Source organism: Thunnus maccoyii, chromosome 12, assembly GCF_910596095.1.
Source record: "Thunnus maccoyii chromosome 12, fThuMac1.1, whole genome shotgun sequence".
In the NCBI taxonomy this organism is placed as follows: domain Eukaryota; kingdom Metazoa; phylum Chordata; class Actinopteri; order Scombriformes; family Scombridae; genus Thunnus; species Thunnus maccoyii.
In genome coordinates, this window is record NC_056544.1 from 22,022,078 (window position 1) to 22,310,435 (window position 288,358).

Sequence of the window (288,358 nt, forward strand, 5' to 3'; positions counted from 1 at the left end):
GGGACAAATAGTTTGTACTTGATGAGCAGAAGTGATAAAAAAAAATACCACAGGTGCCAGACTGCAGTGTCCTCAAATCAGTTTTTGTGACTTACAGGATAATTCTGGTTTAACTTGAACCTTATTTTTGTAGTTTTCGCTACCATTTCTATCAGTAATAATAATGTTGCAGTCACCGAAGTAATTGATGAGATCTGGGAACACATCATCCATAGGGCTGTAACTAAATGTTCTTGTTTAATTGGTGAATTGCTTCGTCTATACTATTTTGAGTTAAATGCTAATGTCAGCATGCTAACATGCTCACAATGACCATGTTAACATGCTGATGTTAACAAGTTTAATGTTCATCATTTTAGTTCAGCATGTGAGCATAGTAACAGCACTTGATAATTAGCACTAAACACAAAGTACAGATGAGGCTGATACAATTCATCAATAGGGGGACATGAATGTGTGTACCAAATTTCACATCAACCCAGCAAAAAGCTGGGGAGACACATTTCACTTGAAAGCACAGTTCATGTCAATCTCATGTTGATGCAAGAGGGACGTCAGGGAATCACCAAAGTCATTTGGACACGTCATCCGGGGACCATGAATGTTATGGAGAGCCATTTCATTCAAAACCCCCCTAAACTGCACAACTGGATTGTGCACAGTGGACATTGTGCACAATCCAGTTGATCGCTCAGAGTGACCCAATTGGACATCGTGCGCTACACAGCTGGGTAGTGCCGATTCGACAGAAATTCAATCGCATCTCTTACTGTAAAAAATAAACAGGATGAGAAAGTAAGAAAATAAACTTTGGAAAGAAGCTAACATCTAAGGCGGAGGAAATTGGTATTATTAATATTAATGTGTGCCCTCCAGTCTGTAGGTCAGTTGTACTATCATGGCTATTTCCAAAACCTGAAGTTGATATATGTTTACTTAACAAAATAAAGAAATTAGGAGATACAGTCGAGGAAGTTAAGTCTCATCTACAACAAGAATGGAGTTCACATTTACATATTTATACCGATGGATCAACTGATCCAGAGAGTGGGAAAGTGGCATTTGGAGTAACCATTCCTGAATTAAGAATAAAAGCGGACATGGAATTTCACATCAGATGTCAGCATTCACAGCAGAGATGCTGGCAATATTATGGACACTTCGGTGGGTAGAGGACAACAAACCAGACAACTCAGTCATATGCAGTGATTCAGCAGCAGCTTTAACTACAATAAGAGAAATCAAATCCAAGTCCAGACCTGATATATTGACAGAGATTTATCAAACATTATACAGAATTCACAAGGCAGGGTGTGAGGTGGGTTTTATTTGGGTACCAGCACACATGGGTGTGGAGGGAAACGAGGAAGCAGATTACTTGGCAAAGAATGCTGCTCATGAGGATAGAGTAGAAATTGCCCTACAATATGGACTGTCAGAATACACTGCAATCATAAACAAATCAATCAAAGAAATGTGGCAGAATACATGGGGAAAAGAAAATAAGGGGAGGTCTTATTTTACAATACAGAGAAGACTGGAAAAAGCAATTTTGCCTGCAAAAGAAAAGATTCAGTTGTCATAACCAGGTTGAGGCTTGGGCATTGTGGACTCAGGAGTGGGCTGGCTGTGATTGGGAAACACCCAGATGGCAAATATGAGTGTGGAGACTCAGAGACAGTAAGACACATCCTCATCTAGTGCAAGAATTACTCACTTCATAGGAGGAAGCTGTTCAGAGACCTGGGAGCAGCTGGAGAAACTGTTTTTGCTCTGTGCACTTTACTCAACCTGGATAATTGGACTTAAATGAAAAAGCTGATGGAATATTTGTACAGTATTGGACTATATAATAAAATATAAATAACTGTCGAAAGGAACATCAATAACAAACAGTAGAGGGCAAGGAATACACCATTGTAGTATCTAGTCTGCCTAATCTAAAGAAGAAAAAGAAAACAGAAGTACAGTAGGTAGAAGAAGGAAATAGTAGGTAGCTATAGCTTTGCAGAGAGATAACGAGAGAAAAGGAACGGTTAAAAATAATATTATGTGTGAACCTCAGCTCGGTAGTGTACCATGTTCAATTGGGTTGCTCCGTTACCCAGGTGGTGGTGTGCAGTTTGGGTGGTGTGTGTCTGGTAACTGGATAGGTAGCGTGTAGTTTGGGTGGGGTTTTGAATGAAATTGTTCTCCATATAATGTGTTCAAAACTTTGTGCCAATCCATCAAGTAGATGTTGAGATATTCCATAGCAAAGTGAAAACTTTGACTAGGATGGTAGCTCTACATAAAAAGTGAAGGGATCATCCACCATGGATATCTGCATGAATCTTTATGGCAATCCATTTAACAGTTATTGAGACAGTTCACTAAAAACCAAAACTCTCAACGTAATGGTAGTGCAGGCAGTAGAATTCACGCTCTGGAGTGTCCGTACAAAATTTCATGGTAATCCGTCATTATATACATAATAGTTATATGATATCACCGTCCATAGAGCTACAGCAAAAAAATTATGAAAATGCACATCCCAATTTCCCAGAGCCCATGGTCTTCAAATTTTTTGAGCAAAACTCTAAATTACTCAATTTACAAATATATAAAACAGAGAAAAACAGCAAATCCTCACATTTCAGAAGCTGAAACTAGTGAATGGCTGACATAATGCCTTTTTTTTTTTTTTTTTTTTTTTTTACAAATCCACTAATTGATTAATCAACAAACTTTCAACACATCATTTCAACAAAGTCCAACAGGGCAAGAAAAAACAGTAGTCAGACAGGTTGTAAACAAACCAAAGGTTTAGCCAGATTTTCTAAATCATCATTTGAAGGTAAAACCAAAAGCACCCATGAAGTCTATCCATCTTTATACAGTAAAACTCTGTGTGTGCACAACTCTGGTTGGTACTGTAGGTCAAAGCTTGTTTAAAACCTGTCTGATTATCTGACTGTTCATGTTTCTTTCCCTGTCTAACTTTTCAGCTATGTCACCATGTTTGAAGATCTGAGAAATTAACTTGATGCATACAATGTTATTGTTTCTATTGGAACAGTTGCCAAAACTACAAAAATGTCTCATGTTATAATGAACCATAATAATTCTTTTTAGATATTAGGAGTAGGACTATGTCCTACTTTTCTCTGTTGATGCTTAAAAGCCCTACAGTGTGGCATCTCCAAGTAGCAACAGAAATAGTACACTCCAGTAAAGATGGATTGTGAAGATGCTAAATCTTTCACAACCTTGCTCTGAAAATAGTGAAAATAGAGTAAAATAGAGTGCTTTGAGGAAATGTGAAATGGCTGATGTGTTGGAAAGCTCAAGAAGAGATACTGCATTGCAACAAAATGGTCTCCCCAGAGTAACACCAGAGACAACAGCTATCACTTCCTCCTCTTGTTCTTCCTGTCGTCATACTTCAGATCTGCCCCTGTTGAAAACATGCTGTGGACTGTAATTGATGTCTTTTCATTGTCTCCTCTGGGCTAATTGAAACTGAATCTGTGGGTAAATAGGTCCATTTGGTCAGGCTAGGCTTTTAACTGCAGTTAATGCACAGCACAATTTGTCTAAGCATATGCTGGAGTCGAAGTATAGTCACTGACTCAAGGGAAAAGTTAGGTTGCTTCAGTCATGGACAGTGAAGATTCTCCCTGAAAACAATTGCTAATAGCTTCTTTACTTTAGGGATTTTTCATGCTTGCTCCAACTACATTGCCAGAGGTGATAAAAAACCAGAACATTGAAGATTGTTTGGGGATTAAAAAGTTTGGTGTGTTTTCGGTATAACTAGAGGTCAATAATAACATAATCTTTGAGTTGTTTAACCCTGAAATGAGAAACGAATCTCAAACATCTTTTTTCAAATCAATGCCTAATACAGCAAGATATATTCTAGCAACTCAGATTAGTGAAATGTGATAATGGGAATCAATGAGTGCAGCCCTGGAGAGCATTTTTTTGCTATCATGTAGAAAAACACAGCAAATAAATAATAGATGGTGTCATGTATAAAAGATTATTTGTGCATTATTCACTACTAATAATAGTTTATTCCAGAGGTCCAATGTTTGTCGAATGCAAATAACTAATGTAGCTGATAAATTTCTATTAATATTTTATGAGAGCTGAGCTGCGTCAATTATTCATGTTTATTGTAATGACATCTTGACATGAAGGCCTGGACAGAGTGTGTGGAGTTCTTCCAAGTTTCATGACGTTCAAATCCAAATCCTTATATAACTCATTCCTTTGTGCCGAAACCTCGATTTTTGTGTAACAACAATTAAATTAAGCCACCCCGTTGCACTGGATTTAGGGCTGCAACCAACTATTATTTTCATTATCAATTAATCCGCCCATTATTTTATCAATTCACCGTTTTGTCTATAAAATGCCAGAAGATGATTTAAAAAAATGTCAATCACTGTTTCCAAAAGCCAGTTTACTATCACAGAGGACTAAAGAAACCAGAAAATATTCACATTTACGAAGCTGGAACAAGAGAATTTTAGTACTTTTTCTTGAAAAATTACTCAAACACTCAAAATTAATTTTCTGTCTATCAACTAATTGATTAATCGGCTGATCGCTACAGCTCTAACATTCCTTTATTACAATAAACATGGGCACTGCAGTTTATTTCGAGTCAATCCTACATACACTGTGCCATAAATAAAATACTTGGTTGTATACCAAATGTATACCAAGTATGAGTACAGCAGTGTAGAAGAAAATGTAACTATATGTATGTGAACTGAAGGTTTACATCTTCAGTAGGAATAAGAATTGACATGGGGCTAAGTGTCACAAACAGGGTAGGTAGACGGACTAATGAATGGTTGGTTTTGGTCTTTTCATGGAAATTGTTGGCAACAACAAAAAGATAGAATAATGGCAACCTTCTACATCTACTCCTAAACCCAAATGTCCAGGACAACATCCTCTGAGAATGAAAGACTAAAAATGCAAATACCGACAATAGCGGAGGCTGTGAAAAACAAATTAGATTCATGACACTCTTATTTTCACTTTTTAGTCCAGAATACTGGTTCAATCCTCCCCGTGCTACATGGAAAACTAAAGCACAGTTTAGCCACAGAGGACCAGCTGAAAAAACACTGGCAAACCAAGGACATCCTGACATGCTGCCTTAGTTGGAAGTTGATGAAATGGTTATACGATATAGTGAAACATCATCCACACATAAGCTAAAACACATTTCCATATTCCATTCCTGGAGACAAAACACATTTGAATGAAGGAGGGACACGTGGTGAATAAGATGTAGAGCAGGGAATGGAATAATCTATAAGCTCAGTGACCATACAACCTTTCGAAAATAATAAGGTGACTGGAGTTGTAGGTATGCAGGGAGGGAGATTGGCAAGATTTTATCACATGAGAGCAAAGGCATATTAATCATAGTCTGGGCACACATGAGCACAACGGTAAGGAAAGAACTCGGGAAAGGTTAATGTGTGGAAACGGGTGTAATAATGTGCTGCGCTGGAATACTAAAATGGTACGCTCAATATGCAGCACAGCAATCACTGCACTTTGTCACATGTCATTGTACATATGGCAATGCTACGCATATACTGTTGGCAAAAAATGGTGGAAAAATGTGCACCATCTGCCAAACAGCATGAATTTAACAATAAAAACAGAATTGTTTGTGTGTGGGAAGCTCAGCTGTTTAAGGCTGTCACTTTGAATCTGATTCAGCCTTTACTGCATGTCATTCCCTTTCTCTCATATTTCCTGCATCTCTGTATACACAAATAATCTCAAACATCATCTTAATCATAATCAACAACGTACACTTTAGGCAAATAATCCTTGACAAAACCTCTTGGGAAGCAGAGAGAACACAAAGATAATTATTTTCAGTTCTATTTCTGACTCATTTATGACCTTGATAATGACAATAAAGAGCCACTGTGGATGGAACAAAAGCAAAGCTGGCACAAAATAAATCCAGACTTGAGTGATTCAGCCTGGCTTCTTTTTGACAGTCCAGCGGGCTACAAGCTTTACATCTCTGTTTCAAATGCAAAATCAAAGAGACTGTGTACTCATCAGCAGGCTACAGAGCCGGCGATCTCTCTCATTGTCTCGAGGCATGGATGTCTTGGCAGCTGGCCCTGGTACTCATGGTGCCATTGCTTCCCACTAATGAATGCAGACAAGAATTCAAAGGCCATATTGAAAAGTAGCGACATAACTCAAGCGTTCACTTTCCAAGATATGCAATTTTGCTGACACAGACAGCACCAAAGAGACTGAAAACACTGATGGGAGCAGGAAGAGAGATCACATCGAAAAAGTATGTTTTCATCAGGGAAACCATATCAGTGTCTAATCTCATAAACTGCACCGACAAAAATAGAAAACACAGCCTCTCATTTTAATAGCATCTACTATGTCGTATTTATGTGATCAAGGGCATTTAACACAGACATTGAAATTTTGATTCTCTTTGATCAGTGGGCTTTCAGGTTACCAGTATTCATTTCATTAGAAAAAAGAAAATCCATCTACTTTTATGTTGCACATAGCTCTTAAGTGGAATCATACAGTAAATGGACTGGACCTTGACTGTCACAGCTCCCCAAACAACCACTTAAATCCTTCCAATCAAGCAGGTTTGCAGCATTTGAACTGACACACCCGCCGGATTGTAACCACTTAGCAGCTCTGAATCATCTGAATCAGGGGAGCTTGTACAGTCTGTCAGTTAGGGTTCAGAACCATTCCACATGAAAGAACCTATTCTTCAAATTCATTCAAGAAACACCCTATTATCTAAACAGCCCTGTTTTCTAAAACATTATTCTTACTCCCAGACACAGAACATTTGCAAACAAACACCTGAAAAGCAAATAATTTTAGACCTTTTGTGAGCTCACCATCAATGCAAATCTGTGCCTCACAACATCGGCATAGCAATTTCCCTTTTCTGCAGTGTAAAGGTGTTGTAATAAGCATGTCGCTGGTTCAGAACAACAATCCAAGCCTTCCAACACAGTATTGTGCAACATCAATCAGGACTGTGGGTACTAATGGAGCTTCAGTGGCCATCCGAGAAGGGCAGCCTACTGATAGATGAGGGAACACGGCACCAACAACCCCATGCACACGCACAAATACACAAATACACTCCCATCAGTCTGCATGCAAGTAATGATAATGTCTTATGAGACACATTTGAAGATCCACCCACAACATTGAGATTCGCAGATATGGACAACATAGGAGTAACAAAATGTGAGAAAGAATAAACAATATGCTTATTTTTTTATTATACTGAAAACATTACAGCCAATGTTTGGGAGGGAGGCTATTTAATTAGACCTCTATTAATCACGGTAATTGGTCATTCTGCATCCCAGGAGTGTAACTGGCCAATAGCTGTTAACCTTCTGTCTCTATTGCTGATGTTGTCCCACTAACTATTAATATACTGGTGGGCATCATTTCCAAATGACTCCTGGGAAGAATTTTCATTGGTTCTCAATAAGGGGTTGATTATCTCCAACTGTTTATTCATGCAAGGTGGATTATTCCTCATGAGTACTTTGAATTGGTATCACATACAAACACACAGGTTTTGTTTTTCAAGCAAATATCTCATGGATTACACTTTTCCTGCCAAACAAAGCCACAACCAATATTAAAGAAAGAAATGTCACCGAATAATTAGGTTGGTCTGTGTTTTTACATCCTTGCTTTGTCAGATTACTGCACTATTGTGTAAACTATTTAGATGGAAAAACCACCAGCATGGCATTTGTCAGGTACTATGCCTGGTGAAATTTGTTTTCATATCATAGTGCAATGCAAGACTTTACATGATTTGCAACTAAATATAGTATGAATGTTGAATGAGAAGTAGATCATGGGTATTCTGTGTGTGCCCAATTTGTACATAAATCTGGTGCCCCCACACAGACTAGGAAATGTCAGATGGCCAAGTGTACCACAGGCTGGTACACTAGGCCATCTGTCAGGAAGCGACGAAGAGACTCAGACCCAAAAGGCCACTAAGGCCAAAAGGGTCAGCAGTAGAGAGGAAAAATGTGGCCAGAGACTTTGTCCTTGTGGTATTAATATGAACCCAATCTACTGCTTGGCCATGTTTGTGTGGTTTTAAGTTGAGCCCCAATGAGGTAAAAGTCACACTGTTCAGTTGACATCGCAATAAGGTATTGGCACTGAGTTACAGGTTCTCAGTACTCCAACAATTGTATTGTACCTGCTATTTCTGCAGGTTACTGGAATTAATGTGTTTGGTTAAGCAGAATAAACACTTTGGACAGGTCACTTATGAGTTGGACCATGTTAAGGATATTTTTGACAAGTCCTCCAAAATGAAATGACAAAAAAATGTTGTTTGTGTTTGCCCTCCAGAACAACAGAACAATAGACTTTTTCTGATCTGACAACCTTATTGGCAGGAGGACATCATTTGTGGATGTATTCCAAAACTTCAGTTTTCTGATCATTAAGGTTTGGTTGGGTTTAGGCAAAGAAACAGCTTTGTAAGGGTTGGGGAAAGAACATGGTTTGGGTTAAAATGACTACTTGGACAAAGTTAGGGAAAGGTTGTGGTCATGGTTCAAAGAAACCAACATATTATGTCAGTGGAAGAAGGGTTTAGAGAACAGCCTTACAGTCTCACCACCCTGACCTCTTCCCTAAAAATGTCACACAGTTTCCTCCTTTTTTCCCAGCAGACAACAGACATACATCCTACAGCCACTAGAGGGTTTTGTCACTTGAATGTAAACATACTGCATGTGAATATCTCAACATCAAAACCATGGATTGCCCTGAAGAAATTGAAACTTGTTGCATACAGAGCTGCTAGTATGCCTGTAGAATCTTAATATTGTTCCATTTATGTCTTTTTATAATGTCTTGCGTTTCTTTTACTTCTTGTCTTAACCTTTTTTGTTTTATGTAAAGCACTATGAATTGCCTTGTTGTTGAAAGATGCTAAACTTGCCTCGCATTGTCTTGGAAGACGTTCTTGACATGTTAAACTTAACAATTACAAAACGTATTACTTTGAAAGATCAAAAACTGTGACACAACTGCCATAACAATTCAGATATTTTCAAATCACTGTCCTTATTTGTCATCAAGTGGCTGAACCGTTTGTGTCACTGATTCCTGTCTCCATCCACTTCATTATTCATTTCTTTTAATTGTGTCAATATTCATGCAAGATCATAGCAAGAGTAATCTTCTGATATAGCTGATGCATTATGAGTCAGATGTTTAGTACCCAGTGAGTAAAGGGTACTAAAACAGCTTAATCAAGTGCTCTTGCTAAGGGCCATAATTGGCCCTTAGCAAGGGCCAATTATGTTTATGTGCCAGGGTGCCCCCCCCCTCTGAGTTCCTGTTATGTGGAGTATTTACACTGCAGTATCACTATGTGAATGATTAATTAAAACGCTGTCGCTTTTTGCCCAAAACAACACAGCCATCTAAACGACTCAGAGCTCTGCTTTTGATGCTATACTTTTATGCGTTGCTCTATGAGCTGTGATATATATTATTATACAGAGACACTTCACTTGTCACTGATGAAAGTAAATCTCAAACTGTGCCTCTCAAGATTATTTACACAATTAGCAAATATTAACTAATTATTATTGAATTTATTGATGTAAACAAACAGCATCAGCAAACATTAGAAACGTGTCCAGTGTCTGTGTATTATAAAGCCTTCCAATCAATTTGAGAGTGAAATTTAGTTTCCCATCTTGAATTTTAGTTTTGATAGGAGTCTGACATTTTGTTTACTGCAGATTGTGGCTATAAAAAAAACAAGGATATACAAGGATTTACAGATTTGGCATCAAATGACATAGTCACTTCCTGCAAGCTTATGGCAGAGACCAGGGAGTGACAATAAACCTCTCCTCCACAAATTAGATGCTGACCCCAATACCAACTAATGGGAGGAATCTATGTGTGGACTGTCTCGTACCTATTGCGGAAACTGATTGCTTTTAGTTGAATACTTTCTTAATGCTCGACTAAATATAGTTTGTAGAGAAATTATGAACTTGACTACCTCCATCCATCCATCCATCCATCCATCCATCCATCCATTTTCCACCGTTTATCTGGGGCCAGGTCACGATGGAATCAGACTAAGTCAGGAAACCCAGACATCCTTTTCCCTGGCAACGCCCTCCAGCTTCTCCTGGGGGATCCCAAGGCATTCCCATTCCAGGAGAGATATGTAATCCGTCCAGCGTGTTCTGGTTCTGCCCCGGGGTCTCCTCCCTGTTGTACCTGGAACACCTCCAGAGGAAGGCATCCTAACCAGGTGCTCAAACCATCTAAGCTGGCCCCTTTTGATGCTAAGGAGCAGAGGCTCTACTCCGAGCTCCTCCTGGATGTCCGAGCTCCTTACCCTATCTCAAAGGCTGAGCCCAGACATTCTCTGGGGGAAACTCATTTCAGCCACTTGTAACCACAATCTCATTCTTTCAGTCACTAACCAAAGCTTATCACCATAGGTGAAGGTTGGAACATAGACTGACTGGTAAATTGAGAGCTTTGCCTTCTGGCTCAGCTCTTCCTTTATCACAATGATCTGGTACAACGCCCGCATTACTACTGATGCTGCACTGATCTACTTGTCAACCTCACACTCCATCTTACCCTTACTCATGAATAAGACTCCAAGATACTTGAACTCCTTTACTTGGGGCAGCAACTCACTCCCAACCCAGCATGAGCAGTCCACCTTTATCCAGCAAAACACCATGGCCTCAGATTTGGAAGCTGCTGACTCTCATCCCGGCCACTTCACATTTGGCTGCAAATCGTCCCAGTCCCTGCTGGAGGTCACAGTGTGTTGAAGCCAACAAAACCACATCATCTGCAAAAAGCAGAGAAGCGATTCTCAGGTTGCCAAACCGCACACTCTCCTCCCCTTGGCTGCGCCTTGAGATTCTGTTTGTCACCTATTCTGTTTGTGACTATTTCTCACATATAATAAAAAACATGTTGAGCTTCCCTTATTAAAGAGAATTTATCATATGAATGGGCTGTGTGAAGCCAACAGTCACATTTAAAGCCAACAGTACAATATCACCCTCAACTAGTGACCTGGTTTAAAGTGGTCAGATAGGAAACCTTCCCAAGAGAACATCAACAATCTCAGTCTCAACCCAGCAAACCACCTGATATGCAGCAATAGCCTAAGACACATCCGTTATGTACCAGATAATTAATAATAGAAGAATAATAAAATGACAAAAATTATGTTTGGAAGCAGGCAATCTCTATGAAATTTTATAGTGTGAATAAACGGCGGGGGACAATTATCATGACCAGTGCATGGATAAGTTTGAGGTTTAAGAAGACTGTGACCACAAACATGCAATTATGAATGAGGAATGGTTAACCAAGCAACTACATAACCCATTGCCATTATTATTAGAAAATGGCCATAAAGTGTGTGAAGAAAATGTGCAACAATTAGCCATGCCGAGCTTCACATGAAGCCAGTTATTAAAAGGAAATTATTATGTGAATAGGCTGTGTGTGCAAGTCATGTTTACACCCCTACAAAAACATAATATTACCACCTACTAGAGACCCCGGTGGACAAAACCAGAGCAATAACTTAGGAGAAAATAACAAGCACAACTAGATTAAGTATTCTTCACTGCCACATACAACAGCAGTATAACCTCATAATACAGCAACACCCATGAGAAATACAAGCTTATACTACAAGAGGGTACTTCACAATTGACTGTAGGTATATGGTAGAAACATAGAGAGCAGAAATTTGCAACCAGGAAACACTATTATGTCGTACAAAACCAAATAAGTGGGATGCAAGAAAGGCAGCTAATAGTGTTGCTTGCCTGACACCAGAAAAATCACACCCTCGTTCACTCATTCACTACTCCCTATTAGGGTTGGGCGATATGGACAACATCAAATATCACAATATTTTTGACTAAATACCTCAGTATCGATATTGCAATAATATTATATATCAAACCTTGACTTGTCCATTTCAACTAGCTAACAAGTTTCTCTCAATTTCTTTCTTCTTGAAGGACCAGTGGGTAGGCAGTTTGCAACCAACTCAGTATCCCTCCCCCTCCCCTTCAAAGCATATAGGAGAACGTATGGTGGCTGCGAAACTCATGGAAAACGTGAAAGGCGCTCTCTAGAGCCAGTGTTTGATTTGTCCGTTCTGGGCTACTAGAGAAACACGGTGGTACAACAGGGAGGGTTCAGCGGAAGAGGACTCGCTCCCTATGTAGATATGAAGGGCTCATTCTAAGGTAACAAAAACACAATTCTTATTTTCAGGTGATTATACAGTAGTTAAAACATACTTATGAATATTATATTCCATTTCTGCCAAGTCCACTCTACTAGATTCCATTAAATTCTACTCACCGCACCTTGAAATCATGTTGACCACCATGGTATGGAGCCCCAAAATTGACAAGCAAGTTTCTCATTTTATCTTTCAACTCCTTTGTTGAAAAATGAAACATAAAAAACTATTAATAGATAAATAGCGGAGTCAAATAAATAAAGTTTCAATTCTATTTTATCAACTGATATGCCTTTTTCAGGCAGGCATTTTGACATGACATAGCAGAAAAACCAAAGGTGTAATTTATGTCAATAAAGGTTGTGTTCCATTTAGCTTTACTAGTATCAGAGCCCTGCCACTGTGTACGGTGGCCTGTTATATCAATTACACCTGTGCTTTACCTGCAGATTTTGACACCTTTAGGGGTTCAAGTCCCACATATCGTTAGGTTTAAGCAACAATACCATTTGGGATATGTTTAGGGAGAGACTGTGGTTTAGAAATCACTGTCAACCTTTATAGTATCATGACCATGATCTTTCTCTAATTTTATTGCTTATGCATAAACATAATCATAAAAAACAATATCATGCTTTAGCTTCAGCAAGTTGATATTGAATGGCAAAAAGGGATATTGTGTGGAAAACAAATGAAATATGTTTTCAGTGAACTTTTTTGAATATACATTCAGTACTGTATCAACATTTGGCACCTTTGCAGATATGTTCATTAACAATTTTTACCAATTATGTTTGTGTACAAAAATTGTAATTGAGAGAGATGGCCTTATATTTTTGTCTAAACATGTTGCAAATTAGTAGTATAGAAATAATTTAAGACTGGGTTTCCTGCTTGGCCTATATATGTTTTTACACTCCATTTTAATTATTTTACAGTGTTATTTATTGATGTAATCAGTAATATTTATGATTCAACTGATAATCTTTTCTTGTCAGCATTTGGGGCTCCATACCATCGAGGTCATCAGTTGGAAAAATGATTTTGCATAGATGTACTGTATATTAATTTTATTGCAGATTTATTGTATTGTACTGTGCTGTAGGTTCAATGAAATTCATGCCTCACATGTGGATGTTAGTTGTGCATATTTGTAGCAGTTGTAATGATTTTTAAGTGAATATTTCCAAACACCAATCTTTGGTACAATTTAGCTTTGCAGCTATGACAACCAATTAGTTTTATATCCAGTATGTTTTATAGGAAAGATTATTTTTTACAGTTCAAAGCTTTTAGAGGAAAAACAAGTTAAAATCAAAACAACTAAATCTCTGAGCTCAGCCTCTGAGCTCTGACTTTACAGTTTTACATTGTTTCTGTGGTCATTTTCTGTGATACTTTTGGTTCATCTTCACTCAATGTACAATTAAATGTGTATAAGAAAACCAACCATTAACATAGCAAATACTAAGTGAGGGTAGTAGAAGTAGCAGTAGCCAAGGAAAGTTGGTCCTTTCTCCTTTCTGTTAACCTGAATAATAGCTTTCATTGCCCTCATAAATAGAGGGAGGCTTAGCTCATTATGGTCCATAATCCGATCTGTGAGCTCCCTGAATTGGCAGAGCAATGACATATCAATATTGTCCTTGATAGAGAAAGAAGGTGGAAATGTAACAAAGTGGAAAGAGAAAATGTTAACAAAACACTGCAAGGGAGAAAAAACTAAATTTCTGGCTGCAAGTGAGCACCGGCTTGGAATACATGGCACAAGGTTGTAGCAATGTTTCCTCTATACTCATTCAGATTAGTGGCTCCATAACTGCACCAAGATTGCCATCATTGCTATATAACTTTGATTAATGTTAACTTTAAATGTCATGAAGTAAAGCTCTGTTAGGTAATGAGCTTTTAGTGCATTTTACACTCAAAAACTGCTGAAAAAATTATTGATGACACTCTGGGTTATAATGTCCGTCTGCTCAACTTATAACATGAGCTGATTCAAGGTTTAATCTTAGGCTCCTTCTGCTGAAATATACAATGCATTGAAAAATATTAAAAAAACAAATCATGCAAACCATGACACAGATATACTAGGAAATGACATGGGGACGTTCTGCCAAGCTGCAGGCTGTGTCAGAAACATTAACTTTTTATTGTCCTTTGACATATATGCTTATATATTCATCTTATTTACCCCTGACTGTCAGGAACTGTAGAGAACATTCATCAGAGGCAGTTACCAACAGTCCATACGTACCCTTAGCAGAATCTAATCTGTCTTGACGCTGATATTTGTGTGTATTTGGAAATTTTTAAATAAAACGTAATCTGCTTACAAAACATTTTTTTTCACATTATCATCATCAGCCTTCTTGTTATTTTGATCAAAAGATGCCAGATGCCATAGCTGTCAAATGCCCCCACCCACAACAACACACACAGTAGGACCCAGCACACTCATATAGACATTCCTCTCTCCTGCCAACCAGCTGAATCTCATCCACTTCTGATTCAGGGTTTTAATAATGGATTATTTATACTTCTGAATATAACCACTCATTTTATGTATTCTTGGACCAATATAATTCAATTAAGTTCAAAGAGATATCCCAGGTCAAAAGGCTGCTATTTGTTCGACTGAGGTTCCCCTTTATTCAGCTGGAATTTTCCAGTAGTTTCCAACCTTATTTGTTTTTTCAGTATTTACTCGCTAATAGGTGATTTAATTGCTCTGAACCAACGATATCTTTCTGAAACACATTTCAGCACTGCCCAGTACCCACATCCTTGAACAATGACAAGCTTTCAGAGAGGACAGAATTAAAATTCGAAGGCAAGGTGGTTCATTTTAGTTTCAGGAAACGCTGTGTGAAAAACACTTGACTGATTTTAATCACATTCTTATTTATTTCAGCTTAGAGCTCGGCATGACTTTTTAAAAGCCAGTGGTGATTTTCACTGAGTTTTCATAGTGCAACAGCACCATCTAGCAGGTCTCTTTAGGTAGTAGCTTTGCTCACTCAACTCATTAGATATTCACTCTAAAAGCTCGGCCTTCACAGCACTGCTGGAATAGCAAACATTTATTTGCAGAATAGGCTTTTACTAAGAGTACTTTATCTTCCTGTCTGTTACACACTCCATTGAGTCAGGATCAGAGATTGTACATAAAAATGGATTTAACAAGGTGTGATGTCACCCATTGGTTTGCATTGGAGCTGGTTTGAAACCCAGAGTTGGTGCTAACGGTCAGAGCCAGGACCTTCCAAATAAGGAGTGCAGGGTGTTGCCTTTCACGCTCTGGAAACACGCCCCACTACCTTGGACCAAAGCTAATGCCAACTTACTATACAGAGTATTGCACACCCGTTATCAAACGGTGTTTGCCGAAATATTGCGACAATAGTCCAACTCAGTGCTACTCCCGGAGCTGGGGAGAGCAGCAGGTGACCCCACTGTCGATCACAGCTGTCAGTTAACACCCACACGGCAGACATCAAAGCTACTGTAAATCTTCAAATCTTATTAACGGAGCAATAACTTCCAAAATGACCACCAGTACACTTATTACTGCCGCTGGACTGCAGCTCTCTATGTGCTCTACCAACAGGATTGGTATTTTGTTTAAGTTGGGTATGTGGTCAAATTGAAGATGTTTGTATTTGCATTTGGGGAAATATTTTATTATTATTAATATTTTATTATATTTCGGACTGGCTGGAGTTGTGTGCGTTCTTTTAGAAAGAACAGCTCTGTCTCGACTCTGTCTTCCTTGCACAGCTGGCAGAACTGCTCCTCTTTGGGAAGCCATGATTTTTTGTATCGGCCTGTCTCGATGGCCAGACTGTGCTCATTGAGTCGGTACTTTGTCAAGGTAGTTCTTTGTTTAGTGTCAGTCACTGTGGTCAGGTAATCTGCCAAATGTACTGTCTTTTTAGGGCCAGATAGCACTGCAATTTGTTTTGTGCTTGTGTTTGTGTGTTCCGGTTGGTTATGAAGTTTCTCTTGCGTTATAATTGATTGACTCACTGATTTCTTCTCAGACTGGTCCTGAGGCAAACAGGGTTAGAAAATGAACTAATCATCAGGATCAGCTGAGTGAGGGGACTCTTTTCTCTCTTTTTTGGCATTGCAGGGCTTTGTAGTGATCGGAGTGGGAGTCACTGTTTATTAGATGAAGCTATTATGTGACTGCTCTTTTCTGAATGTTGATATATGATGGGAATAGCTATAATAGTTAGCTATTGTGTTACTTACACGTGTTGCATGTCCATGACGCTTTACGTTTTTTTCTGCCCCCAATGTTGACAGTAAGGCAGCACTGCTTCCAAGTCTAATGGTTATGGTTAGGGTGAGGGTTACGAGGCGACTTTAAGGGCAAAAAACACAGAAAAGCTGTCCATGACTCTTGATTTATTTTGTCTTACTGAAACCTGGCTGTGTCATGAAGAATATATTAGCTTAAATGAATCCACTCCCCCAAGTCATTTTAATACTCACATTCCTTGAGACACCAGCCAAGGAGGTGGAGTTGCAGCCATTTTCAACTCAAGCTTATTAATCAACCCTAGTCCTAAACTTAATTATAACTCAATCGAAAGCCTTGCTCTTAGTCTTTCACACCCAACCTGGAAAACTTTACAGCCAATTCTATTTGTTATAGTGTACCGTCCTCCTGGCCTGAGTTTTTATCAAGTTTAGTCCTTAGTATGTTTATCTCATTATTAGACTCAATTGGCTTCTCTCGAAATGTAAAATACTTTTAACCTACTTTTAAAAACACTCGCAACCTCGTTTTGGCATATGGCATTGAAATTGAACATTTAATAGTTTTTCCACTAAACCCAATTTTATCAGACCATTACTTAATAACTTTTGAATTCCTCTTACTGGACTACATGCCATTAGACAAAACTGTCTTCACTAGATGTCTGTCTGATAGTACTGTAGCTAAATTTAAGGAAGTGATTCCATCAGCATTGAATTCAATGCTATGTCTCAATACAACAGAGGACTCTTATGCTAACGCCTTCCAAAATTGATCATCTGTTGTTAGTGCCGCAGGCTCACTGTGAATGACACTCGACTTCATCACGCCTTTATAATAAATCTTATAATAAATTATAAGATAATAAGATGATAAAACAAAAGAGGTTAGCTCCATGGTATAACTCCCAAACTCCCAAACCTGCAAATTAACGCAAAAATTTGAAAGGATATGGCGTTCCACCAAAATTGGAAGAATCTCGCTTAGTCTGGCAAGATAGTCTTAAAACCTATAGGAAGGCCCTCTGTAATGCCAGAGCTGCCTATTACTCATCATTAATAGGAAAATAAAACAGGAAAATAAAAACAGCCGTAGGTTCCTTTAGCACTGACTGACAAAGAGTCATAACTCTATTGATCCGTGTATTCCTATTGCTCTTAGTAGTAATGACTTAATGAGCTTCTTTAATGATAAAATTCTTACTATTAGAGAAAAAAAATCACCTCCTGCCTTCAAGTGGCTCCGATTTATCCTCAAACACAGGTACCCTAGAAACAGCTGTACAACCTGATATATATTTAGACTGTTTCTCTCCAATCAACCTTCCTGAACTAACTTAAATGACTTCTTCATCCAACCATCAACCTGTCTCTTCAACCCCATCCCAACTAAGCTGCTTAAGGAAGTTTTACCCTTAGTTTGCACTTCTTTACTACATATGATCAATCTGTCTTTAGTGACCGATTATGAACTGCAGTCCATTAAAGTAGCTGTAATTAAAAAAGCCTATTCTTGATCCAAGTGTTTTAGCCAACTATAGACCTGTATCTAACCTTCCCTTTCTCTCTAAGATACTTGAGAAAGCAGTCGCCAATCAGCTGTGTCACTTTCTAAATAACAATTGTTTATCTGAGGATTTTCAGTCAGGATTTAGAGTGCACCATAGCAAAGAGACAGCACTAGTGAAAGTTACAAATGACCTCCTAATTGCATCGGACAAAGGACTTCGCTCTGCACTTGACTTGTTAGATCTTAGTGCTGCATTTGACACCATTGACCATCACATCCTATTACAGAGACTGGAACATTAAAACTGCATTAAAGCAACTGCATTAAGCTTGCATTAAGCCAGATGAATCCGGTCAGTTAATTAAACTTCAAGCATGCCTTAAGGTCATAAATATCTGGATGACCTGCAATTTTCTGCTACTAAACTCATACAAAACTGAAGTTATTGTGCTTGGCCCTAAAAACCTTACAGTGCCTTTACACCTTACATTAAAATGTATCTCATATCCATATTGTATCTAGATATGATTTGACCTGATTACATGTACACCCAGTATTTATATGTCTCCAGTGTCCACATTGAGATCTGACTGAGATCCAATTGCACTGTCCAGTTCAAACAACCAAACGTCACATCCTCCATCCTCCACACAACATAAAAGATGGTAACTATCCATGAAGCTGTGCTGTTATGAGGGACTCTTGACTCCATCCACAAGTGTCTTAAATATCCATAGCTTTCATGCTGCTTTCTTGCTCGCAGCTCAGCTCACTAACTGGCTAATGGCTGCTACCTCGCTGGTTTGGAACAGTCACACACAATATCATATTTCCACCCATGTAGTTGTGTATGTGAATTGACAATGCAATTGCATTCACACTTGTGTTCAATGTGGTTCCAATGTGTCCCTGACCACCTCAAGAGGTGGTTTGGCCAATCGGATCATGATCTGTCCGCAATGGATCTTGGGTGCATTTACTTTCATGTGGTCAAGCACTATCCGATCCAATTCCTCATAATCAGGCTGCCCAAACAAGACTCTAAAAACTTTCCAGCTAGTCCAGAATGCAGCTCCACATGTGCTGACAAAAACTAGAAAACAAGATCATATTTCTCCCATTTTAGCTTCTCTGCACTGGCTCCCTGTAAAATGCAGAATAGATTTTAAAATCCTTCTCCTCACCTACAAAGCCCTTAATGGTCAGGCACCATCATATCTTAAATATCTAAAGAGCTCATAGTACCCTATTACCCGACTAGAAAACAGCGTTCCCAGAATGCAGGCTTACCTGTGGTTTCTAGAATCTCCAAAAGTAGAACGGGAGGCAGAGCCTCCAGCTATCAGACTCCTCTCCTGTGGAACCATCTTCCAGTTACAGTTACAGTTACAGGAGGCAGAAGCCATTAAAGAGTAGGCTTAAAACTTTCCTTTTTCATAAAGCTTAGGGCTGGCTCAGCCTTGCCTTGGACTAGCTCCTAGTTATGCAGCTATAGACCTAGACTGCCAAGGGATTTCCCATGATGCAATGAGCTCCTCTCTCCTCCTCCGTCTCTCCATCTGTACGCATTCATGTACCATTAATGCGTGTTACTAACTTGGCATCTTTCTTGTCTCACAGGTGACCTTCGACTGCGGACTGACTGCTGCCCAGCTTGACGCTGATCGCTAGTAGTCATTTTTGCCCACTGCTACCGCCATTATTATTTTCCGTACTGCTGTCGCCAAGTGATTGCTCAAGGGAGAATGTTGGGTCTGTGTAAATTAAATGGTCTAGACCTGCTCTATGTCAAAAGTTCCCTGAGATAACTTCTTTTGTGATTTGACGCTATGTAAATAAAATTGACTTGACATGACTGGTATTTCTGTTCTCAAACAAGTACTGGATAAGTGTGATCCACTCCCAGCATGTGTCACAGAGCACCCTGGCTTTGAAGCTCTGTGCCTCAACCCCTGGGTCCTTCAGCTGGAGGATATCCCAATGCTGCAATATTATGGTGCAGTTGCAGAATCTCAAGAAGAAGAAGAGGCCTAAGGATTTCTTGTTAATAGCAGTTTATTAGGAAGGAACAAGATCAAAATTTAATACAATGCAATGCTAACAAAGTGTAATAATATACATTGTGGGGGAGAAATATTAAATGTGATATTAGATACATTTTGCCATGCTGTTGAAATCAGTTGAGACGGCTCACTCATCGCAATTTCACAAGCTGTTCCTTGACATTATATAATCACATTTTTTAATGACATTTCTAACTATCAAGTCAATGCCATTGTTAGACTTGTGGTGTCAGCATGAAGTCATATTTTTGCTGTAATTTACAGTTGTTAAATTATATCCTCGTTTTATCAAATCAGACATCTCTTATTGCATGTCAAATTGTATTGTAAGATAAGCATATCATTCCAAGCCCAGTAAATCATTTAAATAAAAAAAGACTGTAGTATTGGCACACAGCTTACCGGACCATTATGCGTTAGTGTTGGGGTTATCTGGGAAGAGGTGAGGGTGGTTATTCCATCCTGTGTGGTAACCAAGATCTGGAGAGCCTTTCCTGAAGATTCAGGAGTCTATGTTAGCTTCAGGTTCCCCCCTTTAAGAGCTCAGTAGCTTTTTAAAAAAAAAATATAAATCTGACTCTGATTTTATAGTTAATTATTTTATGTAATTGGAAGCAACATTAAAAATTAACTTTATATAGGGTTCTTATGTTTGTCCATTTACAGTGATTATGTATTTACAATGATTATTTATTCACAATGTTTTACAATGATTATTCAGATGCAAACCATGGCCAGAGACATGCCAGTGCTCCCTGAAGATCAGGCCTCTCAAAATCTGCACAAAGGGCCTCTGGCATTTGAACGCACTCTCTCTCCTCCTGATAGGGACTTGGATTGACAGCCACTCCTCCAGGAGCCATTATGAAGTGTCCACATAGTCTAAGGCAAAAGAAGACACACAGAACAGAAAACTTGCTGTACAAGTTAAGGCATCAGATTGTTTGCATACTATTCTCAGATGTGATTCTGTGTCTTTCTATGTAAGGTTTAGTCTTACAAATACATTTTCCAATACTTTTAATTGGATGTTTGATAAACATGAAAAAATGAATAAACTTTTTTTTTTTTCAGTCTCACTCCCCCATGGGGGCACCTGTGCTCCTGAGGTCTAGATACCACCAGACTTTCCCCCCCAGCAGATGGCAGTATGGCATAACTGGTATGGACAAGTAGGAGTGACTGTTGCATGAAGTCCTGTATAATTTTGCATTATTGGTTTTGAAAATTGGTTTTATAAATAAATGTGACCTTCTTTGTGTGCTTTTATTATTTTATCGATTTGTTACTACATTAAAAATGTTTTGCTCTTTAGAATGTGTTGTGTTTCACCAATAATTTTGTCATATTATTGTATCTTTCTATTTCCGTGAAGCAATGCTAAGAATATTAACAACTTCTGCAAGTGACAGGAATTTGCCTGACAAAGCTATGAATGGAAATAATACAAACCTTATCAGTCCATGTCATGTTGAAACCCGTTTAGTTTATAAGTAAACAAAAATGACTGAATTACCTCCTTGGCAGATGTACTTAAAATTGGAACTTGCCACATGTGGGATTTTTCTTTACAAAGGTGATGGAGTACACACCCTTCCTGTACTTGGGGTATCAGACCTTCACCTTGGCCTCTCCATTTGTGGTCCAAGCTTCCCCGTGGTCTGCATTCTCATTGTAGTGCATGCACGCTAAAAGCAATCTAAATATAAAAAAGGGACTATTACTAGGCCTACAATACATGCAGATATCCGAAGTAAGAAGTAAGAAGGTTAACCATTATGCCAAATTTTGAACTTTAATGGGTGAAAAAAAGACTTACGGTTTATATTAAGCTGGAAACATTCTCACTAAATGAGTACAGACCATGAAGTAACCAGCCTGGACAGCATTCCTTTAGAGAGAGAGGGAACACAATGTTCTTTGGGGTGAACCTAAGGAGCAGGCAGAGAAATCCCTCAGTAAATGAAGTCTAGTAGTAGGGACTGACCTTTGAAACATCTTTCTGCAGACAATCTTTCCACATCAAGTCACAAATCTTTTCACAAGCTTTGTTACCTTTGACACATGATAAAACAAGTATCAGGATTTCAACATGACCTGGGTTCTTAAACCCCATGAAAACCTGGATAAGTCATAAAGTTATAGATTATAATCAAAGGTGAATAGGAGTAAGGAAAATAAAAGTGTAAGAGGGATATATTTGTCATGAAAATTAAGTTTTTTATCTGATTTGACATGTTCCTCCTGCAAGATTGTCAAGTGTCAAAACAGCTCTAGCTGACTCTTAAATAATCAACTTCAATGTTAAAAAGGTTCATTAGGCTACTTTGGCTTTTTTTTGTTGACAGAGGTACATCTCTCATAAGCTGTGATTTTTAATTTAAAAGAAGTCATACAGTTTTAGGAGCAGCATCGTCATTCACATGCTGTTGACAGAAATGTAAATGTCTCACTTGGCTCTGTTGTCACCATAACAGCATGCTACACGACACACACCCCTAACCATCCCACTGCTCATGGCCATACCTAACCAAGTGAGTGTGTCATATAGTAAAGTGGGTGTGTTGTGTAGATACTGTGAGTCTGCAGATTGACCCACTTGGTTTGAAGCCCAGAGTTGCTGCTTATGGTCAGAGCCATCTTTTCCATTTGGAGCCAGGTCCTTCCAAATAAGGAGCCTGGAAACACACTCCGCTACATCTGACTCAAGCTAACTCTAACTTACTGGGAACACCAAGTGGTGCAGATTTGTGCTAACATTAGCTAACTGACACAGAAGGTATCATTATCAAATAACATTAAACTTACAGCAATATTATGTCAATAGTCCGACTCAGTGCGAGTCCCAGAGCCAGGGAGCAAACTGTCAATCACAGCTGTCAATCAACACCCACACGGCACCCACATCGAAGCTACTTTTCATCTTTATATCTTATTATGGGAGCAATGATTTCCAATTGACCACCAGCATACTTATTAGAGTTTGAAATTGAGACCATGAGAGAAGCTGATGCTTTTTGAATGGGAATCTGTTGGAGCCAAGGATTTTTTGGATCCAGCATCTTGTGACCGTGAGTGGTATTGCACTTTAAGGGACTTCGGCATTGGCTTCATTTGTAAGCTTTTTTTTTTTTTTTGTAAATTTTTTTCCATAAAAAGGATGTCACTGCTTGCATGCCCCACATGTTGGGACATTTTCATTTCTAAAATAACTATTTTTATGAGAAAATGCTGAATAAAAGGTTGAAAGATTAATGGTAGAAGTTATGGTTATTATTTATTGGTAAGTTAACCAATGGATTAATTGACTAATCAGAAAATAACTGATAGAATACTCAAAATAATTGTTAGATTAATCAAATCAAAAAAAAAATCAATAGATTGACTACCAACCAATTACATTTCCTGTTTCTAAATTTGGACAAAACTGAGGTGCTGGTTGTTGGCCCTGCTAGACACTGACACCAGTTTGATAACAGTAACACTGTCACGTTTGTACACTGGTAAATGACTCAGAAGAAGGACTACACAGGGAGCCAGGGATGTGTGCATAATAATATTCTTTATTTAATTTTATTTAATTATCTTAACAGTCAGATGAGGAAGAGGCAGGGGCAAAAATCCATAGACTACTAAGGTCAGAACCAGAGTGTCAGTCCGCCTGGCAAACAAATGAGGAAGAGGCATAAGGCAAAGATTACAGAAAAAGTCCACAGGTCGTACACAAGAGCTCACTGGGAAACTAAGAACAAATACATTAGGAACACTGAGATAACATGAGGGAAACAACAAGGAATGGCTAGAAGTCTTACTTGCAAAATGTACAACAAAGACAATCTGGAAACTGAACAAGAGAAACACTGCGTTTTAAATACACAGGGACTGATTACTAACTAAACACAGGTGAGTGAAACAAGACACAGGTGAAACACAAGGCAATCAACAAAGGAAAACACAGGAAGTAAAGGTAACAAAACACAAGAAGAAGACATTTCAAAATAAAACAGGAACTAAACTAAAGGTCTGAACACAAACATAGAAATTATCAGTATTATCCTTCTCTCTCTCCTGTGTGTTCTTGTCTTTTCTCCCGTGTATATGAATAGTGTGATGTGAGTCTCCCCTGTGTACATGTGTTCTCCTGCCAGGTCTCCATGTTAATGGAGTTTGCATGGCTCAGGTCCTCTTCTGTTCTGGTGGCACCTGGAAGCTGCTTGGCATCCTCTTCATCACATTCATCATATATATTATAAATCCATTATAATTTTGTTATCCTGTTCAATACTGTATTCTGTAATTTGTGTTCTGTTCTATACACACAACATCTATTGCACATCTGTCTGTCCTGGGAGAGGGACCCCTCCTCCGTTGCTCTTCCCAAAGTTTCTTCCCTTTTTGTCCTCATTAAAGGTTTTAGGGAGATTTTCCTTATTCGTATTGAGGATCTAAGGACAGAGGATGTTGTATTGCTGTACAGATTGTAAAGCCCCCTGAGGCAAATTTGTTATTAGGCTATATAAATAAAATTAACTTGACTTGACTATTCTGTTAAAAGACTGCCAAACTAGGAGGAATGAGTCATGGGATATGATTGGCATTTGGCAAATACAACAAAATCTCTATCACAGTTCCACTGCAGCATTCTTCTCCGTGACAGACACTAGAGTGTAAACAGAATTTACATTAAAAAGGTTGCATCTTTGGATGAGATGACCTTACTTAGGACATATAACGTAGTGACTCTTGCTGTCTGTCTGTTCAAGTAGTTTGTAATGAAACGTTTGGAATTGAAATAAGGAATGAATAATATAGTAAATAAGTGCGTTATTATATAAAATAATATCATATATGTGAAATTTAACTTTATCTTAACTCATGGTACATTTACTAGCTTTTAACCATATCTCACAATCTTGATCTGAGCAAAAATTGTTTTTTTTTGTCAAACTACTATTTTTAGGGTAAAGAATGAACTTTTTATGCTCAATAATATACTGTACCTCTAAGATTTATTGCCTGAGCCAAATTCCCACTCAAGCATTTGATGCTACCATCCAATGAAGTGAGATATTTGTCTGTTTTTAGTCCTCACACACCTGGGCATTTCTTCATTAATGTACATTTCCATATAAAGATAAAACGCAGAAGTCTTTGACTTGTGCTTAAGCTGCTTTTACACAAAACCAGCAATGTCTACTTAGTGCCCTTTACTCCATGACATCAGTAGTTCTCTCCCTCACATCGCTGTAATGAAGCCATTTATATTAGTGACAAATGTGATCATTCTTCTCTCTTTCTTCTTGTCTCTTTTATCAACTCCACTTGGAGCTGGTGCTCAGTGTGTGTGACCATCTCTCCAAACAATGATATCCAACTCACTCAATATCAGTCATTAAAATTTAGCGAAGAGTGCAAAGCATATCAGGTTCCTCATTCAGGCTGTGGATGAATTTTTCAAAGTCCTATTACCTCTACAGGCACCACTGCTGATGTCTCAAGGCTGCACGCTGTGACAGTGCCGTTGCCTGTCTCTGCTGTTACTGTAGCTGAGGCGTGACAAAAGCTGAATCAACAATAACAACATGAGTCTCAGGGAGGCTTTACTGATTCATTTACTACTGCTTGTTGAAAAAAAATAAGTTGCTATTTGTTATCTTGAAGGAGAAAAGCTTAAATTTGATGGGAACTTTTTATCTTGCAGGTAATGTGTGTACATTGAAAGTTGGGCCACAATTGTTCAATTTCAGCCTGTAATACACTGTCAGAGGTTGTATCTGGTTGCACCAAAATAGTAAAATAAGTAAGCAAGGAAAGATCCATCTACTTTACTCAGTATCGTCTTTCTTTGAGCTGTAATGAAACATATAACTGTTGTAATGATAATGAGTCAAATGTGGAGGTATCCTCTCTGCTCCATCTGGCAATATCTCCAGTGCAAACTTCCCAGGCCTGTATCCCTACAACATTGACTGTTCCTGGCTAATTGTGGTGGCAGAGGGCTCATCTGTCCTCCTCACTTTTTACCACTTTGAGCTGGAGTACCATGCCAACTGTGCTTACGATTTCATCAAGATCCACAATGGCATATCTGAGGATGAGGGGAACCTCCTTGGCACGTTTTGTGGTGACATCTTATGGGGTTCAGTGTTGGCTACAGAAAAAGTAACTCATCATATTTTACACAATGTACAAGAGATCAGGTGCAACGGAGTGGATTCTTTCTGGCCAGGTGTCAACACAATAATAACTAATTTTCAATAAAGATTTTTATGAAAAGGAAGTGGCTATTGGTCCGTGTCAATAATCTGTTTGTTGTTGGTGCATGCCCGGTGTGCCTCCAACATAGGAGATGACCCCTCCCATCTCCTTCTCTCCTCCAGAGCATCCATGCCAGGTCTGCCAGACTATGTGTAACAGTGACAGTAATCACCAATCACCGAACTGAACTGAACCCATCAAACAAAGCTCAACATGCACACACATATGTTGGACTGCACCAGCCACTTTCTTTGGGATTGATTTTGCACTATTTTGGACTATATTTTTGGACCATATTCTTTATTCTGTGTCCTGCAATCACTGTGTATATTTCCTAAATTACTGTATTTATTATCATCCCTACATGGCCCTTGTAAATTGGAAACACCACAAACATGTTCAGCACAGTATGCTGGATTGCACTCAAACATATTCAGCAGTACCGACACAAGACATGACTATATATGGCTGACCAGTGTACATCTGTTTTTAGTGATTGTATATGTGTTTCTTTTCAGTGACTTTTAGTGGTGTCTCATCTGTCATATATGTTGCACTGTGGAAAACGATATTTTGCTGCCATGTATGCCGAGTGTGTACTACGGAAGTGACCATAAAGAACTTAAAATTGAACACTTCTGCAATGCAAAACACTGACACTGACAGAAACTTGGTAGAGCAGAGCTCATCACCCATCTCACACTATCCCTACTACGAATAATGTGAACGTCCTTGAGTGGTCTAGCCAAAGCCCAGACTTGAATCCAATTGAAACTCTGCAGCATAACTTTTAGGCAGCTGCTCACAGACTTTCCCCATTTGACCTTGTCAAGCATAAACCATTTGGTTAAACAGCTGAAAACAGCTAGCCTGTCTCTGTCCGAAGGTAACAAAATCCACCTACCAGCACCTGTAATATGGAGGACCACAGGTGTTATGAAAATTGTTATCAAGCTTACTAATTAACATGTTATATCTTGTTTAATTCATACAAAAACCTCATTGTTTAAAAAATAAACTATTTCTTGGCTGGGTGCAGTGACTCCAGGCAGTCAAACAGTGTGATTTCACAAACACAATACAACATGTTAATTAGTGATCTTTAGAGGTGCCAGTAATACCTTTGGTCAGAGCCAGGCTGGCTGTTTCCTGTTTTTATTCTTCTTTATGCTAAACTAAGCAAGCTGGCTGCAGGATCCAGCTTCATATTTAATGGACACATGTGGAAATAGTATGAATCTTCTCATCTAAGTCTTGGCAAGAAAAGCAAATATTTCCCAAAATTTCTAACTTCCTTTAAATTGTTCAGGAGGTATGTTGTTTTGTCAGAGACTTAAATTGCATAAACTCTTACTTTTTTAAGACTCACTTGTATCAAATAGTGGATGGAGCATCTGATTTTTTTTTTTTGCTCAGTGATATAACTTTGCAAACAATGCAGCCAAGCTACAAAGTGAGCAATTAGCGCTTGCTCCAGCACACAATCTCAGCATGAATGCCAACCTGGTTAATGAGTGAGCAGGAGCATACAGCACAGCAGCATTGTCTTCAGCAGCATTTTGTTTTCTGTCCGTGATGTCTCATGTGCTGCTCCAGATGTAGCTTCATTAAATCATTATGTTGGAGGGAGGAAACAATGGCCTGGTCTGTGTTTAATCACTCAGGGAGCTCCATCTCTTTCCCTCTCTTGGTCTCTTCTGTTATTTCTACAGAGAGCTTGTTGTTTACCTTACTGCGGTAGGAAAGGCACTGTTTGTGTTTTAACGTTTCGCCTATGAGTTATTGATCCGGAAGTTCAAATCTGTCAATATATTTCCAACTTTACAGAAGTGTGTAGCATAACAAACTGTAGTTTTCCTGTCAATGACACGTTCACAACTTATGGGGAAGGCAAAATGTTGCCACACTGGTGACTTCAGGTAAGCAGAAGGATTTTCCATTTCTGTTGTTTCTCCATCATCTCTGACTCCAGCAGTGGCCATGGTGTCTCGTAAAGTAATGCAGCTGCAGATTACTTGTAAGCTACACTGTGTCATCTTTGAAATGTTGTTTTTTGTTTTGTTTTTTTTCTCTGGACAATCACCGATCCTGCTTTTGATTTCAAAAGTCAAAATTGAACACCCATTTCGATCGATTTTCGATTTAGAATCAAAATTGTGACATCCCTAGTAATTTGTAACTTCTGTTTTGAAAAGTAAAAAAATAAGTTGCTTAACATCTACATCAATGGTTATATACCATTAAGATTATTCTCTGTTCACTGGATTCAGCAGATGGGAACCATCTGCAGAATTGTCATCCAATCAGGATACTCCCCACCTGCAAGAGTGAGTCATTGTTTGAAATCTCTACCCTGCACCTCCCCTCCCTGTGCCCAGGAGGGTAGAGCTAATTAGCTACAACCAGTGACTTCCTACCCTGTTGGAACAGGAGAGGCTATTGGTGGCCTCTGATCTGGCACATTAGCCAATCAGCCACCGGCTGGCACTCACCTCATCCAGGTCCATCTCGTCTGGATTCTTTCACCGGCGCGTTGACTGGGACACCGGCACCACCACGATGTAGTACCACCTGCCAAGAAAAATAAAGCCTGTGTTAAGACTGAGTAACTGAAGCACATACACGCTGATCAAAGTGGGCCAAGCACATTAATAACACACTGAAAACATTTAGAAAGACATATTTCACTGTGAGGCTTGCTGGGCTGAATTCAAAACTTGAGTGCTATACAAGCGGGTCCAACCAAGGTCGAACACCAGTAGATTGGCACTGCATTCTCCAATTAATGGCTAATCACTAAGAACATCTGCCATGTAGATTGGAACAAACACTGTTCCAGTGAGAGGAGCCCTCAGCTAATAGAGATCCCCATAGGAATCCTTAGGTTAATAAGACCAGCTATGTTACTACTTGTGTGTGTGTGCTTTTACTGCTATCGTAATAAAAACCAAAGTAGAGGGAACAGAAAGACATAAGAAAGACATTTAGTTTGGGGTCAAACTAAGGAGTTAGGTAATAAATGGAGGAACACACTTGTGAGTACACAATGTACAAACATCTGTGTCTGTGTTTATTTATGTACTGGCTCTTTCTTGCTGTCTCTCTCGTTTTCTCCCCCAGTCTGTCTTCTCTCAGCTCAGTTTTTCACCCACTGCGACTGTGATTCAACAGTCAGTCAAGCCTCAAAGTGGGAGAAGACATGTATAACAAGATCTCCCCCCCCCCCACACCCCCCCCACACACACACACACACACACACACACACACACACACACACACACACACACACACACACACACACACACACACACCTCCACTTTCCAATCCCCAATCACCAGCACTCTTTGCCTGTCAATCTGTGCCAGAGCTTGGCCAGCCCTGACAGCCCTGTAATCTTTTTACCAATCAACCGTGTGCACTCCCCCTACTCAAATGTGTCTGTATGTATGTGTGTGTGTGAGCTGTGTGTGTGTTTGTGTGTATCTCAAGGAAAGGCTTTACTCGTCAGGGTCAGGCACAATTCTGCAATTCTGAGTCAAAAGATAAAACAGCTTGACCAGATGTTAAAAGCCGCAATTATCATCAGCTACTGTGTAAGTTGACCAAAAGTTGCAGTTTTAAGTTTTAAAATCAGTTTAGTATTAATCAGATACAAGCATGCCAATTGTGCTGCTGTTGCTATTGGAAATGTTGAGTTTTCAGAGCTGCAGATGAATTAGCAGATGAATTGACTGCTGTTTAGGGGCCACTGCCACAAACAAGCCCTAAAATGCATACATTTGAAGTATAAATTCCTGTGTTCAACTCTCATCTTCATTTACTTACAGTATTGCTTTAAATATTTTTGTTTTTTGTAGTTTTCATTCATTTGATCTTTCCATAAAGAGAGACTGTAAACGTACTCATTATTCCTGTAAACGGTGAAATCCTATTACCAGTGCCGCTATGCTAGCTCTGTGACATCAAAGCTCATTGATGCAGAACACAACTGCTGGCGTTAACCAGCAACTGGCTCTACAGTTCTTCTACTGCAGAGGAGTTCACTGATGGGTGGCCTGGTTGACAAGGGGCAGGAGCGATGACACTGGTGACACTCATGAGGGAAAGTGAAGGGGGGTGGGTGGGGACTGAGGAAGTACAATGGGTAAGGGTGGTGATGGCAAGCAATTTTATTTGAACACTAGAATATTTGCATTTTCTGAAGAAAATGCATGTGAGAGCTGCAAGCTGTTAGCTGTTGCTCCAGCAGCAATTCTTTTAAAAATCTTGTGGCACCACCTACAGATGAAATTGTATCAAATGCTACAGACTTGTTCAGTATCCCCATCTGTACAAACTGAATTTGGTTACCATGGAATATTACATTTAAGAAATATGGCAGTTCATAAGTAGTATGGTGGTGTTTCACTAATGACCACAAGGTGGGGCTATTGGTGCCATGCGTCAATATGTCATGCAAATTCTCATGGAGAACTTGTGTACCAAGTGTCATTTGATTAAAGACAACAGAATTGTAGAAATGTCATGTTATAATTTTATATTAGCACCCTCTGTGAGTAGAATCTTATCAAATGTTACACACTTACGCAGTTTGGCTGTATGTACAACATTCCCAATGCAATCCAATTTAGCATTGAAGAGTTATGGCTCGTTAAAAGGGCATCAGGCCACGCCTTCAAAAGATTGATAACCAATTACAGACACACAACGTGATACCCAAATATGAGCTTTTAAATTTTGTTCCAGGTCATCTAAATATGGTGTGTAGCAACTTTGGTGAAGATTAGATGAAATATGTGCCAAAAGAAGCAAAAAATATGTTTACCAAAAAATCCAAAATGGCGGAAATTTTTTCCAGGCGCAAATGGGCATGGCCTTCATCGTCAAATCAGTTTCATCCACAGGAACACACTGCAAAAATTGTTTTGCCATGCCTAACAGTTCGTGAGTTGTTAGCCAAAACGTAAAACACACAATAACTGACCACATGGTGGTGCTATTTGGTACCATGTTTTAATATAATATATGAAAATTTTGCCCAGGTTTAGAGAAATCTATTTCTGAGTTTCCTGTTGTCTCTTGAATACAATGGAGGTGAATGGAATTTTGTTGGTTTTGCACATTAAAACGGCAATATGACTTTTCAATCTGTGAAGCTTATGTTAGCTGAAGCAGTTATATATAATATTACTAAACCATAAATCCAGGGAGGACCTCAACAAGAAGTAATTGCATCAATTTGTCTGATTTTCTGAATAAGCTTAGGATTGTACTTAGTGAATACCATGTATACCACAAAAATGTGTGTAGAATTTAATTTAGAAATGGACATCCCAATCACAATGTTGGTGAGAAAAATCACAATTAGATATTTTTCTCAAACTATTCAGTCATACAGGCAGATATCTCTAAACTTGAGCAAATAACAGAAAATCAAACAATGGGAGAAAGCCTCACACACTGCTGATTCATTGTACACTGGAGAAACGGTGTTCATCATCCTCCACTGACTGTTGACATATGAATAGACAAAACACCCAACTTCTCCGCCCTCCTCCCTGTGGATGGGTCTTTATCACCAGTTTACTCAAGCATGAGCTAGGCCTCTTATGGTCCCAGTTGCGACACATGGTGCATCAAAAACTGCTGCCTCATGCCCTCCTGACGTAGTGGGGCACTAAACAGCTGCTACTTAACTCCATGGATAACAGTTTGAGACATGCCTAATTGCTTAATTTGTTTACCGTCAACTCCACTCAGAATGTCAACAGAACAGCAAACACATCAAGGTTAGCAAGAGTTCCTATCTCATCTTTGGTGTAATGGCTTTCTATCGCAACTGTTTTTGCTTTCTGCTTAAATCCATGGGAGAATTATAAATGATCCCCCATTTATATTTCAAATGCCAACGCAAGCTGAAAACACATCATTGCTGAGCATCGTTTGTGGAAACAGAGTCGTATAATTTGCAGGCAGGTGAATGCAAATTACTTGTTTGCACAAGCTTGCATGCTGAAATGCACACACAACACAAAAACGCATGAGTGGTCAAACAAAATGAACCTGGAAAAGTAGTGCTGAATGAAGGCAAACTTGTGCAGAAAATGTATAGAACCACAGACAGTGGCTAATGCCTTCAAACTCAATCATGTCATTTTCTGTCAACTTTTATGGATGCGTATATGAAAAACATGAGCCTAGAGGTTGCTGTGAGTACATAGTGATGGAGCAGGCTTTGTGGTACAGAGTTGCCCACTCAGGTTCAGGCCACTTTCCCAACAGAAATATGGTTGGAATAAGGGTCGATAACATCACACTGTTAACATGGCCTCTGGTTTAAATTTAGCAGGGAAATGAGGGCGCTGTGTGGGATCCTGCTTGAAAAGAAAAGAGGCACTTAAACCACCAACGCATAGGCAAGCTCTCCTAGCTCTCCTCCAAGTGTTACAGCTAACCCTGAGAGAGGGTGAAGAAGAGAGAAAGGGCCAGAGACAGAGAGAGAAAGAGAGACAAAGAGAAGGGGAGAGGTGATAGCGATTTTGACAGAATCTGCAATCCAATCAGTCGGTTTAGATATGTGATTGAAGTCTATGGTGAGGTTGTGGTATGTTGTGAGAGAGCCCTGGAAACTCTGGATTTTTCTTTTCTTCCTGGCAGGCTTACTCTGCATCTAATGCAGGTGAAAGGTTGGATATGGAACTGATTTCACAACACATTAGAAAAATTCTTAAGAGAAACACTATGGGCTGTGCCATTCATCACCAACTACAGGTGTGTGTTTGAGGGATTTGCATGAGTCTAGAATAAGTCATGAACTTTTTTCAGCCAGCTGGAACACCTACTACAAGGTTGATATAAACAATGTGCATGTTTCTTCATGTTATCTGCGTTGTTTTTTTCCACTTGTTGTTGGGGGTACATAAATGGAAAGATGCGTGAGTAAAGGAGGGATTGTTCTAAAACCAGTTAGGCAAACATGGACAAGGAAGTGTCAGCGGACTGTGTGGTCTATAACAACGTCTGGTCTTTGCAGGTTGGCTACTTAGCGCTGCTCATAGAAAACAATCTGTTGAGATGATTCAATCAAGGGTAACCAACCTGCACACAAGGCTCTGGTAATTACTCAACCGGCTTCTCAGGCAGGTGCAAAAAGAGGCCACAAAAAGAAGGGAGGGTAGTTGGAGGGGAGGTGAAGAGGAAAACAAAGGAGGAGAGGGGAAACTCAGGTTTCTGCCAGAAAGGGGCCAGCAAGTTTGAGAGGTGTCCTGGACACCAAACTGGAACATGAGAGCTATCCTGAGCGCCAAATAGCAGTGTTTCTTTGTGTTTATTGTGTGAACCTGGCACAAATGAGGCATGGTGGGGAGTATTGTTTGCACAAGTAGGATCAAGTTCAGTTCAGTTTTCATAATGCAAAACAAAGTCCCGCAGAACGCGTCGACATGAAGAAAACACTTCCAGGAAGACAAGCAGCCATCATGTTTTCCTTTTCTTCCAGACCAAACGATGCTGTCCTGGCTGTCAAGCACTCTAGTACACAGTCAGATAACAATGAACTGTCAGCAGCAGCTGCCAGAAACTACTGCTGTAAAACAAAGGTGTTGGACTGTGTTTGGGAGTTGAGGGCAGACTATTTGGCCAGGTGTAGAGACGTTGCCAGGTGACATCAGCCAAGGCCTCTCTTATACACTCTTATTCTGAGCTCTGTCTGACCAAAATGAATTTAATGTTAATTTCATACGTAGAAACGGCTGCAGAGTCCCATGTAAGATGGGCCAGTTGGGTGGCTTGACAACCACACAAAAATGACTCATTATGTATTTAACACAGAATGCCCTATTACAGAGTTCAGATCCACAAGCTTCTACTACTACTGCTCATACTACTTGTACCACTTAGGATGTATAGTAGCACATCTGTCATGTCACTTTTATTAGTTTATTGACCTTTCAGCATTATTAGAGGTTCATGATGACATTTGTCATTAAAAACAATTATTTTGCTGTTATAATGAAACATCAATATATGTAGACCAAAAAAATTCAAATAGACTAAAAATTTTACATAGACTAAAATTTAAAATGTGCAATTATATTATCTCATATATCAAAAATCTGCAATCAAAAATCCGTCATTTAGGAGTCTGCACGTATAGGGGATTGGTGATCTCTTGTCACTCCAAGATGACAATGTTTCCTCCACTGTAATGATAAGTCTGAAGACAGTGGGATATTTGCTAAAACAAATGAACTGCCTGGGAACTGAACCAGCAACCTGCTGGCCTCCCTAAATGCTGCTGCAAAGCATTTATCAGCAAACGCTGCTAAGAGACACATGCAAGGCTGTTCGGATTGTTTTAAGTGTTCCTGCAGCCACGGAGTACTTGTTAAAATTAGATGTTTTTGTTGGAGGCTATCAAATGTGCAAGTGAATGCGTGTTTGCGCAAATGTTACACCCAGCAAACAATCAGAAGGAGGCTCTTAAATTGGTCTCTCCCCTCCCAGAGAGCGGGAAAAAGTGAGAGTGGGGTTTTTTTGTTTTAAGATATTCATGAATCTCTGAATCCCTCTCAAGGATTACAATCTCTCATCCATCTCATGGTGTCGCACAGCTTTGGGTGATTTGAAGCCGCCTGCATTCATGTGCAAAGCTTGGCTTCAGGAAAATAACTCTAATTTATAAACATGGTAACAAGGTAGCACATGCATATTACTTCTAAAAATCCAAGAGAGGTGCATTGATTGCACTAAGCCCGATCCTGATGTAACACATAGAATATTTAATAGCTAATACTGTAGAATTAGAATGGATATTGTTACAAGAGCTAATCCAAAGCTAAGCAGGGTACCAATTTAGACAAAAAGAAAATTCCATGTGTGTCACCTGGCATGGGGGAAATTAAGTGTGAATTCAGAGAATAGAGGAGCAATGGAGAATGAATGTAATGGGAAATGAACATAAGAGGCAGCTACAGACAGTGAAAGAGAGACAGAGGAAAAACTGGACACGAGTAAGGTCTCATCCAGTACCTGTGCCTCTGGCAAAGCCACATCCATGATGTTAGGTTGGCCTCGAGGTTCACTGTTTTCGAGCTGGGAGAAGATTACTTGGTATTCTCAGATTTGGCTGTGCTGTTTCCCCTGCAGGGGTGGCTTCCAGGTGACCCGAATGGCTGTCAAGTTTATGGATTCAACCTCCAACTTCCTGTGATGTGCTCCCGGCACTGGTATCCAGAAGAGGGAGGAAGGGAGGGAAGGCAAACAAGAGCAATGAGTTAGGAAAAAAGAGAAGAGCGATAGAATGGAGAGGGGGAGTTCTGCTCCATTTCTATTCCACAGAACAGAAGAAAGAAAACTGGAGGACATTTAAACAGTGAAAGAGGAGGAAAGTGGTGCAGATAGTGAGCCCAGGGTGATGAGCCTTAACCTGCCATAGATGAAAAGTTTTAAAGTTATAGAGAAAAAGCTGGAAGGAGGAAAAAAGAGAAGGTGAACCCCTCTCCTACCACTACCACCTCATTAACTCGTAATTGATCAACAGGACACAGAGAAATGTGCAGTAGTAGTAGTAATTGAAGAAAATAGTGACAGTCAACCCTAGACAACAGAGATGTGAAGAGTCTGAGAACACTCTGCTTCAGGGGAGGTGTCAATCTACCATCCTCTTTGGTTCTCATCCTCACTGGGGCACTCTCAGGGCCTGGGCCCACGTCAGTGTGTGCCCTCACCCACACCTGATACTCAGTCCACTTCTCCAGGCCCTCCAGCACATAGCTGGTGGCGTCTGCACTGATGCCCGTCACCTCATGCCGCTCCGTGTCCTCTCCAGCCAGGGCCTGGTAGCTGACTGTGTAGCGCACAATGGCGCCGTGGCGACTAGCGTCGGGCGGTGCCACCCAACTCACCCTGAGGCTGGTGGAGCTGAGGCTGACCAGATGTACCTCCTGAGGGGGGACAGACAGGGCTACAGGGGAAGGGAAGCTCAACCACATAAATGCGGGCAACGATCAAGAAAACAACACAACACAAGCAGACATAAGGCAAAACCATGGAAGCTTTTGTACAGTGGTTGATATTTTTTAGGTTTCTGTCTACAGTATGCAACAAAATCTAGCTCCATATTTTTTTGTATTTTTTCAAAGGAAATAAAAACTGTAAAGTGGCAGTAGCTTTTTTGATGAAAAAATAGTCCATTGAAATACAGTACTAGACTACAGCTTTTACATACTTGACATCAATGTCCAGCCAGGCTATCCCATGTTTTGGCTTTGTCCTCTTCCTTGTACTAAACCTTGGTCTCAAAGTCTATTCTTGAGTTACTTTCTGAGCTGGTGAGATACATACATAATTTGCACAAATACTGTAGGTGACAAATTTAATGATATTTTATTGCAGGCTTGAATATACTGAATATATATACTGAATACAAAAAGCTTCCATACAAAACAGGATGCTACCTCCGGACTGAGAGATTGGCTGCAAAAACACATTACCAGACTACTGTTGAAGCTGTGTTTGGTGCTGCATTTATGCGAGAGACCATGAAGCAGGGTGGGGTGAACAGAATATAAAATTTGCCAAAATTTCACAAGGCAATGTTTTCAAAGCATCTGATGTAAAGACAACACCTCACTGGCCCTGTGAATTGAAATGTACACTGACTTCAAGTAAAACACAATATGTACCATCATCTTTTTTTTTTATTTATTTTTTGTGCAAGATAAGTGATTAACATGAAGACATATATGACACAGTACAAGACAAGAGGGAGAACAAGAACCAAACAAACAAACCAAACCAAAAAACAGATTTGCTCTTGAGATGCACGTACAAGTAATTCAGGAAAATTTGTGGCATTGATCAATTTTCTCTTACTTAGAAATTTTCTCTTAGACACAAACAAAATTTACAAGTGGTCCAGACCTGTCATACATGAATAGATCATCTCTGCCTTTCTTCACATGGGAGAAACACATGTTTGACTTACAATAATAATGTCCTAATCTGAATTCATTTCGAATTAAAATATGATACCAAAATTAACAAAAAATAAATATTAACTAAGACAAACTTAATACAAAATTAATATTCAGTTTATCATATTATCATCACCATGGCTGCCAATTTACTGAAAGATTCTTTACATATTATGATTTGCATAGGTATATTTTGGCGCAACTCCAACAGCTGCCTCTGTGTCCTTCTGCAGGTCTCTGTCCAGTATCATCTTCTATTGCACCAGAAAGAGTAACATCACCTGCAGACTATAATATTCTCTCCTCCAATATCTCTGTCACTGTCACATCCCTTGACTGCCTCCTGTCATGGGCCGCTTTGCTTTTGAGAGACCTGACTTTTTGGGAACTTTCCTGTGAATGAAACTTGCTCACAAATGGAGTGGAACACTGAACCTTATATGGCAAGATATTAAGATATTCTTATTGTAATACGCATGTGTATAGATGTGTGTGTCATATCTGCCAACACTCCTGATTTTTGACGGAGTCTCCCAATTTTTAACCCTTTCTCCCACTGTACTCCCGATTGGTAATTTCTTCCAAAAATCTCATGATTTTTTTTTTTTTTTTGGATTTGATTTATTGATTGGGACAGTGTGCAGTTTTAAACATAAACGATGCACTGCACCGGAGTTAGCTTGAAGCTAATTTGCATCTGTAGTCCCCCACAATCAAAACATACAACAGCACAACAACAAACAGTACAAAGCAAAAAAAAACAAAAAAACGCACAGAACACACCATACAAAATACAAAGCTACACACAACAGCACATCATGTACACCCACAATGTCAATAAAAAATTAATAATGTTAACTAGGCTCAGTGGTCACACAGCTGATTGGTCTTCAGTAGATTTTTTAATTTGGCCTTGAATGTATTGATAGAACTACAGTTCTTCATATCATCGGGTAGGGCCTTTCACTGAGTTGTGGCTTTCACAGAGAAAGCTGACTGCCCAAATGCAGTGCGACAAAATATTTTGGAGGATCTCATAGCGATACAAACCAAATGGGTGTTTCTCAGCTTCTGCATGGGATATGTGTCGTGGCAACTTAACCAATGTGCTGTGGTTGTGTAAAAAGTACCGGCGGTGGATGGGACACTGTGGGCAAAGCAGTTGAAAATGTTGCTTTTCTACATGTTTATGCTTATTGAACATGTGGTTTGATTAAGTACTTACTGGCTTTTTACTCGTGATGGTTTTGTTGCACTTACAGTAACGAACACAGTTGTCGTTAACTCGAGTAAAACATTAAAAAAAAAAAACCTCTCGTATTTTGAAGCGTAAATTTTGGCAGGTTTGGTGTGTGTTTGTGTGAGTGGGTAGGTGTTGTGTGTGTAAGGACATAGAGGGGAGGGAGAACAAAGAGAAAAAAAAAGCACAGCTACAATGCTCTTGGACGGCATCTCTGGTTGGGCCCCAAGGACAAAGAGGCGCCAGGGTGGGTCCGGAACGGTTCAGATCTGGTCACCTGGGTCAGGGCAGAATTTTATTTATTTTATTTTTCCCCTCCTTTTTCTCATTTCTCTTTGTTTCAGTTTGTTTGCTTGTGTTTTCCTTTTATTCTTTTTATTCTTCCTTGCTTTCTTTGTTCTCTCCTCCTTTATGCTGCCCCAGGCCTGTAGGAGTTTGCTGGCCTGTTGCAGGTCAGATCACCTTTAGAACAACCCACAGGAGAGTTCTGTTCAATTGGGTCTCTACACATAACATGAGCCCCCTGCGTGAGGTGGTACAAGCTTGGTACCACCACAGTAAAAATTCAGCAGTCAGCTGGCATAGAGTGACATTTTAAGTGCTGGCATTGTAAAAGCACATAATGATATGAGGCAATAACAATAATAACACAGCACAGCTCACAAATGTGGTAACAAGACACATTAAATGTACCTTTGACGCTGAACACTGGTTGTTGATTCAACTCTGCTGGACCACTAGTTGTAAATTGGAGGAAAACTTCTTTCTTTTTGGAACAAGTTGCTCTCAAATGTGGCTGTATTGTCTACTTTCTATGCACGTAGGAAGGAGAGACAACAGTTTTGGCTTTAGGGTTGAAGATTCTCAGTCTCAAATCACTACAACAAATACTATTGAGTCCTATAGCTCAAGACATGGAAAGACTTGTGTGACTCTTTCTGATTAAATGTCATATGTCCGTCTAATTCTGAACATTCCAGATCCATGTGACCTTCAACCCAGCGGGCTCCTATGCTGTGGATGAGAGTTGTTGCCAGGTAATGTGTGCCCTCCATAAGGGCTTGAAAGCAGATAGAGCAGAGAAAGGTGAAACCTTATTGCCCCTACTGGTGGCGCTGTGGCACTTCATTAGAGTGCTGCATCAGAGATTTCATCATACAAAAGCTGCAAGTCTCAGTCTAAAAAGTAAAATATTATCAGCAGCAGCTCGTGCGCATTTATGATCAATTATCCTTAATATTCCTTATAAACATAAACATATCCTTAGAAAACCAGTAATATACAGTGGGGTCCAATAGTGTGAGACCACACTGAAAATCTCAAATATTTTCACGTAAAACTGGAAATAATCAGAATTTTTGAAAACAAGAGGTAATTACATGTAAAATGATGGAGAAATATTTAAGATTCTGAACTATTTCTGGGCAAATTTGTGGCTTTGACAACTTAACTCCTTTGTACAAAAGGTTAGATTTCCTTGACTTGTATCCCTTCCATTGAAGCATTCAGATGACAGTCAGGTGGATTTGATCTACTCACCAGATGCTCATTCAAGTAACTCAACTTGCAGCCAGTGTTCACCTGTTAACTGTGTAACTATGGTTTTAAAATATAAATATAAATAAATATGGTTTCTATTCAAACATATCCAATTATTTTCATTTATTGAAGTGTCACAATTAAGGAAGGCTGTGTTAAGTTGAGTTAAATTGACTTTTTTGTGTTGTTTTTACATAAGTTTACAATTGGGCTTCCAAAAATGTACTTTGGCCACCAATTTAGGGACTTGGTGGCCCATGGGGCCAGTACTTAAAAATATTAGCGTCTATCCCTGTTAACACTCATTGAAAAAGAGCCTGCAAACAGCAACCCTAATTTTTTTTTATCTTTCAGTATCCACAAAAAACACAGGCCAAAGTATGGGGGCAACAAATATGTACAAGAATTTTTGGAGGCCATTTGAAAGTTGTTTATTCTGTTTCATAACATTTAATTATCTGAATCTGTGGATGACTCAAATCAGGCCAGCATAACAATTGGCATGAACAGAATAAGCTCTCACCTTTGACTGTGACCTGGGCTGTGGCTTCCATAACGCCCAGGGAGGAGATGGCCAGGCAAGTGTAGTTAGCCGATTCACGGATGTTGGTGACCTCCAGCACGTTGCGTCCCATTGGCATCTCATCCTCCTCGGTCAGATCCTCCGAGCCCATCATCCACTTGATGTAAGGCATCGGCGAGCCCACCGCAACACATGTCAGGTTGACACTGCCACCTAGCATCACCTCTTGGTCGGTGGGTAGAATGTCAAATCTGGGTGGGACTCTTCGCACTACCAGGATGAAGAGGAGCAGGAGAAAGAAGTGAATAGTTCGGATATGTAAAGAGAATATGATAGTTTTGTTGGGTTTTTTTAGATCTGATGAATGGTATTGCCCCATACAACACCAGAAGTTTAAAGCTAATGCAGAAAAGCTACCAGAATGGAGGGCTGATCACTTTTGCCCAAATTTGCAGGCGAGCACACAATAACAGAAGTTTAACCGACTTCACTACATTTAACACCTGAGCTGAGAGCGTCAGAGCTCGGAGCAGAAATACAGTCACTCTGCATCGCTGCTGTCCTCTGCTTCCATCATTTCGCACCGATTTGTTTTGAAAGAGTAATAGCCAATGGGGAAACTCCAACACAGTCAGCCAACCAATGGTGAAACTTCATTACTCACTCTTTCACTCAGGCACTCAATCACTCAGGGACATCCGCAGTTATAGGGCGGGCCCCGCTGTTGCAGTCCAGCCAAAAATCAATTCAAACAGTAAGGTTTTAAAAGATTTACATCAAGCATAACATTTGCTCTCTGAGGTTCACGGTCATAGGGCTGATTTTTACATGCAAAGACTGGACAGGCCAAGTAGTGTTACCAGCCTGGGAACAGGACGAGGACGACATTCTCAAGCAAAGCATGCACAGGAGCTGAGGAAAGATATGGGAAAGGATCACAAAATTGAATACGCTGGGGGAAGAAGATAAAGGAGGCACTTGGTCCAATTTTCTCACATGAACGACTGAACATCTGATTTTCAGTATGACTAATGCACACCAGACCTTCCTTTGAGTATTTTGAGAAAGTGTGGGTATTCTACTTATGTTGGTGGCCACCTGTGTCTTCTCACACAACTGTAACAGTCTCCAAATGCAGCTATTTTTCACAACATATGCTTAAGAAAAAGAGAAACCTGCAAGAAGCGGGCCTAATGTAAGACCATTAAGCTCAAATTATCTGTTATTCTTTCATGATTCCAAAGACTAAACAGTGCTAAGAGCAGTCAGTCAATGGGGCCTGTGTATACTGAACATTTAATGTTGTGAATAATTCATGGCGTGCGGTTAAGTTTGGAGAGGTGCTGTGGAACAAAATGACTAGAGGGCAATTTTAATAATAATTGTTATCGATTCCTGCAAAGCCTCTCTCCTGTTGAGAGCGGCTTGGAGAGACGGGCTCCGGGACTCTATCAAAACCACAAAATAAGCCCTGTCTCCACTCTGCCTGCCTGCTTGCTGGATATCTATAAATTTAACTGCCTTGAAAAAGTGCCCAAGGATAGCAGAACCTGTTCAGTCAATCAATATTTGAGCAAACTGGCACAGAGTCAGCAGGCTCCCAGGCTTCCTGGCAGCAGCACTGGGCTACCATGATGGCTGATCATCCCCCCTGTCAGCACACTGCCAGCTCATTCTTAAATATTCTATAGGTCAGCCTTTTAAGTGACGGTGATGGTACAAGTAAAGAAACCATTTCCAAAACATTAGTTCTAGTCTTTGACAATGACAATGTCATTATTCATTCACTTTAAAACAGAGGCTAAGACTGTAAAACTGTGTTTGGATCAAGGGCCAGAAGTCATAAAATCCATTACTTGCATATATTTCTTAATGATTAGTTGTTATACAATAATGTCAGTAAAAGCAGATCAGATCCTTTTTTCAAAAGTGTTTAACTTTCTCAAAAAATCATGTAACTTTCTATGAGCTTTTTTTCCTGCAGGGCCTCCTGCTGCAATATTCCATGTAGAAGGAGGGTTATCTGTCTTCTCATTAGGCTAACGTATGCCTATCACATCCTTCAGTCTCTAGGGTGCCCATGGCGGTAAAACAGACATAATCCCCTGAGAACAGCTTTGTCAGTTCTGATACCCATGTCCCTCAGCAGGGGGGCAGGGGTGTTGTTGCCTGAATACCTGACAAATCCGGTTGCCACCTGAATACCGAAGTAATCTATCACACATCTCTGATGGGCCTCCAGAGGCGGATGGAAAGTGTGAAAGCAGCTTTAGTTTCTGGTGGATGTGGTTGACAGTGACAATATGGGTGCGGTTGGGAGGAATGCATGGCTACATAACAAAACAGAGATATAATAATGACTTAAGCAAACTGCACGGGGGCAGAGGTGTTTTGGCAAGGCTAAACGAAACATGAGTGGTATTGGAGGTCATGCAAGAACTATTCAGAGATTCATGCAAACAAGGAGACAACATTACACATTTACACTATGGTAGATTAGGGAGAGTGATTATTAATTACTATTTTTGTTTTTCAGGGAAGGGATATCAGTGTGTTTATCACGAGATCTGAAAGGGAAAGTGAGCTGATCCAAACGTAAAATCTGTACCAAATTGAGAGGGAGGTCAATTAAGAGTGAAAATGACCAACCTTCCTCTCGCTCTGTTTTGCAGATGAAGTGATTTGATGGAGGTGAGTGATGGAATTAAGAGATACAAAGTGGAGAGGAAGACAACACAGTGAAACAGAACAGTGTTGACAGACCAGTCTGATGTGTGTAGAGGTGTGTGTGGTTATACTGAGCAGCCTGGTGTCATCAGGTGATTTAATGAAGGTAAACTCAGTGAATGGCCGTGTGTAACAGCACTGTTTTCTGGCACGTTACTTCTCAGAGGCTGTTGATTTATCAACATATCAGTCCTGCTGCCTTCAGATGCTGCAGGGATTTAATGAACTGAAGGAGAAGCTTTTCATACAGTATAAAGCAGCTGTGGACACCAGATACTGTAAGAGTCACTCACATTCATTTACAGATCACTGCAGACTGATGTACTGACTTTCCTACTGAAACTACATTAGCTAAACGTTATTTTCGGTGCCAATTTTGGTTGGAGAGTGTTTAACCCTTTAAAATCCACCGGGTCGCTTTTGTCCTGTTTGAAAATTAAGTTTTAGCTTTTTTGTTTCATGATGACAGCATTGCATTTTGTCATGGACTACATTCATGACATATGATCATGTTTTATTTGTTTTATTTGTGAAGCTACGGATTTTAGCATAAGTGCACTGAGCGTTGGGCCCATATCAATTGTCAAATGAATAAAATCCCAGGTGTGCCTCTTGTAGTGCCGACTTTTCCTCTTGGCTATTTCTTGGCTATTTATTTATTTATTTATTACATTATTTCATGAAACCCTATAAGTACACTTCTTGATATCTATTACTTAGCCTATAAGTTATAAATAGCCTGATATTGCTTTATGCAACTCATAAGTGCGTATGTTGGGGAAAAATGAGGCCTGTCCAGATGAACATTGCCAGGGCCAAATTTTGTTCCCAGTCTGACCCTGCCTGAGTCCATTACCAGTTGTTTTTTATGGGGGCAATTTTTTGCACGATTTTAACTAACTTACTCTAGTGTGATACAAGTAGTGTAGCTCCTTTATGGGACAGTTCAGTGCGCAGGCTGTGTGCATATTGAGTGTGCAGTTGAGAAAGAGAGAGAGAAAGTGCGTGTGTGATGGTGAGGCTGGCGACCGGTGTAGAGAGTATGAAGTTAGGAATATAGCTGTGAATGTAGCAGTGCAGTGTATACATGTGGTCACTTGAAATTACACAACAAATAAGAGGGGAAGGATGCACGGTCACTGGTCAGTGAACAACATTTGGAATGAAACAGACAAGAAGTTTGAAAGGTTTGGATGGTCATCTGTGGTTTTCAAATGCTTGGGACAACAGAAATGATTAATTCAAGAATTGAGAGAAACAATTGACTTTACCTCGTACGTAGAGATTGGCAGGAGCAGAGTAACGGGTCCCAACACTGTTCATGGCAACACATTCATATTTCCCCTGGTCTGACTCCTCGCTGTTGTCAATTTGCAGGGCTCCTGTGTAGTGGATTAACAAATTTAGCTGTCTTGACAGTTGTGGAATAAGAGATGTAACTTGGCATGAAACCACAGCAAAAGTCTGTACAGTGACTCGCTAGAGAGCCTGTAGACAACTAGTCTAACTCAATTCATGCGTATTTAAGTGTCTCAGACATGGACGCAGTTTTGTCAAGAAAATGCTTACGGCAACACAAGCATTTAGCTGATTTGGCAAGTTTAAGAAAACTGCTATCAGAGTATTTGCCTAGTCATGTTAAGGAGAAAAAGACCGTGACTGAGGGTCAATTAACATTTCACAACCATTACAGACTGATTAAGCCTTCTGCTTATGGAAATAACTGACAAACAAAAGTGTTTGTGTCTTGGGTTGGGTTATCTTTCTCAGCCAGATGTTAGCATCAGGCTAAGCTATGCTGCATAAATACTACTAAAAAATGTAGCAGAATGAATGTAATAGTTAAACAAGTGATCAAACTGCCTCTTAATACCAACAACTGTGCAATCTGTGTTTTACACAGTTTTACCAAAGACATTATTTATAGTTGTGGGCCTTGAGAGGAATGGTACTCGTATCAATTTATGAGTTTTGACCTGAAAGTAAACAATGTTTCAGAAATCCTAATTGTTGAAATAAAACTGAAATGCAACCATATTTAACCTACATGTAAATTGGTGACTTAAATGTTCTGGGCATGCTCCTGCAAAGCAACTGGCACTGCAAGTATCTTTTCTCCACACATTTAGCAGTGAGGTCATTATCATGTTCTTTCATTACCAACTATTTGACCATGTCTCACAGAAGCCCTCCAGGGAGACACTCCTCTGCCAAACGGCTTAGATTAGTATTCACACTCCCAAGTAGCTGTAGTCATCAGACAGAAGGCTACCATGTTGTTTCTAACAAAACATGAAAGCCCAGGAGACCTGTCTTGGTGTGGTCATTTGACACTCATGTCCATAACCATCATGTAATCATAGTTACTGAATTCCAAATGGCTGACAGATGAGGCGGGTTGTAGTTTGACAAATTGAAAAGAGATCAACAGCAACAAACTTACCTGAATCCCCTAATTGAAAAAAATACATGTTTAAAATCCCAAACTACTTTTTTCAGCAGTACATTGTATGTCACAAGTGACTGATAACAGTTAATATGTCTCCAAAACAGCATGGTACTAGCATGAAAGGAAGCCAGCCACCATGCAGTTTGAAAATTACAAAAATATTAGGATACATTTTCACATCATGCAGTATGAGACTCGAATCAAGGTGAGACCAAAAAAAAGAAACAAAACTGGGCAGAACAGTGACATGTGATAATACCACCTCTTACAATGTTACAATTTCATTTAGCAGACGCTTTTATCCAAAGCAATGTACATCTGAGAGTTAATACAACACAAGCAATGATCTAGTCAGAAACTTGAGAAAAAACTCAAAAAAACTTGAGTAAGCGCCATACAGCAAAGTTCAAGTCTGATAGGACATAGGTGCCAACAAACAGTGCACAGAGGCAATGCATTGAATGTATAGAAAAAGTTTTTTTTTTCAGTCCATCAGTTGTGGAGGTGTTCGCAAAGATCACCACATGTCAACGCATCCCTCCAAGGTGTTTGCTCTGCACTTTGAGCTCATCACTGTCTGATTCAGCACTGACATGTACCTGCATACTAATGTCGGTGTCACCAATCTGTCAATCTGCCCATTCTCCCATGGGAGAAAACAGTGTTCTACATTCCTTGTACAGGAAAGTGGAAAGTTACTGCTATGGCAATTGTCAGCGATTGCTTCCAACTACTTGAACACTAGTGGATCCTCTACAAGGTCATTTCTTTGTTTTCTAGTATGGAAATAACATGAAGGGCACAGAGGCTGCCATAAGGCTGCCTTAACTCCTAAGACTTGAACATATAAATAAATATGGGCTGTATTCGGAGCCATGGACGAACAGACAGTGAGACAGCTGGTAGTTCCAACAAGCTCCAAATGTATTTAGCTTGCAAAACAGTGTTGAAAGATTAGTTAGTAATCCACTTAAAAAAGTGGGAGAAAAACATGGCTTCTGACAGGCCACAGTTAAAAAATGAAAGAACTAATACAGAGTAGAAGCCACTTAAATGCAATATTACAAAGTTCAGTGTACTTAAAGCTAGAGTGCGGGACTTTTGTCTCCCCCTTCTGGCAGTGAGAGTAAAGGGGGGCACTTGGCTGTGATTCCCTGATACAGGCATGTAGCACGATCTCATGCACACCCTGAATGACAGGCATTCAGAGAGGGCCAGTAAAAACGGATAAGTTTTGACAGACCACCAGCCCAAAAATGTATTTTTTGACGGTCCACCAGCCCACTGGGATTAGTCCACTGGCCATAACCTACTGTTGTGGCTTTGTTTTGAGTGTCACACAACCCCAATGAAATGACTTGTTTCACTATAAGAATTTGATCCGTTCTGTCCAAATGGAAATGGAAAGTCTAGAAGAGTCACACGATCAACAGCCAAATGGCCAGCACAGGAATGTGGCCCCTGACATGAGATTTAAAAACTCTATATACTGTGAAATACCGAGAGATTTATCAGGTGGTGATAGGCTTTATCAGCATTGTGTGGACTTGTTTGGCAAGGGCTTGAATGTAACAGATGTTCATTTATATGTAAAAGCTCTGCACTGCAGGTGTAATCAATGCAATGAAGCAAGTATAAACTTTGGACTGTGCATGTTGTCGGCAAATGACAAAAAACAGCACAGTAACCCTTCTGTCAGGCAACTTTTTTAAACACCCTCTCCTTGCTTCAAGGCAGGCTTTTTGTGTTTTCACATCATCCTCTTGTTTAACGCCTGGTATTCAATGGCATCTTGTACACTGCAACTCACCTCTGCTATATTTCCATTATCAGTATATCCTTGAAGACATTAAATCAGATCAAATCAAATTGTACCTGAGCGAAGCTGTTTAAGGCGTCCGTTGCTGCTGATGTCCACAGGAAGCCCGTCCTTGAACCAGGAGATCTCTGGGTCTGGGTTTCCGCTGGCAGCACACAGCATGGTGGCAGTTCTGGTCCGTTCAACCACCTTCAGCTGGGGACCCATATCTATGGTGGGGAAGCCATGGGGGATCTGGTTCTCTGAAAATTTGAAAAGGCATTTTTTTTTAGTATAGCCACAGACACAGAGCAAGAAATAAGAACAAACAAACAAGAAGAGGAAAAAAACGTGTTTACAAAACAATTTTGACAGAATAGGCTCTCAATCGCTGGTAGCGGCACTGAGTGTGTCAAAGCTGTTGAGCTGGCAAGAACAGAGAAGTGGATGAAAGAGAGCAAATACATTTCAGGTGCTACAGGCCAAACAGTAATCAGAACACACACAAACAAAATAAATGAGTGTAAGAGCTAGAGCTGCCGCGGTCACAGCATTACAGCATATGATCACCGCTTCACCGCTGAGTGAGTGGCTCAAGTGATGGGACAATAGCTATTCTCTCAGGCTTGACATAAAGAACGAAGTGCTGAATGATGTACTAAGACATTTAGAGATATAAGACATAAAGATAGATATTTAGACAATAGAGGCTATAAAGAATAGACTATTACATGAAAAAATGCATTTGAAAAGTTTACCGTATTGGTCTGAATATAAGACAGGTTTATTTTCCTGGAAATACATCTGAAAAAGTTGGTTCGACTTATATTTCACAGCCTAGACAATTACATGTTCACAGCATCAGATATCATTTTGGATAGATAAAGTACCGACTCCTACACAGAGTGTTGCATTACGGGTTGCTTGTAGCCTTAATATTGCTAGGCATGTCTTAAAGTCTGTTTAAAGTGAGTGTGTTTGTCAGTCAGCTCTAAAAGTGTTCTGTTAGTCTAATTTAACCTACTGGAGTTTCTGAAGGTTTGTGTAACGTGTTTTTTGCCATGGAGAAAATAAATTCATTACAAGTGAAAATGAGTCCAAAGCATCTTCCAACGTCTCTACTGCAGAAATGGAATATGTCAAGCTGTCAAATACCACTGTCAAAGATGATAAGGAGCTCAAAAATACAAAGAGGTAGTCTTATAAATGCTAACTGCCAGAGAAAATAATTTTTGACCACTTCCAAGAGCCTGGTAGGAGAATGTGTAAGTATGTAACTATACTATGATGTAAGTTATATTCATAAGGTAATGTTATTTTTCCAAAAACAGTTGTAGGAAAAGGGGAGGCTGTCTTATAATCGGATCAATACGGTACTAGCACTATGCTGTACCACATTAAGAACAAGCACCCAGCTGCCGTGTCCAAGGTATACTAACATCACCCAGTTGGTATGCTGAATGATTGAGATCAATATGCTGCTAATCAGTGTGGTAGAGAAGGATTGAAAGAGCTAGGTCGGTACCTCGAGCCCAAGTATGTTATGCCATCGAGAGTTTGACTAAACACATTGAAAACACTTTGAGGAGAAAATGGATGAGCTAAGAGAGAGAGAATTTTAGTTCCATGCACTAATGGCAGTGTAACCAAGCAGTTGTTGTTTTAATGTTAAGAATGTTGAAATAGGATGGCTGTATTCCTGCTATTGTCTTTGAGACATATGTTTTCAATATTTAAATACAGGGTTTTTTTTCTTCTTCTATTTAGGTTTCAGTTCCAATAGAAATAAGCATAACCCAAGAGTATTTTGGTATGCTGTTTCAGCAACAATATGCACAATCTCACTATAAGTTACTGGTTTGTTTTTTGAAGGCCCTGTCCCTGGCTCTGTTCGCTTGGTCTGGACCAACTGAACTCTGCGCTGACAGACACAAACATGTAGATAGAGAAGGAAGTGAAGAAGATGACCCTCTTGGGTTATGCTTATTTCTATTTACCTCTATTGTCAATGCTGAGAGAGAGAGGAGCTGATTTTTAGTTCCATGCACTAATGGCATTGTAGCCTAGCAGTTATTGTAATGTTGAGAATGTTGAATTAAAATGGTTGCATTCCCGCTATTGATGTTTCTGCATGTTTAAAAGTCAAGCTAACCAGGGAGACTAGCTCTGACCACTGATTGCTGGACAGCTCTCACAAACAAAAGCTACATCACAACTTTTCTTAAAAATTAACCGGTTAGTTACCAGTTAATGGGTGTCGGTCTGTCAAAAGCAAAATTAATCGAAACTGACATTCCTAGAAGAGATCCAATCAGTACTAATCAAATTCAAATTCAAATAAGCCTTATTGGTATGACGGATCAACTAATGTCTTTGTGTGGTAGGGAGCGGGAGATCATATATACACAACTGAATAGTGCTGATCTACCCAGCAGGAAGTCAACTAGCATGCACACTTACTGCATGTCTCATAAACTGTAGAACTGTAGAAATGTCAGCATTTAGGAGAAAGAGACGAACAGACATATGGATAAATTTCACATTTGACGTCAAGGAAAACAAGACCCTTTGTAAACCACGTGGAGAGACAATCACCAGTAAAACACAACAAACTTAAAGCGACGGTTGCAGACAAGTCATCCCAAAATTCATGCAAAGGAAAGCATACTTGAATGTTTTTTTTTCAAGCTAATGCTGGTGTGTTTTTCCTAAACTTGAAATATAATACAAGCTAAAAGAACCCACCACTCTCCCGTACGGATTAGAGAAGTAAATGACCCAGAGTTGCTCATCTTAAATTGTAAATTAAAAGATCGACTGACACACCTAATGTAATAAGAATGAGGAGTCATTCTCCTCACACTGAAACAAATATGTAACAAACAGAAGAATGCAGGTTTGAAGATATGTAGTATCCTTAATTTTAGACATATGATGGGAGAAAGGAGCAGATATATAGTAACATAAACTACACTTAAGGTTAGGTACAAGGAGTGAGGTCTGCACACTGTTGAGCTCTCAATAAATTATTTTATTCTCTTTTTTGAGGCAACGTTTCGATAATTAAGGTCTTCCTCAATTATGAAAGACAAAAAGTAATTTCTTGTAGAGGCAATAATCATTCAAATCATTTTCAGCTGCTGGTCATCAAGCAGCAGGAAAAACAAACACCACAAGATGGCGAAGTACGCCCGACATCTGCAATTAAATATTTTTTTGTCTTGCACCTGAATAGTTTTCCTGGATGTGCACTAACTTGGTCCTTCTTCTGAATCTGAAGTATACTTAATGTTAGACATATGAAGGGGGAAAGGAGCAGAAATGTAGTATACTTAATGTTAGATGACAGGAGAAAGAAACAGTATAGAGACAACTTAGAGCTGTGTGTGCATATATGCATGAGTGAGGGGGTGTGGAGGGGCAGGAGGGTTATAGGGTGAGAGAGAGAAAAATCATTACATTTTTTTTTTTACCCTTATTCAACCAAGTTTAATGTGATATTAACTTCTATTGTCGATGCTGAGAGAAAGAGGAGAGAGAGAATTTTAGTTCCATGCACTAATGGCAGTGTAACCAAGCAGTTGTTGTTTTAATGTTGAGAATGTTGAAATAGGATGGCTGTATTCCTGCTATTGTCTTTGAGACATATGTTTTCGATATTTAAATACAGGGTTTTTTTTTCTTGATTTAGGTTTCAGTTCCAATAGAAATAAGCATAACCCAAGAGTATTTTGGCATGCTGTTTCAGCAACAATATGCACAATCTCACTATAAGTTACTGGTTTGTTTTTTGAAGGCCCTGTCCCTGGCTCTGTTTGCTTGGTTTGGACCAACTGAACTCTGCGCTGACAGACACAAACATGGAGATAGAGAAGGAAGTGAAGAAGATGACCCTCTTGGGTTATGCTTATTTCTATTTACCTCTATTGTCAATGCGAGAGAGAGAGAGAGGAGCTGATTTTTAGTTCCACACACTAAATGGTTGCATTCCCGCTATTTACAGTCTTTGAGACATGTTTCCATTATTTGGAGACAGGGTTTTTTTTTTTCTTAATTTAGGTTTCAATCACTGCATGTGCTAGCTGCAGAAAAGAGCACAACCCAAATCTATCTCACGTGTCTTGAGTTACTTGATATTTGCTTTCATTATTAACAGAGGACTGTTGAATTTTCTATATTCAGGTACTATGTGCAATAATGTTATAAAGTTTTTCTTTTTAATATTTGAGAGTTGCACTTCTGCTTGAAAGAATGAAGAATGTCATATGCAAGTTGTTATAAACAATGCATATCTAATTATTGGTCTTTTGGTTTTTGGTCTTTTGTGAAAAAGCAAGGCCATATTGTTCCTTTTATGAGACTTGGTTTTATATGTATTTATATGTATTTGACCCTTTTAGGCTCATACTGTGTGTCCCTGCCACAGCACAATAAAAGCTGGTCGTCTGTGGGCTCTTGCACATCACACTTCAGCATCTGCTACTGTCAGGCGGTGCAGTTTGGTCTGTAAATACTAGAACATCACAGCAACTGGTGTCCTGAAATCAACATTGAATCAACACCTGCTTGTGAACCCTTCTGGTTTTCTTTTTCCCTCTCTTCAATATCCATTTTCCTAAGCTGCCGACACAGCTGGAGCACACAGCATATGCTTGGCACCACTGTTTACAGAACATTATTGTTCATAAGTGTTGATGCTCACATCATTATCGTTATAATTATTGTTATGGTTATAGTTCTTGGTGTGGACAGCCCTTAGGAGACTCACTGAGAGAGGGAGAGGTAAAGTAAATACAGCATTATAGCCAATAAATGGCAAATATTTATTACTATACAACTGGGTTCCAGGTCAACCTGTAGGCTATCTTATTTAAAAATGCATTCCTTGTTTTTTTCCACCTTGTGGAGTTTACATTAAGATATATCTGCTCTACCATGACACTGCCAATACCGGGAATCCTTGAAGCTTGCATCTGTTCATGTATGAATTATTAAGGCAAACATTCATGTTTGCTTTTGGATATATTGGAATAAAAGCATCAAAACCAGCAGCAGAAAACAGAGGAGGGGTTAAAGAAAAGAGTGAGAGTGAGCAAAAAAAAAGAAGGACTTATCTTACCGTTAAGCACTGTGAGCTTGGCACTGGTCTTGATCTCGCCAACACTGTTATTGGCTGTGCACTCGAAAGTGGCTTCATCTCTGTTTAAACGCAGTGGCTGGATCCGCAGTACGGAGCCCGAGCCATCATCAAACTCAACCGTCTAGGAGAGCCGGAACAAAGCAAAGGGCAGCTTTCTCAACTTTCTCAAAGGTTATTTCATATTCTACTGCAAAATCAGACTTCTCAGAAATAGAAGATGAGTCTGTTCATCAGTCTTAACAAAAAATGACATGATGTACCCCAAGTTTCCTCTTAAATAGAAAGAGGCATCGGCCATGATGTTTAGAAGTCATGACTGTATGAAGTTATATCCAAAAGCACTGTGTGGCACAAGGAACGTATTAAGAAACACCAACCAAGTAGTGATGCGGATTTTGGGTCAACCCACGAGTCACAAAGGTGCATCTGTGGGTCAGGCAGGTTCGGGTAAGCTTTCTAGAAAATATCACGGGTGGGTCAAAATGTGACAAAGCAGCTTTCCAAGAAAGTTATGAATAACTTACAGAAACATTGCGTGCAGTAGGCCAGGCTGTGTATTACTAGTCTCTTCCCCTCTCTCTGTCACTCTCTCTCTCTCAAACACACACACACATACGTACGCGGTGCTGTGCATTTCAGCAACAGGCGCATCCAATGAGTGTGTGTGTGTGTGTGTGTGTGTGTGTGTGTGTGTGTGTGTGTGTGTGTGTCCCTGTGTGTGAGAGGGAGAGAGAGAAAGAGAGACAAAGTTGGCAGTTTGCGGATCAGGTTCAGGTGGTTGATTAACACATTTTTTTGCACGTTGGGCGGTGCAAATTGGCTCTCATAAACAGGTCAGGTGTGTGCGGGTATTAAAAAACTCTGACCCGTGCATCACTACAACCAAGAGTATAAACCAATAGTGCCCCCAACCACCACAGCTACATTACAGTTACAGAAGAAACACTGGTTGGAAACAGTGTGAGATCCCACCTAAGGCACTTCTTTCTGTTCATATGGGCTCACAAGAGGGAGGGGAAATACATCAAGTAATACATCAAGGGGATGTATGGCCAAAGATGGTGGAGCTGAAGAACAGAAGGGGAAGGATGAGGGTGTGGAAAGACTGAAAGAGATGAAGCAGACTATATAAATCAAGATGGAAGGAGATAAAAGATAAGGGAAGCCTGTCTGGTCTCATTTGGAGAAAAGAGTTGGTGTGATGCTCAATAACAGGACAATTGATTATGTGTGCTTTGTGTGAATGCTGTGAGTGTGCACGCATGTGTGGATCCATCTGTATTAATGAGAGACAGTTACAGAGGCAGTTTAAAGCCCACACGTATTATGTTTTGTCATGTGTGTTGTGTTTGTGCCTGCGTGTATTTATGTGTGTGTGTGTGTATGTGTGAGTGTTCAGAGATCTGAAACTCACGCATGAGTGCTCACCTCAAAGCGCTGGGAGGTGAATATCTTGCCTTTCTTCGTCCAGGTGATTCTGGGTTTGGGCTCCCCGGCGGCCTGGCACACAAACGACGCAGCTCTGCCTGAGATGCCCGTCTGGTCCTCTGGGGATTTGACAAAACTTGGCAAGCCTGAGGAGGATGGAGGAAAGAGGGCAGAGGGAGAAGGAGAGTGATAAAAAGAAGGAGAAGAAGTCAGGGACAGAGAAAGAGAATGAGAGGAAAGGGAGAAGGAGAGCAGAAGGGAGGTGAGGGGGAGAGGTAAAGGTGATGTCGGTGCCTTATGCCAGTCACATTGCCATGTAAAACCTGGTTATCTAAGGATATCAATTTCCCCACACAAGGGCAACACAAAGAAACTCACACAGTCGTTGTTGCTGCACACACCTGCAGCTAAGTCATGGGAGAAACATCCAGTCTTTGTGTGGCTGCCTGTCACTGTATCATGTTGAATTTCTCACCTTTGCTTTGACACAGCATTTGAAAGAGGGACACATTTTGTCACCCTATTGAACATGAGGGATGCTTCTTTCTTCTCTCTTATTTCCAAAGAGGTGTTGATCATTTCTTCACGGAGCTAGGCTCTGAGGAAACGGAAAGCGTTCCGGCTGTCTTTGAGACACCACTCGGAAAAATCCAGACTCGACCCTTTTTTCTCTACCTGTGTCCCATTTTCCTTGCTGTCAGACAGTTGTCACATGAAAACCATGGCAGGGAAAACACATAAGCCTACCTATGCAAATCCTTCTCTCAGCCCATATGCTCTTTTCTCTTTTGTGTAGAAAATGCTGCCATAACTGTCAACCCAGTTTTGGTTACAAGTTGCCAGAATTTCAAGGTTGATGATACCTTATAATTACCATTACTCACAATAACGAGATTAATGCAATGCTCTAATTGTTGTAACTGTCATGTAAACACCTTCATTGGATTATCTTAGTCATAATCAAATGAGACGACTAATCGATTAGTTGAAGATTATGTACAATTTCAGTCGACCAAGATTTTCTTTGGTTTACTACAGCCCTATATTTTAGTTACTTGCTCTGGTCTGTATAGCACTTTGGTCAATGTGGGTTGTTTTGAAATGTGCTTTATAAATAAATTTGACTTGACTTGACGGAGCCCCAAAAGTATAACAGGCAGCTGATTGCTCTGTTTCTGGAGGATTAAACAGCTTCTCTTTGTTATCCTGATATGTGCAGCAGTATTTGTGTGGTCTGAGGTCATTAGAGAGATGAAAGGTATGGGTGTTCTTGGACTCCAAGTTCCTTTAGTGTTGCTACAGGCGTTGTGAAAGGTGATCAGGAACAGCTGTCACTGTACACTAAACAGTTAATGACTGTCAAGGACAACACAAAAAAATGGATTTGAGGAATAAACTGATGAATATGGTATTTTTAAGACAAGATCAGAGGTGAGCTTTTAGTGGTTAAGATAACATTTAATTCATATATGGTTTTTCACTGACATCCTCAAAGCAACATTGTGGTATTTTTTCCTAGCAGCTATACACTTTTCTCTTTTTTCCTTGTTGGATGCCTCAGAGCAAGGATTGTAATAAATGCAGGGAGAGTCGTGTAAATGGTACTTGTGTGGCTAACAATTAGTGTATTCCCAAGCCTACCAGAGTGCCCAATGAGAGCTAATATGTAGTGTAGAGTATCAGGGAGCTATATGCACGTGGAAGAGAAAAAAAACATTAATTATAATTAATAATGGATTAGCAAGTTATCATTTTCATGAGGCAACACTTAGTGGAAATTTGTCTGATGGCATCAGCACTGCTTGTTTTAATGGAACACTTCCATTAAGGCCTTCAGCCCATTAGCAGGCAACTTGTTTGCAATTAATTCCATATAAAGCTGCCTCCCCTGCAAGTTATTTACCCCGATAAAGTCAACTGCTCTTCAGGCTGTTTGTTTAAACCAATAAACATCATGTTTGCTATCTGCACTTCTGTTTTACCACTGAACTCCAAGGAACATTGTGTTTTTTTCCCTAAATGACACATGTACACACATAGCATGTAGTATAATTTATATGGCAGAATTGTAGGTCTGGTTGATATAAAGCAGGGTTTCCAATACACACCCCTCTGGTCGATGCAAAGGGTGAATGTGAGACAGTAAGGATGTTTTCAGTTCAGGCTATTTCACTGAAATGTCTTTCAGTGGCTATATTGGCAACATCTTCTGTGGTACAAGTACAAGTATTTTCCCCTCACACTGACAAGATCCTGGATCCAAATCCAACTAGGATACTTAAATCTCCATGTTTGCATAGGTGTTTGCTGGATGGTCCAGTTTCCTTGCATCATCCACTCGAACTCATTAAGAGTCAGTTAACACTGAATTCACTTATGATAACACAATAACCAAAGAAACTCTTTTCTGAAAATGATACTGTAGTGGCCAAAGACTGATGGAACTTTATGAGCTTTATCAGGACTTGATGTGAAATCCCAAGAGCAATATGAGTCGTCCTCACTGAGATTCTTAAGACAAAATGTCTAAACTTATAGAAGAGAAGAGGAAAAAGAAAAATATCAAACGTTCAATACCCCAGTGGACCATGAAGACAGGCTTTCTATCAGGCCTTCCAGCCTTCAGTGAATTATTCAACACAGCGGAGAAGAACAAGAACAATGTTCAATGTGAAGTGCAATTAGCATTCACTCCTCTCTTATCAGTGTGAGCAACATTAATATAATGGCTTTCATTTTCTCAAGCCGATTATGAACCACGGAGGCATCTCTCTCTTCTTTTCTTTCAGTCAGTATATGACATTTGAAAAAGACCCACATGTGTTTTGGTGACCAAAGCCTGGAGTGGGCATTTAAAACAACTGTTTAAAAAACATGCAAGGAGGGATGGCCATGTGACCCGGACATTATTTGCTGCTTTTGGTTACTGTAAGGACGTTGTTGAAAAAATAAACAAAGGAAATGAGTTTACCTGTAGTTGTTTCCCATGTAAACAAGGTCTTTTTAGTTATTTTATTACTACTTACTATGACTTTTATAATGCACAAAAATGAGATATATTTCAGTGTACTCAAATTAATATCATATGTCACCATAGTGCCTTTCCATTCTTATAATCCTTTGGTATGATTATAGCATCTTTCATTTTTCTTTAATAGCTTACCTATTTTTGTTTCAACTTATTGTGTGTATTTCCTATTTAAGAAGCAATTGGCACAAAGTTTATGTTCAGGTTCAAGTACAACTCAGGAACCGTCATTCAGGGGTGACTCACAGTGGTGTCCATTACTCAACCTGGAGTTTGGATATTGTTTCAGGTGTCTACTGTGATCTAATTGCTAAATTAGAATCCAGTTATGCTTGGTGACTTAATTTGGGGTACTTTCACCCTGTTGTTTGGGGACAAGATAGGGGAGGGTAAGTGCTTTTTTTTTATAGCACTGCTTTAAGAAATTAGAACATTTGAAGCTTAGGAGAGACTGGGTAGGCAGAGTTTACTTCTTTTCCCATTCAGAATAAAAAAGTACAGCCATTCTCATAAATAAGAACCTTGATCCTGATTACAGGCTTGATCCTTAAACAACACATAATTATTCTTAATGTTTATGCCCCAACTATGACTCACCCCATTTCATATCACAAATGATTTTAATGTTCAATCATTAATGTAAAGGCTTGGGCTTCTTAACTGGTGTTTTAATTGAATAATAAACACCGCTTTGCAAACATATCAAATCCATGGTCATATACTGCCCTTAACAATCTATGCACAGACACAGATAGATACATGTATGGTGACAGATAAATCCTAAAGTGAGAGACTACACATTCCATTCACATCCTCACAACTTACACTCTAGACTCGACTATTTTTTCATTCCCAATTTTTACATACAGTACTGGCCTGCCGTATAGATCCTATCGTCCTATCAGACCATGCCTCAGTGCATGTGCATATTAACCCAGCATTCAACATTCCTTGAACTCCAACTTGGAAATTCAACACATCACTTTTGAATAGTGACCCCTTTTGCACCTTTGTCTGCAACAATCTCTCTATAATAAAAATTCTCCAGTGTCTCCTGCAATGATCTGGGATGCAGCTAAAGCCACTTTACGTGAACACCTTATCTCCTATACTTCTCATCAGAAAAAAAGTCCTAGAGGGTAACAGGAAAAATCTTGAAAAAGAATTGACAAAGTTAAAACAAATACATAAACAAACACCCACAGTTGCAAATTCAAAAGCGTTTGTGACTTCTAAGACCAAACTCAATATGGATCACACTCATCGCATTCAGAAGCTACTACTTTTCACTTAACAAAAGTACTATAAATTTGGTAATAAGTCCAGTTGCCTGCTTGCCCATCAAGTGAAAAAATCAGAACGATCACTCAATGAACATGACAAGAACACCATGTGATCCATGTGATTCACTGACTATCAATGGTACGTTTAGAGATTTTTGAATAGCCCTTTACATTTCAGAGAAGACTGACTCCAACATTGCCTCTGACTTGAATAATATCTCTTTATCTACTTTTGCGGAGGAGGATTGTTTCACCTTAAATGCTGCATTCACACCAGAGGAAGTCTGGGCAAGTATCCAGGCCATACTGAATGGGAAATGTCCGGGCCCATGTCCCAAAAACCCAGCCTTTATAGTTTCTCTGCATGCCAAAAAGGCCTTTGAATGAATGAAATGGCCTTTTTTGTTCTCTGTATCAGAAAAATGTGTTTTATGCTCTAGTTTTATTAATATGATTAAAATTCTTTACTCTGATCCAATAGCCACTGCCAATACAAACATGCGCAGAGGTTGCAGACAAGGGTGCTCTCTGTCACCTTTATTGTTCACATTAATCACAGAGCCTTTGGCCGAGGCCATCAGAACTAATCCCAACATAAATCATTGATCACAGTGGGTGAAGAAAACCATGTCATTTCCCTGTTTGTAGATGATGTTCTTCAGTATCTAAGGAATCCTGAAAAATCCACTCCAGCAGTTCTGAACTTTATAGCCTCATTTAGTGCTCTGTTGGTTTATAAAATTAAGGATTCAGAAAATCTGTTGCCCTTCAATATGCTAATACAATCCCGTTTTCATGTGTCGGAGAGGGGTGTCAGATATTTAGGTATTTCTGTCACTCCTGATTGAAATATTTTTTTTTTTATATATATTATTGTTTTTTTAATTGTATTCGTGTTTTCCTTTAAATTTAACTTTTACATATTGCAGCATCTGAAGGGTGTGTATGTGCTTTTTAAATTAAAAAACAAACAAACATTCAAGCATAAATGCTTCATTGTGTACTTTTTGATGGTGGGGATGTGGGTGTTTCCTGTACAACACAATTGGGAGTCTGAGGTTTTATATGTCAACCTGGGGACACTTGCATGCCAAGCAAAATATAAGGAAGGAAAAGCGCATTTTGAATACATCTTGAATATGTTAGAGTATATAGCGTGACACCTTTGTAATGGAAATCCAAACCACTCTGTAAAAATGCTGTGGGAATACAAAAGGAGATTCGGAAGAACTGAGGGCTTTGTTACTGCTGCTGGGTAAAGTCCAATGGTCACCTTGGCTTGGACCCTAAAATTAATTAGACCGGTGTGGGGAAAATGTTAAGTGTGTTAAGTGATCCCAGGAGGGGTCGGGTTGGGTTGCTTCTTCAGAGATCCCATTTTAGGGTTAGCTCATCATCCATCACCATACACCCCCTTGTGACCCCACTAACCTCATTAATTTGCCTCCCCAGATTAGTCCTCCCTTGGAGACCACAAAGAGCTCCTATCATTGTTCTCATCTTCTCACCCACACTGCCTTGAGGACTTAAGTAATTCAACTCTCCACACAGCAAAACTTGAAGAGGAAATCAAATTATATTACTGTAGGGACATGATACAACAAAGAGATTCTGGCTTTACAGGCACCAAAAGGCTCTTTGTTGCTTCACTTATGATTTAGCGTGACCATTTACCCATGAAACAGTTTCCACTTGAGATCCATGCTGCTTCATGTCCACAGGCTTTTTGGGTTGGGCCTTTAAATGCACCTTAGAAGACACTTAAAATGGTAAACAATACATGGGTGTGTAGAAATATTAGTGTTATTTGATTATTTCTTTTTTGATTCCAAACCTCAATAGAGTTGAATCAATGAGCTGGATGTGAAAATAAATATCTGAGCGTCAATTAGCAAAGACTTTGCACATAATGTCTCCCAAATTCAATCCACAGCCAATTAAAATATTGTTCTTTGAAATCTCTGGTAATACTGGTCTATTTGAGCTCAAAGTAACCTAAGATTGATTGAGAATGTGAAGTAATCGGCAATAAGTGAGGGTATGGTAAGGGATTGAATGTGTCTATCAAGTCAATAAAACCATCACTATGAATACAGAATAAAAATGCTTTTTTCCATCTGCCCTGTTCTAGAAGGACATTGGTGGATCTTGTCATCGTTTGGCATTGCCGAATCTGGGACACAGCAGAGGGTTTGGGTGACTGCCTCAAGCTCTGCTATTGAGCTCCCTAATTAAACTATTAATCTCACATCATTAACCTCCAAGGACCCCCATTCTGACATTGCTGCACTGGCTTATGAAAACAATTTCCCCTCAATTCTGATTCTCTCCACCCTCTAAATTAGGTTCCTCCAACACTTTATTTTGCAGATGTTTTTCACATACTGTATATTGTTTTTCTCCCACTGCTTTCTTGTAGCGCATTTCCTATTGTTTAGCTCTTGCTCCATCTCAGCTCAGTGTGCCTGTCGGTATGATACGTCTGGACCACAGATACTGTGCTAATTGCATTACTCAAGTGGCTCTCCAGGGTAGATATGGTTACTTTTGTTTAAAAACGAATCAATTTCTATCCCTGACAGATTTTGAGCTGGGTGACCATACGGACACAAAATACAATACAATTTCCAGCCACCCAGCTCCTCGTCTGGTCACCCCTCTACAAAAAAACTTTGGCACATCCATCACATCACTCCATTGTAGGAGATTTATGAATTGCCAAATCAATCCACAGAGCTTGTCTTATAGGTTCAAATAGAACATGGCAGGTTATGTGGGTTTACAGGCTTTTTCTTGAAATACTGTAAGGAATACTGTATTGCAAGCTATTTGGAGATATTTCTGTCTAAAGCCAAGAGCATACGTATATTTTGGCATGGTGGCCCCACTGGAAATTTCTTAGTGGTCTAGCCATTTGACTACACCAGATAAACTCACTGTAGGGGTCAAGCATTCAGACCTGTACAGTTTTTCCTTTAATTTGTCACCCGTCTGTATCTTTGTGTGTTAATTAAAACGCTTGCCTCTGTGTTTTTATCTGTAAATGCTGAATTGCTGAAATTAAAGACCAGGGCAATCCTGCTCCCATGCAGAAAGAGAGGTATTGAAGTATTGAAGTAAAGATATTGTTGAACACTGTCCATATAAACGTAATTCATCATCAAGTAAACACAATAAAGCACAATTATTTTTTGTCAGATACCCTATGTCTAGCTGTGTGTGTATCTTTAAATACCTCAGTATTGTTTGGAAAAATGGTAAGTGGATACTGTATGGGCAACATGCCCTGAAGGCATAAACTACAGTAGATACATCCATGACAAAATATGCTTCACAAAATTTTAATACTTTAGCCTGGATAAAGCATATTTAAAAGTATAAATACTGGCATATTTGCTTAACATTTGCCTTTGCATGCAGATATCTGCACAATATAGATTAAAAACAGCACAACGGCGACACAACTTAACAATCAAGGCCTGTTGAAACTCAGACAGGCTGAGCACATTTAAATTATATCTTGGCAACTTCAATGGCCCTGACATTACCTTTTTTTGCTTGATGGTCCATAGAAAAGCACATGAAATTCTGTATATTTTGTTCATCCCCATACGTGACGCACAGAGAAGTAAAGATACTAGGGTTGGTCTGATGAACAATGTCATTGTCCATCAGTCGTCTGCCTCAGTAAATCTTGCAGGCGGCTTGCGATATACTTGCAATAATGTGCAACAATGTAGTGGGTTAAATTCAACTTTAGATAATGTCAGTCCTTTTAAATGGGGATAGTCTACAAAAGGGCTGTATATTTGATTAGTAGATAAGGAAATATACTAAATTTATTCTCAAAGAACTTGCTTTTTGACCTCCCACTGTGTGTAATTTTCACCATATGTGCAGATAATGAGGAGCTAAAATGCTCTTACTGTCAAAATACTGATCAAGCTTAATATATTATCACACTGTAGGGAAAGCATAGAAGGACTTGAAGGGTGAATGAGGTTACTTACTGTCTGCCAGGGAGGAGATCACCATGCAGTTGAGTAGAAGCAGGAACAGCAACGCTCCTCTGGGCAAGAGGGACATTGTCGGGTGAGTATTAGGCACCATGTTCTAAGTTGTCACTGCTCCCTTCTCAGTCCCCTGATAGACGCGTCCCACTCTGACAGGATCAAAGACTAACACCTGGAAGAGCAAACACATGCAGAGCAGGAGTAGAGAAACATTAGTATTCAAACTCACCATATATTTGCATACATTTGACCAAGCATAATAACACAGTAAAGAAGAAATATCAAAAACAGAGCAGAACCAAATGAGACAGAAATTTTGTACACTTGTAAGAAAACAAGAGCGCTGGAGATCTTTGGTCACGATCAAGAAGGCACCCAATACCCAAAACAAAATCCTGCTCGGGGCAGAGGAAAATACAAGTGAAGTGAATGTAACACGCAACTATATCATTGGTGTTAGCTGCATGCACTAAGGCGCACAGTAGACTCCATCCACAGGTCGGTTGGGGTTGAAGGGAATCTGGGTTTTGGGTGAGAGGGATGAGGGTTGTGTTGTGACTGATTCGTGTATGTAGTATATTGACGTTATTTTTTTATGCGTGGACCCCAGCAGGAATAGTTGCTGCTGGGGTAGCAGTGGGGATCCGTAATAAAGAGCATCGTAATAAAGAGCAAATATTTTATATGCCGGGGCGCTCAGGAGCACGTACTCACGCGTTCAGATGAGGTGAAAAACCAGTTTTAAGGAGAGCAACTGCACCCTATGGATGGGAAATCATTTTTTAATATAATGGGACACAAAAAATGGGAGCAAACCATTATATTGCAATTAGAAAAATGAGCTCAGTTTATTGCCAACTCTGCGCAGGTTTGTAAATCAAAATCACTCATGAAATAAGTGATTGAGACGAATAATCCGCCTCTTCTTTCTTTCCCCATTCATCTTAATATCTGAAGGGGCATGATTAATAAAACTGACGACCGAGTATTTCTATGCGACTCTTTAAAAGCAAATTAAGATCCCTCCTCATTTGGCACTGGATTCAAAGTTGTTAGCTATATATTGAGAGTTAAAAATAAAAACAGCAACAAACTAAATGCGTGGCTGTCTGTTTGCCATTAGCCCGTTTTTCCAATAGACCTCCGATATTTTACCGTTAATTTTACAACTTTAAAAGCATTTTCTAAGCAATTTGAACTTCTACACATGCTTAACAAACAGATAAATGAATGCCGTTGCCTATAGGCTACATTTCAGCAAGTTCGGCAATGTTGAAAACTGCGTCTGAAGTTCAATGGTGGACATTTAAAAAAGATAACGTTACTTACTAAATCTTTTCTTTGTAACCGCCGTTGGCATCCCCTTCTCTGAACCACTGACTTTGCGCTTAGTCCTGTCTTTATAGCAAGCCCGAGAGTCCGCTTCAGTCATTCACAGCCAAAACGGAAGAGGCCCAAAGAATAAAAGGAGGGGGGGGGGGGGAGATAGCGGTCCCATGCCAGTCAAGTACCCCTCATTGCAATGCTCAATGTGGGCTGAGCCGTTATTTTTATTTAATTATTTATTTAGCCTATTGTAGTGATGGGCGGACCGATTCTTTTCACAGTATCGGTTCCTTTGGGTTGATACATGTAAATGTATCGAACATTTTGAGTTTTGATACTTTTCTTTAGTTTCTCAGTGACACTCGGTTATGGTACCGGCACATCCGACAGCTAAGTTAGTGCTGCCTGCCCCACAAAACTTCTCTTCAGTGCATTACCAGTCATCATATATAAGTGTACATGAATTAAAATAAAATATTAATTTAAATGCATTGATTCACTTCACCCACTTGTATGTAGGTAGGCTATGTAAGCTCAGTACGATGTTACAGAAATGTGATGTGACACTGACCAACGATCTGTCGGTCTTTTTGAGGGGCAGGTAGCAGACCTCCTAGTTCGAGAGAGCAGCAGTTCGTTCAGTCTCGTTCAGTTTAACCCGCCGTCTGTCTCGACTCGAGTCCGATTAAATCGCTTCTCGTTCACTCATACGTCCTAAAAATTCCTAGCTGGGAAGTAACTGCAAAATCCTGAAATGACTGCTGATTTACAAGAAAACTGATACAGTTTGCAGTAACAAACTCCTTCAGAAAATTAAAATATTGCTTATAACACAGTGATGCATTTAACCACCTTCAGTAAACTGCTGAAACACTGAACAACTCACTGTAACAGCAGTTTGCAAATTGTTGGTTTAAAGATGCCAAAGTTTCTACTTTCATCCTGATATTTTATCAAGATATAGCCCTAATTCATTACTTAATTAAATAATTCATAAATGATCAATATTTTTTTGTAGTAATGTCAACTTTACTGTGCTATTGTGCAGTAAAAACAGAAAGCTGTTATGCGTATGTGCATGCAGAGTAGAAAATAACTTGTTTATTTAAAAGGACAGGTTCACAAATGTTCAAAACTGTCTTAAAACAACAATCAGGAGCCCAAATGAACACTGAAACAGTTTTTTCTGGCTATAATCATTCCTCTTGTTCATACTGTTAAAGATCTCTTCATAATGCACTCTTTCTGTGCTAAAAATGTATTTTAAAAGTTTATCTGAAGCTAATATGAAGCTTCAGTTGTCCAAATGTCAAATCAAGTAGATATCTTTACAGTCTTTTTAGTGCCAGTCCTACTCTTTGTTACCATTCTTCCACCACAGCTCAACAGGGAAACACTGTCCGAGGAAACACAAAGAGGGAATTTGATGCTAAAAGACTGTAAAATATGGCAGATATCCACTTGATATGACTAACTCAGACTGCTGAAGCCTCATATAAGCTTCAGAGAAATTTTAAATGTATTTTTGCACAAAATGACTGTGTGGACACACTGAGGATTTTGGACCCCATCACTTACACTGAAAGCACATTTGAAGGGGATCTTTTAGCAGCCAGTATGAACTCGAAGAATGATTACAGTGAGGAGAAACTCCTCTGGTGAAAAATTGTAAAGCCTCTATCCTTTAAGGGAAGCATCAATATGTTCGCAGTTTCAAGAAATGAACTAATTTATTCAATGTTCAGTTCAGTCGAGTTGTGTTGAGTTATGTTCTTATATGAAAGCAGTACACTATAAAGATTAGAAGATAGTGTACTATATGCTGTATATAGAATAGACTGGTTCAACCAAGATCTTTTCTCAATCAATGCACCATATATACAGTAGCCTCAAATGTCATGCACAAGAGTTTGCACAGTCCCAGGCTAAATCAGTAAACTGCATTGTAAAAATGCTCAATTTTCAAGTGCAGTAATGTAAATAATTGCACAGTCTGAGTCATTTCATTTCCTTTGACACTTTTACACATAGCGGTCACTACAGTGGACAGCTATTCAAAAGCCATTTTCTTAGATATGCATGGGTTTTGATGGTATAGTTGCACATCAGCCACCATAGTGGACTCTAATGTGGCATCCCAAACACTGCCATCCATTGGCCAACCTTTGTAAGTGCAACACAAATTTCTCAAAACCAAGATGGCCGCCGGCCAGCCGGAAACACTCAGCAGCTCAGGAATATCTTGCCAATCCTTCTATCGTAGTAGACCTTTGCAGGTAAATAAAATTTTTGTAATATCAAGTAACAACTAAGGAGTAATACAATTGTTAAAATGTATTAAAAAGTATTGATTTTGTATTGGGAGAAAATGACGATTACTCATCTGTCCACTAAGTTGGACATCATGCATCGCTGGCTATATTTCAACTACAATTATACTATTACTGTGACTTTGTTGTTCTTGCAAATACTTCATCTACAGTAACTTTTTTGTCTGTAAATCAATTGATTTATGTTATTAGAATGTAACTTGCAGTTTTAGGGGGCTAAGGATACTGAGGGAGCTGAGGATGCTGGGGATGCTGGGGGGGCTGAGAGGGTTGAGGATCCTGAGGATGCTGAGGAGGATAAGGATGCTGAGGGAGCGATGGATGCTGAGGGAATGCCAGGCACCTCAATAGAATGTCTGGATTAGAAAAGAAGGATTTTCTGCATTTCAAGTCATCTGTAGCTCATGTGCTAATAAATGCAGTAAGACAGAGGGAAGAGGCTGAGGAGTCAGGAACAAAACATTGTATTGAACAGTATTAGAATATGTTAAAATATGTTAAAATATGTTTAACAGCTTTGATATATATTATTTTATAGTTTTCAAATAATATACAATTTTATTAATTGGTTTGTTAAATACATTTTCCTAAAGTTGAAACTCAACGCATGCTGTCCACCTGAGTGGACATGTGAAAAACTCCTTGAAAAATGCATGTTTAAAAAAATGAAGTTCAAATATTTTTTTCATGCCTAAAGGAGAATAAAAACAAAAAAACCTGACTGAGGTTGTCATAATTCATGCATGACAGGGTTAAAGTGCAACTGCGCGTTTTATCCTTTAACACCAGAGGGTCAAAGTCTGCAAAGTGGAACTCAAACATCTAAGTGAAGGAACGAGAAGAAATATTTAAAGCGGATGGGGACTTAAATATAACTTAATGGTGTCTCAAAATCACACACTTAAGTGCACAAAAGTGTATTTCAGTATATTTGTAATTGCACTATTTATATATGATCAGTAGGTTAAGAACATTGTTAGTATGTTCAGCAGGCTTTAAACTTTTTTGGGGGTGGGGGGTATTGGTAAATATTAAATGAGAATTTAATTTAAGTATATGGTAACTTTTAAAATGACTTTCTGTACCATAAAATTAAGGTTGACTATATTCCTACATGATAACCTCATGTGGTTATGAGTCATATTTTGGTCTTAATTTTCTGATTAATTTGTCTAACTCAATATTGTCAGGTTCATGATACAGATGAACCCTCCACCCACCCAACTTCTTTTTCAGAAATTTATCTTTTTCAATAATGCAAGTGGAAATCTTTGACATACAATAGTTTTTTGTTTCCTAAATAATTTTATTTATATGGGATACAGAGTATACTTACATACAGTCCGTTACTGTATGCTTTACATAGTTTTTCTTCCATTTTCAAAATTTGCCTGTGGGATTACCTCCCACACAATAAGAACAAAGAAAAGTGGAAATTGTAAATTGTAATAGAATGTTTTTTTGCATAAAAAAACAAAAAAAACATAAAAAAGCAAGGGCACAGGTCAAAGAACGAAAGCACCATGGCAACAACCATCATCACCATTGTCATAATTGTTTCATTTAAAAGCAACAAAAAACAAAACACATTTTCTGCTGTCAATCACCGAACAACAGTTATGTCACCACTTAAACCCCTTGAAACATCAAACATAATGTGCTCTCTTCTACCCATTTCAAAAATACCATTCAAGTACCATTTGAAGGCAGCATGTATCTCTCAACCCCCTTTCACCTGCAAAATAGCTAAATTCATCAGTGTCTAGAGAACTTTCCAAAGAGGGGATTGACCTGTGTATATACACATATATATGTATGTATGTATATATATATACTAGCCCCTTCTTGTTGATCCTCTGTAGGACAGTGGAGATGAGAAAGAATTAATTAGAAAATGAGGTATGTTTCCAACATTTGAGGCCTGCTGTATGATCCATGATACATTTAATAATGTGTGATCAGCCTGTTAAATTTGTTTCTAAACATGCTACTCATGCTCCATTAGGAAGGCTTTGAAATTGCAATAATCCTCTTGACGGTATATATGGGTCTGGTGAAGCCCAGATAGGGTTAAGCAAGTCTGAACTCTCTTTCCACATTTCACTTCCATTAAATTAAATTCTTCCAGCCTTGGCCTTCTACCAGAACAACTTAATGTAATAAATCTTGAAGAATCAGGGTGAGATTGCCAGTATTAGTAGGTCACTTCATAACATACCTGACATTATCAATAAACACATCATTCACCTGAATGACTAATCCTTTAAGTAAACAGTATGCACGCTTAGTGACACTGCATTCAGGATTATGCAAAATAAAGCAGAGTTTTGGAAACATTAAGTCTTACATCCAAACAAAGGTTGCAAATTATAGTCACTGTTAAAAGTTCCTCAAATTTCATAAAACTATATCAGCACATTCCCTTTGTCACTATCTATAGGATGGTGAAATAACAAAATACTAAAATAGTGACTGTAATGAGCCACTGAAGTGCTTAGCCCGTTAGCAGGAAAAAGTGGATGAAAATTTCAACAACAAAAAGAGAGCATAACTTTTATTTATTTTGAAAAAGACAGAAGTCATATGACAAAAAAGATGATGAAGAATCAATACATCTGTACATAGTACGGTACTGTAGTGGTGGTGGTGTGCTGGAGTGCATTATACTGAAAAGAGTTCTTAATATTTTGTCCACCACCTCAAGGTGGACAGAATATGTATAGACTTTGTAGAAGTATTATGGCAGAGCTGTTGTATAGGATTGCATTAGATTGCACAGGTGTTCCTAATAAAGTGCTTGGTGAGTGTATGTTGGGCTGTGAAAGCTAGTCTTGGTAGGTACAGTTAGGGACTCAGACAGCAGACATGAAACCACAGCAAAAGCATTCGAGGTGAGTGACACTACATCCACAGCTGTCTTCCAAGTGTCTCACAAACTCTCTACTCTGGTCCTATGGAAGCTCTGTAATTAAAGAAAATGTTTTATTAAGTTTAAAACAGGTGTCTTAAATAAATTAAGGAAATTCAGTGTGAATTTGTTAACGTTAAACTTTTACTACACATCCCTCCATGCCCCTGAGTGCTGGTACATCTTGCCAGCCTGTGACAGGTGAAAAAAGTAAAGGAAGCCAGTGTGGTGGTGCGAATGAGTAGACCTGAAAAACATTGAGGCAAAATTCCCTGAAAAAGTCCCAACATATTGTCTACTCGAGTAGAGCCACATATGTAATGCTAAGTTGTGCACCAGCAAAGGTTTAATAAGGGAACTGTAATACGACTGCTAAAACCGTTCAGGAAAGACTATTTTCACCATTACACATATTTGTTAGTTGTGTTGTAATTTATCTGTACTTCAGCACATTGGCTTTGAAATGAAACCATGACTACGAGGTTTATCTTTCCTCTTTACTTTGATGGTGTTTACATCCACAGATGAACAGTGCAGTTGCTACTTAAAACCAAGTCAACACTTTCATTCATTCAAAACAACTTAAATGTGTCACTGTCTGAATGATGGACTTTACTCTGATCTCTACTTACCAACTGCTAGTTTCCTCTGGCTGTTTCCAGGTTATCATGATGCAGTCACTGGATGAGTTTATGCATCAGCATACCAACGGAGGTCCCACACCTGTCAAACAGGACACATGACATTGATTTCATTACTTTGTAGTCTGCATGCACAAACACATTGCTGGTAATGTAAACATTTGTGATCTTAATAAATCAAAAATGCATGTCTCAAAACACCCCTAATCCCAACATATATGATTGAAGAGGGTCCAGTTAATTCACTTCTCCCATATATTTCGACATTTCACACAGTAAATAATCCCAAATGATGTGCAAAAGCTGATAATAATAAAGGAGTAACGTCAACACACAACAGCAGTTTGTTAGCTACAACGGGTAGGCTAGTTAGTTTACCTACAGATCAATTAGCATTGCTGGCGTTGGTTATCCTCTGAAGCTAACAGTTAGCTACGGTGGTGGGCAGGTAAGTAATTTAAATTGTGTTTGGTTGGAGAGGTTAACTCAATAAAGTCATGCACACAACAAGACAAGCAAACCACAAAAATGAAGGTGGATTCACCTGTACGTCACGTCGATGTCTGCAGCGGCTCAGTGCATCTCCATAACACACGCTGCGTTTACTTTGAAAATCCCTGGGATGGTTCCGCCGCCTAACATAGTTTTATCTCCAAGATGTGTAAAAGAAGTTATGAATTATGCTCATTGTTTCGTCTATTTGTTTATTTGTTTATTGTAGCCTCTTCTTAAATTGAGCTGCGGCCAACACGCTTCAAAACGCTTAACTTTTACTTTGAAAGCGAGCTGTCTCTGTTTCCGGCTCTCGACTTCTTGTGTCAATTTTCTTTGTACAAGTTGGATAAAGGAACACGCGGACACTTAAGCGCGCCGAACTGTATTGCACCTCTTAAGACAATGAAATCTGGCAATACTCCCAAAAATTGGGGTTTTCATTATACAACGTGAACAACTGCAAATGAATTATACTTCATGCACGGGCCGGTTTGACAGTTGTTGTTTTTTTTTTCTGTTTATTTGTTTATTGGGGTTTGACAGTCTTACCAAAGGCACACATTGAATACAAACGTACATGAGTGTTGTAACACTTTTTGCTTCATGTTATACATCTCAAAACTCTGATAAAAGCTACTTACATTGTTGCAGTAAACAGAAAAACAATTGTTCTTCTACTACTTCTGCTTCAAAATGCATGTATGTAGTGTTATGTACCGGCTATATTGTTTCATTGTTTCTTAAACTCATATTCAACACTGAAAATCATTACTGATCATATTGCTCATTGTGTCACTGTTCATTTTTTACTATATTTTATATATTTCTATTTTATTTGATCTATTTGCTAGATGCCTTTTCTATTCTATTGTTAGATTCATCTTAATTATATTTTATTTATCTAATTGTTAGAGTCGTTCTTGAGATAGGCACCTAAGAATTTCACCATATGTTATACTGTGCAGGATTGTGCAGGTGACAATACAATTTTACTTACTCAGAGGCACTACCTGGTGGCGGAAGCCGTGCAGCACATTCACAAACATCAATACTGCATGAAGTACTAACTGTTATGAACGCTGCAGCTTAGAAATCATATTACACCAGTACATTTGGAATACAGTACAAACATTGCCTGCATATAAAGAAATAAGGATGCAGTTGCAAATTGACGTGTTAGCTGAATTAAATGAAATTATACAAGACAGACTATACCATATAGACAAGCTGAATGTGCTTTGTATATTAAGTAAAACCAGCTCCAGTAGAAAAAAAAAATCAGAGATGCAGGTGACTTCTACTTCATCTTTACTCAAACAAAATAACACAATTAACAATTGAAAAAATTAACACAGCAATCAAAAACAAGGTTTGACAACTCCTTCACTCCTGCTTCTCAAAAGAGGCAAAGACTTTCATTTTGGTGTTGTCAACTGCCTCCACACAGAGAATCTCATAATCACTCTATAACTGGAGTGAGAACATGAATGGTTCCATGAGGAGAATATTTTCTTCTTCATTGAGGCCATCATACAAACATAGCTCTTTAAGAGTTGTTATGTGGTCTTCCTCGTCCATCCCAATACACTAAGGAGGGAAATGGTGCCTATAAATGTTTGGCATTTGCACCACCTTGCAGCCTCTAGAGCGTCCCTTAGAAAAACATCTGCTTCCTTGAAGAATAAGGAAAAATAAAGATTAAGAACAGTGTCTCATTGGGTGGGCAAGACAAATTACACCCCCCTTTAACAATACCACCAAAGGCATGCAAACAAAAGCCACTATTACTAAAGCGGTTGTTAGTGATATCTAAAACTACTCAGCAAGTGGGAACGTGTGTACAAGAATGCACATTACTTTTGCTGATAGCCTATACAGTACCTGATCCTCCAGAAACTGTGCTCTGTTGATTTTTGTGACCGTGCAATAGCAACAACTAAAGTGTGTCACATTTCTACAACTCAAACCGCACTTCATGATTGTGAACTCTGAAATAGAGGAATAACAGTAAGAAACCAAGATGATTGTGAATCCTGAAAGAGAGGAATGACAGTAAAATAACAAGCTATAAAATTAAATTAAATACATTGTGCTGTAGTTGAAAAAATAGGGCAAATCAAAAAATGTGAATGTCAAATGTACTCAATAAATAAATAAATAAATATTACCTCTGTGCCTCACTGAAGCATGACCCTTGATGTGGTTGTTGGCCATATATTGTGCAGTCTTGCAGAAGGGGTAGTGATAAAGTTGACTGCTGCTGCATTTTTCTATTTTGGGACTCTCACCTGCCAATAAAACACTAACGCGTCTCTGTAGCCTACATCAAAGAAAATAAGCATAGACATAAAAGGCACGATAATTAGAAAGGCATTAAATAAGCAATGGGCATTTCATTTCATTATTGTATATATACTATATTGTATATACTATGTGTAGGCTATGTGTTAGTCTGCATTCACACCAAAGCCGGCAATGCATGAAAAACAGCAGCCCTCCCATTCATTTGAATGGGGTCAGTGCATTTACACAGGGGTTATTTTTTTAAATTATTGTGTGACTATTTCCCATTTAGACATAAAATACATTTTCTCATCAGAAAATTCATAATACATAAAATACACATTTTAGTTGTGTCCCCAGGTTTTCACTCAGTCCTGTTACCCTGACACATTCTCCCCTCTAAAAATTTGGGACATTCCACAAGTCACATGATCAATAGGAAGCAGCATCATTTGAGTCTCCTGAAGGCCATGGGAAGACCAAAAGTCAGTTCTCTCACTTTATTTTCTGTATTTTTGATCATATTGTAAGTATGACTGAGAATGTCAATCTCAATCTTCAGTCCTGTTACCTAAATTATTTCTCAGTGTTATTGTGTTAATTTACCAAAGAGCTGCACAGATCAGTTCATTGGATCATGTTCTCCCTGGGATGATGACATGTTGATCAGCCAATCATCTCAGAAGTTGGGCTGCTAGCGGCCGAGATAACTGGCTGTTCTCACCCGGCCAGCAGCTCCTCACATCTCCGAAAACGTCACAGCAAATTTTCAAACAGGCGTTATTTAGATAAACTGATTAGATTAACATAGCAAATACTAAGTAAAGGTAGTTGAAGTAGTAGTTGCCGAGAAAAGTTGGTCCTTTCTCCTTTCTGTTAACCTGAATAATAGCTTTCATTGCCCTCATAAATAGAGGGAGGCTTAGCTCATTATGGTCCATAATCCGATCTGTGAGCTCCCTGAATTGGCAGAGCAATGACATATCAATATTGTCCTTGATAGAGAGAGAAGGTGGAAATGTAACAAATGGAAAGAGAAAATGTTAACAAAACACTGCAAAGGAGAAAAAACTAAATTTCTGTCTGTAAGTGAGCACCGGCTTGGAATACATGGCACAAGGTTGCATTTTTCCTCTATACTCATTCAGATTAGTGGCTCCATAACTGCACCAAGATTGCCATCATTGCTATATAACTTTCATTAATGTTAACTTTAAATGTCATGAAGTAAAGCTCTGTTAGGTAATGAGCTTTTAGTGCATTTTACACTCAAAAACTGCTGAAACAGGAGTCAACAATCTAACCAGCTGCAAAAAATTATTGATGACACTCTGGGTTATAATGTCCGTCTGCTCAACATATAACATGAGCTGATTCAGGGTTAAACTTAGGCTCCTTCTGCTGAAATATACAATGCATTGAAAAATATTAAAAAACAAATCATGAAAACCATGACACCGATATACTAGGAAATGTCATGGGGATGGTCTGCCAAGCTGCAGGCTGTGTCAGAAACATTAGATTTTTATTATCTTTTGACACATATTCTTATATATTCATCTTATTTACCCCTGACTGTCAGGAACTGTAGAGAACATTCATCAGAGGCAGTTACCAACAGTCCATACGTACCCTTAGCAGAATCTAATCTGTCTTGATGCTTGATATTTGTGTGTATTTGGGAAAAAAAAAAAAAACGTAATCTGCTTACAAAACAGGTTTTTTTTCATCAGCCTTCTTGTTACTTTGATCAAAAGACACCAGATGTCATAGCTGTCAAATGCCCCCACCCACAACAACACACACAGTAGGACCCAGCACACTCATATAGACATTCCTCTCTCCTGCCAACCAGTTAAATGTCATCCACTTCTGATTCAAGGTTTTAATAATGGATTATTTATACTTCTGAATATAACCACTCATTTTATGTATTCTTGGACCAATATAATTCAGTTAAGTTCAAAGAGATATCCCAGGTCAAAAGGCTGCTATTTGTTCGACTGAGGTTCCCCTTTATTCAGCTGGAATTTTCCAGTAGTTTCAAACCTTTTTTTTACTCCCTAATAGGTGATTTAATTGCTCTAAATCAATGATATCTTTCTGAAACACATTTCAGCACTGCCCAGTACCCACATCCTTGAACAATGACAAGCTTTCCGAGAGGACAGAATTAAAATTCAAAGGCAAGGCGGTTCATTTTAGTTCCAGGAACCACTGTGTGAAAAACACTTGACTGATTTTAATCACATTCTCATTTATTTCAGCTTAGAGCTCGACATGACTTTTTAAAAGCCAGTGGTGATTTTCACTGAGTTTTCATAGTGCAACAGCACCATCCAGCAGGTCTCTTTAGGTAATAGCTTTGCTCACTGAACCAAAGCCCTGCCTTCACAGCACTGCTGGAATAGCAAACATTTATTTGCATAATAGGCTTTTACTAAGAGTACTTTATCTCCCTGTCTGTTATACAGTATACTGAGTTTATACTGAGTTAAGATTATTGTTGTCTACATGTGTTTGCACTATTCTGTTAAAAGATTGCCAAACCAGGAGGAATGAGTCATGGGATATGATTGACATTTGGCAAATACAACAAAATCTGTCAGAGTGCCACTGCAGCACTCTTCTCTGTGACAGAAATTAGAGTGTAAGCAGAATTTACATTAAAAGGGTTGCATCTTTGGGTGAGATGACCTTGCTTTGGACATATCATTTAGTGGCTCTAAGTAATGAATAATATAATATTATAATAAAACAAGTGTGTTATTATATAAAATAATATATATAATATGCATGAAATGTAACTTAATCTTAGCTCACAGTCTGTTTTTTTTTTGTCAAACTACTATCTTCAGGGTCAAGAATGAACTTTTTATGCTCAATAATATACTGTACATGTAACCAAGCCAAATTCCCACTCAAACATTTGATGCTACCATCCAATGAAGTGAGATATTTGTCTATTTGTTCTTACTCTAGACAAATCTAACACACCTGTGCATTTCCTAATTGATGTACATTTCCATTTAAAGGTAAGACCTGGAAGTCTTTAATTCATGCTTAAGCTGCATTTACACAAAACCAGCAATGTCTACTTAGTGCCCTTTACTCCATGACATCAGTAGTTCCCTCCCTCACATGGCTGTAATGAAGCCATTTATATTAGTGACAAATGTGATCATTCTTCTCTCTTTATTCCTGTCTCTTTTATCAACTCCACTTGCAGCTGGTGCTCAGTGTGTGTGTGTGTGTGACCATCATTAAAAATGTATACCATCTCTCCAAACAAACAAGCCACTCATGCTCATTGGATATCAGTCATTAAAATTTAGCGAAGAGGGCAAAGCGTATCAGGTTCCTCATTCAGGCTGTGGATGAATTTTTCAAAGTCCTATTACCTCTACAGGCACCACTGCTGATGTCTCAAGGCTGCACACTTTGACACTGCCATTGCCTGTCTCTGCTGTTACTGTAGCTGAGGCGTGACAAAAGCCGAATTAACAATAACAACATGAGTCTCACGGAGGCTTTACTGATTCATTTACTACTGCTTGTTGATGAGGCTGATTCTAAAAAAGGTGAGTTGCTATTTGTTATCTTGAAGGAGAAAAGCTTAAATTTGATGGGAGCTTTTTATCTTGCAGGTAATGTGTACATTGAAAGTTGGGCCTCAATTGTTCAGTTTCAATCCTGTAATACACTGTCAGAGGTTGTATCTGGTTGCACCAAAATAGTAAAATAAATAAGTTAGCAAGGAAAGATCCATATACTTTACTCAGTATCTTCTTTCTTTGAGCTGTGATGAAACATTTAATTGTTTTTTTTTTTTTTTTTTGTAATGATAAGGAGTCAAATGTGGAGGAATCCTCTCTGCTTCATCTGGCAATATCTCCAGTCCAAACTTCCCAGGCCTGTATCCCTACAACATTGACTGTTCCTGGCTAATTGTGGTGGCAGAGGGCTCATCTGTCCTCCTCACCTTTTACCACTTTGAGCTGGAGTACCATGCCAACTGTGCTTACGACTACATCAAGATCTACAACGGCATATCTGAGGATGAGGGGAACCTCCTTGGCACGTTTTGTGGTAACATCTCCCCACCTCAGTTCACTTCGTCTTGGAATGTCATGTCCATTATCTTCCATTCAGATCGCCACGTAGTGAACAGGGGATTCAGTGTTGGCTACAGAAAAGGTAACTCATCATAGTTTATACAATGTGCAAGAGATCCGGTGCAATGGAGCAGGTTCTTTCTGGCCATGTGTCAACACAATAACAACTAGTTTTCAGTGAAGATGTTTATAAAAAATCCCATTTTTGACCTTAACCTCACAGGAGAGTCCACATCTCAGCACACAATGCAAAGTGTAGGACAGTGTGAGCTTCAGTGAAAGTTAATGAAAACATGTTACTCAACTCTGCCCCAGTACACCATGCTTTACACACCTTATTAGCTATCTTGCCTTCATGAGGGTGTACTCTTGTGTTTTAGTTCTGATGAGTGTGCAGATATATACAAAATGCTGTCTGTGGTCTGACCAAAAAGATAACTATGTAAAAAGCAAACTGAGGAACCAGTGTACTTCCATTGTTTCAGGGTAACCCTTGCTCTTTTCAAGTTTGCCTCATAGTATTTCAGTCTTCAGTACTGCCCCCATTACAACACCCTCTAGAGGCTGTTGTGCTCATTAACTGTTAACTGCAGTGTTACTTCTTTCCAAAAAATAAAAATGTAAGGTGCATCTAAAATTTCTTTCTGTCCTCTCTAGATATGTGTGGTGGAGTCCTCACTGGCCTCTCAGGTGTTATCTCCAGTCCAGGCTACCCTCGGGAGTACAGCAATAATGCCGACTGCTCTTGGGCCATCCACGTGTCCAACACCAGTGTGGTCACCCTGGTCTTCTTGGACTTCCAGCTGGAAAACAATGAGGGATGTAATTTTGACTTTGTCGCTCTGTTTGATGGCCCTACAGTCACCCACCGACACCTGGGCAAATACTGCGGGGCTGATAAACCCCCTAACACAGTCACAACTTCTAACCAGCTTCTAGTAGTCTTCAAGTCTGACTTCAACATTGGGGGACGGGGGTTCAAGGCTTACTACTACTCAGGTAACTGCCTCACACAAATGTGCAATATAACATGGTTTCAGTATTTGAGAATTGAGAAAAAGAACTATGGTCAGTTATCAATCATGTAACATACAATTACTCTGTAACTTCCAGGTTTACATAAAGCAACTTTTAGTCACAAAAATCCTGTTTATTCACCTATTCAGAGCAGAAAGATTGCTACGAAATCCAAGGACTTGGGCTTTAGCAACAGGGAAAAATGGGATCTATGATTAGGCTGACAGAACTTGTCTTCACTGAGAGACAGGCAATCCGTGGTAGAGGCAAGAAAGAAAAACATTACATCATACCTGAAGTTTGAAACAAGGCACATGAAAGCATGATACAAAAGATCCTGTCATCTGATAACATGAAAATTGAACACTTCTGCAATGCAAAACACCATCTCTGACAGAAACTTGGTAGAGCAGAGCTCATCACTCATCTCACACCATCCCTACCACAAACAATAACGTGAAAGTCCTTGAGTGGTCTAGCCAAAGCCCAAACTTGAATCCAATTGAAACTCTGCAGAATAACTTTTAGACAGCTGCTCACAGACTTTCCCCATTTGACCTTGTCAAGCATAAGCCATTTGGCAAAACAGTTGGAAACAGCTAGCCTGTCTCTGTCCAAAGGTAACAAAATCCACCTACCAGCACCTGTAATATGGAGGACCACAGGTGTTATGGAAATGGTTATCAAGCTCACTAATTAACATTTTATATCTTGTTTGTTTATTTCATACAAAGTTTCATTGTTTAAAAAAATAAACTATTTCTTGGCTGGGTGCAGTGACTCCAGGCAGTCACTAAAACTGCAAATCAATGTTTTTGGTTTCTGCATGGATTAAACAAACAAAGTACAACATGTTAATTAGTGATCTTTGGAGGTGCTGGTAATACTTTTGGACAGAGCCAGGCTAGCTGTTTTATTCTTCTTTATGCTGAACTAAAATAGCTGGCTGCTGGATCTGTTTTCATATTTAACAGACACATATGGAAATGGTATCAATCTTCTTGTCTTGGTCTTGGCAAGAAAAGCAAATATTTCTGAAAATTATGTAAAGTAAGTTAAGTAAACTAACATCATAAATAAAGTTGATAAACATTTCTGATCAACTGTACTTAAACAGGTGAATGCCAGCAGGTCCTGTCAGCTGTAAGTGGCAACTTTAGCAGCCCTCATTTCCCCAACATCTACCCGAACAACATAAACTGCCACTGGAGCATCACTCTAGCTACTGGATACCGCATCAAACTCTTCTTCCCCGTCATGGACCTGGAGGACCGCAACAGTCTTTCAGATGAGTGTGACTACGACTCTGTTACAGTTTATGATGGGGACAGCCAGACAGACACCCTGCTAGGACGCTGGTGTGGCAGGGAGGAACCTCCCTCTCTCATCTCCAAGGGCAACAAATTGCTGGTGGTACTAAGCACAGACAGAAATGAAGCTCATAGAGGGTTCACTGCTTCTTATCTTGGAGGTAAACGTTCTCTCTACAGGCATTTGATTCATATTGAGAATGAAAAACTTCCTTGTAGTATAATCTACAGGGTTATTAATTCTACTTATTCTCTGGATGATATAGATTTAAGTCACGCATTTCCTACTGCTTACAATGTTCCAGTCTAAATCTCGGCTAATATTCTTAGTAAGACTTTAAATGCAAAATGTTCATCTCTAGAAATATCTCTACCTCTTCTCATCCTTATGTCGCTCTCAAAGTGTGAACTGTTTCTTTTTTTCACCCTGCAATCCAAGTGGTGCCTGTAAACGTTAGCTGCACAAGATCAGAATTCACCATTTTGATACCCCAGAAGTCCTTACCTCAGCTGGACCGTGAGAGCATCTACCTGGGAAACCCAACCTGTACAGCCCAGTTAACGGCCACCTCATATAAGATACTTGCTCAGTTTGTCAACTGTGGTACTGCTAGCCAGGTGATTAACCACAGTCTCATGTCATACACTCATTTACCATAATAGGCACTGATTAACCATACTTGTTGGTGACTTTGATTTATTGATTATTTGAAATGGTCATTTTTCCGAGTGTAATGCTGTGACTCTTGATCCCTCACAGAAACATCGGAACATCACCATGCTGGTAAACAAACTCTACATCGATTTCTCTGATGGGAAGCAGCAGAATGTGCAAGAATATAAGCTGCAGTGTGATGCCCAGCGGAAAGTAGCATCAGTGTCCATCATCTCAGCAGAGGAGCGTCGTCTCGAGGAGCAGGCCCAACAAACTGACAATGACAGTAATGACAATGGAGGGGAACAGGAAGCTGAGCCTCATGACTTGAGTGATATTGTCTTCATTAGCATTTGTGTTCTGGCTGTCATTCTCATGGTGATAGCTATTGTTTGGCTGGTGCTTCTTTAGTAATATTCTGTATAGACAAATGGTTTTATCCAACAAAGAAAGGACTCCAGTGCTGAAATTGTCACATTTTAAAATCATGTTTTGTATAAAAATGTTCACTGACAGTATAAACCTATCAACAAAAAAAAAGCATGATTCCTGTACAAAAAAATAGTATTATTATCATCCTCACCAGCAATAAATTGCATATTCTTAACAATTCATAGTCATAAAAAGGCCACTGATGTGCCACAAAATGTAAAAGCTTTTTTTATCTCCTTCACAGAAAAACAAGAAAATAAAAAAAATAATAATAAAATAAAAATAAAATGTGCAAGCATCAAAACCTTTGACAGTTTTCAAGTAAAGCAAACTGAAGTTTTTGATATGCAGTCTGAGGCTGTGTTATTCATCAACAGTTATTTCTTGTACTTAGAAACCAGCTGGTTGACTGATGTTGTGCTGTCCTTCACTTGAGTTCTGATCTCAGGATTGTGTTTGAAGGCGAAAACCAGCGCTCTGACAGTCCGTCTGTATGAGCTGCTGACTAACCGGGAGCTCTGGTGAAACACTTCTCTCTCAATGTTGTCTATAAGACCAGAATCCTCCTGTAGGTCAGATAAATAAGTAAAAAGAGCATACAGTATAAATATAAATCAATAAATCAATATTCAAGCAATTAGCTAGCCAGAAGCCAAAGATACAATAGATACAATATAAAATGTATACTTTTTTTTAAGCAATTAGACACACTGTTAAAAAATGGTTTCTTATATTTCGTCTACCCCATTAACATACATTAGGGTGGCAAAATATTAGGAACACTTCTCAGTATAACTCATTCCAGTACACCACCACCACCTGCGATGACTGAGTATAATATATAAATATTTATATACACACACACATATATACCAGTGCAGCCAATAAGCTATATTTTCAGGAACATTAGGAGAGAGGCCAGTCTTGCTAATTATTTTTTACTTGTGGAACATATAAATTCATGTAACACTTAAAAGTGCTGCTTGAAGCATGGATCATGTAGGCTGAATTTTAAGTGGCCCATATTGATTCAATATTGGTATTCAGACAACTACACACCATCACACACGGTATGTTTTCTGATAAGGATGGCTGCACTAAACTACAAAAAGTTACAATGTTATTCTAACTCTGATGCCACACAAAAATGAAAAAGAAAACATGACATGAGTAGGGTATTATTCAGTCATACAACTGACCATCACATAGTGTAGCTTCACCCTCAATTAATATTCCCAGAATAATCAAGGCACAATAAACAAAGAGTAGTTACTGAGAGGCTCTTTCTCACCTTGACTTCCAGGGCTTCAGCCATTAGTCTTCTAGCGTTGCTCCTTAGTCCTTCAGATTGTTTGTCAGAGCGCACTTCAATAGATGGCTTATTGGAATTCTCCTCTATAAATGTCCTCCAGTCAGTATACACCTTTGCAGCCATTGAACTCACCTCAGGGTCCAGATGCTTCCGCATTTTGTTGACAGTGTGACCTTAGGGGAGAGAAGTTCTCTTAATGTGTTGAACTAATTTGTGTAATGTGAGGCTAATGACTGGCATGGCATGTATGAGGTAAACACAGGTTCGATAGCTGTTTGCTCTTTTGAGTTATAGGTAACGTTGCTGTAACAATGCAGTGAAAGCCAACTCTGGACTTGTAACTATTTAACTGTAACATAGTATAATATATAGTACAGTTCAACATATGAATAGGTCATTGCGTGGTTTTAAACAGACTGGGTTGTTCAGTAGTCTGTGTTACATCCTGAGCAGATACTTAATAACACGGAAACCTTCTGCACATTGATATATCAGCCTAGAAACAACCAAAGTCTAACATAACGTCATAAAGGTTTCCTCAGCCTACCTATTTTTGTTGACTTGAGCACCTCCCTGGATGGGATCTTCTTGCTCAGCTCTGTCAGGGCAGTCAGCAGGTTGTCCCTGCTCTGTTCTGGCAGCTCCAGCATGGACTTGTAGCGCATGATGTCCTCAATCACGACCACCCTCTGTAAGAAATACAAGGGCAAGCAATGGTTATGGAAATATGTCATACAGCAGCATTGGCTAAGCCTGGTCACCTCACATGAGGACCTTTTAACTCACCCGTAAGGATTCAATTGTCGTTTGCTTATAAACCTTTTCATTGCTCTTCACCTTTTTTGGTGATTCCCCCTTAGGCAGTCGCACTACAAACTTGTCCATCTCCAAACACAAAGTAGGAAGCTACCTAGCAGACTAGTTGGTTCGTTTTGATTCCCCAGTAATAAAATTGTAAAAGTTTGGTTCAATACTAGGGAATTCGTTATGGATAACCTAAGTTCAGGTTAGTCAGAAGGAGCGTCTCTAACTTAAGACAACCAACCAAGCAGTTAGCAATTAGCTAGATAGCTAAGGTTAACGTTACCAAGCTAACCTGCCTTCCTAACGCTGTCCTCCGTTTAAAATTCAATAAACTGAAGGCACTACTAGCTTAGATGGAGTCATTCGTCCATTTCCTGCGGAAAATAGTTGTCAATATAACCGCAACAGTAAGAGACCCGCTCTTTAGTAAAGCTAGCTGCACTGTTATGCTATGGTAACCATGGATGTACAGTTGCGACCAGTGTTGCATTTATGCGCCCTCGTAAATACAACCTCTGAGTGCGGTGGAGGCACAAATATAGACAGAGAGCCCTATAACAGTGTATAAAACAACAACACAACATCAGCCTAACACGGGACATGGACATACAGTGACAGAAAATAAGAATAAAAAGAAGAAAACAACAGCAAGAGTTGACCAAAATCATGATAGGAAGAAGGGCTCATGTTCTAAAACACATGATTATCTACAGGATTTGAACGTGGTTATACAATGTCAAAGCTATAGACTGTACAGTCAGAGAACTGTGAGAAGAGTGGAAGAAATTACGAGGAGCACTTAAACAAAACATTTAGAAACAGTCTCGCGCGACGCACAGTTCCCACGAGACTAACCCCGATTAAGGAGGAGGAAACGAGCGTGTGGTTGTTTGTTTAGGTTTTCGCAGACAAAATGGGGACTCTTCATTCCTTTGTCTGTATTTTGGGACTGTTCGTCCTGCTCGCGTGCGCTTTAGCATCTTCCGATGTGTTTGACAGCGTTTTGGGAAACACGGCGTCTTGTCACAAGTCATGTGAAATGACATACAGTTTGCATACGTATCCACGGGTGAGTTACTCTTCTTGCTGAGGAAAGTCATTTCTGCTAGCGTTAGCTGAACGTTTGGTAAGAGTTAGCAAAGACAAAGTGGGCCCATGTAGTTCACTCTGTGAGAACGCCTGCTATTTAATTAAAATGTATTTTCGAAGGGAAGCTTTTGGCTTATGTACGTCATGCTTCACAGATGCTGTTGTTTTTTTTCTGAGGCACTCAACTGGTTTGTTTTGCAGGAGGAGGAACTCTATGCCTGTCAGAGAGGCTGCCGTCTGTTTTCTATCTGCCAGTTTGTTCGTGACAGCGATGATCTGAATCAGACCAAATCCGAGTGTGAATCAAGTAAGCTATGCACTGAGACTTTGACCTGTTTGATTCACCCCTGAACAGCGTACAGGCCTCTGTGATATAAGAATAATATTTACTGGCCAAGTATGTTTACGCCTACAAGGAAGTAGACTCCGGTAGTGGCTCTCAGTGCACTTACACAAAATAATGACGCAACAATCTTCAGAAATGTACAGAAGGAATGACTATAAACAGGTGAAACCGTTTCTGTGAAATGTAAACAGGATACAAATAGTGCAAAGAAGTGAAGAGTGCAAGGAGTGTTACTTTATATACATATAGTAGGTGGTTATGTGCATTATATACAGCCTCTTCAAATATACAATAATGAGTGAAATGTATTGCACATTTTGTATTGTAAACTAATTAATGTGTATAATTTGTAGGTAGTGTGGGTATTATAGTGTTAACAGAAGGTATTATATGGCTTGTTATCTGTGTAATCACCGCCAGTAAAGCTGTAAACAATTGTTCATGTATAGTCAGCCCTATGTTTACACACCCAAATCCATAATAAGTGCACTTGCTCGAAACACCTCTTTGTCCTTTTGTCTGTAATCCTTTATAATCCTGTTTTATCGTCTGTTACCTCTCACCACCTCCAAACTTCCGCAGCCTGTCATGAAGCCTACACCCAGTCAGATGAGCAATATGCTTGCAACCTGGGCTGTCAGAATCAGCTTCCATTTGCTGAACAACGGCATGAACAGGTATTCTGCTGAACTGGCCAAAACTAATACAATGAAAAACAATGTAATACAAAAGCTCTGTGATGAATCCTACCTTTTTTATGTAGGTTATAAAGGTAAATCTATTTTAGAGAGGTGATAATTCAACTTTTAGGTTAGCTGTAGTTTATGCTGCTATTGAATTATATTGTTTTATTACCTCAATATAGATATAAATAGAAACACCTCTCAGTAATCATGTTGAATCAAACCTCTCCAAAACTGTTTGAACAAAAATTAAACATTATAACCTCTCTTAAGTTGTATTTTTTCCAGGGCTGTTGTACAAGACTCCAAAGATTGACAAATATGTTATCAAAAAACAGTGTACTTAGTATTTATTTATTTTTTTAGTTGGAGGCCATGATGCCCAGGATTCACCTGCTGTACCCCCTGACTCTGGTCAGAGGGTTTTGGGAAGACGTGATGAGTCAGGCCCACAGCTTCATCACCTCCACGTGGACTTTCTACCTCCAGGCTGATGATGGCAAAGTTGTCATTTTCCAGGTAAGGTACTGAAATGGAAGAAAGCGGGTTATCTCTTCTAATATTATGCATGTTAACCGTACAGTAAAATGTAGTGACTGTGCAAATGTAATGGAGTACAAAATTTAAAACTTAGTTCTGTTTTTCTGTTTACCAGACTGAACCTCAAGTCAAGTTTTTCTCCCAGTTTGAACTGGAAAAAGAAGTTAAAGAGGAGCCACAGAAGAATTGTAAGACCTCCACTCTTTTATTTTGTTAAAATCCTCTTAAAGGATAAAGCTGGCAATATTCAATATTTTTTCATATTGTCATCAAATCCCATTTAAACCACAAGCAACAATTAATTTAACCTGAGTATTGCTTGTATTGGCAAAACCTCTGTGCCTCAGACGGGGTACTGAAGTTGGAGAGTACTGAGACAGGACTGATGTCTTTGTTGGTTTTGGTCTTTTCATGTGATTTGTTGACAGTAAGAAAAACATAGAAGTACACCTGACTCATCCCTCAAAATCAATGAGATTTCTTAAATTTCTACATCAAGGCAAACACACTCCATAAGTATTCTAATACAAACATACAGATTAGCAGTGCGTCTATTTCAAGTAACCTTTACTTCTCTTTTTCAAGTCCCCGGGTTGAGCAGCCCAGTTTACAAAGAATACCACCGCACTTTAATCCAGGAGAGAGACAGAGATATGACTGGAGACCGCAGCTATGATGATGACTACAACCTCTTCAGCTGTCTCTCAAGGTTGGTTAACACTCTTTTTTTTAATCTACATCCAGGAAGTTGAATTGTTAAACTTGCTTAGTAAATCATAGCATGAAGAACCTTAGTGGAACCACTCAAACTGAAGATGAACATACTTTTCTTCTCAGGAACCCTTGGCTGCCAGGGTGGATTCTAACCACAACTCTGATCCTGTCTGTGTTGGTTCTGATCTGGATCTGTTGTGCCACAGTGGCAACTGCTGTAGACCAGTATGTACCTGCTGAGGTAAGCTATGTGTTTTTCAGTCCCCCTTCAATCAAAAATGGGTTTTTGCAGAATGATCTATGTGCAGACAGTCATCTGCTGAAAGTAGGAAGTTTCTCTGTGCTCACCTTAGGTTTGACTGAGACTGAGTTTAAGACGTACCTATGAGCGTGATTTGTGACATCACAACTAGTTTTGGAGTATTTTTAAATGTCTCAAAACATGTCTGGATGGGATCTTTAAGTTCCCTAGCATTTTCTTTCTTGATTCATTGCAAGTTGCTCAAAAAAGGCATCAGCCAAACACCTACAATGTACAACAGTCTGTAGAACTGCAGGACATAATGCATATTTGCATTTTCCTCCTTTCCATATCAACAATTCTGCTTTATAATAGAGTGAATGATTGTATTCATATTCAAGGTTGTGACTTTTGACTTGCATCCAACTCTTATTTAATGTCAACCTTCTCTTTCTTCTATTTTTGCTTTCAGAAATTGAGTATCTATGGTGACAGAGACTACATTAAGGAACAGAAACTCACTCCATATCCAGCCTCCTCCCTGCTAATCATCACCTCCAAAGGGCCAGAGGAAGAAGCCGGGCCACTCCCTTCCAAAGTGGATCTGGGCCAGTCCGACATCTAGAAGCCAAAGCTGTAGCAGAGAAGGGACGACGTCCTTGATGAATAATGAGTTGATTTTTTTTCCTGTGGCACAAGACCTGCGCTTCTTGTGGTCTAATCAGGAATAAGTACTTGCAGAACATTTTGTATTACTGATATAATGTCTCGTCTCCCTTTTGAAGCTTTTAAAATTGGAGTGATTAAAAGTTGTTGTTTTTTTTTCTGTATATTGGTATAATTGAGGCATTATAGCATAGTGATGGCAGTACAAGTCAAATAGGTTTGGGGCTTTTTCTCCAATTTTGATTTGTGCGTAAGCTATCTGTTGGTGTGCTTATTTTATTGAATAATGTTTAAAACTAACTATTTGTGACTTGAAGTAATAAAGGTCTCACCCACCTCGACTTTTGGTAAAATGGATTGTGCTAATGCAGATTCTCCCTGTCTGTTCTTGTGTTTCTACTGCAGTGATTTCCAGATAATAATGAATTTTACAATAAAATTCTACGCTCTTAATTTTAATGAATAGTGACAGTGCATAGGTGTTCCTGCTTCACTATTATTTGTTCTCCTCACGGTGGATCAGAAATAAATACAATGGAGTGAAATCGGTGTAACTCTTCTTTTTTTAACGTTTGAACTCAAGAATGTAAGTGTAGTAAAATATGAGGAAGTAACCAGTGCAAAAATGTTCATGAGGACTGATGCAAGAAAGAGCCCTTGCCTTAAATCTTAGTAGCACTTTCACTTCTTGTTTTAAAATGACTGTATGTTAGAGTCAAACTACACTATACTATGTTCCAGTGGAAGGTGTATTTGCATCTCCTGCATTACGCTAGTGAGCATAGTGAATGGTTTTAAAATGCTCTGTTGGACAACTCTGTTTACCACTCCAATGATGTAATGTTTTTCACCCAAATGATTCTCCAAGAGTGCAGAGAATTGCACTGGCTTCCCGTGTGATAATCTCTGAAATGGGGTAGTGAACTGTTGTATGTAGATACACAGATGTTCAGTAATGAACCATTACACAACTTGCTTACCACTGTATAGTAAATACAAAGTCTATTTTGGAATCGAAGTCCACAGCTATTTTATTGTATATTATTTTTTGCATAATGTGCTCCTAGTTTCACTCTTATCACATGCCTACCCAGCCATATTCCTACATTGTGTTTTAGTGTGAATATCCTTAGAACACGCTCTTTGTCAGGAAAATATGTGGTCATATCAGTTGACTGCTCTACACTGACATGTCAGCAGCAATTACACAGTACATGTGATTGTGTAATTCTCATCTTTTTCACCCTTATAGCATGTGATTGCTGTGTTGTGCTTCTGCAGACATCCAGCTCTGTGACAATATTCCACACAGTTGTCATATAGTACAAAATACTGAACTTTATTCATAAAAAGATATTAAAAAAAACAAAACACTGTAGCAAAGACAATATTCTCAAGTACAGTTCACCAGTGTTAATCATCTTGGAAATCATTCTGGTTCCTTTGAGGCAAAATGTTGCCTGCTAACAGACACGCTCATGCTGCTCTTCAAGGAATGCTACATGAAGACATGCCTCAATAGCTGTTCAACAAGTCAATGTCCTCTGCAGTAAGAGCTGATGAGGACGAACGTTTAGTTGGAGGGCTCTGATGTGAACTGTCACACTTTTCTGACTGGCGCTGCCGTTTTTTGATATTTTGCCAGGGAGTCTTCGCTTGATGATTGGTTGCGGAAAGAATCTGTTTTTCTGGTGTGTGATTGTTTGCTGCAGGTCTGTAGAAATGCAGTCTTTCCCCCTTGGACTCTTCTTCTCTCTCACATACCAAGGGTGCAGCATTCAGTACTTCTCTGACAAACTTCTGCCTGCCAACTAAAGAATAAAAACACTTTGAAGACTATTTAAGGTAATGGGTCATAATATTAAACTTGACTTGTGAAAATATAATGAAAGAATACTTACAAAAGCGAAGCGCTGATATTCTGGATTCTTCAATTTTCTTCTGCTTTGGCATTTGTGTGCTATTTGTTTCCCACTGGTTTACAACCTGGAAATTAGTGAAACATCGTCTAACAGTGCTACACCTGCAACATTACAGAATAGTACTTAACTTATGTTTACTTTTATCAGTGTCTGAAGATATTTACCTGCTCGGCCCAACCTTCTGTTTTACATCTTGAGTGATCAAATGTGTCCAGTGGTCTCTCAGAATAAATGAGCCCTAACAGGTCCCATGTGGTTGATTTCAATCCTCTGCCAAGCTGGAGGTATGAAGTCGATTTAGACATCAACATTTCAAAAAGTTAAAGCCAAATGTTAACACAACCATGACTGTCCTACCTTCATACTGGTCCCAGATACATCAAGCTTTTCAAGCTTGGGGAGGCAGGTGAGGTATCTGAGAGCCCGCTCTGAGACAGGGTTGTCTGTATTAGAGAGAGAATAATAATGGCCCTTCGAAATGCTTTAAATCTGGGCGTGGTGGTATTTGTGCTACCACAACAATATGGAAGCAAATAATAGCTTTGTAACTAACAGGAAACATCCAGGAACTGGAGACAGTCTAGACCCTTCTTCATCATCCGAACCGGTGCAGTCAATCTTTGCAGGCCGACATCTGACAGACTGTTACCACCAATGAAAAGCTGAATCAAGCTGCTAAAGAAAAAGACAGGAGAGTGTTATAGTTAGGTTTTACTGCCAACAATACTGTATGCCTTTGAGACTCAGAAATCAGGTATTACCTTGCCAATGAGCTGGATGTTAGATGCTGGAACATCTCATGATCATCCCCAAGTCTGCATCCAAACAGGTCCAGACACTTCAAACTATGAAATGTTTTAATTTCATCCATCCTCTCATGCAAAAGTGGAAACCTAAAGAAAGGAAAGAGTCAAGACACAGCTTGGTGGCTGGCAGACGTGGTAGTGGCACTGTAACTTACCTATTTCTTAGACAGAGGGATCCAAGCACCATTTCTCCATATGCATCACTGAATAATTGCAGGGCTTTAGGAGAAATGTCTGGGTTTACAAATATGCGATTCTCTTCTGCTGCTGCAAAAAGTCTGTCTCCTATTTGCTCAGGGAAACCAACCAGAGAGTCCACATGGTGGATGTTGTCAGCTACGAATAAGAGAGTGATGTCAAACAGAGATTTCGTGGTGTATCTCAGACTTCCCTCTGCATTGTAGGTGAATATGAAGTGCTCCTTTCTCAGTACAAACGGGTTTGTCCTTCTGCACGACGACACTGGCTTTGGCTGTGCCAGTACTATGTCACCGACACGACGAAGGTTGCCTCTTTCTCGGACATAAATGGTGCTATTGTCCATACTAAGGTCGCACATTTTTTCCTGTAACAACCAAAAAACTCTAAACACACTCACTTTTAGTCAGCTAGCCAGCAAAACATCTGAAGCACTACAAAAACTCAAGGTAGCTCCATAAGCTAGCTAATGAATAAGGTCGTTGAGTGAGCGACAACCTCTGAATAATAGTCTTAAATAGGACTCTTTCATTGTTTTTTATCTCTTCTAATTTTATCTCGCATATTACTCTAATTTAATTGTTAACTGTTACTCGCGTGAATCTTGACAACTATCGAGTTCCTTGTGGAGGAGGTGAACACTGTAAATTAACCGAATGATTTTTTTTTCCTAGGACGGCGAAGTCATAACCTTCCCTACTCTGCCTCTGATTGGCTTACCTTGATATTCTTACCCTGATCTTAACCAATCTCACTCCTGATGTCTAAACCTAACCAACCCAACCAACGAAGGCAGCAAGTACTAGCCAATCAGAGGCAGATTAGGGCGGGTCACGACTTCGCCTTCCTAGGAAAAGAAAATTTTGCAAACGGAACCGCGGTCTTAGCTTACTCACGTCAAAATAAAAGTCAACTACTAATAGTTTATCTTTTAAACATCCCAAAATACTGAAACGTCAAAGTAGTAGTGAGGGTTTCACATACATGAACATTCACAAACGTCGCAATTAACGAATCATAACATGGTTAATAAAAGTTTAAATAATATTAAAAAATAAACCATTACTTTGAAAACGACAGGAAGAAGTCTTGTTTACATGGCTAGTAGATCCTGCTCCAAGTAACGCTAATTTAGCTGAGAGAAGTGAAATGATTATTGGAAGATAACTTGGTAAGGAATGTATTATTTCAAGACTATATCCAGAACTATGCGTTTACTTTTTAAGTACAACCGAGGATGATTTTAATGGTCCCAATGTTATGTGTAACTGTTATAAGTTGTTGCTGAGCTGTCAAGTGGAGCTTGCTAACTTAACTAACTTACTAACGTTAGCCAACTTGTAGCACTGTCTCTTCAGGTGTATTGTCCATAGTTTAAAACGTTTAAAACCAGTAATGGCATATGGGTAAAGTACAAATACTCATGAAAGCTCTTCTTTACAGCTCTCTAAGAACACATTGTTGCATCCGTGCAACATTAACTTGCCGATAAGTTCCTGGTAGACTCGTTATTGGGAGTGAATCCTTGTAAAGAATGGCGTCAGCAAAGGATCCCTTTCAATTTCAAGGTAGGTGTCATCATTAAGCTGTTGTGTGACTAGGAAATCAAGTTCCTTTATTTAACTTGCCATGCGCTTTCTCAGCATATGTGGCCTTCACATACGCACATCTCTCTGTTCCTGTGCTACAATGTAATGGTGGATTGAAAAAAAATGCATATCTCGCTCTCTCAGAAAACTGTCAAAACTTGTGGTTAATACTTTCTTTATATCTATGTCAAGAATTTGAAGAAGCTGGCAATCTGTTAGAAGCCAATAGAGATGCAACCACCATAAGCATTGAGGATGATGTTGTCAACCCTGAGAAGCAGAGAAAAGCTACTGGCTTCACTCCTGATGTTGATAATGAGGACCCACTTGGCAATGATGACGAGACAGAGGTCAGGACAAGACTTTTTTTTGAGCTTTTAAATATTTTTGCTACAAATGTTCATTTGATAATCTTTTGTTGTTGTCACTTTCCTTCTTTTTCAATTGAAGCTTCTCTCTGGGCAAAAGAAAAGTGCCCCTTTCTGGACATTTGAGTACTACCAAAGGTTTTTTGACATCGAGACCCATCATGTAATATATTTACTATTTAATTTAATGACTATTAAACATTACACCAACTTGTCTTGTAATATGAATTGCCTCAGAAAAAAAGAATTACAAATGTAGCCTAGATTAGCCTACCAATGTAATGGTTGCTAACATTTCTTTCAGGTGAAGGAAAGAATCGTTGGATCAGTGCTGCCATGGCCTGGGAAGAACTTTATTCATGTCTACCTTCGTAGAAATCCTGATCTCTATGGTTAGCACTTCAACAGTTTAATATATTAATACTTGTAATAAAGTTGTTCAGGAGAAACCAAATTAGCACACAAACTTAAGTTCTAATGCTTGTTTTGTGTGCTTTCAGGACCATTCTGGATTTGCACAACTCTTGTATTTGCCATTGCCATCAGTGGAAACATATCCAACTTTCTGGTGCACCTAGGCAAACCAAACTACAGATATACTCCAGAGTTTCGAAAAGGTAAGTGGCTCACTTGCTCAAGATGAAGGCGAGAGAAAACTGTAAATTTCATTTGTTTCTTTTTTTTTAATTCCAGTGACCATAGCTGCAACAGCGATCTTCAGCTATGCTTGGCTGGTGCCTCTTGCCCTTTGGGGGTTCCTGCTATGGAGAAACAACAAGATCATGAACTTGGTGTCATATTCCTTTATGGAGATTGTCTGTGTCTATGGATATTCCCTCTCCATTTACATACCTGCAGTGGTAAGACCTAAAGTTTTATATAATGTCTATATGATGTGAATTTCCAGAACATTTACCATACCACAATAAATATAGGCATCAGATTTTGTATCCAAGATTGTATCCATGTCACCTGCACCTTCTACATTGGTATCAAGATGTGATGCATTTTCAATACAGCTAAAAATAGTTGATCCGAAAGATCCTTTTTATATAATTTTTTACAATTTTGACAACTTTAATTTGAGACTAGAGAACAAAATAACAGAGTTTGCATGAACAACTTTTTAGCAGCATATTCAACAGAAGATAACATCTCAGTACCACACTGAATTGTTCAAAAGATTTAGAACACGTGATGAATTTTTCTATGCATGTGTATTGAGTTGGCCCCTAATGATAATGTAATATAATGTGGCTCCAATACATTTGCAGTCTTCTTATTTCTCCCTGAATCATGAACACATTTAGAGCATTGTTGGTGTCTGAGACACTTATTTTAAAATCCACTGTTGTTTCCTAAACAAGGTCCTTTGGATTATCCCATATGAATGGCTGAGGTGGTGCTCCATCGTGGTGGCGCTCTGCCTCTCTGGTTCAGTCCTGGCGTTGACTTTCTGGCCTGCAGTCAGGGATGACCACCCAAAAGTTATCATAGCTATCATGTCAGCCATAGTGGTGCTCAATGTCCTGCTCGCTGTTGGATGCAAGGTAACTGTGCCTTTCTATAATCATGGTACTGCTTTTACATAACTTTACTGGTAGAGCTAATTCCAAATTTCAGAGATATGGAAAATAAATCTGTTTGGAGAAATACAATCCTGTGTTCATTGTTCTGGTTTGGCAAACTACATCTGCGCTAATCCGGTAGATTCAAGCTTGCACATCCATCTCGGTGTAGATAACAACAATGATTGACTCAATCTCATTTGATCCCAGTAACACGGTCAAGCTGTGACCCACCTTGGCGGTGTCATCACAGACATTACACTACACTGATATTTTGTGCATGCTCCTCCCTGTGTGTTTCTGGGAAATTACTTAACCTGATAGTGTCAAGTGTCAACTCCCTCTGGAGAGACTCTCTTCATCGGAAACTGTGACCGCATTTGCTAACTGGTGTGAGATTGGGCTGTTAGTGCACTTCTTAATGTGAATCCTGTCAGGTCCACGGGAGTATCATATGTCTGGTCACATTCACGTAATTAGTCTACAAAGTAAGCTCGTGTCTGAAAGCCGACCAAGATTAATGGTTTGCAAGAATGCCGTATTCTCTCCTGTAACACCAAGCATTTGCTGCATAGTTGCTCACAGACACTCCGGCTTTAGTTCTTGATTGATGAGTAGTTTCTATCAATCCTGTAATTGCTTTCTTCGCCAGGTTCTCTCACACTCTTTTCCCTGTTTGTTTGGTTTTTCAGGCCTATTTCTTCAGCAAACCAGAACCAGCACTACTAGTTGAAAATTCTGCTGCAAAAGAGGTGATCAAAGCAACTCCCTTGCAATGAAAGCCTTTCATTGTCTGAAGGTAAACAAACGTGACACTGAATCTTTTTAAGCCATGATCCCATTGTATAAATACACTAATAACCTGATACATGTAAGTCATATTTCCCCACTTGATACTTTCTCATAGCCATTTTTATATTCACACTTTGTTGTGTTTAGAATGACAAGTCCCTGCTTCAGTAGCAGCTCTAAATTGTTGGCCTATTTTATTGGTTTTGGCTTGAGTGCATGAGATTTTCTGATCTGCTAGAGCTGAACATCTGACACCGGACTTCCTTTACATGATTTCTCCTTCCCAAAGCAAGTGTTATTCTTTTTTAAATTGCAGGTTCTCCTGTTGCCTTATTAGAGAGAATCGGGTTGCTGTGGTGATGAAGTCATGGGTCGTCTGGATTTCACCTGCACTTGGACATTCTGGCTTAATCCTTAAAACCCAGTGTGTATGGTTCAACTGCATGACCTCTGAAAATGTACACTAGTACCAAGTATGTTATTTCTAACTGGATGGGTTCTAAACTTTTTTAAAGATAAAGGTGGTATGGTGTCACTCAGCACACGGGAGCTCTTATAGTATGGTAGTTTTCCGCTTTATAGCTATGATGTTAAAATATTTAGATAACTAGTCTGTGCAGTAATGTTGGTGGCATCAAAGGCATTTTGTATATGCAAGTTTTTTTATATATATATATGCAAGTTTTAATGGGATTTGGCTAATATACTTTGTATACAGAAATTTCTGGATGAACAGCAAAACATCTACAGGTTTGGGTGAGATATTCAACAAAGTTATTGTCTTTTCTTCAAACAGATGTAACCATAAGTGCTGTCAACTAATGCCAAAGACCCATCCTAAATGTCCAAGAGATTTACAACTTGTATAATTATTTTTTTATGATTTCTTTCAATGACAAACTGCATTTGATAAAATGTATGGAATTAAATATATAATTTCTCAATGTTTCTTGGGGGGGAAAAAAAGTAAGATCCTTTGCTATTAATTACTATAAATTATCACTGTTATCACACTAGTAATACATTTACATTCCACCAAAGCCAATTTTATAGCAATTTTAGGTGTATTCATAATTTACCAATTAAGCTCAATGTACAGATTGTTCAAATACTGTTTCTGTTAGTTAACTTTTAAATTGTTTTCTGAAGAATTTGATTATGAATATCTAAAACAAGGATGGCCTATGCTAAACACTGCCTGAAACTCGCATCAAACCTTTAAAAAAAATTCTAAAAGTATGAATAGAATTTTACTAAAACACAAAATTTTATCACTGCAAAGTTTTGTCATTTCATTTCTGAAAAATAAATTGTATCTTCCTACATGTTTGTTATCTGTAATAACAGTGTGTTTACTTCCCCAAAGGGCAAGTGATTCTGGATTGTTGCATCATATAAAATATCAGTCTCAGATATACGTCGCTTTTGACAAAAGCGTCTCCTAAATGAAAAAATGTAATGTAATGTAATCAGATAAATGCTTAAAATAATAGTAAATGCTTTTTGCTGATATAATTCTTTGAATAAACTTGAAGCATTTGACATAATAACCTTAAATCACCCCGGGTCCCACACGTGTAGGCAACGTGACTCTTTTCTATCAGCTTTCGACAGCATTAAAGGCCGCCAGTACATTTCAACAGTTTGACATTTTAAATATTTAAGGGAGAGATTGTAACTAATACGTATAACTTCAACATTTCAAAGAGAGCGTCCAACTTTAAAAGTGGACATTTGGCTGCCGCTGCTGTTTTTCCAATTCATCCATCTAAACTGTCGTGTGTGTGTGTGGCCCGAGGAAACCGATAGAATCTACTGTGTCACTGTTTGGATGCACAGATCACCTGCAGTGGAAAATGTTACTTATGTAAAGCCTGTTTCCTACACAGAAGCTTATAGTGAGCATCTTATATGCAGGTGACATCGCTTAAGTCTCTGTTTCATATTTCCATGGATTATTAAGGGCAGGGTTTTTAGATTAATTAACAAAATAGGGGAAAAAAATTGTGTCACTTGAAACTGTGTCAAAGGGATGGTGGCGCCCTAATTAATGGTCATTCTAGCCCCAGCTTTGAGTTACACAGGAGCTGCCTGTCAAACAGATAACCCTCTTAGAGGAATGTCACCTGCCTCTGTCTCAGGCGTGCAGGTAGTTGCTCGTGCTTGAGAAGTGAATTTACCAACACAGTGCTCAAGGACTATTTGAAGAGCCTGTAAGTAATAACAATTTTTAAAAAAGAAAATGCCTTTATAATATTTCATTTTTCATATTTTGTTTTGGGAACCTTACCCTAGGATGGCAACCTCAAATGTCAAAGGTGAAAAAGTGTCCAAATTTGAGACCTTAAAACTTTTGGAGAAATGCAGAAAGGAAAGAGATGATGCCATGCACAGGGAAAGTGTTCTCAGAGAAAAACTCAGACAGTACGAGTCAAGGCTGCGTTCAACTGAGGCTCTAAAACAGAAACTGAAGACCTTGACCATGGACAACAAGGACCTGAGGAAACAAGTGAAGACTCTTCGTACAGAGATTGGACTTGAGTGCAGCCCTAAGTTCAATGGAAAGACCACTAAGGACATAATCAATGACTTGCATGAAAAGGATCGTGAGTGCAGTTCCCTGTTAGAGAAGGCTGGGAAACTCAGTCTGACTATTGATGATTTGACATCTGAGTTGGCAAATACAGTCACCTCTAAAACACTTTTGGAAGATCAAGTGCAGTCATTGCAGCAAAATCTCAAGGATATGACAAATAATCAACGCCGTCTGCTGAAATTGTGGGAAGACAAGAAGGCCCAGAGGGAACAGCTCGCCCTTCCTGCAATTATCCAGAAACCTGGACAGAAACCAGTTGTCCATAGAGCAATTCAAACAGAGATGTCCGTCAGTTCATCCCAAAAGCTTCCAGTTAATGCATTTGAGACCAAGTCATTCTCTCGTGACAATGACAAAAAGACTGTTTTGGATAAACATAGTTTTACAACTTATGGAAATGGCTATCATCATGACAAGAAAGCTTTCATGCATGATGAAACCAAAGGGATTCAGAACTGACTTGACCCACTGACTGAAAACTCTTAACACTGCATTGAGAAAGTAAAGCAGAGACATTAAAAATACTTGGAGTAATGTTTATATATCTGTAAATGACTCAAAAAGTAAAACAAGATACAATTGAAACATTTTTAAGCTCATTTATGACTGATTTGATTTATTGGTGCCTTGTGTAATTTAATGCAGTGAAAAAGTTGTTGTCATAGTGCTTGTTCAAATGTAACTTAACTTTAAAAAAACAAAAAACTATAACGTATCAGCCCATGCCGTTGAACCAGGCGGGGCTCCATACATAGGCCACTTAGTTTGAATATATGTATATAAGTTTCAGCTGAAAAAGCTCATTTAAATCATAGACTGTAAAATTTAGACCAAACCGTTGTGGCTGTGAGAGTCTGGCAACAGGCAGGAAGATGGACAACTTTTACTAGGGGTCCTTCAGAGGTCCTTTGAATGCATGTGGCGCGATATGGGAAACAGAGGAAAATAGTTTTGACAGCAGGAGAGCCGGAGAGATTATTGTCGCCAGCTGGTTCTCCATTTGTCTAAACAACATGTTTTCTGCAGAGCAAAGTTGTTGGTTTGTCCGTAAGGTGAGTCCCTTTTGTTTAAAATTGTTTTTTCATTCATAAAAAGAATAAATATATGTCGCCGGTGCTAGCGTGCTAGCTCCTAAGTAGCCTGATCTATTTATGCTACCCTCTGAGAGCTAACTTAGCACTTTTCAGCGTTAATTAACACACAAAAAACACATAAAAACAATTTACAGAACAAGAAAGGCAACGATAAAGAAATAAAGAAATCAGGCACACGATTTGAACATATACTGTAGAGGAAAAAAAAGGAAACAGGAGCACGTAAAATGAATAGTATTAACTTACCCCTTAATATGTAGCTGTATGATGAGACTTTGCAAAACATGAACAGAATCAAACAGACATAAATTAAAAAGGGGCGTCTGTTAGTCATTTTACTTATCCAGTAAAATAAATGATTAAATTATTTTTGTGAACGACCATGTCAAAATATGTGAACGTTCTTTCAAAAAATGTGTATGTATGTACATACTCAAAGAGCAGATGGTCAATAGCTTCTACTGCAGAAGATCAGATAATAAAATAATCAATTTCAAACGTACTGTTTTAATGTAAAAAGCTACTGACTGGATAGATATTACGTCAAAGCTTGCAATTTAATTTATCAGGGTTAAAACGACCAAACTTGACTAATTAAAACTCCTTACAATAACGTCTATTACTGCATTTCCCATCATTCAGATTTACATCACAAATATTGGGACTAGGCAAAGTAGCAGCAGGTTTTATGAAGAGAAGTGGTTGAACCACCTTACATACTTTTTTTTTCCTTTTCTTTTACAACCTTTGAAAGTAACGTAACTTTGTCTTTCTTTAAATGACATAGTTTTACCAGCTATTGATCAGTTAATATCATGGCTATAATAATGATTAACTGCACTGTTCAGGTGATTTGTTGGAGAGCTGCGGCCAGTATTGCTTGGGCTGTCCTCTTGTTGCCACCCACCACAGCCGTTTTTGTGATCCTCAGCGGATTCAGTCTTCTCCACCCAATCCAGACGATATCAGGTCAGCCGCTACCTTCAATGTGACATTTGATCGTTAACTCAGTTTTCCTGTTGTAAACTAACTGACTGCACACTGCCTTTGTCCTGCAGAATGTCTGTCCCTCTTAGGGAGTGGAAGTGCCATCTTCTCCCTCATCCTGCTATGCGGAGTGGTCCTCATGGTTGGGTTCCTGAACCTCGAGTATTATACAGGTGAGTGTCAGGAGCAGGAAGTTAAAACAATGCTGCAAAGGTAGATGTCTGACTTTGTCTTTAGGGATGTCCTGTTGTCTTGCAACTGAAGGGTTACTTGAATGTTTTGTTTGACAGCTCATCTGTTTAGTTTATACACTACAGAAAACACTGAGACAGACTGAGATCTCAAGTAAATACATCAAACATCTCAGCCAGGAATAGGAAACAAAGTGCATATGATAACATTTTAATAAGACTACATTATGGACTGAATAAGAACTACATGATAACAATCATCTTTTTTTTATTAATGGAGTAATCAATAGATGTTTTGAAATCAGCCCAGAGGAATCTTAAAAACACCTTTCTTATTTTGATCCATTAGTAAAGTCATTTGTAATGATATGAAACTATGAAAAAGAGAAAAGCAACGAACTCTTTGCTTTTTGAAACTATGATCAAAATGTACGTTTTTTTAATCTAGATAAATGACTAAGATAACCAATTAACTAATTGGCACTGATTTTATTTAATTAGTTGTTTTGGCACTGCTTTAGCACAATCATGAGTTGTTATGATTACTAAAAATGGTTCCAAATTACACTTCTTGTTGTAACAGACATTCAAAGAATGCAGTGTTTAGCAAAATAGTTTTTGTTGTAACTTTGTCATTTTTTCTGTTTCCTTTCAGTCATCCCAACAATCCCATGCTCAAAAATCGCCCTTTTGGGTCAGCTGCTCCACCCTCGTCAGTTTGTTAACTCCTTGGCCCACTGTATCATGGGAATAATCGTGGCCTGGTGTTGTGCCGTCACCATCGGGGGCAGATACGAGACGCTCGGTTACCCTTGTACACAGAGTGATGGGTAAGGAGCTGCCACACACATTATCACATTGAGCTTTACATGCTTCATTAATAGTCTAATTGTCCCAATTTGTTCTCAACATCGACAGCTCCCCTCAGATGTGTCTGAATGAGTATCACCTCATTCTTCTGCTGGCAGGAGCCTTTGTAGGATTTTCTCACAGTCTATTGGGTGTGATCCACAACATGAACTATGTTTCTTTCCACACTGTTCAGGTATGTGATAGGAACTTACTCATTTATCTGTCTGATAATGATGCAAAGACTGAACATTTAGGATCCATTTTTGCCTGAATTGCTCAGTCTCAAATTCACTGACAGTGCCCCTGTCTCTCATTTAGAGTTATCATTCATTGACCTCTACAGTTCTGTGTAAATTTGTTTTTTAGAAAAATGAAAATACAGGCAATGTCCTTTGAATGGCAGTTTATATTAGTGCTGATTATCACCGCTTTCTATTTTTCCTTTAGCAATACAAGTACCTTCGCTTTAAGGGATCCCTTCCTCTGGTGGTGAAGTGCAGTGCCACTCAAGCACTTTACTCTATCAGGAACTACATTATAGTGTATTTATTTTTGGGTAAGTGACCTCTCTTTACAAATTAAACTTCAGAGATAAAGTGTCAGATTTAGTCAGTTAGGTGGACCGCTGATGTGTCCCAACATCTGAAGGAAATTGGACATTTGCTCTCAGAGCTCCCTAAACATTAGATCAAACTGCACAATGACACGTTTAGTGTGTTGGTCAGTTATTGTCGTTCAGCTTCCTTTTTATCACTCCTTTTTCTGCACAGAGTTCCTAAAAGTGATATATAAATAAAATATTATACTTTGATATTAACAGGTTACATTCCAAGGGCATGGATCTGTAAAACGCTCAATCTTCATTTGAACAGGTCAGTGTGGTTTCTGGGTTACATATGACTAAACGAGCATCACTGTAAATGTCTTCCTCACAGTGCGTTTTCATTGAATTGATTTCATACATGTATTTGTGTGGGATCTCGCCCTCCAGCTCTGACAATCCTCTCGACACCATCGCCGGACTGCTGGACTTGTCCCTGTTCTACCACCTGTGGATCAGTGCCACCTTCCTCCTCTGCACATGGTACATCACACTGCTGCTCTTTAGGATCTTTGTCACTGAGGTATGTGTATCTATACATTTATGCAACCCCTTAACACTGCAAAACCCAAAGTCTCACTGTACTTAAATACAAAGGTGACTAAACACTGAGGTGAAGGAGTTTTCTCTGACAAACTATGGTTGTTTCATTGCAGTAACTCCTGGTTTAAATTCTCATTACAGGGGGCGTCAACATTTTTATTTAGATTAGTAGTAATCCCTGGTTTTACTACTCAGACTTTAGCAAAGATTAATGTGGCAACCACCATAAAATAGCACACTTAGTCCAGTTTCTAATAATCCATTCTGAAGGCCAAATCATGTCTGTAATCGGCTTAAAGGTTGAGTGTTGTATTTCAAGGTAAAGACATCACCTCTTTTAATTATTTAGAGACACTAGGGGGCAGTGTTGTCATTGCTTTGAATGTCCATGGACCTGAAGAGCACCAGACTTAATGGGATTTTGTTCAGGTTTTTGTTCAATCCCCCATAATCGTCTTAAGCGAACAGTTAAATTTATGCTTGAGGAGCTTGACTTAAAGGTAATGTTATCTAATGTGTTTTCTGTTGTCTGCAGGTGTACAGTTTTCCTGTGCAGTCATCTTTTACTGATGATATCCACCAGTGTCTTCCAAAAGTTCTTACTGACAAGCATCCAATGATATTGAAGGTAGATAAAACATCCAGTCAGCTTCTTTCAAGTTGCCCCATTTTTGTGTTCCTGCTTATTAAAAAATGTTTGGATTTTGACACGTCTTCCTCCAAATTTTTTAGTTTCTAGCCCTGCAGGACTTGGCTCTGCTGTCTCAACACTCCCCGTCACGACGCTGTGAGGTCTTCAGTCTGAGTCAGCCAGGTGTGTTGTCCTGGCAGAAAAAGGATCCTTGCTTATACTGTTTTTGCTTCTTGTATAGCGACTCTTAAATGTGCAATGTTCTTTTTAAGTAGCTTAAAGCTAAATGTATTTACATTTTTATTTCTGTCTTTCTCAGGTGGCCATCCTCATAACTGGAACGCCATCAGCAAGGAGTGTTTGTCTCTGCTGGCTGATCTGACTCAGAGACTCATAGCCTATCATGATACTATAGCAACCAATGGCAGGGCAAAATCACTATCTACTGGAAGTGAAAGGAAGACTTCATCGGAGACATCAGGTACATTGCTACATACCACTGGTTGATAAGTGAAGACTTGTCAAGAATGAACATTTGATGCAAAGATTCAGACATTTACAGAAGAGTAATTAGAAAATATCTGTCTTTAAAGTTCTGCTAACATATGTGTTTTATATATTTTATGTAGCTGCGAGTGTAGTACAATTTTACACACTGTATTTAAATTACTTTTGTAAGTAGTAATTAGAGGACTAATTACCAGGTAATAGTTATACATTCCATCTGCTATCATGAGAAGTTTTTTTTTTTTTTTTTTGAAGTATGGAGAATGTGTAAAAAATGTAAATGTTGTTGTTTAATGATCATCCTCCTATGTTTTGTATTCCTTTCTTCTTTTAACCTTAAAAGTAACCTCAGGCACAGAGGATCTTATGAGCCCCAGGCCCACTTTACTCATGAAAACACCGGCCTCCGTCTTTGCCCGCTCCATCGTTGGTGGTCCTTCGAGCCCCCTGACGGCACCATTCACCCCTGACCTGAATAGCCCCTTTGCTTCTCCGGGCCTGCGGCGTCTCACCGCTCCAGTAGAACAATGCTCGCCGTGGCACGGATCCGTGCAGAGCCCACACATCATGAGGAGAGCCCCAAAACTCTGGTCCGCCTCCACAGGTGAGGAGCCTACTGAAAGATGAATAGTCACTCAGATCAAACTGACACTTTAAAATCCAATTTTAGACACAGAGATTTGTTAAAAAGATGCTGATGCTGGTCTTTTTTGAAATGAGTAACACACCTCTGGAGCAAATGTTAATTGTTATAGTCATTTTTAGCTTTAAATGTATATATGTTTTTTCAACTTAAATGACTGAACTGAAGTTCAGCTATTGCTAGTAGTTTTGAACTTCTAGCATTCTGGTAGGTGTTATTGTGTCAATGACTCAAATTTAGCACTCAATGTAAATGAATACACATCTGTCAATCCAGCTTTCTTGAAGGTTCACATTTATGATTGAGCCTCTGTCTCGGTGCAGATTCACTGGCCAATGGCAGTCCCCCGTCATCCCCTGCCTCAGTTCCCAGTCCAAAGCAGGAATCCTCCAAACCAAGTCTCCTGGCTCAGTTCCTCCAGAACAGAAAAGAACAGGTACTTCAGCCTCGTCACAAAGGAGCATTACAATGTGTTTGTTAGAATGTCCAGCATTGTGCTTCGGACATAAGAGTTTTCATACTTAACGTTTAGTCGTGCTGGGCTAACATAAGAAGCGTCATACAGAGGACCCTGCATCATCTGATTTTTTTTTTTTATAACTTTCCTAAACCGACGATCAGTCAGTGATACCTGCTTTCCATAGCGACTGGCCAGGTGTGTGCAGGTGGGAAGATGGACAAAGCTCCACTTTCCTCGTTCACAACTCAATCTCACCAAACACTTTTGTGCTGCCAGCATGAGTGTGACTGAAATTAGGACCAAATTCTGAACAGTAGCTGGGGATATGTGTCTTACCTGTATCCTGATTGCTCATCTATTTTTACTAATAATTACTTGTAATTTCTTCATTTGTGTTTAAATTTTCTTGATAAGTTTTTGATAGCAAAACACCTTTGTCCCATTCAGGTTAAAAATTTCTTGGCAAAGCGGGTGCTGATAATGTATTTGTTTAACAAGGTAAGGATGTGTGGCATGTGCAAGCTCTCTCCCTTAGGTGCTGAACACTGTGAGGGGCTCCCTGCATGCTCTCATCTGTAGATTTCCACTTGGTTTCCCCACCCTGCAGCATCACTAATTTATCCATGGTTTTGGGTTTAATTGTGTAGGCATTACTAATGTAGATCCTTCCACCCATCTGTCTGTTACATCCTTGTTAATTATCCTTACTAATTACCTTTTTAAAAGTTTGAATTAAGGTGTCAAGTAATGTGCATAATATAATGTAATAGTACAGTGCACTATTCTATTCATAGAAACTAGTTGGGTCAGTCTTCCTTGCTTTTTGAGGTTTATGTATCTTCCATTAATCACGCATGCATATTGTAGTGTAGTTTCACTAAAACTTATTCATCACTCTAATATAAATGTACATCTGTCTGTTCACTAGAGAACTCCTGCTAGCTAACAGTTTCTCTTGCAGCTCCCAGAAGCCTCCAGTCAAGCTCTGTTTGCAGACAGCCAGGCTCACATCTGGGCTTTAGAGGGTAAGAAGAACTGGTGGACTTTATTTTCATTGGATGTGGATCTTGTGTCCTCTTGATCCAACATGTACATTACTATGTGCTCTAATATCATCCATCCAGGGCTGTCTTACCTTGTTCAAGCCTCTTTCTCAGAAGACCAGTTTGGCGTTGTACAGACTGCATTACCCAACATTCTCAGTTGCATGCTTGTCTTACAAGAGGTAAGCTATTATGATTTACTGTAGCTATCCTGATAATAATAGTGTAGAAACTGTGATTTTAAAAATTTGACTATCAAATTTCATAACTGTATTTGTTGTACTTTACTGAGTGTGTGTGTGTGTGTGTGTGTGTGTGTGTGTGTGTGTGTGTGAATTGGCAACAATCTGTGGTTGAATACAAACTTTGCACTGAACCTTGTCCCTTGAAAACAAAAAATGTGCAAAAAATGTGCAGTGCAAATGAAATTCCACTGTTTAAGAAGCAAATTCATGTGGGTCAGTCAGGCAGAAGGTATTTTATCTTTAACTGGAACATTCACTTATTGTTTAAATGTAACTTAGTCATCGACATTCACTCCATAGATGGAACTTGAACTCTCAAGAGTGCTTTGTCAGTGCAATAACGATGCATTGAGAACATATAAATAAACATATAACAACATTTTTGCTTTGGGTTGTGTGTCCTCTTTGTCTACAGGCAGTAGATCGACACTTCAAGCTGCCTCACGCCTCCAGTAAGCCCGTCAGGTCAACGAGCAGCATGGGAGACTCAACTTACAAAACACTGCGCTTCGCTCTCAGGGCCACACTCAAGACTGCCATCTACAGGATAACAACCACTTTTGGAGATCACTTAAAGTAAGGCTGGGTGTGAATAAAATCAGAACTTTTTTTTTTTTTTTTTTCGTATAATAAAAAAAACATTTCTCATGCTGAGCCTACTAATTCTTGCTGTTTTTCTTTTGTCCTCAGTGCTGTTCAGATGTCTGCAGAGCACCGGAAAAGATTGCAACAGTTTCTGGAGTACAAGGAATAACACAACTGACACTCGGCTCTTGTGCCTTCTGATTCTTATTAGTGTGATTTGTGTGTGCGTGGGTGTGTGTGTGCATGCACATCAGCTTAAGTGAAGGAATGAGTGAAAGCCCATGATAGTGCCTCTTTTAATATTTATGTCTGCACTATGTCGTGGCGGATTGTATTTGATAGGCTAGATCACATCTCTCACACGCATGAGGTGGCAAAGTCCAACTGACAGACTTGAACCAGGTTGGCAGGGGTTATAAAAGACTGTCACCTCCTGCTTTTGGGAAACTTAAACTAGCTGATTGTGTGGATAAGCAGCTCATTCCATGTTTGATTCATTTGTTTCACAAGAGCATATCAAGTAATCACATTTGACTCGTGCTCACTGGGATGAGTTGATAAGGGCTGTCTATAATGAATTATGTATGTTGTTTTTGGTTTCATACTACATCTTCTGTCTGCCTGAATTATATCTATGTGATCTGAAAACATTTTTGCATCAGATGTGAGTGAGAGGGTTGTCAGGAATGTGTTCTGTGTTACGGGAGCTCTTCAGTTTCACAGGTGTTGGGAGAGTGTATTCTGAAAATGTATTTTCTTAGATCTGGTTTTGTTCTAAACACCAGCCTGGAGAACCGGTTTACAGCTGTGCACATCAGCTTAGGTTCGCCAACGAGAAACGATACTGTAATCAGATTTACATCGAGACACCTGTTTTGTACGTTAGCTGATGTTTTTCGTCAGGTTCGTTCATGTGAAATTAAACTGTCATTCATGTGAGATCAAGGATGGAGACTGACTGGTTACATGTGTGGGTAAATATGTTTTGATGGTCACTGCCAACATGCATTGAGTTTAACTTCCCACTCACAACCTATTGAATAAAAACATTATGTAAATAATATTTCCAAGGTTTTCATCATTACTCAGCTGAAGTGAGCACATAGTAAATGCTTTATTATTTTCTTCATCAGAAATGATGCATAGTTCCTCCCAGCACTGTGGTGCTCATTCTGCATATTGATAAAATATTACATCAAGTGACTTATTGCAAGGATTTATGCAAGGGGATATGCAGCTCTACACAGTGCATTTACATGCCCTTAGGCAATCAGGTATATCAAGCTAAACAAAGGCTTGCTGCCAGCTCTTAACATATAAAAGTTTTCAAGTGAAGACCTAGTTGGGTCAAAACATTGACTTTTTTTAGTCCAATAACTTTTTGGGAAGCTAAAATCCAGTGTGTGGACATTACTTCTTTACTTCGTTGACTCAGTTGGCCTGCACCTGTCATAAATACAGGATGGTATGTGCACACAACGACCTCTCTGTTCAACACATTTGGCTCTAATATGTTCTGGATGGTGAATTCCACAAAATAAACTTGAATGAGTCAGCAGAGATTCTGCTCAGAGTCTCATGCCTTTCTCAATGTGCGCAATGGTAACAACTGAAAGGAGGAAAAATATTTGAACATAAAGTAATAATTTGAGTGCTGTCTTAATATTTTATGATGAATGTGATAAACTGTCCAAATCCTGGTGTGCTTCCACAAAGTACTGAATTAAAGGTCTGAATACTTCTATGAGAGAGATTTCTGTTACTGACTTTTAATAAATTTGCATCTAAAAACCTGTTTTCACATTGTCATTATGGGTTATTGAGTGTAGATTGATGCAAAAATGGCAAGTTTATCCATTTAAAATAAAACCTACAATACAATGAAGTGCAAAAAAAATGACAGAAAGTCAGTTATTGAGGGAATGAGACTATATTATCCATTGTTATCAATAAAATATTACCAATCAAAACAAAATAAATCATATTGGTAATGACTGGAAATTGTTGACGTTTCAATTGAGATGCACTGTAGTTGTAATACCATGGGTTTGGAGTTAGTTTTAAAGTCATGACAATGATGTTCATTTATTGATCATTAATACTGACTAGTAACTTGCTTTGCTTTATTTCAAAGATACCAGTGTAACTACTGGATAAACTAAATATATGAATTTCAACACAGAAGGAGACCATAAAATGACAACATCAAGAGCACTGTCTTTTTTGTTTATTGCACGAATTGTACATATTTCCAACTGAACTGGTAGAACGCAATTTTAGGCAGTGGTGGAAAAAAATTGTTCATCAAAAGCCTTATTATGTATACAAGATGCCAAAAATAGCCAGTGGGAAAATCTGGATTCAACTGTTTCAAATGATGGATCAAGATCTATAAAGGAAATACTGATTTTTTTTTCTTGAACAAGAAAGAGATTCAAAACTTCAATACTTGAAATGACAGCGGTTCTGTTCATAACAGAGGGATGTCATTCGTAAAGGAAAAACTGAACACAAATGGTGCCTCAAGTCAACTTTTTTGCTCTGAATTTCAAAAGTACTTTGTCCTCATATAGAATATAAACCTCTGCATCAATACCAATCAAATGTTTTGACATCTTTTTTTTTAAAGTCAAACAGCATTTGCTAAAGTTGATTTTTTTTTTTTTTTTTACAGTTTTAATATATATTTATATATGTACATATAAATTCTACTAACTAGAGTTCTCATAGAAAATGAGAAAAGCTGGACTTTATCGCTCTCACACAACAAATGACTGGCAAGCATAATTGACCCCGATGCCCCCCTGTCCTCCTCTTTGAGCCAATGTTAAAACAGCACAGACAGAGGATTCCTCATGAGCGGTGTGCTGGCCGACCTGGTTCAAACGTTTTATCTGAAAAATATAATTAAGCAATTGATTTGAGACGCTTAAGGAACCACAAAAACAACTGCAGCCCTTTATCACTCCTATCTCAATTGGCTCATGGGCAGCGTTTCAATTGCAATTTGATCCAGGTCGGTTCTGGCTCTAAAAAAAAAAAAAATCACACAGTCCCCCACCAGAGCCCATAATCAGTCCTTATATCCTATGCACATGCTGAACACCTGCTATCTCTGCATTTTTATGTTCACTGAAAGAGGTGAACTGGAGATTTCCTGTCAAAGACAGATGCCAGGATGGAAGGAGGAGGAAAAGGCTGGTGGAAGCAAAAGAAACCTCCTTCCTTTTGGCTGGAGTTCAGTCAAGAAACGCTCAAGTGCAAAAAATATCCCCCCACTCAAAACAACAACAACAAAAGAAAAAATCAACTAAATTTCACTGTGGATTTTTCCAATGAGAGATACAAGCATCGTACAAGACAACGGCCCTTCCCCCCTGAAAATCACATACTTAGTGCACGTTTTTGTCTGTGTCTCAAACTAAAGCATCCCTGATTCAAAGTGCACCCAGTAGTGAGGGGAGGGTGATGGAAAAGAGGAGGGGAGGGAGTAGCTGAGGGCAGCATGTAGGGTGGTGCAGCATGTAGAGATTTAGTAGTCCTCGGAGAGCAAACGTGTGATAAATGCGACTAGCTGCTCAAGCTTCAGGGCCAGAAATCAGTATGAGAGACTGGGGGGTGATGCGGTGAGGGCCACTGGGGGGGGAGTTTCCCTCTCAAAGTTCAAATCTTAAAGGAAGTCACATTTCGGGGATGGTTTGAGGGTTGCGATTCTAGGCCCTTCCTCCCTGCGGAACCCCTCTTCTTCAGCACAGAAAGGTCGAGGTGGAGAGCAAGAGGTGTGTTACTAAGAGAGAGGGGGACAGATTGTGTGCTGGTGATGTATAGCTTACTACAGGGTGCGTAAAAGTGGAGGTGCTTGTTGCCATACACGCACAGTACATCTTTCCGGGGCTAGGTAGAGCAAATAGATAATGTATGGACACACAGGGGGCCTCCAAGTTATTTATAGGGATGTAAGCACTCACTAGACCTCTTCATACAACTGTCAAAAAAAAAAAAATCAGGATTCTGGAAGCGTGTATGCACTCTGTAGTCTGCCTTTTCACACTTGTAACTGCTGGGAAACCAGGCGTTAAGCATCTCTTGTCACTCTGCCTCAACAGTATGTTTAAGTAAATGTATGTGTTTATATGTGTGAGTATGTGTGTGTAAAAATAAACCAAAAAAAAAAAGAAAAAAAAAAACAAGTCTGTGGCTCATCAGTGTTTGATTGTGCCAGTGTGTCAATAGTGCTTGCCTATGTGCATCAATTCAAGGGCAATAAAGTGTGTGTGTATATGTATGTATGCATGTATATGTGTGTGTGTGTGTGTGTGTGTGTATGTATGTATGTGTGTGGCTCAGGAGGACATGCACTGGACATGGTCTGGACCTCCTTCCTCTTCATCAGAGGAATCTGGAGAGCTCCAGGACTCATCCGTGTCTGCGTCTGCACCCTCACGGCGGGCCTGGATCGAGACAGGGGAGAAGAGAACAGAGAAAAATAAGAATGAGACTGTTCGGGCTTCAACAGCAAGCAAACATCTCGCCACCTTGGTCTTTAAAGTTGGAAAGCGTACTGTGCATTTTCAGCACAAAATTACAAACAAATCCACACTGGAATGCAAATTTCTCTACATTTCATTCCAGGAGACCCTGCCTCCAGATGACCATAGCGATAACAAATTTTTATGTTCATGTTGCTCTCTTGACCAACAACACATTTACCTCCATGACACTGACTAAACATACTTGGTGGATGCTGAGTTTATAACAATAATCTCTTACAAATTTGATTCACAGACAACTCCTCCATCATAGAGGAGCATAAAAGAGGAAAAACCGTATAGGCAAAAAATGTCATATGTGCGTGACACACAACCTGAAGTTTTCTTGTTAACAAACCAAAGTTGTGTTTACATTTAGTGTTTTTCACCGGTGTGTATCCCTCAGGCCTAACATGGTGAATGCATTTCCTTCCTCATAAAATATTTGCAAAGCCAACTGTTTTATTCATTTTAAATTGTTCATTGTTCACATCCATGTTTGCTACCTTGCAGTCTTTGCAGGTGCGTAGTTAAGCTTTGCACATTACTGCCACCAACTGCCAATAAGCGGAATAGCGCTGCTAGTGGTCAAATATTGCACATGGTATCTTTAATTGAATGTAGTCACCAGTAACATCATCAGTAACAGCTTACTTGTGACCTCCAACTGAACAGTGACCCAATAAACTGTAATTCAAGCTAAGACCAACTGTGTTCTACCAAAGCCTCTCGCTAACTTCTCAAGGTCTGGTGTATTTGTCTGAGAGCTCACCCTCGGGGGCCGTCTGTTTCTCATGTGTCTCATCAGGAACCACAACAGCTGGGTGTCGTACTGGTCGCCGTGCCGCATGCTGTCCTCATCGCGCTCCCGCTTGTTTTTCTTCATCACCTTGACAAACACAACAAACCATTTATTACAGGTGTGAATGTGGGGAACAAGAGTATACGCGCTCTGCCAACACGTCCCTGATACGAAATCGCATTACTCTTCCTTGATTTCTCATAACAAAGTTATTACAACCCAAAAAATAGACTCCTGAACTGCCTCATGTCTCACTGTAATATATGTAACATAATCGGTTCTGCTAATTAGGTCATGGCCTAACATTTCTTTTACCTTCGTGGTCTTAGTTTTTGTAGTTTTGGCCATCTTTTCTATCACATTATGATAACACCTTATTATTAGTCAATTAATCAATTAGTTGCCAATTATTAAACACATCGCCACCCATTTTGATCATCGACTGATCCTTTTGAGTCATTTTTTAAAGAAAAAAAAGTCAAAATTCCCTGATTCCAGCTTCTTAAATGTGTAATTGATTATACTTTTTAATCACTGCATTTATGAGATGTATGATGTATAGTAATGTTGAATTATTTGGCACTGTACAGCAGCAGCACTGTGTGTCCAAGGCAAATTTCCCTGTAGGACAATAAAGTCTTATCTTAATATTTTCTGTATTCTTCAGTTTTCTCTGATAATAAACTGAACATCTTTGGGTTGTGGACTGTTGGTCAGGACAAAAGCAGACATTTGAGGACATCATTTTGGGCTTTGGGAAACGGTGGACGACATTTTTTCTCCATTTTCTAACATTTTGTTGACCAAACAGCTAATCAATTAATCAAGAAAATAATCGACAGATTAATTGATGATGAAAATAAGTGTTAGTTGTAGCCCTACACTACACATAGCTTTACAACAACATGAGCAGTCAGTCAACTATTCAGAAAAAACTAGACACAAAAGCAAATGTAAGAATTAAAACTTCCATAACAAGCCACTTTAAACATCTGTGACAATGCAGAGCCACCATTAAATATCAAAATATCTGTCCAATCCACAGCTGTGCACACAGTCTCCACAATTAAGCTAGAGCAGAGTAAAAAGTAAAACGTTAGAATAGAACATAATACCTCTTTTAAGCCCTTGAGTCCTGTGGGGGTCTCGGCAGTGGGGGCCCACAGCTTGATATCATGATCCAGGCCACTGGTGGCCATTCCTGGCAGATGAGGATGTGGCTCCAAACAGTTCACCTGTAGTTGACAACGGTGGAGGGAAAGACTGAGATTAAAGTATAAAGATGAAAGGAGACTTCACAAAGAATATCCTTGGGGTGAATGTCTCGGCAGCAAAAAGCTAACTCTGCTGTCAAAGAAGATATACAACAGATAACAGCTTCATTTAGTAAAACCAGGACATAGAATAGTGAATTTCTGTCACAATCAAATATTAAACAACACTAGTAACACAACCAGCTATCAATGTGTTTGTCCAGCTTTTCCTAAGTCATCTTTGAACCCAACAAAAATATATATTCTTCTCTCCATCTTTGACTCACCACTCCTCCTCTGTCTCCCTCCATAAACTGGACGATGCGAGCAGAGTACTTGTCCCACAAGTAAATGTGTCCACAGTCACTGCCACTGACCACAAACTCACTGCAGGGCCCGTAGAAGTTCACACCCTTCACTGTGAGAAAGAGGTGGTACAATGTCAGTCCGTCTGCCCAAAATTTCTCTTTACAGCGTAGATGTACAGTAGTTTAAGAAGAAATGTCCCAATACATATAAAGCTATAAAAGGCACTTCTTATTGTAATAAATTACTGCTGTAATTGGGAACTGAATTGAACACCTGTGGCATTATTGCGGTGTCCCTTATATCTCCTGCGATAGTCTGCCCCGTCACTGTGGTTGGAGTCAAACAGGTAGATGTCCTCGTCGTTGTAGCTGGCCAGGAGCTCTGACAGATGAAAAAAAAAAATTAACACTTAATGATGACTGTTGAGGATTATTACCAGCTAGACATGACTCAAACTGTTGTGTTTAATTTCCCTTTATGCATTTTACTACTCATAAATGATTCAAACAAGCTCAGCTAAATTGTTAATCTAAGAAAAATATATATTAATTTGACTTTAAATTCCTCTGACTGGCCCTACACCTGAACTTACTGGTGTTATGAAAAGGTTAATGCACACTGATGATTTTTTATTGAGGGAGAATAGAGCTGAACCTATTTGAGTGACGCTGATATTGCATGGTACTTGCATCATGATGGCTGGGAATGGCAGGAAGTATCAGCATTTTTAAAAGGCACAGAAACAAGCCTCATCATTTTCAATATTTCCAAAACATTACTGAATGAGCAATTAGAAGATGCAGTCTGCTCAAATTGAATTCAAACCTACATTTCTAATTGGATTAAGGGAGGGTTTTGATGGAAATTACATAATGCCATAGAGATGTTAAATTATATCTGTACACACTGCATGCAAGCTGCTTCATTTCTTTCATTTTGTTGTGCTTCTGATAAGAAAATGTAAGACAATTGTTTTTAAGAATATGTCAGTTTCTTTCTTTTCATGCTTAGTGTTTTGTTTTTTTGTTTTTTTTTTACCTGTGCCATCGTGGCTGTACACGAGGCAGGTTATGTTGGTTTTGGACTCGCTGGATACCAGATGTGAAGGACAAAACTTTTTCAGTACACCGTTATTATCGTTCTCATTAATCTTCCTCTGGTCATAGATCCTAAAGAGAGTAGAAGAAACAGTAAGAAAAGAAAAAAGTAGTGAGGAGTTAGAGTATACCCAAGATATATTTATAGATGATATCAAACATTATTATACTTTTCTACAAGATTCTGTTTGCATTATTAGTAAAATAATTACTGCAAGCTGGTTCCTACCTCACATACTGATCTCTCCCGCCCACAGCAAAGTGGTGTGTCTTTGCTGGGTTGACAAAGATGGTGTACAGCCCCACTTTTTTGTCACCCTCCTTTACAACCACCAGCTTACTGCCACACAAAGATAAGGAGACACAAAGGAAAAACCGGTCTTAGCAGCGGCGAGGGAAAAAGTTTAGAAATCATGATGACGTATGGCAAAGACAGGAAAACTAGCAAAGAGGAACATGTTCAAACGTGGAAGTTCATCAACATTGACTAAGAAACAGGATATTTGCATGACAACTCAAAACTATGGCTTAAAAATAGTTGTATCAACACCTCAACAAAAATCAAAAATACTGAGGTTCAAAAGTGTGGTGCACCAGCAGTCCGTTTTGAAATTCTGAAGAAAATCTTCTATCTGACCTAACTAACTAACAAAATACAAACTTGATAAACCCCAGCAACGGTATCACTCACTTGGCGGGACGATCTAGACGCAGGTCAATACCAAACACAACAGCATCCTCTCCAGCAGACAGAAAGGAGCAGGGGGAATCTGGCTCGAGGGCCAGCTGAAATTAAAATATACCAAACACACACACACACACAAAAATGAGAAACAGTGTACTTCAACTTCAAGACAACAGAGCAATCAAAACAAAAACAATCACCTTATGTGCTGCCCCTTTGTGCTGTGCTACCCGCTTGGTGTTCTTGCAGCGCTGGGTGGCAGAGAGCTCAGCCACTCTGATCTGACCATCTCTAGCACACATGGCCAAGGTGGAGTCTCCGCTGTGAGGCAGGAACTTTGCCTGTGCACACAGTGGGCAGGGAGAAAACTGATTTTAAGTTTCTGACCACAATATACATTGATTACTCACTCACAGTCACTTCAATCTACAGTTTTTACAACTTCAGATGGATTTAATTTACCATTAATCAATTGCAAACCTGAGTTATTCAGAGATCAGAGAAATATTTTGAAAGACAAATGAGAAATTTATTCTGTTGTGATCCCATCCCTGCATTACAATCTGATTCTTTGCTTTCCCTCACCTGAAAGACATTGCTCTTGTGGCCGCTATCAAACTCCAGCTCAGCACGACGGATGGCCCAGTCCCAGATCACCACTCGCAGGTCATCGCTGCCTGATGCCAGGCGTGTGCCTGAGGGGTTGAAGTGCAATGTGTTGACGCAGCCCGTGTGCCTCTCCAGTCGGCCCTGGAGCTCCAGCCTCTGCACGAGTCCGCGGGCTCCACACACACGCCTCACAAACTGGTGTGAGTCCCTTCCGATCTCTCTGGAGCGCAGCGAGGGTACTGCCCGCCATATGGGCCCACGCAGATCACGGAGCTCTGCTCCCAGCCATGCCTCCATAGCCTCATCGTCATCTTCCTCATCTTTCTGTTCTTCGTCCTCCTCCTCATCCTCATCCTCATCAGAGCTGGAGGAGTGGTTGTTGCCACCGCCGGGTCTGTTTCTCTTTCTAGCTGCCCTTTTCCCACCATCTTTTTCCTTTGCCCTCTCTCGTCTGCCTCCCTCACTCTCTCTTTCTCCATCTTCAGTCAGGGAGTAGAGGCCGCTGCCATCCATGCTGTCCGTGTCCTCTTCCTCCTCTCCCTCTTGGTTTGCTCCTGTCTCTCCTTCCACATCTGGCATAGGCTTGTCTCCAGACGCCTCTCTTGTTTCTTTGGGACCTACAGAAATAGGGAAGGCCAGAGCCACGGAGAAGGTTATGACATTACTGTCTCACTGGGAGATTTAATAAAAGGTGTGCAATGGCAGCTCACGTTTTATGTAAACTTCATCAATGTTAAGTCATATTAGGCGGCATACAAAACAGAAAATTAAACTACAACAATGTAAGGAATAGCAGAGTAACACAGCAGTAAAGATCAACAAACACATTTAAAATATGTGCATAATGAAGTAAAATAATTAGGCAAAGTTTCTACCAGACATAACAATATTAGCAACATAAGGTTTTTTTTAAAGAGCTGTTAAACTAGTAGGGTGGGATTACCATCCTGGGAAGACTGTGTTTGACCCTCTTTGCTTCCAGAGGCATCTCCTTCCTTGTGTTGATCTTCTCCTGGTTCTTTTTCTTCAGACCCACCTAGTAAAACCACAGATGCTCTGTGAATAACTGGCATAGATGAGGAGCATAGAGTTTGCACACTTATATTCAGTATAAATAGTCTAGTTATTGTCTGGCACTGGTCCTTTACCGTTAAGCACTGTGGATTTGCTGTCAGCCTCTGCCATTCTGTCTCTTTTGTCCTACGTCGACCAGAGGGAGAACCTATGAGTATCACACACAAAACAAATATTTAGGTTGGCTTTTGGCTAAATTCACAAATGCACAAATTAAGATTAAACAACTTGTACGCATAAGTCAACCGACATCATTGCTTGCACGTCGGACATAGTGCCGAGGGGCGTAAGTTAACAGTTAGCTCCGTAGCTCCCAAACTAAGAACCAGGCTAATTTTACAACCTATCTAGAGACGCTAGTAACGGCATAAACAAAAAAAATCGCTTGCTAGCTGGCTCACAGGCCTGACTAATGCCCTATTTTCCTTTGTGATGTTTAATACTGCATTGTCTTCTGCAAAATAACGAGTGCTCTACTACCTGACACTGTTATTGACATGAGCTAAAGCTAACTAGCATGTACCAGGCTAGCAAATATCGAAACTAAAATACTGCTCTCGGCTCTGGTTAACAGCTGGTTGTCAAAACACCGAGCAAGCAGCTAGCATTGCTTGCAGTGGCTAACTAGCATAGCTAGCGTTACCTCTACTCGAAGGCCCGACGAGGCGTACTTCTTAGTTTAGTCCTAATCTTTACTGCAGATTGATTTTCCCCTCCTCACAACTTAGCAATTGAGCTAAGTGCCTCGACTAAGAATTCTCTGACGGAAAACACACGACATTAGGAATGCGTGCATAAAGCTTTTTGGTAAAAGACAGACTATATAAACAGGCTCTTGCTGCGTTCAAACAAGGTTGACTGCTCTGTTTATGTTTTGACGGTTCAGCTTCTGTTTTTTGTAGTTCCATTTCCGGTGTCGTGCTCGCTTTTTTTCTTTTTTTCACCGGAAGTTTGCAGAACAGAAATATTATTATTATTATTGTTATAATTGTTATTATTATTGTTATTGTTATTATTATTATTATTATTATTATTATTATTAGTAGTAGTAGTAGTAGTAGTAGTAGTGTCATTATTATCATCATTATTATTATTATGATAATTATAATATAATTATAATAATTATAACAGCATTCATAATAATGACAATAATAAGAGAATTATGATGATGATGATAATAATAATAATAATATATCACCAGACTGTTTCTAGAATGGAGATCAAAGCATGACTAGTATTTTCAATACTCAAACAAATTCCTCATTCATTCATCTTTTAGTGTCACTTTGGAGTTTGAAAATGGGCTACTGCTGGGCCCCTGCTGGATCCCCCATTCTTCCATATCTCTGAGGTCTGGAAGGCCAAATCTGTGGTTGGCAGTGGCAGAGAGGAGGATGAGGGACAAGATCAGTGCCATCCTTGACAAACCCCTCTCACCCGTTGTATGGTAAACTGTGGCAGATGGGCAGCTCATTCAGTCACAGACTAATTCCACCAAAGAGCAAGACAGTGCGCTTCCATCAGACTGTACTAGAACTGTGACAACAGGATAAAACAGCTGTGAAGGCCCACCACCATCATCAACTCGATCCCACCCCACACACTCCTTCATCCTCCAGAACTCTTGACTTGACTATTGTACACAAACTGACTTTTACACACAGACTACAATACACAGAAATATAGCTGGCCTGTGTAGATAACACTACTACGACTACTACTACTACTACTACTACTACCACTACTACTACTACTATTGCATAAGTTCACCTATATAACATATACATATATAATTAGCTACACCTACCAGAACCATTACTTCTGCAGATATTTTGCACAACTTTTTTATTTTCTTATTTTTACAATCCACAAGTCAGGTCATGTATGTAGCCTAAGTATTATAATGTCTATAATGTATATAGATTGAATTCTATTTACATGACTTCTTATTTTGTTTGTATTTATTACTTCTAGTTCTTATCCGTTTCATTGTTTCTTGCAATGCTTTAACATGCAAATTTCCCCTCTGGGGATCAACAAAGTCTTATCTGATTAGTGTGTACATATTTTCTATGCTGGAATGTTACCTGTCTCAAGGTTTGCTGTGAGGAAATTGAGTAAACACTGTAATTTAGGGATATGCAACATATTCGCACAAGCCTGAATAAAAAAGGTCTTAAAAGTAGACACAGGACCATATGTAGGCAATATAGCAGGACTTGTCTTAAGGCCCATATCATGTCAATTAATATTTTTCTTCAGTGGTGCATATACCCGAACTAATCTTAGATTAAAGTTAGAAATTAGATTAGCATAAATATGGGCAGTGATTTAGAGGTCTTGTACCAGGCATGTTCTGGGACCTCAGGGCAGTTGCCTGTCTTGCCCAGTTGGCAATGCAGCCTTGATTTTCTTCAAGCATTATTTATTTTACTACCTTCACTACTAATTTTTTCCCACTTTCCATTAATAATGTCTGATCAACCAGTTCTCATCTAACTTCAGCTCTGAGACAATTCACAACATGCCAATTTCAGCAACTGCTATGTTGAAATTAGACCAGGTGCCAGTTTTTTGTTGTGTTTGTGCAAGGAGTGCTCTTACGCATCTTACCCCAGAGATTGAACAATTTATTTTTAGGGAAACCGCATGATATTGTAGACACCGTCAGAAGGCTGCTGTTATTAGGTGGGTATATGTATTGCATAAGTGATGTAATATTTGTATTTAAGTAATTAAGAGAGCAAATTCTACTGTAATACAAGTTGAAATGCATGAGTCTGATCAATGTCCAAGGAAACATCTGGCTCCCTCACACAGGCTGAGACGAGATGGGATCCCTCGGCTTCCTTCCTGTGTTTATGTCATGAGCTTAATGACAGCGATCTACATTAAATCCCACGGCAGGAGGATGTTTCGCTGTCACTGTCAGATCCCTTTTTCTCTTTTCTCTCTGGTTATGCTTATACTGAAACATAGCAGCATACACTAGAAAGACCTCAGATTACAGTCACCTGTCAAAGCTCCTTTAATCCACATGGAATGTCAGCTGAGAGTGGGAGACTATGAGGGGAAAGGATTACTCTGCACATACAGTTTCTCATATAACATAGCCTATGGGGATGAGTGAATAAAAATACTGAAACGAGGAGGTGATTAATCAGACAATATATTAATTGCTAAAAACTTCAACAATCACTTCACTCATTTATCAAGCAAAATTGTCAAATATTTGCTGGCTTCAGCTTCTCAAATGTGAGGATGTGCTAATTTTATCTACTTTATATCATTATAAATTGAATATGTTTGAGTTTTGGACTGTTGCACAGACAAATCAAATACTTTAAAGATGGCCCCTGCAGCTCTGGAAACTTGTAATGGACATCAACACAAACTGCAGCTTTAGAAATGACCGGAATTAATTGACCCCTTTCTGACAGTGTCAAAAAACCCCACTAGTAACTTCATTAGATTCTGCAGGTGAGCTCAGCTGATTTCTTAAGTATTTTAAAGGAATTTATAATCATTTTAGAATGTTATTTTTTTCAGTTAGGACCACCTCTGTGGAAATACTACAGAAGAAGGAAGGGGAAGTTCATACAGACCGAGGGGGTTTCACTGCAGACAGCCCAGCTGTGAGCTGCGGAGCGCTCATAAGCTGCAGAAGCTCTCTCTGTCCTCCAGAGGCGATGCTGGAGTTTGCAGAGACGAGCGGACGGCGCTGACGGCTCTATCATGCCGTTCACAGGTTTAAAATAGGGACAAAGTTGTTTTTTTTTTGTTTGTTTTTTTTACATTTGGCATTAAACTGCTGGTTTCCGACAACATGGAGTACTGGAGGCAGTGCGCGACGTGGCTTATCAGCTGCAAAGTGCTGCCAGCAAACCACCGGGTAACTGCGGACACGGCGCAGGTGTTCGACTTGGCGCAAACCCTGCGGGACGGGGTGCTCCTTTGCCAGCTGCTGAACAACTTGAGACCTCACACCATCAACCTGAAGGAGATCAATCTCAGGCCACAGATGTCACAGGTACACTGCCAATGTCTGCGCTGTTGTCAAACACAACTTGCGATTCTAACATGTGCAGAGAAACTGCTAAAAAAATGTCCACATTAATGTAGACAGACATAACATGCAATTACAGCAGACATGTAGTGTTGACAGTCAAATTGTCAGACGTCCAGAGTCACATTAGCTATGTATGCTTAACCTACACAGGCTGTAAATAGTAGTAGCTTATGCATCAAGTAGGTAGAGTGTTGCTTTTCAAGAAATGACTGAAGGAGATAAAAATACAACAGGCCAAAGTCTCTGAAAAAAAGTAGAATCAGCGTTGTCATATTATATAGTTTATTGTTGTGTCACAACAGCTGCAAGCAGCAACAGTTATTGGGATACGGAAGACTTCGTTCTGAGTTCTTAAAAGTTTAGTGAAAAAATATGAGATGAGTTTTTTCTCTTTAGGTTATGCCATTATTTCAAAGATAGACTAGTAAATCAACATTAGGCCAGAATTGGATCTTTTTAAATCTGTCACACATACACACTCTCTCTCTCTCTCTCTCTCTCTCTCTCTCTCTCTCTCTCTCTCTCTCTCTCTCTCTCTCTCTCACACACACACACACATGCACGCAAACACACCGTTATAGTCCAGGATTGGGATACACAAAGCCATCCTCTCCTCCTCTTCTGGCACTGTGTCAAACTGATAAGTGCCACTGTAAACATTTTGGAGAATAAGGCCACACAGTGACCTCTAAACAGACTCATTTGGAGATTATCATCTGGTGTTGACCCATCTTCACCAGATCTTCTAAACACGAAACTAAATGTACACTGTTGTTTCTCACATTAAGCAGTTGAAGCTCTTATTGAATAACTGAGGTATGGCTACACATCCCTTGGCCTGTGAAAACCAAAGGAATGGTCCGTGGCTTGACCTTTTTTTACCCATAATTCCTCCTGCTGCCACTGGAGAGGCCTGATAAAATCCTGGCTTTGATCCACCCATTAGTTAGGGAACTCTTACTATTTGTGCAGCAGCTTGTAGTTTGCTCATGAAGTCAAATAACACGTGTAGACAGTCATTGTAAGTCTTCATGATGTTTCAATGTGTAGGTCCCACATGTTTCATACCAATAGTGTATTATTTAATGTGGTGAAAATGCAAACGGTATATAACTGAGACTGAGGTGTATATGAGCATATATCTCCGATGCTGCCAAACAAAATCTTTCGTGAGAGCAAAATACTTATTAATAATTAGGAGGCGTTCATGCTTTTTGTGCACTTCCTGTGCACCATCTCATACTCATTTCTTTCAAACGTTACAGATGATTAGATCTTTATCAGGCCTTCTTACAAGTATGACACAAATGTACCATCTTTTCAGACTCACAACACATTTGATTCCGAGTAAACTACATTACACATATTGGCATCTTAAGGTAAACAGACCCATTAAAAAAACATTTTAACATAAATTGGTCTGATAATATATCACTGGATTTTGGAAACTGGAAAAATTATTTAACTAAAAAAAAAATTGCCCCAAGTTCTTATAAATAAATGGAGATATTTAGAAAAATAAACCTTCAAAAATATTTGCTTCTTAAAACATATAGTATACTATATGTGCTCTACGTCCATCTGTCTTTTATCTTTTTGATAGACAGTGAAAGGAAACCCATGGCATATCATGCCGAACAATGGATAGTCATGGCCCGCAGCTGTAGGCCATCTGAGTGCGGTTGAGAAAGGCATGTGTGTCAGTGGGCTTCTGTTTTTAAATGGCCCTTTCATTGTGCCCTGCTGACCTACGATCTTAGAAATGGAAACAAGGACATGAAGGACTGGAGGACGGGAGTGCAGTGTACTGTGATAAAAATGTGCCCAGAAATGCTATTTTTATCGTACTTTATAATGCAAAATATGTAGTGGAAAAATGAAGAAGTGAAGTTTTTATTCATGGATCATGATAAATAGGTGCTTAAAATCTTCAAAGAGAAAGTGAGAAAACAAGAGAGAACTCGGCATTATGACAAAGTCAAATAAACATCAATATACTGTATATAAGCACATAAGATAATAAATCATGTCAAAAAAGCATAGCAAAAAAATCAACAGAAACGAGGTCAAACATACATAGATCCTCACTTAACAGAATCCAGCTAGCTCATTTATTAACTTTATTCATAATTCATAATTTAAAAAACACGTTCATCACTGAAGTCAAAGATGTGGCTGTTTATTGGACAGTAAAAGTAAATGTGAAGAGAGTGATAGTGCACCAGAGGCGTGTCTGTAATCAAGAGTATGAAGCTGGTGGTGGTGCAAAGCACTCATGCTCATGCGCTTCCTCCACAGACAAACAGGGCCCCAGGGGGTGGTGGAGTGATTACAGGCGTCTCCATGAGGAGCTGATGCGATAAAAAAGAGCCTATCTATTCTCAAGAATCTTGTTACAGCTCTGTTTTACTACAAATTATAATAAAGGCATTCCCTTTTTTGGTCATAGCTTAAAAAACGTGCTTGATACGGCAAATTACACTGATAAAGTTAATTACTGCATACGTGCTTACTGTACTGGATGTTTTTATGCAGAGGACCCTGAACCCTAATTCATAAGCTTAAGCACATTATATTTATGAAAGGTATTTGACAGCACTCTTCCCATTGAGACAAAGATCCTAATAGGAAGTGGCACCAAAAGAGCACATGTTTAGTGGTTTCATTTCACACTGTGAAACTTTCAGTTTTCACTTTCAATCTGCTATGTGTGTGTTGGTGGTTCACATTCATAGAGGCGACTTCAAATTCTATGAACTCTCATAACAATATTAGAGTAATAGATTAAATGGTTGGTTTTCTGAAAACAAAAAAAACAAAACCAAACACAAACAAACAAACAAAAAAATATATTTAGGTTTTGAGATATTAGGCAATGAGATTTCTTATGCCACAACTATATAATGAAGGTGAATGGAATTTCAAATGTATTGATATATTATCAAGGCACTGAAAAATTATGTTCAAAACATGCGGCAATGTCTCTTTCCACGAACAATGTCCCTGTCAACAGTGCAACTGACGGGGAGTATTTCTTTGCTAAAAAGTACCTCCAATAATGTCAGCTTGTTGTGTGACATGTTGATTTTGAATTTTTTTATTTTCAATTTGGGTGAAACCACCCTTTAATTTTGCAGCTGGTTCAGGTGGTGCCAAGTCAAGCTATACTTTCAATAGTTAATATGTAGAAATGCATCATATTGTCCTCATCAAAGACAAAAAGAATGGAAAACAACCAAATTTAGCATATAAAAACTATTTGCATGACTGGATGCCACTAAAATACTGTATGATTTTTTGTAATTTGGGTGAACTTACTGTCTAATGTTACTACTAGAATTACTGACAGTTCAGTTAACATTTTTGTCCACAATATGGTTCTGGAAAAAGAAAAAAAAATTACAGGTGATACCAAATTGATTAGTGTCAATTGTTGCAGTTCCTGTGTTTGAAGAACATCCGGACATTCCTGATATCTTGCTGTGAGGTGTTTGGGATGAAGAAAAGTGACTTATTTGAAGCCTACGATCTCTTCGATGTTCGAGACTTTGGAAAGGTATTCATCATTCTGTTTATCTACCACAACATGATGAAACGATTCTGTTTTCACTTCTTTTCTCTTATCTTGTTTACCTCTGTGCATGTTTCTGTTCCTCGCAGGCCCTTTTCATGGGAGAAATTTTGACTTGTCATACAAGGCAAAGCACAGGTGTAACTAATAACATTAATGATGGTTCTGGCCTGTTTGTTTGGTTGCAGCCTTTATTAAGATTATAGACTACACCTGTACTTTCTCTGCTATGACATGTAAAAAAGGTCTTCTGCCACCAGACTGCTGAGTTAATGTCATCTAGCTTAATTTTTAATCTTTAATCTTATAGATTTTTTAGGATGTAGCACCGTGCACCAATCAATAGTTCATCAGTCAACAGTTTCTCTTCATTGTTCAGATGCATCGTTAAGAAGCAATATAACCCTAACCCAGCTTTGAGAATTGGTGACACAAACACCAAAATTGTGTTCCGTTTCCGCAAATCTTTCCTCGTACATCAACAAAATCACATGACAGTGTACAAAAATAAAACACGGGAACAAAAACCAACTTTTTCAACACAGTGCATCAAATCATTGGTTTATACAAATTGAAAATGAAACTGGCAAGATAGACTGTGCAGTAGTTTGCAACTCTCAGGTGAAATCTGCACTTGTGTTAAATGTTTTTTGCAATTTAGCCTTCCAGATGTGAAAGCTTTCGCGAAAAGTAAAGGCAACTGCATGAAGAACTAAGTGAATTGTCATCACTAAATCATCACATTTGTAATGTTATCACAGTTAGCAGCAATGCAACTGAACATTGTAGAAAAACACACAAAAACTGTAATATATGCTGCTGAAACATCCAGTCACACACATTCAGACCATGAAAAATGCATGTAGTGTAACATAGAGCCAGTCAGAAGTATAATGTCTTTCCCACTGATGGACACACACGGCATGTATGTGTGTGTGTGTGCATGTGAGTTTCAAAGCAGTCGATATTCTCCTACCCGTTGCCTGGTCTTTTTATGGCGCACTTCTGAAGGGATTGGTCAACTGCTTTTTATTGCTGTGTTATTGCGGGAGCTGGTTTTAAGTGTGTTCACAATGTTACCAGGTCAGTGGGTTTGTACTGCGCTCCTCCTATACTCTGAGGAGCCTGATTTAACTTGGCTGAAGAAAGCACTCTCTCTCTCTGACTAGCCTTATTCCCACATTTCCTTAGTTGAGTGCATTCAGTGCATAAGTTCAATGCATTCAGTGCATAACTTCGCCTTGAAGCACAGTGAGCTGTCTGAGCATCTGTTGGTCATCCTTGGGGAAATACGTTATTATTTCTTTCTAAAGCGAGTGTACGTTCTGTACTGAATATATTTATTTTATAATTTGGCATAGTATAGAAGATAAAGTCTGTATAAGCGTCAGTGTGTCAAAAAGACTTAATTTAAGTTACCTACTATCTATATGTACAGTTTTTTTTATTTCTTTCAATTCAATTGTCTATTTTAAATAATTTAACAGTAGTAGTGGTAATTAACAGTATCTCGTGGTTTGAGAACTGTAGCTATACCTTGTTTATATGTGAATAGATTTTAATTAAAACAAGAGTTCCCCAGGCAAAATGCATATCAAAGAGATAGTATACTTTATTAAAACATTTTATTCACTTCCCTACAGAGAATAGAGAGTGGTCATAAGTGTAAGGGAACTATGAGGGGCTGCATATTGAGCTTTGCGTGCCGTTTCCCACACAGACTCTCTTTTCTTTCAGTTCAGTGTGTTGTGTTCTAAAGAAGCTTCCAGTTAATCTGGCTGCTGATAATCCCACAGGGGAGGTGCTGCCTGCAAATATGTACAGTACATCCAAGCCAGGCTGCATAATCTCAGTCATGTTCAAGAGTTGTCCATTAAACAAACAACCTTCCGGCAAAGGGAAGATTGCATGGCATCATTACTTTTTATTTTCATCATTAGTTCTTGTTAAAAAAATATGTGTCTACAGGTTCAGTGATTGGGTTGGAAGGGCTCCAGGAAGGGTTGTACAGCGGAACATGAAATGCTCAATCTCTTCCTTATTTTCCAGAAAACATCCAAAGGGGAACATCTCAAATCTCAGCCAATCTAATCCACTTTGGCTGAGTTGTGCCAACTCGGCCCATAGACTGAGCATTAGTCCACCGCATATCTAATGAGAGCTCTCTAACCTACATTCCCCTGCTGACTTACTACAGGCTTCACTCCAGGCAGCCACGCTGACTGCATGCAGCGGCCTGGAGGCCAGAGAGATGAAGGCAAGAGGCAAGAAATGTGTTTATCTCTTCCCTCAACATAAAATTATATCAGCCTCTTGACTGCAAAAGCAAATTGATTGCTTTCTAAATTCAGGTGAACAGAGAAGGTTTTGCTGTTGAAGGAATGGCGTTTTTTTTTTCTTCTTCTTCTTCTTCAATCAAGCTTATTTGCTTTCTTGCAGAGAGTTCAATGAAAAGATCGAAACCACTCTCTCGTCCGTATGATAAATTCATTGATTGCTTGCCAGGAAGTTACTCTGCCCGGCCAAGAAATAGTCCAGAACATAACCTTTGTAAAACCACAATGTGTCATTTTTACACTTTGGTTCATGTATGGATTAAATAGATGAGATATAATGCGTTAATTAGTGATTTCAGAGATGCTGGTAAATGCAGACTTTATAACATTTGGACCGACAGGCTAGCTGTTTACCCCTGTTTCAAGTCCTTGTATTACGCTAACTGGCTGCTGGCTTGTTGCATGTTAAGCTTACAGATATGAGAGTGGAATCAATCTCCTCATCTCTTGGAAAAAAAAGTGAATAAGCGTATTTCCCATAATGCTGAACTATTCCTTTAATAAGTTGACAAGTTCTGTATACAGTGCAAAGATTAGATCAGTATCATCACCACACTTAAAGTAGGGAAACACCCTCTGAAATCCGGAGGCTTGTAGACTTTTAACTCGTTTCCGTCAACGTATGGCTGCTCTTGTTTTCCATAACCCACATCAGTGTCAGTGATATTACTATTACTATTACTATTGTAGTACTGTTACTTCCTCAATAAAACCTTTGCAAAGTCAACTTCTTCAACATGTTAAATATGCATTGTTTACATCCATGTTTGCTAGCTTGCAGCCTTCTTCTTCATTGCCTTTGTTGGGTCATTACTACAATGCGTTTAGGCATGTTATCCCTGTAGCTATCATTTAGCGGAATAGTGTGAAACCAGCAGCAAGAATGTAAATCAAACATCAGACAAAATGGGGATCCACTCATAAAAACACTACACTATAGTGCTACTAGAGTACCTTTAACTTGCTGTGTGTTTGGTGTTCTTAAAATTGCACCCTAATGTGTATAAATACTAGTGCTTGTATATTTTAGGTAATAAAATAACATACAGACAGACATGCATATTTGATTTATGACATGATGTTACAGCTTTCTTTCCTCTTACTTTCATTTTTTCATGGTGCTCTGGGGATTTAAGACAGTTTGTAAACAGGCCACACTAACCATGGTGGTTGGACTTCAGCTCAGCTTGTGGCTTTTCTTCTTAAGTCACGTGTGGCTTAAACTAAGTGACATATCATCAGATGAGTTTGTTGTGAGAACAAGTTGTTTTTAACACAACTTACACCTTATTACACTAAGTAAGCAAATGTGTGATTTCTGTGATTTAAATGAGTTATTACTTGTCTCTAGAGGAGAGTGAACGGATAAATATATATGTATATTTTTTTATTACTTAATATTACGTGCCATTTAACAACATTAGTCTGTCCCACAACCATCAGCTGTCACTAGTGTTACATCAGTTGTAATGAGTTATGTTTGTGGTAGATTGAACTTTACACTCACTGCAAAAATACCACAGAAATCAAATCAAGTTGATAAAATGTATTCTTGATACACAGTTTTCTCAAAGTAAAAGCCAGTTGAGTCTAATGCCGCTAAATTAATAGTATTTCAGATATTTTCTTCAGTCACTGGACATGATGTTATGATCTGACTTATTTCAAGATATGTTGTCAAATTGTTGAAATAAGGAAAAACAGAGTACATATAGTTTGGTATATTTGTCAGGAACAGTGATGTTGGTAAACTTTAAGGGGTAACATATTCACCAAATTTTTCACAGAATTTTTGTTTTGTTTCAGAAAAGATTGAATTCTGACTGCTGTAAATAATTTGTAAAGATGCAGGCCCATTTAGCAGTGCTGAAACTGGTCACTCTCACACCACAAACAGGACTCCACTACTTCGACTTACAATTACACCTGAGTTCAGGCAAAACCACAGCACTCAAACAGGAAGAAGAGATAAACTGCAGATAGACAGGCTGTTATATTAACCCCATCCACTATCTTTTTCTGTTACTTGAAACTTCTTAATGCCAAAGACAGAAATGATCAAGTGAAAGTGTTAACTGGAGGATAAATTGCGATTATCTCTCTGATAACTTAGAGATTGAAGTAAATTGCTGCCACATATCTTTGTTTGTAATGATACACAGCCTTCTTAATGCAATCATGAATTATATTTTGGCAGATTTCTAACAACTTTACACATTTGCAGCTGACATCCTGATCATGTCATCCTCATTAAACATATGTATTTCCTCATCTAATGTACTTACTGCACTGTGTGAGTAAATACTGTGCGACTAAACATCAACCAGGACAAATTGATGTGTGTTATAAAACAATGTGATTCCTATTGGTAGATACTGATAGACCGTGGTAAAATGTGTAACTTAATATAGAGAGCACTTCTGTGCTGTTGAGAGACAACACACAATGGACTTGCACACAGTGTAACATGTTAGAAAAATACAAACAGCCTGTGGTTCATCTTTTCAGTAGGTACAGATAACTCAGCCGATAAAATCGATGTTCAGTGGAACACTGAGGATTATTATAACAGAGTATTCATGTGCCAGAAGTCATATCAAAATCTGGCCCCCAGTTTTATTTGTGTTAGCAGACACTAGACACATGCATACACAACAACTATGATTATCGCACACAGGGATAAATGATAGTAGATGCCTCTCAGACCAGGGTCAGCAAACATCAGCAAGAAAAGGCTGGAGGACACTGATTGATATGCAGCCATTAATGGTGTAAACAGACTAACGTTTCAATGCTGCTGAGTCTTCATCGGAGTCAAAGAGGACGGAGGCATAAGGCAAACACATACTCTATAGTCAGTCTAAGATATATACATACAAGACAGAAACACAAGAATACACACATCTTTGAGTTACATAAAATCAAGAACAAAAGGTGCATGTTCTGCAGTAAACATATACTATGAATTAGAGGAAACATGACAAATTCCGCTCTTCATTAAGGCAAAAGAGTTCAACTGTATTTAGATGATCCAACACTAGTGCCGAAATGTGTGTGTTTGCACTATGAAAGTCAGTGACCTCCAGTCTTTTCTCTCTGAAGGGAAAAATTATGCTTGGTGTTACTTGTATAATCTAATGATCATGCATGCATGAGCAGGAAGTTACTTTTTTACATGCAGAACTATGATGTAAGTAAATACATGAAATGTGGCTGAGCAAATGTGACTTGACAATATATTAGTGTTGTGGAATTTAAAATTTTGACAATAACTGCATTGGCAGAAGACAAAATGTATAAGATTTAACTAACTACTAGTTTCAATACATTACCTTTCAGTACACTTTCTGTCTCTCTCTCACAGACAAACACCACCACCACCACCACACCAACACACACACGCACACACACACAGTCTGATGCATAGGTGTGAGAGGTTGAGGTAGCATGAGCATTTCCTGCAGACCATCTTGTCTCTTTCTTGTCACTTTGTCTGTCTGTGTCTTTCTGTCGTTAGTCATGATTGAAATTTGACTAATTGGCGTGATCATAATTAAGTACAATTTTGCCAAATCGGTTGGAAAGTGTTTACAATGTGAGTATAATCATTTAGAATGTAAGGGGAATAATGGACAACCAATGCCCATAACATTACTAGACAGCATATACCATACCACTATAACACTATACAATGACCATACTACACAGTACACTAAAATGAAAGAAAAAGTGAAACAATATACTGTATTCTGTAGGGTAAGATGATATGTATTTTTTGGTGCATTTTATGCCTTTATTAAATAGTGAAAGTAACATGGCATAACGTTGTGGTTGGTATCTTAACCTTTAAGACACATAAGGGTGCACAAACATTGTTCAGTGGATGTTCATCGTGGTATCTAATGTGCGGGAGATGGCTGACCTGAGGCGTCCATATTTGTTTGGTTTTTGGGTACTCTTGTGTTATTAAGCATCAAGTCAAATATACATCGGGGCTTTAAGAAAAATCTGAGTTTCCCAGTCGTCATTACGTCTTAGATGTTGACATGCATTCCACTTACAAGTTGAAATTGGTGTGGTAATTATGGTTACTCCAATATGACCTGAATGCGGCATTAGCATACTTTAGCAAGTCTCTCTCTTGTCTCTCACACACACTCTGTCTGTCTCTCGTTCTCTTCTGAACCATTCAACGACATAAATTGACACACACTTGTTTCACCAGGTTATGGACACTCTATCCAAGCTCTCTTACACAGCAATTGCACAGCAAGGAGGATTCAAGTAAGTCACCCAATATTAAAAACAAACAGACAAAAACCTGCTGTTATAGTCCCTTGTACCAAGTCTGGCTTGGATGTCAGTAGGCATATCATGAAGTTGTCAAAGGTGTACTTTTTATTTGTCTTAGAAAATCTTCCCTCCAACCCCTGTGTACCTGCTCCTCCTCTTAACCTCCACTTCACCTCAACATCCTCTTCCCCTTACCGTAAGGCGTCCGGCCTCAATGTCTGGTTTCCAGGCTGCACATCTAGTCCAGTCTAGTTGTAATCAATCTATCATTTCTGCTGTACAACAGATATTTAACTACATTTTTTAATGCATCAAAAGTTAGTTCCCTGCCCTAAGTCACTCAGTAATAGTTTCTTCATTGTGATTTGCCTGTTAAACACTAGACCTCATGCTTCTTTCCTGTCATTTCCAGGCCATTTCCAACAGAGGAGAGCCTAAAAGACGAGGACATATACAATAATCTGGAAGACTTGATTGAGTATGTATGAGGCTCCTCTCTGCGGGCCTATTTCTGGTGTTGATAGAACATGATTATTTCGCTCAGTATCAGAATCCACTCTGCTCATCATCCATGCTCTCTAGGGGTCTGGACACCCACATGTTTTGGTAAAAGGCTTGGCTCTGTTTCACTGTTACTGTCAGAGGAAACAAATGAGTAATTCTGCATGCTTCTGCTGAGTGCTTGCATACCACCCACATTAAGGTTCTGGATGGGTGCTAGTGACAGTATGATTGACAGATAAAGAAGAATCCGAAGACGGGTTAAAAAAAAATTGAACAGATACAATATTTGTACTACTTTCATCCAACAGCAGAGTTTCAGAGCAAATTTTCTTTAATGAAAATTGTTCATTACACCTTTCTAAAGAATTTTATTCTCCAGCACATGCAGTGATTAGTAGGTAACAATGAGTTAATGAATATGAGAAAAAGGACAGTTTAAGCTCTTCATGTGGTCTGTGCAGTGTATACATGATTACAAATTGTCTGTGGCTTGCTGTTTATATCTGTCTACATTTCTTGATGCTCTTAATATTACTGTTGTTACACAGTGTGTGAACCAAACTGCTGTTATCTTTTATTACAAATTATTGCACCACTGCTTTCACAATGTAAGATGTAATTTTGTAATCAATAGCATTTTTAGCAACGTGCATGCGTGCAGGGCTTCGCGTGTATGTGTATATATATATATATATATATATATATATATATATATATATATATATATGTATATATGTTTCGTAGTGAGAATGCCCTCGAGGACGAGGATGACTTGTATGCGGCAGTCTACGGGCTGGAAGAAGACTATGCAGGTGGAGAGATCTATGAAGACCTCATGAGAATCGAGCAGCTTCCCCCTCTGGTATTGCACACACATACGCACAATAATTTAAAAAAAGTATTATAGTGTCTGAACTGAATACTCTCAAATGCAATAATAAACACATCCACAATATCCACAATACCTTAATTGCTAAACAGTTACTCCTCAACTTCTCACCGGGTGCAGTTACATGGATAAAATCCTGTGTAGAGAGTAGAAAACAGTGTGTAGAGGTATGCAACTCAACATCAGGATATCTAGAAGTGCTATGAGTCTTTACTGAAGTAAAAGTAGCAATACCACAACGTAAATATACTCTGCTACAAGTAAAATTAATTTTTAAATTTTTGGGAAGTAAAAATAAAAGTAGAGTAAAGGTATTTAAAAAAAAAAACCCAACCCCCCCCCCCCCAAAAAAACAAAACAAAAGCTTATCCAGTATCAAAAGTAATGCAAAATTACCCCACTCAGAGTGTTTATATTTATATATACCTGTATCATATTATTGGATTATTTTTACTGATGCATTATCTCTTACATATTATTCATATTTGTGAATTCTTTAGGTTTTACAATATTTGTTTGTGAAGCAAAAACATTCACAATCACACTGAAATCACAAAAAATTCAAACCATTTACCCCTGCTTCATAATTATCAATGCTTCATTAGTCAAAATCAAATCATTTAATTATATCAATTAATTATAATATTAATACAGTTATAATTAAAACAGAACTAAAAATGTAGACATGATACAAACCTCGGAGAATTTCTTCCCATTCCCTGATACATTTGAGATATTTTTGTTGTTATTGCTCGCAACCGGCCAAGGACGAACTCTGCTGTGATCTCAGAGTGTGTGTGGACCTTCCTTGTACTCATCAGCCTCCTGCTGCACTTCATCTTTCAGGAAGAAGTGTGCACATGCTGCTTTGAAAATATTGTAGTAAATAGTTTGTTTCAAAAAAGAAAATAGAAAACATATCCAAAATTTCGTGTTGTGATCTGAATACAAAGACTATACTTTATTTCTGTATTCTAAGTATGTGTTCTGACTCCACCTAAACTCTTTGTCGTCTGCAGATAAATAGAAATAAAGACATTCACATTTCCAGAAACAGTAATATTTAAGCAACATTTTCTAAGGCGTGTGTCTTTCTAGAAGCAGGCAGAGGTAGATGTTCGGAGCTGCTGCCTTACAGAGATCAAACAGACGGAGGAGAAATACACAGAGACCCTGGAGTCCATCGAGAAGGTACAGAACCTCCCCTCTAGTCTAGATCACATATTGAAACCTGATCAAAAATGACATAAATTATATAATATTTGTGTCAAATTCTTAAATCTTAATCTGCCCTAAATGAATCATTTTTGTCTTTTTTTCACATTGAACACAGTGTTAATATAGATTATTGATTTCTGATCAGTGGGCAAAGTTGAGAGATATTATTTATTCATTTTTTGCCACTGGAGATATAAAACTTCTGTGACTTCATATAACATGTGTGCCCTTTTCAGGGGGATTTCAGGTAAATTCCCAGCTAACCGCTAATATACCTATATATATATATAGGCTTTAGGATTGTTGCGCCCCAGCTGTTGCACTCATGTCATAGACTAATATGTATTAACCCTCATATTGTGTCTAGTTTCAAGTTAAATAATAAGTTAGTGAGAGAATCTGTGCAGAAGTGTCATTCAAGTTTTCATTTGTTTTCCACAGTATTTCCTGAATCCTTTGAAAAAGTTCTTCTCCGCGGCTGAAATTGACAAAGTTTTTGTCAACATTCCAGTAAGTCCCCTACAAGTTCCCCTCCTCGCCACATCACACAGAAATCATTTTTTTCTGTCGAGGCAACTGATTACTTCCTTCTTTGATGCAGGACCTGGTTAAAGTTCACAAGAGCCTGATGGTTGAAGTTCAGGATTCCATCCTAAACAAAAATGCCTTAAATCTCTACCAGATCTTTATCATCTACAAAGAGAGGTATTCACCAACAACATATGTTTTTATTTATTGTTCTAGGTTGCAGGGAAAAAGCACATAAGTGTACTTTTGAGGTTGCTTTCTTTCATGTTAACCTTCTCTTGTATGTGTTTTGTGAGATATGTGTATAATTTAAAAAAGACATAAATTAAAAGAACTGCATTGTTTTTTTAGAATTTTTTTTTTTTGTCACAGTTTTCATTAATTAGCATCTTCATACTTGTAATTTCCTCCTCTTTTGTGCGGTTATATCACAGCATTCAGCTTTAGGTGTACAGACGGTTTCATTTTACGTTTACGAGACCACTGTACTTTCCCTTGCAACGACGCCATCAATACACTGGCAGAAACATTTCGAAACATTGTCTAGCTATACTGTGGCGGACATTTTAACTTTGGACTCGGGATGATCAACCTTTTACATTAGAATTAGACTGACAAGCATCTTAATGTTGTAATGTGTGTGTGAACATTGTTTTACATTATTCTGTCTCAGTTGTCTATAAAATTCACACGATGCATTTAATTGATTCCTGCTGTTTTAGAGATGATCTTCCTATATCTGGGGAAGCATGTATCTGTCAGTCACATAAACATCATGATGTAGCGTAGATTAATTTCTTGTAATAAAATGTGTATCAGAGACGTTCTTGATAATGTCTTGGGCTTATATACACGTACTCAGTGCCCGTCCCTCCAAATCATAGCTCATCATGGCCTCACTGTCTTTCCTCTGACTTGCAGACTGCTCATTTATGGGATATACTGCAGTCGAGTGGAGATCGCCATCGCTGTTTTAGACCTCATTTGCAAAGAGAAAGAGGATGTTCGCTTGAAGCTGGAGGTTAGACACCTGAAGAACCCAACATACACACACACACACACACCAATGCACATAGATTTAGTTTTCCAGCGGCCCCTAGTGTATATTTTGTGCACTATACATTACACTATACACAAAATTATTTTTAGAAGTCGATATATATGTAAGAAAGTAAATGAAATAGGTTTGAAAGCTGTGTAGACCACGCTCTACTTCACATCTTTATAAATGTGAAGGTTTGTGACAATTTTGGGCCTTAAAACAAACAAGAACAGATCCATCATGACATACGTATGGTTTTTGTCCCTTCGTTGACCCGAGTCTCAGAGAAAACAATACAATATTAAATGACAAAGTGTGTGTAATGGCACACTGAAACTAATACTGTTATAAGTATGTTTATTGTATTTGTTCCAGGAATGTTCCAAGAGGGCCAACAATGGGAAGTTTACACTGAGGGACCTGCTGGTCGTCCCAATGCAGAGAGTCCTCAAATACCACCTTCTTCTTCAGGTTTGAATTCACACATGCAAAGGAGAAATTCTGAAACCTGAGTCATAAAGAACTGAGAGTTTGAAGAGTTTCTTTCTAAGAAAACACCGGTTCATATCAGTGATTAGCTCCTCTGCTTTCCGGTTGCTGAAACTTTCCGCTTCTTTTCAGCAATATACCTTTATTTTTACATATTTATTTCTGTATACATCAAATGGTTTTCAATGAAACACTCGGCTAGAATATTTGGGGCTCCTTACTCCAGGACACCCAAAGCTGTTTGTTATATAAACACTTAATTTATGTGATCATTTTTTTTAAGTGAACGCCCGTGAGACTTAGCACTCTGAGCTTTCGTCAGCTTCATTTAATTTGTTTCAACTTCCATGATGGTTTTCTGTCAGTGTAAAAGTGGCCACTTGATGGCGATGTTCTCCACATCTTTGCTTCATATTTGCCTCCCTTCATAGTGTCTCAGCAGAGCCACACTGCAAAGAAAACATTTATGCTGATAAGTCATTTAAGTCTTGCATTTAGTCTTGATTTGTTACATCCCTCAGTCAAGCACAGTAAATTAATGGAGTGACATGATTTCATTGTGTCTCAATACATTTCAGCTTATTGAATTTCCAGAATTTTTAAGTGGAGGATCATCTTCCAAGAGTATCTGTCACCTGATAAAAAATGATTTACAAATGAAATCATCATTAGATTTTATATTGATAACAGTGCACACTGTAGTTGCACACTTGCTTCCTGTAGTCATGCAGCCTCTCAAAATCTCCACAATTTCATAACCTCATGGCACCTGTCTCCCCTGGTTAGTATGAATCAGAGGTCAGACTATAGCTGGCAGGACAGATGAGGACAATGACTAGAGAGCTGTTTTAAATTGTTGTGGAGGGTGAAGGCCTCCATAAGAAATAGTGGTGATCCGAGGCTTTCTCAGCCACCCTCAGAGCAGAGACTCTGGGACGGGGGGCAAAAAGGGAAGAAAGAGAAGAGGAAGTAGTGAAGCAGAAATGAAGTGAGAGTGAATACGACTCTGCAGGAAAGCAGCACTGAAGGCTAAACACACACTGATTTGAGGAAACCAAAGCTAATTTCTTCATTTTGTAGTGTTGTTAGACAGGTAATGAAGGATAAGTATACCTAAAGTGGTTCTATCCACCTCCAATGTTGTACAAATATAATGGACATATCGCTGCAATTATGGAATAATCATGGTGATAATTTGTTACACAGCAAAGAGCAGCATGTTATTAACAGTGACATCAGTCTAGAATTAAGAAAATATTACATGTAAGTGACAAATAAAAATGTGAAAATGGTGACACCGTTGTCACATGAGGTAAAAAAAACATAGAATAATATTATGGTATAAAGGAAAATGATTCAGTTTGGACTAGTGTAATGTCATTTGTCTCAAGTCTTTGCTGTTTGATGCTCTGACGATCATGAAATCAAAGTCTACAACAAGAGACTCTGGTCAGATTTCTTCAACAGATTGGTGCCTCTGTTCATGTTACACACCCATCAATAACTTCCGTGTGTTGATTAATCAAAAAGACGTGCATGTGTGTGTGTTGGCAGGATGATGTGATCTTTTCCCCACTATTTCTGGCAGTAAATTGATGTTTGACAGTATTTTTTAAAAAAAGCTATAGAGTTTTGAAGCATATTCTTACAAAATGAAATAGATTAGAGGAAAAAAAAATCCCATCTATCCGTCTCTCTGTCTATTCAGCTTTAATTTAAGTGTATTTAAGTTGTATTAACTGAAAGAGAAGAAGTAGAAGTACTTTTATTGATCCCTGTGGGGAAATTGATCCTCTGCATTTGACCCATCCTATACACACACACACACATTGGGAGAGGAGCAGTAGGCAGCTGCAGTGCAGTGCCCAGGGACCAACTCCAGTTCATTTGCCAGTGCCTTGGTCAGGGCGCTGGCAGGAGTATTAACCCTAACATACATGTCTCTGAAGCACTTATGCCAATCTTTGCCTATATTTCCCTTTTTCTGCCTTCAAATAGATTAATTTAGGAAAATAGGCTGTCTTCTATTTACGCGACTATGAAAAAGGCTTTTTTTGTTGTGAAAACTTCATGGTGGCACTTTGAAGTAATCTTCATTATGAAATCAGTAATCCAGCTACTCATTGCTAAATGTGTTTGTGCATGTGTTTGCATCTCTGTGTGAATGTGGTCCATCATTTCTTTCATGTCCTCCTCTATCAGGAGCTAGTCAAACACACTCACGATGCTGCTGACAAAAGCAACTTGAAGATCGCTCTTGATGCCATGAAAGTAAGTGCAGCGCTTATGGTAAATGGTGTGTAATTATTGTGATTTCAGCTTGTTACCAATAGCACACTGATTTAGGGGATAATTCCAAACAGTCTCTGCCACTCAACTATCAACTTTTCTTAGACGAAAAAAAGAAGAAGTCATGAATCATTCCTTTTTCACTGCTCCAAATAGTTGTGAATTGATAAAACTTTACATTTACATTACATTAGCGAGCGCTGAGTGCACTCTTCATCCTGAAGGTATTCTGATACTTGATAGGCAGCTGATTTGAGCACTTGGCAATGAAAAAGACAGGAAATCTACTTTGCAACTTGAAGGACTGATTTATACTTACAATAATGTGTACGCTCAGCTCACAGAAGCAAACACTCCGCAACATAAACACACATGTAAAAAACTAAATGTACAATACACAATATCAGAGATTTTTTCCAGGCTTTCTAATACAATAAATGTGTACAGCATTTTCTGACATATTTCAACACCTCTGGACTGAACCAACCTAACAAAACATGTTTATTTGTGTGTCTGTGTTGCCCAGGACCTGGCTCAGTATGTCAACGAGGTGAAGAGAGATAACGAGACTCTAAGGGAGATCGACCAGTACCAGAGGTCTATCGAAAACTTGGTAAACCAAAATATTTCTCTGCAACCATCAGCAGCTGTTAGTCTACACTATGTGAGGGTACAAAATATCAGTAAGACATTGTTGTTTCCTTTCAGTAGACGGTCAGCTTTTGCGAGTTAAGTCTCACCTGACAAGCTCAGTCTTTCTCTAAATTTGACGTAGTCCAAGGGAATCAGCCAGAATTCAAGTCAGACACCTGCATTAAATGTATGACACACTTGCTCTTTGTGTTGACTTAAAGGGTCAATGCATCTGAAAGTTACCATACCTTAGTGACTTCACCTGGATTAACCTAATAATTGTTTTTGACTGTCCAATCACTGTGTATTTCTGCAATTTTCTGTTACATATTTTTCTTAAATTTTGGCCTTTTTCAGATTTTTTATTTTTAAAGATACTGAGGATAAAGTTGCACTTGGAATTGAAGCCTAAAAAAACATAATAACATGTTATACCAGTTTGGAGTTGAAACGATTAGTCAATTATTCAATTAGTCGATCATCAGAAAATGAATTTGTGACTATTCTGATAACTGATCAATCATTTCAGTCATTATATCAAAGATATTAATTAATATTAATAATTTGCTGGTTCTAGGATTTGTTGCCTTTCTTTTACATATATGATAGTAAACTGAATATTGTTATGTTATAGATTGATGTTGGACAATTGAGGTATTTGAATACATCCCCATAGGCTCTGACATTTTAATATCAAATTAAACAGCTCTCTCACAGATGGTGAAATCAGGTAGGTTTCAGTGCTAAGCACCATAAACCCACTTCCTTACAGACCCCACCAGAAGTGTAAATATATAGAATACACATCATGCATAAGGCAAGAGATGCAATCAGCAAGTATGGTAATAATGAGAAAGTAGAACAGGAGGAGATAACATGGTGAAGGAAGAAATCAGTTGACACAGTCAGCAGCAGCAGCAGGATGTAGCAGGTTGGAGCAAAAGGGTAACCAACAACGGAAGCATCATGAGTGAGAGCTTGTCAGATTATGAAAAACGCCTTCTTGTCTTGTTTCGAACATGAGGGGTGATTACAAGAATCAGCTGATACTGATCAGCTAATGTCAAGTGCCACGGTGCTTTATCAAGAATACTTTAATATGGATCAGTTAGAGAAAAAGAGAAAATCAACATTTTTTATTATTGGGATTTTTTTAGACCTTTCTGAGAAAATATGTGTTTTTGATTTGGGATATATTTAAGGTCCCCTGTGACGGGATGGTGTGTAACGTGAATTATGAATTCCTGAAAGAAACCATTATACAATAGGAACAACAGTTCTCCAAAATGCATTGAAAAGGCATTTGAGTTAGCTGTGCCCCGGAAACTAGAAATATATATCCTCCTCTTCTTTTACTAAACTTGGGTCTGTCAGATCTCAGATCTGTATCATAGGGTTGATGTCACAACATACTGGAAATCCAAGGCTTGAGACATTGATTGTGCAAATGACGCTAAATGCAGGAAATGCTTTTTGTACAGAGAGTGTAAATTATACTGACCTAACTACAGTGGGTTGTTACTTAATGTCGCTTGTTGGTGTTTGTTTTTTTAAAACTTTTTATTTCACTTTCAGAATCAGCCTCTAAGCAGCTTTGGTCGGCCAAAAGGAGACGGAGAAGTGCGCATGATCTCCAGCGTTGACAAGAGGAAACAAGACAGGTTGTTCTACTTCAGCATAATTGTCCTGAAAGGAAAAATGAAATAGCGAGCAGGAAAATCACAAAAAACAATGTTACCACAATAAAAACAGTATGTGAACACTTAAAAACGCTTAAAAACGAAACAAGACACATACATACATCATATAAACCAAACAATCAGGATACTTGCATAATGTAAGACACTACATTTGCTGTATAATTAAGAAATCTCAGCAATGTCAGCTGAATAAAAGGGCTTCTCTTTTGCTTCTTACTTTACAGACACATCTTTTTATTTGATGTGGCTGTCATCGTTTGCAAGAGACGTGGATACAACTACGAGATGAAGGACATACTCGACCTCAACTCCTTCAAGATCACCAACAACCCCACCTCTGACCGAGAGGGTAAAAAGGTCAGTTAGTAGGGAGATCATAACATACTTTTTTCATATAAATAAACAGAATCTGTATATTAGTATTTTTGCACTTTGAATTGCAAAATTATTTCTATCTCTACATATCATATTTTTAAATCATGGGTTTCTAATATAATTCCATTATGGAAATGTTGCTATTCAACATCTGTTTGGCTGCAGCTTTTATTGCTAATGTTGGATGTCTAATAAGAGTCATTTCTCACATGGTTGTGTAAGGTCGGCGGTTTTCTCTCAATTCTGGAAAATCCCGATTTAGAATCCCACTAGGCTCCCTTTTTCGTCACTCCACACAGTTTATACAGTATGCTATTTTCTGCCTTGTGGGAACGTTTGCAGGCCGTATTGTAGTGGAGGGGACTTGTTGATGTCTTGTTGATGTATGCCCACAGATGGTGTCTTCTCACTCTGGTGCTGATTGCTAATGTGAAACTGACAGCTTGCCAGAATAGGAGGGTTCTGTGGTTTTTTATCAAAGGGACTCCATTATCATCCTCATTTACTCTATTGTGCAGTCAGGGTGTGTATGTGTGTTTTGGGACTATGTGTGTGTTTGTCATTATTCATGGTTGTCTCAAACATTATTTCAGAATTAACAATCTTGGCCTAAACATCTAATGACATAAACAGTGTAGTTCTGCTAAATATGTCTGGATACTTGTCCACCTTCCAACATAAAGCTCCATTAATCATACGCTGCACAAAAAGAGACAAACACATGTATAAAGATGAACGTGTACAAAAGACTCACACACAGAAACACGGAAAAAGACAAATATTCACAGACATACAGACACTGTGTACCTACATCCACTTCGACACACAACCACAAACACACACACCGCAGGACAGAGATGCTAATATCAGGTGATAAATGTCCGCAGTCCTCCAAGGCTGCTCATAGCAATATATCATTTTCTGCTAAATGAAACTTCAGAGTGTGAATGTGGTGCCACTGAACACCCACCCAGTCATCAATGATTTAACACTCAGCAGAGCTCTAAAACACTCAGGACTTTGCAGGGCCGGCCAATCATTGACGGGTAAACCCTTCCACTTTGCTGTTATTAGGTATGACACAACAAGCTGGAACAGATTAGGGTGGAAAAAGCCGAGAGGTTTGGGAATGGGTAGAAAAACATTCCTAAATATGCCCGTGGGAAAGGTATTTAACCTGTAAATGCTTCAGTGGAGCTAATTGGTGGCCAGCGGTTGAGTAACCTGGCTTTGCTGGGCAGCTGCCGAGCTGCCAGTGTGTTAGTGGAACAAATAAGCAAGCAGCAGTTATTTTTACATCCTTATTTTTTTATACTTGATGCAGTTACTATAAGATATCTGGCAACGGTGTCTTAGAAGTTTTTATACTGTTTCTAAATTTAGGACTTTGAGAAACGGTTTGGTTTCTCTGAGGCAGATGTGCCGACTCTGCCTCAGCGTCATCACAGCTTTAGTCTTCTTTGAGCAGAACTGTGGTTTTAACTCCCATTGCTGCTGCTCTCATGACGTTTATGAAAACCTGCAGCCAACACGCTGTGGTTAGCCTGCAAGTCTGGTGGCACCAGTTTTGGCAGCGAGACATAAGAAACAAAGCCAGTCAGGATTGATGGCAGCAATTATGGTTGTATGTCAAGAGAGATGAGATGAAATCATCTTTGTCTATGTTGTCACTGTCAGAACTGAAGAAAAGGACAAGGATTGGAAAGACTGCTGCAACTTTATTAATCAACCAATTTGGTTTGCAGCCAGCTGACATCTGTCATAAAAACAAATGTGAAAAACAGAAAGAGACAACAACTTTCAGACATACAACACTGTGCAAGGATGGGCCTCAATGTGACTGGTGTTTGAATGAGTGTCTGAACTTATGGAGCTGCATTATACAGGAATCAGTCTTCATGTAGCTGGTCTTGCCTGACACTTCATTTTGCTACAAAATCTACTCTGTGTTTGTGGATGGAGAGGAATGAGACAAGGACAACTGCTGTCTTGACAACCGGAGGGGATTTATTTTCTCAAGGGCTGTGTAAAATAAAATAATATCAGTACAGCAACTTCATATGACTGGGTTTCTACATGCACACCTCTCTTCAGCAGGGCCTGCAGCCGAATGACTATAGGACTTGTGTGCCATAACATTCAACATGACATTTAATCTTCCATAAGTCCATAAAACAAAACACATCTCATCCCCATCATATAATTACAATTACAATGTCCCTTTAAAAGCTACTTTCCCACCCATCAGGGGCAATTTTTGTATTTTATGAATTAATATTAAATTTAAAGTGTGAACACCAACATATAATACATAGAAATATACACTACATATATAGAAAATGATCAATACAAAACAAATTTACATAACAAAATAACAAAGAGGAAGCTCACACACCTGTGTAAAATAAAAATAATATCAGTACAGCAACTTCATATGACCAGACTTCTGCATGCAGACCTCTAAAGGAGAGAGAAACAGCAGACCGCATGAGAAACCATCTCCATGCTCCGACAGCCTAGCTTGAGATTGGTAAACCGCTTCACCCTGTTTCCTGTCTTTATGCTAAGCTAAACTAACCCTCTCCTGGCTCTAGCTTCATATTTAGTGTATACATATGAGTGTGGTATCAATCTTCTCATCAAACTGGGTCAGTTAAATCTTGTGGGGGATTTTCCAGAGGCTTTAAGAAACTAGATACTGTAAATTTCTGACTTCTGACTTTGAGTGGAAAAGTGGAATATTTAGATTTTCCAACCATTCATCTTTACTCATAAAAAGCTATTGAGTCAGCCTGCACTGGGTTTCTTTGGGTATCTTTTGTTTTCTCTCTAGCTTTTACATCTTTAGCTATTAATTAGGGAAAATGCACATTTACATATAAACCTACAAGTAGATTCATGGCAATCTCCCATTGGTATTGGAAATTTGTGAGACACAGGAAAACATGCATGCTCTATAAAAAAGGACATTAATTCAGTTTTAACAAGACTGTACTTGTTGTGAGGTAACAGTGCTAACCACTGAGCCACTGTGCCACTCACTATTGAAACTGGACAGTACAATCTGTGAGCAAATCATTACAGTGTAAATTTAGTCATGGTATTTTCCCTTTTTATAAACATACAGTACTTATGCAAATGCACATGCATTAGAGAATACATTCACTTTGATCACTGTCTTTTTCTTGACCTTCACAGTGGTGCTATGGGTTCTACGTGACTCACCAGCAGGGGCACACGGGCTTTGAACTCTTTTTCAAGACCAGAGAGCTGAAGAAGAAATGGCTGGATCAGTTTGAAATGGCCATGTAAGTACAAGTGGACATGAACAGCGCAGTTGTGACAGTCTGTGAGCAACACAGAAGTCCAGTGAATGTGTGTATCGTGTATTCCACAAACACACTGTGTACTTGCGCGTGTGGTGTTTGTCTTTGTTTGCATGCATGTTATTCCAAGGCCGAGAGAGGTGTTGACTCTTTCATGTGCACTGTTTGATCAGGTCTTAGCTGTAATCAAGCATACACTGCTGACAACAGTACGATAACACACTCACACTCATGCATACACACCCACACATTAAACATAAACTGTTCCAAAGAACCACAAAACTACAAAGAAGTCACTCTGCGTCGATGGTTCTTCAAATCAGTGCTTTATGGGGGTATATCTTTTGTATTATTTTGTAACAGTGGGAGGTATTTGCAGGCATGTATCCTGTGTGTATCCTTTGTTATGTTGATTTGGGAGAATACTGTCTTGTTTTGACATCACACTCTGATTGACTGAACAAATGCTTTTGTGTTTGTGGTGGGTATGTATCAAAACAATACCCCCGATAAGCATGCTATGGCCCCCCTGAATACATTTTCACTTCTCATAGGGGGCTGGATTATACTTGATATATGCACTGTAGCAAACCAGTGCAGAGCGTGGGGATATACATTGAACAATGCACTGTTTTAGGGTTTCTCTTTCTCTAACTAGAACTGAAAGTTTATGCAGTCATGTATGAATTCATACACTTCCATAATCACTGGGCCCTTGAAATGTGCTCAAAACCTCACGTGTAATTTCAAAAATTTAGGGAAGAAATAACCATTTTAACCCCCATCTTGAAACCGTTCTATTTGCAGATTCAGGCTGTGTGTCTGAAAACTGCAATGTGTGCCTCTGTGCATTGGGTAATGACACCAGAAGGGGCCCATTCAGAAAGTGAAAATTGTACCTGCAAAGAGGATATGGGCTCCTGATGAAGGACTCACTTATGGGAGCACTCAGTTTAAGTGGCTATGGTGTGTTCAATACAAAACGATGGTTTTGTGTCAGTCGTGCTTGTTCACTTCCCAGAAGGGATGCTTATTTCAGATATGCATCTTTCCCCTCTCACATCTGAACACATGCAGCTCAAAATTGGATTTGTCTGGGCTGATTCAAGTCCTCTTCATTTGCACAAACACATTCGCTGGGGGTAAAATTGCTTTCATTTCAGTCAGCTGAAAGACTAAACTGCAGATTGTTTTTGCCACAAACAAGTATTGTTATTCAGTTGATAAAGAAATGATTAAGCATGATTTGTATATTGAATAAATTAAGAGAAAATTAGTTCCACTACTTAAACACACTCACAAACCCAATTACCACATGCCTTTAGCCATGCTAGCGGCATAGCTTCATGGATGGCAATGTTGGTCTGTCGGTCTGGCAGCCAAATATCTTGAGAACTATTGGATGGATTGCCATCAAATTTTGTCCACCAGAGACTGAATTCTAAGGACTTTGGAGGATCCTCTGACTTGTAACGCCACCAGCAGGCACAAAATTTTGTACCAACATTTATAGTTGCCAGAGGATGAATCCTAAAGACTTTGATGGTCCCCTGACTTTTTTTCTTACAGCTTGTCCAATATTGGTTTATGCCTTAATATCTGTGAAGACATTCCCCTCAGTCTTAGCTATACTTCATTCTAATACGCTAAACTAAACATACCTTAACATCAGCATGTTAGCATTTTCATTATGGGCATGCTAACATGCTGATGTTGTCATTTAGCTCAAAGCACCACTGTGCCTATACAGTAAGTTCAGCCCCTGAGAGCTGCTATCATGCCTGTAGACTCTTAATCTTGTGTTCATTTAACATTTTTTTGTTCTTTTGCCCCTTCTCAGATCAAATATCCGGCCAGAGAAGGCCAACCACAACTCCCACCAGTTCAAGATGCACACTTTTGAAAGGATCACTTCCTGTAGCTTCTGTCACCTCTTGCTCAGGTAAGATTCAGCCACCCTGAACTGCCTCTGCTTTTGAATAAATACCTGATGAAGTTGTGGTAGAGCAAAGTATCGCAAAGTGGGACCCAATCTCACATGTGAGACAGGGTGAACATGAACTGTAACTAAACATATTGTTCCAGAATTGTAAATCACATATCTTATTGCACTGATACAATAATACACTTTCAAATCTTTTTCATACTTAACATAGGACAGCATGACATTATGAATTTCAGTCAGTTTTCTTGAGGCACTTAAGGGAAAATTATTTTCTTTAAAATTAGTCCTTCACCTAACAAAAACTTGCTTATTAGTACTGGGTTCTCATTGGGATATTAGCTGTGTCAGTTCCCACCAGACAGTATCAGTTTTATGGTTCTGGAAAGCTGAAGGACATTTCCTGTGTCATTTTTCTTATCTTGACAGAGTGACAGAAGCCTGAAAATTCAAAATGTCAAGGTATTTCTCTTAAGGACGCTGTTATACATGAAATATATCCTGTGCTTTATCGTCTCCAGGGGCATCTTTAACCAGGGTTATCTGTGTGTAAAATGTGGGCTTGGGGCCCATAAGGAGTGCCTGGGCCGACTGGGAGTCTGTGGGAGAACAGGTGAGATGAGACCTCTCAAACTGATTCAGTTTCGACTTTTTGAACACTTTGGTCCATGAGAAGTTATCTTGGAAACTAACGGCCTCATTTCCATGTTGACCTTTTCTCTAGCACCACCATGCGGCTACAATTTCCACTTTTACACATAAAATATCAAAATCTAAAAGGCAGATTTCCATGAAATTTACTGAGCACATACATGCTCCCAAAAGGATGATTTCTTTACATTTTGGGAACTCAATGAGCTTTCCTCTAGCACCACCCTCAGGCCAGATGAAATGTCATTAAAATTCATTGTGGATATTCATGTTACCTATAGAATTAACATTTCTGATTGAGTTGACCCCTTGACCTCTTCTTACTCTTCCATCTTTAGGCCAAAATTTAAATTGTACTTCCAAATCTAATCGGTAAATTGCCATTAAATCAACTCATCAGTTTCAATGGTCCCATAAGGAGACCCTCCTCTAGTTTTATCTGCAGTTCAAACATGGCACCGTTCTGAATTTGTTTACTCTGAAGTGGAGTCCTGAGGTCAGATTTTGCCTTCCAAAGTCTCCATCAGAGATTTTATAAACTACAGATGATGTACATAGTGTTATGTCAATTTTAATTTTCTGCATTTTTAGCAGCTGTTTAATTAAAAGCCAAACTCATTTATATGCATGTAGATGTTTCTCAGTTGTTGTATCTCTCTCCGGTGTCAAGCTTTGGCTGTTTGTCACTGGTCTGGCGCTGCACTTCAGTTACGTTATCCTCCCTGAATACACAGACAGCTAAAGGCAGCTAAGGCCTTTGACAGAAGCATTGTGGTCTTTATGTATTCTGAGGCGTGATGAGGGCCAGCAGAGGTTGACAGTTGAGGTTGTATGCCAGGAAGCCACCACACACTGATATTGTATTCTTCTCACTGTGTCTGTCTCCCACCTGACTGCAGATTCTGCCAAGCCGAGGCCCAAGGTAAGACCTGGACTGTTTCCCTCCTTTGGCTTAGACACCAAAGCTAACATAATTAGTGACACATAATATGCAGATAAGATAATATACACGCGCACATGTGCACACAGACCACACATGCACTCATAACTGTGAACAATGAGAGATGGAAATAATGTTGTTATCCACGTCTGTGAAATGGGAGGAGCTGCTGATTTTTCCCTGAAAGTTTCCTTTTAATGAAAACCTCAGTGTTCCTCATCATAGAAATCCAGGACTCTCAACTCCAGCTGCCAGTCTATGGCAATGGTTCTCAAAGAGGGGTCTGGGGACCTCCAGGGGTCCTTGAGGTTCCAAGGGGTTCCACAGCAAAAAGGGGAATAATTTATTTTCACTATAATTCCATCCATAAGTAACGCAATGACAGAATGTGTGACTCGTTTGGTCATGGGTGTCATACACTTTCTGTAATAAAATATGGGGGTCCGTGGTCTAATTTGTGTCAGTTTAGGGGTCCTTGATGTGAAAAAGTTTGAGAACCACTGGTCTATGGAGACTGAACCATCGAAATAATTATAAACAGTTTTAAAAAAGCTACCATATTAGAAATTGATTAATTACATTTGCATTTAAATGAAACTCTATGCATCGTGTTCTAAATAAATAAATAATAAATAAAAATAAAGTGAATGAAAAAGATCCTTAAATCTGCCAATTAATGATTATATTTCCTTGTGCTATCTTTTAACGATTAATTTAAATTAATTAATAATTGCAAAATAAATTCTAAGATATTAAATGGTACTCTTTGTTACTTAATTTACAAATTCCAGTCATATCCCAATATCACAATTACTTTTTCTCCTGCTTTAACATTTACAATTTTGTGTTTGCTCTAATTTGAAGACAGCTCTCTAATTTAAAGACATGAGCAGTGTGTGTCTCCTAAAAGTCCTTAATTTAAAAGTTCAGCACTGTTATGACATGTTGGCTGGAGTACGGCCAATCAGAGCCTCTGCTGCTGCTCTGTGGTTTGTTCTTCATTTAATTTTTAGGTTTCTGGCACATCTTTAAATTAAAGTGTGTACTGAATGAAAATCATAATTAAACTTAAATAATTATATATATAATAATGTAATTGAACACTTTTAATGTCTATATAGTCTTATCACACTCCAGGCTCCATATCAGTCACCTGTCTATGTAGAAAATATACAGAGCTTTTACTTTTGCAAATCTGGATGGTCTACCCACCTCACAACAAATGCAAAAATCCAAGTTTTACTCCTAAATATTTCTGTTTTTGGAATCTGTGACGCCTAATCTGATAAAAGATGTAAACACACTAATAATATCTAGGTGAGTCATGGACAAAATGAGAATAAAATGATCCAGAATTTATGTATTGATTTATTCGATTTATTTCCCCAAAAGGACATAAGATGCTCAAAAACAGAACTCCTGAATTATACTCTAAGTTTCTTTCTTTCACTTTTGAAATGGTTAGAATACACTATCACACTCACTGAAGATTGTATAAAGTGTATGACTCATATCTCAGGTCAGGCTGATCCCACACAGGGAACAAGAATTACCTCTTTTTATTCATCAATCTCTTACCCTTTCTGTAATTCTCTTTTTTTTTCTCTGTCTTCTGTTTGCATCCACAGGAAAGTACAACACCAGCAAACCCAGGTCAGTATGGCTTGACCACTTTTGAGAACCTGCTAAGGGTTTTACGTCGAACTTCTTAAGCTACCCGCTTTCATCTCGGTTCTCTAACAAAACAGAAACACAGATAGGATGAAAAGGAGATGGTTAGTCAGAGGCCAGAGTGAGACCTGGAGGAGATAGATGGTGGTTTAAAGCTAACCCTCAGATGTTATCATACCCCGCTCACATTTTTTGATCAAATATTACTCAACTCTCGAAAAGAAAAAAGATGTTTTCTTAGAAATGCACTGACATGAATCTCCCTCTCACACAGATGGTTCAAAGGAGGAAATGATCAACAACAGTTTTTATCTTGACAAATATATTTGAGTAAGAATAACCAATGAATAAAAGGATGTAGAAGAGATCCTTAACCGAAGCACAAAAATCTCTTTTCTCACCACATGCCGTGATGCCTAAACCCAAGCCGGCATTTAGATGAATTGGAGTGGGTGGAATCATTATGAGAACCACGGCAGGAGAAATGCTGGCAGAAAAGCACTTGCAGCAGTCTATATGCCTCAGCCTCAACCGCTGAGCTGTGCCTTTGTGATAAATCAATTTCCATAAGGGGCTTTATGAGAAAGACAGCCGTGCTTATTGTTCTTATTAAAAACATGAATGTGATATATTCCATTCATCTGAGGTCACCGTCAGCTAATAGTTTCCTTGGGCTGGTTTGCAGGGGAGCCATTGCTGGAAGGGAGATGTGTCTAAGGGGGTTGGATGTGTGAGTCTGGGGAGAGTAAGTGGCTGTGTCTTTTAAGTTGGCAGCAGTGTTTCGTCTTAGCCTTAGCCGGACGCTTGTGGCTGTGTTTGTCTGCCACGTTGAGGATAGATTGGAGCTACGCCGTTCAGGAATCAAAGAGATGAATTTCCTGCGAAAGTAAATTGCTGCTTTTTAGGATTGTGCCATTTTTGGGGTTTAGACTTCAATCAAAAAGACTGTCAGAGCTCCCACATTTATGTTCATGTTAGAGATCACTCATGTTGAAACCTTTATGAGGGTGAAACTATAAGAGTTTGCTTTGTATAGGGTTAGGGTTAACAATTATTAAAGGGCTAGTTTACTCAAATTACATAATTAATTCTTGATTTAATTAAAAAAAAATCATATACATCCAGAGGTTTTTAGCCATGCAGATAGATTTTATTTGAACATGTTTTTTGATTTGCATCAGACCTAACTATAAAACTGTTTTTTTATTGAAGCTACTCTATAGCTGAAGAAATAGTTCCTATAAAAACTTTCTAACTGGGACATTGTTTCTTGAAAGACATATGGATTTTTTGAATATATATTTTGGGGGGAGACAGAAATCTTACAGACAAATATCTCAAACCTGAGCAAATAAAACCCAAATGAAGTAAAAACAACATCGAAAAACAGTGTGTTGCAACATGTAATATTAGTTGCCTTACCAAGTTTTGGAGTGCTTGATAGCGTTGTGGTGGAGTGGGCACTGGAAGCTCATGTCTCTGCTTACTTCATCGGGGGTTTTGAAGTTGTAGGACTGATCCAAGGAAGTGGAGTTACAGTTATTGATAGAAAGATCAGATGTGTTTGAATCCAGAGCTGCTATTTGATAAGAGTCTGTTAATAAGATAATCCAAGTTGTTTATGCGTAGTTTGAGAAGTTTTCCAGGTGTCACAGTACTCCAGTACATGATGTGCTAGTACGCATCATCAACTTGACCTTCTCAAATTATGAACCACATTACAAAAGTCAAACTCTATCTCCAACTTTCAGTTACTCATCCATTACTAAGATTTTGGATTTTTGGCCTCAGAGTATAAAAGGCTGTCATAGCCTTACTAGAAGAAGGAAAGAAATAAAAAAACAACAAAAAGTGAACAATTAAAACGCATATAAGATGCACCAATGTAGGCTGCAGGTAAATTGTTGTCTGTCAAGTAGTGAAACATTAAAATCACAGTTTAAGTTCTGCTTACATCTCCACCAATTCTACCTTATTGGATGCCTGTTTCTAATTGGTCTAATTATTGAGCTTTTTAGTCATAGTCTGCTTTTTGTGTAACAAAGTATTTTTCAATAATAGTAGATCTTATCAATGCTGCTCTCTTCCTTCATAACCTTTGCAAAACCTTTGTGTCAGGGTTACAGTATTTTCCTGTATCAGCCACAACTTGATGATGATGAAACAATCGGATACTGCTGTTACACTGCTGTAGTCTCTTAGATAAATGTCTAAGATTTCAGTATGTGTTTGTATTCCCTGTCTGCTAGGTTTACCCAGGATGGTTGTGATCAGAGACTACAGTGGCATCCCTTGTCCCCAGTGTGGGCCCCCACTAAGTATTCATGCGGGGGATGTCATTGAACTGATGTTTGCCGACCTGCACAGCTCCTGGTGGCAGGTGGGTGTCACTCAGCTCATCCTCTTTTTATCTCAACATCTGTGACTCTATGAAAAAATAACATGATATGGCTCACCGGGTTGGCTTGGCACACGCAATGTCTTTGCAGTGTCATGAGTTTGAATCTGTGCTGCATGTCATCTCTCCTCTCTCTCTCCCCTGCTGGATGTCCCACTGTTAGACAAAGGAAAACAAAAGCCTAAAGATATATTTTAAAGGAGGCACTCCCAATTTATCTTCCTTTTGGGCAGAACATTCACTTTATTGTTTATAAATCACAAATTCTATTGTGGTTATTTGTCAGATTCTGTGTCCTGTCAGGTGAGCCATAAATATGACAGAGGCATTATGATGAGGTCAGATTCAATTAGAATTATCAGTCGAAGATCTGTATGAACTCCTCTGAACTCCAGTTACATTATAAATGGGGTAGCTGTCTTTTCTCTCACTCCTCAGATTGAATCAGAGCCTACGTCAGATGATCTAACCAATTAGTGGCTTCAGTTGATTAATTGAGTGCCACAGTGAGACAATAAAACAGCAGACACTTCAGCCTCTGGAGGATGTTTTAATGGTGGTGGACAACCTCATGTACTGGCTTCATTTAGCAACCATCTCACGAGGTCAGCCAATGGTTGAGAGTGTTTGACCTTATCTATTTTTGAAAGGATCGCGATTTATCTGGGGTCTTCCGGCAGCCTCCCTAGCTGTTTCTCACTCTGCTTTACGGCGGCATTAAAGCCTCATCCTCCTTCTGGTGCTGCTCCAATCAGACTGCGGTCTTTGCCAATGGCACAGCTGGGAGTAGGCAGTTAGCCCGATCTCCTATGCTCCATGTTTCTCTCTGTTGTGACAGAGCACAAGGTGGAGGGTGAGGGCTTGAATGCCAGGAGGGGCTTCTAGTAAGCTGGTAGAATGGCAAGCGAATGTCATGTTACAGATGGCACTGCTTTGTTTGCTACCATGGTTACCATGCAGGCTGTTGGGGGGAGGGGGGCGGGAATCAAAGGAATTAAATGATAACACATTTGTGTTCATTCTAGTCAGTGCATAATGATACTGTAATAAGATTACTAAATGGTACCCTGTGGAGGTTTTGACCACTAGTGGAGCTGTAGAGCTGTGATTTCATGAGTATATTCTTATAATATTTGTATTGTATGTTCTATCAACGTACCTGAATATGCACAGATATGCAAACAATGAGTATGGGTTAACATAATGCAGAGAGCGGTAAAATGAAGTTGAGAGAAAAAAGTTTTAAGTTTAAAGTAATGGCTGGTCAGCAAACTGCATGAGAGAATTTACAGTCCACAGTTCACAGGAATTAACTGTACCACTGTTTTGCTATGGGTCTGTCTGTATATTAAATTGAAATCAATATATTGTAAATGTAATTACTGTAAATTAATCTACATTTTAATACATTTAAAAAGTGATTTAAATGTAGCTTAACCACACATAATTTGCATGATCTCACATAAAACCAAAGACGGATGGCAGTTTCTGATAATCTCTTAAATTTGTTGTTTTTTTATCATAGCTGTTTTTTTCCATTAAGGTTTGATTTAGCTATACAGCCTCATTTACTGTAGATACGTGGAATAACAAAATAAATAACCGAGTTGTCAGTTCATCAAAAGGGATATAACATCTATTAATTCTAGCTTCACCAGCTACGTTTCTTTGGTGATCAAGGTGGCTGGAATGGCTACAGTTTTTGCAGCTTGGCTTATTAGCTTCATTTTGTAGTTACTGCAAATTTTACGTTTTTTTTTCAATAATATTTTTATAATATATTTTTTATAAAATAATTTTTATAAACAACCACATTTTTATTTAAATACACAATGCTTTTATGTGAGAATCACTGAATCTAAACAAAACCGTGTTTGTTTACAATGAAAACTCCACAGGGTACCTTTAATCTTCAGCGTCCCCAGTGGCGCCAGAGGATGGAATTACAGAACATTGAGAATTCATATCCCCTGTTACCCAGAAGGCAATTATCCCCATCCCACTGGCAGAACAATACAATCAATCACTGTAATTTCATTTGATCCTTTGGCTGCTGCCTGTTTATGCCAACAGAGTAATAAGTTTAATCTTTATCATACGCTTATCGAAGGCATAACAAATAGAGAGAGGCTCTCAAAAAACCTTTGATGAAATGTTATTACACAGAATGAATCATAGAGATGGGTAAAGATTCGCTTTCCAATCTAGTTACTGCCAGGGCTTGCACGGTCCCAAAAAGCATTTCATACTAATAAAGAGGAGTGAGGAGGAAAGCATAAACAGGGCAGGAAGCTGAATGAAGAGCTCCACATGCCCTCAACACTCACTGTCTTCTCAGATTGACTCAACGGACTTCAAATTGACCTCAAGCTCAGAATTGGCAAGTCAAATTATCTTGAACTTAATGTTGACATATATGCTTATCACTGTCTACAAGATAATACACATGATATAGAATTAAGGCTATAAAATAGTAGGAACAAGTATATAAAAACATTAAGCAATTTGTTTCACCAAATTGGTTTACTTTGCTGGGAAAAAGTGTGTCTACACTATGTTTGTTGGAGGAATTAATGATTTTCATATAAAGCTTCTGTTTGCTTGAGGCGGGTTCGCTAAAATGCAATTGTTAGTCTTCTGTACGAGCCAGAGAGCTCACGCTGTTTGGATATTCAAAGACCAGAATAAGATCCATTATTTAGTGTTAAACGAGGCTCTTGTTTTGATGCAGTACAAATCTAACTGCCGGCAGAGTTTGAACCATAATTAACTTGGGCTGCAAATTAGATGCACTGCTTGTTGTGTGCTAATTGCTGAGGATTTATTGAAGCGAGTGTGGGAGGGGAAGAGAAAAGGAGGAGAGAGAGAGAGAGAGAGAGAGACAGAGAGAGAGAAAGAGAGAGAGGTGTAGTTGCTCCCAGACAAATATAATGCGATTAACAGCCAGTTGCCATTGCAGGGCAAAATTCTGGCAACAAGCAAGATTGGCTTCTTTCCAAGTGATGCTGTGAGGCCTTGCCCGTGTGTAAGTGTGCATATTTTTCGTAATCAATAAGACACATTTAGTGTGATTACAGTGCATTCAGTGGATAATGGCTAATATCGATGTCTTAGCGTAGGAATGTAGTGCTTTTCAACTGCAGTTTTTTCACTGTAGAAGACTGATTTTAGCCATTAGATGTGGCTTAAATATCACATTACTAGAAATGACCTCCACCCTTCAGTATTGACTCCACTGACACACAAAATAACCACAATTCTTTTCTATGCCAGGTTCCAAAACCTGTTGATTACTCGGCCCAGCTCTGGTAAGTGATGAAAACAAATGACTGTAGATTGCTAACAATAACCACAAGTCATTCTTACTCTATTTTATTGATTGTATCGACTACTCTCATCCTCATGTTCAGAATGATTGATTGCAGTGTAAGTGCAGTGGCTGTTCACGTGTGGTTCAGGTTTGCAGGGCCTATGGAGAGATACCAGGCTGAGGTGGAGCTCCTGGACCGAGGAAACAGCACCTATCTGGTTCGACACAGGAGTAAAGAGTGCACAGAATACGCTATCAGTATAAAGTAAGTGACATGACAGCTTGTTTTCCATATATTTCCATACTCAATCTCCCCTAGGTTTTTCACTCGCTACAGTTCACAGAGAATGGTGGAATAAATAAAACACATGTAGTCGGCAGAAATCTTGTGGGCAAAAACACCTTATTGTGGGAGGTGAGAGGAGAGTGGCAAGAATCATTCACGCAAACAAAATGCCCACATGCAAATAACAGGCTCAGTACAAGAATGGTGCATTATCTGGAAAAAGAAAAAAAAAAACAACTCATCAAATGTTTAAGTGGATGGGCCTCAGCAGAAGGAGATTATGCTATGTTCCACTCATGTAAACTAAGAACAAGAAGTTATAGTGACTGTATAATCATCAAAAATGTCTGAAAACTGAGGTATGGAAAAAGTTTCCCTGGTCTGATGAATCACAGTTTATACACAGTTTATATTTCTTCTCTTACCTCTAAAGGTATCAAGCCACGCAAATGGTATTGGTTTGTATTTACCCAGGATTTCACGTATCTATCTAATATATTTTTGCCTCCACTGCAATTTAGAAACTGCAGGAAACACATTATTCCTGGTCCTGCTGCCCTGCAAATGCATTAATATTGACTGCTGAGGTAGCTGGTGTCATTTGAGAAAATTTTATCAAAGAAAATATCTATGCTAGACACACCTTGTGTAAATAGTACTAAATTTCAGATTTAAATTTCATCATATTGCTTTCTATAAAAATCACCAAGATCTATAGATATTAGCAATTACAAGCATTGTGGTGGACGAGAAAACTTAAAGATAGTAAGAGACCATTGTTGTCGTTAAACTTGGAGCCCGTTTACAAGGCTATGGTTAAGTTAACTATAGGTATTGTTTGAGCATTTGAATTTGTTAATGAGGGTGTAGTGAGTTTAATGAGTTGGGAAACATGGGTTACTATAGTAACTTCATGAGTATTTGCCGCAATATTAGTAGACGGGGTTTGCTCTGTGGAGTAGACATGGACTGAATATGAATATTGATACACGTCAGTAGCTACTTTTGATATATAATTCAAGTTTTACTTTCATTTTTCTGTTACCTCACAGTGAACTATTTACTAGGTTGCAAGTATTGTATTGTCATTCATGCTACTATTTTTAGGCATGTAAATATATGAATGGGGAACAATAAGGATGTTTCATACATGTATTCCATATTTTTTAAGTCATCTAGAAGGAAAAATTTAATAACCAATTTACAAAGAAAGCAATGAATTAACCACTGTTGTTTATGGACCAGCTACATTGCTTCACCCTTCACTGTGGTGCTCAGCACTAGATAGCATTTTCACTGCAGGACCCCAGTACAATGGAAATGAATGGAATTACTGAGTTTGATATGATTATATGATTGTTAAGTTACTATCTGCCCTGGATAATCCCCAGACCTCACTGTGAATAGGTTTCATCAGAACAACTTTGTACCAATAAAAAGTCTCTATGAAAACTGTTAACAGTGACGTCTGTGGATTATCCAGACTAATGGGCGTACTGTCTTGGAGAGAGAAGTCGTTCAATGCTGTGAAGATCACAAACAAAATTCTGTTCACCTCCATTGTATTGGTGTGGAGGCAAAAAACTCGGATATGGATATTTCTTGACCTCAGCAAATAAATCCAAAACTATCTGTATGGCTAGATACCACTTCAGATAAGTGAGAAAATACGTTGGGTGCAGGGACCCTTATCCACCCTTCCTGGAGCAGTCTCTATTCAAACCTTACATCATACCGAAACAGTGTTGCAGCTAGTTTACTTTAATGCCAAACTACACATCTCAACTGAATACAGCATAGGAATCGGTATGATCTGTTGTAGCATCTATCTATTATTTGTGTCTTTTGCTCAGACACATGGTCAAGAAGTGTCTGATAGCTTTGCACCATGCTATTTTCAGCGCCTTGTCTATCACTCTTAGAAATGTATTTCAAAAGAAGGCTAGAAACGCACTTGAATTGTAGATAAACCATCCATTCCTCTAGGCCTCAATAAATGGCTGCTTTATAGTTGAGTGCCTCGGTATCCCTCTTTTGAAATACAACACTGTCCATTTAACAAGCGAATATCTTTTAGGCTACATCAAAGCTTGTTCAGTCTTTAAAAAACAGAAAGGACTATCGAGTCCTTCTGACCTGGCATGACAGCTGTAAGAGATTATAACGATTGAGGGTGCACTCTGAAATGGTGTTTGGATGTTAAGACTATTTAGCCAGTGACACACCATTCCAGCCCATTTGGTTTGGTGGACTCATACCGTTCCTCATTCAAAGCTTTGATGTACAGGGCCAGTTTCTGAACACTCCAATCCTAATTGCCTGTCTCACTGCTTAAGATCATTATCAGGATGGCCGTTTGAGATAATGGAGCTTTATACAGAGAGCTTCTTGCTAATCAACTGGAACTGTCTAATGTCAGACACTGCACAAGTGGTCAGTTTGTATGTTGAAAGATATATTGTGTGTTTGTGTATGTGTGCGGCCCTGCGCGGAAAAAAAGACAGCCTTCACCAAACACGGCTCATGTGTTATGCACCATATAACTCAACACACATCAATAATGTATTCCTCACCACATATTCATAATGTGTCAGTGAATTTGCAACATGACCATATTCTTCTCATCCTTTATACACCGCACTGGGAGATTTACAATGCGGATCTGTCTCCAGTGCAACTTGCACATCACCATATGGGAGACATGCAATATACAGGACAGTAGCTTACTGTGCTTGCAATTGGCTCGACAGCGCATTCTCATTTGTGCCTGTATATGCACTGCACATTCTGCACGTATTTTCAAGGTTGGCCTGCATTACTTTTCAACAAAGGACTGAGGCTGCTATAGGATTCTCCCAAGACAAATGATTATTTCATCACTTAATTATTTAATCAGGCCCTCAAGTACTTTACTGTATGTTATACAGTTAGGTGTGAAACAGTTTTCTATCAGTGGATGTGGCAGCACAGTAAATGATAAGGGGTAAAAAAAATCTTACATAAAAAAAATCACAGAAAAGGAAATGCAGCAGGTTACTAGAATCAAATGCGATGATTTACACAAAATATGTCCAAACTATGCATTTATTATTAGAAAACTAAACTTACAGTGACGACTCCAGAAACATCACAAAAACAATAGGGCAAAAAAAAGAACTGAACTGGCATTAATGTCCAAAGTCACCTTTTGTATAATTCCCTGTGAATAACGAATGGTAAATTACATTAATTCTTAGTAGATACTATGGAAGGGGGATACAGAGCTGTAATAAATAGTTCTCCACTCTTGTTGCTAATCAGCCAATCAGTAGTAAGTAGGAGTTGTTTGCCTACGCTATTCAAACATTTGGCAAAAAAAACAAAAAACAAAAACAAATTATATTATACATTTTTATTTTTACTTCACATAAAATTGTTGTAGATTTTGGGGACTTGCTGCTTTTTCTTTTGTGTGTTTTTTTTTAGAAATACTTAAATTTTTCTTTTAGAGTGCTTCTCAAACTGGGGATTGCACTTGATTGCAATTGAAGTTATAAATATATGTCTCTTACACAAAATTATTTTCTGACATTTCTGTATTTTCTTTCCTTTTGAAATACAAGATATTTTTGCTCTTCATTCCTGTTTCAATACTTTGAAAATACTGCAATCTGCAAAAGAACTACTCTAGTGTAACTGCCCACCATTCATGTTCAAAGTAAGACAAAACTTGTGATGAAGAGTTGATTTACAGGGTCACAACCTCTGGTATACAGTCAAATTTGATAATACTCACAGCATTCTTAAAACAAGTGTAAAACACAATGTAATCACAGTGTAATCTGCTGTAAAGTTATTATCTGATGTTAGCGACCTGGGTCCACCGCTGGGAAAAACGAAGGTGTTCTTGTTAAACAAAGTTGCTTGGCTCAGCATGGAAACCGACAGTCAGCTCAGACAGACCTTTGTGACGGTTCACCATAGAGACTGGATTGATGTGGAAGCATGTATAGTTGATTAGCAGCCCATGTCTTATTCATCCTCCACAGGTTCAACGATAAAGTCAAGCACATTAAAATTCTCACCAAGGATGGCTGCTTTTACATCGCTGAGAGCCGGCTGTTCAAGACTGTGCTGGTAATGGTTTTTACTTTGTATGGATTTTTTTGCCCTATAAACTGCTGTAGCCTTAATGAGCATAATCATTTTGACATTGCACTACTTTTGCAGCACTCTCTTGAGATAAACTGCAGCATATAAGCCATAAATTTTACTTTGTTTTGTACAATGATAAAAATATATCTACTGGTGGTTTATTTTTACATTTGTGTACACACACAGAGCCACAAGGGCACGTTGTATGCAGCTGCCTGTGGTATTATATGGCAGTAGCTAATATTAGCTTGTTTCCAGCACATAAAATTGAAATGGGCAGATAGAAAAATATATTGTGGTTAGTTGCCCTGCGCAGCAAGACTTGCTCCATACTGGCTGCTGTTGTGTTGTCAAGATCAAACAAGCAGCTTCTCCCTTACTAACCTTCCCACATGTCTTTGCTTTCCGTTCTATACATTTGCACACAACACCAGCTAGATTTACCCTGGTTTACTAATGCTAAAGGTATGTTTTGTTTCATTGTGCTTGTTTTACACAGGACCTAGTGGAGTACTACAAGCACCACTCGTTAAAGGAGGGTTTCAGCAGTCTTGACACCACTCTGCAGGTCCCCTATAGGGAACTGTCCAATGGAAACATGCCTCTGGCCATTACCAAGGCTGGCAGTGGTGAGTCTGCTTCAAAAGCTTCCAAGTTCCCAGAGACTCTCTGTCTGACAGGTGTAAATGCTACTAGTTAAGATCAGATCTCGATCCAGTTATAGTTGGAAGTAATTCTGAGCATTTGTTATGATGTGTTTGGAGGACCAGAGGAGTGGGTTTTTACTATAGCAGACCAGATCAGATAAGTAAGGTGAGTTGTTTTTCCCTGGGGAGCTTAGACCGGCTTGTAAGGCTTTTCTGTGTGACCAAAACATTCAATAGTAACTTATATTTCCCATGTCCTCACCTAGAAACAAAACAAGCCAAGAGCAGAAAGCATTTGCTGGAATCAGTATCTCACTTGCTAATGTTTTGTCATCACAGGCCAGCTACTGTGTTCCCTTGCCTCAAAAAACTGTTGGAAAATGTCCCAGCTTACATTGCAAAATCATGCTGACAGAGCATTTGCTTGGTTATTAAACACTCAAGTGAAAACTATGTCTTAATACCCAAGGCAGTCCTATCTTTGACGTGTGAGACATGCTAGAAATATTTAGCACAGCATAATGAGCTAACATGAGTCCCTGTGGAACAGAGCAGGGTGGAAGACAGCAGCAGTTTTCCTGGGGAGACATGCCTCCTCAGTTTTGCATGGTTGATCCTCTTGTTTCATTTTCATTTCATAAAGTCAAAGACAACATTCTAGCATGTGTATACTGTCATTCTGAGTTAAATATATACACAAAACTTTAGCTCTTCAACACGTGGTATCTGGAACACGGCTGATTGGAAATGAGCTGTTTTTACCAGCTTAGAAGAGCAAATAGTCCTTACTGCCATATACCAAAGAGTAAAAACACCATCATTGCCATATGGTAATTATGGCTATACAAGCAGAAAAGTGCAAATATGTATTTACCATGTTATATAATCAATTGATCACAAGATACTTGAATTTGCATGTGAAATGATACATTACTCTGTCAAACCACATTCAACTTAGCATAAAATTGGTTAAGCTGCAGATAATAATGGCACAAATTCAGTAGAAATTGGCTAAATGTATACTAGAATGAAACATGATGATAGAGAGTAATACTCATTATGCAAAAGTCACTTAATTAAACACAAAAAAGGGAAATTGTTAAGCTCTAGTGACCCTCCCTGTGATTATTTTAGGTTTGGCTTGTTCTGCTTATTATGCGGAAAAATCCAAAGTGGCAAAAAGTGTTTTTTTCACATATGATAAACTCTGACAGACTACTGTGTGGTGAAAATCATCAATGCTGTTTTGCTTCTCTACAAAGGCAGTCTTGCTTGTGTTTGAGAGGTAACGCTGCTTCTATGATTTCAACCTGTTAGCATTAACAGGCATGAATAAATGCATCCTTGTGCTTAAGCTCAACAAGAGAGTGACAGAGAGAATACAGAGAGTTAGACAGACAGGTTGAGAGAAAGATAGAATGTGGATAGAATTAAACGGATAAAAGTGATGGAAAAAGGAGGAAGGAGAAGGTGTTGTCTGTTGTACAGATTGAAAAATGATTTGTGATATTGAGCTAAATAAAGAAGAAGCAATAAGGACAGCCAAACCTGGATCATGATATATTATCTGGATAATAACATCTGATCACAAACCTTTACACAAAATGTGATCAGGTTTATATTTGCACTCGTCAGCAAACATAGCATGTCCGATAGCATAGGAAAGAGATCTAGCAAATCTGATCTCATCTTGATTTCAATGCATTCTGCTTGCACTTGCAAGACAAAAGAGAGAATGAGAGAGACAGTGAGTGAAATAAATAGAAAGGAGCCTTGGCAGCTCACCAGGCTCGGTAGAGAGGTCCCAGTTAGGGCCCGATGCCCCAGGCAAGCACCAGGAATCTGCTACTCCAAACGTCACACTCTGTACGCTGCTCAGCTCTGAGATGGCTTCACAATTTTCCTGACAGGACATGACATTTCAGTTGGACTGGCAGCGGAGAAAACTGTGTGACAGCCGCCTGCTGATACACACCTGGGGGATACCCCTGGTCCAACTGAGGGACTGTGCCTGTTTCCACAAAACTGGGAAAAGTTTGCAAATATGATCTGATGGAAAAGAGCAGAAAGCAGCTGGAGGTAAACCGTCTTAACTTAAAGAGAGCTGTATGTGTAAACAACCACAGCCGCTGCAACAGCAGCCGAGGCAAGCAGAGGAACGCTGGAACAAAGTCAAAGTTAGCCCTTTGTGTCTGTTCGGATGTAAAATTCTGCTACATCCTTGTCCCTCTGCCTCTTTTGGCAGCGTCGGTTTCCCAGCGCATCAGGCTTCAAAGTAGCTCTGCAAGAGGTGTGTTTGTGCATCACTGCCATTCACCATGCTACCTTCAGTGAGAAAGCCTTGACAGACCCACCGTTGTCTCAGTACATTCTGGGATAGATTATTATTGCCTTAAGACGTCCACCCCCATAGACAGACTTAGTGTGGGCACCACATTCTCTGTCTGGTAAACAGCCTCTGTGGAAAGACAGATGTCAAGCCAAAACAAACACAAAAAAACCACACAAAATGGTTTGAATCTCAAAACAGACACCTCAGAGCAAAGAAAACAGAATGCAAGGCTGAGCAAACAATCATATGGTGCAGAACTACTGAAAAGCCATCAAAACTCTGGAGTAATTTGTTTGGAAAAACCCCAGCCAGCCTCTTCAATTAAGTCTGAGTGAGTGCTTTACTTCTGTGTATACTGTATGTGAATGTTAGGGAAATCATTTAATATTATCTTTTATCGTCAGGAGAATCATTTTGCAGTTGTAGACATTATTGGGATACTCAGTCGTGATGCCTTAAATTACTGATTACAAGCAGATAACATTCAATTTCTCTTTCAAAATGAAAACTTTAGATAATTTATCAGAGAGAATTATTTGAAACTCAGTTTGATCATCCTAAATCATATCCAGAAGTTCAATGTCATGACTGTCTTTGATTTGATTAACATATATAACATGTAGAGTGATGTTAATATCATTTATTATTAATTGTATTTATATAGTGTATTTAATCTTTCATTTCACTCACCCAGTTAATGTTGTGTACATATGTCCATATAGTACATGTGTTTGTGTATACCATATCTACTTCCTGCAGGTATGTGTATATTTGTTTGTGGGCTGGTCAGACAAACATTTGACACATATTGGCCTGCATTTACTTATCCCTGTAGGAGAGAGGAAGATGGCATGGTACCATATTGTTGTGTTGACAGGAGGTGTTTTTTCTCAGTGTGAGGGTCTGCTGGCTCAGATGGGGTTTCATATGGGAGCAGAAGTCTTTGGCGCTGCGGTGTGGAATCCCAGCCGTTGCCTTGTCAGGGCGCGATGCTGTGCCCAGACGTATACTTACTCCCATGCTGCTGCTTTGGCTCAGCTGGTCTGGTGCTCAAGAGGCTGTTATTGCTGATTATTATGCAGTATGACCTGGAGAAGGTTGCAGAAGCTATACTACATGGCCAAAAGTATGTGGCTACCCAAACGTTACACTCATGTGTGATTGTTGAACATCTCATTCAAAAACCGTGGGCATCATGCTGTTGTAACAGCCTCCACTCTTCTGGAAAAGGCTTTTCGCAAGATTTCGGAACTTGGCTGCAGAGATTTGCTCCCATTCAGCCACAAGAGGATCACTGAGGTTGGTTGGGTGATAAGACCTTGCTCGCAGCTGGCATTCCACTTCATCATAAAGATGTTGGATGGAGTTCAGAGCTCTATGCTGGCCAGTCCAGTTCTATCAGACCAAACTGGTAAAACAATTTGTTTATGGATCTCGCTTTGCGCATGGGGACATTGTCATATTAAAACAGGAGAGGGCCGTCCTCAAGCTGTTGCCACAAAACTGGAAGCAAGCACAGTATGTACAGTACAGTATGTTGTAGCATTAAGATTTCCCTGAATTGAAACAAAGGGGCCCAGCACACACCAAGAAATACAGCTCCAGACCAAAAGGACACAAAAGTATAAGGATATTGATACCCACATACTTTGCATACTCATGCCCACAAGTATGTCATTAATTACTGATTATCCTGTCCTCTCATGGGCAGTGTTACATAAAAATTAAACATATGCTCTGAATCAAGTGTTTTTTGCACTCCTCTCTCACTTTTCTCTCCCACCCGTTCTTGTTTTTTGCTTGTTCTTTGACTTTGCCAACTTTTCCTGTCTCTCTCCTTTACCCTCTCTCATTCTCTCTCTCTGTCAAACTTGTGTTTACTTTTCTTATGTTCTCTCTTTGCTCCCACTACGGCCTGAACCCCCTCCCCTCCCCCCCCGCCCCCCATCACTTGCTTTGCTTCTCTGTAGTTCCTCCTGGCGGCTGCAGCTTTGTTCCTCCCTCCTCCTCGCCTTTCTGGTCAGGTACAGGTACAGCTTTTCTACTCTCTGTCTCTCCTGCTGTATACCCACATTTCCAGGTTTCCAAAGATGAACTGTCTTGTTTTTCCTGTCTCTATTAAATAATGTAGTCTAAAAATGCCACTTTTATGTCACATTGCACAGACCGTACGAGTAGCCGCGTGGGTAAAACCATTCATGTCAACCTCCTGTAATTCCAAATCGGAAATACATTTTTGCAACAAATTTTTAGTTACATTGACGTAAAACTAAAATTGAATAATAACACCAATGCAATCAATTTAGCTAATTAAAAGGGTTCATACATTTTTTTTGTATGGTTTCGCTTGTTAATGAATCAAAACAAATATGTAACAGTAAAAAATGTGCTATTTTGGGCATAGTATCCATTTATAAGGTGTGACTACAAGGCTAGCAATTGTGGTAACCAGTGCATGGAGTTTTTTGTGTTTTACATTAGAAAGAGCATAATTATATGCACATTACATGTACTGTAGGTACAAGGCTATTGGAAATCAGCATTAATATCAAGAGTAATACCTGCACACAGTCTCCAAACTACACAATTATTTATTTAAATGTTTTAGATCTGACTGGGATTGAATTATTGGAGTCAGTGTGCAGGTGAATGCAGCAAAATGTTTTACTAAGATCCCTCTGTTTGTGTCTGTCTGTGTGAGCAGTTATGTGCATGCGTGTATCATGTGCATCTGTTAGTAGGATATGTGCCTGTGTGTGCATGAGGGAGTAAATGTATTCCTTTCATCCAACATATCTACCCAGTTGTGTCATCTGTATTTCCACAGATAAGGTAAACAAACATGTACACCTGTGTTCACATATATGTGAGATATGAGCCCTGACCTGCATCTGTCAGACTTACCTTGTATAACCTGATAAGTGCTAATGCAATGCGTGAGCTAAGTTGAACATTAACTTTAAAATAAGATCAACACATGATCACGATAACCCATGACCTCTCATCTCTACTGTTTGCTTGCCAAGCTGGGCAGCCTCACATACATTACTCCCCTCTCACCAGTGAGCCTGCTTTATTCTCTCATCTGTGTCTCTGTGGTTTTGCTATATGGTGTACATTAAAAGCAGATTTGTTGTATTGGTGAATTTGTAAGCAGTTCTTTGTCGAAACACTTAGTAGATGAGAATAAAATTAATTGGAGTGGATCTTAAGTTAAGATTTTTTGTGAAAAAATGTTTCATTCGAATTTTAAAATGAGATGAGTTAATGGTTAAGTTAATAGTTAGTCACCAACCATCCTTTTCCTTACAATTGCCCTCAATGTGACAAACCTAAGAGTTAAGAGGAGAACGTTTGTAGAGTTTAGGATTTCCAAATGCAGAGGAGAAAGTCAGTTCAAGAGGCTGACACAGGCGACAGGCTCTCCAAACAGGTTCAACAGCTTATTGTGCAGAATGGTGTGGGTGGATTTTTCACTTCATCATAATGAGTACTAAAAGCTTTTAAATTTATGGGTTGCTATATCCATAAATTTAAAATTTAGATCATCTGTAAATCATACTTTTAGATTTTTTATTAAATTGTTGTTTGGAGCGTGATTATGTGATTTTGTGAGTGTGATATTTCTTGGTGGGCAAATGGCAGGAGACAGGCTCATAGCTACAACACATCGATGAGCTAATACTTCAATAGTGAGATAGATAATAGTCAGATAATAAGGAAAGGTTTCTTTGTCTCAGTGTTTTCTCCCAGGGTGGTGGGTATTGCAGTGGCACGGTATGACTTCAGCTCCAGAGACACGCGGGAGCTCTCCCTGCTGCAGGGAGACCTTATCAAGATCTACACCAAGATGTCCAACGGGTGGTGGAAGGGAGAGGTCGACGGCAGGGTAGGTCCGCTTCAGGATCCTCTTACTATGAGAGATTGTGACTGTGATTTCATTTCTTTGTGAGAAACCTGTTGCTTAACAATATATTTCATCTTTACCTTGGTGTTTTTGTCAGTGTCAGCTATGTTTTAAAAATGATTTAAACAATATTCTATATTTTTCTCGTCAACAATTCCTATGAAAGGACCAAAACAAACAATGAGCTCATTCTACAATACAGTTTATTCCTCTGTGCCATAGACCTCCATTGTTGCCCAGAAACAATTAAAAACACAACAATAAGCCACAGTGTTGCTCTGGGTGACATGTTCCTTCATTATGATGAACATGGGCACATGGGTAGTTTATTTTCAGTTAATCCCATCGTGCTGGTGCCGTAAATACTCACCAGGGCACTGAATGCATATTAATGCGTGGATGAAATGAGTCACATGCATATAGACAGTTCACTCCTGTTTGTGTAATGTTTGGTAAAATACAGTGCCAAGCTGCTTTAGAAAATAATTTGACTTTTTCAAAATGCAACTATATTTTTGTGACCTTTTTTTTTAAAAGATTAATATGTTCAGTAATAAGGAATGAGCTGGGGACTGCTACAGCCAGGGTAGGGAAGTCATAAAGTATTGAGGAATGGACTAACAAATTATTGGTTTTAATTGTTTAATGGGATTGTTGACAATAAGAAAAATAAATAAAATACCAGTTTTACCCTTTAATTATGCACAATGAAAGTGAAATTGAAGAATTTCTTCTTTACACATCTATCCTACATATCCAGATGGTACTGTATTACTACAAATCTAGACTATGTTATTGATCATTATGTTATTGTCATCTATCTCATTGATCAACTTCTTGTAACCTCTCAGAACTTCAAGAAAAAAAACAACTTTATTTTTATAAATGACATCCATCTTAGAGGTCAAATTGTCTGTGCATTAGAAGTTTGGTGTATGTATTTATGTAAATAGTCCACGAATAGTTTTAAAGCTGTTCAAAAAAGTGATCGTGTTTTGAGGTGAGGAGCCAGTGAGGGGTTGTGATGTCGGTTTGGGCGCCTGCATGGGAGGGGGTTTGAATTAGGCAGCGGGGAAGTATGCACCTCTGAAAGAATCATGATGTCTCTGTGAAGCTCCTCACTGTTTGGTTGAAAAGGCTGGCTAGCGCCATGTGTAGTCCAGGCCAAAACTGGGAATTAGTGATGACAAGGACTGCAGGTCTGGGAGAAACGTGTGAGAAAGAGGGGAAAACACAAAAAGCTCATAAAAAATTTATGTCCAGTCTAATATTTGTGCAGTTCAGTGTTATATTGTATTTTTCTGCTTCTCAGGTGGGCTGGTTTCCTTCTACCTATGTGGAAGAGGAGGACTGAGTTTGCTGGTTGAATGACGTCCATTCAGTGTCCACTCAGAGCTGACCACCTCCAGTGAGCGCCGTGCTGCTCTGCCACTCTCTGTGCCCTGCGAGTCAGATCTCTTTGATAAAACCCAGAGACTCTGGCTTAAGAGGAAGCGGCAGTGCCCTCAAAAACCTTCTACTGTCCTCTGACAGACTCTCACACAGAGCAGATGTCAAATCACAGATTCCAGGAGCGTCACACCATATCTCGCCTCTCTGCGGCCCTGTCTGCCCCTGCGGCCCACTGGGAAGTGTATGTGCTGTTCCCCGATAACCCTCCTCCCTTCCCTCCCGCTCACCTTGTCTTATTATTGATGACTCCATTGGCTGGTGTGAGACTTGCCTTCACTGTCATCATGTTTCGATACCAGAAAGGCTCAGTCACCCAACTGGAACACAGATCCTGCTGACAGCGCAACGCCCAAGTACGCCGCCACATTGAAATGCAGGAGCTGAGGAGCTTTGACTGCTGTTGGAACACTATAGACTTCTTGGCCATTTAGACTTTTGTGTTCTCATTTTATTTTGATAAACTCCTATAAACTTTTTGAAATTCAAATGCAGTTGCTCAAGTGTAATTCGATACTCTTGAAAAAACAATGGAACTGATCTGTCATTCGCACATGAGGTCTGCAGTCTTAATGAGTATTAGTGGAGCTTGTGGAGCCAGAAGTGATTTGGTCATATTATGACAGGAAAACACATCTGGAGACAATGTAGTTGACATTATGGTTGTGGAAGGTGTTGAAATCCACTGCTGACTATATGTCTCCAAGCTTTCATTCTATATTTCTTTTAAACAACAGTTTTTATTTGAATCACCACCTCAACTTCATTAGGCATTAGATTGGTATTGAAATTTTAAAATCTCTTTTGTTTCCACCCACATTTAAAGCAGTTGTTTCACATTTTTGGAAATGCACTTATTCACTTTCTTGCCAAGAGTTAAATAAGAAGATCAGTACCACTCTCATATCTGCATAAAGACTGGAAACAAGGGGAAACAGGTACCCCGGCTCTGTCCAAATGTGACAAAAGCTGCCTACCAGCACCTCTAAAGCTCACTGGTTAACATGTTATATCTTTTGTTTAATCCATGAAAAAACCAAAGTGTAAAAACTACATTTTTGGGTTTGTACAGGGGGATATGTGTGAGACTATTTCTTGGCCAGGTACAACAACTCCCCAGAGGAGTTGTGGTGCACTTGCAACCTCACAGCAATTAAGACTCCAAGATTTAGTGAGCTTTGCTGTCAGTTCTTATGCTAAGCTAAGCTAATGGACTGCTATCTGTAACTTCATATTTAGTGGACAGATATGAGAATGGTATCAATCTTCTTTGCCCCACAAGACTAAGTGAATATGGTGAATTATCAGAGGGAAGAAGGAACATATACTTGGATAATGTTTCACAGAATTCCCATTTAATGGCACTGAAGGAAAACAATGCTGCACAGTGGCCTGTTTCACAATGGGAATTTGTGAGTAAATGGTGGCGGCATTCCGTGTCACTAATGTTTTTTAGTTAAACATATAACAATTTACACGAGAGAAAATGGTGATGACTGGCCCCAGTGTCATGTTAGGCATCAGATATGAAATCATCAAAGAGAAAAAATATTCACAAAAGGAATCACAAAGCCAAATAAGTTTTAGAAGCACATGTGCATGGTGGATTGTGTAATTTGCGGTATAGGTCTATACTTCACTGTGAGCTCCTTCATCTTTTGATCATTCACTGTGGAAACCAGAAAGCCCTTTTACATTCCACAGATTTTGTGTTTACCTCAACTCTTTTTGATTTCAGAATGAATGATTCAAGGGTGATGTAACAGCTGTTCACTGTAGAGCAAGGTAGCACAAGGGTGTTAAGTGATGCTGTTTTCCTTCAAACGTTAATACCCCGCTAACCATGTGTGTGACATCAATATTTAATAAAAGAATACTCTTTGAATTGTACTTTTGAAATTTGAGGCTATTTTTCCTCTTCAGACAAATGTTATATTGCAGGAACAAAGGCTTTGCAGTTGCATCACAAATCACAGCCATGTCTGACACGGTTGTGGAGGTGCAGTTGGAGAACTGCCTCTGCTCAAATAATGGCTAAACAAACAGAAGAGACCCCTGAAAACAGTTGTGATGTAGGTACATGCAAGCTCAGTGAAGGTCTGTTTTCCTTCTAAATATGCATCTTTGAAAAAGGAAAGAAACCTGGGCCCGTTTCACCAGTTTTGCAATATGAGATTATTTCCTTTTGCATTACTTTGGACATGTTCCCCAAATCAAAACAAACTGCATAATATTGACCTAGACACAAGCATGCCAGAGCCCTGTAGGACTTGCAAATTCATCTGCAATTTCTGAGTGATAATCATTTGTGAAACATGCTGCTGCCACCATTTGCAATCTGCATGTAATCACTGCTAGCAAAATGCTCTGTTGAAATGGGCCCAAGACATTCAACCCCTTCCTTGCATATCTTCTATTTCAAACCATCATATTAGCTATAGTTTTGGAAAAGTAGCTCATCTTAATTTTGGATATAAAGGTCAATATGGTTATAGAAGTTAAAATCTCACTGCATGCCAGAAAGAAATGAAGAAGACAGTTTTTAGAGGTCCAAGAAATCCAAGAAAAATGGGATGGTGACAACAAATCTTTTATAGCTGTTTCTAGCGAGCCAAACAGTGTCGTAAGTCAAGCATTGGAGCTATCTGGTGTAATAACATTTAACATCTAAAATATCTGATCTTTACATTTGCAGCCAAGTGTTTTATCAAACTGTTACAGTTGACAACCCGTCCATTCATCTAGCCTACCAAACAAGATTTGCAAGTGCACTGTTTGCTACTTTATTCTGCAAGCTAATGTCCTGGACATGTGTGTGAGGTTGAGGTTGAAAACAAAAAGGAGACATGAGGGAGAAAGCAAGCTAGTTTAAATAAAATAGCTGAGCTGCATCCAAATAATTGGACATACATGAATACCTGATGGCATATGGGAATAATACAACATGACAAGGTTTGTATAATTGCCTTTAGGAATGATGTTTTACTGATAGAAAGTTTGTTGGAATGCAACTTTCGGTTTTAAAATATTACTGTAATTGCTAAATGTGCACCTTTAGGTTATCTTGACAATGAGTCAAATTCTATTTGTGGATTAACATTTGCTGCTGGTAGCTTTAATGATTTTTGAGCCAACACATTCAACAGTTTCAACAATTAATTCCATGTGAGTCCTTCAGATTGTTAATGTCTGTTCAGACAGAACATGAGGCGAATTAGACATTAACTCGCTTGTCCCAGGGCTTTGTGAATCTGCTTCATAAACATTCTGGGACAGGAGGGAAAAGGAGAGAGACTGGAGGAAAATAACAGAAAGTTGGGGTTCCTGGTAAGTTCTGAGATCAGTCAGAAGCTGAGCTGAACACAAACGCAAACACACAAAGGCGTATTCCCATGTGTGTCCATTTCTAGCTAGCTTACAGATAGCGTCTGTAAAGTCGGCACATTTGCTGTGTAGGGTGGTTTAGTTATTATCAAATTATGTCTATAACCATTATGTTTATGCTATTTTTGGGGACATTTTCCTGCGATGTCCTGATGCTCTGAACTTGTTCCCCTATGGTGACATCTGTTTATCAGTTGTTGTGTGCTTTCTACTGTTTTTATTTCTCTTTGAACTTTATGTTTTTTAAAATATAAGATTCAACAGAAATGTACTGTTCAATATGAGATTGCATTTATACATTGGAGCCTCATGGTATCAGTATTCTTGTAATGTAAACACTCCCTCAGGCTTACTTTCCCCCCACTGCTCTGCAGCCTCTATAATGACCAAACTCAGCAGAGGGAGGGCTCTGCTGCACTAACAGTAACCCTCCCGTCACAGAGGCAGAAAGAATGGCTCCCCTAATACTCTTCCTCTCCTTAATCTGCCTGTTCCTGTCTTAGCCAAAGAGATGAAAGGCAATGACAGAGAAGTTGGACAGCAGCCAGAGAGAGAGAAATGGGTGTACAAGGTTGCATTGAATAGATAAAGTATAGGGAGAAGGCATGTGTGTGTGGGTATGTGTGAATCTGAGAGAGAGACAAAAGACAGACAGAGAGAGAGAAGGAAGCCATGCATCATCTTCATCTGTCTGAATGATCTCCTTAACCCTTGGTCTTTGCCAGTCAGCCCCTCTGGATCTCTATATGGGGGTTAAACTGGGATTTAGCAAAAGCTGGAGCTGCCCTCAAATACGGTGAGCTCTCGATTCCTCTCAAAAGGGCTCGGCTCTCTGAAAGACTTTATCTGTAAGATTTATATTCAACTGCTGACTTGTGACCATCAACCTCCCTTACGAAATCATAAAACTACAGCTACAAAGTTTTTCTATTCAGTCATGGTACATAAAAAGCTGCCTGGCAAGAGAAAAGAGTAATATTCAGTCCTATAACAAAACCCATAAAGCTTTTGTAGCTGACATTTACTATTTAATGACCACAATGACAAGAGCCATAATATCCAGATTTGACTTAATGAAGGGTGACTCAACTAAATACTCAGCCAATAAATAAAATTTTCTTTTGATTCTAATCTGCACCTCATCTGTGTTTCCCTTCACTGGGATTGTGTTTTGCACATTTAAGAAAGTGAGACTGCCCTCATCAGGAGAACAACAACATTGATCATCTGTACAAATGGAATAAAAATGAGCCATGTTTACAACTGTCCACCCCCCAAAAAACCCACAATTATTTGTTTAAATAACATATTTACATTATGAAACATGGGCAGAAGTGGTGCAATGTTATTATACTACTGCAAAAAGTCTTTGAGAGATTAATGTATTGGTGTAAGCAGGTGTTTAAGTTGCCTAGTATAAACCTGCTTTATAAATCCTAACCCTAACTCCCCCAACCCCCAAACCCTACCCCTACCTTAACCATATTTTATTTGCCATAACCACAATCTTTCCCTAACCTTAACCTTGCTGTAGTTGCCATGCACTAATAGTGAAAGTGAAATGTGTTGTCACTAAACGGAAGTGAGGGTTTTGCAGAATCATCCAATCCTAACATTCTTGTCTGGCGATAAGGTTGGAAGACAGATGATTGGTCAGATATAATGATGTAAGAATGTGAGAATAACGGGAACTTTGAACTTTGCTGAAGTTGGAAATTAATGTTGGGGCAGAAACAAAAAGCAGGTATTCAAAATTAGCACAACACAGATGAAAAAGGAAAGAAAATATCCTCCTTATTAAACTTTTACAAAAGCCTAATTTGCTGACAAAATGTAACTACACCTTAATACCATGGGTGGCAGCCCAGAAAATGCACATACGAGTCATTTTAGAGTGACCTGTTGGGTTTAGGTATGAAGGCTTGTTGGAAAAAGTAAATAAAATGAAATGACATTGCATAATCATTCATGGAAATTAAAATAAACAATATTGTTCAGGAATTGAGATGTGTTCATCCGGAGCAAGAGGGAATGAGGAAGAGAAGGGATGGACGTGACCACGCTCCTCCCTCCTCGCCTGGATGGTGTTGCTAAGTCTCCATGAGGACTCTATCAGTACTACCCAGCAATTAAGATCTCACAGATCAAAGCAGTCTAAATGAGCTAATCCTCAGAGAACCACTGCTCTCTCCTCCTCTGTCTATCTCTCTCTTTCCCTCTCTATCTCCCCCTCACCCTTGTTACTTCCTCTTGACTCATGGCTCCATGTGCTGACTGCACTTTGATGCTTGACAGCGGTGGGTCTCAGAAATGTAAAATGGTGAATAAATGTGCATTAATGGGTAACACTTTCATATCCTTAATGCCAATTTGTGCAAGCTGGGGTGCATGTTTTCAAAGGTCTTAAGACATAATTGGTCATCATGAATATGTACCCACTCTATCTGATGACCACATGCAGTGCAGAGCAGGAGCATGACATAATCGTATAAAGACCATATCAACAGAAAGGCATTTTCTACAATGTTTGATAACAAGCCATATTAATACATCTAGGCCTGCATTAAAACTTGTGGTGCAACAAGCCCCTTCTGAGTATGGTGAGTTGGAACCAGCACTGGCGTGAAAGCGAGTGACAGTTTTGAGGTCAATAGTTGTTCAAAGGAGCGTGATGCTGCTAGCTGCTTAGCAGGTCGGTCATTATCACAGAAAAAGCAGAGCATCTGCCTGTGACTCCTGGGGACAGGTTTAACGAGATGGCGCTGCTCGTCATGGGGGCTGCTTTGGCAGGGCCTGTTTTTCTCTCACCCCTCTTGCTTCTTCTTCTCTCCCCCTCTTTCTCCCTCCCCTTTTCTCCAGGTCTGCCAAACAGGGATGCTTGTGTTTACTGCTGCCTCTTTCCATCAGGGAACCATTGTTTCACGGTGGGCTTTTGTGATGAAGGCTTCTGTCGTCTCTCCTTTATTTCTCCCCACTGTAACTTGAATCTCTTTGTTTTTGTGTGCCCATTGTCTGCCTCTAAACTACCTCTCCTTGTGTCCCTGTCAGTCTGTCTCTCTGACTATCTGTCTGTTTCTTCTCTAACTGCTTCTTTGTTTGTTTGCTCTTTGATTTTCTGCCACTACTGCCACCTGTGCCTCTCTTTACTCCAATGCACGAAACGACAGTCCTTGGATTAACCGGCGCCGCAGTCAACACTGGTCTGTAACAAATATGAGACAAATACTTTTTGTTAAAAAAACAGACTTGTTAAAATAACATTAGAAGTTGCTGGAAGTTCTGGCTTGGCAGAAATTACAATAAGCTGTCAATAACAAAGTATGATTTGAAGTTAAAGGGTTATTTCACCAAAACAAGAAAGACAAACGGGAGGTGTTTCAGCTGCATTTTTCAGTCATTCATCTTGTGCAACTGAGAGAACAGCTACACTTCTAATACAGCTGTCTACACCATCTGTGTAATAGCTTGTTTTGCCCTTTATGCACATAATTGTGACATGAAGTGCCTTTTAAGGTTTCAAGTCTATTTTGTTTAGACTTAACTGATCACTGTAACTACAGTGTTATCCTGTTACAGAAGACTGATGCTGCTGTTGCTTCACTTTGCATTCTATCTAATCCCCTACCCTGATAATAGTAATCAGGTTTCTCTTTCTTTCACATGACAGTTAAGAAATCAGTTTACTAAAGAAAGTGCATGTAAAGACACTGCATGTAGACACGGTGTAAGGATGTACACTGGTGCGAACCTGTAATGATGTTTCAGATACGTCCGGATATGTCCTGTTTCTAGGGTTCATCGCACGCCAACTAGGATGTGCTACAGGCGTCAATTGAAACATAACAACTGATTCGACACTCACGATGTGGCAAATGTGCATTGCACCTAATATTTCAAAGCGGTGAGCACCATAAACAATAATCATCTCACTGTCCCTGTATCAGGGGAGGCAGACATCTCATAGAGCCCATAGAAATCACAAAACCTGAGCAAATAAAACCAAAACTATCTGCATGTTAAGATAACATGGGAGGTAAATAAGAAAATATCTTTTTACACTTTGGGTTAACTCTTCCTTTAAAAACTGTGGAGAATGACAGAAACAATTATGAAAAGGGCAAAATACTACACTTCTGATACAAAATGTAATTAATAATTTACACTCATATTTGCAAATTTGTGCAAATGTGAGCCATGCTCACAGTTTCACAATCTTTGTATTAATGTTTATCAACCTTTTGCTAAATTCATCACTATCCTCTTCTGTTAACCTTTTATTGAATAAAAATACTAAGCAGAAATGACTAATTTTAACCTATAATTAAATATTTTTGTGGTTTCTTCTTTCTGGTAGCCCACGCATGGTCTAGGCCACCCATCTGGCCCAATTATAACAAAGTAAGAGATGGTAAAATGGTAAACATGATTTATGCCATTGTTTGATTTTTTATTTTTGATACATAAAAATCCATAGCACATATTGTAGAGGAGTTAATAGCACTCTGCATGTGAAATGTGCTTTATAACAGGTGAAAATTGTTTTCATATTCTGCAAGACAAAATATAAAAGCAACGTAAGACAATATAAAAAGACATTTAAAAACAATTAAAAAGAATTAAATAGAAAATAAAAGTGAGCTAAAATAGAAAAAGACAGATAAAACAGGAGTGTAAAAGTTACAGTGCAATGTAAGCTATTGATCAAAAGCCTCAAAGAGGCGGCGGCAAACAGAGGTCTTCAGCCTTGTTTTAAAAGAACTGAGAATTGCAGCCGACCTGCAGTTTTCTTGGGGTTTGTTCCACATATATGGTGCATAAGAACTGAAAGCTGCCTCTCCATGTTTAGTTTTGACTTTGGGGACAGAAAGCAGACCAGTCTCAGATGATCTGAGAGGTCTGGATGGTTCATTACGTGGCAGCAGATCAGAAATGTATTTTGGCCCTAAACCATTCAGTGCTTTATAAGCCAACAGCACTATTTTAAAATCAATTCTTTGACACACAGGAAGCCAGTGTAAAGACCTCAGAACTGGAGTGATATGATTCACTTTCTTGGTCTTAATGAGGACTTGAGCAGCAGTGTTCTAAATAAACTGCAGCTGTCTGATCAGTTTTTAGGAGACCTGTAAAGACACTGTTACTGTAGTACTGAAGATAAATGTATATTTATGTATATGTATGTAAGATAAATTCATGGGCAAGTTTTTACAAATCCTGCTGAGACATAAGTCCTTTAATTCTTGATATATTCTTAAGGTGATAATTGGCATTATCGTAATGTAATGTAATTCAGGTCTGGCTTGGTTTGTGGTTTTTAACATTACCAACTGAAGCTGAGAGCTGGCTTTTAATTGTTCTTCCTTGGCTCCAAAAACAATTACTTCTGTTTTACCTACGTTTAACTGAAGAAAATTCTGGCACATCCAATCGTTGATTTGTTCAATGCACTTACTCAATGCTTGTATGGGATTATAGTCCCCTGGCGATATGGTTATGTAAATTTGTGTGTTGTCTGCATAATTATGGTAACATATTTTGTTGTTTACCATAATCTGAGCTTGTGGGAGCATGTAGATGTTGAGCAGAAGAGGCCTTTGGGAGCCTTGGGGAACTCCACAGGTCATTTTTGTCTGTCTGTGTTTAAGTGGATGTCACTGAAGACTTTAACAAGTGCAGTCTCAGTGCTGTGCTTGAAATCCTGACTGGAAGACATCAAAACAGTTGTTTAGTGCCAAGAAGTTGTTCAACTGTTGAAAGACAGCTTTTTCAATGATTTTACTTAAAAATGGGAGGTTTGATACGAGCCTATAATTGTTCATTAGTGATGTGTCTATATTGTTTTTTTAAGAGCATCTTGATGACTGCAGTTTTCGGTCCTGTGGGAAAAACCTGAGAAAAGAGACGTGTTGACAATTTGTAGAAGATTGGAGGCCAGGCGATTAGAAACATTTTTGAAAAAGCCTGTTGGCAGAATATTGAAGTAGCAGGAGGAGGATTACAGCTGTTGTATAATGTCCTCCAAGTTTTTATGATTGATAGGATCAAATTGTGTCATGCCATTTGAATTGAATTTTGATTTTTAAAAAAAAAAAAATTAAGTAGACACAGGGGACAACACATAAGCTGTACCTGGTATGAAAGCACACAGGAGGGTTTGTTAGCTTGTTGATGGTAGCAAACAAGGCATGTGCATCATTATTGTTTTTGGTGATGACGTCAGAGAAGAAGTACCGCCTTGCATTTCTCAGTTCCAAATTATAAATGCCAAGTCTCTCTTTATAGATGTCATAATGAACCTGGAGATTTGTTTTATGTCACCTGCGTTCAGCTTTTCGACACACTCTTTCTTCTATTCTGACCAGTATGGCATTTCTCCATGGAGACCTTTTCTTAGCAGAGACCATCTTCACCCTAATGGCTGCAATGGCATCAATAACATTTGTAGTTATAGAATTGAAATTATCTACAAGGTCGTTGACTGAGACCCAAGAGAAGGCGGGTGTGGAAGAAAAAGCCTGAATATATATTTCACTGGTGTTTTCAGTGATATACCGTTATGTGATTACTTCTGTTTGAACATTTGCGTGCACAGAGATAGCACTCTCAAAAAAAGCACAGGAATGATCAGAGAGAGCAACATCAGTCACCACAACCTCAGAAATGTTCAGACTCTTGGAGATAATTAAGTCCAGAGTGTGCCCTTTGTTGTGTGTGGGCTCTGTCACATGCTGAGTCAGCCCATAGTTATCATGAGCACAATACAGTTCTTTAATCCCTCTGTCCTGGGGGTTGTCAACATGGATGTTAAAATCACCAACAATAACTACACAGTTAAAGTCAATACAGATTATGGACAGCAGTTCAGCAAAGTCATCAAAAAGTAATCAAAAAGCACACTATTTAGGTGGCCTGTAGATATTTAGGAACATAGCTCGAGAAGAGGAATTCAGCTGAAAAGCCACATATTCAAAAGGAACAAAATTTCCATAAGATATCTGCTTTCATTGGAGGGAATCATTAAACAAAATGACAACTCCACCTCCTTTCTTGTGCACTCTAGGTTCACTTGTAAAACTGAAGTTGGGAGGGGCTGACTCGATAAAAACAGCTGCACTGTTATCTTGGTCTAAGTATCAGTTAAAAAAATAAAATTAAGATTGTGCTTGATGATAAAATCATTGATTAAAAATGATTTTCCTGCCAAAGACCTGACGTTCAAAAACACTAAATTTTGTGTGTTAAAAGCATTATCTGCCCAGTTTTTTGCAACAGGCTGTGGCTGACGAGGAATGGAGGCTAAATTTGATAAATTTGCAGAATCGATTGAGTGCTTCCTGTTTCATGGCAGATTCACGATTCTTTTTCTATTACCTATCAAGACAGGAATTGGGGGGGGGGGGGGGGCATAACTGTGACAAATGTGTTAAAACTGTCTGAGGACTAAAAGCCAATGGTGAGAGTGGATGCCAAGGGAGGTTTAGAGAAGACAAAACGGGAGTACAGTGGGCGAGGTGTATGTATGTAGCAGTCAACAACCACCCCAACAACCACCCTCCTGGTTGTTGGGGCAGGAGGGTGGGGGGTGAAGACTTATGTTTAAAGCTTTCCTCAGGCAGGGGTTGAGGTGGCTTTCTTTCAAGGTTTCTGCTGCGTTGTGTTATGTCTTCTTGGTTCGATACCTCTTGTCTCTTGTCCTTGGCAGAGGGAAGAGATGAGTGATGCAGGACGTAAAATAGATTAGAGATGAACATTTTACTCCTGACTTGTTAAGGCAAAGTCCATATGACTTAAAAGGATGTCCAAGGTCCCAGAAAAAGTTGAAATTGTCAATAAAGTGCACTGAATGGATGGTATATGCAGTTGAGAGCCATGTGTTCAGTGCTAACAATCTGCTAAATGCTCATCTCCTCTTCTGACTGGTGATAGACAGCCACTGATAAACACTGCAGCATTCAAGGAGCTGAGTGTGGTCAACAGATCAATAAAGTCTAATTTCACTACTTCATATGGTTGTTTCACAACATCATTGGTCCCTATGTGCACTATGATGTTTTTCACAATTGGATGTTCAGCCACAAGATGCAGGATTCTTTCTGCCAAGTCAGAGACCATATCCTTGGGAAAGCAGAGTATTTTGGTGTTCTTACTGCACATGCTTCTTATATCTCTTATGGCAAAATCACCCACAATCACCCAAAAATTTGAGGCCCAGTCATTAGCTTCCCCTGTAGCCTTTTACTTTCTGATTTACTCTTAGTCCTAATCTCAGGGCACTTTTCACATAGATCAGGTCTACACCGTACTCTTTAATTTACAGAGACCCAAGATTCCCCCATGAGCAAACACTTGGTGACAGCAGCAAAGAAAAACTCCCTTCTTGAGCACAACCAGGCTCTAGTTGTCTTTATGTCCTTAAGGCATGCTTGGAGTTTAGGTAACTGATTAGTTTCATCTGGCTTAATTTATAAATATAATTGGGTATCATCTGCATAATAATGAAGATTTATGGAGTGTTTCATATTAATATTACCTAAAGGAAGCATACATAAGGTGAACAGTTTTGGTCCAAGCACAGAACCTTGTGGGTTTCTAAGGTTCCTCTGATTGGGCATAAGTCGGTGCCTGTTGAGGGAAGGGGCTGATGAATTTTAAAGAATTTAGAAGTTAGAATTTTATCATTAAAGACACTCATGAAGTCGTTACTACTGAGAGCTATAGGAATACATGGATCAATAGAGTTATGACTCCTGCCCAAAATGCTGAAAATTAACCTCGGGCTGTTTTTATTTTCCTCTATTAATGATGAGTAATAAGTGGCTCTGGCATCACAGAGGGCCCTCCAATATGTTTTAAGACTATCTTGCCAGACTAAGCAAGATTCCTTCAATTTGGTGGAATGCTGTATCCTTTCACATTTTCACAGTGTTTGCTTTAATTTTTGGGTTTGGAACTTATACCATGGAGTCTTTTGTTTTATTATCTTCTTTTTTAAAGGGGTAATGGAGTCGAATGTCATTCGCAGTGAGCCTGTGGCACTATCAACAAGATGATCAATTTTGGAGGGACTAAAGTTAGCATAAGGGTCCTCTGTTGTATTGAGACATGGCATTGAATTCAATGCTGATGGAATTGCTTCCTTAAATTTAGCTACAGCACTATCAGACAGACATCTAGTGAAGACATTTTTGTCTAATGGTGTGTAGTCCAGTAATAGGAATTCAAAAGTTATTAAGTAATGGTCTGATAAAATAGGATTTTGTGGAAAAACTCTTAAATGTTCAGTTTTGAAGCCATATGTCAGAACAAGAATGAGGGTGTGGTTAAGACAGTGAGTGGCTTTATTTACACTCTGAGAGAAGCCAATTGAGTCTAATAATGAGATAAACACAGAGCTAAGGCTATCATTATTGACATCCACGTGAATATTCAAGTCACCTACCATAATTACTTTGCCTGTACGAAGGACTAAGTTTGATAAAAACTCTGAGAATTCAGATAAAAATCAGACTACGGGCCAGGAGGACGGTACACTATATATCTCCCATATGTCTTATTGCATCACATGTTGGGGGCAGGCTGGAGAAACAGCCATTAGACCTCTTGAGTCCTTATACAAACAAACTCGAAAAACTCTAGCCAATACATTTCCATCACTGTAGGGTACTGGAAAATACAATTTACTGAGCTTTAAGAATTTTAGATTATTCTCAAATTTGTGCTGAGTTTATAACATTTTAAATGGTTTGGCCCCTCCTCCATTACATGACTTTGTGTATACTCGCTCAGTAAGTGCTATTAAATCCTCCAGAATATCCTCTATACAAGACTGTACCATACCATTTTGTTGCACTGCATTTGGGCACTGCATTTGGGCAATCAGCTTTCTCTGTGAAAGCCACAATGTGTGAAAGACTAAGAACAAGCCTTTGAATGAGCTATAATTAAGTTTAGGTCTAGGGTTGATTAATAAGCTAGTTTTGGTCTACTAATAAACTCAGCCATATTTCTAGATATGAGAGCAGCTCCATCCAAACTGGGATGTATGCTGTGTCACCTAATCAGACCAGGTCTTCCCAAGAAAGTCTGCCAGTTATCTATAAAGCCCACGTCATTTGCTGAACACCACCTTGACAGCCAGTGGTTGAATGATGACATACGGCTACACATGTAATCACTGGCAGGGGCCAAGAGAAAACTATGGAGTCTGACATTGTTTTGTCTTTGCATATGTACACAATGACTCAATACACTTTAATGGGCATGAGACAGCCCCTTCTCCACCAGATACTGTGGAAAGGAGAGAACTTCTCCCACTGTACATGACAGGGGATCTAATTTCCTTTCCCTGCACCAGCATCCCAACAACTTTGCTTGTTGCAAGCAATGGTGGATACTGCTCTCGCTGCCGGGATGGTCTACACCACTTGTGTAGACAGTCTAGCCCACATCAGCCTGTCACTCTCAGGAGCACAGCCTGGAGAAGTTGGCCCAATGTGGGCAGCGCACCTATTGAGCCGACCTTCTGGGACAGAACCCCTCAAACTTGGGGATGGACCAGGCCTGGGCCGCCAACATCTGGGTCATCTCTGCATAACATGGTGCCTAAGAGTGGTCCGGGGCTATCAAGATGACCGACAACTGCTCTTGTCTAACTCTCTCCAGCAGAGGAGGCATGAGATGAAGAGAAGGGAAGGTGTAAAGCAGCCTCTTTGTCCATGGCATATGAGCGAAGTAGAAGAGATGACCGTTGGCGGTGGTAATGAAGCTGGGGCACAATGGGCAGGAACAAGCTTGCTGGAGCGACGACTCCATCCATGGAGAGGTAAGACCAGTGAGCAGATTCGCCATTGCTAAAGTGAGAAGGAGAGCAACAGCTAGATGCTGCCTTTCATACTGTGTGAGGCACACATAATCGGTATGCACATCCTGATTGGCCGGCTCTGTACATGCAAATTTCAGTGGGCGATTGTGTGTGTGTGATTGGAGGAGAGTATTACCCATAGAGTACAATAGAGGACAGAGCCTGTGTGAAATAGAACTTCACGTTTCTCACTATGGAGCTGCCAATAATCAGAGTTGGTTTCTTAGCGGGTGTATCACTGAGTGGGGAGAACCTGTGAGAAACCTGACCTGGTTGGTGGTGTACCGTGGGCTTCTGCTTAGGGCTATGCTTCCTTCAGACAGTCACCCAGCCACCCTGGCTTCCCAGCTGCTCAGGAAGTGTTGGGGGAGTAGGAGCTATGCTGGGTTGGCCCACACTGGCAACTGGGGGCTGGCAAACTACAGTAGCTAACTATTGGTTTTCCATGGTGCAGAGTCGTGCTTCCAATTCACTGAGTCTAGCCTCCAACACTGCAAATAAACTACATTTATTACATGTACCATTATCACTAAAGGAGGCAGAGGAAAAGCTAAACATCTGACACACTGAGCAAGAGAAAGCAGCGGAGAAGGTGGGCATCTTGCTGCTAGTTAGCTTTAGATAAGTACAACATTTCCAGTCAGCGCAATACAGGCTTGTGCTGGTGGTAGGCCACAGTCATTTAGTTCTGAGGAGGTCATAAAAGTGTTAAAAATATGGCAATAGCCTAGCCTATTTTATCTAAATAAATTACAGTTCCCATGATTTATAAGTATCTAGAAGCTGCTGGTCATAATTTCTAGTAAAAAAACAAAAACAAGAATATCAGCAAAAGAATGCAAAAAGAGGCGAGAACAAGCAGCAAAGCATCTGCACTGTAAGAAAGCAGGAAGCAGGAAGCGAAGATAAACCGTTTTCTTCCAAGCTCTGGTAACTCTGGAACAGACTGTGAATGGTATCTTTTATTTATGGACAGTGTTGGTGTGATACATAAATAATTTCTTCAACAGGGTGTCGGGGGCTTGCGGTGCCAATCCCAGTCGGGGCTGATTTGCAATTTAGGTGTGGCACTGAAGGCCAGAAGTGCTGGATTTGGCATTGAGAAAATGTGATTGTGTGTGACACTGAATAGGATTACCATCTGTAGTCGAAGAGCCGATTGCTGCCCTAGATTGTATTGAAATGAGGGGACATCAGATTGGTTTGTGGTCGTGACAAGAAAGCAGATGTTTTTTTTTTATAGCTTTCATTTAGTGCCAGAATCTAAACTGTCCTGCTTAGAGCTGTACATGCATTTGAAATAAATAATTTCAATTTTTAATCCCAATAATTGACACTCATATACATTCCGTCATCATCCTACACAAGGTCTGTAGGTAATACAAGCATAGCTTCAAATGAAACAGGGCACCTGTACCTTATGATTTTAATAGTAGACCTGGTATATTTCACATCCTTCTTTTCTTGAGCTAATGGATGGGGGCAGAGTGGAAACATTGCTTCCTGTTTACTCTGTTCTAAGAACTCTGAAAGAGCAGTAGGAAGAAAGGTATTTCCATTATGTTCCAGCGGAGGCAGCTTAACTTCCTCTTTGTTCTGTCTATTGATTCTAGTGTACTCTAACTCTGTGTGCCAAGCCAGCGAACCACCCACCAGCTGTCCTTGCGATGTCAGGGATGTGAATAGGAGTTTGATAAAGCCACAGATGGCATGCTGCTCCCTTTCCTCCATAAGTGCCATTCCTGATGTGTTGCCACATAAACGGAGTCGATACAATTTCTACCGCTGGAGCTGAAAAATTGATTAGGATGGAGAGGGCGGAAGGTCCTATAGATGTTGGCTAGTCAGAGTGTGCTTGGTTGCACATATGTATTGTACACATACAAGGACACAAGGTGCACTTTTGCATGTGTGTGAGCTGCAGGCTGTCTCATGTGATATTTAACCTCTTTTGCTGGTTCAAGGAACAAGTATCTAATACACATATCTATAAAAGTTGAATCACATTTTCCTGCACAAAAGCATCATCATTGCCATTATTTCTATTTCTGTCTTTGTACATTTTTATATGATTTATTTTTAATTTTAATACAGTAAATGTGCATTGGTCATATTGATGCACATATGAATTTTTACAGTGAGGGAAAGACTACATCGTATTCACTGATTGTTCCCTGTAGAGCTTCTTTGCAAGACTTGAGCGAGACCTGGTTAGACACAATAACAAACAGACTGGATCAAGCAAAAGGTAAAGAAAAAATTTTTATTTCACTGTAGGGTCCTTTCTGTGACGTTGTCAGACACTTATAATAAAAATCTGAGCATGTCAGTGGCAAAAACAAGCACTTTTAGTGGACGTACATTGACAGGGTGCTATTGCCCCAAAGGATTACACTGCAGCCCTTTTTGCGGCTGCAGGCTGAGGCGCTCTTGCTCAATACTGGACCAATTTCAAAAATTGTCCCCATTAGTCACTTAGACACAAAATGATGGGAAAATAGGGTTTAGGCTCAAAAATCCCCAAGTTGCCCTTTAAGATATTTATCTTGCACACACGTAGACTACAGACTTTACAAATAAGAATATTAAAAAAGCATATATTTAAATTTCTCATTTCAAAATCTGTTCAGAAGTATCAACCATCTTAAGTGTGGATAGTAATCAGTTTTAATTTGGTGGCGCAATCCTTTTTGCAAGAATAGGCAGCTTTCTTTTTCAAATGTTGGATCCCTTGCAACAAAACTTGCTGGACAAACAAATTGACAAGCAAATAAATAAATAAATAACATTCATTGTCAGGCAGCAAGCAGCTTTCGCTCTAAGAGAATAGTGCTGCTGCTCAAAGGAAGAGAAGGTCTTTATGGAAACTGAAACTCTCCACATGGAGCCACATAAGGGGTGGGGGGTATATTGAATATACTTGATGTATCGTGGCTTGTTCTATATGGGATGTAGTAAATGTCTATATCGCAAACATCGAGTACAAATTGTCATGCAATTTTTTTAAGCTGTTGACATAAGACTCATTTTGGGGCTTTTCTTGCTCTCTCCTATGGCTTTCTCCTTCTCACAGACACAAAAAGAAAAAAACTCACATAGGTAAATTCATCCACACACACTCGCCCCCCCCATACAGACCACTCTCCTGGGCGAATGTGTGTGTTTTTGTATCTGACTGGTAATGGTTTAACTCTCCACTAAATGCTAACCATTGTTATTGTTGACCTTCTATTGACTGGAAGCTTCAAGTTCACAGCAACTACACTTCCAGCCCGAGATGAGCCGGGTGGTTCTGCTTTGATTCATTTCATTATAATAGTACTTAGTACTTTATTTAGCTTTATTATAACAGTACTTTATTTAACTGTATTATAACAGTACTTTATTTAACTCTATAACAGTAATAGTAGTTAATTTAGTAGTTCAGTATTTTAGTAGTTTACAATAGTTTAGAGGAAATTTCAAAATATCGAGAGTTATTTATATGCTATATTGCCCAGCCCTAAGTGACAGTTGAGCCAGCAGCTGAAGCTTGCTTGCTAACAGGTCAAGGACGACGTCTTGTAACAAACAAACAAGCTATACTTGTGAGAAGAAGGACATGCAACCTCTGTCTTAGATTCTGAGATGTAAATCACTAAACATCCCTGGAAATCATGATTTAAATAGAGCTGCACTTTATTTATATCCACTGATGTGAAAACAGCTGTGGGAAGAAATATGAGGCACGCCTTGCGTCCCCATTTTTAGCATAAGCACCATTAATATTCAGATAGTTTGGAGAAGAAAAAGTGAAGCTGGGGATTCTATATTGATGCTCATCATATATGCATGGAAATAGTATTATTTACATTGTTGGCTGACAGAAGTTTCATTTTCAGTCCCTGTACACCACCGAGTTATGTTTTTCTACTGCTGGGCATTTCAAAGAGTGCCATTGATGAGCTGAATATGGATATTGGATCGCTAATAAGCTGAGTGCTCCAGACATGCTGCTGAGCCTCTTCTTTCCTAGATACTGAATACCCCTTGTCTTATGTTATATAACTTTCTGTTGGTGCCACCAGTGCTGACAGTGGCAGAACACAAGGACTGCTCATGTCTAAAAATGTCCTCCTAATACCCCCTCCTGAGTCTTAGAAGTGAAAGGAAGAAGGACAAGGCACTGCTTGGACATGGAACATAAGGGAATATAACTAGAGAACAAAATCCTCAGGTCTCTCCTTTTTGCACTGAATTCTGGCCTCTGAATAAAGCCTCATGCTGCACAAATTTGTAACAAAAACTCATTTTAATTTGTTCCACTAGTGCCATATGGAAGTTTATATGTCAGCATTTTTGTTTAGCTATTTATGATTGTATTAGGAAATGTATTCATGCATATGTTCAGTAAAAATGTGCATGCTGTGGTTGCCAACTGTACTTTCTCTGTCACTAAACCTGGTGTTGTAAAAAGAAAAGTTGCATTTAATATTCCCATGCCCATGCTCTCACAGTAAGCAGGTTGTGTAGAGAAATTATGGCGCTCATTTTCTCTCCGTAGCTAAGAATGTTGATGTTGGCAGAGTGTTGCAACTGCTCTTGAAGCAGAGCGATGGTCTCCATCCAGTTGTTCATCAACCTTTTCAGAACATAATCTGCATTTAATAGCAAGAGACTTGGATTTAACCTTAAATACTTTTTCTTATTAATAACTATATACAGCACAAAGTCAGGAGTTGTCATAAAACACCAAATCTATTGCACTAACATGTCATAAACGTAATTGTCTTTAACACACACTCATACACACACACACGCACGCACACACACACACACACACACACACACACACACACACACACACTGACCCTTAAACACTGCTCTAAATCTTCCCCAACTGTTACCATGTCACCACAAACAGTCTCAAGTGTGCCACTTCACATTCTGCAGAGCCAGTTTAGAGAGTGGGAACCTTGAAGAAAACAATTAATCACAGAAGGCAATACAACTGGAATGCAGGATAGATTATGTTGTTATTTGGGGTAAAAAGATTGATTGATTTGATTCACATTTGGCATCAAGCTTGAGAGTGCAATTGACCGTCAGCTAAGCCCCTCTAATGATAACAGGAGCAGATTTACTACTTGAAATTCTTACTCATTTTTTAAGTAATGGGTCCTTGATTTCAGACAGTGGTAAACAAAAGCCTGATTTCTAGATGGTGACCATTGATTTTTGGCAATTGTAAAAAAAGCATAGTGTACTGTAAAATAGTCTTAACTATTAACTTTATGGCTACATTCACAATATAGTGCTTTAAGACTGAAGATGAAGCTGTATGTCCCGGGAAAAAAGTCAGCATCTTCACCAGTTGATGATCCATGTTGCTAGAAGATATGACAATTAGGAAACAGCATGTTCTCGTATTGCAGTGTAGAATTAGTAAGTCCTTGTTTTATAAGTAAAAAGAAGAAAAATGTAAGATCAGACTTGGAGAAGCAAATAAGACAGGGGTGAGATGCTTTATTAACTCCACAAAAGTATTAAATGTTCCTTGGACTCGGAAGCACTGGTAACACTGGGTTAGGTTACTACTGTACTGTAAGCTATGTAGTTAGCCAGCAGTGGAGGGAAGTAACTCAAGTACTGCACTTAGGTACACTTCTGAGGTTTTTTGTACTTTACTTGAGTATTTCCATTTTATGCTACTTTATATTTCTACTCTGCTGCATTTCAGAGGGAAATGTTGTAGTTTTTTATTCCACTAAAAATATATTTGAAATCATTTTCATAACATTTAGTGTTTTTAGTGTTTTTTCCAATAAAGATATATGTCACAATACGACAAATGTGTGAAAAAATTACATATTAAATAATCAAATTCATGTTCAGTGTAATGCACTGTGTTCCAGTATTAATTATTACATCAGACGAAAATCTCCACACATGTAAATTAAAAACTTCAGTACCTAATTTTGGTAGTTTATGATTAAAATTAGCTTAGAATCATTAACTCAATTCACAGATAAGAAAATATGTTGTATTTATGATGCGATTCCATTTAAAAGTTGTTGTTCTGCATAATGAGTAGGCCACTTTTAGTGTACATTTTGCTGGTAATAACTCTGCACTTTTACTTAAGTTACATTTTGAAATCAGGAATTCTAATGCAGTATTATTATGGTGTGGCACTATTACTTTTACTTAAGTGAAGGATTTGAATGCTTCTTCCAGTGTTATGCTAACATTTGCAGCTTACATTGGACCAGATAAAGACACTGTTTAATCTTTATACTTTTTCCCTTAAGCTTTTGGTTTTGGAGCAAGTGAAACAGAAACCACCATCCATGTTTTTTATTAGCTATGGGGAATATCACTCATAATATAGCCCCATGTACACCACTTCATGTTGAGAAATTTTAAAAGTTTAACAGTTATGCAACAGTTATGGTCACTAAGCTATGACTGGATAATCACCATTTGGGCAGGTTTAGTGAACAATCAACTCTTGAGGGATTTACAAATGTTGCTGATATATTTTCTGGTTGAAGTTACCTGACATAGTTGATTCCTGTGTTTTGCCATGCTTTTGTTTTTCTTCCAAAAATTATTTGCTCTGTTGAATTCATATCCTCTTCATTTACTATACAAAGTGCATTAACCCCTTTCAAATACCTCATCTTTGTTCCCAAATGTTGCTCTCCAAGTCATGAGTCTCTGTCAAAAAAGGCATTTGCTACTCTTTTCATCGACAGTGTCATTTAATGAGAGGCACTTACAGTAGACTCTAACACAATTAGGTGTTCCATGACAACCTCGGGAGGAAAATTAATCTCTCAAATGAAATTGGTCTCAGTGCTCAATATGTCACCCAGTGGGATGCGACTTCATTTCTATTCAATGACCCTCCATGAATTAAAGCTCATTTCCTGAATATGTCGCTTCACGGAGGCTCCCGCAGCAGGATGCAGGCTTTCAACCGTAGCAGCTCAGAAAACCTTCCCCTCTTCCCATTTGATTCACGGATTACATCTGATTACAGATTTGAGCTGGACACCCTCTGCGACAGCCATGCAATCTCCTTTTTTCCCAGAGTCGTCTTGTTAAATTTACATAAAGCTGATCGGATTTTGGCTTGAGATTCTTCTGATTCTCACGTTTCATAACCACAACATGGATGGGATACATTACATTAGAGAAAACAACCTTAGTCATCAAACCAGGAAGTTATTTGTTGATTGATATATTGTTACTAGCAACTGTTGCTTCAGTGAGTGGGTCAACGATTGGCCTTGATACTGTAGCTTTCAAAAATCTTTTAAAATGACATTCAGCTACTGTCATTGGCTTGTACCTATATACAAACAATACACTGTTGCACTCTACACATCTTGTCTCAAATGTCATGTTACTACTTAATAAAATTACTACTATTCAACAACAAGACAAAGACATGTTTTTTTCTTTTTCCCTTTGGTGGAAGTGTATTGTGTAAGTGTGTATGTAAACATAGTTTTGACAGCAGCTCTCAAATGAAGAGAACTATGTGCCACACAAGCAAAGAAATAATACAACCAAACTCCTTATGCACTCATAGTCCACATCTAGGACAGGTCGGCAGCAATAGAAAACAAGTAATACATCTTTTTGTTCTGCGTAGTCATGAAAATATCTGTTTTATACAAAAATTAAATACAGTTACTGTATGTTACAACTTCTTTTTTTCCCACACAGGTGAGCTCAAGCATGACTACAAAGCCTCTGAAAAAGAGAAAAGAAAAAATCCTAGATTGGTTCTTGTCAAGGGGCTTGATAATAATACATGTGCAGCATTTGGCAAAACAACAGACACCCTTCAGCAAAGTAAAATCACCAGAGTCACCAAAGCACAGGAAGGAGAAAGTGAGGGATAAAGGGAGGAGTGAAGGAAAGGGAGAAAGGAGAGAAGAACAAGTAAGGAAGAAGGCAGTGAGGCAAGATGTTTTAAGATGTCCCCGTCCACGTTATCATTATTATTTATTATTATTATTGTTATCATTATTATTATTATTATTATTTTCATAATGTCGTGTCTAGTTTTGTACAGTTTGCTCTCAGAATGTGGGTAGCTCTAGAAACCTCTGGGTGGTGTCTCCAGTCTCCTTTAATGAAGTATCAGCCAATGGCATAATCACAAAGCGAGGGCTCCGACCGTTTCCTCTGCGAGATTATAAGACAGCAGTGACTTCACCAAGCCTTTCATAAATCCATCTAGCATTCAGTATAACAGATCAGTGCACAACCTGTTGCACTAATTACACTTTCGCCCACCACTGCAGCCTTGGATATACAAAAGAGTTGCTTATATTGTATGCTGAGCACATTGTCCACACATCTTTTGTCATTCATGTCCTTAAGGTTGAGAAGTCAGTCTCAACGTATGTGGTTTTAGGGTTTTGGTTGAGGATGGGAGACCGTTCAGGTCTCTCAGCAAAGGGAAACAATCAATAGCAGGAGCACTATGAGGGAAAGAGCGAGCTGGCGACTGATCGGGGGATGATGGAAGGAGGCCCGTCCAGACAATTGGTCATCACACTCCCCGGGGCCCTGGCAGCGAGCTCTCTCACACAGGACACCCGTGAAGCCGGGGGAACAATGGCACCGCTGATGGTGGTGGCACGTGCCACCGTTCTGACAGCGCAGCATCGCGTTGTCACACACCCGAGCTGCGGAGACAAAGCAAAAAGTGCAGGGGAGACAGGAAGAGGTGATTAATAGATCACTCAGTGATGGGTCGGAAGATAACATCAACAGGCAGGTTCACAGGGCACAAGCTGCCTCTTCTTGTCCTGTCTGCATCGCTCTGTGTCCTTAGAGCATAGCTGACTCATTAGGGAGGGTGAAGCCAAGGACTTTTGTGGAGGAGTGCAGAGAGAAAGAAGAGAGATAACCAGGGCGCATATTGTATGAATACTAGCATGCAACCTTTGAAAACCCTTTCTATAAATGATTGTTTGTGACAAAAGAACATAGACAGACATTTTATGGATTTATGGATATTTTTAGGAACACTGCAGGGACTTTAGAGCAATAATCCTTGCAAAACAAAAGAGCAAACAAATCATGGCAGTGATGAGGTGAATTAGTGAATCAAAGGATGCCAGAGTATTGTGAAACAGCCCCTCTGTGTAGGACAGTCGAATTAAATTTTGCTTTTCTCTGGCACAATGACACTCAAAGAACAGACAGGAGAGAACATGGGATGGATACCTGGCTCCCCTACACCACCATCACTACCTTTGATATGCAAATATAGCATTTCCAGGTAATTCACCAATTGCTGTTATTTTCTTCTCTGCGGTTAACCATAAAACAAACAATACAACACTGTTAGAAACAAAGGATGTCACATTCAGAGCTGCATTATTTCTTTGTTTTGATATACAGTAGACTGATTAGGAGTACATAGGCTAATATTCACATTTCCAGACAAAAAACTCACAACTCAATTATCCCAAGAAGCCTCTCTGCTGGCAGAGGTGAAATCCTGGAAGAGGTAATATTTGCCAAGAGATTTCAGTGTAATTGGATATCTCTCCCTGCATAAATAGTAATCACATTTTTTGGTTCTCAGTAATGTGGCTCATGCATCAGAATAAACTCAACAAATAAGCATTGCTTCTGCCAAAACTGATTAAAAGGGCATTGGTATTGCATTTAACTCCTCCTCACACACACACACCACTGCTGGCATGTGTTTTAAACAGAGATGCCACACGTGGATATGGAGTTTTATCATCAATGTGGAATTTGTATTAATTTTGTGATGAAGTGTTGCTCTTTTGGTCGACTTTCCTTGCTACTTCTACACACTGAGTGAAATCCCAGAGCCTTTTGACCACCCTGAGAGGTATGGAGTGCCAGCTTGTTGCATTTAACCGCTTTTATGCTTATAGAAAGATCAGTGGTTATAGTATTATAAAAGATAGCAAAGATAGCAACTTCTTCTTGTCAGTCAGACCCCTTACTTAAAATGCAGCAGGTCTTGTGGCTGCGTTGGATGATAAATTCCTCCCTGTATGATTGTTGAACACTGGAGTAAGATAATGAGTCTGGCAACAAGCCACTGCTCTTTTATTCAGAGAGTGACACCAAAACCTGACATTTACCATTGATGTCTTAGATTAAATTTGTTTTGCAATGAAATGTCTTTGAATCAGTGCTGAGAATATGATATCATGAGGCTTCTGTTTGGGCTAAACACAGAAAAACTGAAAACAGACAAATGTGCAAATCATACGAATGATTGTTATGAAAAAGCTGTTTGCATTCATTTTTCCTATAAAGGGCAAATCAATACTGAACAAGAAAAATAAGTATGTTGGAGATGCTTTGAAGTGCAATCATCTGATTTTTGATTATTTCAGTCCTGCAGCTGTGAACACGTTTAGATTAGAATGACTATATTATTACTGGGTGTATTTGAGGCTGGCGTCAACCATTGCTGATAAAGTCAGCTTTCCTCTTTCCCTTGAAAAGCATGCCATGAAGTCCAATCATTTCTGAGCTGATATTTTGCAGAAAAGCACAATATTTGGCAATTTCCTGGTGATATTAAGTAAGAATGTAATGATTATACTTTGATTATAATGTTTATAATCAAGCCTAATCCTGACTTAAACCTTTGCCAAACTATTGCATGCAATAGGCCTTTTTCAAGCACGTAACATTAGGAAAAGCACTAAAATATATAAAATACTAAATAAATACTAAAATGAAGGACATCTGAATTCCATTTAGCTGCTTAAGTTTCAGAGTCCTGGTATTGTGCATGTTGGCTCACTGTCACACTGTCATGACTTACAGGGACATTTGAAAAGAACAGAGCCATCAGGTAACACCTGTGCTTTTCCTGCTATAACAAGTCAAAATTACTGCTGTAAAAATGGTCTATTATAGGCCTGAACCTGGCGTAAATATATCTCAGACCCTATCAGTGTTTGTCCAAGTTGTATACCTCTAAAACACTCATGCCCAACTAAATTACAGTCTTACTGGTGCAGAAGTGTCTGTACTTGAACTTTGCATGCATCAAAATCAGCTCCTGAACCACAGAAAGCAGAAACCTGCCGCTGCCTGGTCCTCAGTGGATTCAAACATTCAACATGTTGGCCTCCTGACTACACCCCAATCAGTAATGTCAAAACAGGTTTCTCATTTTACAGCTAATGGAGAACACCTGCTCTGTGTGTTTTGGGAAAGATTTCCATGGGATCGACTCAAGTCTCCATTGTCTAGTCTATACATTAATGTTGTTGCCTGTGGCCGAAGGATAATCTGTGTGTCCTCCAGCGGACCCTCAGGACCATTGTCTTTCTAAAAGCATCTGCAGCCCAATTAGTTTGCTTATGCAGAAGCTTAAGCCTGCGGTGTCTTTGTGGAGCCACTGCAGGCTCTGTTGTCATGACAAAATAACAGTGTAAAATAAGCTAATTGTTCTGTGTCACTCAGAAAACTAATCTCACATAGAGATTGGATATATGTGAAATAAAAAAGGTTTGGCCTCTTCAGTTGTCTGTTACAGACAATGTGAACATGTCTGTGTAACATAACATAGTGAGACAAATTTGTGGGTTGAGGTTATAAAAAGAAAACTGACTTTACTTGACACTGCATGGTGTAAAAAATGATGCACTTATACATGCATAGCAATCATCAATATAACTAATTGTAAATGTAAACTATAAAATCTGATTATTACACTATGAGATAGATAAAACTGAGTGTTTATGGGAACAGAAAGAGTGTTTAAAGGGGCATATCTGAAATTTAGTATTGCACTTCCATAAAATTGGGGGACTTAAAATTAAATCAAAATTAAAATTGAAGCAGCAGAGCCTGAGATACAGTATCCTCACTTTTAGTCTTCAGTATAGGTCAAGCTACCAAACCCTGGATCCTACATTTCCCATAAGGCAACTCTAAAAATGTGTAGTTTCCAAGCTCAAGCCAAAGAACGTGATGTGTAAAAGTGAATCTACCTTCATTTTTTTTGTTATTTTGAATTATTGTAGTGACAAATGTTTCCCTGTGTGACATCACTCCCTTTCAGACTTTTGCTGGCAGCAAGTGAGAACACAGCAATTACAGTCTTGGCTAAGTACAAGCATACTCTCTCTGGGACATATGTGCACCTCACACCTCTGTCAGATGTGTGACGTTTTAGCAGTATAACTGTTATGACAGATCCATCCTTGAACCGTGGTGTTGCACGAAGCAACATGGAGAAAAATTCACTAGAGCAATAACATAATAGTCATAGATAGGAGGGACAAAGATATGAATTACACTACTGATTGAATTATTGTGTCAGTCAGAACACATTTCATCTACTATGATACTGAAGTACTGGGTGTGCTATTTCCTCTGTTGTGACTTGTGTCTGTTTATGTCCTAAACATACTCAGACAGCTCTCTAATTCTCTCCTCTCAGTGAACTTTTGATGTCCCCAGATACTCTGCAACTGAAGTCCCTGAGATACAGAAAATCACAGCATGATATCAGATTTAAAGTTACAAATCGATGTCCTGGATCATAGCTCCTGTCACTCCTTTTTATTGGAAGATCTATATCTTATGTGGTAGAAATAAGTTCTGTTGAATAGCCAACTCTTTAAATACATCGATTCATATCAACAGATCTGATATTACATGAATCACTGACTTTTGTTGCAGTCATGCAAAGACTGAAAGGTAGGTTTAGTATTAAAGATCACTTTTTTTCACAGGATAGACCCTGCAGTACCTCCATTTAATTACAGGGAAAATCATATTTTTAGCAATTCATTTAATATTTTTAAAATCCCTTTATGACTATAGATCCACCAGTGCAATTAACTATAACTGGAGACAGTTTTCAGATACAGGATCTGCTAATTATATGCTCTGAGACAGAACAGTGTTGCTTCAATTACACTGGATCAATATCTTTTGCCATGATGTCAGTGTAAGCTGAAACCCGCGTTCAGCCATGCCTCCTGTTATCATATTAACATGATGGCTTTATCATTAGTCATGACTTGGGGCTTTGATGCTCAGTATAAATTGTCAGCTGCATAGTAGCATTTGGCAGCTGCAATTATACTAAAGTATCCAAAGACAGAAAGAAGCCAGATTTTTCTTTTACTAAAGTACAAGGTCTATTTTAGCAAACGCTTGTCAAGTCAGATTTGGAAGATTACAAATTTGATTGATAGCAATCTGATGTCTGTGGGATAAGTATGGCGCACAGCTTTTTAGCTTCGCATAAGGACTGGAAGCAGGGGGAAATAGCTAGCCTGGCTCTGTCAATAGTTCAAAAATATGCCAACCAAGACCTATAAAGATCAATAATTAAAACATATCTCTTTTGTTGCATGTAAAAATGGCAATTCTGATTTTCAGAGGGAGTTACGCACTGTAAGTATTTCTCTACAAATTGACTCTCTGGAGTTATGACCACTGCTTTTGACGTGACCAATTTTAGAGGTGCTGGTAGCTATATTTTTGAATTTGGGCAGAGCAAAACTCACTGTTTTCCCAGCTTCTAGTCTTGATGCAATTTTCCTCCTGGCTCCAGCTCTCTACTTATCACACAGACAAGAGAATAGTATTGATCTTCTTATCTAAGTCATGGCAAAAAAGCAAATGAATATATTTCCCACAATGTTTATTATTATACAGACGGCTACTTTTTGTGATCATTTCAATAACTCCACAGAAGTTTGCAATAAATACCTCAAGAGGTGCCCTGTGAAATGTTTAATTTTTCTCCGTAGACACATAATCATTGGTGCCAAGGAGATGTCGTTAAGTTTTTTTTCTTTTTGCACTTTCCAGCAACCACATTTTCAATAAAACCATGTCCAGGCTGAGATTTTAGTAGCTTGCACTTAAATCATGGCACCAAAGCTGAAATAAATAGAAACAAATAAATAGAAAACAATTAATTGCCACTTTTCTTTGTTTTTACCTGCTGGTCAATGCGAAACAAGACATATAAGGATGTCACTTTGGACTCTTAGAAATTTTGAGGGGTATTTTCACTGTTTTATAACATTGTATGACAAACTATTAGTTGATTAATTGAGAAAATAATTTGTAGATTCATTTATAATAAAATATGATTTGTTGCAGCTCCACACTTATCACTGCAAATGCTGCATAACTTTCTTGTGTTTATTGCCAAGACATTGATGTTGTTGTATAAAATGTCACCTCTTCGCTAACCTCAGAACTGGAGGATTTTTCCATGGAGTGTAAAGAACTGCAAATGTAAGTGCAGAAAATGCAGCACACCTACAGGTAAAAGCTTTCATGAATTTTGTGTAGGTTAGATTGATACTGTGTTCTGACACTTTATATGGAAATGATGCAATGTTACACAGGAAGGCGGAATTATTTGTAATCCACTCCAGTGCAGTAGCTGGTTTCTTTCCACCTCTGACTGCAGTAAACACTGGATTATTTTCATAGGTGCATCTTGTGCCTAGCTTTGTGCAGCTAGAAAAGGGAAGAAAACAGCCTTTCCAAGATCGTGGAAATACTGAGACCTCTTTTAATTTTTGTCTTCTGGCTGTGAGAGCAGTGGTGCAGATGCGACTTAACACTCACTACACAGGATATCTGGGGCTGAGGATTAGCTGGAGATAGCTCTGATCAATCTACATAAAACCCCCTGGAGCCTCTTCTCTCGTTTCCTTTCCTCTCCTTTTTCTCTTTCCTTTTTTTCCTTGTGAACATGGCAGAAAGGGTGCACCCCCAGAGAGCATTCTGGGTAATTAAAAAGAGGGCATGATCAAAGAGGTTAGGAGGCTGTGGACTCAGTGATCATGAGGCATGTGGTCCATTCCCCACAGTGTTCTCACAACAAAAGGTCTGCCTTGTAAGCACCAGCATGTGTGTTGTGTGCATGCAGGATGAAATCATCTGGGCTTTGATAAAACAACTGACTGTATACCGCTATTTGCATGTGCTGTGCTTTTGTAAAATTGCCAATCAATAAACAATCAATTCTTTCTATGTATTGTCAATGTCATGCTGAAGTTACAAAGCCTACAAGCCTACCTTGGTTACGATTTGCAACACCAAGAGATGAAGCATTTGCTCGATCTGTGTAAAAATGGGAAAAGTTATATATTACAGTGGGTTGTCATATAATTCATACTGTTATGTAGTTAAAGCACAGGGACAGCATGCATTGATTCTTAGTTGTTTTTTTTTTTTTTTTTTTTAACAATAATCAGTATGCCATTTGTGCTGATTTGCCCCAGAAATATTGTAAAATTTGGAATTGTGTTTGGAATAAAAATGGGCTAATGTAAAATACTCTGCATGCAGCTTAAGTGAATGTATTTTCCACAAGACAAAGGTAGAGACATGTACATATGGTGGCTGCTTTTGTTATTTGGTATAAGGAGTCACCTTCAGGCATCAACATGCGAAGGGATGCATGGTGGGAACCATGTCTTCATAAAACATCATTTTTTTCTCTGGCTTAGGGCTAATATCTGTCTGTGCACTTATAGCAAATATTCTAGTGTGGATTGGAGAAATGACTCTCTGTAGTGCCTGGGCTTGCTGATACACAGGCCCAAATGTGCAGAATTCTTGTACAGTATTTTACAGTATTTTAGTTTAGCTAGTGTTTTTATAGTTTCAGCTCCTTAACTACAAATTGTGTATACCTAATAGTACTGGTGACAATTTTGCAAACCATGCTGCAGAGTTTTAAGGTATTTTTCCTATGTTACATGTATCCATTGGTTTCCAGTCATTCCGTACAATATATAAACAAAAAGTAGAGTTTTGTACTCAATGTAAATGCTACAATGAGTTGTGTAATCCAATAGAACACACTCCTTTGTCAGGAAGTACCATCTTAAACAAATTAATGTGAACTTAATTTTCATGGTAAATATAAATGAACAGCTCACAAGAAGGCAGGAGAATTACATTCCTAAAATATGAAACAAAACATCATGGTTTGCAAAATTGTTAGCAGGAAAGTGAAGTATAAAGGATTTGTAGAAAATTGGCTTAAACATGCAAAATTAGTCCTTTAAAAAAATCTTTTTGTTTTCTAAAACTAGGCAGATTTTTTTCATCATCTTCCCAGGATACCACTTTAAATTTCTGTTCTTGAAACAAGTTGACATGCACTGGAGAAAAGTAAAGCTGTCTCACACCATGCATTGGTTCACTTCTATTCATAAAATGTATGAAATGTATAAATGCATAAATGCTTTGATAGGATGGATTTTTTGTACTATGGAAAACATGATGATGAGCGAAAATGATAATGCAAAGCACTATTTTTCACACCAATATCATAAATCAAACAAGAATTAGTCATCACTGAGGGAGGAAACCATTAGTCAGCATGCCAATTTATAAAGCTTGTTCAACTTACGCACAGGTCCATGATTACTGGGAATACCTGCAGAAAGAGCAAAGAAACAATGTTTCATTAAAGCTTGGAGTCAACATGCATGGATTTCATTTTACTCTTGAAAACTGCAAGAAAACATTTTTGTTTGGGTTGTTGAATAATTCAGTGCCCACCAACACTTATCCACTTGGTCTCCACTGTGTCCACTGATTAACAGCGGCCACGGCTCTGCAGAGAACCTGACCAACACCCGCCTTCTTCTGATGATAATAACAGGTCTTCGAGTGATGAAAAGTCAACAGAATTAGAGCTCTAACTATACAAAAATACTTTTCATCAGCGTTTTCATTTATATTTGGAATAAATAGTTTGTTTTCCTTATTTGCTATTGGCTCATCCAAAAAAGGTAGATAATGACCATTTTACTGTATCATCTTTGAATCAGTGAATCTCTGAATTAAATGAATCAAACAGCATCTGCAAATAATTCATAGTTTTGCCTTCTCTTTGACCGTCTCAGTGTCAGGTTAGTAGGATTTCCAATATGTGGAAAACTGAGAGCCAATCAAAAAACCTAAGCATCCCAAAAACAAGTTAAAAAACTGCAATTTTTGATTCTTTTTACAATCTTTATCGCTTTGTCCCTTTGTAATTATGTTTCAATGGGGTTTTCATTTTGTTTGCACCCCATTCAACACTTTATCAACAGTTTGGGACTGTCTCAACTATTGGCAAGTGCACAACACTGCAGCAGGAAAATCACAGATTTTAAGCTCCATAAAAGGGACATTTGAAAGAAAGCAAGCAAGCCGCAATTCTTAACCAATAGTTGTTCTGCCTGAGAAATGGAGGGCAAACAATCTTGGCCTTTGAAGCATAAACACATTCTACAGTCTGATCAAACTCTCAGCCCCAGCCCCTCTTAACCTGTGAACCTGCTTTGGAACACAAGATGAGTTGACGCTCCCTCCAAAGTGGACTGTCAACATAATTCTCGAAGTGATTCCTCTTCTGCTCGGCAGGCAACTTACAGGATTTTCACCTCCTTCTTTTAGGGACAGCATGGATTTGAATCACTCTCAGTCACTCTCTGCTGCTGACAGCTATGGCCCATAGCAACCCAGTGCTCCATTTTGGGCTCTAATTTATTAGATGAAGGGTCATGTATGTCCATATATCTGTATGTGCATGGATCTGAATATGTAATAGACCTCGCCCTGTTCCTACCTGTGAGATAAATGACTTCCATGATTAAAGAGGAAGACTTGATGACAGATGAAAGCTATTAAACCATAATTACATTTTGCACGTTCAGCATATTTGTCTTGATACCAGGGCTGTGTGTTTAATATCCTCATAGGAAATATGAGCTTTACATAATGGATAAAGGCATGTTACTGGCCACGGCGTTACTTATGAGAGAAATAATAATAATTCAAGACAAAAGTGTGTTAATTCAACACCTGGGGGACCAATATTGTTACGTCACTTCCATGTGCAACATTATTGCATTTTATGCCACTGCCAAACAAGTGTCTAATATTGCTTTTGATATGGCTAGACCTTAGTTTCATCAGTTCGGTGCAGATGCGGCCAAGTGTTGGATTTTTTAATAACGGCCTGTCAATCTGACAGTGAGCACCACATTGCAGGGAGACTCATAACACAGAAGAGGTGCAGGGGTAAATCTAGCAATATCTCCTTAGAGTTCACAAACATTCCCACAAACAAACTCCCACACACGATCAAATGTGTTGCATGTACATGACCACACACGCACATACAGTTTGGTGCACATACATGCATACACAAACACACACAGATTCAGAAGACTTATATAAATGACTCTGCAACCCCGTGATTTATAATCAACAAATAGCCCTGGGAAGAGCAAGAAGAATCACTGTTACTGCTCAGATTTATTCACACAAAATCAGTGGATCAATAGCAATATCATATCTCTGTACAAATCTAATCAGAGCACCATGTCTGAGAATTCAAGTCAGACAATCAAACTGAGCATCTGAAAAACCTGCTGTCAGTCCCAGCAGACTGTTGCCATGAGAGTTTCTGACTGCAAGGCTGAATCAGTGTGAACGGAGGACCAGAGGGCTAGATCTTCCACCATCTGGCCTCGCCTGGCCGTCCACCACCACATCCCTGAGTGGCTGTATTAGATTTATTGAGGCAATGAGCCCCCTGCCTCAGGCATGGGATTTGATAAATGTGACTCAACTCTCGTCCAAGATTATAATGGGGATAATGCAAAAGAGCACCTTCTGCCTACGAGATACCATGTGAACAGGCAGAAAAAATATCCAGCATTAGTTCACACTTGACATGGACTTGAGGTACAAATGCTAAATACAGTGATAAAATACTGAAAGCGGTGATATTCTCATTAATTGAATACAGAATGAATGAAACCACAGCTGACCAATGACTCAAAGTCTTAATGGACTTGTGCAATGTTCGGTTAGTGACCCAAAATGACTTATCAGGGTTTTCTAATCTATCACCCCTATGGTTAAACACAATATGTAATTTCTGCTGCTAGGGGTCTCTCAATCAAAACAATAACAAGAGATGGAGTTTGATAAAGTTGAAGCTGTGTGGGATCATGGGAATTGTTGTCTTCATTGTTAAACAACAGCTTCTCCCAGTTAGGATTACTTCAGTGTTCATTGTTCAGGAGGTTTTTACCAGGGGCTGAATTATCCTCAGAGGTCTCCTCCTCTCCAAAACAAACGTACACAGGGATTATAACTGGTAAAAACACTGAATGACCCAATCAACAAAATGTATAACATTGGTCTGGTTGTGTTTAGATATTTTAATGTGGAATAGTTACATATTATAGCTTTAAGAATTGGTTAAGTTTAGGAAACAACAATTAAGTTGGACCTAGTATTCAGAACTTTTTTGTCAAGCTCCTTGGTTAAGGTTGGGAGAAGATCTGTGGTCATGACAAATGGTTAGAAAATGACTATGTGGTTAAAAGGAATCAAAACTGAAACATCATAACATGGACCTCTGGTCTGTGGTGTTGATGTTACACCTTTTGGAAGCTCAATCCACCCTGACCTCCTCCTAAGAGATGTTCAGTCTTGTAGTCAGATCGCAAAGGTTTGCTTGTCACATCAACGTAAACATCAGTCATTCTAAGAATTTGAACAAACCACCAAAGTTGTGGTTTTACTAATGAAGTCTGATATGATGTTAACTATAAGTCTTCTTACACAGTAGGAAGATTTAAATCTACCTTCCAAAAGGAAACAAAGAAGAAACACTAGTAGAACACACTCCTCCCAGCCAAAGTACATATTGTACAAAAAACTGTACAGCCCAGAAGCATAGAGCTAATGTGATAAACAGGTGCAACGATGTCTCAAAGGAAAAGAGAAAAATAAAAGGTATGATATTTCATTGTCACAACATTCATCAGTTACCAGTGTCTCTTGAAGCCAGACTGATAAAAGGTGTGTTGCTACAAGCCATGCAGTATTTCTTGTAAATTCGCTGCAAGGCCAGTCTGTATGCACTGAACATTAGAAATACTTATATACTTACATATATTTGCAGTTCCTTTGGGTATAGGGAGGTAGGAGCCCACACTCCAGGCTCTTCCATGGTAGTGCCTCTTACAGCGACTGCAGTCTGGCCCTGTGGTGTTATGTTCACACTCACATCCCAGCTTCCCCTTGTCAAACACACAGCTGTTGGCATGCAGGTTGCACTTGCACCTGAGACAGAAAGATAACAACAAAAGATGGAGACATGAATAGGCATCATTCTGGACCCTTTGAATCAATACCTTCTGGAGGGGATACACAAAGTTTGCCCTTCCTGCAGCGTTTATTTGTGCCTTTCAAATTTTTTGACAGGGGTAAATTGAAATCCTGGTGGGTTATCTGACTTGGATCGTGCCTCCACAAAGCTTCATTATGCTCGCCTTTAAAAAAACAAGGGCTCATTTGTCACTGCCCCCGCGGAGAGAACGGCGATGTGAGTAAGGTCACTTTTGCCACTCTGAGAGCTAAATGAAAGGCACTCTGTAAGATTTGCTAATTGAGCACAAAACAGGGATCTGATAGAGAGATGATAGCACAAAGAGAAGCTGCATAGCCTGTTAATTCTCTTTTTTCTTTCTCTTCAAAGTCACTGTGTTATTTGGAAAGGGAGCCTTCAGGCAGGAAACCCTACCGGTCAGCAGAGCTGGTTTATTAGACAGAACTGTGGCAGACCTGACAGATGCTCCTGACAGGAGACGGGAGAAGGCCTGACGGCTTTCAAGATTCAACCAAACCCACCCTCCTTTTGACCACATGGAACAAGTGTGCTTGTATTTCCAAGCTTGTGGAAAAAGAACAAGTTGGTTGCAGTTTGAGACTCACTTGTGTCGATCTAACAACCTGAATGAGCAGTAAATTGGATGTTCGCAGAATATAACCCTTTTCATTTTGAGGATTGTGTTTACTCCCAGTGAAGCTCCACAAGAGCCAGAACAGGCTATGTTTGTTGTATTACAGTTTCATATTCCATGTGTATTCCAAATATAATTCTCCATATTTGATTTTACTCCTAAGTGGGTAAGGGAGGGGGGGGGGCATCCTCTGGAACTGATACTCTACCCGTCCCCAGGGCTTCGGGCTGCTCATGGTTTCACATCATGCCTATGTTTGTTTTTACAAAGTGCTTCCGAGGGAAGATTTCTCCCGTTTGAGACAGAAGAGCTGGGTATCTGTTGCCTACATCACCAGTGAACATGAGACAGAGAAATGACAGCAGCAGTCAGAAATACATCCATTTTAATTGACTTCCTGGCCTTACTGTGACATCTTACATTAATGATAGATAACTGCGGGGAACAAGGGAAACTATACCCTGTTCTATTTAGCTGATAAGTGTGGCAGTAGAGAATGAAATGAGGTCTAGAATATATATATATATATATATTCTAGACCTCATTTTCATATATATATATATATATATATATATATATTATAATCATTTATTTGAACTTGTCTTCTTAAAATTATGTTTCTCTCTAAGTTTTAGAGCGTATTATGAAGCATTTATTGAGTGTTTGTATCTTAATAAACAGTAAAAATGTACATTAATGTGTATTCTATTATAAACATTAATTGTTTGTATACACCACATAAACGCTAAGTAGGAGAGGTTAAAATAAAATGTTACCCCAACAGGTCAAAATTAGTCAAAATTAATTTAAAATAAGTAGAAATGTTGTATTTTTGAAGAGGCATTGTTAGTAATACTTGAAATCCATGTATGATGAGAGGTGCGCACTTGGTGACAAAAGTGCCCAAAATAGCATAAGAGATTGTAACATCAGAACCAGAACAGTTGAAAACAACTTCTGAAATCTGTTTATAAAAGAAAATCACCATCTTTCCTCAGGTTAAGTGCTGTCTTACAGTATTAGCAGCCATAATGGCTGCAACTGAATACCAACCCACATTCGCAGCAACTAAATGCTCCTGCCTCTCACCATACATTCCCCATAGTCCTTAACTTTTGAATCAATTAAAGTCCCTGCTCCATAAAATTAATGACTGGGTGTAGCTCTTCTGCCATGCAGACAGCAGCAGCTCCCTGAAGTCAAGAGCAATGAGATTTGACCTTCCACTTAATTAAAAACCAGCAAAATCTGGATCATCGGGTCCAACCGGTGTGGGTAGCACGCTGATATAGTAGAGGATGTGGACTCAGGGGATCTCTGGGATGTGATGCTTTTGCCGCTGGCATTGTCATATTGAAATCAGAGAGCTTTGCTGTCCCCGGTTTGGGTCACAAGAGGGAAGAGATCCCCTGTATGTCCAGCCTTTTGAACTGGTACCATTACAAAGATACATTTCATAAAGTTTTAATGACCTTTTATCCAGTGTTCAGCCCAATGGCAATTGGTATTATCCATTATCCAAACAAGTGACCCTCCCTCAGGAGACGCTAGAGATCATCTATCTCCTCTGTCCTTCCTATCAACTTCACTCCTTCAGCTAGGGGTAAAATGCTCTTAGAAAAGATGAAATGAACACTGTTGTGGCTAAAGTCTGAATCTGTCATTGTTAAAGGGGACATATTATGCTTTTTGTTACAATGTCAGATGTCTATGTGAAACATGGTCAAAGGTAGAAAACTTAAGGTGAACATATGTACAAATGCTCCCCGAGAGTCCAACCTGGTTTTCAACCTGCTCCGAACGCTCCATTTGCAATGTTACCTCTACTTCCTCCTCATGATGACATCAGATTGTGTATGCGTGCCCACAAATGACCGTCTGTTCCATGGGTTGTTTGTGTTGTCCACTCACATACTTCAGATTTTCAGATTTGGGCTCGAACATCTACCTATGTATTTGAGAAGTTTCCATTTCGAGCAAAGAAGTGAAATCCTACTACGACTGTTTACATAGCCTCCCAAGCCGCTGAAAGACTGCTAAGGGGCAGCTCTCTGAAGCTGGCCAATCAAAACAGGAAGGGCTCATCAGGAGGGGGGCCTTAATGAGGCAGGAGCTAAAATGTCCTGTTTCAGATAGAGGCTGAACTGAGGGGCTGTATAAATGGCCAGTATAATATAAATAAGGAGCATCTGGAATATCTTTGCATGGTAAATCATGTGAAGATATTCCAGTTGAGTCCTAGAATATTAATATAGACCTGGTAATCTGATCCGTATTTCATCCAATCACAAGGAAACAATTCTTCATACTCCCCAGGCGGCACCTCTCACAAAAATGGCACTTTTAAATGTCAGACCACTTTCCAACAAGTCCTTCATTTTAAATGATTTTATTTCAACCCATAAATTAGATTTTTTATTTCTCACTGAAACTTGGCAAAGACTTGGTGAAATCAGTTCTTTTTCTGAGCTGTGTCCTCCAAAATTCAAATTTCTTAACTCACCACAGCTTAATGGCCATGGTGGGGGCCTGGCTATGGTTTTTAATGATCTTTTTTACCTATAAATCCAAGTTGACTGATGAATATACAAGTTTTGAATTGCTGCTGTGTAAGATTGAACAGTCAGTTCCAGGACTTTGTGCACTTATATACAGACCTCCTAAATTCAACAAGGTTTTATTGATGATTTATGGCTACTAAATCTGATAACCTTTTAATTTTAGGTGATTTTAACATTCACATAGGCTGTCCATCTAACCCACTTGTTCGAGATTTTTGTAACTGACTCTTTCAATCTTACCCAGTCATTCATGGGTACAACTCACCTATAAGGTCATACCCTTGACCTTATTCTAACTTCTGGCATTCCAGTCCACAATGTCCAGATAAACAAGGTCAGCTTATTTTGCCCATTATGTTTTCCACCTCACTCCCCTCCCAGACTCCCAAACCCAGTCTGGGAGGAAACTATTCCAGGTCTATTAGACCCTCTCACTGCCAGGCAGTTCTCAGATGCCTTCTCCTCTGCTATCATTAATGCTCCCCCTGTTGTTCTGGGCATAGAAGAACTGATCACAGTATTCAATTGCACTTGCACCAATATTCTTGATTCTATTGCCCCTTACAAAGTTAGAAAAGCAAAAATCAAAGCTCGGCTCTGGTTTAATTCCATTACTTGCATGGTTAGGCAGGAATGCAGGAGAGCTGAGTGTAAATGGAAAAAAGATAAACTCCAAGTGTCTTACCAGCATCTGAGATACTGTCTGGCCAAATATCAACAGTGTGTCAAAGCAGAGAGAACCAAATATTTTTCTGATAGCATCTTCAAATACAAACCCATAGACCCAAGGTTTTATTTCATACAATAAATGCAGTACTCAAGCCTGCAGTCACAAATTGTCATGAAGCAACACTGGATACCTGTGAATATTTCCTAAGATTTTTTAATAAACTGACACTATACGATCTCACATCTCATCGCCCACCTATAATCTGTCAAAATTAAGCACATGCTGCTCAGTTCTCACCAACTTTGACCCCATTTCTCTCTCTTTGTCACATATTATCTCACATATGAACCCTAGTACATATCCCTTAAACATTATTCCCTCACACCTACTTAAGGAAATGCTGGACACTGTTGGGTCTAGCATTTTGTCAATAATTAATAGCTCTCTGGACCCAGCTTGCTTTAAATATGCTGTCATTCACCCTCTGATCAAAAAACATAACTTAGACCTGCCTGTTCCTGATGATTACCCATCAATGTCAAAGCTCTTGTTTGTATCAAAAAATTCTTGAAAAAGTAGTTTTCTCTCAACTCGTCTCCTTCTTGGACAAACAGAACATACTGGAAGTCAGGTCAGGTTTTAGGATGCTCGATTGTACAGAGTATGCTCTCCTGAGGGTGATTTGTTCTTGTCTTGAGATTCAGGAAATTACACTATTTTAATTCTGTTAGATCTCTTGGCTGCCTTCGGCACAGTTGATCACTCCATTCTCTTAGACTGCCTTAAGCATGTTGTCGGCATTCAGGGACAGGCCCTTGAGTAGTTTGCCTCCTACCCGTAAGACTGATCAGTGTCTGTTAGAATTGATAATGTGTCCTCCTCCTCTGCACACATCTCCTGTGGAGTTCCACAAGACTCCATATTAGGCCCTATTTTGTTTTCTCTGTATATGCTTCCTTTGGGGTCTATTTTCATAAAATATAATATCTCCTATCATTGTTATGCTGATGACACCCAGTTATACCTCCTGCTGAAACCATGTGATCTATGCAGTGTTAACTTCCTCCTAAATTGCATTGAGTATGTAAAATCCTGGATGGCAAAAAGCATCCTTCAGCTAAACCAGAATAAAACGGAGGTCCTAATCTTTGGCAATGCAGACAATTCTGCAATAACATTCAATGCCCTCGGGCCTCTGCCGTTGAATGTGAGGTCCCACGCAAGGAATCTTGGTGTTATTTTTTATTCTGGTTTAAAATTTGATAAATAAATTAACTCAGTTGTTAGTACTCACTTCTTCCATCTTAGATCACTTGCAAAGTTAAAATCATTCTTGCGTGTAAAAGATTTGGAGACTATAGTTCACGCTTGTCTTGACTACTGTAGGAATCAGTCAGTCAGCCCTATCTCATGTGCAGCTGGCTAAAAATGCAGCAGCAAGACTCCTCACTGGTACCAAGAAGAGAGACCATATTTCCCCTTTACTGGCCTCTCTTCACTGGTTACCAGTGAAGTGTAAAATTGATTTTAAGATGCTTTTATTTGTTTTAAAAGCACAGCATGGACTGGCACCAGGCTACATCTCTGAACTGCTCATCCCTTATTCCATCTCCAGACCTCAGATCTGCTGACCAATCACTGCTCTCTATTCCACGCACCCAGTTAAAAACCAAAGGTGATTGAGCATTCTCAGTTGTTGACCTTAAATTCCCCCTCCACTGATATCTGTCAAAGACCCATATCTTCTCGTTAGCCTCTTCATAAAGTCATGCCTGACCATGTTCTAGCTTTTATTTGTTTCATTTGTTGTAATTTTATCTGTTTTTCTATCTTATTTATGACTTTATTGTTAATTTTGATCCTGTGTTTTTGTTTGATTGTAACCATCAATCAAATTTCCCCATATTCTGTAAAGCAGTTTGTTCAATGTCTGTTGTTAAATGTGCTCTATAAATAATTTGACTTGACGTGACTTGACTGGAAATGTGCATGGTACATTCCCTTTAAGATGCACTATCAAAGTCTACTTAAAAGGTCAGTTATATTAAAATTACAAAAAACTCACTTACCTTTGGTGATATCCAACTATGAAGAGAGTTTTGAATTTAGGTTTTAAGATATTTTGAGATGTCTGATTCTTTACTCAACCCAATACAACAGAGGTGAATTGAATTTTGTTTGTCAGCATTTAAAATTTCAACAAAAACATATCTCTCCAGAAACAATATTCTAATCACCCTGAATAATTTACAGAACACAGTGTTAATTGTTTCTTTTATTTCTGTGATATAAAGTAGTCTCACACACAAGTTCTGTGGTTTGTCTGGAGTGACTTGGACATTGCATCTGGTCAATGCCCCCCCCCCAAAACTTTATGCATGGTTAGAGAAATTCCACTAAAGACTGTAATTTGGATGGACCAACTCTTTAACATCATTCAACAAGGGTTGAATTCATGGTTCATCTAATTACGGGTGTTGTCATGATCTTAGTTGTAAGTGACCTCCTCCCCTTAAATCCTCACATTGATAAAATATGACATTATACTGTATCTGATTTATGCTGCACCTGGTGAATAATGTGGTACAGATTGTAATCTGTTTTAGTGTGGCCTGTGAAAGTAGGCGATAAATGTAACAATTAACAAATCTCAGCATTGAAGTGAAGTGAGGCAAGGGGCTAGTTTAATGTTGATATTTTGGAGTGGACAGCAGCAGTGCCCTGTGTCTCCTCTGACTGCTGCCTAACCTTGGCTTCTCCTGGCTGCCTGGCACTATGTCGATAGGCTTACTATGTGTAACACAGCTCCTCTTCCTTGTGACAGCTCCTAGCATCTATGATTCAAGACAAGAGAGGAGCACAGAACTCATTAAATGAGAAGCTCAAAGTTAAGGAACTGAACAGACAGGTTAGGGAAACTTCACTTCCAATCTAAACTATTATAGTAATATTATCTAGAAAACTGCAAAGTGAAAAGTTAAAATGAAATGAAAAGTTACCTTATAGAGGAAATTATTTTAAATCACTTGAAAGTTTTGCTTTAGTTCAATTACCGTTAATTGATGTTGCTAGTCCTGGCCATGTTTAGATTAATCAAGCATTTAACTGTTGAACTATTTGAAAATGAGCAAATAGGCAAATTGGCAAAAATGTAATAATCTATGTAAAGCATATGTTGCAGTAGGAAATAGTTGAAGACTTTATCTGATTATATTTAACTAAATTTAACTGATAAAATTATTTAATTTTTCATATGTTTTGAAGGACTTTTACTTTTAAAGTTATTTCACAACATGACACTATTAATGTCACAAAAATAATTAAAATACTTTTTTCAATCAATCGTTAGTAGACAGGTGACTGTAGGCCAAACTACATAGTAAAAACTATCATGTTTGTGTTGCTGCCTCGTCATCAGTCATTTAAAAGGTAAATTAACTTATCAAACAGACTTGTCACAATTCACTCAGTTCTTCTGATGAATTTGGCGTCGTGTTTCAAAAAGCAGAACTCTGATAACACATGTAATCATGTGTTATAAAAATTGCATGGACATGTTGACGGCGGTTTTCAGAATCTCAAACACTAACGTTACACATCTTATTTATTTAACTTCACAGAAGAGCTGTTAAAGTTAAATATCAGCCGAAATGAAAAGTCCTTCTTTAGGAGTCATACAAAGTCATATGATATGATTTACGTTAGGATTTATACATTAAATTGAGCAATATGTTAACAGAGTCTGGAAAGTAGTAACGCCAGCAGTCACTGAACTCCTGAGTGTGTATTTTTGGAGTCTTCCGAGCAGTGGGTTTTGTTTTCGGAATAACAGGCCGTCGGTCTATGGGCTTTAAGTCTGAGGGAACATTTTTCAAACTGTTGGGATTTTGGAATAATGGGCCATCAGACCAATGGGCAGTCCCTGTGAATTACACAGCTGCTAATGCTAGCTAGCTAACGTGACTCACTTGTCAGCCAGTTGGATTGCCCCGGGCAGATGCCGCAGAATATTACCCCTTCCTCCTAACACACCCAGTCAAATTCATCTCTCTAGCGGTAAACAAATTTTCATTCTCTTTTTGACTCGTATGGTGCAGTTGTAACATTAGTTCTTGCTCTTCTTGGTGCTTTCCCTGACACTTGGCTGGGCTGCAGAGCCTGAATGAACATTGCTGCCACTGTTCTTCTGAGGTTAAAATGAAAGATAAAGTCAGCGATTATAATCCTATACACTTTTTGTCAAATTCAGCAAATATCTCCTCATGCTCCACTAGCTGTCCGCTCTGTGTGTGCGCTGAAAAAAACAAAGAAGACAAGGTGGCTCGGAGTGATAGTTACCAATCTTTGTTTAGGAGGTCTTGCAAGTACACCTTTACCTCTGCATGGAGATGTAGGTTTTCTGCACTGGAGTGGGATTGCTCAGACTGATGTGTATATTGAGGGAGGGTGTGTATGTCATCCTCAATGTAAGAGAAAGCCTCATACTCCTCATACAGGGTCTGTCTATAGGCCTTTCTCTGGGTCTCTGACAAGTGTTCAAGATCAACTGGGAGGTGCCATTTGGGTCTTTGGACTTTGATTGTGCTGTTACTGCTCTGCTGTTCTCTACTCACTGGGCTCACTGGGTAGTAGAGGTGGTGGTGTGAAAACTGTTGGCAGACAGGTTGGCAGGCTACACAGCTTTGACTGCCACGGAGCGTTGGTGGAGTGATGGAGTGGTCGGTGTTGTTGGCTATTGGAGTAGTGATGGTGATTTTCCTTCCATTTTCTGCCTTCACCAGGCCCTCTGTCACTTCCAGGACGTCTGGGAGTGGATGCAGGTCACTGGCTGTAAAAAGAACCTCCTGGCCTTTGGAGTTAGGTGGGCAGGCTCTTGTATAACTGTCACCTCATTGACTCCTAGGATGACTCTCTTCCTCCCAGTTCTTAGTACACCCACATTCTCAGGTGTCTACATGAGCTTGTCAACCATTTTACTATCCTAGCGGTGACAGAGAAGGCAGCACTCATAGTATGGATGGCCTCAAGGTCAACTCTAGATCCAGGCCTTTGTGTCTTCACCATCTCCTAGATAATGTTGAAGCCAATGATTGGTCTCTCTGCCACACCTGCATCACTAGACACAAGTATGGGACCAGTGAGAGCTTCCATTTCCTTCTCCCTGTTGTAGAGCTTAAATTCTACTTCTATCCATCCAGTGAGGGGGATCTCTGTCCGACCGGCAGCTAAGCCAGTCAATGGCTCAGGGTCCAGGAGTTCTTCAGTGGACCTCAGGATGGTGTGAGGAAGATGTTCAGCTCTCCAGGACTCATTAATGACGGTAATGGTTCACCAAGCACTGCTTCCCTACCAGACTAGCCAACTTTTTCCTGCATGGTGACTTGATGTAGTTCATGTGGAGATTTGGTGTAGCCATCAAGGGGTCTTTACTGGCAGGCTGTTGTTGTTTGTGCTTGGCTTTGTTTAAATGTGTCTCCATCAGGTCTCTGGGCTGGGAGGCTTCTCACTGCTTTCTGTCATCAGGATCCTTCACAGTAGGTGTAGCTGGGCAGGGTTGGTGGTTCAGCCAGGACCTCACAGACTCAGGCTCCCTTCATAGCAGCACTCTCCCTCTGCTTCTGTTGCCACTCTCCCTCCAGACTTGCAGCTTCACTGAGCTTTTCTATGAGGATTTCATCACTCACATGGATGTTAGTTGGGTAGGACCTCATTTGGAACTTGATGGCATCACAGAGAAGCCCTGTATCAATGGCAAGGAGTAATTTATGCTATACCAGGTCTAGGCTGTAGTGCCTCTCGGCCTCTCCCTCACTGGACTTCCACAGCATTCTCTCCTTTATCTTGACGTCCCTGAACAGGAACTACTATAGAGACTCTTTGGGTTCCAGAGAAATATTGGTAAGCCTGTGATATAAGTCAGTAGTGTTTTCCTCCATGTAGTGCCCTTTCAAGATGGGTTTCGGCACTGACAGGGTAAAGCCGCTTTTTATTTTCAACATGCATTGTAGGTGGAGACCAGGGGTTACTGCTCTGATTACTGCCTTCAGAATATCCTTTCTGGAGACCTGAATCAATCTGATCGAATCCGTCTCTCCTCCCTACCTATCTGTCAATTTATCTTGAACTCTCTCTGGAGAGTGACCTCTGGCATGTGTACGTAGTGTGGTGTGCTGTGCCTGACCTCTAACTGTTGACTGAAATACGCTATCCTGTCCCCTAGACTGTTGATTTTCTCCTCCAGGATCCTGTGTGCCCCATCCTGGGGGTGCTCAAACTGGAACAGCTGTTAAATGGAGTGGCCAAGGTGACCTGGTGGCCTGGTCAGAGGAGATGTTAGTGCCCTTTCTGCTTCTTTCTCTCACCTCATGCATATATGAGATAAGATGTCTAAGGCGTTGACAAATCCTATTGTTGTCATTCTCCTTGTTCTCCATCTCCTCCAGTTTCCCCTTGACAATCTTAAAGAGAGCTCTTTATTTTACCTCCCTCAGCAGGAACAGAACAATTCACTTAATCACATATGTTCATTAGCTGTGGTGGCTCCAACTGACAAAACTGAGCACAAATCTCATCCAATAAATTATCCATGTTTCCTCTGTGGTCTTCTTACAGCAACTGTGCAGTGAAGATCTGGTTTGTCTCACTGGAAGTCGTTCTTGGTGATGTTGAACTGAAGAACTCACTCCTGGCTGGCTTGCCAAAAATATGTTGCACCTATGAATCACACCGGTCTCAGCATGAACATATTAAAAAAAAGGATGGTTTTATTCTGAAAGAATAAATGAAAACAAATAGTTATCTTGTTGGTCTTCAGTAGCTTTATTTTAAGTTTAACTGCCTACTCATCTGGGTTAGAACAATGTACAATATATGGCAACAACCACAGTATTGTATCAAAACCACAGTATCCCAAAATAATGATATATTTTCTAAATAATTCCATTTAAAATCAATAAACTATCAGAATTCCAATAAACATGAAATATACTTATATAATAAAGTACTAGAAATTACTAGTTCTAATATATCAAAAGGTATTAAAACTCATTCTTTGATCTACAATTCTGACTAGTATATCATAGAAAACAAGAAATGAATGCAAAGGTTACAATAAATTCAATGGTAAGTATTACAAATTAAACTAACTTTTTTATAGGTTTACTAACTATTTTAATCATGCATTCTGCGCTAAATACTATGTATCTTATCTGTATTTATAGTGAAACTCGGTTCTGCACTCTATTTACATTCCATTAGCCCATATGAATTTTTACCGTTGCTATGGCAACAAGTGACAGCTGATGTTAGCATATATTAGCTAGCTTAGCCTAATTGTCTGAACAGCAATAACCCGTAAAATTACAATTTGGCATATTTAAACAAAATCAACAAAACAACCACAGTCATAGTCCTTAAACCCTTAGTTAATATGTTGTCACAGGTTAGATTGTCAAAATTAGAAAAATAACAGCTTCAATCCCTGAGGAGCTACATTAGCATTAGTGATGGTTGGATCCATATGTATGCAGTTGCCTAACATTATAGTTTCCCCAAACAATGTAATGCAGCACAATACAAATTATATACACAAATAGCTATTGAGAGTACACTACTAATAAAATATGAAGGTACTTAGGTGACATTTACCCACCTGAAAGAATAAATTAAAACAGTGATTTTGGTGGTCTTCAGTAGCTTTACTCTGGGTGTAACTGCCAACTGAAGAATGCAGCACAAGCCCACAGCTTATATACCCACAGTTGTTCTTGTGTCTTTATACAAATCACAAATACATTAAATTGAAGGCGGCGTATCTGTAAAGATACAAAATGAAGTGCATATACTGTATATAAAATGACACATAGCTTCAAGTGAGTGGGCAAATACACATAAATACATTATATGCCACACATACACTCACCAAGCACTTTATTAGGAACACCTGTGCAATTTAATGCAATCCAATACACAGCTCTGCAATAAATTCTACTTCTACAAAGCTACACATTTTCACCTTTTGCTGAGATTGTCAGAAAGATGATAATTCTACTTTATAATCAATAATAAACATAAAGTAGAATTATCACCCTTCTGACAATATCAACAAAAACTGGAAATGTATGAGCGTCATAAAAATTTATGACCAAACTGTTGTATTGGATTGCGTTAGACTGCACAGGTGTTCCTAATAAAGTGCTCTGTGAGTGCATATCCTTGAGGTAATCGTGGAAGAGTGTGATCTACCATTTGTGTTACCTCTCAGACAAATGCATGGCCAATAAATTACAATGAACTCAATGAAAAGCAATATCATTTTTTGAATAGAAATGTGCTTTCCTTTTGTCATTGAGTACAGACAGTAGTATTTGTAGGAAAAATATAGGGAAATATTTGGACTTGAAACCTCTTGTCCACCTACACAGGTTTTTTTACTTAACTGACATGTCTCTTACTTTTCTATTTAAGCTGTTGAGGTGAGACAAATGACTCCTTTATCATTTTTATTGGTGCAGAGTTAGATGACTTCACATAAGGTCCTGATTAGCTCCACCCCAACTTCAACCTGAGCTGAGGTCTCATCAATCGGAATCATTGAAAACACCTTTGCGGGTGTGCAGGACCTTTGATACATGTGGACCTAGACCACTGACATTAAACAAGACAAATATACGCATTGATAGATGGTTTGGTTAAAGCTGGTCTACATTTGGTGCAATGTGTTTGATACGTAGGTTATTTATTGTTCCAAGAGAATTTTAATGACTACATACTCGTGTGTGGAAACCTAACTACATTTTTAAGTGTAGTATTTGAAATGCTGTTGAAAGAGTGGTTATGTAACCTACATGTCCCAAAACCCCCTAATTTTTCGGTCAAATGTAGCCTAATTTAAACATGTCTTTTCATCAAATAATGGTCTGCACTCTATTTTTGTACTTCAATTCATTTACTTCTTGCTACTATAAATCAAAGTTTATTTTATGAGAACAATTGGTGACCAGGCTGAGTAAAAGAACAACTATTTGTGCCAGGTGTGTCAGGTTGCCCCCCTATGGTTTAGCTTGGGCTCTCTTTCTCTTTGTGGGGGTAATGATGTGACTGACCTCTTTGATTGCTTGCACCTGTGGGTGTGCCTGTAGGGTATAAATGCTGAGACTCACAGGGCAAGGCCATACATTGATGAAGGGCTGAGAAATAAATACTTGTTTATTCCCTTGCTGCTGTGACGATAAGGAGAATTAAGATATTGAGAATTGCATATTTTCCACCTTTAGAAAAACCATGGCAGCAACTTCTACTAAATGGTTTCTGATATGAAAATACAACTTATTAGGCTTTTTAGCAATTCTGACCAATGCAACAACTGCAAATATATAACAAGTCTACAAAAATAAATATATAAATACAAATTTATGCAGACACTTCTATAAAATGGATATATGGAAAGCCCCTGTCTTGCTTTTTCCATAAGAGATTTAACCCATGACCATCACTCTGACTGACTGAGCAAACCATTCTCCCTCGGCTCTACATCTCACCTATTCCCTCGCAAAAGTTGCCCATGGTCAGAACTTGTAATGTGTCTCCATGCTGTATAAATACATACTGAGGTTTCCTGAAAACTTTCCTCAACAAAAACTAGGAGAGCCTCACATTTTCTGACCAGTAATAGCTCTGACAGATATGGAGAGATCAAGGCTGTTGAGGGAAACTTTGGCCTTGCTGAAAGTTTTAGATGAATGTCAATGTGTTACCTGGACAAACCAGAATAACTGCCAACACCTTACAGGGAAAGGGAGGCTATTTGATGTCTTTTACTTGATGTGAAGGATTGCTGTGATACAAGTGAGCTACACAGGCACAAACGTTTACTAGTGGTGTGATCTTTTTTTGTAAAGTACTGCTCCTCAGTGAAGAAATATCTCAGACAATTATGGATTGGATTTGTTGGGAGAAAGACTGCATTATCCATTCTGCTGCAGGGAACATTCTGCTAAATGGTCCATGAGTGTATTATATTACAGGTACAAACTTTTTACAAGTAAAAAGTAACATCATCTTGTGTACCATATCCCATCCAGTTAATCAAAGACATTTAAACAGAAATAATTGTTTTTTGAGCCAAAGAACAATTTAAAAATCTGTGTTCAGTTTGAATCTGCAATGTTAAATACCACAAACCAAACAAGAAATCTTAGTGTGGTTATAGACAAATCAGCCTACTATCGCGTCTAAATATACATATAAAAAAATATAGGACTACTGTATTACTGTATGTCTCAGCAGGATGTAGAAAAACGTGCATGCATTGATCTTTCAGTAGGCTTGACTACTATAATGATGTCTTGACAAGTCTTTCTAAAAAAGTGGATCAAACACCTGCAGCTGATTCAGAAATCTGCTGCTGGAGTTCTCACGATAGATAGATAGATAGATAGATAGAAGCTGTATAATACATGCAAGGTCAAAACTAAACACCTACTGAAGTACTACAAAAGTAACATTCGGTCTCTGCACTATCAGGAACAAACTCCAAGAAAACTTGAGGTCTGCTTGAACTTTCAGTTCTTTTTAGTTTGCCATTTCTTTTTGTTAAATTATTTGGGGATTATTCATTCATACTGTGTCTTGGACTGCACTGTGCTGTGAATTTAATTTTCCTTTTTTATCTGTTTATTCAATTTTAGCATATTTTTATCCTCTGTTTACTCTTCAAATTGTGTCTTTAAGCCTTGGTTATGTCCAACACATCCCCATTAAAAAATGACAGTATAGGTCTAAAATTCAGGCCAGGAAAAATGACCTATAGTTATGTTTATACCATCTAGCTGTTGTAGTAATGCACTCCAGCTTTCCAAAACGGAAATCACTGTTAAAAAATAATTGTTTTATGGTGTGACAACGCTGTTAAAGTTTGATTAGGTTAGGCACAAAAACACTTGGTTAGGGAAAGATCATGCTTTGGGTTTAAAATATTCACTTAAAATGTGTTTACACTTCCTTAAAGTTACACAACCTTTGTCGCCATGGCAACAATAAACACCCCAACATTACAGTTTAAAAAAAAAAAAAATGTCCCAACCGGCGGTTGGAAATGGGAGGCAAACAATGGTCTCCTGCAGCAAGGTTCACTTTTTCCCATCTAGCTATCCAGTCATCCACCCAACCTACCTCCTCCTAAGGCAAAATCATCTTATCAAGTCACCTTATATTGACGTCATCTGAACTGCATCGCTTCCCTGGATCATAATTACCACGGCAGCTAGATGATGTAAACATAAGTGTTTTTTTCCAGCCTGAATTTTAGACTTATACTGTCATTCTTGTGAGGATGGGCTGTCATGTGAACATAGAACCAACAAAGCATTTACCCTTTTTGAACAGGGCTGTAGCTACCAATGAGGACATTGAGGTCATGTCCTCAGTGGAGTTTTTTTGGGAAATTTGGGGTCTTTAGTAACCTGGGGGTGAGTTTAGTCTACAATTCCAAAACCTCACAGGATTTTTTTGTCTCAATATATTTGAATTCCACTACTTTTTAGGCCCAAAAAGTACTCCATATTTTCCCATCAGAATGTCAATCCTGACAGTGCGAAGAAGGCTTTGAAACAGCATTCACACCTTAATGCTGGGAAATATAGTTTACAAAAAATACAATGGAACAGTTAACAGAATAAATGAAATATGAAGGTCAGGGGGACTTGGACTCATGACCTTTAGTATTTCTTAAATCTTGGCTACGGTCCTGATGTTGAAAGATGCCAACCTGCGTTACCCTCTGGATACTTTCATGTGGAAAAACATGCTCAGTGTTATATGGTGTACTAAACTGTTTTTACATTGTTGGAATAAAAATCATGTATATTCAAATTGATAATATAACATTAAGACGGAGTTAATGCAGTTCAATGTTTATAAAAATGGCCCTATAGATGAGAGGGGATGTTTGCTGTTATATGTAATCGAACTTGATTTTAATTCTTATGAAACGCAGTATTTTTCAAGTTTCATACAGTAAAGTTAATGTAGCTTTAAGATTGGCTTAGACAAAATCCAGAACATACAGTTGTGGGGATGGAGAAATAAAAAACAAAACTCTTAAAGAAACAACAGTAATTTGAGTGGGAACAAGGCACCATAATGAGTTTGACAGTGATACTTTACATTGACTCCTTTTATATTTCAGATGGCATTGAACTTTTTCATAAGGAAAGGGGAGAGTCAGAAAGTCACCTCATTACACCAGGCTGTGTCACCGTGAAATTCAAGAGTCCGATTAGGGTTGTTTTTCGTTGCTCTGTGCTGTGGCCAATTTTGTCATTCTTCGGGGTATAATGTAATACATCTCAAGCAAATTGTTTGTGTCCCCTATCGAAATATAAAGTAGCCCTGCTAGGGCTCCCCAAACTGTTGGAGAAATATTAGGAATGGATCACAAGTTAATTCCCCCTGCTCCAATTTTCTGCCGAGGCAAAATGGAATTTGAATTTGCGTTGCTTGGGCCACTGCCACTGAAAGCCTGTGATTTGTTTCAATGACAGGGCCTATTATTGAGGTTGTGCATTGATGTAGGCATACAGTATGGTAATGTCTGCCCCCCTCATCCTACCTCAGCCCTCACGATGGAGGGCCTTCTCATTCATATGATGTAAACCGCTGAGACAAGGAGGAAGCTGTGAAGAAATCAGCAATAGGAAGACATATTAATATGGAAATCAGAGGGTGGTTCCATGCTCTATGCGTGTGTGTGTGTGTGTGTGTGTGAGAGAGAGAGAGAGAGAGCACAGCAGCTTGCAAGTGTAGCTTACTGCATATACTCTTCTACTACAGTGCGAGGGGTGAAAGTACGAATAAAAATCTGCTTTCAGAAAAGTTGTATTAACACACTAATGAGAAAAAAATAAGCCTTGCCACTCCATTACTCAAGCGAGAACACATACACAGACACACATGTAAACCTCTACACACATGTATACACCATTTGAACCCATAAAGCCACAACAACCTTGTTTGTTCCACCACTGCTAAAGCTTGATCATACAGTAAGTGTAGCAAAAGGACATGTTGACGATTTTACTATTCATGGCTGCCTGCCCTCCAGAGATAGCTTATGTTGATGTATTTTCACTGGCACCAATATTTTATTTACAAAGAAAGCCTGGGCCTTAATGAGCACTAATTAAACGCTAGAGACTGGGAGATGACTGGCAGAAGACATCGCAGCATGTGACAGACATCTGGTGGAAGATAAGTGAGCAGGCGTTGGCAGAGCCAGAGAGAACCTTACGGCGGTAGCGGAGTAACGCTGGGGGTCGTGTGAACCTGCACTTGAACCTGACTTTCAAACTCTGTCAATCAAGCTGGCTACAGCTGTCATGGTTCACAGGGCACGGGCTTGGAGGATTGGAAGTGTGTGTGTAAACTGTATGTGGGAGACTGGATTAGAGCCTGTGTGTTTGTGTGTGATGATTCCAGTCCAGTACAAAACAGTGCTGTCACGAGTTTGATACTGCAGGCTAGTTATGAATAATAAAAAAAAATACTAAGTGGGTTCAGCAAATTAAATTTACAATTGTTTTCCAAGTGGTCACATTTTAAACATTTTTAACTTTCAAAGGAAGGTACCCCAAGTGTTATCCTGACATTATTTTTTATGACATCAACAGTAAACAGTTCAATTTGTTCTCCACTCACATTAGCAGGGCCAGTATTTTAGAAATGCTGGGGAGAACAATTTCCTCAAAGCATGACCCAAGAGCACACCATGAAGAAATTTATGACTAGCCATCTGATCAAAAGTTTCCCGCCACATTTTTTTTTTTTATTAATTTAACAGTGGGCTAATATTTTCTGTAAATCTTATCTTCCCAAATTATGGTCTAAAGGAAATTTTAAAGTCCTCTCCACATTGTTAGGAACATAATTCTGGTGGAGAAGAATACATTTTAATTGAATCAACCTTTAAAAAATCACGACGTGGGTTTATAGTTGGTCATTAAAACTCCCAAGGACCTGACCTCTGTGTCCTAAATGATAGCTATGCCCCTTAATTCTTCTACAAATTCTTGAAATTGTGAATGTAGTGTTACAGTCCGCTGTAACTCATGGGGACAGGTTACAATATCTGTCATCCATAGAGTTTGGTAAAAGATTACTTAAAGCCCCTTACTGTACTGCACTATTTAACCATGTAGCTGGTATCTGGCGACGTATGACTTGAAATTTTAGTAGTCGATCTCAATCGCTGATTCAGATACACAGCAGGCTTTGACACAGTCTTCACCAGACATTAAAAAAACAAGCATCCATTTGCAGCAGCAAATTTGCCCCTTTAGAGGTCAACAACGTGCAGAAACATATATAGATTTACATTAGTATATACACAAATTATCATCTTATAGTCACATTTTCCTTCAGTCAAACAAAAATTGCCCAGACTCAGGACTGACAAAGGATGTGATGTCACAGTCTGATGTGGGAAATAAATGAAAATTGAACAAAATGATTATAGACTGTAGATGGTGAGAGCAGTCGGGTGATATTATATGAAACATGGTGATGGCACACTGCTAGAATAATGACCACCCCATTTTCAAACACTTTGCATCACTGTTTCTTTTTGATGAAGGCATACATTTGAAGGGCAAGGTTAAACAAAGTCTACACGTCAGAAACAACCTGGTTTCACACTGAAAAGGGAAGCACATTCTTGAATTTGTCAGTTCCACAGGCTTCCAATTGATGGTACAAATATTTGAATATTAAAGACTAATGCATGTGTGGCTGCACCTTTTTCATCTGATCGATCATTATAAACTGTGTTGGTTTTCAACAGCATACTTTTAAACATCTAAACTGAAAATCAACAAGAAATTCCATCAAGCTACTCAACGACATCCTTTATTCAAACACTCGAGAGGAATATTGATTTATTTCCTCCTGCTGCATTCTGTCCAGCCTTGTAAGTGTAGAGAGAAAGAGGAGAGATATACAAAGATAGTGAGAGAGCTCCTTGTTTAAGATAGAGGGATATTCAAATGTCAGTAGTTTAAATGAGAGAGAGAAAAATCCTGGCGCATTACACAGGAGATGACATGCTATAATATCATTACACTGCTTTTTCTTGAGTTCCTGTGTGACCGCTGGAAAGCACATAGGTATCCTCGGGGTTTAGCTCTTTTGTGGTTCAGTGGGGTGCGATGCCCGTCATGTGAATGCACTGCAGAGGAGCTACAAATTTGGACTACTTTTAAGTGTGCAATTCGGGTGAAGTGTGTGTGTGTGTGTGTGTGTGTGTCTGTGTGTGTGATATGGTACCTTTATGAGCTCAAGATTCCCACTGGGAGAGGGAGATACAGAGTTTGTCTGTGGCTTCAGGGGAACATTGGGGAGCATAAAATAACAGTAAAATGTCACGTACCTTATCTAAAACTATTATTCTTTTGTATCCAAATTGTCTTTGAATAGCTCTCATGTATTCCTCAGAGGGAAGATTGAGGATATCTTTTATTTATTTATTTTTTTTGTTCTTTGAAATCTGTTTTTGCATAAACACACAAAGTCACTAGGGAATAAAACATCATCACTTCTATAAGCCTGCAGTCATGTTAACATTAGATATTTTAACTTCTATATGAGTTACAAAGCAACATTTTTAGTGGATACTGAGATGCACTGGAGTCGCTGGTAACAAAAACAGAATGTTGTCTGTATAGGCCAGGCCTCTAAAAATTAAAACCTCATTATAAAAATGTTAAGTAAGTGCTGTCCAATAGTCTGTGAGATTTTTTTTCTTATTTTAAGTGTTTACTAAGTGGAGATTTACACATCAAATAAACCTGTTCTCATGTAAAGATTAGTGATAAAATATTTAGACCCAATGAATGCCAGGAGGAACTGTTGCACAGCTGAATGAACCAATAGATAAAGCTAACATTAGCTTACTGGACAGCCTGTTAAAAAGCCCCACAGTACACCGCAAATAACAAACGTTATGCCAGTAACGATAAATGACCAAATAACTTTTGTTAGGTTAGCATAATTCCCACTCCTTCTAAACAGCATGAATACTACACACTCTGAATTACATATTTTTTCATGTGTGCAGGTATAACTAACACAAACTCAGAAATAAAAAGAAGAGAGCCATGAATGCAAGAAAAAAGAGAATTTTAATATGCTCAATATGTGCACAAATACCGGCATTAAATGGCACAGAGAACACAGAAAGGCTTGGATCAGCACATATTGAGCATATTAAATTCTCTTACTTTTTGCATTTCACAGCTCCCTTCCTTTTTGTCTGACCTGCTTGGAAAGCCTTTTTCTACAGTTTTCTGTGGGTTCATAAATAAAACAGATTAACACAAACATTTCCAAGGGATTGGTTGTTAAATTTAATATATCATTTGGTCTCCTAAAACTGTTATTTTTGGCAGTTATTTAGGCTGAAGATCATGATGCGCTTCACATCATGAGCTCATCATCTTTTTACACTGTCAATTGCTTTTTGGACAACACTACAGATGTTTGCAAGCAAACAACTTATACATTACTTAAGTCTTAAGCTATGACTTTAAGTCTACAAGCTATGGCATTTCATAAGTTTCAATGGTGCACAATTTAGACAATCACTAGTTTGGAACTAGCCACTAAAAACATAGTAATGGATTTACGACTAGTTGCTGCAGTGCATCTTATTTTAAATCAAAACGTGCATTTACAAAGATGAAAAATTATGCCCTGCATTTACACAGACAGGCATAATGTAGAATCTGAAGTCTGTCAAAATGTCTTTGAGCAAGTCTCTGGACTGAATGGATCGAGCAAATTGAAAGCAAGTGTTGACATACTCGCATTCACAGAGCAATTAGAAAGTTGAGTTCTTTACATTTTCAAATCACATATGCAAAGTAAATTTACCTTTATTAAGCATTAACAAGCAGTAACCAAGAGATCTGTCTCCCAGGTTTTGCATCTTTTAACCTGTTAAGTAGTCCTTTAACCCACTTGTTTAGAAGTTACAATTTGTGGGTACTATAACTTTTCTAAAAAATTTCTCATTCCTCTAATGTTCTATGTCTATTTTGATGTTTTTGGTTTAAGATGTGAATTCTGTTTTATTATATTTTTGAGGTGCCATTTCTGAATTCAAAGGAGAATATTACAATAGGCACTGATGTTGAATTACACAGTTTATACCATAAAGGACCTCTGGCCACATCAGAAAGCTATTATTTTTAATGGTACTTAAAAACAGTGGTTGAACACTGTGAAAAAGGGAGTCAAAGAGAAAGAAACACCGAGGTAAGAAGAAAACTAAGAAAAGGTTAGGGAACAATAGAGAATGACATAAGGGATGAGAGAAATAGCACATTAACACTTATGGATTAGCTGCCTCTCATTCCCAGGCCCCGCTGCAGCCCTGCAGATGTGTAGCTCTGACCGCGCAGGCAGCCGGTAGCGGTCATGTCTTAATTAACGAGCAGACATCTGATCAATAAGTGAGAAACGATGGAGAGGGAGACGTGAAAGGTGGGACAGCCTGCATGGTTCAAGGTTTTTGTTTTCCGTTGATGTGGAATAACATTAGAAATCAATAGCACAGCTAGCCCCGCCACACACTCTGACTCTACTCTGGAGAGGTGAAAAAAAATTCCCTTTCTACCTTTTCTTAATATCTCTTCCTTTTACTCGTCACTTTCCTATAGTATCATACAAGATCAATGTAGGAAGAATGGCCACAGTATTTTCAGTACAATGTGTCTCTGAGCCTTGTAAAGCCATTTTTATAAACTTGTGTTCTGTAACAACTCAAAGATTATTAAAGGAGGAATCTGCTAAGGTTCTTTTATGCTGTCATGTGAGGCATCTGAAGCTTGCCAGGATTTATTTCTGAATGAAATGTTATTTACTTTTATTTGTGTGCCTGCTTTCCTTCAGTCTGCCTCAGGCACTTACGTTTGGGATTTTTTTTTTAATTTTTTTTTTTTACATTTTCTGCTATGATTTTCAAGCGCCTACAGATAAAGAGCCTCATTTATTAAAGGTTTGTATGCACAACTTTGTGCAACATTGATGATTCTCATGATTTTTGTGTGGGCATGAATAGTAAAAGAAGGAGTTTACAGGAAAATTGAGCCTCTTATTCAAAATTTAACATGCCTTAACCTCCGCTCCAGCGTCACTAAATATTTAACCTTATTGCCAGACAAGAATGTTGATGTTGGGTAATTCTGCAAAACCTTTTACTTTTAATGACATGTTTTTTACATCCAATGCCAATGTTTTAAAAATTTCTACAGTATCTGGCATCTAAGGTATAGTCAAAGTTCGGGAAAGACTGCGGTCATGGCAAATAAACTATGGTTAAGGTTAGGCAACTAAAACACTTGGATTAGGTTCAGTAAAAATCGTGGTTATAGTTAACAAAAAGGCCAGAATCGCAGGTCTGTGACTAGAGGCAATCTTGGATCTCCTGTAAGAAACTTGGTCTCTCTATACCATCCACCACCCTTACTTCCACAACCTAACTTCTGCATCACTACATAATGTATAACACATATTTTCTGCATTGGTACTGAACAATGGCACTGGATATAAATGGTAAAGTGCAGAAATAGTTTTCCTTGGATACTAGGCTGAAATGTTGTTAGACAGCTATAAACCTTCATCATGAAAAGCTGCTTACACAAATACAGCAACTTATTATTTTTGTCATTTCTATATTATAAATGTAAATAAGGTGAAACCATTCACAGATGATTGTGGGAATATAATTTGACATTTATGCAGCATGCCAGTGTCCATTCAGAGCCATCACATTCATAAACATATCTGCAGGTTACCTGACACTGCAAACATTGCTGTGTGTGAGTGAAAGTTTATCAGCATTTGTGGAGTATTCTGGGAATTCTCAGACAGGATGGCCAGTCTGTGATAAGGCTTTTACATTTGGTTGTAGCCAGAAGGCTGCTGAGGCTGGTGGGAACTCTAATCAGTCTCTCGCCACCCGCCTCCATCACCCTCTTTCAAGTGAGTTACTGATCCACCTCTGGACAGAAATCGTATGTTTATTTTCTTTTCTTTCTCACTGCAAACTTTTGGTGGAAAATTGAATTTGATGCCCAGGGGCAGGATGGAAAATTGGGCAAAATAGCTCATTTTCCCCTCATCCAACCTTATGTACTCTTTCTAATGAATGGCAAAATAAGATATCTGTGGGAGATGCTATTCTGTGCTGGATAGCAGGACTTGCAATTTAGAACTCATCAATTCATGTTTACAGTACGAGTGTGAATATCGGAGGACTGTGTCTGACTGCAGAACACGTATATCTCTCTGATAGGGATGAATTGTGAAAATATCACATGCCACCATTATGAAAAACACACAGTGGCATGTGATCAAAGACATCAAACACCATGTAGTGTTGTCAAATGTCTTTCCGATTGTGACAGCTCATGCTCAGTGACTGATATATTTAGATTTTGCAACCAGCACTCAAAGATTATTAAAAAATATTTGAGATATCTGAGATATCAGAGAAATATCTGCTATTTAAAGCAAAAACTGTAGCTTGCTCAAAAACGAATCACATTAAACCATAAATCTACTCATTATTAAACAGAACCTGGCAATTCTGAATGTCTCCACATTTCACTGATGTGTCCCTGATGATTACCATTTAATCAGCTGCAAATGCTCTTAATTACAAGATTAGTCTTCAACCAATTAGCCAATGTGCTAATGGTTCTAATCTGCCATTGAAGCCGACTGAATTCTAATTAGGGACTAACTGATTCAATTCACCTAGGGCCCATCTGATGGGTCATTACCAACCTAGTTATCCTCATATAAACCAACTGCAGCAAGCAACACAGGTCCCATTTGGAGAGCAGCTGTAGAGGCTTTACGACTATCATATGGGCCATTTCCATGCGTCATGAAATGACAATGTTTCCATTCCCCGAAAATCAAAAGGCATTCTGATGACTCACTGATGAAAATATACACTGCAACCTTGTGCCTGAGGTCTCCTAAATTTTTATTGAAAATGTGTGTGTTTCTTTTTTTTTAAATTCTAAATTATTAACAAATTCTAAACTTTTATTAAAGTGGATGAGGAGCATTATCTAAATTCAGGTGGTGAGTGATCTAAAAACAGGTGATGAGGGGTATCCAAGTCATGATATATTTATTTTTACTTGTAGACTTACTTAAATAGAAATATCAACTGACAACCTCTACAGTGTTATTGTGATACAAATAGAATAATACAAATATGTTTACAGTCATCAAAAGTCATACTAATCCAAAGAAAAAGAATCGCTTTTTAAAAATTTAACTAACAACATTTTAAAACAATATGTTTAACCAAAGTAATTTAAACTCTACAAGGTTTATGTGCTACCTGACCCTTAATATGACTATGAGATGCCTGTGGAATTTTGATTCGTGTCTGTAGTAAAAAATGCAGAGAGACACGCATTAAAACCTTCACCACAGCTCACAGGAGGCAATCTCAGCCCTCTGTCCTTGTCAAGTTAGGGATATAATAAGTAATTTAGGAGACTGCTCTGGCTGCCCCTTTTTTTTCCCCAATTCAGACAAATTTCAGAGACAGATATTTGGGTTGGCTTAAAGTTACACTAGGCCACCTAAACACTTTGCACTTTCGAACACTGAGCAACCAAACTGTGCACTTCGGCTGCGTTCAGACCGACATAAGCTCCACATGAAAAAACGCTGGCGTTTCATTAATTTGAATGGAAGCAGTCACTTGGTGCAGAAAAGATGACAATGCAGAGGGCTCTGGCAAAACAATGCAGAGTTGTCTGCCAAAAAGTTGAATTAAGCTCAGCTTTTGCTACCATGCAACATGACATAATCCGGCAAGGCACTGTGTTGGCCAATCACATACATGCAAGCACACATTCCTGGTAGATTTTGAAAGTAATCTATCAATCTTACTTTCATGAATGCAGTATTTCTACAGAATGATTGTCGCAATGTAAACAATATAATAGTTTCTGCTGTGATAATTTTCCAGAGCTGTAAAATCCTGTCTGAAACACATACATCTGTTACACCAATTGGACTTCCTGGATCATATTTCTCACTGTTTGTCTCACCAGTACCTTAAACACTATACCCCCACAAACACAGCTCTCGCATTGTTTTAACACAGGGCTGTTTTTGGTCTCAATCCCCACTTAGGCTGAAGGAAATAGGAGGAGAGTCATTGAAGCACCTTTTCTTTGCATTTTGAAAATTCCTTCAGCTGTAATCATGGCTGCTACCTGAACACTTCTGGGTCAAATTTATTCATTAAGGAAGCTTCCTTATCAAAATGCACCCATAGTCTTTCATTCATTGGCTCCCATACTTATTTGGATTGTGACAGTTAACTTTGCTGTTCAGTGGATGATGCATTGTAAAATTATGTTCATATCTAAAATTATGTCATATTTTTTGATTGACAGAGACTGGAAGTTCTCTGGAGTTTTTCTTTATTTAGTTGTTTTGTTTCAGTCGGTTGGTTTATATTATATTGTCACATTGTACCATGGAGAACCAACAGTCTGTAGGTTTTTGTTCCAACCAATCACCTCAGCAAGTAATTTCACCGATGAGATATTTTCTACTGGGAAGAGTGCTAATCAGTGTGTGGAGACTTAATGAAGACTTGCACACTGCTCTCCATGGCACATGGATGGCCACCTCCAGTTAATACTAAGGTTCTGTGGTAATTAATAATTCTATCAATTTATAATTGTATAAATATTGTTGTTGCTATATCCAGTGCTGGTGAAGGAAATTGTGAAGTATCGTCACCTCATGACAGTTCTCCTGCTGTTTTGAAGAGGTATTTATAGTGGCGACTTTCACCTGCATAAAGGCCAGTCTTAACTGACAGATAATTAGCAGTTCTGTCTGTAAAAGACCCCCACTGCAGTGTTAAGGGTTTGGGGACTGTGTCGACAAAAGTGGTCCAGGAAAACACAGAAGAAACATGCAGCATTGGCCTAGAAGTTGTTAACTTAAACATGTTGTGAACTCGAAACCAGCAGTTTTTAGTTTTCCCTTGAAAAAATATTGTAAATAGCACAACTGAAACTGCATTAAAGACCATCCTCAGCTTGAGGCGATGAAGCATGCAAAAGTCAAGTCTCCATTTCATTCAATGAAAAACAAAAACAAAACAGTGCCAAATATTAATGGGTCTTACCTCCCCTGCACTTTGATGTCGGAGATGGCATAGAAATATCTGGACAGGTTGTTCTCATCCACCATGGTGGCTCCAGTGGCTGGCTTCAGCAGCCTAATCCTCAGATCAGTGATGGTGAAGAAGTCCCTCAGGTTCTTGGTGGTATCCAGCTGACCATACAGCGAGGCCATGTTGTGTAGTCGAGGTCCGGCAAACAAGGCAAAGCGGTCCTTTATCTCGAAACGTACCGTCTTGTCGTTCTTCCACACGTAGCCTCGGGAGTAGTCCTCAGTGCAGATGATATCCAGCAGGGTGCGCTGGGTGAGATCACCTACTGTCTTGGGTTCCATGGTGAAGGCGTCCAGGCAGTCGGTGGCATAGAACTGGTAAGGGGTCCAGGTTCGGCCATAGTCGAGCGACTTTTCCAGGACCATCTGCTCTGGTCGGCCTGACTCAAAGGTCAGTACAATATCATCAGTCAGCTCAATTGTCTTGTTCCATGACAGCGTGATGTTGACCTGCAGGGGCTTTGGGTATTTCTTCCATGAGGTGGACTGCCAAAAAGTTGTGGGATTACGACCCTCAAAGTCGAACATGAGCTTAGGAGGATGAGCCAGCTCCTCAGTGGTGGCATCACATTCATTGTTGCACATATAAGGATTCTCCTGTGTAAAAAAGAAAGAAAAAAGAAGGAATTAGACATGTAAATATGTGCAAGTGCACATTGCAGTCAAAGTATGTATTTTAACCCTGATAGTGGAATAGTTAAGCACATACCACATAAGCAAAAGCAACATGTCCTGCTGGGGACCTTTGTTGCATGTCATACCCCTGCCTCTCTCCCCTCCTAAACATATAGTGTACTGTATGTGTATACTGATGTAAATTAGCGCAATGATGGCAATGTCTGTAGGGATTCAGAAAATTCGCAGAAAGGACCCATTGAGAATAAAACTAAAAAACAAAAAATCCACAAACACAGTAACACGAAAACACAGTCATCATTAAGAGTAGAGTATGTCAATCTACAGCAAAGATAAAATTCTGATCAGGATTGATCAGAATGCTGATTAAAACAAACAAACAAAAAAAACAAAGCCCAGGCTGAAAATAACAGAAATTTTAATTAGTCAGTCTAGTTTTGACTTTTGCCATTTGTCAGTTTTGTACAAATAAAACTGACAAATGGCAAAAAAAGAAGAAAAAGTGTTAAGCTGAACACTATATTTTGAAGACAGGAAGTTTAGCATCTGAAATGTCAAAAAAGGTAGTTGAATATTTAGTTTTGCATTAAATATTCAGAGGAAAAGTGGAATCCTAGAACACTTGTTAGTCCCACCCTCACAATTACAAAACCTACAGCATCTCTCAGGTTGGCTGTTGGTCCACTTTGCCTCGAAAGGTTATTTGCCTGGCTTGCCATCCTATCATGATTCCACCATCGTACTCAATAGCATCTCTATCACATTCAGACCAACGTGTGTTTTATAATCTGCGCAAGCAATCCTGGCCCTAGAGCTGCAGGAGACAGTGACCCTCTCATTAAGATGACACTGTGGATCCCATATTCTCGTTCAGTGCCATTCCTGCCTACACTGCCACCCAAATTGTCAGTGTAATTGATATTCCTGTGTGGTATTTGTGCTGAGATGGGAATGGAATCCCGATGAGTGTTTCTTATGAAACACGCAAAGGGACATGCATTTTTCATGGGCCTGTGTCTGCTCTCAACCATAGACATCCACTGAGTCTGGATGTTTGTGTGTGCGTGTTTGTGGGGAGAAAGAGGAGCTCTTGATGTGTTTGTGTTTGTTTGTGTGAGGGATAGAGAGCTCTGAATGTGTTTGCTTGTGTGTGCACATGCAGTATGTGACTTTGTGTGTGTGTAAGTAAGTGCGAGTGAATGGCAGAGAGAGAGAGAGAGAGAGAGAGAGAGAGGGAAACAGAGCTGAAACATAGCCAGAGAGCACATGACACACTCCAATTGACATTCCTCTCACCTCTGCACCAGGAACAATGAGGTTAAGTGCTGATGAGATTCAGATCAACTGTAAAGCGGTTCGATAATCAGCAATCATCCGACACTCTACACGCAAAATTATCTAAAGGTGAGAACATTGCTATCTGCAACATTACTCGGTTATCTCTCTGCTATTGCAGTGCATTCAACCCAGACTGCCACTTTGCTGAGTGAAGATCACTGGCAGGAATACTGATAAGTAGAGACCATTATTATTTATTTGAAAAGACCAATGGCTGCTTTTTGTCTTTGAGTAAGTGCCCTAAATTCAACTCAGCCAAAGAAAAAATGTATTTGATGCTCTATCTTCTTCACAGAAAGATGTATGTATGACTTCCCTATTTAAGATACAGATCTCGTCAGTCCATTTTATTTCCTGTGGGACTGTGATATGCTATCAGCGACTTGCTCCTCAGCCAGAAGTGATAAGTATGCAATGAGGTATAACAAGACTGAGGGATTGTGGGTCACTGGGCCTGCTCAGCTGACTCAAAGGAGTGTTGCATGATCCAATTAGGAGGGTAATAAGGGTTATGCAGCTAAGACAGAGAGTGTGAGATGTGTGGGAGGGAGAGAGAATGTAAAAGAAGTAGACCTTTTGCAATGTGTTTTTTAAAGGAAGATCTCAGTTGCTAAAAGTGTTCTCCTCTCACGCCCATGCACACCCACACACACATGCAGAGCCAGCACAACGTTTGAAAGGCCACATATTGTAGCCTGAAAACAGAAACAGAGAGGAACATTTGAAAGAGAGTTAAGGGGTAATAGGGAGGATGTTGGCAGCCTGGGTTCGACCTCAGGGACGATAAATTGTACTAGTGTCAACTGTTTACCAATGATGTGTGCTGAGGCTCGTTATATTCCCCACTTGTGCTTGAACAGCCTTGGAGGGCTGCTCAGAGCTCAGACCTTGACGCTACATGGAGAGAGAAGGAGGGAGAGACACACAGCAAGTATTAGAGAACGAGTGATTTCCCTGATGTCATTCAAGAGCATAAATTTTCACTTGTATTTATTTCATTCGTTATCACAGTTAGGTTCGGGCAGCAGTGGGGTGGCTGCCTTTGGATCTCTGTAACGGGAACTCAGACCACAGCGTCCATGGTTAATGAGAAAAACAATATTCCAGCTGAACAGTGAAAGCCAGAGTAAATAGAGGCTTTAAGAAGAGAGAAATTTGCCTCATCACGCCGGCAGAAGAAGTGTTCAGAGACCAGTGGAAAGCAGTCATAAATTCAATCCATAATCATTCTCTCGCTGCCTGCCTCGACTTCAGGCCCTCAGGGAAGTGATCATTCTAACCGGGGAGCCCGTTCACCATCGGCACTGGCTTGGGACAAACCTTTCATAAAAGCCCCTTTCATCATTAATAACACTCAATATTGTGAAGGCACTTTTCCAATCGAACATTAAGTGACACGTATAGTATTTACTTTCTCCCGGTAATTCCCACCATACTGGAATTCTTCACTATAGGGCCAGTGAAGATGATGATACAGACTTAGAGAGGAAGGTCAGGACCTTTCATTGAATTTCCTGTGGCGGTTATTTAACAACAAAAACAGTGCCTTATGAAGATCAATACCTTCTGTGGTCATTTAAGACCCAGGGCTTCAGTACTATGCCGGGGGGCAGCTATTGAAAAACAATAAGCCCTCTCAGCTTGATCCTTTACCTGTGATCATGGCTGTGGGAGAGGGAAATAGTCAGTGGAGAATTAGAAAGAAACAAGAGTTTTGTACCAAAATGAGATATCGACCAATTGAAAAATGTGACCTGCTCTTAGAAAAGAATTGCTAGCACAAAAGTATAATTTGCCATGGATTATTATTGAAGTTATAGTTTATTGTAATGCTTCTTATGACCAAAATATAACATTTTTATGATGTAACTGGTTTATTGAGAAATATTTGTTGTAGTTTTTAATGAAAACAGCTTGTGCAACATTTAATTTTCATCATCAATATTAGTAGAATGTGATATCACAAAATTACTGTGCTTATTTAACTGTATAATGATATCTCAAAATCGTATGACATGTTTGTTTTACTCATGTGTGGATAAAACTGATCTGGCTGGCATTATGTTTCTCTAAAACTTATTTGCTAATGCAAATGTAATTTCTAGGAGACATGGTTTGTAAATCATAATAATAATATTATGTCTTCATTCTAGGATTCCTATACTTATATTACGTGGCCTCATATTTGTTACATATATCTATGTTTATGTAAAATACATTTGTTAGTGTCCTGTCATGTTTGATCATATTCATCATGCATCTATTTTGATATAAATACATATTTGCTATGTGACTTTGCCCTGGAACATCAGTAACTGCACTATTAGTTTTGCACATACATTTATTATATTCACATTGGTCTAGGATGTCATACTGCATATAGATTTCTAACTCTGGCTTAATATTTTTGTATATGTTTTCTACCTATCTGTATCTTGTTCCTTCCTCTGGTCTGTTTCTTGTGCTGCTGTAATACTTAATTTCCCTCCTGCAGGGTATAAATGCTTCTATTTTATTCCATCTTATCTTACATAGTCTTAAATAAATGTAAAAACATCACACGCACAATGTTTTTGTGCTTCATATTCTGCTTTACATCATCATTGTTTTTCATTTTATTTCATACTGTAGTTGTTTGATTGAATGACCCTCACTGACTCATGCCCCAGGAGACAGATAGCATTCCTAATTCCACACCTATTGACAGCACATACAATGCTGCAAGGACTTCTAATGGCTTCTGTCTTATTGGTATTGCTGACATCTCTGTTGCCACCATAGCTGCTGTGTAACTGAGCCCAACTGGTTTCTATCAATGCTATATAATCCGTCCGGGGCAGTGGCTTAGTGCAGGAGGCCTGAGCAGCAAGTCTGGGGCTGGTCGCAGCTAATGATGTCCCGATCTCTGCAGCCTATAAGGTCAATCCAATATCAGGGTGTCACACAGTAGGAGAGCAAGAGAACAAGGAAGAGAGAGACAGAGAGACTTGAGCTGGGGATGTGCATCCAAATGTCATTCACTGGAATAAAGCGATTGGGACACTCAGCTCCTCTGATTTTCATGAAGGCTCAATGGATATTAAGATGTAATTTCATGGTTGTGCTCAATAGTTTATGAAGGGTTCGATTATAGAAATAAATTAACCATGACAGAACAAACAACACAGCATAGAATATATATGTTCCAGATCAATTATATCAATAACATCTTTGAAATATTGATACAAAAATCTATTTAAAGGACAATTTTGGATGTTTTCTCTCTTAAATGGGCTGCACTAACACATAGAAAAACTCCAAAGTTGTCAAAATACATAGAAAAAAACCAAGCAAACACTAAACACACTAACATGCACACACACACACACGGGTACATGGTGTGATGTGAGGCAGATGTTTAAATGAGTGACATATGGCCTATGAGATTGACAAATCCTAACCTCCTGTTGATGTGCCTTTTGACACAAGATGTGGCTCGGGAGATAAATTCTCTGGCCAATGACAGCTCCTGTTGAAGGATGGGTGCAGGCCCTCCAACTAATCAGTTTAGCTGACAGATTCCTGGACTTAAAGCTCAGATCACAGATTGAACTCACCACGGTTTTCTACTCGAGCCATCTCCTTTTAAGGTAAGGTTGTTACTTCACTAATGTGACATTCTGGCTTAAAGTTTGAGATGTGCTCACTCTTGTGTATTTGGATCTTTTACTTCACTCCAAGACAGTTTTTCTCAGTAAATTTACAATAAATTAATTTGTCTTGACATTATTTGACTGATGCCCCCGTTTTTCAGGAAAAATATGGAATATTGTGCTATCATTTACAAAACAGTCCTGGGGGAAATTAATTTTGTGTATAAACAGAGGCCCATAGCATATCAAGTCATCATTCAGTACATAATTTAAACAGCAGTTCAGTCAGAAGTCACAGTGCTGGAAAGCTAAAATAATGATACTTGTAAAATGCAGTTTGGCAGTCGCAGCAATTACAACTAATCAAATTGTCAGTCAGTCAAATAACAATTTTGACTAATGCTTTAGTTCCTCCGTTTCTACCTTCATAAATACATACAGCACACCTAAATAGATACTGTGCATGCATGCATACAATAAATACTGTAAAGGTGAATATGTTTTGTTTAAGATTAGAAATAATGGCAATGCACTTCTAATGCAGATGTGGTTTCTAGGGATCAGGGGTTGATGATAATGATGGATACATACATGGAAACATCCACTCTCTCAGTCTCATTCTTTCTCCCTTTATCTTATCTTTTACTAGGTATAGGGCTGACATGGCCTTGCAAAAATTGCATTTTCTTACGAACATAATGCTTCTATATTACATTTTTTACATTACAGTTATTTAATACACTAGATTCAATTCTGTGAACTTTTTCAAATGATCAATATGATTTGGGTTGTTAAAGACGTTAGACTTTAAAGGATAATGTTGGTTTATTGCACCTTTTGGTCTTGTTTTCATTGGTTTGGTCATCATTTGTATCTGTTCTGATAACATTTTACTCACCAAATAATTGGTTAAATCTGGGAACAAGCAAACAATTTAGGCAAATTATCTAATCTACTTTAGTTCAAGGTAAAGCCGAAATGTCTGTAATAATCCCTTGTTGCACTGTGTATGCATAAAACCACGGTAAGTGCGGTGGGTCAAACTTGAACAACTAACTGCAAATAAGTGTGGGCTACATGGTCATATAACAACTTGTGTCTTGCTCCATTGCACTTCACTGGGTTTCTGAATTTCAGCAGTTAACTTAGTAAGCATCTGTTATTTCATATGGATAGGAATGATGGCCAAAACTATGTACATACAACCCAAGTTAGCTTTATGTGATGTAAACCTACAATGTTAAACGTCATATAACATGTCTGTGACCTGTGTGTACTTGAGTAGTTTGTGCTGAGCTCTCCGTAACTTCCTCGCTACAGAGCCTCTGAGGCTGTGAGAGAAGTCTCTCCCACTGGACCTGAGGTGTTGCTGGATTAATCAGCCCATCATCCTGCTCGGCCTTACACCTCCTAACCTGCCGCATGACACCTGCAGATCTGTCGCTAGCCAAAACCCCCTCTATCACACCTCCAGATCCCCATCCTCATTCACGTGGTGCACCAGAGGAGAAGAATTTGACAAATGACAGCTTGATGATATCACTCTGATTTGAGCTGAAGCACTACTTGACAAAATCACAAGATGCCCATCAGAGACCACAATACTCAACTTTCAATCAGTGCAAAAGGTAAGGCCTCTTTGCTGTGCACTCACATAGTACCTTAATATAACTGTGAATGATACATTTGTGGTGATACACTGAAGACAGGCCAAAAAGGATGATATCAAGGTAGATCTAGGTCAGCTTTTTAGAAGAGGGAATGCTCAAGTGTATAGTGAACACAGAGACTGGGTGTTGATCCTTTCAGGACTTGGTATAAGCCCTGACGGAAGAGACAGCTGAGATGAGCCATGGTGAGATATTGGAAGAGTCAGAGCTTTGGCAGAAACTCAATAGAGCTTTAATGACCTGCAGTCAGGGCCAGCAGTGGCTCACAACTGAGCCAGGCTTTTCATTCGTCTGACCTTCAGCAGAATGAAGGACAGGAGGATTGCACATCTGACCCGTGAGTGCTCCATCATATTGTATCAGAGGTCTGAGGGTTATGAATGTCAGAGACCTGACAACAGATAATGGAAATTCAATATCATACACGTACAAAAAAAGACCATTTTACATGATAGTTTGATAATCTAAATGTGCAGGACATGTGATGGTAATACTCAAAATAACTGAAATCCATACACCCATTTAGCCGATTTACATACGCATCAAAAAGTACAAAAGTGTACTTTACATTCTCACTAAACATTCTGCAAACCACACTGCTGTGTTTCATAATTAACCTTTGCCACTATTCCATGCATCTATTGGTTTTCATTTCTGTGAGATATGAACATGAATTAGCACACTTATTTTAGTCATATTATCCTCCACAGTGCATTAAGACCTGTCAGAAAGTATTGTTATGAGGTAATGCAGTGCAGATTTTGCTTTTAAACTGCTATACCATGCAATGATCATTGTAACATTGACAAAAATGAACGCAGATGTTCACTGTAATGTGATTGCATAACACAGGTGACTTTCAAGAATCTGCTAAAGGAAGGGCCATACTCAACAGAACATGTATGCTGCAGATGTACTGTATGTCATATGTCTAGAGAAGGACTGTTTTTCTAGCAGTTTTCAACAAACACCATTTCCCATAAGCCTTAGACCATTGCAGGTTACAGGAAATGTCATCAGCTTGACAACAGAGCTGCGCATGAGCGAGGCGAGAGGCCAAAGCAAGTTCAGACAGCAGGACGGAGACTGGACTGGACTGGTGCAGATATTTTTAGACAGAAGTGATTACAACTTAAGAGTTTTTAAAAAAAATGAAATTAGATGAGAGCAGTGGTGGATATTATGGATATGGGTGAAACCAAGTTATGTTGACCTGCACTGCTGTACTAGTAAATATTCATAGTCGGGGTAGTAGTTTTTTGTATGCTAAGAAATTAATCAATCATTAATTTGTCAAAATATTTAAGGTTTCAACTTGTGCTGTGATGTGCTGAAAGCAAATCGTAAACCTCTTTTTCAGAAAGGCCATTAAAGAAATACTGATTATTGGTTAATTGAAACACTGGTTGAAAAATGCATCCAATAATCTAAAACTGTAAAAGCTGTCAGCAAAAATGTATACTTGCAAACACACTTGTAGGATCCTTTAAGTTTCCTGTATGAGGCTGCACGCTGCAAACAAAATGAAAACATATGCATCAGGTGGCTTTAGTAAACAGCTAATCAGAGGGTTCAGAGGTGATGGCTGTAACTTGCCATCGGCGTTGATGTCTGATCAAAACAAAAACACAAACTTCTCCTGGTGCTCGTGTTTCGATTTGCCACATGCCAAACACTCCGCCCTTTGGAATGTAGCCCTCGCCAAAGCAGTCCCTTTGAGGACTGCAGCACAGCCAGTCTGGCCTTTTGAAGTACACTGCTTGGCAAATCAACTGCGCCGCAATCCAGGGCCGCAGCCTTGATTGGGATTCACGGGGCGTCGGTAGACGAGGGGAAACGCATTCCACATTAATTAACACCTGGCCTCATTATCTGTCCCATGTGGCAGAGTCCCACTGGGGTAAATTTAACACCGCCTTATTATCATGGGGGGTAGTAGTGGTGGTGGTGGGCTTTTATGTGTGTGTGCTTGTGTGTGTTTATGTATGGAGGACTGAATCAAAGTGATTTGTACATGTGTATATGTTCATTTTTTTGTGTGTAGTATCTTCATTTGTATTAGTGCGTACCTGTATACCGTATATACCTGCGTATTAGTGTATGGCTGCATGTTTCTATGTGTGTGAGCGAGGTTGTGTGTGGGATTAGATTCCCTCTGATGTCAGGATTCAATAAAAAGCTTTAACATTGCTATAATGAGAGGATGTTTAATTCTATTTGCTAGATCTCTCTCTATCTCTTTGCAACGCCTCATATTCAAAAGCACCCACTAGATAAAACGCCGCCTGCATGTGTGGTAAAAATTGATATCTCTCTTGTCAAGATACTTTAGACAGAATACTTAACACGGGCTGATATTTGTGGGTAAAATAAACACATCAGAGGGATCTAAAGACATCTCTTTTGATCCTGTACAGATAGAGCATGACACTAACAATGTCAGGTTTGTAGGGTTGAGTCTCAGCCGTGCTAAAAATATTTACACACATCATTCAGAGAGGAAAGATGGTTTATTTAAAGATGGTCTCACCTATGTATGAAGACACATATGCTGTGAAATGTGTAATCTGTCAAGTTTTTGAACTGCACAGTTTTCACATTTCGTCTTACATGCTTACAGATTTCAAACATTATACTAATACAGCATATATGGTTTGAGTATGCTACTTCAAACCACCTAAAACAGGTATTTATAAAAACATATAGATGGTATAAGTGGGTAGGTACAGACACACTAAAATGTGAAAATTGAGGGGCATGGTGAAATTAATTTGTGCATCCTCGTGGCGACATAGTGAATACTTGCTGGTTGTGCTTCTCTTTATTCCCTCACACCATATGTACACAAGGTATGTTTGAGCTGCATTTTTTAGTTGTCCGTCTCATGCAGGTCTGATGGAACAGATTTGCTTCTATTTTAAACCCTAACCCAAAGTGTCTTTTTAGCCTTTAAGTCTATTTTCTGCATGCAATTTTCTTATACTGCGTGACACAGTGGGTGTGTATTGAGGCTGTGAGAGCTACCAAAACGTGGGTGAACTTATAGCACTAGTATGGCTGCTGTGCTGCTGCTATGCTGCTTTCACTATGTGGCAAGAATAGACAGGGTGCTCAGCAGAAGTTCAGCGCTGTCAAGTTGGTTTGAAATTGGTCAACAGTGCAAACAAATCTGAACTCTCTGCAAAAGCACAGAATGAATTTACCTCACCTCCATGAGCAAATTCACCAATCTTGATGTTTTCACTGAAACAACAAAGTTTGTTGTTTTGCTATTATATCATCACAATTTCCAAAGTAACCCAGAATTGTTTGAAACCCAAATGTCTACATGATCAACTCACTTTCACTCCCATTAAGCTATGCAGTCTAGAAAAAATTTAAAACCTAATGAAAATGAAAATGTAATCCAGTTATTACCCCCAGAATGTCCTCCACCCTAACAATACACTAAAACACAATCAAAAGAAATAGAATCATTGCATTACATTGATTTTGACTGGTGGTGGTTTCATATAAGCAGCTTTAAAACGCATTAAAATCTGCCACAGAGGAATTCTAAGTGCACTCTCATTGAGAAGAAAATCAGAGGACACAGACTCAATTCTCAACCAATGAGATGCAGGGGTCATCGCAGAGAAATTGATAGAAACTGGGATGAAATTGAGAGAGCGAAACAAAGAACGAGGGAGAGCGAGAGTGAAATTGCTGCATTGTTCATCAGTGTGTTAGCTCATAGTGTTTCAACTCATCCTCCATCTTTTCAATCTGCATAGTTATTAGAGGCTTTTATTAATTTGAAATGCCAAAGTGAGGAATAAAGCATTACTGAAATGTCACCCTTTCACGGAGCATGATAAAATCACATCAGCCATTTTTGGAAACCAACGTTCTTCCCTTCTGTACTTCTATCCCTTCCTCTCTCCTTCCCTCTCTCTCTACAGCACAGTCTCTTTCACTCCTTCTCAGAGATCAATATGGCCTGACAACATGATGGCTGGGTTTCCTAAGGGGAGGTGGATTGCAACAGTTGCCTGTCATCTCGCCACTATTTCTCGCTCTCAGGTCTCAGCCCCTTCCACTCAGTGCATGACTTTTCAAAATAAAACATAAAAATTAATACAAAAATATAAAACTCTGCTGTGATGCGTTTCTAAAAACACAAAAGGCATTTTGACTTCTTGTTGATGCAATGAAACAGCTAGCCTGGCTCTGTCCAATGTTAATAAATAGATTACACTAATCTACATAAACATACTCTCTCATATAAAAACGACAATTTGCGATTTTAGGGTCTGTGCCCGCACTATAGCCAAATGTTGTTTTTACATTTCTGTTCTTGTACAGTCAAACAAGATAAATCATATATATGTATATATATAAGACAGCTTTAAAGGTGTTTTTGGGTGTATTTTTAAACCCTGGAGACAGCTATGCTAGTCGTTAACTTCTATTCCAGTCTTTATGCTAAGCTAAGCTAACAAGGTCCTCATTTTAGCCCCATACTTGATGCACAGACATAAGTGTGGTATCAATATTTTCATCTAACTCTCGGAAAGAAAGAAAATATACGTATAATTCCCAAAATGTTGAAGTATTACTTTAAAAATAAAAAAAAAGTTAATTATACAGGCCTATGTGGTGTCATTATGTTTTGCTAAAGAACAGACAAGAGAGAGAATTATTTGAAATGTTTGGAAAAAATTACATCTTTCTTTTTTCCAGAGCCTAAGATTTGATTTTATTAGGCCATAACAGGAGAAACTGATACTCTTATTGCAGGTCTTGTAACTTTCTTCCTAAAATGTATAACGTTAAAGAAGAGAGTCAAATGTTACATAACATGTCAGAAGAGATCATCTGCTGTGTTATCATGCTAAATAGGTGAATGTGAATGGCTACAGTTGTAACATAGCTGTATTTCCACCAACAAAGACTTTTGAGGTTAAAGCTTTCAAAGTGTTCCTTTCCCATGAAAGCCCTGCTTGATTGCTTGACACTCTTCAGTCTGGCCAAAATTATACACCGTGTCTTGAGGGATGGGAAGACCCTCACGTCTCATGCACTTCCCTGAAGAAAAAACACTGTTTGGCAGATTGGTGAGCCAAGTAAAGCTTTTTTGGGCAGCAACAAAGAGTCAGTCTGCCAAATAGCTTTTGAGTAATTCAATTACTGTATCTTTTACAAGAATCCCATTCAGCTTGTCAAGCATAAAAGGATGCTGAATGGGTGTACAAGCGCTGAAGGAAGTGAAAGCGAAAGAATTCAATTTAATTGCCAAGGTATCCCTTTTATTTTTAAAATTACTGTGTAGACAGCTCAGTTACCCTCTTGTTTCTTTATTGAAAAAGTATAATAACTGATTTGGACACAGCAAAACGTGAGGCACAAGAAGCTTTCAGAGAGAGGCTTGAATGTCAAACTAGCGGGGGGCCCATGGGTCACCACAACGTCATCCCTGGTAAAGTACTTATTTAAAGCTGTGAATAGCTGTCACTCTCTAAGAACTGCTGTCACTGCTGGTATTGACAGGCACCACACACATAGTGAAATAACAAATGGTTTCCTGTGCACTGAGGTGTAAGACAAACACAGTGATTCACCAATGAAACATTCATGCTTGTATTATGCCTTTGCCAGGCAAGCGGCAAAAATGCGTTGGCATGTGGGTCTGCAGCAAATTAGTTAAATGTGGCTGAACTACGAGAAGAAAGGAAGCTGAGTCATATCATGAGGTAAGAGGATTTCCTTTGAATTTTTTCCTTTGAATGATAAATACCATCTTATCTCCTGCAATTTGGGTCTTCTAGCATGGCCCAGGGAATGCTAACGAGATTTGCCTTCGTCACCGTACTTTAAAATTCAAACCTAGAGGGAACAAAGAAGATTTAATATCTTATGTAAAGTTTGTTGATGTAGAATTGGAAAAGAGATGAGAAGTAGGGATGAAGTCAATTTATTTTCAGTTTGCTCACTTCAAATGTCAACTTGGAATTGGGCAAACTTTTTTGTGTAAAAATATAAGTAATCAAAAGAAAAAGATGGACTCATAAATAATAAATCTCTCAGTTTGGTAATCACAGACCATGTGGGTTGGTAAAGTGAACACACTGTGTTTGGTTTATTGACAATAAATGGTAAATGGACTGCATTTATATAGCACCTTTCTAGTCTTATTGACCACTCAAAGCGCTTTACAATACATGCCAACATTCACCCATTCACACACACATTCATACACTGATGGTGGAAGCTGCCATGCAACGTGCCAACCTGCCCATCAGGAGAGCTTCCTATACAAAGCGCCCCACAATGTTTCTATGCTCACCCATTCAAACACACACTCACACAATTTGGGGATCAGTATCTTGCCCAAGGACTCTTCAACATGCGGACTGAAGGCTGTGAAACCACCAACCTTCTGATTAGTGGACGATCCGCTCTACCTCCTTAGCCACAGCTGGCCTGTGACAATACATAACATGATTGTTTTTTAAATTCAAATTTTTCAGGTAGCCCACATGAAGTATGAAGCCACCAAAATGCAGAATCTGCGCAACACATCTTTGTGTTTTAAATCAACATGGACAAAAAGTATTCAGTACTCCAATAAAAAGTGGATTTTCATCTATGAACACTGACAAACTCCATCTGCTAAAGACAAGCTTTTGAAAGCTCCAAAATAGCTACTAAATAGACCTTGAGGTTTTGTCAACAACTCTTTCAAGCTGTTTCAAGCTATTTAAGAGGGCCTTTAAACCTCAGTACATGGCTGCACCGTTACATAAAATGGAAATATTTTAGATGTCCTGTGTATTAGATGACACATATTTTCCAATAGATAAGCCTTTCATATCCGGAAGCTTAAGGCTTGCAAGGTTCTGTGGGTTTTAAACACTGCTTGACCATGATATAATGATACAGCCAAGCCCTCTATTATTATGCCAAACACTCTGATGTATCTGCATCCACATTCGCTTGAATTAAATGTGTCTTGACTGCAACTGTGTTTGGGAGAAACATACATTTTCACTTCATTATACTATACCAAACACGGTGGGCAAACATAATATCAAAGAACAAGGTTTGACAGTCTGTCGTGCCAAACAACTTGCCTCCACCATATATCAGTGAAGACAGCAGACAGAGTGTTAAAATAGAATTTGTCACAGTGTTCACTGTTTACAAAACTTCTCTATTTTCAAGGTGGATATTAGAGAATTTGAGGTGGTAAGCACATGTATATGGATATCAGACATTGAGAGACAGTCTGAGGCTGTTTTAATTTGAGATTGCAGGGAACAATAACTGCAATTATTACCATTTGTGCTGAGAAAGCAATAGTCTTGTATACGCCCACGTAAAAATAATTCAAATAGGCTTTTCAAGTATTATGTCTGCTTTAGAAAAAAAATTAAAAAGAATGAAGCATTATGCATATAGCTATGTGAGCGCTATTTCAGACAGCAAACATTCAAATGTTAAGCTGTCCAGAAAGACTCTGTCTAGTCTAACCACAAAGCCCATCACTTTCTTTTATATCTCCATGCATAATTCATCTGTCTTTGTATTTACAACCCTCAAAGAATTAACCTGTCACAGATCCCAGGGAATAATACCGACATATCTCTATCTGTCAAGTGCTCACCTCATATGGAGCATCCAACCTCCACATGTTCAAACAGAGCATGGGTATTATGCATCATCAGCTGACAGAAAACAAGGGACGGGGAAATTAAAAAGCAAGGAGACAAAAGAGGTGGCAGGCGAGTGAAAGAATAAATGATGATCCCCCCCCTCTCCTGGAGTCAGGGGACATGTTGCATGTCATCTCGGTGTCTTGGTACGCAGTGGTGCGGTGATGATGTGCTGGGCAGGGCCAGTTCAGAACAGAGTCAAGGGCACTGGGGTGACGGGAAGCTAAACACTCCAACTGTTCCTTGTCTCCAAACAAATATATGGATGAGTGAATTTTCTCCCCATGAAGGAAGGGCACAGGGATCAAAGAGAGGCATTGGCAGTGTCTGGTGTGACCTCTGAACTGCTTAGTTATTTCAGAAACTAGAGATAGACAGTAACCCTTACCCATACTGATGCTCAAACTGGTTTGCAAACTAGGTGCATTCCCTCCTTCTTTTGAGCCTATAGGCTATAGGTGAGTTAGCCAGTGGGATGAAGTCATGATCAATCTTAACTTTTTGTCTAATCAAGGCACTTAACGCTGTCTCCTAAAAATATGTTCTAATACAACTGATTTGCAATAGCAAATATATTTTGCAACTTTAGGATTGATTTCGACTGATTCCTCTGGCTACCTGATTAGCTCTATTTTGGTCTTCAGTAATCCTGAGGGAAATATCTGGCTCTTTAGCTGCTAAGTACTCCACTAGCTTGTTGTTAACTTTGTCTGACTGCAGTTTGGTGCTAGGCGGGTAGAGTGATCCAAAACAATAAAATTGTGGGCTATAAAACCAAAACAATTAGCTGAAAGATGCTAAAAGTCTCTGTAGAGCTTACATTACAGTTAGCCATGTTCCCCTTGTTTTTCCATATTAAAAATTGTTAATATTGATTCATGCAGCTTTAAAGTTCAGGGAATTATGGTCTTTCTGGAATATCGAAAAAGTCAACACTGACTTCACGCAAGAGATGGTACTTGTTGACATTTTCAATACGACCCCAAACCATGACCTTTCCCTTACCTTAACCAAGGGTTTAAGTAGCCCAAAACTAATAACACGTGGGATGCAGTTTCCAGTCACACTTCCTGAAAACTCCTTTCCTGGACTGGAACAAACATTGGCATTAAACATAATCCAGGCAGCAATTACGTTTTCTGCACAGATTTGGCAGAGCAAATAAATAATATATAAATGTATTTTTTTAGGCAATGGGGTTGAGGCAGTTGCCAGTCAGTAGAGTCACTGTTCCTAATCGTGACCTCACAGCCTATTTAGTAAAGGTTACTTCCCTTTCTCCACTCTATATTCTATTTTTCTTTCCAAAGTCTATCAGGTCAGTTCTTGTGGGCATGTAAGACACAGATTCAAAGTTTTCAGTGACTCCCACGATTGCCAGCAAAGATACAGTAAGACTGCAGCACTGACTGTCAATAACGTGGCAGTCTCCAAGCAGCTTAGTGGGAGCTCTCATGTTCACCGTGTGGTGAACTGTCAGCCACAACTCTTTCATCCATTCTGAGAGAACTGAATAAAATTCAGAGGAATTACAAGAATTTACCCAGTTAGACTCAGAGAAGTTGGAATAAGCTCCATCACTGAATCAGTCTCACAAATGTTTATACAGTTGCCAATGTGACACGGATGAATCAGCATGGATGCGGATACTGTGGAGCATGTGAGCCGATGACACCTAACTCAAAGCTCACATTCATTCATTTCGATCAACTGCCAGGTCACAGTACATGTTGAGGGAGATGGGGGTGTCTCTTAACTTCTTCCACCAAGATTTTCCCTGCCACACTTGAAACTACCAGACCTAGGGTTGAAAAGTTAGTTTCTCTAATCAGTAGTGTACTAAACCAAACACCACTCCACCATTGCAGTCACACTAAGGAGTTCTTGACGTGATGGTCTACTTAACAAAACAGATTTTATTTACTCAGCATACTCAGATTGTGAAAATTTTAAGATGTTGTGGCAGCCATCTGCCACATGTTTACTTATGTTTTGTGGAATAAACATGTCCATGCCCATTACTTGGCAACCACAAATGATTTGGTTTAACTCTAAATTGCATGAAATGCAAGGCTCCTCTCTAAATGAAGTTGAAGTAATGGCCTGCCACTTTTATGAATTGCCATTAAATCCACCAAAGCCAACTTGATTTGGACTTAAGAGAGGGAGATAAGTGCTGTAATTAAAAACACTCTCGTGTCTGTTAACCATATCTAAAATGATTATGAGAGCTTTTAGACACAGATGTGTTTCAGCGGGCCTTCCTCTGCATTAACAGCTATTGTTCATTGGGCCCATGTGGTGCAATATTGTAATAATTATCTTGCCTATGACCACTCAAATCCGTCTAATTGGATAATTTGTATTAATCTATGAAAAGTGCTGAATATTAAAAAATGCCTTTTTCCATTAATTACAACAGGAAGCATAACTAATAAGATACAAATTTGGAACACTAATAGCAAGAAACAAGTTGTCAATTAACCCAACCTTGTAACTACCTTCTTAAATTATAGTGTATGCATTTCAAATGTGCAATTCTGCAGTCTGATTAAAAAAACTGAAATAAATATTTTAGCTTGCCCACTGCCTCTTACATTGTAAAAAAGACCTTAAACCAGTGTTGACTGATAGTGAGTGACAGTGCCCCAGTGCACCACAGGAGAATAGCCTTAATACCAACACATTCTGAAGAACCCCTGAAGGTCTGCAGCTAAAAATAAAAACAGAGCTAGATCCCTGATGCAGAACACCTGTCCTCAACACTGTTTATCCTGGAATCTATCACTTGTCCTAAACATTCAGAAGAAAACGGGCCTTAAATTAGAGCTAACACCAAAAGGGTATCTTTGCCATTTCAGCCAGAAAGAAAAATAAATAAATCTCAAGTTGTAAAAGATCAACTCCCTTGAATGATTAATGCCCTTTTCATGAGCACAGACTCTGTCATAACTATTTTCAATAGGGCTTAGAACAGACAAAAAAAACATCCTTGAGCGACAGTGATGAGAATCATAAGCACAAGGCAGAGAACAGGGAGGGAGACAAGCCATCCAGGATTGTTTGACCATCCACTATGAGGCAAACCAACTCCTGGGGAAACTGATTAGAGTGGGCTCACAACTGCAGGCAACTTAGTGATTGGCTAAAAGAGCTCATTTGCATGCTCCTCTCATCTCCAACGAACTCTCAGGAAGCACCGGTGGATAAGGTCACCCGTGTCAGTCTGCCTGTGTGCCACAGAGAATGTAAACAGATCAAACACACAACAGCCGTCTAAGCGAGTGCAGGAGGAGCCTGTGTTCTTGATCATCTGGACAATGATGACCTCAAATTCATGCCAAAGGTGATTGTTACATGTAGGGATATCTGAAAAGTCTAATGATGAAACCTTTTAGCCATTACACAACTCGATTTTATATATATATATATATATATATATATATATATATATATATATATATATATATATATATATATATATATATATGCATGTTGGGGGGTATGGGGACAGTAAGTGTCATGTTCTACCCATGAGGTTAACAGAATCCCTTATTTCCTGTTTTGGAGAGTCAATATTGTTTGTGCCTCCTCAACCTGCAGTGATTGCATCAAAGCCTGAAACTCAAATTGTTCACTTATTAAATTTTTGAGTTAGACTTTTGATCATGTAATCAGAGTACCAATACATTTCATAGAAATGGGGATTATTAGCAGGATAACAATTTCAAATACATTTTAAAATAAAGAAAGATATACTACCATGCACTATAGAAGTCCCAAATGTAAGCAGAGCAGGAATGAAAGGGCAAAATAACTCCCTGATCCACGATGGTGTGAGCGGAGGATGATACCACATGGTGCGCACAGGTGCGCACAGCGGAGGCACATATACACACTTCACACACAGTGAACTTATGTTGGGAGAGTAGGCAGGGACAGTTGTTACACACTGTGGCAGTCCCAAAGACTCATACAAATAAGTTAAAAGAGAGCTTGAGTATATGACAGCTTGTAGCACACATAAGAACTCTCCACCGAGATGACTGTGTGTACATAATGTGCCCAGAGACGACAGTGTGTCGCTGGTCGACGAGCATGTTCAACACTGAATGAGTTCAGAGAAAACTCAGATGTATCACACAGATAGAACTGAATAAAAGGACACGGTGAAGCCCCTGATGCCGCTGCACATATGCCTGCCACTTCCTCTCAGAAGAGCTGTGGAGGAGGACAAAGCGCTCATAGAGTGGGCACAAATACCCAGCGGGGGGTCGCTGCGACATACAGTATGCCTGTGTGATAACTTCACACAGCCAGCGGGCCAAGCGCTGTTTGGTCAGAGGCTTTCCCTAAGAATATTCTCTGTAATGTACATCATGTGTTGTGCACTTTCATTGTAGGTCTATAGGCTACTGGCTGAATTTGCTTAATGAAAAGCAAGCTGTTCTTTAAAAAGTTTTTCTAAGGTTACATTACTCTGTTGTCTTACAAAATACACTTAAGTAAAAGTCATCTTAATGATGTTTCTTTTCTCTTGTCTTTCTTTGCATTACTTTAATATTGTGATACTTGGATTAGGTTACTGACTACATTTAACAGGTAATTAGTAATTGTATTGGAATAAATTTTCAAAGTAACCCTACCAACCCTGTTTCATAATGTTCTTCCATACTTGAAAAATTGTTGTATTTAATTAGTGTCTGAAGAAAAACAATTTCAGACTGACACCAAGCTTTTGAGGAACTAAAGAAAAATATATATTTTTAAATCATTTATGAAATTAGCATTTTATTTCATTTGTTTGTGCCCAGCACATGTTGTCAGTTTAAATGATGACAACTGCCAAATGGAAACAAACACGAAAGCTTAGGTGCCGAAAAGTCTTTCAGCATCTAACTGGGTGTGCAGTGTCAACTGTTTCTGCTGGTAACATTATCACAGTGCTGGAATAATCAGGGAAACCATGCCATCGACTAATATTCAATACAACAGAACAGAGCCATTCCTTGGTATCACTCTGCTAGTAATTTAGCTGTCTTTCAATATAGAAGTAGACAGAGCTAAATATCATTAGAATTGTCTGTACTTGTCTGTATAAATTCAACAAATGTCAAGTTAAACTGCTTACTAGCCACTGCAGTTATAACCACACATAGTAATACAAGCGATGGGCTAGCATGCATTATTCAATAAGTGACCAGTCTATGAAAAATGTACAATACATGTACAACATGTATTGTACATGTAACAATAACTGCAACATACTGTGACAAAGAATAATGATCCCAGAAAGAAGTATATAAAATCATATAGGTAAAAAAATAGATGATGAGATATGAAAATTATTAAGCCATTGTGTATGCAATATACTATATAAGAAATTGTATCTGCAAATAAACATAAAAGGAAACATGACAACCGATTAGGCACCTTTAACTACCTACAAGGAATGTAGTAGCATCAGTCAAACCACTTTCACTCTGTTTGCTTTTCATGCTCCTTGTGTCATGTTAACGTTTCATATTCAGGATAGTCTACTGGGCTGATAAAGGTTTCACAGTTTGTTGTGATATAAAGCTTCACAAAACGTCACACATGACTGGAGACCTGCTCCTTTTTCATCCTACAGTGGCATTAAATGTCTCAATGCCATCTGGAGCCGCAAGAATAAAAACACTGCTTTTAAAGATGCCTATTTTAATTGGTAAATATTTACTTGCAGGAGCTGTCTGCGGGCACACACACGACTTCTAATGAAGCACTTTAAAGCCTATGAGCTCTCGCTGCTTACTTTGAATGTGATTCTAAACAAATGCAACCTACGGATGAACTGTTGATAATGGTTGATAAGGGCCATTGAAACATGACGCTGAACACTGCAATGAGCATGCAGTGCATAATGACTGCACTGGTACAATTACAATTACTATACTATATGTGTGTGTGTCTGCTGTGTGTGTGTTTGGGCTTGGTGACAAAATCTAGTATCACAATATTTTTTACCAAGGTATACTATATATATACTGTGTATATATATATATATATATATATATATATATATAATTTATTTATTTATTCTACTGGAAGAGACAAAAGCTTTTTAGGAGGAAAACAAATAACATTACATTTTCTGCAATTGCAAGAGAACACTAAAATCTTTCATGGAAAGGTAATGGAGACTGCAAAAAACAGGATGCAAAATTCAGCACATTTTTACTTTACCTCTACATTTTAAAATATTGTCCCTTCCTGGGCTTCATAGTTTTCAAAGAAATTTACACACATTATATTTTTGACAAAGAAATGCATCAGTAGTGTGGCAAAAATGCCACTTTTCATTTGATTCTGTAATTAAGCCTTTTACAGCCTGTTGCACATACAGCATATACTGTACATATACATTTTCAGGTATGCTTTAGCATGTCTGTGTGTGCTTGCACATATGATCGGGCTCACGTGTGTGTATGTATGACCATGCATGCAGGGGGGCCCCTGTGTGGTACTTGTTTCAGCGTGTATGTGTGCTAAAGTGCATGTTTGTCTTCACACCTGCATCTCCAAGATATGTGCGAATATTGATGTGTGTCTGCTTATGTGTGTGCTGCTGCATGTTAGCACTTGTACCCTAATGCACACCGGGTCTGTGTGTACATTAATCTCTGCTGCAGTGGCGGTGTGTTGCCTTGTATGCACTGCTCTCTATCCCTGACCCAATATGCTGTGTGATCCTGCCTACAGCCTCATTTGTCTCCATCAGGGGACAGGTGAGGTTACGACTCACCAAAGCGCAGTACGTTTCTGGCGGATCTCCACACGTGATATTCGGGGGGTCGAGGGCCACTTGCAGGTACTTTGTCATGTCGGTTGCTTCTGGCTGACAGGCCATGTAGTCCCAAGCAACACCCTCCTCTGTATAGATCTGGGACTTGCACACGTCATAGTGTCCCCAGGCTGCCGGGTAATGTTGCATGGCAAGTGCCACGTTGTTGCACACAGCTTGCAGAGTGAACAATATGGGCCAAAGCATTGTTGATTTTGTTTTGTATGGTTGCTGTGGAATTTTTCTTTCCTTTCCTTTTTCTTTAAAGCTGCTGCACTGTCACAGGAATGACAATATCACTGAGAATGATCTAAATCAACTGCGGCTTTGAATGGTGCAATGGTGCATTTGGGAACTGTGGCAGCATCTTGCTACTTTTCTGTTAGCAGCTTCAGGCAATGTTTAGCCTCCATTCAGTAATTTTGTCTTCGATTACTGCCAGCTCTGCTTGGCTGATGAGGTGTGTCAACAAGTGAACGTTGATGAAGGGGTCAACTAACGGTCAGATGTGATGTGCAGAGAGGAGTCTCACTCCTCATAAGTCAGTCAGACATCTCCTGTCAATCGTGGTTTTGCCACAGGCAGCATCCTAAAGGACAGAAGAAAAAGACAGTTTAGTGAAAATGCCAAAATATTTACACACAAACATTTTAAATGCAGTATTAAAATATTAACAATACGGTTTAAGGGCACTAAATGGATAAAAAGTGAGTCTCACTACCTGCTACCACACACTGTTTATATATATCCCTCAGAAAAACCTTGCCAAAATCATTGTATACAATTCAAATCAAGCTTGTTCTGCAAAGCCCAACCTCCCAACTTCCATAGAAAAGGGCTTATTTCCATGTGTCAAGTCACTGCATTTAAGTTATTACTTTTTCCGACTCCTGCTTCTTTGTAGCTGAAAGTGGAGGTGCGTTGGTCCCAATGCTTTCAAAGGCATTTGGGAAATATTAAAGTAAAATTGGGAGACAGAAATGGTCTATTTGAGGGATTGTATGTTTCTCAGAGCTATCACAAGACATCAGTCAGATGGCCTAACTCGTCAGGTAATGGTGCCTGGCAGCAGTCAGTGGAGACCCACACGATCTCAATGTCTCGGTAAAAAGTGTGTGCGGTAGCAGGGAAAATAAAATGGAGCAGCTATATACGGCTGCCTCTAACGGAGTAATGACACTGTAAACATGAATTAAGTTACTGTTGACTGTCAATGTGCTCACATGGCCCAAGGTTTTGCCTTAGTGAAAAGAAGTCTATCTTCCCGGGGGTAATTGTTCAGAAAAATGCACTTAAATTTCGATTTAACCATTGACTATTTAGGGCATGGTTTTAAAAATCATGTACAGTTATTCTTTTTTTGAGGCATTTACAAGTTTACAACATCACATCACATTTTAACACAGATTCAGACCAAAAAAAATGCCTGATGCAACCGTCATGGTTACAAAGCACCTCCACTACAGCAGCTGGAGTTTAAATGCCTTGCTCAAGAGCAGTTTAGCATCACTTGTTGAAGGTTGTTGTTATTGTTTTATTTTTTATTTAAGTGTCCTGCACCTTTCTAGTGCCTAGCCCATATGGGCTTACAAGACACTAAACAATAATAACCAGGATGGCTACATGACAAATCTTGATGTACAGTTCCACACATTCAAAAAGAGAACACTTCAGAGCATTCAGTTTACATGGCAGAAATGTCCTGTTATGAAGGATACAGCGTATTAGCTGCGAAGCATCGCCTATAAATCTCGCCAAAACAAAAATCTTTATATTAAAAAGCCAACTCAACATATCAGCTTTGGACAACCAAAACAATTCAATTTCACTGCTCAGATTCCTCCAGCTGGTACATGCAGTTGAACTAGTAACTTTCCGGTCAGCAGCTTTATTCTCTCCCCTTCGGGCTACAGCCAACCCCCAGTGACTGACAGTCACTGCTGATTTTTTTTTTTCAAGTAACCTGAGGTTTAAAGCATGTGGAGAGTCTTTTATGTTCAGAGGAGAGAGCTACTTTGTGGTGTGTGTCAAAAGATTACAGTGTTTATCAAAAGGTTATCAAGTCAAAATCAAATTAATTAATGAGGTGAGTTTCGCAAAAAGGTTTATCATATGAAAGTACAAAGACTCAAATTAGAAAAGCAGAAACTCATCCTAAAGAGTCGCTCTGTCTCTGTGTGAGCACACATGCAGACTGGTTTATGTGCTCCCTGCCGACTTATGGAGGCATCAGGATTCAATATTTTAACTTGGCTATCTTGTCTTGGACTGAAAATTGTGCCAATTTGAACACCTTTTGACTACATAAGGCAATTACTGCTTTCCTTCTCCCAACCTAATGCCCCTTTAACAAAATGACTACAGGCTTGAATACATTGTGACTGTAATGAAAGATGTTCATCTGAGCCAGAGAAATTATCTTTCACTGCAATTCAGACTCAGAAGACCCTTCAAAGTGAGCCATGTCAAGAGGTATGGATGGCAGGCTTCATTTGACAGACCTCTAGTGGGAGAAGAAGAAGAACCTGAAGGAGAAAAAAATGGACGGGGAAAGAATTTTGGCTCTTTAAATGTGCTCATGTCAATCAACAAGACTCCTTAGAAGAGGCCAATTACAAATTTGATAACATGGCTGGAGCTCTGAGTGATGAATAAGCCATTTCTTTCACAGGAATGCGTGTATCAAATTTCATAAATATAAATGTCAGTCCCGGATCAGAGATGCGTCATGGGATGGACCACTGTCATCTCACATGCTCGCTCACACACACACACACACACACACACACACACACACACACACACACACACACACACACACACACACGCACACACACCTAGATAAACCCCCGCTTCATAATACTGAGCTTGACTTTCATTATAAAGGCAGTCAAATTAGGTACCAGCAGCAGGGTGGTAGAGGTCGCTTATCTTATTTTTATTTAATAGGGAACACTGAAAGCTAATAAGCGACAGCAAATGGAGCTAACCAAAGGAATATTGGATTTAATTCATAGACACCTAGAGTAATGAAATCTGTACAGATGAAAGAAAGATGTCAGAATGCTCAGAGGACCTCCGAAGACAGACCATTCAACATCAGAGCACTACTAAGGTGAAATCATAGGGAAAAAGCATAAGATATAAAATATAAAATGTTTTAAATTTCTATTAACTGAAGAGATTATTTCTGCATACAATAAATGTTCTGACACCAGTTTGAAAGCCAATTCATCTGCTTTTGTTTTTATACATCAGTAAAAGAGATATCTATTCTATGGAAATAACTATGAGCATAATCTTCCTTTTAGCTATCTACATTTTGAATTTTTGGCAATTTTGCTTGAAAAATGACTAAAACGATTAATGGATTATCAAAATAGTTGGTGATTAATTTCTCTGTCGATTGACTAATCGATTAATTGACTAATTGTTGAAGCTCTATTTGTAACGTCAACATTTTTACATAAAATTACACAGGAAAAACTATAAAGCAAAATCATAATCTTCCATCCTGCTTTCCCCATGTTCCTACATGCAAACCACATACACAGTGCCACTCAAAATGCAAGGAGAAACTCAGGAATGTCATAATTTCACTGAGAAAAATATGAGGTCAGATTCTATATTAAAAGTCATCAATATTTTAGCAGCTCTCCGTATGCTGGGAGAGGGAGAGCTTAGGGTGACCACCTCACCTCTCTCTCTCCCCTCTCCTTCTCTGTCTCCTTCACTCTCTCTCTGTCTCTTTTCCTTCACTTGTTTTTGAAGCCTCTGAAACACCCCCTTGTGTCCGCTTGCATTCCATCCCCTGGGCAGCTCAAGCATGGCAGAGTGTTTTAAAAGTCAGCAGGCAGCCATGCCCCGTGGCTTATACTGGTTACAAACTCCCAGCCAGACTCTTAAAGACCATGGCAGATGTATTCCATTCATTTTATAGTAATCCCACTAAAGAGTGGCTTTGCTTTCTGTCTGTGGCTTTCTGACTGCCTCTTGGCTCCCATACAGGGCAATGGGGAGCTGTCCGTGGTGCTGAAATACAGGACATCAGCTCTGCCCCCAGACTCCACACTGATTAGTGCCAGCACCTTAAACACTGCCATTACTGATTGGAAGATGATTGATTTTGAAATAAAAACAAAAAAAAGGACACTGACAGGGTAGATTGATGCTCCCACTATGGTTTATCTCGCAATATTTGCTATCATGTTGTCTTGCCTTTTTGTATCAAACACCTGGTTAGGATTTTGGATTTGCACATGCACACACAATACCATCATATTGTGTTTATTGATTTTGCTGACTTCTCACCAATAACTTTTGATCCATAGCCAGTTTGTGCAGACTGATCCTTTGTGGCTGGCTGATGAGTGCAACAATAAACGGGTTAATGCTTCTGATGGTCTCTGAGCCAAGAACCAACCCTTCCATATGAGTCACAGTGGGATCAACTGGCAAGCAGATGCATGTCTGTACTGGCACACATTTGTCTTCTGATTGTCTTCCTCTCCTTCGTTCCCTCTCTCTGGATCTGTCCCCCCCCTCTCTGGGTCCCTCATTCAGTCTCTCTGTCTCCCTCTTTCTCTCTTCAACCCTTCTCACATCTTTGTCTCTCCCTGTCTGTGAATAGTAACCTTGCTGAAATGGATCTGTAAGCACATAAAACATACAATTACTGTCCAAAGGCTGCACCTTCAACCTCTGCAATTGGAGTCACATTAGCACACGTTCTATTAACAACAACAACTGCTGTGCTCTCCTGCAAAGAGCCTTTTCCCTGAGAGGATGTGGTGGATGTGGTGACAATGTGAGGGTCCCTCAGTGTGGAGTCCAGCCAGCCAGTCCACGCCACTGCCATATGAAATCTGCTGCCATGCATTATTCAAAGTTCTTCTCCTGTCCGACTAACATGTAAAATGCAGAGCATGTTTCAAACATTTTAAAATGCAGGACATGTAACATTTATGTAATAAGAAACACGGGACAGAGACCACAGCAAAAGTCCCAAAAAATAGATAATTTGACTCTCCATATACCAAATTTCAATTAAGATGCAAAGAGAGTAGTATTCGCGAACTTGTGGTAATCTATATGTTTAAGAGAAGCTTTGTCCATTACTTTCTGGGTCAGATTTTGCGCAGAGGCGAGGCACACCTAGATGTGACTTTACTGACCTGCTGCGCAACAGGTTAATGTGACATTATTTCGATTATTAAACAACTGAGAATAATGAGTGTATATTTGAAACAGCAACAGTTTTGGATAAATTCTACACGAGGTAAATACAGATTTGGGCTCCCATCTCTTGCAAAACGAAAAAAATCTTCCTAAACACAGTTAAACTCCTTAAAGAGGAGGGATGGGAAAACACCGTGAATATAAACTGGAATGTTTAGTTTTATGTCGTATGACTCATACGATATGAGTTCGTTGCTTATTATTGTTTATAAACACGCTTACTGCTAACGATCCGCCCATGAAACAGCCCACTGTAATTATCCTATTATTGCCCATTTAGTCACGATTGTCATCATCATACAAGTGACGATATGCAAAAAGGAAAATGCACAATCTGAATGCTCAAAACACAAGAATACTCACATTTAAATGCGCTTCTGGGACGAGCTGATCATTCAACAAGTTATTTACAGCCACGAGTAGTTGCAGAAAGATTTTCATAAGCCTTTGACTTGATTCTTCTGTCTCTAATTTCGCACAAGACGGACCAATAAATGTACGCGCAAAAGGCGCGCATTCACATGGAGAGCGCAGCGTTTTCTCTTTGTCCCAACTTTTGTTTGAACTTTTGTGTCTAACTAAAACAATCTTTTCCTCAAAAATAACGCACCAGGACTCGTTCACATTCAGATCTTGTCTTTCAGGCTGTACAAACGCTGCCGAGTATCGACTGGTGACCACACAAGCTGTTTCACTTTACGCAGCGCTGCTCTTGGCGCAGCGTTCATCGGAATGGCGCACGACAAATACTTCAAGTAGCAGTTAAGGGGATTCACAGTGGTCGCAAATTCATTAGAGTCCATCAATGCGTATTATAACACGTCCCGATGGAGAGCAACTCCTGAGGTCGTTTGGATAGGTGAGATAGATTTCTCAACCCAGCCGAGTTATGGACCGGAGAGGAGGAGAGAGATAAGCAATCTTCCTCAAATGGAGCCACAATGTCCAGTTACATGAGCGCTCCGCCGGGTCCTAAAGATAACACTGACTGGCTGATGAATCTCAACTCCAACCTTTGTTTTCGCTCGACTGGTCAGATTGAGTAACTGCGCAAAACATAAATAAAATCCTACGGTTATTTATTCGAAACTTTGTTTTTGTTTTGTTTGTTTTTTAATACTAGGGCTGATATTGTGTTTAACCGCAACTCTTCTCAAGAATTTATCGAAGCAATCGAAGTTATCTTGTGATACCTTTGAAAATTATTGAAATGTATTTTCCCATTTTTTAAAATTTAGGCTGAATAAAATAAATTATTTTCTCAGTGCCATACCAACAGACTACTAAGAGAGTAAATATGCTTTGCAGTGGAACGAAAGTGCAAAATTGTACGAAAACTTGCTCGATAATTACTCTGCAATAGTCTGCAATGCTTTACACAGTCAACTCTCTCACACCCAAACAGCTACTAGATAAGAAAATAACGCAATCATGTCATGTGTAATACACTACTGTCAAAACGCTGTAGCCCAACAACAACGTGAAGTCATCATATATTAAGTGTTGCCTAACGCCCAAATCTGACTTATAATAAAGTCAGTGAGTTTTTATAATCACGTTTCAGGTGCCAAGAAAAGGACAGACGATGCATGAGGAGAGTAAACCCACCGAAACTTAACAGAAGCGAATCAGGGAAGAGATTAACAGTAAAACAGCATTAAATGCACCAGAACTTGCACAGAAAAGACCGCTTTAGAAAAAAAAAACAGTCAATATGATGAGAATATTTTGATTGTTTGCCCATACGCTGATCACCGCCCGGAGGTCATACACACAGATTTTACCACTACAACACCGCTGCAGGACTCGGTGCTTTCGGAAAACAAATAAAAAAAGGTCTTACCTTCCGTCTAAGAATGTGGTAGATTTGAAGTGCGCTTGCGAATAAAGAAATGGAAAAGAAAAAAAAAATCCCCTGACCGAAGTTGTTGGTGTAATTATTCGTTGAATTGTGAAGGCAAGGCTGAAAGAATAACTACAGTTAGGTGCGTCTACTAGGCTCCCTTGGCGAGGAGTCATAGATGTCACCCTCTCCACTACAGGGTGCCAAGCAGCACGGCAAACAACCACGGTGACAGGTCGCTTTGAACACGCATTTTAATTGTGGTGTAATGCCAACTGGTGGAGATTGCACGATAAGAACAACCGCGCCCAGCTGAAGGTCACCACAGCAATTCAGTATACCGTATCCCATGTCGGTGCAATACACACTCTAATTTACTAACTTGTAGAATCTGCAACCAGCCTTAATAATCACTATTCATATTTTTAGGTGCAAAATGATTGAATCCCTTCAAAAGACACCGAGCAAACCGATGCTGTTTGTAAACCGTTTAACAAGAAGTGCAGAGGTCTAAACTGCTCTGGAAAGATTTTCAGTTTTCTCACATTGGAATGTTTTATTTGTCTTGTGTAATCTATTCGCATTCATTTTCAGCACCCTGGACAGCTCCTTCACTCTGCAGGAAGCTTCATCACCTACTCAAGTAGATTTAGAATGAAGAAAGTGAATATGATTTATTAAAGATGTTGCATTCAAGCATTTTGTATCTGTTGTTTGCTAAAATACTGTATAATGAATAAAGTTTATTGAGGTATAAAGTAACGAGAGGTTTCCAGTGGTGGTTTCCCTCATCCGTTAATACTTCCCTCCTTCCTTCCCTCTTTATATTCATCATCAATTCATCAATTTAATTTCAAAATTTAAGAATAAACTCCCTGGGATGAGCTATCTCCTTTCCAAAGGGTCCATTTGACCTTGCTTCCCTCTTTGATACCCTCACTTCATCCCTTCCTTTCAGAAACCATACATCAGAATACAATTTTAAATCTCCTTTTCCTTGCTCTTCATCACTCTTTTCTCAGGAAAGCAAGCTAAGCAGCTAAGTGTGTAAAATGGCCCCAAATAGAACTGCAGCCCGTATTGATTTCTAGCAAATTAATATGCAATGAAAGACCTGTAATCCCATTAAAAAGTGACAATGCCATTTCTGTTCTGATAAAGGCAGATTTTGGTTGAGACCGGAGCTGAATGACAACAAGTCTCTCATCCACACTGAGGTAAGTGGCTCACATTGTATCAGAGGGTTCAGCCTTTGCTTGGAGCGACTGCTGCTCTTGACATTTCCATTAAATCATTCCTCCTGGGAATACTACCACACATCCCTGACAGTCACATATATGACTGTGCTCGCACATTTTGATTCTAAGCAGTGTATAGATAGATAGATAGATAGATAGATTTGATAGATAGATGTATAGATCTGGTTCCATAAACAGTATTAAAGCAACAACTATCAGATCATCAATGTTTTTTAAGTGCAGTACTTCATGTTGTGGTGGAAATAAAAATGCTATAGTAGACGACTCTCACTACTACCCCACCTCCACGGCCAAGACCCTTCTGGTCAAAGGCTGCAGGGTCAGCTGAAGGAATCCACAAAGCCTGCTTGAAATCACATCAGAGAGTCAGGAATTCCTCCACGGCTTTCAGCAGCGGGCCACGGTGTACAGCGAGGATACAGAGGTGGAGTCTGCCCTCTCACCCTCTGCATGTCCTCTCCCTCGGTGCCACTGAAAGCCCGGGCTGACAGAGATGGAGGGTTTGCTGTTTGATTCAGCTCCCGGGGGTCTATTGATAGTTTCAAAGTGGAGTCCACCTGCCACTGCTTTAATCATCCGTGACCCCACCTGCATGTTGGAAGACCGCAGAGGGGTACGGGATCAGCAGCACGTGTGTGTGTGTGTATGTGTCTGTGTGTGTGTTTGTATGTGAGAAGTCAAGAGAAAGAGAAAAAGAAAGAAGGACAGAGAGGATTAAGAAACATTCAGACCTGCGGAGATAAGATGGAAAAAAATAATGAGTCTGTCTGCCCACTTTTCAACCCCGTTGTCATTAAACCTTGTGTGGGTTGAAATTTTCTCCACACTTTAGTTGAGCTTCGGAATAACACTGTTTTGATATCATCCAGTTTCTTGCTTCTTTTTTTCCATGAACTATTTCTATCTGGTTAAAATGTATTATTAGTGTATTTAATCAGATTTTTCTCCAGTGGTGGAGTAGAGTGAATCAGTATGCAGGCACAACTTATGGCTGCCAAATTAATTCAATTTATTCTGAAGCCTTTCTTAAGGCCAAGGTTGTAATTATGGCATGCAATTAGAGAAGATATAAATGTTAGATAAGTTCCTAATTCCCTGTGAAAGTTAACACAAAAGTTGTTTTTTTTTCAAGTATTGGTGATTTACATAAAGATCTCACAGTGTTTCTTTCACATATGGCTGACAAATATCACCCATCTATTGCAGTGATGTTATAACTGTTTACCCTTGCTGATTGTATCACCAGAAGCCTACTGATAATTGGAGTGAAACTTCACCTTTAAAGTCACAAGTTGAGCAACTGTGTGGTGGCATATGACAGTGTAACTTTTCACCAAGTGAGACATAGTTGTGAATTTGAGTGGGTTGTTACCACACATAAAAGTCTCTGTGTACAAGGAATATGTGACACTTTTCTGGAGAGTATGCCAAAGCCACTGCAGTGCAGCTTAGAACAGGAAGTGATCAGGGTAAGGAAGGAGATGGGAGAGTCAGAAAACACTCTTTGGAATTAGTTCAAGCACTGCAGTGTGTCCGCATGTGTGCCTGCATGTAGGTGTTTGCGTGTGTCTGTGTGCATGTGTGCTGGGGAAAGTAATGCTCACTTGAGACACAAAGCATTGAGTTTATCCACTGAGTCTGTAAACATCCTTGTTTACTTTTACTGTGAAATATAAGAGATGCAACTTACTGCAATAACTTTTCTATCTTCAAATTCTTACCTCTTACTCATTAGTTATCCTTACAAAGAGTTAACAGAGACTTAACCATGACATTCCTAACATATTTTTCTGACGTGTTCAGCTATTCAAACAGGTCTGGTGTTGTATGACAGTTGTTTCCCCAGTTGCACGAACAGGATTAAAAATGGCAACGCGATCATCTTACATAGCTACACCCAGAAAAATAGCAACAGAAAAATGCCCACAAAAATGGTGACAAGCGTGGATGAGATTGATGCAGCTGTACAGGTTGTTTTAAGTTGACTTTGAGATATAACAACTCTGAAAGCTGCACTAATCAATACTTTTGTAATAACAATCGATTAAATGACTACATTTGATGTAAAAGGGGTTTGTGCGTACTCAGCATAGACGAGCTCACAGAAAAATGCAGTTCCCCTCAGTTCTACCATTAACATCTGCTAGCTCATTGTTTTGGGTTTATGGCCCACAACTTTATAGTTTTGGTTCACTCACCTCTCTCATCAACTTTGTTTCCAGCTATAGCAGGCAGCTGTTTCCAGTGAAATATCTTTGACAAAACCCACTGTACGCTACCTGCCCAACACTGAACAATGGACTTGAATTAGTGGAGCATTTAACAGCTAAAAAGCCAGATATTTACCCTCATTAGTTGGTGGAGATCAAAAGAGAGCTGAAAGGAGAGTGAATATTGGACTTCAGGTGGCCAGAAACACAACTCTAAATGAATGCTAATGTTGCTTGGTGTTTGATGGATGCTAACACTTTCACCACAGCAACAGATGATAATATTCCCTGTTGTCTTTTCAGCTTGTTTCTCTGCTTTGAAGTGTCTGAAAAAAAATCACTTGTTACTGCTTTAAATTGGCACATTCTTTGATCATCATGGAAACCTTTAACTGCTACTCACAAATGCTATTGCAGCTTCTGTGTCGACTGAAAATGACGCCGGTGAGACGGCTGATTGGATGGGTAAAAACAAAACAACCCCCTACTCAAAAATCAGAAATTGGCTAGCACAAACATTATGTGATATTGAATGAATGAAATGAAATTAAATGGAAATTCTGTCTGAATAATAGGTCCTCAAAATCATTAACACTGAGACCACATTATTCATGAGTCCTTGTTTTTTTATCTGTTACCAAGAACATTTCACTATTTTTTGTTCCTCTTTCCTCATTGGTATCTTTCCGGATCTTTTGCAGTTGTTCCTTAATGTACCACCAGACCTTTGAAAGCATGTCCTTTTACACTGGACATTTGTGTCATATATCAGTCTGATCACATCTGACCCCGTGACACACAATGTGACATGCAGCGCTAGAAAAAGCTTCCACTCCCAGTAAATCTTCTTACTTAGCTTAAGGTGATTGCATTAATATTGAAATTATAAAGCTATAAATAATGTAGTAATTACAAGGTCAGTCAGGGGTCCATTCATATTTGAAAAAGACACAGTCTCCAGTCTAGACACTAACCCCTATAAAGAATCACTGAAGGTACCTTAGCTTGGCTTTGTTAGCTATGGTGGCTGAAAGGAAAAATCATTGATAGGACTGAATGAAATTTGAAGACAAATCTGAATAAAATGTGACATGTGACATGGATTATTGGGTAGTGTTTTGACAACTGAAGCAAATTAAATGACACAATGTGATTCATATTTTGTGTTTGTGTAGAATCCCTTCATTTACTAGAATGTATTTCTATATCGATAAATAGATACCCAAGACTGTACTTTCTGCACTCCTGGAACCTGGAATCAAAAGCCTCATCGAGTAGGTGGCACACTTCCATTCTTTGCCAGGTATGCAAGCTAGCGGGTGGCACCTCAGCTGCACCAAAACCAGGGCATGTAAGCAGCTGGAGCCCAGCATCTCTTGCCTTGAGAGAAGCGGGCAACATGCCAACCTCTCTGGGATCTGTGCTACATTTCACAACATGATAGATGGCACGAGTCATTTTTAACCGTAACAACAAATCAATTCATCAACAGCCCTCCTTAATATTTGAGATGAGATAAAAGTGTTCTTTTAGGATCAAAGCTCAAATTGAAGTCTAATGAGGTGATAAGTGGGAACTATTCCCAATTGACACATTCAGATTATTTCCTGCCCAGATGAGATGATGCTGTTGAGTGTTTAATTGTGGCTGCATGTGCTGTGGGTGGCTCATACTTGCCACAGGCTTATTCATATTTTCATGACAAGATGACCTTGTATAAAAATTCTATTCATAATAACAGAATCAAAGCGCTTGAGGTGTCATAAAACAAACTTGAAAATGAGGAAAAAAGCCGCTGGCTCTGGGTGAAAAAGAACATTCCAGTATAGACTGGAGGAGCTTATTCACTGTTTTTTTCCTTTGCTATTCTTTTAAGCAGTAAAGTGTTTATTCCGATAGCTGTAAGTTTTTATTCACATGTCTACAAACCCATGTGAGCCTCTTGACATTTATTAGGCATGGCATGCCAAAAAGTCCACATATTCCCTGAGGTTCTTTTGCTGTGTCTTGACAAGGTTTAGACTTTTTATTTGGTGCAGAGGAGGCTGAGATTTCCTTGCAAGATTTCCAGTGGCTCGACGTGCTGATAAACAGCATGCAGTCTAAAGTACGGTGGCTTTATATTTCAGATTACAAATATGTAATGGCCGACCATAACACGTTAATTGCTCTGTGGCTTGATCTTTGCCAGGATGACATTTGGTGAGGTTTTATAGCCTGATTCCTGGAAAACCATGGCATCAGTTGTTGGAGCATATTGTAAAGTTTATTAAATCACATCTCTTTGTCAGGGGGGAATGAAAAGAAAAATCATTAAAACCGAATGAATCTGGCCAAGATACTTTTTCTTGGCTTTGCATTCATGTCTTGAAGCTTTTCAGTACAGTAGTTGTGTGACCACCAGCCTCCTTCCCAGAAGGCAGCCTTAGATGGAATATATCCCAGAATCAATTATCTATAAATTGGATTGTATTACAGAGAACAGTAGCGCTGAATATGTCTAGTAGAGGCACTCAGGAGACAGTCAACAGAGTGTAACCAACCAAAACTGGGCCCATGTTAACATGGTTTAGCACAAACGAACGTTGCCGCTGTCATCAATTAAAATCCCAAGCAGCCATTCATTATTCTCCATTCGTTACTACATGCATCTCTCTATTTTACAGGCTGTGCCGTGTGGGTGTTGTCCTGCAAACACAAAACTATTAATTGATTGGAATTTTCTTGCGTTCTGCCTTATTAATCACCTGACTATCAATTAAGCTTGCACAGCCTGTGCTGAGTGTGTAACTCTCATATATCATGCTATTTATGTCTGTCATGTTCTGAGCGGTTCATTATTTCCAACATGGACCATTGGCAGCAGACAAGGTAGTCATTGACCTCTACCTAATCTACTTTTGATCGAGGGTAGTATATTTTGATGTTGGGACTGCTTGCTAATATTTAGGTGCACTTAGAGAATACTGAGTCAGTATTTTGGCATACAGCGTAAAATGAAGTCCACTGTCTTGATTTGTGTGTATAAATGCTCGACTAAGCATTCACTCACCCATGCCTGATCCACACTTTCATTGAGGTTAACATATTGGGATGTTAGAAACCACAGGGACTCTTGCTGCTCGTAAACTGAACTCAGTTGCTAAAGCTGCTGTAGTATCAGGAGGGAAGAGATCACATCTTCAAAACTCCAGCCAGCGGAGGAATGACGCTCCTTCTGCTCCCATTAGCTCCCGTAAACCCATGCATTTCACTTTGAAATTATAATAGAGAAATTAGTCTACTGCTGTTACTGATATTATTATCCTGTTTGTCTTTAGCCACCAAACATGGCAAGATATTATTATGTCTAAATAAATGTGAACCAAGACATAATGTGTCTTGGTTCACATAGTGCAGATTATATAATAGTCACAAATTACCCAGCATGGCTTTCTTAGCCTCAGGGATGAAGTAAAGTTTTAGAAAAGGTTTGGTTGAGTTTGAGGGTAGACCAGGTCTTAAGGCTTCTACAGTTCAAGACATAAGATGAATACCTGATCCTTAACAAATCATTTAAGTCAAATGTAAAAATAACATTTAAAGGACAGGTTCACATTTCTTTCAAGACTGTCTTACAACAATGCTCACAGGCCCATATGTACATAGATTAGAGAGAAGACTAAATAGTTGCGGTAATTGTTCCTCCTGTCCATAAAGGCCATGAAGTGATCCCCCATAAGCAGACACACAGTTCTTGTTCTGTGCATACATAATGCCATAGATTAAAAAAAATTAAGCCATAGCTATATAAAAGCTTCAGCAGTCTCAATCAGATGAGGTTGAAGATACCCCTTTCAAAGTTTCAAAGAGTCTTTTTAGTACAAAATTCTGCATCCTTTTAAGGAGTTTTCTAATAATAAACAGTGGTGTACCCTTGGTCTACTCTAGGTTTTATATTCTTCGGCTTCCAGCTTAACAATGAAAAAGAAATGAGAGAATCCAACATCTAAATGTTTCTAGAAGTGAAATGTTTGTATCACAGAGAGAAGAGAAAACTTCAATTTTATATGGATAAAGATATAAATTTGTCAACCTGTCAGAGCTTGTTATACTCTGGTAACTATCTCTTTAACATATCTAGGTTTATCAGGTTATGGTGAGGTATGGAAAATAAATAAATGATTTTGGTATCAGTGTGATGAACTACCTTTATTTGCCATATTTATATAACTGGATTAGTCAAAAATAGGCATTACTACATAGTTATTTTTATGTTAACAGTTTCTAATTGAATTTATGTAAAAATACTAAATCACAATATATATCTATATCACAATATGAACTTACATATTCCATTATGGAGGATTTTGTCCATATGGCCCATTACTATACATCTATCCCTAATAGTGTCTAATAAGACAGTCTTTAGGAGTTTATGAGTTGTTTGTGAGTTGTAACTAATTGCTTTGTCAGTGGTTACTAAATAATTTAGGCCTACCAATTCTTTATAAATATGTGATAAGCCATTTCCAAGAACAATCTTTGGATTGCTAGATTTAGAATAATCCCTTTGGCTGTTATTCTCTGCCAGCATGACAATTTTTTGCTCGCTCTTTAATTCATAAAGAAGACAATTCAACTTCTTACTCTACCTGTTTGGAAAGAGCTGCAGACCATCTGGACCACAATCCATTTATTGACATTTTGTTAACATTTGCAACAGCAGACTTGATGGATTATATTAAAGCTTTTTTTTTTTTTTGATGACTTATTAACATTCATTATTGCAGAAGGCTGACTAACTTTTGCTGATGGCTTATTAGGAAGTGAGAAATAATTTATTAATTACTTTGTTGACATTTGTAACTGCCAAATTGATGGTTGAATAGATTGATACACTCAATACTCTTTGATTTAGTAACAGAAACCCATGAGTATATATCAGTGGATTACCGTAATTGCATACCCACCTGTCTATACATTTGCTTATTTATTGGTATGCTAGAGTCACAACCAACAATTGGTTTGTCTTAACTCCCAGTATTAACAGCCAGTGACATCCCTCCAGCTAGGGTATTTCATCAGAAACTCAGGTGATTAAAAGGGAAGGGGAAGCAGATTTTCGATTGTTGGAGTGTCTCAGCCACAAGTTTTCTGGCGCATTGCTTGAGCAGACTTTTATGTAGGAGATAACTGTCATCACATATTTTTTTCTGCCAATCTTATCTCCCCCCGAAAGCATGATATTTTGGGAGATAGAGCTACTGTATTTTACAGGCTTACATACATATTCATTACAAATTCACCCATAGAGTTCTCTGTACTCTCCTATACTACCCCTATACCCTTATACTTTGTGTGGTACCTTTATCCATTCCACCCACACAAGCAGATACACATGAACAAAAGCACACTGACGCAGAGACACACACATTATTCCAACAAGAATACACATATTTGTAAACACTGCCCTCAAACGAAGGCATCCTCGTCAAACGCTTCCTGTTGTTTTCCCATTCTCGTTCGCCGTGCTCCTTGAAGTAACCTTTCTCATTCTGAGAATCTGCAATGCAGGCTGTCTTCATTTAGGTATTTGTTGGGTGGGCAGGGTTGAGACTGCATTATTTATGATGAGGCAAACCAGTGGCAAGTGATAGGCACCAAACAGACAGGAGAACAGCCCCTCAGAGCAAAGCAATCAAACACAGCCCCCGTGCATTCAGTGACGTCTCATGACACCTCTTTTCATTTTAAACATAAAACATTGCATCTTCCCCTGCTGAGAGCCTCGTAGAGGACAAAAACGAGAAACCTCAGAATTGGAAGTCCTAAGGGAGCGTGTGGGCATATCTCCCCCCAAATGTTGGTGTAAAAGTGTTGCAGCTGATTTGTCAGAAAATAAAGGAGTACGAATCATGATAAACATTTCCCCAGATGAACAAGGACACCTCTATCTCCACCCCTCATCTGGAAGAAGCATTGTTTTCCGTAAAATAAAACGTCACATCACTGCTGAAATAGGCAGCCGTCTCCTGCATATAGACAGATCTAATGAATTCATATTACAATGCAAATAGCACCTATCCATTATCATCCACTACTGAATCCTTTTTGTTTGTAGGGATTTACATTAATCCCAGAATCCGATGAGTGGTTGACAGACAGAGACTTACTTGTGATGTTCATGTTATGGAAAATGAATAAAGCATGAAGGCGAAGTCTTTGGGTGCAGACCGGGCTTTGTGGAGAAGATATGGATGGGGTGAGAGATGTGGTGGGTGGGTGGGAAGTAGCTGTTGCAGGATGGAGGGCGATGTGGAGGCCACAGGGTCCACAGGCCAGGTCAGTGGAGAAATCCTCAGTTTTTCTTCAGTATGCAAGGCAGGTGCTGGAACCCAGTGAAACCTCTTAAATATTAAACGCCAACCACCTGCAGTTTTTATCTCTCTTTCTACTCAATAATAGAGGATGGCTGTCAAAGCTGTGATATTTCTGTGTGTGACAGGGTGATGGTTGCATAACGCTGAATGGTAAAAACCATGTTTTCAACAACACAAAAACATAAACAGTAAACTAGCCAATAGTTACCAGAAAACACAATCTGATGGATGAATGATGAATATAATTTGCATCTTTACAGAGTTACCGGGTTTCCCTTATGTCACAAATGAAAATTTGAATTTCTAAATCCTCCTCTTTGAGACAGCAGTGCAGCATCCCCATTTGTGTATATTTCACTTAATTAGATAACCACAGGCTTCGCATTTGACAAATAGATAGTTTGTTGATCTTTTCATTCCATGAATTGTCTTCAATCCCCAAAATGGATTTGGGGATTTCTCTGGAGGCCCAGTGCTGGCCTCATTTCCTGATCAAAAGAGTTCTCTGTTCCTGTCTGGGATAGATCTGGGATTAAATGGCTATCTTTGATGACTCACTTAGCAAAATTACAACCTTGTCTCCAAAGACTACCCTCCCTGCTGCTTCCCCCCATGCCTGTATCTGCGGTATGGTCAGCTAAAAGACTTAAACCTAAAATCAAAGCTTTTTTGGTGTACTTATGAGATAATCTTGCTTTTATCATCATATATTTCCATTAGATAGTGACATCTAGGAAAAAAAATGTACTTCAAGCTATTTGTCAGCCAGATAAAAGAATATATTCCACTCAGAAACGTATTCACAGATGCACTACATGTTAGTAACACAATCTAACCAGTTATGAAAATAAATAAAACACGTACAACAATATTTCCCCATGACTGCAGCCTAAAATGAATGCAAAAGGTAACAGTTTAAACATTTAAGACTTCAATACCCAGAAGTCCAAAGGAAGAGTAATTTCTAATGATTCTAGATTCTCTGAGGAGATAACTCATTTACTGCTGCTGTTTAAGAAACTGTTTTTGATTTTTCTTCGAGTTTTGATTTGTCATTTCATGTGGGAAAAGGTGACCGAACTTAAAATTCAAATAAAGATGAATAGTTTGACATTTTAGGAAATATGCTTTATGCATATTCACTTTCTTGCAAAGAGTTGCATGAGAAGATTCCACTCTCATGTGTGTGTTTTACTTTTTGAGCTGAAGCCTGAGGCGATAAGCTTAGTTTAGCATAGCTTAGCTATGTACAAAGTTCGAAAAAGCTCAGACATTAACACGTTTCTCGTTTGTTTAATCTGTTCACAAACAAAAAGCCACAATTTGTGGTTTTAAAGGGATTTAAGTGCTCTAATTATTTTGTGGCAAACGATGAAGCCACTTTCCAAAGGCTTCTCTTCATCAAAAGGTTTCCAAGATGATGAACTGTTGTTTGTCAAGAAATAGTTACAGTAGATAACTACAACCTAAAATCCCAAATTTTACTTTTTATATTCTGTTTGTGTATGAATTATATAAACAAGATATTGTTATTTTGTGATGAGGCTTGCTGTTAACCCTCACCTTCAGTCTTTATGCTCAGCTAAGTTAATCACCTTCTGGCTGTAGTTTCAAACTTAACACACAGGCAAAGAATTATTGATCTTTGCATGTAACTTGCAAGAAAGCCAAATAGTGGATAGGCTATTTACTAAAACATAACTGTTCCTTCATGTTGGGCAAATACATTGAGTAAAGAGGCAAATTGTGCTCTATGCATTGGGTCAATTCTCTTTCTTAAAATAAGTTTTTTAACAGTTCTTCGTGGATATTTCTTTTTGTCTTACTTTGAAGCTAATGGCAGAGCAGAAAATAATGAACCCGGGAGGTTTAATGCACACGAAACAGAGAATGTCATGGATGTAATGTCAAAGATGTAAGAAAGTACATCCATACCTCTGGTGAAGCTGTGGACAATGAATATAGTCGGTGTGCAGTCTCTACTCTCAGACAGGGCAGGGACGAGGGGGCCATTATATGGAAATGAGCTTCCTTCAGGCTTTTTTTTCTTTCTAAAATAGTGGGTAGTTTAGAATTAGTGTCTGGCAACCAGTGGGAATATTATGTTACACAAAAAGTGAGTGCTTACAAGAACAGCAGATACAGGCGTCCATTAGAGATTTTTTTTCTTCAATCAAGCATTGAATTTTGTCTCCTAGCCCCCTGGGTCAAGGCTAGGTGTGGATGCTGTTAAGTGTTTCCTCTGTTTCTTCCTGCTTATGTGTCACAGCAGGTTAAATAATGGATTTTTTACCCCTTGATGGATAAGTTGAAACACTTCAAAAACAGAATGGAGGGGGGGGGGGGGGGGGGGGGACTGCAAAGTGACATTGTGGGATGGGGAGCTATAAAAAAGAAACATAAGGGTTAGAATAGCCTTGTTCTTGATGTGACTGGTTTGAATTGCAGATACTGTCCTGATGCCTCTCCAGTTGCTCAACATCTGCTGCTGAAGGACTTCATTTTTGAGGAATGCAAACATGCCTGGTCAATCTGAGCAAATCCATGCACGTTTGTTTGTTTTTTCTCCATGGAACTTTTACCAATTATACTGTATATTTCCTTTTTCAAGTCAAGTCAATTTTATTATATATATAGCCCAATATCACAAATTACAAATTTGCTTTAGGGGGCTTTACAATAGATGTTGTGTGTACAGTAAGAAGGAGAAACACGAAGTACAGAAACGAAAATAATTTCTGTAGGGACACTAGTATATTGATTACCTGTCAACAACAATTACACATGAAAAAGCAGAAAGCAAATATGTCCTGATTCAAAACACTGTACGATAAAGACAGTGGAAATAAATTATGTAAGCTTTTAGTGTTCATTTATATTGTTCTATGTTACAATTTCATTGTATTTATCCTTAGTTTGTTTGTTTTTGTATTTGCATACACTCTTAAATCTAATATAGTATCTCTATATTTTGTCCAAACCAAACCAAATGTAATAAATATTTAAGCAAAATTGTAAACACTTAAGATGCTGTTAGGTGTGTATGTTTGGGAATGTTGGTTTCTTAGAAAATCTTAGTTAAAGGACGATGAACAAAGACCCCTGACATGCTGACAGCAGACTGAGTTCACACTCATTGTGGCTTGAACCACCATTTCCCATCAGTACATTATATCTCAATAAAAGAAAAGTCAACAATATCCCCTTTAATGGAACAGTCCATCAATTCCCCCTCTTACTGTGTCATCCCAAATGTGTACTTAAAATTTAATCCCATTTCGAGGGGCAATTGTGAATGTGGCACACCACTGATAGGCTATAAAGCCTTTTCTTGGGTAGGGGTGATAGTGGTAACAAGGCCCAATAGGGCACTATTAAGGTGCATTTCAAATGTCACCATCATGTCATTGTGTTGCCTGACAGCTGTGAATGGCAAGAGACAGAGAGGTCATAATGGGGAATTTCATCCACTCTCTGGCAGGAGGTGAGCCAAGACATGTGCACCTCTGTCAAGGCAATCCAGAGCTCAGCTGACAGATAACTGATACCTGGGCTTTAAAAGAAATGAGAACGAGAGCAAGTCTAGGGCATCATAATCCCTTTGGAAAGGTTTTCCATCTGTCACAAACGGTGGTGACCGGGCTTGGGTAATTTCCCCACAGGATTTACAGAGAACATTAAAAAAGGAGCCATGTAATATTCCCGCTACCTCAGAGAGGCTGGCAGGTAGAGAGTAGCAGCGGTGCCAGGTATGGAGGGATATGAGGATCCACCCTTTTCATTTCACATGAAAAGCCAGGGCATATGTTTGAAGGGCCTGTCTGTGGGTAGCCTTTGTTTGTGAGGATCAGAAATTACATTACTGACATACAGACATGTATAATGTGATATAGCTAAATTATGATCCCACAATATGGTGCGGTATGTTAATCTCAACAAGATCTCAGCACATAATCACTTGCTTGTTGTTGTTTGTTTACTTTCACATGAATGGCTGATAACAACATCTTCTACAGAAAATTCTGATGTGTTGCACATATCCAGCCAACCATAAAGACCCCAACAATGAGGGAGCTTGTCTTGATTAGTTGAGCTCTCTTTACTCCTATTGTACCTTCTACATAGGACAAAGATGTTAAGTCAATGCTGGCATCACCAGACTCCACAGACACTTTTCATTTCCATAGTATATCCTCTCATGTACCTGTCTTTCTGATTCGATGCTCAGCACATCACCACCAGCATGGGTGAAACACCACTGTTATGGTGTTTTGGCTGCCACTGCCGTGCCCTCAGTGAGCTGCATGATGATAACAGCAGTGACTCTCTGAAGACCCACCATTGCTTCTCTCCTCCTACATGGATAAACAACACATGATGGTAGGTGATGCAAATTTTTAGCAACCTCATATCTCAACACCAGGCACCCATTCTCAGCTTTTAATGTCCACATATTGGTTTCTGAATAATGGTAAGTCAAGACTGCTCATCGTATATAGCATAATCAACATATAACTGAAACACAAAATAGCATACAGAGAGTGTAGAGGGGTCTAAAGTCAAATGGGCAACATTGTAGGGATGGGTTTGGTATCATTTTATCAAATTTGAATTCAGCTTTAAATATTATTAGTAATTAGTAACTAAATTAATAAAAAATAAATAATAAAATAAATTAAAACTCTAGGATGTCTAATCACCTTTTTTTGGCTGAGAAGGCAGTCCCTCAAGGATTTTTTTGTGATTATTGTGGCCAAAAATGCTTGATTTTGCAGCGTTTCTTTCTCAAAAATTGCGATACACTTTGCAATGTTTTATGTGATCTTTTGCGGTAAAATTGCGGGAATTGGGAAAATTTGCAAGCAAAGGAAAATAATGTGATTATTTTTAAACTACTGCCAATGAAGAGTCAAGATTTCCTTTGATAAAAAAACATACAGAAACAACTATATTTCAGTGCAAAGTTTTAAATTCATTTTTTGAACATGAGAACCATGGAGTCTAAGTTATAAAAAAGAAAATACTGTACTTGAGTTCCATTCATTTCACCTCAACATTAGCACCAAATAAAATTAGTCAATAATACCATTAAAATAAACCCATTAACATAAAAATATAGTTTCATTTCCAAAGGGCCCATTTTTATGTTAGAGGTAGATTATGTCCATCTTTGCTGTCTGAACAACACATCGGCCTTTATTCTTCTGACTAACTGAATGCAAATCACATTTAGGAACATCTGGGAATTGTTTTGCTCGGTCTATGGTCTTTATCATTTTTATTGGCAGGTGAGATTTGTCCATCTTTCAGCTGAATGCACCCGAATCTTTGCTGAATGCACTGCGATGACGTAAGCTGCCATGACACCAAATGCCACAATTGGTCCAAATCAAAAGCAGTCTGTTGATTTGGCCATTTCATTCAGAAAGGTTGTGGTAATTTAGTAAAATTGTAAGTTCTCACAAATATATATCGGAAACATTTAGTTAACAGCTTTAGGTTACTGTAGGCTACTTCACAAGCTACATACTCTCAGATGAAAATGTTGAATCAAAGTTAAATTTCTTAAATTGAGGTGAGGTGATTGGCTGGATCGTTTCTCTATAGAAGAGTCACAACTACAAAAATAAACAGTCCTCTTGTGGTTGTACAATGGTGTTACAGATTGATGTGTCTTCACACACAAACGATTTTTGGCTGGATACAGGCAACAGCTGCAGAGAGAACGTTAATAAGAGAGCAGCCAAAGTTTTTTTTTTTAAATTTTAGCTGTTATGGAATTAGCGTTGATTACTATTGATCTAATCTATAGCAGGTGATGATGAAAAAGATCGAGGTTTGATAAGAGATTCACTAGCATTGGATCTTAATGAATCCAGGCATGTTGCTGACTGAGAAAAATAGAAAAAAATATGAGACGAACAACTGGAAAATTTCACAACTTCAAAGAAAAACAAGTCATACAAAACGTTGATTGTTTCAGAAGTCTGCTAATAAACACAAGGACAAAAGAATCAATTACTATTATGATAATAAATTTGAGTTGAATAGGCTAGTGTTACAGTCAATAATCCCAGTAAAAACTGTCATAATTTGAATTTGATGCCTGATGAAAGCCAAGAACTCAGTCCTGACAGTGTGTGAGAATTCAACCCTTTCTTTTGCATGACCAATAAGACAAAATGTGTTGAATGGCAGCCTGTCACAGCAGCAGTGATCAGTAGCAACACGCAGCTGTAACTTTGTGGAAATTAAGACATACTCACTGAAACATCAACTGCTGGGTCAGAGGTCACTAGAGCTCATTGCACATGACAAGCTTCTGCCCTCCATAATTGGATACTGCACCATAAATTATGTCGTTCCACAGAGGGAAGGAGACACTTGCATGCAATGGATTTGCCTGCAGGTGATATCAATAGGCCATTCCTTACACACATTTCACACATTTCACGGTCAGTTTTCACTTCAAACGGCTTTTTAAATTTAAATACGATCAGAAAACATTGCTTATGTCCGCATGTTCTCCTAATTATTGGGAGGCTGTTTAATCTGCTATAACGAATGAAACAAATTGTGTAAGAGCCACTGGCTTTTCCTCTACTTTGCCATCGACAAATTCATTTTTCTTCATTTTGAAAAAGGTTGAATTGGCCTGAAATTGCACAGAGGTGTGCACATTAGTTCAGTTAGCGTGTTTAATGTTATACTAATTTTGCATGTGCATATTGTAAGTGATGTTTTTAAATTACATCTCTGGTCGCCCTACTTAGCACCAGGAGGAGACCTATGTGTCTGTGAGACTGTAGTTTGTGTTTTGAGGTGTTGTTATACTTTATACACCTGACTATTTTGCTTCCCACCACCTACGGTTTGGCAGCTGGGATAGCTGGTGGGTGGCATTTGCTGCCTGAGTGCGAGTGATGTGGAAGAGACCTGTGGACCAAGAAGAGACCTGTGGGTGTGAGAGACAGATGCCTGGGCCTACAGTGCTGTGCACTGAGTCAGACCTTTTGTGATATCCTATGTGTGTTCCATCACCTTCACCGAGTGGCAAAACAATGCGGGAAGTGGCACATCTCCCGGATGGTCGCTGTTTGTCAGGTACAGTGTGTTCTGCTTTGGGAAGAGACCTGTATGAAAGGACAGTGCTTGTGTCTTATATGATGTGGTGCACTGGCCCTGTGTCAGCTGGGTTGCTCACCACTTTCTACATGGCAGATGGAATACGTGGGATGTGACGATTAAAGTGACAGTCACTGAGGTACTTCCTTAAAGCAAGACAGCTGACCTCTTGCCCTCTTCTGAGCGGCTGTGTGGTTCCAGAGAGTGGATGAATTGAAAGAGCTTGATTGGCAGCCCAAAAAGCATTTTATCAGAGACATTGTAACTCTTTTGACATGACACATTGAACTACGGTCATCAATTACTCTTTGTAATATGAAATTTAAAGCATGAAAGTATATCTAAAACTTTCTTAGAGCAAGAAAAGCTATTTCATGTGCATGATGTCATATCAGTGCAATTTCTATGGGACAAGCAGGCAAAGCCATGGTAAGACACTAATACACATCTGTCATGGGCAGCAAACCAGGCTGACAAAAAACATTTTTGGCACACGCACTGGGAAACTTTCACTAGTAATAACGTCCACCATCTTGCAGTCTGGCATTCAGTTCTCATGTGGCTTAAATGATCCTTGTGTGTTGTCATTCAAATTCTCAACAATTCTTCCAAATTAAATGACTAATTACATTATTTCCTGATGCTATCAGCAGGATTATTTGTTCCGTGCCCTCCAAAATGGTTACAAATCACTGACTCACAAATACGTTTTATGATGGGACAACACTATGGTGAAGGTTTGTTTAGCTTTAGACGCAGGGTTAGGTTTAGGGTTAGGGTGAGGAGAGAGGACAAGATCATGGATTGGTTTAAAAGTCATCTTAAGTTAAAAATCATACTATATTAGAGTCAGAAAACCTTTGTTGTTTGAGTTAAAATTATTACTTAGGGGACCTTCATCATAATGGTATAATAATAACCACGCAGTTACGGAAATGCAACTATCAACCCATGGTAAGAAACGGGAAGTGAACAGTCTTTCGTTTTGTCCAACCTGACCTCCTCCATACAGACTTTGTCACTCTATAATGTCCTTTCCTCCTTTGCTCCCCTGAGGGCTTTCTCACTTGAATGTAAACATACTGTATATCATTTTGGGGAGCATCTGAAATGACTGCTTCAGTCATTTTTTAGTCTTTTAGATTCTGGAGGCAGGGCACGCTAACTAACCCATATTCCATGAGTTCATCCTCACTGGCTACATGCCAATGAGCAGCTACATGCTAATTGTCAGAACACTGAGCCGTGAAGACAAACAGTTGAATGACAGAGCAATATCAAAGGGTTGCACTTGTGTATAAAGAGCCAGTTTTACAAAATGTGGCTATCAATCTTTTTGTGTGTTTTTATTGTATTATTTATATTTTCTTGTGTTGGGATGTGTTTTTACTGTGTGTACTGGTTTCCCCCCACATTCTGAAGGTATTCATGTTCCATCAACTGTAGACTCATAGGTGTCTTGCCTGATGAACTGGCAGACTGTTCTGGGTGTCTCCGTGTTTTAAGCCCAATGTATGCTGGTATGTAGTCAGGCCTCTGGATTTGAAGAAGGGTCCAAAGAATCAATTATTTATTTTGCAGTAAAAAGACACTGATCATAATTTCAAGGTTCTAATATAAAATATAAAATGAGTCCCTGTTGTTCAGATTGATCAAGCACTTACTTCAGTCTTACCTGTTCACTCTCTCTTCTCTCAGCTAAACAGGTAAATATCGTTCAGAATAGTAATGAGAGCAACAGTGCATGGCCTTGAAATTATGCCTGTCTGATGCTCACCCTTGAGACACAGTTGAACAGTTCAGCACTGAACCAGAGCGGAGCAGCGTGAATGAATATGCACTTTGACTGTGTGAGTGGAAACCATAACCCCCTCAGCCAGGCTGTCTGACAGCATCCTGCTGTTCAGCACTTGACTTGTGGCAGCTTACAAAGTTTTTGTTTTTATTATGGATGGTATGTTTTGGTGGATTACAACCTAAGCCACTCTGAAATGAGATGAGTAAAACTTTTTTAGATGAAGCTGTTAAGGCGGCTCAGCCTCCTTCACCACTTTATTTATTATTTCTGCAAGTGGCAGGGAGCAATTTGTACATACACTACAAACCTTGGTCAAATAATTTTTGGACATCTTTGCCACAGTTTGTTTATCCCATTAATTCTTCTTGATTTCATTGCAGCCATCAGGGTGATAGTGATTTATACTTGAAGTGGCAGGTGCATACAATTATTGAGCTGGCAACAGAAACCAGCAGGGCCCTTGTGGACAGACATCCAATATATGTGGCATATACAGAAATATTTCAATAAAGAGATCGATTGTAAATGTTATGACACTATCAACAACGAGAGATTTTGACCATTAGACTCCCTTTTTGGTTTATTTATTTGTTCCTTATTTTATCAATGTTAAAAAAGAATGCATATATACATAGATAAATCATAAATTATATCAAAGAAAGAAACTTTATATACTGAAAAGGTGTAGGCTGAAGATATAGCTTATGCCTACCCTTTTTACCTCATACAAAAACAAACAATACAAAACAATAGTCCCAAAATACAAAATCCAACATTCAATTCAACATTATTATTCATACCCCAGTTTTATATTTGTTTACTGTTATTTCTGAACATTTTTTTAATTACAAAGTGTACTACACATTTTTAATTCCCTGTCACAATTATTCCATAAATTAAGCCCTTTAACAGCTATTCATCTATTCTTCATATTTGACCTAGCACTTGTTTTTTTTAAACACACTCACTGAATTTTAAAGCATGACTGTTAATAAATAGTGCACTGGTTGGTTCATAATAATCAATTTGATGTACAATTCTCATAGATCTCTTCTGGTTCAAGGTATCTTCAGTTTTATATAAAAATTCAATGGATTTAGACATCTTTGATTCAACATGATTTATGTGTGGTTTTCAACAGAGTTTATGATCTATTATAACTCCCAAGAATTTGTTCTCATACACTCTTTCAACTGATCGTGATTTTAATGGTAGAATTGATTTTATGATTACCAAACACAATTAATTTATTTTATTTTATTTTATTTTAGTTTAGTTTAGTTTAGTTTAGTTTAGTTTAGTTTAGTAACTTCTCTCAGTTCAGACTCACTGCTGTTTATCTGTACATATTGATCCCTATTCTCAAGATAACTCCTCAGCCACGGAGTATGTTACCCCTCCAACTTCTTCATAAGAAGACCATGATCAATGGTATCAAAAGCCTTTTTTAAGTTAATAAAAACTCAACTGTATGCTCTTTGTTGTCTATCACTGTTGATATTCCCTCCACTAGTTCCATTACTGCCAGTGAGGTAGACTTGTTGGACTGAAATCCATACTGGTGATCACTTAGTAAACTATATTTATCAATGAAAATGTCTTTTTTTTAATAAATATTTTTTCTAATATTTTAGAGAACTGAGGAAGCAGCTTATGCTTTTTCATTAAGCATAAGCCCATATGAAGATAGGAGACAGGAAGGAAACCCCTGGAGTTTAGATGCTGGTGGTGCTGGAGTGAAATCAACAGCTGGTTGAAGGAAACCTTCAGCTGAATCTCAAGGTTATTGATGGGGAGATGCTGAGTGGTGTAATAATATCTGAAACATGGCTGAAACATCACTGAGCACGTATGAAGTCAGAATTGTGAATGTAGAGATTTGACAGCATGGCAAAGCGGAAGTGACAGAGAAAATTAGAGTGAGAAGAAATAAAGAATTTCACCAAAAGTGGAATAAGGTAGAATGTGGGGGGGAAAAAGGTCTTCCTTATTGAACTTTCACCAAAGCTTTAAGCCCACCAAGTTTGACACTCCCAGAAAACTCAATTTTGATAATGTCATACATCTTGTTAAAAGTGGTTATCAAACGCTGCTGTACATTCCTGGTTACAGATATGAAAAAGTGTAAAGATCACAGATAAAGCAGCAGAAACCTAAGATGAAGAGCCTTTAAATAACCAGTTCCATGTTTTCAAATTGCATTTAAGATGTGTTTAATGCATTTTCAATGACAATGGGATAAACAGACTAGATCAGATCAGTTATTGGACAAGCTAAACAGTTTGGAGACTTAAAGACACATTTAAATGGCAGTTAGAGCATCTCTAGTTTACATAATGTGATATATTTCCAAGTGAAATAGAATATTCAGGGTATAATTTGGAGATTCAGGGATTTAGTCTCTGGGGATCCAGAGTAATCTGAAGCTTTAGATGACTGTTCGTCCTCTACAGACACCCACCAAAAATGTAATTAATTGGACCACAAACATACACTTTTGGAGTTTTTGCCAACTCATATCCACACACACACGCCTTCCACCCATACTGCATTGTTGTAGTTACCACGAACCACAAGCTAGTTGTGTTTTGAGGTGCGATTTTACAGCAGCTGGCCATCCCAAATCTCATTTGATTGGATACATTTATGAATATTTCACAAAGAACAAGATTAGTCATCAAAATAATAATGTTTTACATAAAGAGAAAAGAGAGAAAGTTTTTGTTATACACCCAAAAATGTTTTTTGTCATATATTTAACATATACCAGGGGACAGTAAAGTAACTGAAAGCTAAAATGTGTTTTTTATTTAACTGTATCTTTTGTAGCACCTCTGTGACATTGTGTCCACATTTTGTTCATCTTCTACACAAGTGATAAAAAATACATAGATTGTTAAGTGGTGCTTTGGCTGGCTTTATTGGCCCACAGCAGCACTTTTATCACTTTCTTAGAAATAAAGCCCTTACAGTAGAGAGGAAGTTGACTCACTGTGATGCACTGCACTGTACAGCCTGTCACAATGAACAGAAGCTCAGTGGAGCGAGAGGAGAGAGGACCAGAGGGGATGTGGAGGGGAGGACTGGGGCTAAGTGTTATGCAGAGACAGGCGGTGACCTCGCGGGAAAGGTACACACCATCTCAGTTCATGAATTGGCTCCAGATGGGAACTGGCAAGTGGGAAAAGCGGAAGAGAATTGTATCGACAAGCTATGCCTGGGCAGGCCCTGAGCAATGCCATTAGCCATGTTGCCGAGTCACCAGGGAGAGCTCCGTCAGTCTGAGATTTCACTTCACCTGAGTGTTGATGGGAGCTCTCTCCGGCCATCCTGACAGAGAGGCAGAATCCAATCAAGATGCTGATGAGAAAAGCACTGCAAAACTAAAGTAATAAATACCACTAATGTAGTGAATGGATTGGGATAATGTCTTGTCCCTGTGCTCATCTCCCTCTTTTTAATGAGATTATTACACAGTCCTATTACCCAAATGACTTGTTCTGTCCTTCCTTAACTTTAATTCACGTCATCTATTGTTAGTACCTGCAAGTTGGGAGGCTATGATCACCAGAGGGCTAAGCAGGAATGCTTGTACTTTGTGAGTTACCTCCTGACTGTCTTTAAAGAAAGGAGACTTAAATGGCTATAAAAAGGTTGTTATGACGGATGTTAGTTTTATGTAGTTTAACTAAATCAAATAAAAGGAGAAAATGAAGTGAACAAAGAAAAGACAAAAATAAAGATGACAGGACAAGACACATTCAACTGGACAGCAGTATTTAAATGGCAACAGTCCACTTGTCTTTAAAGCAGCACCTGTTTTTAATAATGATGATAATTTGATAATAAATCAATCTGGCTCATTTTCAGTGGCTGGAGACACTTTGTACTCTGCTATTGACAAATGTGGATCAGCTTGTCAAAGCTAGTTGGATTACACCTGCCCTTGTTGACAACTCCAATAAAGTCTGTTCAAAACAGAACTTGATGGCTGGAAGTCATCAGCAGTCTTACTTACAAGAAGAAACATGCAAGAAGTTAAAGAAGTTAAAGATGTCATTATTAACTGGCACATTGAAATTAATATTTCTTGACCAGGAATTGGTCAATCTGGAGGCCTAGGCATTAAGAGCCTTATCAATAAAAAATCAATCTTACAATCAATCCTGCAACAAATAGGCAACCAGTGTGATGCTATAAGCAGAGCAATACAGTATGTTTTTCCCATCATGTTGTTAGCAAAAGAACCAAGTTATGTCTCATGATGATGATGATATTAAGAATTTATGTTTCCTCAGAATTAACTGAAGCAAATTTGTGGACATCCAATCTTTCACATAATACAAAATTAATAAAAACATGGCTCTTAAAAAGAAACTTAACAGTAGCTAGAAATCTTTTTTTGCTGACTTCCAGTGGTGTAACCTCTCACCTTGTTGCGATGATGTAGAAGTGTTCTTGAGGGTGTGTCAATACACGGTGACATCATGCTAGGTGTGGTTACAGCTGCAACAGAGCACACTTCTGACCAGATCTAGCCACACCAACAGACTGGACTCTATCTTTTAAGAGATATGTAACTGCTTGGTGCTTGATGAGTTGATGCTTGATGAGTTGATTGCAACCACACTAGTCAATGCTTGTGATCCCACCACAGTGCATTTCAAAAGTGTCCTAGAAGCGGCTCTCTGCTCTGCTCCACTAAAAAACGTACCTAGTCTATTTCTGACGGAGGTCGCATCAAACTACACGCAGCAAATTGAGCCAGGCAGGAAAGAAGTCAGACACAGGAACAACGTAGAGCATCTGGTCAATTTTCCAAAACAAAACACCCTGTGCAGACTCCCGATCATATATCACATCACTACATCAACATCACATTATAACCAGTGGCACCAGGCCAGATGTCAACCAGTCAGAGGATATTTGTCACCATGGACAATGAGAGGTTCATCTTGAAATGGAAAATCACAAGATTTTAAGACACCACTGCTGCCATGACTGTCCCGGTACCTGGCTTCTTGTCCAGGTAGAGCAGTGGCTCTCTTCTCTCTGGCGCTACCAGAGCAAAACGCACCACTTCTGAAACCCTCCAAGTGGAGTCTGAAGCTGTGTGGAGGACTGAGCAAAGCTGCATTGCAGCCAGAACGTGACGCAGCTGTGACCAGTGGAATCAAGGTGTAATGGTAAATCTTCGGTGATGTAGATATATGACTTTTTGGAGTAGAATTTGAGATTCATGATTGGAAACACAATTCCATGACTGTGAGGTATGTTACAATACTTCACATTAACTGATGGCAATAGTGTTGAAAATCATCTGACAAATTCCAGTATATTATGTATCAAGGTCAAATGACAGAACAGAAAACTTTTTATTGGACAGACACTTGTCTGAGTGCCTTTTCTGTATTCTGGTAGATTCTTAAATAACTTGACTTTAACACCCACAGGTGTACTGATTATCACATTCCTATCTACAATAAGTAGATAAGTGTGGATGAGCCAAAGTAATAAAGCAACACAAAAAGGTATTAATGTTCCAGTTTGCTTCTGGTGGAAATATGTATGATATTTTGCATCTGGATTGAGGACAGAGGTTTCTTAGACATCATTTCATATAGAATTAATCATCTTGTTGATCATTTTCTGGCCATTTCCAATCCACTTAATCTTATGTTGTGTACAGTAAATAACAACCCCAGACCCATAATTAAGGCAGAGCCCCACAAGAAATTAAAAACTGACATATTTGAGAGTTTAACAAGATGTTACAGGCCTTAGCCATGTTGTAAAGTGAGCATCCAACTGCAGTCCCCACTTTTTGACAGTGGTGACAGACTGTGATGTGGAGCTTGCCTAGCAGTGCTGAAAGAGGCGTCTATACTGATCAGCTCCATTCGGAGCAGGATATTTGGAGTGAACACTGTCAAAACCCTCTGCAGTCCTCATCTCAGCTGAAGACAACTCGTGCCACAGCAGATCAGTCAAAGACAGGCCCCAATACCTCTGTCACTGCGAAAGACAATTTGGTGTGAGAGTGTGAATACATAAAAAAGTTTGCAGATGACATTTTTCTTTTTTACGCAGAGCAAATACATCTGGGTAGACAAGCTTCAATCAATTTTTAATAAACCCCACCATACAAGCAGTTGTGAGCTGCATAACAGCAAGTTGGGTATAAAACATTTTTAAGAGAACTTTGAAAATATCTGTAGCATTTTAAATGGTACAGAGGTTTTTTGTCACATTGACAGAGTAGCATTTTTTAAAGCTAATAGAATTGTCTGATTAATAACAACACATCTGTCTATGTCTTGCAAACTCCCTATCCGTCCTTCTGCCAGCATCTCTATGCATGTATACTGTATGTGTCTGTGAATGTGTTCCTCCTCTTAGTTGTCTATCACCACCTACAGTATGTGTTGGTGTGTGCCTGTGTGTATGCATGTGTTCGCTGTCTGACTCTATAAGCCAGGGGAGTCGAGGGAGTTGTCAGAAGGTGGTTGCCCTGGTTTCCTTCGCAAGAAAGATGAGCATCTCCAGCACAACCCCAGAACAAAGAGGCAACCTGCTTGACTGTAGCAGAGAAAAAAATAACCATCAGAAAAAAGCTTCCAAGTCAGTGAAATTCACCACCAAAGCCAAACAAAATAAGATCTGATAGTAGTGCGACTAATCAACACCTCTGCCTTTGCTTTTCCTGTTATGTGTCTTCACAATAAATCAGACTATGTGACTTATCAATCCTCATCTGATTGGAAGCAGCCATTGTGACAGAGGATTACAACTCTTCCACACACATTGTAGCTTCTTGGAGGCAGTTTGCTTTTCTGTACTCCCATCTGAGCTCTCTCTGCCAGCTGATGGATTTTGCAGTTCCAGCACACAGCCTCCTTGGGCTTTGCTAAATGAATTAGGGAGGCCTGAGTAGCTACATTTTTAGCTTCATGCACTAGATGCACATTATCCTGAGCCATTGAAAGCCTAAATACCTGCTGGGCCTCGCTATGACTGTTCGGCTGCCATCAAGAGCCCGCAGAGAGGTCGGAAAGGAAGAGAGTCTGCACAGGATAGAGAGAGCACGGAGGAGAGAGTGGAGCAAAATCGATTAATTGAATGAGTGGACAACTCTTGCACGGATTGAGTTGCACTGCTGTGATAAAACAAAGTGCACATTATGTTTAAAATGAGTAAAAGACGAGTTAAGCACCTCACGGCCCAGCAATGATAGGGACTACGTTCGCTACTTCACATCTTTTACTGTTGCAGAAGCTCCCTGTGCTTCGCTGCAGCTCAGACAGACGCAGAGGCACCAGAAGACGCCTTTGCTTTCCCTCCCAGGAGATCCACATCCTCCATCAATATTTAAGTTTGTTTATGTTTAGCTGTTTCACTTTATTGACCATGCACAGGGCACTTTTATATTTTCTTTATTTATCTTTGTTTTTTTATAATGCAATGATGTGTGTGTTGTTTTATGTAGAACTCTTAATTCACTGCATGTTTTCCAAAAAGTATGAAACATCATTCCACATGCTTTAGTTATCACTCTTGCATTTAAATAAATTACACAAGCTATAAATTATATAATATGATCCATTCTGTGTTACCAAAGCATACAGTCAAGGTCTTCTCTGTAAACAATGAGTTTCCGTACGTACCGACAGCACTCTTTTACCTTGAATTTTTGGGCTGCAGCCATTATCAGCAGCATCATTAAACTCTGCCATGCAATGTTATCCCCTAATAACATCCAGTTTAATGCTCACTTAACTGATCACTACTCAGTGATCTATGATGACCCTGTAACTCTTACAACAACTTCACTGGTTTGCTGCCAGCTTTATCCATGATCGAGATAGGGCAAGATAACCAGATCACAGGTGCACTACATCAGTCTCTGCTAGTGTCAATGGGATTATCTGTCCTCTGTAGCCCAAGCTGTACAGAGGGAGGGATGAAGGAAAAAAGCTGGGCAAATAGGTCAAGCACACTGATAAGGGCAGGTGTTCTTTTGAAGATGTCTCTACAGTCTCTGAGGAACCAAGTACAGCAAAACATGAAAACCTCAATAAAAAAGAGAAAGATTCTGTTAAAATCAGTGTAGTGGTTCAAGGGGTTCTCTTCAATAAATGTTTGGTTAAAATCAAAAGTGAAACAACTGATGTTTGAGATTTGTAATTAATGACATTTAGAGGATGGATATTGCTGTTATACTGCTGTTACGATGCACCCAAAACACACACACACACACACACACATACACTCTCCCCCTGTCTCAAACTGACAGACAGTCCAAGATAAGATGTACCTATACATTTTTACTTGTGCCTCATAGACACCTTACTTTCCAGAAGTACTTACAGGCCAATATAAATACACAGGTCCTAAAGGTTTTTATCCGGATCCAGATAAGAGGATTGCAAAGTTTGGATAACCATCTGGTTAAAAAAAACAACTATCCTGCTTGGTGAAACAGATACTGCAGCGAACAACAGCAGGGAGGCTGAGGAACATGGAGTCAACACTCACATAGGCACTTGAATAGAAAATAATATATGTTCCTGCTGGAAAAAAAAATCTGAGTATTTATTATTAACATAATTGTTTATTGTTAAGGTAATAATATAAATACTTTATCCCTTCTGTTTTGGTGTCACCAGCCTGTAAGTTACGAGCTCTGTAAGTGAAAAACACATAACAGACTAACTAATGTGACCATATTTTGTGTGTGGTAAATGGGAGAGCAGAAAAGAAAAGAGGACTTCATAAAACAAATATTCATAAAAACCTTTGGTCCTATAAATTCACATGAAAAACCAAACAACTCTAAAATCCAGAGATCAGCTATTTGGGTCTTATCAGCAACATTATTAAAAAAAATAAATAAAAAAAAGACACATGGGGAAAGACACAAATAGTCAGATGATACCCGTAATTGAGGTTGGCCCAATTTAATTAGAAGAAAAATTGAAGAAATTATTAGCTGTTGTAAACATTATCACAGTTTACAAACCAACTTTCTGATTAAACTTTGACCTACAGTACTGTACTTTACATAATTGTGCATGCACACAGATCCCCTGCTCAATGAGGGATTGTTACCAACATTGCATGCTCACTTTCAGTTTACACTTGCAAGTAGCATAGTTTAGATAATGCGGATAAACTGTTGGCTTGTTAATAACCAGTCTGATTTATTACTTGCATGTCTTGCCCTAGTGGACTTTGTTGTAGTAATGTTGCCATAGTTCCAGATCTCAGGAATGATTTTGGTGGGTATAATGTCATCATAATTAAAGGAATTGTGGCCAGAGCTATGAAAATAAGACCAAAGTTCTAATAAAGCAGAATTTAAGATGTAATCTGAAGATGTCATCAGTAAGAAAATATGGAGATGTAAAATATGCCTTAAAAGGTGGTAAACATACATGCTAAACAGTTTACAAAGACAAGGAGTTAAGCGTTTGTGCATTTAAAATCAACTTAAACTCCATTTGGATATAAAGAGACAGACGTCCTATATTCAATCCATTTTTAATGCTTCAGCTTCTTCAGATTCATCTCCTGATGATACCCCAAACCCCTGTGTCTGAGCGGGGCTTTCATTACACTCTACTCAACAACAGGAATGATATATGGGATTTTTTCTTAATACGCAGCATTCCATTTTAACGAGACGAGTTCTCAGGTGTAGCCAGAGGGATGATGTCATTGTGATGAAAGGCAAAGTGGTCGTGTCTTTCATGTTGGCAATCCCTCCATTAAATAACAGATGAAAGAGCAGCTAAAGAGAAAAGAGAGCTGGTCATGCTGGATAGAAAAGACAAAGCTAATGCTTAGAACAGGATTTCAAGGACAGGTGGCATTGTATCTCTGCACTGACAATGAATCTGACGACCTCTCTGTCATCTTGGGAAGAAGCTTTGACCTCGGTGACGGATTTTGCATTTGGCATCCTTTTGACTTTCCTCCAATGCCAACATGAAATAGAATCCAGACACTTTGAAGTTAGGTGTCAAAACACAAGTCCTCACTTGCTTGTGAATAAGTTATGACAGTACCTCTTGTGGTCAAAGTTTTATTCTTTGGTTTGTTTGGAAGAAGTTTAAAATGCATACTCTACTCAGTTGGCTGTCTCTTGAGAAATTATATGGTGGCAAAATTAAGATAACAAAATTAGGATAAAATACTTTCTGAAGGGGGCTATATTAATTATTGGATAAAATTTAAATGTACACACTCAAGTTTTCATTGGTTTCAATGATGGAAAGTGTTCTTAAGTACATCTCAAGTACTGTACAATTTCTGGGTTCTTATACTTCATTAAAGTATTTCATTTTAATGCTGCATAATGCTTCTACTTCAGAAGGAAATACACACTACTACATTTATCTGACAGCTATGGTTACTGGTTACTTTGCAGGTTAAGCTTTCATATTAAAAATTATGTGATAAACCTACCTCTGGGGGTTGTGACCCCTTACGTAAAATCTGGCTTCAAGCATGCTTCAGATGTCTGTAAGTTGTTAGCATCAAAGCATCAAAGAGAAATTTCCCCTCTCACAGGTAAATGTGTGTATTTCACACACACAAAAAGTCCAAAAAGCTCCAAACGAAAGAAAAAAAAGAATACAAAATCGTCTAACAGAATTTTTTTTCTCCTTTCCTTTCCCATGAACTATATCACGACATCTCAGATTTTCCTAAATGGGGGTCTGACTCCTGAGTTGGGAACCACTTAGACTACCTAATTTTTTATAAAGTAAACTGAAGCCCCACATAGATCAGCAAAAGTGTAAAATATTATTTATATTACTATAATTATAATTATTCATAATAATATCAGTGACAGAAGCCATTTTCTGAAGAAGAAAAGCTTTTACTTTTAATAACATATTAGGGATGTGCAGAGGGCCAAGTATTTGTATTTGTATCTGTATTTGTTGAGGCAGCAACATTATTTGTATTTGTATTTGTATTCAAATAAAAGTGGAAATAGCCTTAAAAATCCTGCTTTTGTTTTAATACACTTTTAATTTAAAGAAATTAAAGTGTTACAATAAGTGTTCATGCATAAACTACCTTACAAAGGAGGTCCCCACACCGGGTCCCGAACTGGAGTCTCCCAGATCATAGACAACTGTGCTGACCACTGAGCTAAAACTTTACTTATTGCCTCATTGTAGAGAGACATCTACCTTATTGTACATCCATAACACAGACAGCACAGCGTGTAACATGTAGGGAAGAATTTCAAAGGTGATTATTGCTTTGCACTTTTCATTTATTGCCTATTTTTTACAACCTAACTTTGTGGAAAGGAGAAGGGAAATAACAGGTTATGGAGAGTCCCTTGGGAGCACTTCGTGTGTGTCAGTAGCTCAGCTTTATCTCTGGGGAACACTCCCAACTGCAGGAGTGATTTTTTTTTTCTTCCCAAAAACAAATAATTTTTAAAATATTTGTATGAAACAAATACTCGTTGAAAACCCACAATTTGCACTTACTTACATACTTTTATTTTTACTAACATACAGTACTTCACATACAGTAGTTTTATGCAGTACTTTTACTTGTAGTTGAGTATTTTTACATTGATATATTGACACTTTTACTTAAATAAAGGATCTGAGTACTTCTTCCATCACTGATCGAGTGATTCTAGAGGTATTTTTTCCGCCCAAATATATATTCTGTGTTGCAGATTTACACTGCTGGGTAGTGAGTGGGTAAATCAATCATCATAAATGAAGGACAGCTGGTACACAGATTAATTATTCCACTCACACACTTACTGTTGAGCCTTCTGGAGGCGTTGTGAACCGACTTCAACAAGACGTCAATGACAGGAAGATGCCCACTTTGTATTGCCAGTGGGATACATTATACTCTCTCTTCCCCAAAATTCAACTTAGCTTTCTATATAGGCATTCATTCATAAACAGCACACCATAAGGGAGGTTTTCTTTTCTCTCTGAATATGTTAAAAAAAAAAGTGTTACAACACTCTACATGTAGCTCATTATATTGATTTCAAACAAGCCATCATGATAGTTTATTGCAGTTTAGCTTGCCAAGATCTAATTGTCTATTTCCCCAATGTCACAGGATGCCGCATATTCGCTATAACCCCCTCGTCTCCTCATCTCAACATTCCCATCCCGCCCCCTCATTTAGTGAATAATTTCTTGAGATGCTCTAATGGCTCCTAAATTGTTTATGGGGCAATTTAATTTGTGTGTAAGGAATCCTAATAAACACTCTTGGCACACAGACGACTAATTATACATTTGGCTAAATACATAATTGGATGGGCTTGAAGATAGATTAGCACATCTGTGGAATATTGGTCTTGTTGGAAATTACAGTAACTTTTGAAGCAATGCAAGCCAGTGAATTTACAGTAATTGCGTCCCATACTCATAAAAGGGAATAATTGAAATGTTATTTGATTCACAAGTTAAACAAATAAAAGGAAATAGCTTTTTGGAGAAATTGCAAACAGTACATTTTTAGGTTTAGTAAAATATTGTGTGTTCATCATGTAATCTCAGCAAAAGAGCAAGCACTGAACCACTTAAGGGTAAGTCTGTTTACTGTATTTTCTAAACCGCAGCACCATTATATATCTTCATTCAATCACATGAGTTCTCCCTGGAAATCTACAATATTGTTTTGGTTCACAGAGGAATACTAACCTCTGACATAAAAGGGGGTCTTTCTCTATTGAGGTCAAGCACAAGATCAATAGCAATATAGTCAAAATAAAGCTGTAATGTGTTAGAAATTAAATTACTGGATTATTCTTACATTAGTGCATTGATTTATGGTATTTATTTTTTAGCGATATTGACCAGACTAAATGTGCCTTCAGAAAGATGCATGAAACTCATTAAATTTGCAAAATTGCAGGGGTACTGTCAAATCTGTAGCAACACAGTACATGTACACATTGCCATCTTACATCATCATGATGATGTAGGTTTGAGGTTCAAACAGCACTGACCGTTTTAGCATGTCAGTGGTGACATGAGCCTTCCGTGGGGTTGCGTGGAAGTTTTCATCAGTGGAGCATCAAACAGACTGTGACTGTGTCAAACTGAAATCTCTATGCGGCAGAGCCTGAATGATTTATGCATTTGTCATTTCTCATTTGTTGAAACAAGGTGTCAACGTTTTTGTTCCATGCACCAGTCAAGCCTGCAGAGACGAAGAGCTAAGGATGGAGCAAACGCCCTTGAAGAGAATAGCAAAGTCAACCAGGCAATTTGTCCAGGTGCACCTCTTTTCTCGAGTATTTTGTCGTGAAGGTGCAATGGTAGTAGACAATTACCTTGCAAATCATTTGTAAATCCTCTCTGTCCTTCGACAGTATCTCAGAGTGAATATAGTTGTACTGTGCATTGTTAAAAAGGGGTGAGCATAGTAAATGTGACTACTGTTTTAAGAGAAAATATCTCAGCTGCTTTTGAAAATGCTTACCCATGATGGCAGAGACTGAAGTGAACTGCTTTGATCCACTTTTACTTTGATAAATAATCAGTTGATTATCTCCATAATCCCTCCTGCAACATTTGATGAAATTGCTGAATGATCACTGCTCTATGTACATTTGTATGTTGCTCATATTGAAAGCTGATTTGCGTCATCTTACTCGCACATACTCATGCCACAATGCTGCATACAAAGTTGTGTATATTGTACCTAACTGCAACTGTTGTTCTTTAGGAGCTAATTACAATTAAAGATGGAAACCACTGATAATAACAATGCTTTCAGTAATGATGATGAAAAATACTGTTGGGCTCAAACTAAGGATTAAGCAGCATGTTTTACTGTAGCCCTCGTGCATATCTTTGATTCTAAGTATCAAAGTCCTGGATGGCTAACAGATGGAACCTGAACTTTCCAGTTACTCAGACATTTATAAGATTTGTTGCGGACGGGATATTGAAATCACCACATCCAATCTTCTTAGCGACTTGTAAGAAAGTAAATAAGGCTCAAAACATCAATGTCAGACTAGCGTCAAGTGACAAAAAATATGACAGACTCCAACAGAGACTTTCCTTAAAGTCAATACAAACCATGTAAAATTAAAAATGGTGCAGGGTTTCATCCTTGCTCCTAACCCCCTGACTGCTTAGTGTGCACTCAATGG

General features: G+C 39.0%; 11 protein-coding genes and 2 long non-coding RNA genes across 27 annotated transcripts; 6 read left to right on the forward strand and 7 right to left on the reverse strand.

The window, feature by feature from the left end:
• Positions 1-20,178: 20,178 nt before the first annotated feature.
• Positions 20,179-22,271, reverse strand: LOC121909078. Its single transcript, XR_006099364.1, has 4 exons — positions 22,167-22,271; positions 21,999-22,070; positions 21,772-21,878; positions 20,179-21,061 (listed from the first exon to the last, which is right to left on the reverse strand). It is a non-coding gene; the product is annotated as an uncharacterized LOC121909078 (long non-coding RNA).
• A 16,090-nt stretch (positions 22,272-38,361) lies between these two features.
• Positions 38,362-70,601, reverse strand: LOC121908493 (receptor-type tyrosine-protein phosphatase F-like). Of its 5 annotated transcripts, none has more exons than XM_042428556.1 (9): positions 70,331-70,601; positions 69,778-69,868; positions 62,579-62,753; positions 54,258-54,403; positions 52,809-52,950; positions 47,767-47,952; positions 44,714-44,824; positions 40,716-40,985; positions 38,362-38,930 (listed from the first exon to the last, which is right to left on the reverse strand). In XM_042428556.1, exons 3-9 carry the CDS (start codon positions 62,676-62,678, stop codon positions 38,917-38,919), a joined length of 969 nt encoding a protein of 322 aa, XP_042284490.1. In that variant the 5' UTR covers positions 62,679-62,753; positions 69,778-69,868; positions 70,331-70,601; the 3' UTR covers positions 38,362-38,916. The 5 variants fall into 5 exon arrangements, with proteins under 5 accessions (XP_042284490.1, XP_042284486.1, XP_042284487.1 ...); XM_042428552.1 differs by lacking the exon at positions 38,362-38,930 and adding an exon at positions 38,992-39,465; XM_042428553.1 differs by lacking the exons at positions 38,362-38,930; positions 70,331-70,601 and adding exons at positions 38,992-39,465; positions 70,169-70,324.
• A 621-nt stretch (positions 70,602-71,222) lies between these two features.
• On the reverse strand, positions 71,223-77,446 carry LOC121908499. 2 transcript variants are annotated; one of them, XR_006099246.1, is made up of 4 exons: positions 77,359-77,446; positions 72,450-72,601; positions 72,163-72,269; positions 71,223-71,954 (listed from the first exon to the last, which is right to left on the reverse strand). It is a non-coding gene; the product is annotated as an uncharacterized LOC121908499 (long non-coding RNA). The 2 variants fall into 2 exon arrangements; XR_006099245.1 differs by having other exon boundaries at positions 71,223-72,269.
• On the forward strand, positions 72,929-80,077 carry cdcp2 (CUB domain containing protein 2). 3 transcript variants are annotated; one of them, XM_042428547.1, is made up of 7 exons: positions 72,929-73,090; positions 75,547-76,145; positions 76,414-76,761; positions 77,337-77,678; positions 78,814-79,167; positions 79,446-79,624; positions 79,767-80,077. In XM_042428547.1, the coding sequence occupies exons 2-7, from the start codon at positions 76,079-76,081 to the stop codon at positions 80,070-80,072; spliced, it is 1,596 nt and encodes a 531-aa protein (XP_042284481.1). In that variant the 5' UTR covers positions 72,929-73,090; positions 75,547-76,078; the 3' UTR covers positions 80,073-80,077. The 3 variants fall into 3 exon arrangements, with proteins under 3 accessions (XP_042284481.1, XP_042284482.1, XP_042284480.1); XM_042428548.1 differs by having other exon boundaries at positions 75,974-76,145; XM_042428546.1 differs by lacking the exon at positions 72,929-73,090 and having other exon boundaries at positions 75,432-76,145.
• On the reverse strand, positions 79,989-82,716 carry tceanc2 (transcription elongation factor A (SII) N-terminal and central domain containing 2). The gene is made up of 4 exons (XM_042428560.1): positions 82,192-82,716; positions 81,953-82,094; positions 81,385-81,578; positions 79,989-80,659 (listed from the first exon to the last, which is right to left on the reverse strand). The coding sequence occupies exons 1-4, from the start codon at positions 82,288-82,290 to the stop codon at positions 80,471-80,473; spliced, it is 624 nt and encodes a 207-aa protein (XP_042284494.1). The 5' UTR covers positions 82,291-82,716; the 3' UTR covers positions 79,989-80,470.
• Positions 82,717-83,046: 330 nt separating this feature from the next.
• Positions 83,047-87,033, forward strand: tmem59 (transmembrane protein 59). The gene is made up of 8 exons (XM_042428557.1): positions 83,047-83,278; positions 83,500-83,605; positions 84,227-84,321; positions 84,694-84,846; positions 84,983-85,055; positions 85,453-85,576; positions 85,705-85,822; positions 86,295-87,033. The coding sequence occupies exons 1-8, from the start codon at positions 83,123-83,125 to the stop codon at positions 86,445-86,447; spliced, it is 978 nt and encodes a 325-aa protein (XP_042284491.1). The 5' UTR covers positions 83,047-83,122; the 3' UTR covers positions 86,448-87,033.
• Positions 87,034-87,806: 773 nt separating this feature from the next.
• lrrc42 (leucine rich repeat containing 42) lies at positions 87,807-90,089 on the reverse strand. 2 transcript variants are annotated; one of them, XM_042428551.1, is made up of 7 exons: positions 89,372-90,089; positions 89,172-89,303; positions 88,964-89,082; positions 88,768-88,853; positions 88,575-88,688; positions 88,390-88,474; positions 87,807-88,299 (listed from the first exon to the last, which is right to left on the reverse strand). In XM_042428551.1, the coding sequence occupies exons 1-7, from the start codon at positions 89,773-89,775 to the stop codon at positions 88,004-88,006; spliced, it is 1,236 nt and encodes a 411-aa protein (XP_042284485.1). In that variant the 5' UTR covers positions 89,776-90,089; the 3' UTR covers positions 87,807-88,003. The 2 variants fall into 2 exon arrangements, with proteins under 2 accessions (XP_042284485.1, XP_042284483.1); XM_042428549.1 differs by having other exon boundaries at positions 88,964-89,085; positions 89,372-90,087.
• A 386-nt stretch (positions 90,090-90,475) lies between these two features.
• yipf1 (Yip1 domain family, member 1) lies at positions 90,476-95,056 on the forward strand. The gene is made up of 10 exons (XM_042428558.1): positions 90,476-90,585; positions 90,858-90,982; positions 91,196-91,353; positions 91,454-91,534; positions 91,676-91,763; positions 91,872-91,988; positions 92,065-92,231; positions 92,739-92,921; positions 93,632-93,738; positions 94,048-95,056. The coding sequence occupies exons 2-9, from the start codon at positions 90,949-90,951 to the stop codon at positions 93,716-93,718; spliced, it is 915 nt and encodes a 304-aa protein (XP_042284492.1). The 5' UTR covers positions 90,476-90,585; positions 90,858-90,948; the 3' UTR covers positions 93,719-93,738; positions 94,048-95,056.
• A 515-nt stretch (positions 95,057-95,571) lies between these two features.
• On the forward strand, positions 95,572-97,127 carry zgc:113691 (uncharacterized protein LOC503529 homolog). Its single transcript, XM_042428559.1, has 2 exons — positions 95,572-95,944; positions 96,027-97,127. Exon 2 carries the CDS (start codon positions 96,028-96,030, stop codon positions 96,784-96,786), a length of 759 nt encoding a protein of 252 aa, XP_042284493.1. The 5' UTR covers positions 95,572-95,944; position 96,027; the 3' UTR covers positions 96,787-97,127.
• Positions 97,128-97,239: 112 nt separating this feature from the next.
• ndc1 (NDC1 transmembrane nucleoporin) lies at positions 97,240-105,772 on the forward strand. 2 transcript variants are annotated; one of them, XM_042428539.1, is made up of 18 exons: positions 97,240-97,379; positions 98,270-98,390; positions 98,480-98,581; positions 99,255-99,429; positions 99,518-99,644; positions 99,899-100,007; positions 100,272-100,323; positions 100,443-100,575; positions 101,131-101,223; positions 101,328-101,409; positions 101,546-101,707; positions 102,077-102,337; positions 102,700-102,812; positions 103,284-103,334; positions 103,798-103,861; positions 103,961-104,061; positions 104,540-104,700; positions 104,815-105,772. In XM_042428539.1, exons 1-18 carry the CDS (start codon positions 97,341-97,343, stop codon positions 104,876-104,878), a joined length of 2,010 nt encoding a protein of 669 aa, XP_042284473.1. In that variant the 5' UTR covers positions 97,240-97,340; the 3' UTR covers positions 104,879-105,772. The 2 variants fall into 2 exon arrangements, with proteins under 2 accessions (XP_042284473.1, XP_042284475.1); XM_042428541.1 differs by lacking the exon at positions 103,284-103,334.
• Positions 105,773-106,921: 1,149 nt separating this feature from the next.
• dcaf8 (DDB1 and CUL4 associated factor 8) lies at positions 106,922-115,980 on the reverse strand. 3 transcript variants are annotated; one of them, XM_042428542.1, is made up of 13 exons: positions 115,711-115,980; positions 115,142-115,215; positions 114,937-115,029; positions 113,970-114,610; positions 113,585-113,725; positions 113,391-113,485; positions 112,929-113,039; positions 112,641-112,771; positions 111,876-111,983; positions 111,581-111,711; positions 111,156-111,275; positions 110,011-110,127; positions 106,922-109,160 (listed from the first exon to the last, which is right to left on the reverse strand). In XM_042428542.1, the coding sequence occupies exons 2-13, from the start codon at positions 115,176-115,178 to the stop codon at positions 109,053-109,055; spliced, it is 1,833 nt and encodes a 610-aa protein (XP_042284476.1). In that variant the 5' UTR covers positions 115,179-115,215; positions 115,711-115,980; the 3' UTR covers positions 106,922-109,052. The 3 variants fall into 3 exon arrangements, with proteins under 3 accessions (XP_042284476.1, XP_042284478.1, XP_042284477.1); XM_042428544.1 differs by lacking the exon at positions 115,711-115,980 and adding an exon at positions 115,548-115,638; XM_042428543.1 differs by lacking the exon at positions 115,711-115,980 and adding an exon at positions 115,318-115,481.
• Positions 115,981-118,676: 2,696 nt separating this feature from the next.
• LOC121908500 (guanine nucleotide exchange factor VAV3-like) lies at positions 118,677-167,862 on the forward strand. Of its 4 annotated transcripts, none has more exons than XM_042428561.1 (27): positions 118,677-119,097; positions 122,576-122,692; positions 129,269-129,327; positions 129,749-129,814; positions 130,585-130,702; positions 131,828-131,920; positions 132,389-132,457; positions 132,549-132,652; positions 133,397-133,496; positions 133,893-133,988; positions 136,209-136,277; positions 136,822-136,908; positions 138,504-138,589; positions 138,853-138,985; positions 142,202-142,311; positions 144,170-144,271; positions 144,793-144,884; positions 145,822-145,844; positions 147,491-147,515; positions 149,783-149,913; positions 152,891-152,956; positions 153,205-153,239; positions 153,390-153,506; positions 157,556-157,643; positions 158,161-158,290; positions 164,381-164,529; positions 165,860-167,862. In XM_042428561.1, the coding sequence occupies exons 1-27, from the start codon at positions 118,894-118,896 to the stop codon at positions 165,899-165,901; spliced, it is 2,511 nt and encodes an 836-aa protein (XP_042284495.1). In that variant the 5' UTR covers positions 118,677-118,893; the 3' UTR covers positions 165,902-167,862. The 4 variants fall into 4 exon arrangements, with proteins under 4 accessions (XP_042284495.1, XP_042284497.1, XP_042284498.1 ...); XM_042428563.1 differs by having other exon boundaries at positions 131,831-131,920; XM_042428564.1 differs by lacking the exons at positions 118,677-119,097; positions 129,269-129,327 and having other exon boundaries at positions 122,593-122,692.
• A 20,032-nt stretch (positions 167,863-187,894) lies between these two features.
• LOC121908317 (netrin-G1-like) lies at positions 187,895-257,290 on the reverse strand. Its single transcript, XM_042428229.1, has 9 exons — positions 257,140-257,290; positions 256,968-257,020; positions 256,806-256,857; positions 248,318-248,532; positions 226,517-227,160; positions 200,202-200,374; positions 196,653-196,679; positions 195,308-195,352; positions 187,895-188,928 (listed from the first exon to the last, which is right to left on the reverse strand). Exons 1-9 carry the CDS (start codon positions 257,288-257,290, stop codon positions 188,690-188,692), a joined length of 1,599 nt encoding a protein of 532 aa, XP_042284163.1. The 3' UTR covers positions 187,895-188,689.
• Between the last annotated feature and the right edge of the window lie 31,068 nt (positions 257,291-288,358).

Coding starts and splice junctions, on each gene's coding strand:
- LOC121908493 (XM_042428552.1), bottom strand. CDS start 62,678: ATGGTGCCTAATACTCACCCGACAATGTCCCTCTTGCCCAGAGGAGCG. Junction 47,953..52,808: donor CAAGCTCACAGTGCTTAACG/GTAAGATAAGTC, acceptor TCAAATTTTCAG/AGAACCAGATCCCCCATGGC. Junction 39,466..40,715: donor AGCCCAGGTCACAGTCAAAG/GTGAGAGCTTAT, acceptor CTACGTGCATAG/AAAGTAGACAATACAGCCAC.
- cdcp2 (XM_042428547.1), top strand. CDS start 76,079: ATGAGTCTCACGGAGGCTTTACTGATTCATTTACTACTGCTTGTTGAT. Junction 77,679..78,813: donor CAAGGCTTACTACTACTCAG/GTAACTGCCTCA, acceptor GTACTTAAACAG/GTGAATGCCAGCAGGTCCTG. Junction 79,625..79,766: donor ACTGTGGTACTGCTAGCCAG/GTGATTAACCAC, acceptor GATCCCTCACAG/AAACATCGGAACATCACCAT.
- tceanc2 (XM_042428560.1), bottom strand. CDS start 82,290: ATGGACAAGTTTGTAGTGCGACTGCCTAAGGGGGAATCACCAAAAAAG. Junction 82,095..82,191: donor CGACAATTGAATCCTTACGG/GTGAGTTAAAAG, acceptor TATTTCTTACAG/AGGGTGGTCGTGATTGAGGA. Junction 81,579..81,952: donor GCTCAAGTCAACAAAAATAG/GTAGGCTGAGGA, acceptor CTCTCCCCTAAG/GTCACACTGTCAACAAAATG.
- tmem59 (XM_042428557.1), top strand. CDS start 83,123: ATGGGGACTCTTCATTCCTTTGTCTGTATTTTGGGACTGTTCGTCCTG. Junction 84,847..84,982: donor GCAAAGTTGTCATTTTCCAG/GTAAGGTACTGA, acceptor TCTGTTTACCAG/ACTGAACCTCAAGTCAAGTT. Junction 85,823..86,294: donor ACCAGTATGTACCTGCTGAG/GTAAGCTATGTG, acceptor TTTTGCTTTCAG/AAATTGAGTATCTATGGTGA.
- lrrc42 (XM_042428549.1), bottom strand. CDS start 89,775: ATGTGCGACCTTAGTATGGACAATAGCACCATTTATGTCCGAGAAAGA. Junction 88,689..88,767: donor TATCTGGGACCAGTATGAAG/GTAGGACAGTCA, acceptor TCATACCTCCAG/CTTGGCAGAGGATTGAAATC. Junction 88,475..88,574: donor CAGAAGGTTGGGCCGAGCAG/GTAAATATCTTC, acceptor ACTAATTTCCAG/GTTGTAAACCAGTGGGAAAC.
- yipf1 (XM_042428558.1), top strand. CDS start 90,949: ATGGCGTCAGCAAAGGATCCCTTTCAATTTCAAG. Junction 92,232..92,738: donor CCATTTACATACCTGCAGTG/GTAAGACCTAAA, acceptor TTCCTAAACAAG/GTCCTTTGGATTATCCCATA. Junction 92,922..93,631: donor TGCTCGCTGTTGGATGCAAG/GTAACTGTGCCT, acceptor TTGGTTTTTCAG/GCCTATTTCTTCAGCAAACC.
- zgc:113691 (XM_042428559.1), top strand. CDS start 96,028: ATGGCAACCTCAAATGTCAAAGGTGAAAAAGTGTCCAAATTTGAGACC.
- ndc1 (XM_042428539.1), top strand. CDS start 97,341: ATGTTTTCTGCAGAGCAAAGTTGTTGGTTTGTCCGTAAG. Junction 100,008..100,271: donor TATAGTGTATTTATTTTTGG/GTAAGTGACCTC, acceptor TGATATTAACAG/GTTACATTCCAAGGGCATGG. Junction 100,576..101,130: donor TTAGGATCTTTGTCACTGAG/GTATGTGTATCT, acceptor TGTTGTCTGCAG/GTGTACAGTTTTCCTGTGCA.
- dcaf8 (XM_042428542.1), bottom strand. CDS start 115,178: ATGGCAGAGGCTGACAGCAAATCCACAGTGCTTAACG. Junction 113,040..113,390: donor CGTCTAGATCGTCCCGCCAA/GTGAGTGATACC, acceptor TTTGTGTGGCAG/TAAGCTGGTGGTTGTAAAGG. Junction 112,772..112,928: donor GGGAGAGATCAGTATGTGAG/GTAGGAACCAGC, acceptor TACTCTCTTTAG/GATCTATGACCAGAGGAAGA.
- LOC121908500 (XM_042428561.1), top strand. CDS start 118,894: ATGGAGTACTGGAGGCAGTGCGCGACGTGGCTTATCAGCTGCAAAGTG. Junction 132,458..132,548: donor AAGTTTTTGTCAACATTCCA/GTAAGTCCCCTA, acceptor TCTTTGATGCAG/GACCTGGTTAAAGTTCACAA. Junction 132,653..133,396: donor TTTATCATCTACAAAGAGAG/GTATTCACCAAC, acceptor TCTGACTTGCAG/ACTGCTCATTTATGGGATAT.
- LOC121908317 (XM_042428229.1), bottom strand. CDS start 257,290: ATGCAGGTGGGGTCACGGATGATTAAAGCAGTGGCAGGTGGACTCCAC. Junction 257,021..257,139: donor AGGGAGAGGACATGCAGAGG/GTGAGAGGGCAG, acceptor GGATTCCTTCAG/CTGACCCTGCAGCCTTTGAC. Junction 256,858..256,967: donor GCCGTGGAGGTGGGGTAGTA/GTGAGAGTCGTC, acceptor TTATGGAACCAG/ATCTATACATCTATCTATCA.